Consider the following 288,358-nt stretch of genomic DNA (forward strand, 5'->3'; position numbering starts at 1 on the left):
CCGTAACTTGTCTTTGGTCGGCGGCGCGCAACATCGGGCCGGACGAGTGTGACTGGTCATTGGCGATATTGGTACAGTCTCCAAAGTGTACAGCTCAAAGGGTTAGTCTTTCTGCAGGTCAGTTTTCCTGCAATTCGCTGAGTTGTCAGTTGTCAATAAGCTCCCCACCGGCTGCATGCATTGTGTAACATGGTGAACAGGTATCTTGTTCGTGACAAGAATACTTGCCTCGGATGCTGTATTGAATATCTGTATGCTGTGTTTTCAAGTTGTACGTAGATCTATAATAAAATGTTAACTGTGTGGAAGTAATCATGTTCCCTTGTTCGATAGAAATGGTGAACGGCGTGCAAGCAATGTGTGCATGGGCGTCCGGAGGGGGGGGCAAGGGGGGGCGGCTGCACCCCCCTGGAAAATCACTCACTCTAACCGTGAGTGATGGCCGCACACCAGGGGCGGCGGTGCGCTCAGCAAAAAGAGTAAAAGCGGCCCCGCTTCCAGCTTTGGGTCACATCTGCGAAGTGCCGCGTCCGGGGACGCGTCGTTGCAGACATACAGCGGCACCGGCGAGCATGTGTTTCGAGGCGTCTTGAGATGGGTGCCTGTTTCTTTGATCTCTAGAGAGATAGCCACACGGAGGCAGACAGTGCACATTCCGGCCACCGATGAATTCTTCAGGAGGGAGGGACAAATCAGCAGTGTCCACCCCCGCTTTGTCGGGCTGCTCAGGGGCAAGCAGGCGATGAGTTGGCGCCGCCGCCGCTCGCTGTCTCCTCCGATCCACGGGAGAGCGCAGTTCGGTAGAAGCGCCGCTTTCAGAATCTTCGGCAAAGGGGATTAGCAGTTGCTTTTGTTCACGGCGACGCAGTCTCCAGAGGCGCCCCCACACCAGCGTTCCTTGCATCTTCTCCGGAAACCAGCGCCTTTGGTCAAGGCAGCCCGATGGCGCCTGCCTGGCTCGCCTGGCTCGCCTGTCACCTCTGGCTGGGCCTCAAATCCCAACAGCGCCCATGTACTGTGCGATGTCAGTGCATGGTAAAGAGACCCAGGTGGTCGACATTATCCGGAACTCTGTACTACTCCGTCCCTCATAGCCTGAGTCGTTTTGGGGCTCTGAACCCCATAAAAACACACAAAACAAATTTTCCGACCGGAGTGGCGAGTGTCCCTTCCCCTCGGAAGTCACGAGGCGTTCCTTTCACCCCCAAAGTGCGTATTCGGGGATACTGCGGCAAGTAGGCCCTTGCATGTGTGCGCGCCTCTGTGTTTGTGCTTCGGTATTTTTAGTGGCCGGTTGTCAACGAAGCTGAGAACAATCAAGACAGCGGACGAGAAAACGACAAGCGGCGAGTAGTGTGTGTGCAAATACTCGACTGTGCGGTTGCGCGAGCAAGATGGAGTGAGGTGTATGAAGCTGCGAGCGTGCATTTATCTTGTAAATAAGTTTTCGTTGTATATATAGTCATTTTTTGTTTTCAACGTACGCATTCAACCGTTTTTTCAATCAATGTGTATATATTTTTAACACTACCAACCCCGAAGAACTCCATAGCCAGCTTTGTCTCGCGCGGTTCCGAATGATGGACATTCGGCGCTTCTTCAAGCGTCAGCGGTTGTCTGACGAAGCGTTATCCAAATGCGCCCCTGCAGATTCTGGTGTGATATGTGACAACGGTGTAGCATTTGAACAGAGTGATGCAAGCTTTTATCACCGGACAGTAGCTGATGTCGTCGACTCCATGGAAGGGACTCTGTCAACAGTGAGTTCAGGTAATGCAGCAGGCCGAGATGATTCCATTTCTCCTTTCTTGGGATTTAAGTCCGGATTTGACCAGAGCGATGCAACCTTTCATCACCGGACAGTAGCCGACGTCGTCGTCTCCATGGAAGGAACTTCACCAGCGAGCTCCGGTCACGCAGTAAGCCGAGACGATTCCCTTTCTCCTTGCTTGGGATCGAAGTCCGGAGACAACATCAAGAAAACAAATAACTTGCCTCAAGAATATGACTTAGGAGAGTTTCTAGGCAAAGCTAAACTCACTGGCATACCGGACTTTTTGAAGTTACGTCTTCTTACTAAGCCATGGTCGCCAAATGTTACATACGATTTTAAGAAGGATGTAACACCTGGAAAGAGGCCTTTTCGAAATCAATGGCTGGGAGATTACGCCCCCTGGGTTGCGTACTCAGCGACAGCGAAAGGCGCTATTTGTCGTTTTTGCGTCATTTTTCCTCCACGTGTTCACCGGGGTACTCAAGGAAGTTTTATCGTGCGCGCTTTCAGTAACTACAGAAAAATGCACGAGGCGTGCAGGGATCACGTAAAATCCCAATGGCACCAGGAGGCAATGACGGCCTCACAGAACTTTATGGATGTGATGAAAGGCAAGCAGCTACCCGTTGTAGAGCAGCTGAACAGAGCACTGCACGCGCAAGTTGAAAGGAACCGTGAGAAACTATTTCCAATAGTTTCCACCATTGTCTTTTGCGCGACGCATGACTTGCCAATTCGCGGCAAGCAGTCCGATAGTGGAGTCTTCAATGATCTGCTTGACTTTCGTGTAGAAGCTGGAGATACTCTACTTCAGGAGCACTTCGCTTCTTCTGCTGGCAATGCCAAGTACACTTCTGTCCGCGTCCAGAACGAGATCATCACAATCTGTGGCGACATCCTGAAAGAGCAGATAGTTACCGAAGCTAACAAAGCGTTTGCTTTTTCCGTTCTTGCTGACGAAACTGCAGATATTTCAGGAAAAGAGCAGATGTCTATAGGCGTTCGCTTTATTGACAAGGCGGGAGCCGAAGTGTGCGTTCGAGAGCAGTTTTTGGGATTTGTAGAGCTGGAGCAATTAAACTCTGCTTGCATCGCCGCGGCAATCTTGAAGTTTTTGACGAATGTCGGGCTGATTCTTTCGAACCTCGTTGGACAGGGGTACGATGGATGCTCTACAATGGCTGGAAAAGAAGCTGGAGTGAACAAAATTATACAAAAACAGTTCCCGAATCACTATTTTTCCACTGTGCAAGTCACAAACTAAATCTCGTCATCAACGATCTGAACGACGTCTCTGAAATTCGAAACACAATTGGCATAATCAAACAAACCATAAACTTCTTCCGCGAGAGCGTACTCCGGAGAAAATTGGTGCCGAACATTCCGATGCTGTGTGAGACAAGATGGTCTGCAAAATATAAGTCTAGGATCTTCTCTCAGCATTACGTGGCCATAGTCGAAGCACTCGAGGAGCTCGCGTCCACGGAATCATGCTCGAACGCTGCAACTAGACAACGAGCTCACATCCTCTACTGCGCAACAACAAGCTCATCTTTCATCGTCTGCTTGCATATTGTAGCGAAGTACAGCGCTCGGCTCGAACCAGTTACGAACATTCTGCCAGGTGTATCCATGGACTTCCATTCTGTGCATGACCACATCACTGAGCTGCAACGTATTTTTCGCGGCCACCGGACGAACGCTGTAGAGGAGTTCTCTAACATCATGAATGCAGCAAGGGAGGCAGCCAATCACTTAAATGTGGTGATATCTGTGCCAAGACAAGTCTCTCGTCAGGCCCACCGAGACAACTACGGGATTCAGTCGCCGGAGGAATACTACCGTGTGGCAATATATGTGCCGTACTTGGACTCCCTCACTGCTTCTTTAGCTCGGCGCTTTTCTGAAAGCAATGAGAGGAGCTTCAAACTTCTCCAGCTGCATCCATCAAAAATGAAGCACTTGAGCCGTGTTGAGTTCGCTGTTCTCGCCGAAGAACTCCAGTGCTTTTACGGCATCGAGAACTTCAAGGAAGAGGCCATCTCTTGGTACGAGATGTGGTGCAACAAAACTGGGGACCCATCAGAAATAACTTACTGCGAGCTTCTACATCAGGCCAAGACATTCTTCCCTGGTGTTGCAAAAGCCATTGAGGTGGCTCTGGCTTTGCCAGTTACTACCTGTACGGTCGAACGCTCCTTCAGTACAATGAGGAGAGTGAAAACGTGGCTACGCTCAACGATGACAAACGACAGACTGGACGGCCTTTGTATGATGAGTGTGCACCGAGAGCGTGTAATGAAGCACAGGAATGAATTTATCACCCATGTCATCACGCAATTCGCCCAGAAAAATCCGAGGCGTCTACAGTTGCTGTTTACTGACTGACTGTCGTTGCGTGTTTGTGAACATATTGTGCTGTGTGCTGGTCATCAATCCGGGTGTGTCGAGAACCCGTATGCAGCAAGACTGAGCACTCTTCTCCACGAAGTGATAGTATCTTTTTGCATTTTTATTAATTTTAATTGTTTCTTCGTTGATAAACTCCAATATATCTCTCCTAGCCACGCTTTAATTTGCTGTTTGTAATTTTTCTTTCATGTGTGTATTTTACTTATTTATTTTATTTATTTATAAATAAATAAATTTACTCCGCAAATAGTGCCTTTTTGCTACGAACATAACCCCCCCCCCTCCGGCGCCAACAGCCAATGGGGCCCCCCCCTGCAAAAAATTCTGCGGACGCCCTTGAATGTGTGCCTTTGCGATGCCCCCTCAGGTGCGCCATGGATCACCATATGCCACCCATCGCGGTGGCTCAATGCGGTTAGCGCGCTCCGCTACTGAGCCGGAGGGCCCGGGTTCAATACCGGCCGTGGCGGCCGCGTTTCGATAGGGGGCGAAACGCAAAAGGCGCCCTTGTGTTGTGCGATGTTGGTGCACGTTAAAGATAGCCAGGAGGTTATGTGTCCGGATCCTTCAACTTCGGCTGAAACCCCTGAATAGTCAAAATAGCGCTACCTCCTCTCTCCTCCTCCTGCGCCGTCTCTCACTCTCTCCTCTTTCGACAGTGGCTCCCCCTACGCGGCGCTGAACTATAGCAGACGCTTTCCGCAGTAATTGCACTGGAGCTTTTGAGCTGGTATTTTTGTCGCAGTTTGTTCACGTTATATTATGGCCGGCTGTCAAACACTGTGCTGTGCCTTGCGCGTGACCTCGGCGCTGGTTCATCTACCGCATTCGTCTCCGCGCTTCAGTCGCTCATCGGCCTCCGGCCAAAGTGCGGTCAATTTTAACACGACAGCGAGTGTTAAGGGTCCCGTCCAGCAGACAAAGTGTCACATCAGGAATGAAAGTGATAAGAAAACATGACATACAATGCGAATTAAAGGACGCGATGCATGTCTCGAGTGATGAAACTTCAATCGCCGAATAAGCTGCTGGCATACGTGGCGGCGCACTCACCGAGGCGTCACGTTTAAATTTGTTTTGCAAGTACCTATATGTACAGAGGCGCAGTGCGAGCTTGCGGACAGCTTCGCTGGCCGAAACGACGGAGTTTTTTTTTTTATTCGAGCTGTTTGTCATTAGGCATAATGAAAAGGGAAAGAAAGTTATAAAAATGAGTGTAAACAAGCCTCGCTTAAAAAGCGGCAAAAGTTCGCGATAAAGCGATTATCTTAAGTCCACTTGCGATAGTCGTCTGCAACGTCCCATCGCAGGCCAGCCTTTCTCCAACAGGAGTCAATCTGGTGCTGTTAGGGAGCTAAGGACACACGAAGTGCTCTGGTAAAGTGTGATAAACGCGTACCTAATGATATAACGACAGTGCGGGCACACATTATGGCTTTTCGTTTTCTTCCGGGTAAGCATTCGTTCTTTTTTTTTTTTATTCGAGCTGTTTGCCATTAGGCATAATGAAAAAGGGAAAGAAAGTTATAAAAAGGAGTGTAAACAAGCCTCGCTTAAAAAGTGGCAAAAGTTCGCGATAAAGCGATTATCTTGAGTCCACTTGCGATAGTCGTCTGCAACGTCCCATCGCAGGCCAACCTTTCTCCAACAGGAGTCAATCTGGTGCTGTTAGGGAGCTAAGGACACACGAAGTGCGCTGGTAAAGTGTGATAAACGCGTACCTAATGATATAACGACAGTGCGGGCACACATTATGGCTTTTCGTTTTCTTCCGGGTAAGCATTCGTTCTTTTTTTTTTATTCGAGCTGTTTGCCATTAGGCATAATGAAAAGGGGAAATAAAGTTATAAGAAGGAGTGCAAACAAGCCTCGCTTAAAAAGCGGCAAAAGTTCGCGATAAAGCGATTATCATGAGTCCACTTGCGATAGTCGCCTGCAACGTCCCATCGCAGGCCTACCTTTATTAGGAAGCGTCGTCTCATGGAATCTGTAGCCGGTTAAGTCCACAGCAAGTGTTTTTCGTCACAGTTCCCGCTTTTCCGCTCTTTTCGATCTAACGAGTTTCCCGCTTTAACGTAATGATTCTCAACACCGGTCGACTTTATATATATATTTTAGATGTGCCTCCTGCGCCATTTCAGGCGCCAAGACTGAGCACATGCACGCAAGAACGATCTGCCGCCTCTACATTTACGCATATCGTACTACGTGACTCGTGAGCGGTTGAAAAGGCGTAAAAGGTGAACGGTACCCATTAACATTTGTATTCTATTTGAAGCCCTTTTTTCACTCCTGAAGGACAAAGGCAGGCAAGAAAGAGGTAAGCGTAACTCCAATGCGTCCAATTATAATTCCCACCGCATATTGGCGTACATATGCAAGATAAATATGGCATCACTCGAGAGCTTAACGTAGTAACCCCTTTATTTGTACGTTTTGTCTCGAGAAGCATCTGAGAGAGCTTATTGCTTGCTCTAAGAACTCATTTGTTATATGTACGTTCGTATTAGCACAAATGTGTTACCACTTTTAATTTATTCATTTGTTCACTTGGAACCAGTACGTCTAACTATGCGCGCGAGCTTCAGACATTGCAGTCTACGTACGACCTCTCCCCTTTCCTCTTCAATGTCACTCTCATTCCCCTTGCCCACAAGCTACAAACCATCCCTCACCTTCGGCATACACTCTATGCCGATGATATCACGCTATGGACCACCCATGGCAGTGATGGAGACATAGAGAACACCCTACAGTCCGCGGCTATCCTCACCCAAACGCATGCGCGGAGTATCGGACTCTCCTGCTCACCGGAGAAGTCGGAGCTCCTCATAATCCGCCCCACAACACGAAACTGTCCCACAGCCCCCATCACTGTGACACTGGAAAACCGGCCCATCCCGGAGGTAAACACTCTCCGGGTACTTGGCCTCCACATCCAGAACAACGGGAAAAACACACTCACCATACGGAAACTCAAGCAGACAACTGTGTCGATATCACACCTAATCCGCCGCGTTTCTGCACACCACCGGGGCATGAAGGAGCATGACCTATGTCGTCTCATTCATGCCTTCGTCCTCAGCCGCTTTATCTTCACGCTCCCCTACCTGAAACTCCAGGCTAGGGAAATCTCCACCCTGGATGCCATGATTCGAACAGCATTTAAGACAGCATTACACCTACCCCACAATACCTCAACCGAAAAACTCTTTCAACTAGGCCTGCACAATACGATAGGGGAGCTTATTGAGGCCCACCGACAGACACAATACATACGTCTCGCGAGAACCACCACCGGGAGACACATCCTACACACCCTCGGTATACGCCTACCAGTTACCGATCCCACACAGCTCCAGGTACCCCGCCTCATTCACCGCGATTTATTTATTAAAGGGACACTGAGGAGAGCACTATTAATATATTTTTTATAGCAAAATCCGATAGTTCGGCATGTCATGGCTTTGTTGCCACTTGGCCGGCAGCGAAAAATGCATTTATTTCTAAGAAATTTGGATTAGAAGTTGAAAAGGTTTTTCCCGCCGCTGTGATTCAAACTTGGGATTCGGCTATGACGACAGAGGACTAAGTGACGTGAAACATGACGTGATGCAGACTCCGTGATTTCTGGCGGCCAGCAGTGCGGCCTAGCAGCACCCGAAAAGAAAGCTACCCCGGCCGCACGTTGAAGGCATCTATCGGCTGTTGCGGCCGTCGCTACAGTCGCTTCGCTTACGTTTGCACCGGCGTTTTGCGAGCGTTACGATGGATCTCGTTCTCGAAGTCGTCAACGAAGTTCTCGCAAATAGACACCTTTAGCATACCGTGTACCTTGACACCGCTAGCGGAATACCGGGAGCCCGCCTAACGCCGGCGAGCAGGCGCTGATTGGTCCCGATGCTTCAGGCGAGCGCATAGCTGCCCGGCACGTGGCGCCATCTGGCGACGTCAAGGAGATTTGCGCATGCATTGGCTGCGCCTCAGTGATTTGTGCTTCTCGTGTCCTAGCGTTGCTAGAACCATTGGTTCCAGCAACACTGTTTTGTTATATGACGTCATGACGCTTGTACTTGCGAGTTTGGCCTGTGGCGGCGATACCTGTATTTTGGTTCTTGCTCTTTTCTACGTTACAAGAGCTTTGTTGTCAGTATGAGTGGCGTTTTTGTAATCAGGAGCTGGTATTCTGTCGATACAAGCCAACTTCAATTTCTCCTCAGTGTCCCTTTAAACCTCCCCCCAAAAACATGCATCCCACCTACCACGAACCCCGCCGCAGAGCTCGCGCACGGGCACTCCACAAATACTATGGCACGGAACCGTATGCCGTTTGGGTGGATGCCGCATGCACGGGCGAGGACGCGGTTGTCGCCATCACGAACCCCTCCCTCCAACCCATTGCCACACTTCACATAACCCCTACTGCCACTTCGGAGGAGGCCGAAGAGGCCGCCATTGCCCTGGCCATCACCCGCACGGAGGCGCGATATATACTGTCAGATTCCAAAACTGCCATACTAAATTTTGCTCGCGGGAGAGTTCACGTCCCTGCATTTCGCATACTGGACTCCCTCGCCGCGCACCCGCCCCGCCATGTGGAGCTGATATGGGTGCCTGCCCACTCCGGGAATCCCGGAAACGAGGCCGCCAACGCTTTAGCCCGAGCTTCTCTCAACCGGGCACCGGCGGCCTCCGACCTGGGGTTCTCGCGGGAGCGCATGCACTCATTCAGTGAAATGACGCAGGCCTACAAAGCCGAGCGTCGGCTCTACCACCCACCTCATCCTTCCCTCGACAATTACCATCAGACACTTTGGAGGCGGCTCCAAACACGCACTTTGCCCTCCCCTTATATACGCTCGCGATATCACCCAGTCCACACGAACCCTTCCTGTACCCTCTGCCACCACCCCAAAGCCACCCTCGACCATATTCTTTTCCTCTGCCCGGCGGATCCTCCCCCGCGGGGCCTGGAGCACCTTACCTCATGGGAGGCTTGGGAGACCCTACTGCGCTCCGAGGACCCGGCCAAGCAAGCCATCGCCACCGGCCGGGCTGCCAGCGTCATGAGCCTCCGGGACATGAACGTTTGAGTGCAGTGGGGCCGTGCGGGGGCCCAAGGACCGACGTGTCCAAAACTCCCTTGTTATAAATAAAGTTTTCATCATCATCTACGTACGAGCGTGTCGGTAACACATGCTTGGCTCATCTTCCTACAAATATTCGAGTAACAAAAAAACGATGAAGCCTTTTTTTTCTTTTCTGTAACTTATCGAAACTCTAACTTATCTTCTCTAACTTCCCTAACTTGTCGAACTTTTCTCTAAATCGAAAAATACAGCGAGGGCGATAGCTGACGCCCCGCATCCTGTTTGTGTCGCAGATCGATGTTGGTATGAAAATTTAAGGTCTCAGCCTGAAACACACACACACACACACACACACACACACACACACACACACACACACACACACACACACACACACACACACACACACACACACACACACACACACACACACACACACACACACACACACACACACACGCACGCACGCACGCACGCACGCACGCTAGGGGAAAGAGGGCTATAGTGCTTACGCAGAAAAGTGGAACCGCTGCCTCATGAATCTAGGCAGCAAAACGTACATGTTAGTACAACATAAATGGACGACGAATCAGAAAGAGGTAAGGACTCTCAGAAACTCGTCCCTCGGCTGCTTTCTCCGTTGCGTCGTCCAACTTCTTATAATCTCCTACTGCAACATACTGTAACGACCTGAAGAGCCGCGCAGGTAGGCGTCGGGGAGAACCCAAGCCTTTTAATTAGAGAGCCAGGTCGCAGAGCCAGCGCGGAGGCCGCATGGCGCGTTAGTCACGTGACAATATATAAACATCTGTTCCACGATTACAAGAGCTACTTTCTGTCGCCCTACGTAACCCGTGCAATGCATATTCAGTGTCCACCAGCTGACTTTTCAGCCTATAGCCTTCGTTATGACATTGCAGTCGCCAGGAAGCGCCATGGTTTATCGGTTTATCAACATATTCTGGATCTCAGGTCTTCTTACAGCTCTAGTCTTCTTCCGCAGGCAGCCTAACATCACGTTATGCGATTTCTTTTCTTCAATTTTGTAAATATTTGACATGCTCAAACAACTAATTGTCAAAATCGCTCGAAGAATTTCATTTTTATTCAATTATTTTGTTTCTCTTGCGCTGTTGGGTTTGAAACCTTGCGAACCATCACAGACGCGTTGGCTCCTTTTACTGCTAATTTGCCATGCAGTTGTGTAGTCGTCAAGGCGCAGTTCTGCAACTGCGCAGTTGTCTCCAGGCGCCCAAAGAGCACTCGCAGAAATAGCCAGGCATCGCTTCAACGTGACCTTGAAAACGAATGCGGAAGCCGGCAGAAAGAAAACTTGTTGGGCTCGCTTTTTTACATTTCTTTACCCCTTTATATGGGCTGCCCCCAGAACTCGGTTTTGCCGACTCAATGTGACAGAATGTGTCCAGAGCGCTCAACTGCGCCTTGGTACACAGCTGTGAGCGAGATTTTTGCTTGCGGCGTGGCGTCTCGTTTAATTAAAGCACGGTCCTTCGACAGCGTGTCGTTCACTAGGCGGTTGTCAATATGGAGCCCGACCACCCGAGCATATCCGCGGAGAGGCCGGCCGCACGAAGCTCCTTCGCTGCTTCTGGCTTCGCCTTTTAAGTTCTTCGTTATTGTCAGGGCCTTACTAAATGTCACTTTTTTTTTCGTTTTCGCTATTGCTTTTAGCAAAAGGTATCTCGGCCTGACTCAGTTCGAGAGGCAAAGGTTGGAATAGTCTGGTTTTCGAACAGCAGTTGGCTGAAGAAAAAAAAAAAACACGAAAATGAAAACAAACCAATGCAGAGGTAGAAAGAAACATGCGAATTAAACTAGATAGTTTCGGTCTGTTTGGCGTGTCTTGGAATCTAATCGTCGAGTGGTCTGAAACTTCTGTAACGGTTGCAACTACATGTTACATCTCTGCCGAAGCGTTTTAGTCATTGCGCAATACTGTGTGAATCTATTTGAACGGGTAGATTAATCTCACTCTCATTTATTTCTGCAGCTTCATGTCGTCCGACTGCGAGAGTACATGATTCCAGACATGTGTACCTAAAACTGATCAAGCACCTTCGCGGCTGAGGAAACTAGGCTTGAGTAGCTTGCACTGTCCGGCAAGCACTCGGCTTCTTTGCCGGCAACTGTAAGTGGTAGCTGCGTCAGGTTGCCGCTAACTTTCAGCCGAGTGACTGGTTCACGAGTTTTATTCGCAACTGACAGCTCAAAGAGCTCTAGCGCTTCCAGTCCTTTCATGTAAAATGAACGCTGTTCCGGCTCTTTATGCACTGAAGTCCACTCTAACTATCTATAACTTTATGCTGTGTCGACTGTGGTGAAATCTTTTGAAGGAACGAAACTTTGAGGCGTTGCTAACGTTCGGTTATGCTGACGTCGGGCCCTCCCTCGTCTTCATTGTTGACATCGTTGAGGGTAGGAAAGCTGGCTTTTCCTCATTATAACTACTGTTGCGGCGAAGCATACTCCAGTGTTATACACTCTCGTAAATACTTTTGATGAACGAAGCCCAATAAAAATTGATACCAAGCAAATTACAGTGAAATGTTTCTTACATTACTTTATTGCGCTGATAATTAGAGCAGTAAATTAACTGCACAATCACTTTAGGTAAAAGATAATTAGATAAATACAACCGCACGCCACTAGTGAGAACCCAACCCATGGCTTCCTCATCTCGCGTGCAGTAATCTGCAAAATGTGCGACGTCGGCGGCCGTCTCCCGTTCTACTTTCGAGTGTATTCGTGTTGCGTGCAGCCTAATTTTGACAGTGTTAACTAGCGCCATCCCGGAACACACCGGCACCTTTGGAACATTGTGTTATATCACAGAGCTTTTCTACCAGTGATTTTCATGTAGGCCAGTTGAGAAGCTAGCAAAGTGTCGGTGGTTTTTACTCGCTGGCAGAAATCTCAATTTTTTTTAGTTTTCTTTAAAGAGTCCTTCTCTCTCTCTTTCGTAAGTGGTTTATTGAAACAGTCCAGCTGGCGCTTCGGCTGAAAGGAGTAACTGCCTTTCATACGGACGTGCAAGCGCTCCTGACGTGTCGTGTGTGCATTAGTGTACGCACGTGATCATACTGTTAATGTGCGGGCTTTTCGATGTGTTTTTTGACCTAGTGTTTCTGAGCCAACAGAAAAAAAAAAATGAGTTCGGGAATTGTCGGAATGGTGAAAAACCTCAGTTTTATTGCAGCTTATAGGATCGCAGCCCGGAGTCGAAATTTGCAACCCGGACTTATTGCACTATGGTCCACAAGCTTTTTCAATAGGCCATCTGTGCGTGGACTTAAGTGAGAAGCCGCAGCTCGAACGCAAGTCCACAACTTAAATTTTATGTCTTGGTACTTCCCGTAATAGCTTTGTTTGCGCCATTTACATGCAGAGGTGATGTAGACCGGAAGAGGTTTATGATGCGACAGCACAGAAGCCTCATCGGAGCAAATAACCGGCGGCGATCGTCTTGCGTCGTCCAGAAAAATCTTGATTGGTTGACGGGCAGTGGAGTCATCAGTGACGACACCAGAGCGGAGAAGACCCATTGTCTGGAGGAACCTGACGGTAACAGCCCGACAGTGACGTCACCAGGGCAGAAATGGCGTCATCAGGAATTCTCATTGGTTGGAGGGAAGTGGCATAACCAATCCGGAAGTGGCGTCACCAGGAATACTCATTGGTTGGAGGGAAGTGGCATCACCAAACCGGTATTGACGTCACTAAATCAGGTTCATCTGAGTGAAGCAGCATTGTAGCTAAAGCGTTACAAATAATTGATTACTTGTAATCGATGACATTTTCTTGCAGTTTTGTAATTAATTGGCTACTTTTTCCAAAAGGTAACGTTCCGGGTAATTCAGTTACGTTTTTCTTAATTGATTACTGCTATTCAGCTACCTTCTTTTTTTTCACAAATTAAGTTTTAGCCAAAGGTACGGCTAAGACAGCCTTAGCCTGACGGCAAGCACTGGGGATAGTGGGCAGGTTTCCTTCGTGACGGAACGACAATGGAACGGCTCCGAATAAGCATCACGCGCGATTATGTCCGTATCGCAACCGGCTCATCGCCATCTTCTAAGACGCTTATCATCTCGAGAAATAGCACGGGACTGCTCTGTACGTGGCCCCGTTCTGTAAGATGGCGCCGAAACTTACCTTACACTGCACCAAATTAGAAGGCTTCCACACAAAGCAGGAGCAACAACGAAACGCGACGCTTCACAGAGGACTTGGACACTAGCATCGAAGCATTACGTAACTACGAGTTGGTGCGCAAGCTTTTTATACGTTATAACACCGCCCTTTCTTCTAGCGCTCGCCTTGAGATAATATTCAATGTAGCAGCTGATCTCTTCACGAGGAAATGTGGAATAATTGGCGAAGGCAACTTCGAAAAGCAGCTCCTGTTGAAAATTAACAGCGTGTAACAAAATAACAAGTAAGCCGTTCATTGCAGTCTGAGTAAATCTTAGTTATGGCAATGAAAGTTGGGAGGTAACTAACGCAACAGTGATCGAGTTCTTTTATGTAATTGTTCAGTTAGTTGTCGGGGCTTTAGTTAACCACTGCAGTGAGTTACATTTAAGATGCAGTAATTCTAATTGAAATCAATTGCTTAAAGACAGGTGTGAAGCCTCCACTTGCGAATTAACAGTGGCAGGTGATATACAGTAAGAGCTAGGGAAGAGCGATCTGGACCTCGCAAGCCCCACAAGTCATTTCCGACAAAGACATCAACAGCTTCGAACATCGCATTGCAAATGCTCAATCAAATTAGATGTCCCTGTGTTTTTTTCAACCTCTCCCTGCCTATGTCACCAGCGTACGTGGGACCAGGTGGGTAGACAAAAATTGGCTGTGGTTTAGCTCTGGTTAAACCTGGAGGGTTGCGAAAGCAACATATCTGCTCGTAGCCATATATTGTTGCGCGAGCTACATTGCCCACAATCTCACCGTTTCGCGTGCTCTTGCACGACCATACTGCGCATGCGCGAGGAGCAAGTGACGGCGACACCGGCACGCTAGCTGTGCGCAGCTACTGCGCATCAGAGAGGAGAGAGAGAGAGAGAGAGGCGATGGAGAGCGCGCGGCAGCGGCGGCGGCTGCCCCGGCACGCTAGCTATGCGCCGCTACTGCGCATGCGCAACTGGCGAGCGCGGCTGCGGCATCTCTGAGTCACCCGCGCAGCGACGGCGGCGGTGTGCCAGCTGTGCGCCATGTGACGTCACTGCTCCTCGCGCATGCGCAGTATGGCCCTTCCTCGGCTCCGCGAAATGGCTCGGCGACTAGCGTAGTGTTGCTTTCGCAGCAAAAATTGGAGAAGGCACTTAAGCTCTTAAGGTTATGACGCGATAGTGTAAAAGGTTCATTTCATTCAGAAGGTCATTCTCTACTTTACATTCATAGACCCTTGGGAGTCCTCATACCGATACGCCACTCCCCTGCGATGGCAGGTGCTCCCAGTGGTGGGCCTTCTGCGGCACAAGTTGCTCTTCCCGAGCCACCATCATTAATTTAACTGCCACCTGCCACAGTGGGCAGTTTGCTCACTGTCCGGTGGGCAAGCTATGATGAGGCCGCAAGGTCACGTGACCAAGCTGGCCCACCTGCCTCCTAGGCTGCTCTCTGAGCATCACCTGCCAGTCGTGCGGATTATTTTTCGCTCACAACGCCGACGCCGGATTTTCTGCGTAACGGGGCTTTTAACGCTCTCGCGTTAAAACATTCGTCTAGCCGCCGTGGTGCCTCAGTGGTTATGGCGCTCGGCTGCTGATCCGAATGACACGGGTTCGATCCCGGGGGATACGGTGGCCGCAGCTGGCAAATGACAAGGTTAATTAGAGAGACATGGGAGAGGCCTTTGGCCTGCAGTGGGCGTAATCAGGCTCATGATCATGATGTCGACAAGGCCGTGACATCCCACGCTGGTCTGCGGAATGAAACAGTTTAAAACATGAGTTAAATTGTGTAGTATGACTCAAATGTCGTTATGAAATGCAAAGATGTAAAGTAAATTAATTGCATGTAACATGTTTAGCTACGGTATCACTGCACGCAGTCCATGAGGAAAAAAAACAAAACAAACAGACTCGTCTGACGCGACGACGCGCTTTGCTCACTGACGCGAGCCTCTAGACTTGCGTAACGAACGGGTTCAGTGAAGAACGCCCACGCTTTGTTGACCTGCACGCGGTAGATTGCGTCAAGCTTACGCCTTCGTTTTCCGCGACCTCGATGTTTGTTTTCTTTTCTACACGCCATGAACCCGCTACCCCATTTCGGTTTGTGCGTGTCCCACTTGTTGCGCTTGGTGGCGCCGTCTTTTCGTTTTTAAGAGGCGACCGTAAGCTTCTCCACTTTCTAAAAAATGCACTTCTGATTTAGTAAAACCTTTAACATGCCGATGACAAGACTATGGGCTCGACTGCATTTTCGCAGAAGTAAAAAAAAAAAAAAGTCGTAACAAACTTTCGAAAGTAAAAGCAAACAAACAATAAAAACGATGATCGAATCATGGAAAGAAAATAAAAGGTCTTATTCTAGTGCCTAAAATAGCTTCAGTGACGATGTGTTTTGCATCACCTTTAACCCCATAAAAAGTACATTTGGTTGTACAATCACTGTGGAAAAACAAATTTAGGCAAGAAAACTCACGCAGTTGATTTCCGTTAATTCTAATCAGCTGGTATATGAGAAATTAGATTCAGTTATCCAGAGATTGAATTAAAGGATGCGTTATAAATGTGCATAACAATTTTTCACTTTAAATATTTTGAGCTCAATGTCTCCATTGAGGCTCGCGAGTCAGCCCTCCACGTATGACGTCTCAGCACAGACATGCCAAGACACACGGTAAAAATCTGGTCGGCTCTCTCTTTGTGTGCTGAAAAGTTCCCGCGAGTTCAACTTCCACTTCAATCTAGATTGGTCGTCGAGATTCTCAGAAACCTTCGTTCGACGATCTCGCACGTAGGGGACAGAAAAACTTCGTCCAGTAGTTCAGTGCGATAACTGGACGAAGTTTCTCGTCGTCTAGCATGACTAGTCGTGAGCTTTGAGTTTGTGCGGTTTGACCACTCCAAACAGACTATGCCCATCGGCGTGGACATCTCAACAAAGTTTTTTTTCTGCGGACGCCTCTAGGAAAAAAACTGGCACTGTTTATAGAACCTACCCGTCGGCAATTCTACCCAGTCTGAATCAATCGTCCTTCGGAGTGTTGATTTCTTACTAGCGAACTTTTTCTTAAACAGAAAAGCATGGACGTCTGCTGCAACTTTATAACACAGTCAGGATAGAGCAGAAGACAAACTGACTGATGTCAGATTAAAGGAAATCAAGTGCATGTCGAAAGAACATTCGACGTTTTTTCACGTATTTGATTCTGGGGCGTGTATGCAAAAACCTATATTGAAAAGTGGAACCAGTGTCTACATAACCATGCGCTACCAGTAATCGCGAAGGTTAATTCACACAATGCTAGGGCGAAATCCGGATCTTGGCGCTGCTAGCACTGCAGTTCATTCGGAATGAACCTGATCTGAAGCGTGTGTACCGGAATATAGATTTGGCTACGAACGTCCTTTTGGCTTCTTATAATAGCTTTTTCGAGGTCAGCTTTCCATAATCACACCTTGTGCGTTTACAAAAAGAATTAATGTTATTTACGTTATGGGCACTATAATTTTCGTTCTGGCAAAGCTTCAAAGAGAATATTTTCTGAAAATCAAAAATCGAAGGAGCACCATTTATGAATACTGGCGCTGTCGAAGGACTGCTCATAGCCGCGTACGCCTATTAACGGTTCACTGCTCCTGAGGTGCAGTCTAAACTCCTATACGCCTGTATCGGAGTAAAAAGAGAGTAGGCTGTCCTATAGTTCACTCCTTTTTATAAAAGAGAGTGTGTTAGAGAACAGCCTTTTTACTCCTTTTTTTTGACATTCTGGAGCACTAAAATTGTGCGGAAAGTTGAACTATTTGTTCGCATACAGGACTGTTCTTGCGTCCTGAAGCAAGCGGAGGGCTTGGCGTCCAAGAACGCTGTGATGCGAGAAGGCGAAGAAATATCTCAGAAACTAATAACAGGCTGCAAAGACGTTTGAAGCCAACCCGTTTAGGATTCGTGTACTTCCCTTGGTGTATGACCTCTACTGCAGGATTATACTGTCTTCTAGTGTTAGTTGTGCACTCTAGGACACTGGTGGGCACGTCCCCGCTGCGTTTCCAGCCGCTTCGGTACAACAGCACGTCTAAAGTAGTAAACAGAACGGCCTGAGGAGGAACGAGCGTCCTGGGAAGTGACCGTGAGAGAGGGAAGAAGAAAAAAAAAGTCGTGCTGTAGGCTGGAATTTCGTCTCCCCTTATTGCTAAAGAGAAGACCTTGCCGTCCCATCTGCTGGCTGAGTCTAGGGTGTATTTGGGTACACTCTACTGAGTATGAAGTAGTCCCAATGCGGCGACGACCCCGTCCCCAATGTATACGCCCACATATCTCGTCGCTATTTGCGTAAATGTGCACTTTACTTGCTTTCCTGTTATATACGCTTCGTTTTACTAAGAACGTGGCACTGAAACAGCGCGTTATAACGTCAGTGTATGCCTTGTCAGATCATTGCTTTCAGTAAACGATGAAAGAGAAGCATTGGCATTCAGTCCTGGTGTTTGTTCGATATGTAGCTTCCGAAACTGTCGCGCGCACTTTAAGAATCTCCTCGGCTTCCTTCTTGTCAAAACATTAATCTAGTTTTGCCTAAGAGATAACAAGGCACCGCATGTCAGTCTAAAGTGAACAGATTCCCGATATTTCGATGATAAGAGAACAATTAAAAAAAAATACATATTCTTACATGTCAGTGGCACTCCCAAGTAAGGAAGTACACCCGGCCAAATCTTTAACTGGCTCGGGTGTTGCACTCATAAATGCACCTTGTTTGGCTAAACCGCTAGCATATTCATGCTGTAATTTGACGCGTGAGATGGCATTTGGACGTCTTTTTTTTTTTTTCACATGATATTCGAGTGGAGCACTTGCCTGCTTGGATACAATTATTCGAAATCCGAATCGTCCGCATCTACGAGGAACTAAAACAAGCGGTATACGCAGCAATGGTTCTGGCCTCCTCCTCTGGTTAAACTCCTTTCATGGCGGACAAGTCGTTTACCCATAGTAAGCACAAATGCGCTAACAAAACCATTGCTTCGTATTCCGCTTGTTTCTGCTCTTCGTAGTGACAGACGACGAATATTTCTGATAACTTTGATCTAAACACGCAAGTACTCCACTCAAACATTATATGAACGAAAAGAAACCACGAAATTCCATCTCACGCTTCAAATTACAGTATGAATATGCCAGCGGTGTAGCCGAAAAGAACCTTTTATAAGATTCGTTTAGTGATGCAACATACAAGCCAGTTAAAGATTTGGTCGGGTGTACACGTTCTGACTCGTTAGCAAACCTGGATCCCGAACAGCATCGTGATGGACAGACTTCGATGAGCAGGGATCAAAAGAAAAAAAAAATGATGGCCAGTTTGCGTAGCTAGGCGAAATGTGAATTAGGTGCGCTTGCAGTTCGGTTTTCCTTTCGGTTCCGTGTTCAGACCTAGTGTTCACAGATGGCAGCTGTTTGGATAGCGATAACGGGTTAATGCCCATATATTGCGGAATTGGTCATTCTCTACATTCATAGATTCATAGACATTGCCAACTTTTAATTCGTTTTTTTTTCTCTTTGAAACGGTTATACAAGGAAGACTAACGACAGCTATTATCGTCTCATTTTGTGTCCATCTGGTCGCATAAACTACGTGAAAAGGCAGCTTTCGTGTACTGTACCTCGTTTTAATTTTTTTTTTAAAGCGGTGAGCGTAGTCACAAGACAAAACTGCTGACAGACAAGGCTGCTGAGGAAAGCGCAAACACACTTAACAACTAGAACAAGATGAAGTTTATTTCGCTCATCATTTTTTTTTTAATCCAGAAAGCTTAATTTTGAACACCCTGAATATACAGCCGGTGTATACACGAGCAAAAAGAGCCCTTGACCCCTACTTCCGAAACGAATAAAAACTTATGACAGAAGCATATGAGCCCCTTGGCTAAACCACTGAGCACAGGCATACAACGTAGAGGAATGTTAACTATTTACGCAGCGTAACGAGCTGCAGGACCAGGATACATCGACGCATTTGTTATCGCACCGCGCGTCTCAGTGTTTCAGAGCGTTAGCTCTAGTTCGCTCGTCCCTCAGTTTTGCGCCGTCGTTGCCGACGTCAGCGTCCGCAGCCCCACCTGTCTCGGTTGGCAGTTGGCGGGGTGTAAACAGGATAATCCCCCTCTCCACTTTAGGGGAGAAAAGAAAGCGGTAGAGAGAGTGGGAGGCGACGGCTGGCCTGGTCAGTTTTAGCGTAGCCGGACAGCCGTATGGCAAAGACGGTAACGCGTTGCCGTTGCTACCGTTGCCAGGCTTGCCTAGCCACATTTGCCGTGAGATAACACTTGCCGTAGTTCCCTTGATTGCCGTACGGTGGGGCTAAAACTCTCTACTGCTTCAACAGTGCAACAGGGACGAAATGAAACGGAAACGACAAACAAGCGCTTGGGCATTCGCCTCGGTTGCGAGAGGTTGTTAGCTTGAAACTCACCGAAACCCACCGCAGAGTATCACTGCAGTCCTGGTCAAGACCGGGTTCATGTCCGACTGTCTGAATTTACGAGAAAAAAAATTAAAGAGAACATGTCTGGGAAAAATTATTTGCAGTCACACCAAAGCTAACGCCTAAACATTCGTGTTAGCCACTCGTAACCGTCCCGCGTTTTTTTATTTATGCTTTGTCGTTCCTAATGTGTCCCTAAATTCTGCATTCGTTGAAAAGCGGTCCAAATTGGTTCTCCACCTACGCACTCTGCAATGTACTCTGCGCTCTGCAGTGCACTCTGCAGTGGGAGAGCATCAAATGCTCTCCCAAACCCGCCTCACAGTGCTGTGATGTTCACGTAACAGACCGTCAGGACACCGGTCACTCTGTCTAACGTAGCTCCCACATAATAGAATGACCTCGTAAGCGAGGATTCGTTAGATAGGGGTTTTTTCTGATCTATTTCTTTGAGTCCCATCGAATCTGATTCCGCGCAAAGGTAAACTCACAACTGCATACACTTTGGCGGATCGTAGTCCTGAACTTGCGTCCTTTTTTTTTGTTGGTTTTGCAATGGTGAAGACGGTGCACGGTGTTGAAGTGGAGTCAATGGGCACAGAGCTCTCATTGGGTTCTTCCTAAGAAGCTGCTGATTCAAACAATCTTTTCATGCAGTTCTGATGGTGTGCTGCTAAGATTCTCCGTTCTAAAATTGCAAGATGCGCTGCAAGAACAGTTCAAATAGATGCAAGAGTCGGCTCAAGCGGCCCTTAATCGCGGACGACATCTGTAAGCTTCTATTTGCCTCACCACAAAAATTAAAGGGCGCTATATTGAGATTTGCGATGTAATCTTTTGACTGATAACTTATTGAGGGAAATTAAGTTCGGGCCTGTACGGACAATCATTCAGGGGCATGTGCACAAGAGTAATTCGTCACAGCGGATCAAGTTTTCATAGCAGTGTGAGGGTTCGGGCTAGTTGGTTGTCCTTGTGAACATTCATAACGCGAAAAAAAAAAAACAAAACACGCAGACGAAGGTTAGAAAAGACACGGAATGGGATGATAACTATGAAGGCTTGTGACACAAGGGCAGCTTTGGTCTAAGAGCGCCGTGATGCCGAAGACCGATTTTGCCTTGGTGTTGCCTTGGTGAGAATGGAGGAGAAAGAGGCGAGACCGACTGTTACATAGAAAAAAAACTAACTTCTTTTTTTCAGATAAAGGAAAGGGAAAAGAAAACATGCGAGTACGCGACACCAACAGATAGGAGCTTGTACCCATCGTAGGGAAAGCTTTTACCCGCTGTATCTGCTGTAAGCACCCAGTGGCGATGAGAATCGAACCTCGCACCTACCGCATAAAGGGGGAAAGACAAGAGCCCTGTTCACGACGAACTAACCCTTTAACCGCTAAATTAATTCCAGAAAAACGTACGAAATCGCCGGTTTTTTTTTTTTAATCGGTTTTTGAGGAGAAGAAATGGCGCAGTAACTTCTCACATCTCGTTGGACACCGGAATGGAAGGGACAAATGCAGGAGTGCAAGAAGAAAAGAAGAAAGAGGTGCCGTAGTGGGATGCTCCGGAATAATTTCGACCGCCTGGGATCTTTAACGTGCACTTACATCGCACAGCACACGGGCGCCTTTTGCGTTTTGCCTTCATCGAATCGCGGCCGCTGCGGCAACGAATGACATTACTTTTGCTCGCTACATAGAGTAGTCAACAACATGGTTTAAGTGGTCTGCACCAATTACGCTACTGGGTATTATGCTGCACTGCAAAAAAAAAAAACAAAAAAAAAACCCCTCAAACAGAAACATGGAAGAGATTCGTTGGAAGATGGCCAAAGCCAGCAGCACATGTCACGCTGGCCATGCGGATATTACGAACAAACAGGGCAGAGCATTCCAGAAATGTTCCTCCAAAAATTACAGCCTTTGCATCCTCGAACATCTCTACGGAAGCGCAACCAAAATAAGTATGTTACGCTGCCATGCATGAAAACGGGCCTTCTTGCAGCATTGCTGTGGTAAAGTATATGGTTTAACAAAGATCCTACAAAACCTTGCACCAGAGAATTTTTTTTTACTCATTTGTGCTTCCTTACGGGGATGCAGGGTGGTGTGTTGGTAGGTGGGTTTTAATGCCCCGAAGCGTCATGTGGGCTATAATCCCATGGCACTGGATAAACTTAGACGTCCTACAGACGTCCTGAACGCCTGCAGGACGTCCCCAGGAGTTTTAATGTCCATTGGGGAGAGACGCCGCAATGAAAAGTTCCGGATTAATTACCTTAACGTGTACTAAAATCGCACAGTTCACGGGTTCGTTGGTATTCCGTCTCCATAGAAATGCAGCCTCCACGGCGGGGATTCTATCTTGTGACACTGAGCTTAGCAGCCTAAAGTCAAAGCCTCTGCCTCCACGGCGGGTGCAGAGGACGTCTGCCCGGAAGATAATAGGAGTCGCTTTCAGAAACTGTATTTAAAGAAAAAAAAGGAAATTAATGTTATGTTCCTCTAAGTATAGCCATTGATAAGGTCCAGGTGCGGGCATAAGTAAAGCAGTAGTAGTAAGTGGTTTAATAAGGAAAAATATTTTTGGTAGCCCCAGCATCTGCCATCGCTACGGGAAGCACCTGAGCCGGGGCAGCGGAAATAAAAGGATAGCAGGCAGTGTGTAGAGTAGCATGCATTTTCGTTCTATATACAATCATGACTTCCCTATGGTCAGAAAATTAAAGAAAGAAATGAGTCGATGCGAAAGCGCACTCACTTCCCCTACCTGCATGTACACACCATTGCTGGCGATTTCATTTAGGCAACGCGTGAAAAATGTTAGAAGACCTGCTCCGTTTAATTTTGTCAGCACCTGTACGTGACATTTTCAGCATTTTCGCCGCTCTTCATGTTCTTCCAAGAAAACTTGAGAGGCGGATTAATGGACAACTTTCGATACAGGTATTTTCAAAAGTTGCAAAAATGTATTTGTTAACTTTACTCGTGGAAAAGATCTGATCAATGTTATTTTTTGATACGAACTCTCTCGCTCGTGAAAGAAAGGAATGTCGGTCTCGTGTTTCTGTCTGTCTCAGGCGGTGTGTTTGTTCTGTTTCCAGCCTAAAATGGCGGTGTAGTTTACGGGCAGATGATGATAGCAAAGCGGTTCATTAAATTGGTACAACACCAATTTGATCTCTTTTTCTTTATTGTATGGCAGTCTAATCAAAGTGCGTCACGACAGGTCACCGCACATCTTCCTCAGCAATATGTGCATGTAGTCTTTGGGACCTAGACATCTGGGAACAGTATGCGACCAGCAAAAACCAGGATGCGACACATAAAAGGGACGCTGTTCACAAACAGTGAAAGACCCCAACAAACGCGAGAAGGAAGCGTGTGTCTGGGAGACGATGACATATTTGTGCTTGCAGTCTAAACGAGTTTTGCTCAAAGCTCTGTTGAAGCAAGCAGTCAAGTGTTCGTGTTGCCTGCCTCAAGCGTCGGCCATGTTTGAAATACAACACACCGGCTTGACCACGGTAGGACAGTGGAGGCAAAGGGCGAAATTTAATGCATCGAGACCCCCACTCCGACAACAAACATAACAACCGCTTGGGGTCGTGTAGAGTTCATTCGGTAGACTATTCCGAAGATTGAGTTATTTCCAGCCACGTCCTCTTCGTCCTCGCCTGTTTGTCTTACCTCGTTTTGTGTGGTTCACGTCTGCGCGTAATGCATGCGCATCACATTATACGAGCGACCACGTCATTCAAGTATGGCGGATGGATGCGCCAGAATTTTTGTTTTCTTTTCTCTCTCACACATTTCTCCGCACAGATTCAATTTTGGCGAAGACAAAACGCACTGCGCCCAGGCAGCACAAGAGTAAATCCGGGGGACACTTTGCTGGTTAAGAAGTGCCGCCAGCGTTCATAACTACTCGAACTCTACCCTCCACCGATTGTGAGACCCCTCCAGACAGTCGTCCCCTCTCCCTCGCCACCTTCCTTCCCCTGTCTTCCGACGCCCTTTCTTCTCACTCTCTCCCCACTAAGCTGCCCATTTCGTACGAGGACTTCGTCGGAACTCGGGCCGCAGACGTCCGGGGCTCCCCTCGTTCGCGCAGTGTACTCCCGGCCAGACGGCCAGCTCTACAGACGAGACCAGACGCCGGGCTGACCACGTCAGTCATCGGCCCTTCCCCACTCCTCTTACCCTTCTCGCTCCCTTGCGAAATGGTCAGCGAGACGCCGGCGCTGACACTGTTTTCGTGCCGATCGACAGTTAGCCGCTGCGCGGAGGTTGCCGCTAAGCTGACGCAACTGTACCATACTAGCTAGCACTCATGTGTCGCTGCCGAAGTGGGCTGGAAGTCGTCTATCAGGGACGCCGTCCCACGAGACGAAGGAAGCAAGGAGGAGGGGGGGGGGGGGGGCTAAGGCGAGACCTCAAACATGCGTATATGCATTTCTACAACGCCACTGCTGTTCGGCCGGTTCACGGTAGCATTGCCCAGCCGCCGCCGCCGCCGCCGCCGCCGCCGCCGCCGCCGATTTGCGACACACCGTCTGACCTTGTGAGACACGACGGGACCCCCGCCGCCGCCGCCGCTTCGGACACGGCTGTTGTCTTGAATCGCCAGCGGATCAGCCTCACTGCAAGCGCTTGTCGGGCGGGGGGCGTGGTGCCTCTCGTTTGTGTCTTTCTCTAACCGAGTCGTTCATGCTCGTGTGCGCACTGCAGCGTCGCACGGGCACTAAACTCTCCGTCTATGAAATTGCTGGGTTGACCAACTCGTAGCGGGAATTCGCTGTGGCAGTTTTATCGCCCGCTGCAGTCGCTGTTTGAGCGAGGAAAAGTTGAGGTTGCGCGCAATACTGTATACGTACTGTTTCCGACTGAAACATTACTTTCTTTTGTATTTTGCTTTTATTTCCTTCCTCTAAACTCCAGACGGGGAATGAATTCTCGGAAACTGTAAAAGAATGGCTTCGCCGAAGAGATGGATGCCCGCTGGAGTTCGTCAGAAGACACGATCGCGTCGTTCTCGGCTATCGACAGTCCCGGCGGCGGCGATACAAGAACAACACGTTATCCCACCTATTGTGGGGCGTTTCGTACACAAATGCAGTCTGTGAACACAACTTTTCTACTTTCTTATCTCTCATTTTAAGTGGTTAGCTTTTGCGCTTTCCTGCAAAATTAGTTTTGTTGACGCTGTTTCGATTACAGTAGATATAATGCAGTGAATCATTGCTGTTTTGATTGCAGTGAATCAATGATTGACAGGCGGCATCACAAGGCAACATCAAAGGGGTGCTACATGGTGATAGAAATACATAGCTCAATATTGCTTCTGGGTGACGCAATGTGGCTTCTTTTGCGTCTCTGTAAACCAAGATGCTTTCTCGTCCTCACCCCTTCGAAGGTTAGGACTTTCAAGAGTTCTGGAGAACAGAACGCCTGAAATGTAGCACAGCGAACTCATTGGGATGTGCATTTTTGACAAAAGGTGTCGATAATGTTAGCTCAGTATTATTATTTTGTACAATATTATTTATACGGTTTGTTACTTTTGTTCTTCACATCTGTTATGTTCTTCGCCCTGATAATCTCTTATTTCCTTTCCATCCAATATAAAGTTTCTCTATATAAATTACAGTTGTTATTACTGCTAAATGTACTTGTCTGTGTTGCTGCTCCTTTATCATTCAATGTAGTATTGACCTACCAGTGGTCCCGTGACAGTCGCCTGACTTTGGGACCCTCGCCTGTGTACCTAATTTATGTACTTATCCGATATGTTCCAATGAATTTTTAATTTATTCTGTTTAAGGGCGCGTCTCTTTGTTGCTTTTTTTTTGTTAAGCACTGCGCCTAGCCATCCCGAACTGTCGCTTATTTGTGACTGTTCTGTGGCTGCGCTGAATAAGGCCTTATTGCTTCTGTTCCTGTCGAATATCGGTCATCAAATCATTCGTGTAACTATAAAAACTTCTCGGTGGCGCGTCGCGCAGCAGTGGCCGATACTAATTTCCAACTACTTTCGCGTGTCTACTACGCGTGAGCTGCGCCATATACGAAAAACGAATCGTTTCTCGCTAACCTCAGCGCCAATCGTCAACGGCGATTCGCAATCGTTTTGTTTTGACACACTTGCAACGTAACTGAGCCTAAGCACTGGCCCCAACGAAAGTCATCTGAGTGGACCGGGCACAGTTGCTTTTGCTGAACCAGTCAGCGCAGGATGGCTTCATTCAGATACTAGGTGTCTGCAACGTCCGCTGCCCGGGTCGTCGCAGCAGACCGATACACATTAACCTCGTTCAGTCAACGCCCAAAGTGTAGGCGAGACGTTACTTACTCAAGCACGAGCGAGAATGTTTGCGCCACAGCAAATGTCTTGTAGTGGCGAAACCGTGACCGTTTTGTCGGCTCCGTATTGCACAGAGCGCACTGTTCCGCAAGGTGTGCTGGGGTAATAAGAAGGGAACCGATATATTTGCTTGCTTTGTAGAGCCAGGAGTCACGTTAATGTATGCACTAAAGTTATCTTTTCTTATGCTATCGCTCTACGCTTCTCTCCAAGCAAATAGAATCGAAGAGCATCATGAGTGGTGCTGCCACCGACGGGAAAGTTAAGTTGAAGTACTTGAACTGTGGACGACTAAAAAAATATTGTAAATTATGGGGTTTAGCGTCTCGAAGTGACATTTGATCTATGCGGGACAAGTTTATATAGTGGAGAGCTCCAGATTAATTTAGACAGCATAGGGTACTTTAAAGTACAGCAAATATGTGTTTTTATTTTTCGCATCCATCGAAATACCACCGCAGCGGCAGAGATCAAACCCTCAACCTTGGGATCAGCAGCCGAACGCAAAAGCCACCGATTCATCGCGGCGGGCGCGTGTAGGATAAGTTAACAAAGTTTAAAACGGGATGTTGCGGAAATCGAGCACCTTTTTGCATTTGCATCTCCGTTAGCTGTCCTCCACCGGCTGACGGCAATTAGCTTACCGTACTCCCCAAAGCTATCGCCAATTCTGTGTTGGGCATATAAGTCATATCCGCACTGTCAAACATATATAACCACTGCTTAAACACAGACGTTTCGCATTGTGCAACGCCAATGTTACAAAAACTCAGGAAGTAGCGTTGTTAACGTGGAAAAAAAATAAAAAAGAAAGGCCATCTAGACAGTTCATCTCAGCAGATTTTTTTAGTTGCTTTTCTGCAGTCTCGCGAGGAACTTTTAGCTTTAATTAATGAAGTGCGTTCTAGCTGAGAGGTAATAGTGATTTGAGGAAGAAAAAAGGGAATAGTAAACCGTCATTGCGTTACGAATTGTGGTTAGGACATTATATTAGCCCCGTAAGTGGGAATTTTCAAATACGTTTCAAAGGCCCATACGCACTGTTATCAACAAACAAAGGTCTCACGGGACAATATACTCGTAAATTCAAGAAGATACACATTTCTTGACGGACGTTAAACGGTGGCATGGCTAGCTCTCACATACGAAGAGTAACCATCGCATGTCTTTTAAGATTAATTATGTGATTATGCCATTATTATGTTCCGTCGATGACATGGTTGTATGACAGGTGTATGGCTAATGAAGGGAAAAACCGGAAAAAAAAATATAGAATCTGTTGCCATTGCTTGCGCTTTTACTGCAGTCTGGAATAAACGGTTGGTTGTAGCGCCTGTAGGCATCGTTCCTGTTGCACTAACTTTTTTTAACCGCACCTACTTAAGCCTCACACAACGAAAGTATTCCTCTTTGCCGTCTGATTCGCAATAAACCGTTCGTTTCTTACCGCCACTTCTGTTGCGGAAGGCCATAATGAGTCCCCCCCCCCCCCCCCCCCGCCTCTTTTTTTTTGCAGCAAATGGGGACTTTTTTCTGCAGCAAGTAGGGGGCTGTTCCGGAGAAGCGTAGGCCAAAGTTTCTGCTATGACCTCTGCGCTCTCTGCTTAAGTTCAGCGTCATAGTACAACCGCATATGCGCAGAACAGCTGCTGTGCTGCTTTATGCTGTGTTATGCGGTAAGTAAAGGTTCTCCGCCCCCCCCCTCCCCCCCATTCCCCTGCAGCTGCTACTGCTCATCTAGCGCCATGACAAAGTTCACTATTATACCACCCTTCCGCCATCGCTCGCTGGTCGGTCGCACGGCATACCGTGAGTGTGCCGTCCCACAGTCGTTTGCGGAAACCCAGGCTTATACACTGCGACCTGTGAGCTCAGCCACATTCAGATTCGGATTGTTCTGCTCTCTGGTTTAAATGTAGATATCGTCAGGCACAAACAATACAACGTTGACGTAAGCGAGCAAAAATTCCTCTTGGAATGAAGTCCCTCTAACACCACCACTAACCCCAGAGTATAGCTATGGAGGCGAAATTCTTGAGGCCCGTGTACTGTGCGATGTCAGTGCACGTTAAAGAACCCCAGGTGGGCGAAATTTCCGGAGCCCTCCACTACGGCGTCCCTCATAGCCTGAGCTGCTTTGGGACGTTAAACCCCAATAAACCAAACCAAACCAAAGCTAAAATCGTCGCTATCTTTGATAGTCGCCTGATAAGCTTTATTTATTCAATGCATTCTCCGCACACTTTAGGGCACACCTTTAGGGGCCAGTTCCCGCGTTCCGCGTTGTAGTTATCATTGTTGCTGGCGTAACACTCCACCTGACAGGTGGCGTGTGACAGGTGGCGTGACGGCAGGTAGTAGCAAAGCGAAACGCCACCTACCACGCCACCTGCCGGCGGTGACAAATGGTGCGTGGAGAGCTGCGCTCAAATTTCGCATTACCGACTACCGTAATCGTGTGACCGTTTTTTTTAACGAAATTTTCAGCGTGACGTGATTCTTGTTTTGACGCTGATCGCTCGTTCCTTTAGTTTTTTTTTGCTATATGTTTCTCTGCAGGGTTCACCGTTATCACGTCCTTATCTGCTGTCACGACCCGGTCCTTCCTCCTACGCTTATGGAGCTCTTCCGCAACGAGCGGAATTATTTATGACCGCTTTCGCTGACGTACCTAATTCGCGGCAATCTCGGGTACATGCCACTCCTCGCACATTTTCACACGCTTTCACTTTTACAAACAGCGACCGTCTGTTGGCACACACCCCGATAACGTACAGGTTGCGTACCAGGGGAGCAAGATCCCACTGCCTACGTGCAATCGAAGGAAATGGGAGGAAAAATAGAGTGACCACTTATACGCCACGTCACAAGGGACAGCAAGAAAAGACTTTCCCAACGAAAATAGCCTTTTACCACGAAAGGAAGACAGCGTACAAGGAGTTCTTGGAAAACAGCGTTATTTATGGGGAGATGCTGGTAAAGTGCAGGCGCTCTTCCTCTTTCTTGGCCGCCGCCGTCAGTCGGAAGGACAGGTGCCGAATAAATAATATAGTGCATAGAAACGTGCGCTCCTGACCGGCCATCGTCCCTTGCGCCACTCAGAGCGTAAATCTGGGACGCTTTGCGCAATGAACTGGAGGCCATCCGTGCTCAACGAGCCGATGGTTCGGCTCTTTCACTGCAGTGATCTACTCCTGTCTCGCCTGCCTGCAGACGGCCCGCCTTGAATAAAGGCACTGGGTAATTTGAGTGACTCAGGAGTCTCCTACTTTTTGTTTCGTCTGCTAACTATTTTCCTTCAACTTTTTTTTATCTCTCTCTCTCTTTCGCCTTCAATCGAGCGATTACAAATGTTAGTCAAAGGTCTGCTGACCGCTGGGAACGTCCTCTGAAGGAGAACTCGTGTCTGGTTTTTCAGCATAATTACACGAGGACGCATTAATTATCTAATGTGGCGACCGATGCTTCGGTTCTATTAAAACTGTTTGATTTCTGAAATGAATGGGTCTATGTGAGGGAAGGTACGATTAGAACCTGAGATCAGTCTGACTTTTCCCCTCGGAGCCTCGGAGTGCAAGGCCCGCCATGCGTAGTGCGCAGCACTGTCTGAAATCTGTCTGCTTTAGAACATGATTAAAAAAATAAGGACAAACTCCGCACGTGTCGTATTGCCTTCGGGGCAAAGGAACGTCAGTGCGACCAACTGGACTATAGTGGAAAAAGATATGTACTCATGTGTGCTGACCGCTACGGTGGTGAAAATAGACATGTATAAGCAGGTCAGATCAAAATATCCAGAGCGAATTTTGAACGAACTTGCGTCCGCAGAGAAAATAAAGCAAATAGGCGTCAGTAGTACAGCGCTCATGCTGGTCGTCGGAAATCAGTGTTGCCGGGGTTGTAGACCACGCTCTGTATAAACCCGACTCGGAGCTTTCCAGCTAACGTCCTTACATCGTCGCGACTAGTCCCCAACGTCGTAGAGTCGCTTGCGTGTGATCACAGTACTATGTCAACAGTCTTGTCGCGTCTAGCGAAGTATGGATGGTAACTAACAGTAAAATAATCAAAACATGTAACATGTGCTCGTAACATTAGAAACTCCACAAACACAAACTTTAATTCACCATTTGCCAGAAACGTACGGCCAACGACTGATTCAGCATCATGGTACAAAAACTGGAGCGCATTACTAGTAGTAGTAAAGACCGCCAGTAACTTTGCACTATGCGTCAAAAGGTTAGATCTTTCACAGACCAGTTAAGTATGCTCCACTGCCTCTGCGTTGGTATTGTTCAGTAACCAAATTACATTATTCCTACATTGATGTGTTTTCTGTCGTTTTAATTGATCTTGTCATCAGTGCACTACTGTTCAGTTCTGTGTCTTGATTGCTGCTTTACATACGCATGTATACCTCATGGGCCTGTACGGCTGTTGGCCCAATAGTTGTTTGCTCATGCTTTTGTACAGTTTTATGATGAAATAAAATGCCAAATGTGTCGTTAGCGATAAGTTCTAGCATTTCTAAAAAAAATAATCCGACACTGTAGACGAAACACAACGACAGGCAATTATTATTCTATTTCTCACGTCACCGCACGGCCTTTTTCTCGGCAGAGCTGGTAGCATGAAGAAAAAATGCTGCACACAAAATTTAGAAGCCGAAGGCATCACCTGTTATTAGTCGCATCGCCAGCCAAGTTGACTCTAGTGAATGAAAATGACCTTTCCCAATGACTTCCAGTTCCCCTGTTTTGTGCTTCTCTGTGCCTGTTCTGTGCCTGTTTTGTGCCTGTTATGTGCCTGTTATGTGCCTGTTATGTGCTTGTTCTATGCCTGTTCTGTACCTGTTATGTGCCCGCTCTGTGCCTGTTCCGGGCTTGTTGTGTACCTTTACTGTGCCTGTTCTGTAACTGCTGTCTGCCTGTTCTATGCCTGTTCTGTGCCTGTTATGTGCTTGCTCTATGCCTGTCATGTGCCTGTTCTGTGCTTGTTATATGCCTGTTCTGTACCTTTTCTGCGCCTGCTCTGCGCCTGTTCTGTGCCTGTTCTGCACCTGTTCTGTGGTTGTTCCGTGCTTGTTCTGCAGCACCTGTTCAATGCAAGTTTTATGCCTGTTATGTGCTTGTGCTATGCCTGCTCTGCACCTGTTCTGCGCCTGCTATGTGTGATCAGCAGCCGCGTTAGTCAAGCAAATTTTCTGAACATATAATTAACTCTGACTCTATAGGCTGCTTTCATTGCTGCACGCAAAACCATAAAACGATAGAATATGCCAAACACGGCGTAAGGCCCAGTGGCATCATATGGAGGAACAAGTGCTAAGACCTGAAAGGTCTTAGGAATGAGAAAAGTTGCGGGACAAATGACATGCAGAAAGTAGACGTAAGATGTGCTAAACGAACAACAACAAAGCGAGAGTGTGGTGTGTCGGGCGAAATTCACTTGAATGACAGAGGTATTGACCACCTGAGGCCATAATTTTTTACGGTTGAAAGACACATTTACTGGAAGTGCGACAACGATCAAAGCCACTTTGAAATGGCTGTGCAACAAGCACCTGCGTATCTGTCTATGCTTTCAGCATAGAAATTGCGTAACTTACACTGATATTTTATATCCATCCGCGATCGTTCAACCAGAGAGAGACTCAGTAGACAATGACAAGAAGCTGGTTTATGTCGGAGGTTGGATTCCATATTCGCGCATGTCGTGTGTTCAAAAGTAGTTATACGGACTACTGAGTAAAGGTGGGCACAGATTTAGGTTAGAAGGCTATTACTTCGCTCGATTTCAGCGTTTATGAGTCTGTCCTGTTTCTTGTTGCGTTGGCAAGAGGCCGCGCACGCACGCACACACACGCACACACGCGCGCGCGCGCGCACACACACACACACACACACACACACACACGCACGCACGCACGCACGCGCGCACACACACACACACGCACGCACGCACGCACGCACACACACACACACACACACACACACTTTCCTTGCCTCAACGAGGAACCAGAATGTACAGAGGTCAAAACGCATGTCTAGAACAAGCGAACTGTCTGTTCCGCACCTCCCAAAGGCGCTGCGACCAGGAAGTCAGAAAATGACAACGAAATCCTTTAAGTTTGACTGCACATGCTTACATCCAGACCATTTTTAACCAATTGTTATCTATAAATATCTCGTCTTCAGCCCGAAACACGCCCAGAACGTGTTCTAGACAAGCGTTTTGCTTTTTGTACTAGAAAATCTGTGGAAGCGGTCGCCTCTCTTGAGCAGCAGATTACATTTCTTGGCAGCTCACAGATTCTTCGTACGCGACCTCATCCAAAGCTGCATCCCAGAAAGAAGGAGGAGGTGAGGAAGAACGTCCGTGTGAAGTGTTTCCTTTCTCTTAGCTTTTCTGCGGACGCGTAGGAGCAGAACAGGTAGGCGCTATTTTTTGCCGTGCTTCCATTTTTAAACTGCTGCAGAGGTTTCGGCGTAGCGTGGATAAGTCACTGATAGCATGGTAAAAATCACCCTTTCTTTCTTGTTCTATCACATGACATTTCCTTTGTATGTTTGGGACACGATTCACTACGACCACACCTACGACGCCGACCTAAGGGCCAAGTGCATTTTGATGTCGTGGTGGCTTCCGCCTACTCCAAAGCCGGATCATTTCGTAACCGCTCCAAAAGTTCTCGCGCGCATTGAGAGTCGTATCCTCCTTTTTTAGCATCGCAAAGCACAGCTTGGTGGCAGCATGCATGAAAGGTCCAGGCTGCACATCTCTGAAAGGGCAACGGCTTTGGCGTAAGTACGCGCGCATTCCAGTAGTGAGCATAGTACCCGCATTAAATGTTGTGGCGAAAAAAAATCTTTCTTAGATATTCATAATGGCCGCAGTACAAGCAATAGAGGCACGGTACAGAATTAGGAAGAAATTATAGAACTGATAAAAAATTCAGGGGGCATTTTGGCTCTCTAAAGTACTGCAAGGCAAAAGCTTTTGTTTGTTTTTATTCTTTATATTCATAATTTATTATTTATTTTCATTTGACTTTTTATTCTTGCTTCTTTGCTTTTTATTGTTTTTTATTTTTCATATGTTTTTATTTTATTTTTATTTTTGTTTCTTTTCTTATTTTTGTTGCTTTTTCTTACTTTTATTTTTTATTCCTTATATTTTATTTATAAAACCCATGCATTCACTAGATGCGCCTTTATTCATGCTCAAACCTTGAGCCTTCGTGGCAGAGTGGTAGCGTCTCCGCTTCAAATGCCAAAACCCTGGTTCGATTCCCAGCCTTGACGCAGTTTCTTTTCAAGTAGTAACGCCGAAACGCGGACAAATCTGCCGACACGGCTGCTAACGACAGTATGAGGCGTTAAAGGCTTTCGCTTTAAAATTTCGCAGTGGTTTAGCTCTGGTTAAACCTGGAGGATTGCGAAAGCATTGAGGGAGACAGCGGCAGCCGGCCCCGGCACGCTAGCTATGCGCCGCTACTGCGCATGCGCAACTGGCGAGCGCGGCAGCGGCACCTCTGAGTCACCCGCGCAGCGACGGCGGCGGCGCGCCAGCTGTGCGACGTGTGACGTCACCGCTCCTCGCGCATGCGCAGAATTGCCTTTCGTCAGCTCCGCGAAATGGCTCGGCGACTCGCGTAGTGTTGCTTTCGCAACAGAATACAACCAGACTTCACCTCATTGTCTTCTTACTGTGTATAACTTCTTTACATGCTATTCGCCTTCTCGTCCCAGCAGTCATTGCAAGTTATTCTATCTACTACATCACAACCCTTTCTGGCAGCTCAGTTGCTCTAACCTGCTTACTACTGAGCACGAGATGACAGGTTGGGTTCCGACCATGGAAGCGACATGTCGGCGAATGCGAGATGCAGAAACGCTTTTGTACTGAAGTTTCGGCTGGCGTTGGAGAACCTCACATGTCTGAGTTTTACATATACTTTATTTTTCATTTGCATCAAGTAAAAAAATACACGATTTTGTAGACCGTCAGGAAAAGCGCTCAACCTTTTCGTAGTTTTCTGTTTCGTCAACTTTTGTCATAGTTGGCTCTGTCCGATTCAATACCCGACCGAAAATGCTGTTGTGGCGTCAACTTGACGAGCTCCCACACCTGTAGTTTCGCAGCGTCGCTGAACAGACTCCACCGAAGAGAGCCAAATATATGTGACTCAGTTTTCGAACAAAGATGATTAACAAATGTTATTTAACTGCATAGCTGGCAATGAACTGGTTACACACAAGTTTCATTTCGATTTAGGGGGTTTAACGTCCCAAAATGTCTCAGGCTATTGGGGACGCCGTAGTGGAGGGCTCCGGTTAATTTCGACCGCCTTAGGTTCTTTGACGTGCACTGATTGCGTGCAGTACACGGGCCTCTAGCATTTCGCCTCCATCGGAATGCGACAGCAGTTGCCGGGATTGAACCAGCGGCTTTCGGTTCAGCAGCCGAGCGCCATTACCACTGAGCTACGACGGCGGCTGATTAACATAAATGACTGATTAACATAAATGGATGCAGAAATCTCACGCCAAGTAAAACTGGGAGAGAAAATGATGAGAGAATATTAAATACTAAATTGTCGCCTGTGCACAATTCAAATGGATAATGAAAACACATCAAGAAAATAACCGTTAACTTACAAAACAAGTCCTTAGCTCTTTGAAGGAGATTTTTTTAAAGGCAAATTGCGTTGCTTTTTAGTTGGCTCAGCCTTCTTGGTAGTTGGTTCTGCAGTGTTTGCACTGAGTATGTCGTTTTATATGTTGTTACTTTAGATTGCTCATCAATACATGTGTTATGTGCTTCGGCACTATTTTTCAGATCTGCTAGGTGGCGTGAAAGAGCAGCTTCACTTTTAAATTCTTGCTTGAAGGTTTTATACATTAGGCAATCATAGGCCTTCAGTACAGCCATTAAATTGCAGTTAGTGTACCCTCATGTTAGCGATAACGGCTGTGCACATTTTCAGCAGCTCGAAGAAACTTTTCCTCCAATAAATGCAAGCTACTAAATTTTGTTTTGTCCTGGCCTCCATTCCGGGTGGCAGTGGGCAAGTTGCGAGAAAAGGGTGTATTGTAAAATAATACCATAATTTCCGCGGCAGTATATTGCTATAACGATAAGTTAGGCCGAAAACCGAGGAGAGAGCTTTGTTACTCAGAAGTTAATGCATGAGTCTCAAAAAAAAAGTTTATTGAAAAATGACACAATGTTTTGAAACAGCGCAGGATTTCGATAGGGGTAGAGTGCAGGAACATAGTTTGGTTCGTTGATGCAATTTGCCTTCGCTTAAAAACAAGATGCATTTAATCCTGGTTACATTAATTCTTAAACAGTTCTTTTTTTTCTCATTTTTCAAGCACAACCAATAAATAGACCATTGCAACAAGAGCTCCCTGGGCGCTGTCATTTGTTCGCTGAATTGTCGTGTGTACCTCGTGCTAGCATAGCAGAAGTGGCAGCGGAACCGATTTCGGATAGTCCAGAGATTAGGCGAATTTGCGGTATCATATAGTTCCTAAACCCACTTCCCTGTTAAAAGAATGGTGGTATTATCTGCATAGATGATGGAATGTGCCGAAGAGGAAAAGCTTTGTGACGTCATTTTCGCACATACTGAAAAAAGGGAGTGCGAAGACAAAATCTTTTATAACGCCTCTGGGAACCTGTCGTGAGTGCAAATACAACCATTCCATACATCTGGCTGCGATACTGCACGTACGACTGAATTAAAGATGCCGTTTACCGCGAAAGCCAGACAACTTTCGCGGTATGACTTATTAATAAGCCATTTTGAGCCATTTTGCGGCTGATTAATTGACGACTCACGCTATGAAAAGATTTTGTAAGATCAAGAAACATTCCTTCTGCGAGTCTGCATGGTTCTAAAGAAATTATGATGCGTTCTTTCTGTGCGAGTAGCACAAGCTCGATGCTAACGCCTTTACGACATCCGTGTTGGAAGTCAATTGCTTATGCGTTCTACCAAATTTATGAAAACGGCTTAAAAGAACTTTCCCAAAGGCCTTGCAAAAGTGTTTACTGTGGATGTTGGTTGGCAATTCTTCATGTAGCTTTTGTCATTTTTCTTTATAGCTGTAGTAACGTGTCCAATGTGCATTTTGAGAGCTAATCCCGATTCCTTGACTCGGGCTTACAATGTTGGCTTCGCCTGTTAAAACCCACCAAACTATGTGACTAATTATGACCTAGACGTCAGCTACACATTGTGGTGTCCAGCAAGGCGCTGAAATCACTACTCACCTCGGACATTTTTACTCTTCTTGCAAAGTCGCTTGCTTCGTTGTCGGCTGAAATGATGCATCGTATACGAGTCTTTCGTTGGGTCCTTCATTCTGCATTTCGAACAGTACAGCACATTCGGCTAGTACTGTGTTTTGATTACGCATCTAAAAGCTTGTGCTCGTACTCAGAGATGAGTAGTAGTGCTTAGCTACCACTATCCACGTGGGCGTGGGTACATTCTTGAGTGAAGAAGAAAACAGGGTGTGATGCGGCTCTCGCCATTTATTTTTCGCTCCGGTGAGGGCAAGGAGCTACAGACCAGGTTAACTTTATTTGTTTTATTGGATCTATTTCTGCTAGCCCAACATTTGAGATGCGATACCTAAAGTTACGTAGGCGTATATGTACGCGTATTATATTGTATGACCCAAGCCAGGAGAAGACATGTTCTTGCCGCATACCTTTTAAATCAACCTGGCATTCATGAGTTCAACCAAGTAGCAAGTTTAGGGTGGTGTTTAAAGAAACGGACATGCGCATATCATGTCATTGTGTGATAGCTATCCTCGTGCAGTTATGTCATCATACAGGTACGTATTCGGGCGTAATTTTCCTTCCGAAAAAGAATGTTGAAATAAAGAGGTGCAGTTCCCCTTCTCTTGTCTTGCCTTTGTTACTCTGCGTTGTTGACTCACATCTTTTTCTTTCACAGTGCTTTACCATCTCCCAAACAGCACACCGGTAGCGTCAGCTACTTCGGCAACATGTCGGAGCGCTAACACGAAAAATATTAAAACTAGAGAAAGAGGACGCTGGGACAAGTGTTCTTCCGTCGCTTTTCTGACTTTGGATTTTGCACTCAGCTTATCATCTAGCCCCAATAAGATGCGTCGCTCGAGAACCCTCAGGTATACAATTGAATCCGTCGAGTAGTCGTCGTTACCATCAAAATTACGAGCTAATTTTAGCACATTTTAACGCGACAGTGTCAAGCTTTTGTTTCAGCGACGACCCCGGCCTGTCGAGAAAAGCAGGTGGTACAACTGCCACCTGGGTCACGTGACCCTCTGACGTTATCACAACCTGCCCGAAGGCTGTGAGCAAATCGCCAACTGTGGCAGGTGGCAGTTGAATGAATGACTGGTGCCGAGAGGTTGCTCGGGAGGAGCAGTCCAGGTCTCAGGAACCCTGCCGGTGGCTGTGTTTGAATCAACCACCTTCCGGGGCAGTGGCGCACCGCTTAACTGCTGCACCAGTGCGCCAGGAATGGTGTGAGGACTTCCAGGGACATATGCATGTAAAGTAGAGAATGAGCAATCCCGCATATATGGGCATTTAGGCACAACCTAGGTGACAGAAAAGGAGTCACGCGTGGGAGTGATCTCTAATCCTATCCCACGGTAACCGTAAGGGCAGGTTAAGTGTCATCTTATGGTGAAGAAAAGAACAATGTCCATGTCTACGAATTGATACACAAAGAGGACCCCGTGCCGCTGAAGGGACAACATTAACACTACGCTTCATACCCTCGAGGCGGAGCTTAAGTGTCCACTATCTTACACCATGGTGTCCACTCAAGTTTTTTTTTCTGCGCCACCGTAACGTCCCACAAGTGTAACATCGGATATGTGCTTTCATTTATTGTCATTAGGTACTACCGGAGGAACTGATTGATCGAATTATTAGTCAATAAATGAAACATGCGAACTAAGAATAAACAGTAATAATCCTAATAATAATCTGCCAAAGGCTGACAAGTAATATGGTTAGAAGCTTTAATCACTCCGCTGCTCTACATTTTTGCGGAGATTCTTCACCGTATTTCGCTGAGTGAGAAACGCTGGAGAAACTCTTATGAGTAGCGCAGAGTCGATGGCAAGTTTCTTATAGGCATTACATTCGCTGCTTTTTTTATTAGAAGATAGTAACGTTATCCACCTAAGGGTAATGGTAGCTAACCATTAGTAGGTGATAGCAATATCTAATTCAATTTTACGGATTGAGCGCGCGTATACTTGGGTGGATTCATATGATGATCATGATGTCCTCAGGCTTAATGGCACATACCCACGGCAGGGGATTGGTGAGGGTGCATCTTGGTCTACCGTTTTTTTTTTGTCATCTCGTGAAACACTCACGCGCAATATGTTGCATCCGATGAACCTTTCACGGTGTGTTTGCGAAAGCTCCAAGGAGAATAAAAAAAGAGTAGTTCATGTTTTCGGTGTATTTTTCACGATTTTATTTCGCCGTTCGCACAAAACAGCATATGGCACTGAAACATATTTAAATAACCTCCTTCACACTGATCTCAAAACAGCCGTCGACATCCTCTCACAAAATTCATGTAAAGCACCACTTCTTTCTCTCTCTTTTTCGTTCTTACACTCTCCATTCACCTCCACGTCTGGAACTACTTCAGTTTTGATTTGTTTCGCTTTATTATTCTTTTGCGCGTGTCCCTTTGTACTTCCACGGTCATTCTGATACTCAGGTCAAGTGAAATAACGTACATCACAGCGCGATGAGCGTGACAATATTTATAACTTTCGGGCAAACAGTGGCAGTACTTAAGCGGCCTTTCGCTCACGAAGCCAAACGCGAAAACGCTGCTAGCAGTCGCGAGGCGCTGATTTTAAGCCGCATCTAAAGGTTCCTAAAATCCACAATTGAAAATGTGACGTCATCACAGTGCGAAGTCGAGAGCGCCGCCGCCAGAAGGGGCCTTGGTACGGTTTCGTACGGCGCTTCCGAGTTTGTTTCTTGTATGCAAAATTTTGCCTCTTTTATAGCATTTTCCAGTCCGGTAAAAGTGCATGATGACCACGCCTCCACGGTATATGCTCGACCAATCATAAGTTTGAAGCATTCTTAAACGAGAAAACCACGAAGTTTTTGTGTTTTGTGTAGAAGAAATAGAAGCGCCGTGATGCAACATATCCCGTGGTCCCACCAGGGGTGGATCCAAGCTCTCGCCTTATGACAAAAGAGGTAGGGGGGAAGGGTATAGTCACGAAGAAAACTTTGTGGGATGGGGATTCAAGGGAAAAAAATTGTGGCGCGGTCAGGAATACCAGGTCAATGAAATGCATGGAAGCATGGAGACTCATGCATTCTCCGTTTGCTAGAAGATACCATCTTAAATGCTAGCGAGGCTACGCCAAAATAATTTTTTTTTCTGCAAATTCGCGTTCCGGAAACTTTTGTCCTTGACTGCACAACTAAAGGCATGTCTGTAACCTAATACGCGTGCATTGTTTTTAGTTACTTTCTTTACTAGCCGCTGTGTTAACAGAGCCACGAAGACGTTACCAGCATGTGACAAAAGCGCGGCAAATTCAAAAATCAAATTCCCGCTCTTGATTGGTCAGCTCTGCGTGACACGTATGCAGGCTCTCAATTATTTTTCTTTTTTTTTCCGGAAAGGCATCTTTGTTTGACCTACCCTCCTCCCGTCTTCCTTCAATGCAATGCTGGATCCACCATTGAGCCCCATCAACGATGAGCTTTTAATGAAGCACCGGTACGAGCAGAGAGGTGTCTAAGAACCCATTTAAACGGCTCGCAGTCGCAAGCACTCGAGTACCCGCAGAAGATTTTACAATGAAACAAGCTTACTCACTGCAAAAGCGTCCTTTACAAAAAAGGTGTTAATGCATATGCGCGCATCACTCCGGAGTTACTCTGCGCGCAGGCAGTGTCTGTCAGCTGTGTGGAACCGTGCGCAAACCGCACTTCCTTTATGCAGCAGGAATTTTCTTCCAATTTGCCAAGGGACACTTGAACAGGAACAACGCAGTGATTTAGAGCCAAGTTACGCTTTGTTTTTCTTTATTACATAGCCGCTTCGAAAGCGGGCACCTTACACTACCAAGGTCTTAAGTCAACGTGCGGCAGGAAACTGTTTTGGTACATACACGCAGATTAACATCACAGTGTTTTTGATCGTACTAATTCGACGAACTGTGGGGTCAGTATCGCTGGTGTGACAGTGCATTACAGTTTTTTGTTATCGCTCTCGACGCCACCTATCGTTGCGAATTAAAAGCTGAAAGTGATTAGGCAGTTCACATCCTTTGCTGTTCCAAAGCTTCCCATGGTAGGATCCACCAATTTTCAAAACACAGGCGCATCGTGGGACACACAAGAAAGCTATGTAACGCCAATCACAGTCACGACGAAAGAAACATGGCTAAGTTTCCTCTGCTCTGAGATGTGGCAGTCTGGTTCCCATACAAAACTCAAAGTGGTCCGATATACGGCATTCATGGCGTCCAAGATCTCAATAAATGAAGAGAGATTCGCAAGAAATTATCAGGTACACGGTGTAAAAAACAGAGCAAGTATAAAAACTGTGCAATGTGTAGCAAGAAAAATGAAAAATAACATCAAGAGCAGCCTGGTAGTTAAGTAGCCCGTGTTCGCGACGCGGGCTTCTGGTGACATACGCTCTTAATGTACAATTAAATAACAGGCTTCTTTAAACACCAGTTACAATGAAGCGTTGCGGAAACCGGTTTAGACGAAGAGGCTTCGAGAAGACATATCGTAGTTCCGCAAGAATTTTTACACAACTTATTTTTGCTATTTTATGGGCCTAGCGATTAATGTGACCAATGAAGTTTGTACAGTGCTACTTTGAACAATAAAGAAAAAAAGACAAAATATTCGAGTAGTAAAATGCTTTTCAAAGTTTGCAGTCACCTTGCGCTAGAGCATTCGGTAGATCATGTGGTCAAGTAAAAAAGGGAGTTTGTTCGTAATGCATGTTCTCTTTTTCTTTTCTTTTTTTTGGGGGGGGAGGGTTATTCTATATTCTCTGCCTCCAGATCTTTTCCTGTCTCAATCACGAGAAGATGAGAGTTGTCTAGAACAGTAATTGTTTTTCTGAGTCTCAGCGGTTCGTCGCTTATATTTCATAAATCATTAATTGGTTTCATAGTTTGATTAGTACGCACTGTGCCATCTTACTAAAAAAAAAAAAAAGATGTCGTACTTATTCGACAATTTTAGCCAACACTTTCCTAGTAAGCATATCGGCAGTGACCAAGTTGCTTCCTTTAGTTAATAATACTGCTAGCTCTTTTTTGGCAGTTGTTCGTGGCAACCACGCGTCCCGGGGAGGAAGCGGTAGTATCGACAGACAATCAGAACATTGCAGGCTTAGTTTAACCTATGCCTCGCGCGCATAGGCGCTTCGTCATATCCTTGGATCGCACGACCCACATAGTATTGTGGAAAAGTGTAGAGATCAAGTTCAACGATTCACTGGAGGAGCGTGCGAGCTTCATGAAAGAAGCTCTGAAAACAGGCAAGTTTCGTCAGTCTACAAGCTGTGCTTGGTTGATCTGTAGAAAGCGTTAAAAAGCTATGGCAGGGAACACTTGGTATGATCACGTCATTAGATTCCAGTGAACCAATACGGTGCAAAAGGCAGTTAAAGCTGCACATTTTAAAAGCGGCACTTCAATGATCAGAAACCTAAACGGCAACGTCTCTTTTGGCTACCAATGATACTGATTGACAGTCTCTGTTGGCATGTCCAAGGAAGACTGCATTTTCCGAGTAATATTTATATAGTCTGCCTTTTCAATTTAGTTTCAGAGTGTCCTGTTTCTTGGCGACGTTCCTGCAGTTGCTTAGAGCAAACATTACGTCATTTACGTAACTATTCGATAATTTACATCCGTCTAACCACGCAATGACATTTTTCAAGTCGCCGTGCTGACAAAGAGGTACTAAACTGAATGTTTCGCGACCATGAACATGAGAAGGACCGTGTGGAGCGCTTTCCAGGTTGTTAATGAGCTCCGGTTAAAAACCCGGGAGTCAAGACTACCGTCATCCTCGAATCTTTCTTCTCACACTACGTTCCCTTTCCGTCTATGAGAACGCCGTTGCCGAATTCCTTCTTTTATGTTTTGTTTTTCGCCAGACCTACATCATGACACACATGCGAACACACACATGCACACGTACGCACATGCACACGTAGTACACACAAGCACGCACAACGCACACTGACGATCGTTATTGAGGTCCTTGAATCACAGCTATGCCACGCGGTAAACTTGACTTATTGTCTTTGAGTTTCGTTCCCGTCATATTGTTTTTTCTCTCTCTCTTTTTCTTCTTCTTTTCTCTCCTTCTTCTCTCTTTGTTCGTCGTGCTCGTTTGTTGGTTCCGCTTCCCGTGACCTTCACCAAGGGCACAGAAGCCGCAGAGCAGCTGCGAGGAGACGCGGAGCCAGAGAAGGGACTCCAGGACGAGAAGGACAGCCTTTCGTAATCACAGCTATAGCCGAGACTGCTCGGGGACGATCCGCTTTCGAAGAGGCGCGGCCGCTCATCACAGTTCAGTCGGTCGACGAGCAGTCGACGACCGCCACCGCTGAAACACCGTCGCCGCACACGCACGCACACTTACACACACACGCGCAGGCGGGCACCGTCTTCGTGTTAATTGTTTAGAGAAGTCCGCAGTCCGGAGCACACCACAGGTGGAGTCCTACCACGCACGCAGCTTCCACCAGCCAGCCAGTACAGCGCCGAAAGAGAGAGGGGAGCGCTTGAGGTCCGTGTGTACGCCGAACGGTGCAGTGCAGAGAAGCGGCGAGCACACCCAGCACGGAAGCAGCTGTGGCGGCGCGGGGCTCCCTCTCCTCCTCCTTCGTTTGAAACAATTCTTCTAGATGCGTCACGTGACTCTCACTCGCGTACGCGCCTGTCCTCGCACACACGCACTCCACTAAGCAGGCAAGCATACAAGAGCGCGAATGGACGAACAGGAAAGAGGCGGCGCAAGACCACGATACCCGACGGAGAGACAGCGAATACATTTTTGCCGACTTTCAACACAATACACGTAGAGGCCCATTGAAAGCCCACTCGAGACAGTGGAGTTTCCTTATGGGGAAGAATGGCGCAGGCGCGAAGGACGAGACTGGATAAGCCCCGCTCTTTTCGAACACACAGAGACACACGCACACACAGGCGCGCGCGAGCTACGCGATAGCGGATTCAAAGAACACCTGTATGATGAGAGCACTTGACGCGAGTTTAGTAGAGCGGCTATGAAAAGGCGAACGCACGGAACATTCAACTCTTGGAGCAATGCACGCTGAATAGATTTGCTCGGTACGTACCGGTCTGACAATCATTGTCCTGCCTTGGAAGTGAGCGAAAAATGCGGCTCTAGGCTTCGAACTAGAATGAGGAACGATAAAGCAAACGTCGTCGCGCCGCGCGCAAAGTGATTTCTGGTCGTTGAGCATGGTATACTACCCGCTCCGTGGGCACGTTAAAGTCGTACCTTTTCAGCGCGTCTTTTTCTTTTTCTGCGTTGCCACCACGAGTCGTTGGGCGTCAAGGACATCTCTTTTCGCTAGCAAACCTAAAAGCTATGGCTCCCTTAAAAAAAATAAAAAATTCCTTGCAAAGTGAAGGCTGTGTTTGACGAATTCCAGTCTAATGACTGCAAAGGCCATCTTATGAGAAAGCGAGTGACATGAACGTCGACAACACACGGAACCGGCTCAATGCTTGTACCAAACTCTTAGAAGAAAGGCAGCAATAACTAATCGCAAATACTTGTGTCATTCTCAGTTTCTTCCATTGCCAGCCGAGCACCAATCTGGACATGAAGCACACAGTGGTAAGATATTTCAACTTAACGAATGCAGAATGGGAAGGGCGTAACACTTTGCTGCAAAGCCGCGACAGAGCCTATCAACTGCATTGGCATTGCAGTAAATGGTGAAAAGAGTCAAGAGAAATTTATGCGAATGAAGACAGCACCAAAATGATCAAAGAGAGGAGAACGGTCATTTTGTGTCCAGCGATAAATTGCTGCGTTCCGTCCGCCAGTCGTTACCTGTTTACCATAGGTTGATTCGTACTCGTACGTCGAACTTGAACTACTCTTGCAACATATTTTTGTAACAGAAAGGGGGGGGGGGATGCAGTGTATACATTTGGCGCAGCTTTACAGAATAAGCAGTGACAAGAACAATCTATTTAGATCATGTTTTGGCCGACTTGTCACTGGGATAATATCAATAGTAAGCTCAGTGTTGCGCAGTCGCTACTCCGACCGGAAGCTATATATGGAGCATACGGCCATTCAACCGAGCGTTGCCAGTAGAGCGGCCACCAATAAACTTAACATGAACATTAGGAGAGCCTAAGTATACGGAGCGTATTCTTTCCAGCCTCACCACTTTCCTTTTGCAATTTTTTGTTTGATTCGCCATTCATTATCGTTCTCTATGCAGGCTTGTCAGATAAAGAACAATACCGCAGCGGCACACAAAAGGGCTCTGAGACACCAAAACACGGCATCGTGGATACGACGCAAAGTCTCCGAGGGCTGCGTCGTTGTCGGCCTTCGGCGTGCCCTGTTTGCCGAAGACATGGCCGGGCCGTGCCCCCCACCCACCCGTCAACTTTAGCTTCCACGACAAGCGCGTGCTCGTGCAAGCATATAACAACAAAGCATCGAAGGTTCCTTGCCTGGATAAATCGGGACACTGGAGATATGAGAACGTTTGGGAGTGGGAAGAGGGGGAAGGGATACGGCGCACCGAAAAACGGAGGCGGGAGTCGTACGTGTTATGAATTTCACATATCTATTTGTTCGTGTCGGTCAATATTTCGCGTTGCAACTTTTCGCGGGTGCTCGCGACCATTGCCTCCGCCACATCGTTTCTTTTTTTGTTTTTCTGTATATTTATCTACAAACGCACTCGCGCAGAGTCCCAAGCCAACACTGAGGCGCCCCAAGTCGACACGACGAGCAATGATAAGTGCCCGCAACGTGAGTGTTTTAAGGCGAGTCCTTCACTGGATTAAAAATGCGAGCGACGGCGGGCCAAACGAGATAGAAAGGGAAGGGACCCGAAGTAAGCGATCTTGGCCAAGGATGAGCGGCGCCCCCGAAGGGGAAAGCCTCGTATTGACCGCTCGGGGAACACATCGTGGCCCGGGGTTTCTCCGCTGCCGACTGCTGCTGCGTCCTTCCTCCGCGATCGAATTGTGACCCGAATGCGACGCGATGTCGGTGCTTGAGCGTACTCTCCCCCCAACTCCCCCCTCCCCCCCCTTACCTTCCCCCTTTCTCCGTTGCCTCCTCTTTTGTGCAATGTCCCCGTGCCCATTAGCTGCCCAGTTGAGTTGCGCGCAAGCAGAAAGACAATTGCTGGCGAAAGAACTAGGCGAAAATGAGACGCCCTCTATTCGGACGTCTATACAATGCCTGCCGTATACAGAGACGTGTTTGGGCGCTACGGTGTGTTGTTGAGAGCAATTAGTAGTTCTTTCCTGCTCCTTGCAATTGCGCTTCCTGCTGCATCTTTGTCTGTAATTTTCGTGGAGTGCGAATAATTAGAATATTTCATTAAGGTGATGAAACAAAGGAAGCCATTTTTAAAGCCTGCACTCGCGTAATGCTCCAAGACGTGTGATCGCCGGTGTTGTGAGCGTTGTTTTATTTCTTTTAGTAAATCTTATCGGCCTTCGTCTCAACACCCTCCACTTATTGGCATTTTAGTAAGGTTAGCGTAACCCGTGGAAGCGGCCTAGTGTCTTTCAGTTTAGTTATTAACGTGTCTGTAATCAATTCAATTGAGCGCCTCAGCATAACTAACCCAGGACCTAAATGACGATTTGTCTTAGCTCACCATTGTTTGCTACCCTTTTCGCCTACATTAACGTAGTAGAGTCCAAATGCACGTCACTCGGCCGGTCGTAGTACCTATCTACAGAAATGCACGCAAGGGGGTGCATCTTCACTGTTGTCCATGCAATATAGCAGTTATCAGTAGCGAATTATAAAAGGTTCGCCACGTGCCCGTATGGCGTGCATGACATTTTGCTCTCACGCACGCGGAGAATTTGCACTTTGCCGTTAAGTGCGCTACGTGGAGATCTCGAGTGCACTGGGGTGAAGTTACATTTGAGTGATGAAAACGAAAAGATGATCGCGATGCCGTAAATTTGTCGGCTAATATCGTGCACCTACTAAGACCTGCTTTTACGGCAGCAGGTAACTTACCACAGCTGCGAAAATTAAGACGAGTTCGAGCTTCAAGCATAAAACTGTATTTTGAAAGCATAATAAGTAGCCTACTGTGAAACCCACTTTTCAAGCAGTCTCACTTCCTTACGGCGGCAACTGAAAAGATCGTGCATGAAGAGTACGATTTCGCTTGTTCATTGCATCAATAAAAGAAGGAACGAAAGAAAGATAGAAAGAAGAAAGAAGGAAGGAAGGAAAAAAGAAAGAAGTAAAGAAAGAAAGAAGTAAAGAAAGAAAGAAAGAAAGAAAGAAAGAAAGAAAGAAAGAAAGAAAGAAAGAAAGAAAGAAAGAAAAAAGGAAAGAAAGAAAGAAATCAAAGAAACAAGATAGTTCCAATGAGGTATTTAACAAAACCACAGCAACCATCGCCGCTTCCAGGTTCACCGACTTCCGCACCTAACGGTGAGGACTCAATGCCCACGACTCTGTGTGTACGAGTTTTATTTGAGCCATGAACGACTGACATGCATGCACACCTACACGCTCACACGATGCCTCCTTTTCGTCGCTTAATATCGCGCTCTCACTGACCCCCGGTTTCTCGCTCATTCACTGGCAGTGAAACCTCCGGTCGAAGACCGTTCTATCGAAATCTGACCAGTAGAAAAACCTATACGAAGCCTGCACTAAGCCCGGTACAGATATCACCAACTCTGCACGTCTCCCATAATCTCTGCGCATGTGCCTTTCGGGGTCAACCGCACAACCATGAGATGAAAGAAAGATAGCGAGGTATGCCTAACAAGTGCTCACTTCCGTGAGCATTGGGAGCGAATGACAGGCTGACAACTGCGACATAAATGATTTCTATTGCATCACACAGTGCGTCACAGAGTACCTCTCATGTGATAACCGTTACACAGCAAGCAGATGATTATCGTCTCCCTCTCTCTTTTTGAAACAATGTGCTGTAACGAGAACTGGCCTCGTCAATTGAGTCAGATTCTCACTTCTCCCGCAGTGTGTTGTTGCTCGCCGAGGCTGCCCAAATCCACCAGCTCGTACACTCATGCTTCCTAATTTTGGTTTCCGCGATTTTGGTCTTGAGAGCATAGCTTGGCTGCTCGGGTCGAATCGACAGGGCAGATCAACTATTTCTGATCCAACATTTAATCAGAGGCATTTAATTCTTTCTTTAAATAACGCGATTTCCTCCCCAAACCTCTCCCCACTCGCCAAACAATTGCATACTAGCGCGTGCTGAAACGAAGAGGACAAGAAGATGAGGCGCAAAAAAACGAAAAGTGGCAGAGAAGCCGCCGTCTCCCGTTGTTCTACCGCGCACATTTCCCAGAGACCACGTCACGCTGTTACCGCTTATCTGCCCTTTCACCTCGCCCATCAGTCTTTACACCTTTCTCTACGCCCCGCCACCCTTCTCAGCTTAGATGCGCCCTCTTCCGTCCTCCCGTGCAAGTTTTGACAACCCTTCCCTATGCGTGCGCTGAGGGAGCGATCCGCACCCGGGATCCCGTCGCGGGCCGTTTGTCACGGCGCCGGCGCCGCGACGACGATTCGAGGCGCGAGGGAGAGGAGGTTAGCGAGAGAAAGTGAGGAGGAGGAAAAGGAAGAGACTGAGGGGGTCGTTTTTACGCGACTCGCTGCTGCCGCTATGCGAGCGCTATGCTGGCGAGCGCGCGCGCTTTCGACGCGACGGCTGGATCACGCCGGACGCTTCTACTTTTATTTCATTCGTTCATTTATTCTTTTTTTCCCCTCGCATCCCCCCTCCCTCCTCACCCCACGTGCCCTTCCTTTCCGTTCTCGCCCGGCCGTCGGCCTAGTAGTATAGTTGCGCCTGTGTAGAAGGCAGCCGCTTTTAGGCGCCTCTCCTGGGCAACCCGTGCTCGCCAATCGAATCGCGCTCAGACGACGAAGATATAGAAGTTGGAGATGCCTGGCGAGATGGCCTTAGGAAATGAAGACGTGCCAACTAGATATGAGCACATCGTTGTGTGCGGCGGCTCTATGGGACCACGGCTGTTGTTGTTGGTGGTGTTGATGTTAGTCGCGGGCGGCAATGCGCAGAGAAAAATGACGACGTGTCAGTAAACAAAAGAAAGCCGGGATAAAATTGCGTCACCTTGAAGGGAGGGTTGCGTTTGTGTGAAGTCTGGTTTTGTATAGCTGCGCCCCGAAATCTCCTTTTGACCAATCCGTCACTGGGGGGGTTGAAAGAATTACGACGGCTGGTCGAGTCGTCCTTTATATATATATATATATATATATATATATATATGCGAGAAGCCAACAGCCACAGAAACCAAGGGGCACAGGAGATTTTTATTTTTATTTTCTTTTATTTATTTTGTACTGTTGTTCGATTTTAGATCCTTACTGAATATGTTATCGCTTAAAGCTAATTGATAAGAAAAGCGGAAGAAAAAACAACCACATGCCGCCGGTGGGAATATATATATATTATTTGAGGGGCGCGTGCGAAAGTTATCCTTAGCTTTGAAGGCTTGTCAAATCCTTAACAGTAGAGAACCATTTGCACCGTGCTACGTAGTTTTTCTCTTTTTCTTTTCATATCCTCGATCGACTGTGAACGGAAGAGAACTGTAGAAGTCGGGGAAACTGATCTCATTTTTGTCGAAATTTCGCTTCTTGGCAACTTTTCGTTTTACAGATCCCTCATTATTGTAGCAGTGAAATTTATGATCGCGTTTGCTTAGCGTAGCTATTTCGCTGCCGAACGCGACGGATAAGGAAAGGGTGAGCGTAGTAAAAGCAACGCGCGTCTCCAGACAGAAAAAAAGAAAAGAGGTAGAATGTGGGTGAGAGGGGGAAAAAAGGAAGAGGGAAGGTGGCAGTGGCAGTAGCAGGGAGAGTGTGGTGCTGAAAGCGGGAGCGGAAGATGTTCAGACAGGCCCGAAAGTGTTCGCTCGCTTTCGGACCTGCTCCGGAAACAATCCTTCTTCCTTTGTGCTGCATCCCGACCAGGGCGGCCAGTGCCCGAGGAACTAAAAGACTCTTCAATGGACACTGTCTGGGCGCGAGAATTTCGCCGCTGCACATAGCAGGCGTCCTCCCCTTCGATCGCATAGAGCGCCGGCGGCGATCGACGCGAGGGTGTCTTCGCTGCTCGACCGCGTTCACTGGGGCTTTTACACGCAGCTACTGCCAGACAGCGTCACGTGACAGGGTCACGTGACGCTGTGACAGGGTCACGTGACGACGCGCAAGTCGTGAGTATTGCGGACCTATGAAAAACGTTGCGAATACAAAATAAAGCATTGTGTGAAGTCTGATGCAGAAAACGCAAATCGCCGAGGGCTTTATGAACGCCCTCTATAATAGCGCGTCAAAATATATCGCAGCATAGAAAAACAGTGATTCTCTGTCTGAACAGTAAGGCTGTAATAACGCCCTGTTTTCTGCCACAAAGTTTATTTCAGATACTGCGAATTTTTTTTTTTTTGCAAATACTTCAAGCTCTTTTGAGTATTCTGATTCTTTTTTTCTATCGTACAATGCGCCTAGAATTCTCCACTTATCGAAGTACTTCCTGCTTGCTGTGTGCTAGGGTTTCCTTCGAGACTAGGTGTTTCTACCAAAACCCTGCCTCTTCAGCTTTGCTTGAAGCCGGGAATAATTTCTATCCGAAAAGTGTGCGTTGCGAGACGTTATCAAAAATTCCTGCGCTTCTTGAATCTGTACGTTTCAATGCAAATGCAGGCTTCATCGCTGATGCGGCTGTCAGAAGTACCTAGATTAATTGAAAGTTTCGGGAAGAGCATTTCCTGGTTCCCTCACGTTACTGTCGTTTTTTATTCTTCACGATCAAAGTCGGTATCTAAATTCATCAAAATTACTTTCGGTCGGGTGAGTTTATTTGGACGCCCAAACAAATTTCCATAATTGGACCCGCGGTGATGTTATTCGCTAAACGTGCAGGGCAGCTACGGCGGCAAACCAACGATGCTCAACAGAGAAGCGAGTTGAATGCAGAGGACGGGCAGCCAAGTTTAGTATGGTTGCACAAAGTGTTACAAAGTGCACTCGACGCGGCGCCTAGCTCGCACTCATTGTGTGCGTTTGAAAAAAAACATAACAAAGAAAAAAAAATGCGAAACGGAACCGACTGCATGCGTACTTGAAAACGAGTCATCCGCATATCGCCGGCGCATGGTCGCGCAAACTCGGCGTGTGATCGCCCAGCGCGTGCTCAGGCCAAGCGTGTCTACTGGGGACGTCCCTTTCTTGCCGTCGGCCGGAGTACATTATTCATTTTCCGTTCGCTCCGCGGCGCGCATAGAAAGCGGACTGCAGCGGATGAGAAATGGTTTCTTCCCTCGGCTCCACCAGAAGACAGGGGCAGGGACAACAAGTAAGCAAGAAGAAGGCACGAACAGAAGCAAAGAAAGAGAGAGAATCCAACCGAGATACGAGAACCGGAGCGTGCGAGTGGGCGTTAACAGTTTTCCCTGCAGCTTGGGAGCTTGCTCGCTGTTCAAATTCCGCAGTTTTTAAGTGTACGCGTGCGCGGGTATACTGCCGGCCTGCTTCGTCGGTGCAATGCAAATAGAAATAAAGCGGCGTGGAGAAGCGGGCGGGCGGCGCGGAGTCTTTGGGCCGTGCGACGATCAAGACAGCGCGTGTGCTAAGCCGACGGCCCGGCACGCAATTCACTTTGCGTTCCATGCCGTCTTCAACTGGCAGCGAGACGGGGGAAGATGGGGGAGACAGGGGTAAGGCGAAGGAAAGAGGGCGCAGAGGAGGGAAAATTTGCTCTTCAGATAGCGGTAGAAAGAGAGGGAGAGAGGGGTGACGAAAAAGAGTGACGTCCGCAGAGATGTTATACGCCGGAGAGGGAGGGAGTTAGGAGCGTTAGTGGCGTAGGGAGCGAGAGAAAGACTTGCTAGTCCTCATCCCTATCTTCCACGAGTGGGTGACGGTTCTGTCCCCGGTTTCCCTAGCGTGGATTCCCCTTCGCTCTCCCTCCGGGGCCGGTGGGCCTCGACTGTCCGTCAAAACAAGCTCCTTCTCCTTCATCGTGGCTGGAGCACTTTGTTTGTGTCTCGAGACGAACGGGTCACTCGCCTCGTCCACTGTGGCGAGCCTACTCTGCGTAATCTGTCGGAGAGAAGATTTTGAAAGTGGCAGTCTCGCGAGAAGCTACCTGCATAATACGCTCACTCCAGAAGGAAAAAACTCTCAGGCAGATACTTTGCAACACCCTTTTCCCTGCCCCCTTCGTGGCAGGTGCGGACGGAATAGCGAGAAATTTATCGCTTTTCCGGTGTCAGGTGATCGCCTCGAGAAACTTTCGAATTGACGGCGGAAAGCGATAAACTATCAAAGTGGCGGCTGAAAGAATCATTAGAATTCTCGAATTCCTGCGATTAGTGCGCCATATACGCCGCTGGCGCCCTCTGTACTCGCCGAACCGTCGCTCATTGCCAAGGCTTTCTTTTTCCCCTTCGACCACTGCGCCTACGATCTCTGTTAGCGTGTCGAGCTTTTAAAGAATTCATTGAAGTGTGAGCGTAGGCTGCACTAGTTGAAAGTATGTGATGGAATATTTAAAGGCGGCCAGCATCACTAAAGAACAACGCTGTTGGCAACGAATGAAAGGTCTGAAAGGTCGGAAAGCAGCTAGAGGTTATATGTGTGGGTTGGTGGTCTCCGGAACTAAGAAATGACAAAATAAATAAGTAAGACCTTGGTTGATTGAACCTGGTCGAAATATGTACGCATCCTGTTTGAACCGGCTCTAAACAATTCAAACAATCCTGATGGACCGGGAGCTAAGGACGCCAGAACGCAAAGAAATGGAATGCAAAATATAGAGCACAGGAAGTGCTGACCTAGACTCGTACACAGGCATTTTCGCCTCTAAAATGAGATTCTCGGCCCTCCATTAAATAATGACATTTCTCGTTATCAACAGCGCCAATGGCCGAACGAGGGATGGGGTGGAAAGGACGTACATTTCTAACGACATTTACGGCAACATTCAATGCAGGAGATGAAAGATATCTTCCCTGCCGACGAAAGAATACAGTGCTCTGCGACTCACTTAGCTGTCGGCGACAGCTACTTTGATTAGCAGCTCTTCTATGACACCAAAAAAGTCGCGTGCGAGCATGTTATGAAGTTTCCCCACTAACTGAGAACTTTTACAGCTGCTGAACTCTTTATGAGCGATGTTATAATAAAGAAGCACGGAGGGCTGAAGAAGGCGCTATATTTTTTCTCCGTAGCATGCTATCAGTAAAGCATCTTCACTGCGTACGATTCCATGTTATCGAAATCGGTAATATTAAAAAATAAGCCACGTTTTGCGTTTCAACCGATAAGCGTTTAAAAGCCCCTAGTTTCTTCATTTTTGCAGTGTGAGATAATTCAGCGGTCAGATTTCATGAACTGCTGTAAAACATCAAAAACAGTCATTCACCAGTCCTTTTCCTCTTCTTCTTTTGTTCTATATTTTGTTGCTACTGCCAAACTTCCAAAGCTGCACATTATGTGACGGACATTTTGAGTATCACATTTCAAGACTATCAATTCGCACCTTAATGTTTAGACTGTACTCGCGTATTCCTCGATGTGGAGACCACTCTTCCAGACGCCTTTTGCCCTTTTTCCACTGACTTATCTACGATATGGCACTTGTTCTCGACACACCACTCTCCAGGCACACGAAAGAACCGTAGAAAAACAAGCTGCGCATTGAAGCGAGCACCAAACTAGCCTTTCCAGCTCATACTTTGAACCTTTAGTAGACAAACTTGACCGGTATAAATTAACGGCTCAACGACAACCTTTCGTCATATATCCCGTGTCTATAAAGTAACCCTGCTTGTTAGGATCCGCGTAGCGCTATCAGCAAGAGGCGAACATGGAGGCGACAAACAGTTTACAGCAGAACACTCTACAAGGGCGTAGCTCGGCTAGCGAAAGAAGTGCCTATCGTTTGTAATTTGCTCCGTGGTACCGGAACTTCGTCGTGGAAACGTCCGGAGTGTTGGTGCGGCCAGGATATTTCTTCAGGTTGGTGATGTAATCCAATAATTGTTGCTTTAAACACAGACGGCCCCTCATCTAACCTGTAGCAATAGTTCGATCTCAATGTTTGGTAGGTTAAAAGAGTAAAGAAAAAGAAGGCATAACGTGATTTGAACATGTGTCGGCAGTTCGCTAACATTAGGCGTACTCGCCAAATTGCGTAAGCCCCAACCTAAGAGATAACAGCATCGCTAGACGGGCTCATTACCAGAAATTAGAGGCAAGCGCTTCTCGTTTCCTTTGCTGACACCACGTGACGCATGGTTTTGAACATTAAAAAAGCACGATGACGTCATCGGTGAAGTAACAAAGAAAGCGAATGACCGGGTGGCTGTAGAACAGAACGTGGTAGGCCGCTAGGCTTAGCTACACGGCCTGAGCGGTGCCTCGAATTCCTAGTAACGTTACATGGCCGGTCATTGTGACATCAAACTTGGGACTCCTTTCGCTGGCTGAACTATTCCCTAACAAAGCTGCTCTCGCTCTGAAATGCCTTTTATATTGCTGGTGCGTAATATAAACATCTATGTACATACAAGACACAGCAACGAACACAGAGGAGTTTGACAGAGCCGTATTCACAGCCGAGCTTAGCATAAATCCGCAGTATTGAGACCAACTCGCCACCCCCGTCTGGTTCAGCGTCCACCGAGGGGCGGCGTTGATTCCGGGGGAAGTCGGTAACGAATATGCGCGGAGACAAAAGGCGACACCTTGTCAGGTGCGCTGGTCGCGATAATACAACGAGATTCGTTCGCAATTTTCACAACAGGTGGCGAACACGGGGAACCATATCGGAACAGCGTGTACAGGCAACAACGCATTCGCAGGCTCCTCATTGGAAGGCTACACAAAGTCAGGTCCACTCTATTGCGTGTTTTTTTTTTTAATTTGCAGACGCCTCTATGGCCTTTGGAACACACTAATAGGAGATGAGGAGGGAAATTGTCAACAAAATAATTTTACTTCTTAATATCCAGGCACTGAACCAAAAGGCAAAAATAAAGCATTTTGAAAGAAATTAAAATCTTTGTAAGGAAGCGCTCGGTTTGGGTCCGCTCGCGCATATTAATTAAGAGCGTTTCATAACAGCTGTAAGCAAGCGTCTGTAGAATCTATGGATCCAGTCGCATTAGCAGACGTGACTTTAAAATTGAGTTCGAGCGACCGCAAACGCCGTTTAGAATGGTCCCCCGTGTTCCTCGGTCTTCAGTGCGAACGTTCGCAGGGAAAGGAAAAAGAGAGACGTAAAATAAAAACAACAACATATGTCCGAGGCTAAACACATTTTGGGCAACCCGTGGACGCACGGGGTCACACACTGTGGCCCGCACACGACGGACCTTGTCGGCACAACCTTGGGGGTCGGGGCCCCGAACACACGACGGCCGCGTGGCATAGTCTGCGGCCTCACTCACCACTCACAACGCAGCGCGACGCAAAGGTCTCGTCGCCGAGTCGCGCACAAGAGACGTCCTCCGTCCGGACACCAGCCCCGCTTGGAGAGAGAGAGAGAGAGAGAAAGGGAAAGAGCACCGCACGGGGAGGAGAGGCTTGGTCCGGCGGCTGAGGGCGGACTGACTAGAACAAGAACGCACCGAGGCGGGCGCGCCCCTCCTCGCCCTCGAAGCGCGGGGGGCAGACGGCCGCAGCGTATCACAGACACCGGGACACTAGAGCCGTCCAGGGTTGAAGTGGAAGAAATGTCCTACGGAGGCGAGCGCTACGTGCAGCCGCACTCGTCGACGATCATCTTGGGCAGGTCCGACTTGATGATGTTGTGGTCTCGGTCGAAGTAGATGAGCGACATGGGCGACAGCTTGGTGGGCGCGCAGCAGGGCGAGATGGAGGCGTACGGGTTGCGCAGTCGGTACTCCTCGAGCACGTGCGCGTGGAAGTAGCGGAACATGTCGGGCGTCCGGGGCCGGCCCGCGCACTCGCCCATGCAGTAGTTGGCGAAGTAGCCCTTGGGCGCGATGATCCAGTCGTCCCAGCCGAGGTCCTCGAAGCTCACGTACAGCGACTGCTTGCAGCACTGCGTCACCCCCTCGCCGCACGTGATGGTGAAGCGCCGGCCGCGCCGCCGCGACACCAGAGCCTCGGTGGCGACGGCCAGGAAGGGGCGGCGCCGCTGCCGCCGCTCGAACTGCGCCACCTGCGACGACGGAGACGGCTCTCTGCAGGCTGTACAGGGGCACCTGATACGCGGTGCAGATGCACCTGTGCAAGTGTAGCTACACCTGCATGCATGTCCGTGTAGGGACACCTACGCACGATAGGGGCATCTATGCATGTCGGGACACTTATGCAAGTATATACTTTGACAAGTATACACTTTGATCTAGGGACGAATACACGCAGTAAGAGCGCCGATGGATGCGCGTGTGGCGGCACTTGCAAATGTATGTGGGGACATGTACGCAGATGTATGAAGGGACATGTATGAATTTGTTTGCAGGGACACCTATGCAACTGTAAGGGCGCCTTTAGTTCCAGTGCGTTGCTTTCCCTCATGGCCTTTTCAAGCGTTCGGAAGAGATGTATGCTTGAGTCCCGCACTAAACAGCGTCTTACTATGAGAATAAAGAAGTGACCACCGCGTAACGGGAACAGTTAGCCCTTGAAAACTATCAGTCAGGCAACAAGTTAATTGCTCAATACATCAATCAAGTTTAAACCCTTTTTAATGGTCATCGCTACCAGACTTTCCCCTCGCAGGTGTGAGCAGCCTGGTACACGCACGCTCCCAGGAGGGTACGCACCTGTATGCCTGCGGGCCCGCAGCCCACGCAGTCCACGAGCAGCGTGAGCTTCTTGCGCGAGCCGTGTCCTCCGTCCCCGTGGTGGTGCCCCGGCGCGGGGGCGAACCAGTGCTGGACGGCGGCGCGCACGTCCACGCGCCTCCAGCCGTGCGTGGATGCGTCCACTTCGACGGCTGCCAGCAGGTCCATGCCGCCTTCGAGAGGCGCGCTGCTGCTGTTCGACTCGGCCACCCGGAACACGTACAGGGTGGCCGTGCGGTTTCCGCCTCCGCGGGAGCGTACGTACAGCCATAGGGAGGCCGAAACCACGCGCAGCCGGTGCGTCGGCCGCTCGGGGTTCTGGTGGAAGTCCAGCAGCACATGGCCGTTCACCGTCAGCCCTGCGCCAAGGAAGTGACGTCATCGTTGAGAGACGTCTTCGGGAACGGAAACTCGGTACCCAGTTCAAACGTCACGCAGAGAGAGAGAGGAATCTAACTTATGTCTGGACTTTTCGTGGACGGAGGGGAGAGAGTAATCAAGGATGGGCTTCGCCGCAGACTCCACCACGTTCGGGAGGGAGGAAGGATTTTAGCCAGTTAGTTCCAGACGCATAGCCGGGACACTGGGCCATGCTGAGTCTTTGCATTCGCTGTACTTTCCTCTTGCCCTCTTTTCACCACTAATTTTTAAATAGCAATATTTCCGGGTTCTCCGAATAACACAAATACACATCCGTCTTTCTAAACTCCTGGAACAAAAATATAGCCTAGTTCTTTTGTTCGATGGCTTTTTCCATTCCCGCACTATGTACCCTGGACAGCTGCGGGGTCGCAAGAAGAGAAGTCGTGAAAACGATTGCTTATGTTTGCAATAAGCGCTTGCGAGCTCCGAATTGAATCATAGTTCGAAACGCCTAGAGAGAGAGAAATAGTGTGTGTGTGTGTGTGTGCGTGCGTGTGTGTGTGTGTTGACATTTCCTATGGTCTTATCATTCAATCTATATTCCCTGCCAATCCTGGACAAGGACGAATTTTTCTTTAACTACGAAGTTTCTGTGCAAGCTTTACAGCTTTCCTTTGTGGCTCTAACGCTGCGCTTGGGTGGTTGCCAGTGAGTAATTACTCCCTTATTATATGTGAGGGTAGCGACTGTGAAGTGTTGAAGACAGGTAAGATACATTTGCGATGAATTTCACGAGCAGTGCACAAAACTACTGATTCCGCCACATGAGATTCCTATTTTTTTTTTTTTACAAAAAATGTACTCTAGCCAGACACCCGCACTATTGTGAAATCTAAACATTCAATACTTTTCCAAGTTTCTAGGCGCACCCGCGTCCACAATGCATGTCCGCCGAGTTTTCAGTGAGGTCTAACTCAAGTGCTCCGCGTTTGATCTCGCGCTGTCTTCAGTAAGCGCTCGCATCAGCAAACGGACGCCGTCTGAGTTTGCCTGTCTAGCCATCAGACTATAGGTTTAGCCTGATTCTTCCAGCGGCCTACGCATCGTCTGCACGAGACGTCCACTGTCTAGCTCCAGTTACTTTTGTCTACTGGCACTGCGCCGTATATCCTTCAAGACTTCCTCCATTTACTGCCTCCAGACACGACTCGTTTCAAACTCCTTTCATTGACTCCGAGATCCTGGACCCTGCAGAAAGAGGCAACTTTGCGAGCAAGTCGCGTCTGCGTAGGCAGACGGTCGTACGTCTAACCCGCACCTGCCCACACGCGCCTGCGCTCTCGACCACGGGCTCGGTAGCGCACCATGCAAAGATATTGCAGTGTCTCGGGGAATCACCGTTTTGCAGCCATGAATTTGAGAATGCAAAGACGGGCAGAACATCTCGTTATGTGGCCTCAAAACACGCTGAGAGAGCCAGGATAGAAAGAGAAACGGAAAAAAAAGAACGGGGGAGGGGGGGGGGGGTGAAGGGGGGTGTAAAGGGCAGCGTTATAAATCAAAATAATAAAGAAAAAATGCTCGGACAGCCCGCAGCCAGAGCATTCAATCTCCTAATGGACTAAACATTTTCGCGAATAAAACGATAAGAAGAAAATCGAGACATAAAAGAAGAGCTCGAGCGAAAAAATAGAAATAACGGAGACTGAGATGCCGGCGGCGCGCGGTGTCCATTTGTCTGACTCGTGAGCCCCTTCCTCCTCGTTGCCCCCTCTCTCGCTCGCGTTCTTTCGACTCGGCCGCCGCCGCCGCCTCAATCTCCGCGACTCCTGGAGAGGCCGGCGGACCGTGTTTTCTTGTTATGTTTGTTTTTCAGCGTCCTCCGCCATTCGGCTGCTTATATTTTGGCGCAATTCCCGCTCACCGTTCTCCTATTCCCTCGCCCCTTTCTCATGGGCAGTCTTATAGCTGCATCCCTAAGCTTGCCCCCATTTTTTGCCTTTTTAGTTTACGGGGATTCCCTAGCCATTCCCGAGCCGCCGGCGCACGCACCGCGAACCGTGCTCTTCCCTATTCGGCTCTCATTTCCCCCCCTCTTGATCCTGTTTCCCTCCCTTGCCTGTTCCTCTCCAACTCCCAGTTTTTTCTTTCTATTTTAGAACTTTTATTGTCCGCATTATGAGTCTCATGAAATACAGTGACGAGAAGGGCACTTATCGATCATTTCCGTGACTTCTGCAAGTACGTGGGACGAGTTTGAGCCCAATCAAAGCCGGAAAACGTCCCTGTCCGCAACGAAACGCGATCACAATGGGGAGAGTGGAGCTAGAACGTAGTGTTGTTGGCAATGACGATACAACACGTACCGCCCGCCGTGGAATAGCTCAGGTGCCCTCCGTTCAGCAAGGTGACTAAGGCGCCTTCAACCACCGCACTTTTTTTTTTCTTCATCGTCATCATGACCATGAGCATGGCTACGCCCACTACAGGACAAAGGCCTCTCCCATGTCTCTCCAATTAACCCTGTACTTTGCCAGCTGCGACCACCGTATCCTCGAAAACTTCTTACTCTCATTCGCCCACCTAACTTTCTGCCGCCCCCTGCTACGCTTTCCTTCTTTTGCAATCCACTTCGTTACCCTTAAGGACCTGCGGTTATACTGCCTTCGGATTACATGCCCTGCCCAAACCCGTTTCTTCCTCTTGATTTCGACTAGGATGCCATTAACCTGCGTTTGTTCCGTCATCCACTCTGCCCGCTTCCGATCTCTAAACGTTACTCCTATTATTTTTTTTTCCATAGCTTGATGCGTTGTCCTTAAGTTAAACTCTTTTTGTTAGCCTCTACGTTTCTTCCCCACATGTGAGTACCGGTAAGATACAGCTGTTGTATGCGTTTCTCTTGGGGGATATTGGTTAAATGCTATTCATTACCTGAGGGAATCAGCCATATGTGCTCTTAATTTTCTTAGTTTTTAGGAAACAGTTGCAGTCACTGCTGCTAGCGTATAACAGGGAATCGACAGGGATGAATATATATAAAAAAAGAAACTCTTAGGCGATCCTCGGTGGATCGTTTGAATGCGTTAGCAGCCAAATGTTCGTTATATCCGAGGTTGTCACATTAAAGTTCGTTACGTCCGAGGTCCGGACACGAAAGTTCGTTATATCCAAGGCGTTATACTTAGGTTCGTTACATCCGAGGTGACATACCAATGTCCATTATATCCGAGGAGGCATATTGTACTCCTCCTCCTTGTGAATGCGTCCTTTTTTGCTGTTCTTTTTTTTTTCTGTGACCATGCACGAACTGGCCCAACAAGCTGTAATAATTACAGCCTGTAATTACAGCCTGAAATTGGCCTGTAATAATTACAGGCCAATTTCATTAACCTCGATATGTTGCAAGGTATTCGAACACATAATATACACAAATATTATGACTCATCTTAACCAGAACAACTTGCTTCACAACAACCAGCATGGCTTCCGCAAACATTTATCGTGCCAGACACAGTTATTTGAGCTAACAACGGACCTTCATCAAGCAATCGATTCTTCCCTATACATTGACTCCATCTTTATTGATTTCTCTAAAGCCTTCGATCGCGTGCCTCATAACCGTCTGATGATAAAAATACGCAACTTGCAGCTGGATCAACATACTACGCAGTGGATTAACGCATTTCTAACAAACCGCTTTCAGTCAGTTAAATTAGGGAGCTTCTTATCAAGACGTACAGGTGTTGCTTCAGGAGTACCTCAGGGTTCGGTGCTGGGTCCACTGCTTTTCTTAATATATATTAATGACATCGCGTCGAACATAACATCAACAATACGATTATTTGCAGATGACTGTGTAATTTACCGAGTAATATCTAGCCCTCGCGACATCGTTGCTCTCCAGACTGATCTTGATGAGCTAACTAATTGGTGCGGCAGGTGGCAAATGGTAATTAACGCCGATAAAACTAAACACCTCAAGTTTAATTCCGTTGCCAACATGAGCCCTAATGCCTACTCAGTTAATAATACTACCATTGAAACTGCAGCGTCGGTAAAATACCTCGGAGTAAATTTTAACTCTAATTTATCCTGGAGCACTCATATTGAACAAATCACTAACAAAGCCTTAAAAAAACTTGGTCTTCTTAAACGCCGACTGCACCAAGCCAACCAGGACACAAAACTACACGCATTCAACATGCTGATCAGGCCTGCGATAGAATACGCGTCGGTGATCTGGAACCCTCATCACGTCTATCTCATCAACATGTTGGAATCTATTCAAAACAAAGCTGCTCGTTTCATCCTTTCCCGTTACTCTCGGTATCAAAGTGTAACAGCACTGAAACTATCGCTCCATCTCTCGCCTCTGGTCATGCGCAGAAAATTCAGCCGTTTATCCTTTTTCCATACTATCTACCACAGCAACACACCATTTTCAAGCTCTCATCTTCTCCCGGCACCGCACACATCGGCTCGTGTAGATCACATGCAGAAGATTAAACCTATTTTCGCTCGGACAGAACGATACAAATACTCACCATTGGTCTTGTCTATCGAAGAGTGGAATTCGCTTCCTTCTAGCATTGAGACTATCGCTGAAACATCCTCATTTCAAACAGCTCTTTGGTCCTATTTAGAAAATTCTAACATATGTTGATGTGCGTTCTTTTTTTTTGTTTTTTTGTTTTGTTTTTTCTTGGTTGCTCTAGTGTGTGTGTGTGCTGGCCGTAACGTTCCGCAAAATGTTAGATGCTGTGTTTAGCAACTTTCGAAGCCGGGATTTTTCTTGTTTCCTTTTTTTTGCGCGGTTTGCTACATGTGAATTTTTTTCAAATACCTCATTTTTTTGTTCCTCTTATTAACTTGTACCTGCCTTCTTAACTTGTTTACTTCTGTTTTCAGCCGTTTGTATTCTGTGTTTTATATCTGTTGTTTTCTTTCATGAATCCCCCCCTATGTAATGCCCGCATTGGGCCTTTAGGGTATTGAAATAAAAAAAAATAAAAAAGCTACGCTTCTTCAATACCTGCCAACCGGTGTGGGCAACTTGCTTCCCACTGGCTACTGACAGACGGCGGTCGCCATTTTCAAGGCAATAATTCCGACTATAATTTTCCTAAAGAAGCAAATAGGCACGAAAAAGTGGGTGTCCCTTAAAGGCGTCGTAGATGTTCAGCATTTCAGAGGCCTCCGAGAGGGGACGAATTTATGGGCACCTGACGAACTCTTGGAGTGGTTGGCGAGTACAGGGCGGTCTTTCCTGAATTTGAACGCGGTACCTGGAGTACCTGAACACTCAAGCGAATTAGGGCTCTAATTAAGTCACTCCATCTTGCCGCCTAGCGTGCTGTGCGCAAGAAACCGAGCCCTTAAATGCCGCAACACCGGGGCAGCGGCGTGGAAAGGTGAGGAAATTGACCAGGCATAAAGCCGATTGGCTACCCTACACATGGGGAGGGGTTTAAGTGCAGTAAATGACAAGAGGGAGAGCAGTTCAATCCGTCTCGATCATGGACTGTGACCGCAGTAATAAGACCATCGTTGCCAATGACGATAGAAAACAAAAAAAAAATATTCAGGTGGCATAAGTCTGTGGCTTTCAAATATCTGTAAGCAAAGAAAAAGGGATCGTGGCCAGGTATGAGAATACCGTTGTTACACAGGCCCTCTCCAAAGTCCATTGAGTCAATCTACATGGACACAGCTGTAAGCGCTAAGCATTTAAAAACAAGGCTTCATGCCCTGCACTTCAAGCACTTCCATCGCTGAGTCCATCGCTGAGCTGAGTGAGTGCATCGAGCTCAGCTCAGCGATGGGCAGGAACAAGACTTGATGCAGTTCACTCCATGCACTTCACGCATACAGCCAGACCTGCGCCCGCTTTGTCGTTCCGATCATGCATCCTACATGTCGCTTCACCTTCTTGTCGCGAAGAAACGCCTCGCTTGAGTGGTTTCAAGAGGTATGACGTCATAGCCAAGTGACTAACTCGTGACGACGCGTAATGATGGATATCTCTATGTTATGAGACGCTCTTTTGACGAAGTCATTTTACGGGTCATCGACTCCCATCATTCAAGTTAACAGAACGGGCAACTCGCGAAATGATCAAAAGGCTGCCGTTGTCAAGCAAAAGATGGAAGATCACACGGCTTAACTTGGGAAGTGGGGGGGGGGGGGGGGGGGGGGGGGAGCCGACGGAAAAATGAATGAAGAATCTCTATTCTCAGGCAGGTCGCATGTACCAGGTAACGCTGCACTCCATGTAAGGAGACGCCTGTTCTACACAGCACAAAGATTTGCACAGGTCGAAAGAGCAGAGACACGGAGAAGCCATTTAGACGTCTTTCATCCGATAAGCAGCGCAAGGCGGAAGAAGAAGCTGGTCTTGATTAAACAATACACTCGGATCTCCAATGGGGAGGGAATAGGGAGGGAATCCAATGAGGAGTCAGAATTGAGGAGAACCCGTTCGGGCTTCACTTGCATCACGTGACCATAGCGTGAGTTCGAATTAATGAGCTTCCACTTACTAACAAAACGACATGGAGTAAAGAAGCAGCCACATATAACTGCGCAATCACTCTTGCAGCCCCCCACCCCCCCTCCCCTCATTCCGTCTTTCAAAACAAGAAACTCTTAACGGTTTCGAAACGGCCTTCTTTAATCTTACTAGGGTCAGTGACTGGCCTTTTATTTCGTCGCATAACGCCTGACCAGACGAATTTCCGGCAAACTCTCGAATAAAAACAAGAAAAAATGTTCATCGCGCCGTCGAGAGAGTAGATGTTCGCATCAAATGCGTTGTACGGCACGAAAAGGTGACCGCCCTCCCGACACGCTCACGTTGTCGCCCTGCCAGTCGATCAAAGGCGACACCGCCACGAACGACGGGGCAAACTAACCCGCGTCGCGGCTATACAGACGGGTGGCCGTGCGTCATAGCGCATTGCAGTGCTTGCACTGCCGCCGACGGCTCCAAAAATGACGCGCCTGGCGCGGCCCCGGCAGACGCAGTAATGGTTGGCGGGCAGCCATGCGTCAACTGCTGTGTACGAGCACGCGGCGGTCTATTCCCTAAACCTCCTCCTTCATTCCCTAACGCCCTCCTTTCTTTGCCCCGACCCGGCTCCGCGTGCGGCTCTATTACTAAACTTTGTCCGCGCAATGTGCGGGAAGCAAACGCAAAATACTTGGAGAAGTTTTTTTTTTCATCCCTTAGAGCCGTAAATAAAGACGAAAAACGCGTGCATCTCCCAGTGGTGCAAAGCAGGAGATACGCGCAAAATGGGCTGGAAACTTCTATGACGGATGCTGTATCCTGGAGACGAGACAGATTTTTCTTCTATAACTTGTTTGTTTGCATGTCTGCAACTACTCTTGCCGAGCCAAAGAGCACAATACTCGAGTCTGGGCCTGATCTCTCTCTTCAAAGCAGGAAGAGTTGAAGAGGGCGCTTATCTTTGCCCAAAATCTGAGGCTCTCCGATGCTGGGAAGGAAAAAACATGGCGGTGTTTAACAGCGGCCGCAACAGCAGCTACAAGAAAGAAAGGTGGCGGTGACGCAGCATTAGAGGGTGGGACCAAGATGCCCGCGTCGGCTGTTGCTTCTACGTGGAAGTACGACTCTTCCTGTCTGCCGCCGCTCCGCATCCTTTTCGTCTCCCAGTCACCGTCCCAGTGAGCTATGTGGCCTTCCTGTTGAGCGACGACGTTAATGATGCTCCGCGCGACAGACAAATGTTTTCTTGTTTGTCTAGGTGCTGCTTCCGAGAGAATAGTTTGCAGGAACCCGCCAATCTGGCGAGTTTCCTTGAAGCCGGCGTCTGTTAGTAATATTAGCGATTCTTCTATTCAACAAGGTCATCACTTAAGATCGCGTTCTGTGTAGGCCATTTTGCTTCTCTGCTTTTATATATTTTTATTTTTTGTTGCTACAACACAGTCTCTTTTCAAGCCATGCGGGATCTAGTCATTTCACTGCATGACAGACGACTGCACTGATATGGGACACAAGCAGTGCTATAGTATGGGAAGTTTCTGTGAGCACTTAGTTATCCTGAACATTCGCAGCATGTCACTGGGAACGAGAAAGAAGAATACACGATTAAGAATTATTTGCGTACGAAAGTGGCTCCGCGCTACTTTGACAGGAGGTTGAATAGCGGGTTAAATAGTTCAGTTAATGTCCTGATATGATAGCTAGCGCCAAAAATGCAGAGGTCAAGAAAAAAAGGACTTAGCAGGGCAGAGTCTGACAAACAGCGAAATCCTTTTTTCGCTCGTCGTATGTGTTTGTCGCGCTAGTTACCACGTGGGAGCTATTCAGCAACCACTAATTAGCCCAACTTTCTTCTTAAATTACTGTTCTATGAAATCACTTTTATGAAGAAAGCGACCAGCGCTCGAGTAGATCACCTTAAGTTCAACGTTTCACCCTCAAAGATGAAATTTGCATTTTTGTAATGATTGATACAACAACCGAGCGAAGCTGGGGATAACAAGGAGAGCGTTCAGACTGAGAAGCTGGCTGAAGAAAGGCGAACCAAATCGTTCAGGACGCCTTACAGGATTAAGCGACAGTGAGGTACATGACACCAGTGCTTGGCGCCGTGGTACACGTGGGGCTTGACTTCGTGCGTCGGGGTTCACAGCCGCCGAAACCGATAGCCCAGGCGGAAGCCCATACATCCCTATTTGCGCTCGGCCACTGTAAAATTAGATTTAAGGCAGACGCCATCTTCATTGCGGGTCTGGTCTTCCCCTTCCTCACGCTCCTTTATTTATAATTTCTTCGGCTTATCGGGTGTCCACAGGTTTCTAGAGGATTCAGAGCGAAGGACCTTGAAGGAGCAGTTGACAACGTCACGGATTCTCTATCGCCCGCCGTGCCATAGTTGAACCCTCTCTCTCTCTCTCTCTCTCTCTCTCTTGCTCTAACCCGGACGCCCTGTCTGGACAGCCCGTCTGGAGGGCAAGTGTTGAGCTGTAACAGCAGAGAGGAACGCATCCCGACGGGGCAGCCACCGCCACTTGGTGCGGGGAAAAGATGCCGCCCAGATCGAAGGGCGAGCCATAAAAGAGGCGCAACTGCTGGCTAGCCTGGCTTGACCGTGCGCGTACCCTGTTTGTGACAGTGCGACGACGACGGAGGCCAGCGTTTCCACCATCGTCGTATACTGCCCGCCCGTTCTCCTCTCCGCGAACTACAAGAAATATGTGCGCGCGGGTGCGCCGGGGTCTGTTCGGAGGCGCTGCCCAAGAGCGCGCCGAAGACCGAAGGAGAACGGAGGGAGCAGGAAAGAAAGAAGAAAAAGGAGAGAAAACGAAGGAATGATGAAAACAGAGGCGCGTCGTCGTCTGTCTGGTCTCGCCGGGCAGACGAGACGCTAGCGCGGCGCAGGGCGGCATTAAGTAAATGCACCCGCCGCGCCTCAGCCTTCTTCGGACGACGCTGGCAGGGCGCTCTGACCGTTTTATAGGGCCGTCATTGGGAAAGATTTTTATTGTACGATGTCACCTCCTCCCCTTTTCAGCTCCCAGCGCAATAGCAGAGGGGATAAGGAAGGAAACGGGCAGTTTCGATCTCTATTCTCCCCTTTCTCCCATCGCAGTTGACCAAGTTGTCCCGAAGTCCTTCAGACACGGAGAAGTACATGTCCCGTCGCGCGTTGACAGCTTATGTCTCTCCCCGGGTCCACTGCATGCGATGGCGTCACGGCCGGCTGCAACGCGCTACGTGAGTTAGTGGAAATGAACGCGCCGGCAGGCACAACTTTGCTTGTGATTGTTTCTATTTTAATCCTTTTTTTTCTTTCTTTTTACTGGCCGCGGCGTGTTTCCGTGCGTCTTCGCGTTCTTTTTATTTCATGGCCGCGACGTTACGTAACGCCATTCCCCGTAGCGCTAACGAGCGCGGCCCACATCTTTCCTATATTCTGTCGTTGTCGCCGCTCGTTTAAGAACCAAAAAAAAAGGCGCCCTGTTGCAAAGTAATACGACAAGCTGGAGGCGTACTCGATATTAAACGATCGTCACTCGTCTCAGCTTGCAACGGGCCGGCCATTTCTTCGCACTTCGCAACGTCCAAGGCCCGCCGATACTGCCCGACTTAAAAGCAAGGCTCATTATTGTTTACACAGGGATGCGTCACGGTGCATTTCTTAAGTAATAAGTTCTGGTGAAGGAAGAAGGGTGACTGACTCGGGCTTTCATAGCTGTTCGAACAATGTGAGGAATATTTCTGCGAGAACAGCTCGGACGAATGGTTTTAGCTGCAGGAAAATGAGGGTGGTGAGGCAGAATGATCTCGTCCAACACAGTGCATCGCGATTGGTGAAAATAATGAATGGTGCAATTTGGAGGAAAGAGGTAGAAATAGTAGCGTGAGTTGAAAATGTCATAAGGCAACACGCGATGCATTCTAATTACATGGTTCCCTACGCAGTAATCGCAAGATTTAGGGATGTAGTCTCTGACCGCATTTTATGACTGAAACAAATAGCGTAATGCTTAATATAATGATAAGCAGGCAGAGCATCTGAGCCCATTTATGCTCGCAATCTTCAATGTGAAGGCGGCACTTGTGAATACGAACTCCGATTGCATTGCTTAAGCCTAGGGTTGGTATATTACGAAGGTTCTTCTCTTTCGATTTCGCTCTGTTCCTACCCACCCTCGTGCAGAGTGGCCAATATTCGCGTTAACGGCGGCAAAGCCACGCTCAAGCCGGTAGCGAAGGGTGAAAAAATAATTAAAGGTAGAATCAAACTGGAAAAAAATAATTATATTACATCGGTTTAGTCGTCCAGAAAGGGTCATTGAGGTGCGTCCATGAACTGGCAAGCACTACAGGTTGGATATACTTAATTAACACGTGCCAAATCGGTGTCGCGGTGCAGCTATGGGACCTTACTTTAATGAGTTGTTCCATGAGTACGCAAAGGCTGCAATGATGTTTTAAGGTCAGTTTTCGCAAGAAAACGACATAATCGTTCACAGAATGCTGATGACAATTTGTGATTTCACTGTACTGCTTCCTAGACTTCCCAATAGTCACTCTGGAAGCGAACTTGCCCTAAGTAAACTGAAACCATACTGAACGAAGTGAAATACTTAGGTCCGCAGAAATATCGCCGCTGATAAATATGCAAAGCCTATTTCTCGCCCGCTCCAGCGTACTGCACTGTTCGCTCTCACTGAATGATTAGGGATGGGTTTTGTCTCATTTGTTCCTTAGAGAAGTTTCCCCTTCTTCGAAGCCCACTGTTGCTGTAACTTCCTGTCTTCTCCTGTGGGTTTCGAATAAAAAAAGTTCTTGTATGCTAGTTTGACCACGTCTGCTGAGCTGTCCACTCTCTTTGGCTCGAGGCAACTATCCAAGCGACAGAGATGGCTGGAGAGAGCAGGTTACTTCATGCTAACTATAAGAGCTTTCAAAATCATTTTTGCTAGAAATCGCACCAAAGACGGTACTCACCACTGCGTATGGTGGAAAACACGCGTTTCCTACAGAGAGAAAGCTTGAAAATGGACCAAAAGGAAAACGAGTGCGAGAAATAGTGAAAATAGTTCTGGAAGCTCAGTTCAGTCCGCAATGGGCGCTCAATTCATCTGCCTTCTCCTGCCGCACAAAAACGATTCGTTTGTCGATCAGTTCTCCAAGGAATAGCCTCTTCAAATGCGAGACCGGTTGTGCTTTTACGTTTCAGGTAGGCTTAATTTTTTTTTTGTGAATTTCGTGATCAGTTGAACAGGCGGCGAAAGGAGCGGGATAGTTACTTTTCTTTCTGAGAAACTATTACGAGAACATCAAATTTATTTGTGCCTTATAATCGATTTGATACTGTGACCTAAGAAGAAATGTCTCAACAAGGGAAATGCGGCAAAGCATTATCCCAAAACCTCCTCCTTTAAACGGACATCCGTCTCGTTCTCCTCAAGCTCTTATAAATGCGATGTATCTTTTCACGACACGATGTTGAAATACAAAGAGTATAGAATACTCGCGCAGCCCACAATGGTGCTGAATTGTGGCTTCCTGCGACAGTACTCTGTGCGCGCAACACAGTCAGCCACCGTTTTGCCCCTTTGCAAGAACATGTCGAGTTTGCGAAATTCCGTTTTTTTTTCTTCAACAAATGGTTCTGTAACGGCGCATAATGCGCGGTTGAAATATGAGGAGCCCCTACCGATGATGAATGTTAACTTATCCCTTACGCCACACATGTAGCGTCGCTTCTATTTTTTCGTCCTAGACAAAAAAAGGCCAGCTGAGGAAGGGAGAGCCTTTGAAAGTCGACAGTCATCTAGTTTTCATCAAATGTTCTTCTTCGGCTGCTACATCTTCACCATATACATAGAATTCATTTTTTTTTCAATCTGATGCTTCCGCTTGACGATTATAATATGAAAGTAAAATCTACTCCAGTATCATTTTGTAATTCGGTATTTCATATAGCATCGTTTGTAACGCATCCGTTCGTATGCTTTATGTCTTTATGGGGAGGAGACACGAGAGCATTAAGAACAAAAATGCTGCCGCTTGCACGTCGCAAGAATCTCTTAATGTTCATCCGGACAAGAGCACGTACGATAAAAACAAAAGAACGCTTTGTAAGAATACGAGTTTGAGTCCTTATAGACAATCGTATTGCGCATTCTTCTTCAGCAAGCGTTTCACCGCTCCTGCAGTTTCAGCCGCACCCCTTTGCACCATAAAAGAGAATGCGACAAAGAAAAAAATCGAACAAGCAGGAAGCATCGCAAGCGTTTTTTTTTTCCAAGCATCGTTTAGCTCCCGCTCTGTAAAGAAATATGGAACGAGTAGCCGGATCGAATTTATTTTTTTTATATATAATTTCACGCTCCCTTCCTCGACCCTCCTTTTCTCATCGAACACTGTTGAGTTAAACTTTTGCAATCATTGCGTCACTCAGATGCTACGTAATCAGCCTTTTCGCCCACGTGTCACCTAGCGGCGCCGGCACAATATTCGCGCACTGTTTTCAGAGGGGTAGGGGCCTCGCGAACAATTAATCGCCTATATAATCACCACCACCCCGCGGTGGCTGAGCGGTTACGGCGCTCGACTGCTGGCCCGAAAGACGCGGGTTCGATCCCGGCCGCGGCGGCTGAATTTCGATGAAGGCGAAATTCCAGAGGCCCGTGTACTGCGCGATGTCAGTGCACGTTAAAGAACCCCAGGTGGTCGAAATTTCCGGAGCCATCCACTACGGCGTCCCTCATAGCCTGAGTCGCTTTGGGACGTTAAACCCCAATAAACTAAACTATATAATCGAGGAACTGCAATGAAAGTAAGAAAAAAAAACTAACTGTAGAAAAGCCGTGCCACTGTGACTTGCTCGACTGCATTGTTTCGTGCAGCTAAATTTTTGTTCCAACGGAATATGAAAGTTAAAAAGTGGATGCTTACGTGGTAGCTAGCTCTAGTTGTTACGGCTCAATCGTGAGGAAAATCACAGCCCACGTACACATCTACAGTCGGCCGCAAAATGTTGTCGCGACTAGGTGCCAAGCGCTGCGACTCGCGTGCATAGCGAGCCTTACCCAGAGATGACTGTTTCGCCAATCGCGGCCTTCAGGCAAACTGCTCCCGACTATTAAAACACGGAAAAGAGGGCGCGTCAGCGATTGCTAACTACCCTGCTCATTGCAGTTTCGAAACTCAAATGATGTAAGAGCCGAGGGCATAAGTGTTGTCACGCCATAACATTAGTCTCTTTTTATCCATTTATACTTTTCGCTCGAGAAACCGCAGCTAATAGGGACCAGTTGCAGTCGACCTTCCTGCCTTTCGTGCTTTGGTTACTTTTATCGATTCAAGAGCTGAGTGTTAGCGAAAAAGACTGCTCTGCTCTTGTGAACGATGATGTTGAGAAAGCAGAACGAAAATCGTTTGGGAAAGGAATTGCCAGCGAAAAGGCTTCGTGTTAAAGGAGGTTTTGGGTGTCACTGACTAATGGCATGTCGCTGCAGTTTCCACGGTGAACGGAGCTGTAAATAGTTCGCCCACGACTTCGCCGTCTCCTCTGCGGCTGTGTTTATAGACAGCCAAACGTATCAGATTAAACGATGCGAAAAACATCGTCTCTTGCCATCTTTCGGGGCTCGCTGCGTGTCAGGGCAGCTCATGCAGTGAGTCATCAGCACTTTTTGTCTTCGGAGGAGAGAGGACGGCAAGTTCAAGGCTTCGTCTTGAAGAAAAAAAGCTAAAGGAACGGTCATGTAATGCGACACGAATTTCAGCGTGAGCCGTAAAGGCAGCCATGTTGTGTAAGCGGGTCTTGGGGGTTTTGCATGTGTGCGGGGTTTAACAGGTGACGTGATAATTTAGGAATAACACGATTCCTGAATGTGACTAAAGAGCCATGTGACACACTAGTCTCATGACCACTTAGTGTCAGGGCAGTAGGACAGGTCACCCATTGGTCTCATGATAGAAGGTCATATGACCGATGATAATGGGTCATGTGACTCTGTTATGTGATGACGTCATTGTATGGGACATCGACCACAAGATATGGAAAGGGGGGAGGGGTGCCTAGATACAAGGACTGATGCTTAAAAAAAATATGGGGATGCTTAATTCAAGTTAGAAGCACACAGAACACACAAGCATAGAAGCACACAGCCTTGGTTAATTAAAATGTGCTGGACCGATTATGGACGACAAATGATAAACAGAACGTTACCGCACTTGTTAAATTTTTGTCGTGGAAACGGTATTACTCCCGAGATAACTTCAAAAAAAGAACTGAAATTGCTTTCTTTTTTTGGCAAAAATTCGTTCATATGATATGGTGTATTTCTCGCATTCTGCACATGTACGCTGTACCCTTCATTGAGCAACGCTTTTCTGTTCATGCTACACACAACTTATTGTTTTTCTTCGCCTTTTCCTTTACTTATGTAACGTTATACATTGTTTTTTTTCAAGCTTTTTCAGACGCGCACTTTCACAGGTTTCTCAAGTAGTTCAATTAGAATTGTTTTGTTTTTCTTTTACAAACCGATCTCACTTTGTAAACAAGGTATTTCTGTATTGTGATTTGTGCTGTTCTTATGTCGCACTGCCATATTTTTATTTATTTTTTAATTTTTCCTTCTTTTGTTTCTTGAATTTCTGCACACTGGGGAGCAGGGAACCAGTCAAGCTGAATTTTCAGCTGTTTTTCCCGCACTCCCTCACTTCATGAGTGAAATAAAGAATTAGTTTATTTATTTATTTATTTATTTATTTTTAACTTAAGGGGAGAATGCTATAGCATTAGGTTTCACATTTGTCGCAGCTTCTGCTACTACTTCTGTGCGTGTTTGCGTCAGTTGTCGATTTAGATCCATTTTTCTCTGGCTAGTGGCGTGTGATTGGCTTCTTTGGGGTCATGTGACCTTGCAACGTCATACTTTTTCCACCAATCAGCGAATTTCATGACATCGAACTGCCCCGGGTTGATAATGGTGTCTAATGCTATCTAGGTCACTACCTATAAACTAAGTTGATCACAACCAGGTAGGCAGGTTATGATGAATTCACAAGGTCCCATGACCTCTCTCAAAAAATTATTAATTTCATTTCCACCCGCCAAAGGCGAGCAGGTTGTGATGACGTCGCAGGGTCACATGATCTCTCTCGACCAATCCGCGAATTTTGCGAGATTGGACGGCGGATTTTGCTCCTGACGTGAGCTGTAATGCTATTGCATTAAAACAGATGAAATCAGCATGCTAAGGTTTGATGAGGTCGATGTCCGGGCCGGCTCCGCAGCGCTTACGCGTGTACCTGCCAATGTGTAAGCGCTGTCAGCAAGAGGAGAGAGCCCTACGGAGAAAAAAAAATAGCTAAACTGCACCATGTCTGCGATAAGAACGGTGGTTTCGGCCTTAGCGAAGTGTTCCAGAAAAAGTCTCCTCCGGAAGAGACAGCGAGAGCAAGAGTTGTATGCCGAGTGTTATTTGGCCGGCTTCGTCGATAGCTTATAAATTGTAAGTGCAACAAGTTTCGCATTTCTGACCTTTCCTCTTCGGCACATCATAAAGAATTTTAAGAAAGGCCGGTTTTACGGGGAACAATTTCGCTGTTTTCTGCCGCGTTGTGTCATCTCATTTAACTTGGCATATCCTGCTATGAAATAGTTTAGGAAGCATCCCAGCCTTCCGATTCCATGGGCCAAAACAGCGTTGGAGTGCTTCGCACCCCATGAACCCTATCGTTACCGCAACTTAAAATTGTGTGCCTACGTTTCACTATTTAATATCGTTTCTCTATAGATGCGCCTACAATGCTAATCGTGAATTTTCTTAGGGAAAAAACTTGATGACTTTCAGCGCCACAACATTCATTATATCTGAAAGTTTGAAGTCCCGCTAACTTGAGTTTTTATTTTCTGTTTTCTTATGTAATCTTCAATGCAGGAGAGAGTGAATCAATATGGCGCCTTCATTTCTACTTGTACGGCTGTGCGAAAAAAAAAAAATTGGAAGAAAAAGCGAGCTTTCTTCAGTGACAGCAAAAGTTAACTTGTTTAAAACAGACTGCGCCACTAATCAAACTAGAGAGAGGGAAAGAGAGGTAGAGAGAAAAAGAGAGAAAATGACTAAGTCCGCTCTAAGAGGAAATAAAAACATCCAACCGAGGATTGATCTTCAATGGCCGCCTGTGAGTGAAACACGGCTCTCGAAGCTCGCGGCGCAACTTTGTAGCAGTCCCGGCGCTATAGGGTGTGTATGGAGACGGCCGCGGGTTCTCAGTTTCTGCACACTAGAACAGTTTTTTTTTTCCTGTGAAAGTTTCCTCGTCCTACCCCTTTCCTCCGCCTCCACATCCTCACCCTTGCCATCGTTTCAGTTCATCGTTTGGCGTTGGGCACCACGCAATGGGCAGATCTTTCTCCTGCCAAAGACCGACGTCCGTTTGGGCCTGCCGCCTTTTCCGGAACCGAGCGTCTTTCTTGTTGCGCTCATAGCCTTCCATCGTTCGCCGCAGGCAACACATTGAAATCATTCCGAATCAATGTAGCACTTCTGGTCTTCGCAACAGGCTCGCGTTGCTGCTTTGAATTTGTTTAAATGTGGCACTAGCCGTTTTTGCGGCCAGTAAGAAGGAGTACAGCGCGAATGATTTAGTGCGTTTTTTTTTCTATGGCTGGAATCATCGCTTATCCTTTCTATCACTTCATTTTCTCTTTTTCCATTCTCACCAGGTTCCCGGTCACTCAATTTTTTTTTTTTTCGTTACGTGTTCGTCGCTGCGTGAAGTGTTCCGTTTCGCCGCCTTCGTCGGTTATCGAAAGGTTTGGTTTATGGGGTTTAACGTCCCAAAGCGACTAAGGCTGTGAGAGACACCGTAGTGGAGGGCTCCGGAAATTTCGACCACCTGGGGTTCTTTAACGTGCACTGACATCGCACAGTACACGGGCCTCTGGAAATTCTCCTCCAAAAAAATTCAACCGCCGCGGCCGGGTCAGCAGCCGAGCACCATAACCAGTGAGCCACCGCGGCGGCGTTATCGAAAGGCTAATTTAAGCATCCCACAAACATCTTCCACATTCTACTGGGTATTATTTTATGCAAAAATATAACTTCACTACTAAATGTAAGCTTGCTTCGATTCTAGGCACCCTCGCTTATTTTGTGAGCCTCCTAAATTAAACAAAAAAAAAGAGGATGACTTGGTGTGCGTGCGTGCACGTGCAGGAGAGGGAGATTTGTGAACATAACTTCACATTAATAAAACGTTCGTTTTGTATACGTTCATCGAAAAGGCTAGCGTCGTGCTGAACACGCCCCAAAAAATCGGAAACGATTCGTCTCTGTAAATCCTTTATGCTGCAGACTAGCCACTCGCTGCGAGATCACGATGACACCGATGCGAAAGATGAAGTCAAGTCTTGCTATTTGCTTGTCAGCGAATTGAAAGCTGCAGCTGCAATTTCCAGGCAACTAAGCAACTTCTGAGAAAAAGAAAATGCACACACGGAAATATTACCTCGTGCTAAAAGACGTTGGGCAGCAGACGCGTAACCTGGCAGAAACAGCTCTCCGCTTTCCATCCACATTTTGCAGCGAGAACGCAATTTCCATCTTCCACGGAGGCTACTGCTAACAAGAAGGCGTAAAGATCGGTGTGTGCGTGGAAGACAAAAGACTCCGAGCGAAAGTACATCTCTTGTCGTCAATTTCAGCCTGTGCCGTTATGGGCACAGATTAAGCATGGCGCCCGGCATATTGTGAAGGATACTTGCCACAACAGACACCGAGGCAGCACAGAAGACTGCGCTCTGACAATATGGCTGACTCGTACACAGCCACACACACACACACACTTCGTCCTCGTCGCCTGCTCGTCCATTAGCACACGGCATTATTCCCTTCGTCAAAGCGGCGACCCAACGCCGGCAACAGATGTCAGGGGGGTATAGTAATGTGCACTGTGGGGAGCGCAGGGCATAGACTACAGTTAAGCTGGCAACATAGCAGGTTGCAGCCTGTAGTAGTAATGTATAATGCTCACCACGTGGACAGTCTCGGTCGGATGGTGCCGCCGTGGTAGAGGTATTCGGTCCCGCGGTAAAACTTCGTAGATAGCGTAACTAAGACACCTAACTACCTCGTATGAACCCAAGTCACGACGGAGTAGCTTTTCTCGCGACGGCGCACGGGTGTCCATACCCACACAGAATTGCCGGGCTCATACCGAACGTCTTGGCGTCGGAGGTTGTAGCGACCGGCGTTGAGGTAATGCTGGTGTTGAATTCGACACCTTGCCAGCTGGCAGGCTTCTTAACCCGCTGGACGAATGTGTTGACGTCAACACAGGCGTCGGTGTCATCTTCGCCGTCACCAGTGGGTAACATAGAGCCCAGCATAGTAGTTACACGATACCCGTAGACCGACTGGACAGGGGTAATACGGGTAGCCTCCTGCTCGGCCGTATTGTAGGCAAAGGTTGCACACGGCAGAACTTCGTCCCACGTGCGATGTTCAGCATCGACATACATGAAGAGCGAGCGTCCGTTTGAGGCGTTCAGTCAGTCCGTTCGTTTGCGAATGACAAGCCGTGGTCTTCCTGTGTTCGGTGTGGGTAGGCTCGAATAGAGACCGCATTAAGTCAGCTGTAAAGGCAGTGTCGCGGTCCGTGATGACGACCCATAGCGCACCGTGATGCAAGGTTATGGATGTTACAAAAACTGAGCCACTTCGACAGCAGTGGCACGGGAAACGGCTTTGTCTCGGCGTACCGCATTAAGTAGTCTGTCGCTAAAACAATCCATTTCTCCCCCTAGAACTACACTGGAAATGGGCCCAGCAGGCCCACGCCCACTTATTGAAAGGTGCTGTAGGCGGTGGTATGGGCTGCAGAAGCCATGCAGGTTTAAATACCCTCGCAGTCGGAAGCCCACGAAGAATACGTTGTTCACATTCCTGCCGACACTTCTTTTGCGCCATGGACTTATGAAGGACAAACCAGCTGATGTTTCGATCAAGTTTTTCGGTTGCGTGCAGAAAAAATGGCTGAGGCTTAACTTGGTTAACCCTGGTCAGATGCGAAGCATATTGATGGCTAGGCTTGTTAATACATGGCTTTCCTTGGTTGAATACTTGATCATTTTAATACAACCACTAGAAGCCTTCGTCGTGGGGGAAGACAACGGCATGGCTACAGCGGAACGCCGACTAACCCCGAGACGCGCGTTGGGTAGGCGCCTGTATTGCCACGGAAGCCGCGTCCGCCTGTCCGGTGGAGCGAGCGTTTCACCTACACCGAGTGTGAACGCGCGTTCGAAATGCGCGGGAATGCCGCTCGAGGACATTCCGGTGTCTGGGCGATGGCATCGTTCTCCCTCTCCCAGCGCGTGACGGCGATCTGTCGTGACGTCATGTGTCACGTGGTATGTCACGTGGTGTGTCGTCACTGTACCACGTGGTCTGCACGGCGTGCAACCACAGCGACGGCGCGAGGTGGACCCTCATCTTCCTCTGTCGTGACGTCATGTGTCACGTGGTGTGCACGGCGCGTAACCACGGCGAAGGGCTGCAGTGTACCTCTAATAATATGCTTCGCATAAAATAAATAAACACAACATTGAATAATCCTTATTGGCACCAGCGCGAGCATGCGCAGGTGGCATCTGGCGGAAAGGAATACAATTCTCTCGCGCAGAGATTTAGCTATGATACTGGGAGCATAACCGACTACACAAAGAATGCCTTGCAGTCAGGACAAACACCACAAAGACGAGCCAAATAGTCCGGGCGAGTTGATGATATAACACCTCCAATATTTAAGGCTTACAAAAAAATTTTTAGACAGTCTATAGATTGTCCGTTGACTTCTGTCCATAGTGCCTATAGATTCTCTATAGACAGATCCTAGAGAACAGTCTATAGACCATGAATAGACACAAAGAAATATCTATAGGAAGGCAATAGAGTCATAAAAAGTCTGTAGACTGTCTATAGACCATTTTTATTAGGGAGTAGCGCACAAGAATGCACAGGACAGAGCGGAAGCGATGATGCGTCACTTCCCGTTAGTGTCGTGTCTCTTTGCATGTTACTAGTGCCTCAAGATCAAAAAGACACTGCGCGTGTTTGGGGATAGTTCTATTTCCGGGGTTCTTCCGACAGCGTAAGAGTTGTTCACCGCTGATCGTACAGTGCTGCTGACATTCGCAGGAATGGGAATTTTTTACCTTTATAATCTTGCCCGACTTGGCTGGGGAGGCTCCGCTGCCATTTAGAGCATACACAAAATAACTCATAATCCGAGCGAGTGAATGCCTATCATGTGAACAACGAACCCACAACTTAGCACTCAATGTTGTCTCAGTGCGTGGTTCGTACGCCTACATAAATAGCTTCAGCCAGCTCGTGCCTTGGAGTAAATACAAAAAAGTAAGCAAAAAATGACGCGCGTATTTTTCTCCTATGCCGTAGGAACAAAAGCAATAGCGCTGGCAACGGTGACCACAGCATCGGATTTACCGGAAGCTTGTTCCCTGACAAGCTTCGCCTCCAGTAGGCGGTGGTTACGAAGGTCGAAGGAATGTTGCATTTTTTTTCTTTTGCATCGTGAACCCTAGCATAATCCTTAAGCGCTACGGAGATGTCGATGTTTACTCGTTTACTATCCAAACTTCCCGTATGCCATAGCGCCAGATATTTCGTGTGGGTAGATCGCAAATATGTTGCTGGTATGAAAGCTTAATGCCATGCCCACACTATAGAAATGGTACAGCGGCCGCGAGAGCGTGGGCAGACAGGGCACCACAATGGTTTACATTTGCTGAAAAGAACTCTCTAAAGCTACTTGGGTATATTACAGAAGGAGGAGCAGTAAATTTATTTTTCCCACAACCCACCCGCTCTCAAAAAAAAAAAAATGAAGCCGCCAATGAAGATTGAAAAGCAGGGTTTGGAGCTTTCGTCAGTGCCTGGGAAAAAAATAAATAAATAAAAAGCAATACCAGTAACCACGCTGGCACCATTTTCCGTATGTTCACTTCCAGTTGCGTTAAAGATCGTGTCATTTGTTTCGTTCCCATAAATTTTCACGCAAAGGATATTCGACTCAAGCTTCATCGAAAAACTAGCTTCTCGTGCATTCCTCTCTTATTTAACACCGTATAAAGAAAGAAAAACAACACTGTGCTTAGAATGAAAGCGTGGGTTCGTCCCCCTTTGTGGTTAGGACAACGATGAAACATGAATCGAGCAAAAATTGGCCATCTAGAAGGCGCTCCAGGAACCAAAAAAAAAAAGAAACGAAAGAAAGCGACTTCATATAATACAAGAGCGCGCGGGTGTAGGTCGACAGAGAGAAGAGTTACCAAGCCGGTGGGGGGGAAGGGGGGGGGGGGGTCTTTTGTGGTGAAATATCGATGCGAAGTTCACTTCCGTATGCCGCGAAGCCACGTCAGATCATTCCACGAAAGTATATATACTGCGGAACTCGTTTCTGTTTACACGTACGTGGGGGCGCAGAAGGAAAATGGACGCAAGGCCGAGATGATCCGCACGAAGCCTCCTCGCTTGCCCGACCGCGAAAGCGGTGTTATCGAGTGGAAGACGCTGTGGGCGTAAGCATTGACGTGGACCATGTATGTACAGGCCTGTATAATCCACTACACTCTGTGTGTCATTTATATGCGCGCGTGCATGTAAAAACCCATTTTTCTTATTTTTTTTCGGTTTCTGCATTAAATGAACTGCCCCTTGTGTTGCAGATCAGATGACGTTATTGCGAAAGAGTGTGATAGCACAGTTTTGCAGGCAGAGGCGTCTCCACTACTTGACCTTAACCACTACCAGGAATACGGGAGAAGCACTTCTAGTTCCCTCGGCTGCTACCATGTGGCGCGGCTTTGAACATTTAAATATAGCGCCACTGAATGGGTGCTGTCTCGAATTCTTGGTAATGTAAACCGTCCCTGACATTTTCTCAGGGGTCTCCCGCGAGCGCGTATGCAAAGAACAGAAAACTATTTCGTTAGAATGTAGTGCACATCTTTAGTTACTGACCTTCTACCAGCGGAAGACAACATTCGACGACACCTCATTGGATATCAAGACAAAGGTTCCTGCCAAATCCTCCGTTCCTTTACATAGCTTGCGGCGACAATGTTTGCGGTTCCTTATGGGTGAAACGGCAGCTAAAATTGCGACCCATTAACGAGAAGCGCCAGTTTGCACTTCTGTTCACACACGCAAGCATATACGCACAAATGAAGCAACGCGAACGAGATCGGCGGTAGACTGGATGTGCGTGGTGGTGGTCAAAATGTATCTCGCCCAGTTAATGTGTGCATGTTCCGTGCAGTGAACACCGGACTGTGTTTTATGTCTCACTGCCAGGCCCTCGCAGCAGCCCGATGCACTGAACTTTTTGTTTGACTGTCTGGAGGAGAGTCGATTAATTGACAAACTTTAAAATCGTTTTGTATTCCCCCTTGATATGTATTCACCGTGCACTGAACTTTTGTCTGCCATCTGCAGGGCACTGGACTTTTTGACTAGCTTTAAAATCTTTTTGAATTCCCCTCCGATGTGTTTTCACTCCAGGTTCCATGACCGCATATATTTGTTGCTTTTAATTATATTCATTAACTATTTTCTGCACCCTTTATCGCCGTCTTTCTTCTACAGAACCTCCTCCCGCCTTCAATTAGAGAACCATGTCAGTGATTTTTAGGCGCCGGCTGAAATCTCTGCTCTGCATTAAAGAGCCCTTTACACACGCGCACACAAAGAAAATAAGAGCAAAATAAATCTAAAGAGTCGGACTCTTAAACTGGCATGCATACACGTTGGGCAGAAATGAGGCCATTGTGCTAGTAGCTTATACTTCCCCTACATTAGAGCGTCGTATGGTCATGGTCACGGCGGCAGCGTTATTGCAGCATGAATCTGAATTTTGCGCGACAGCGGAAAAAATTGTATCATGCCAATCGTTTGCCGCAGAATTTTCGGGGCGTGTAATACGATTCAGCGTTTTGTGCAGCATAAACTTCCTAGCTATGTTTTGTGTGGCCCTCAATTACGAATTCGGTTATAGATTCAGTTATCGAAGTTATCAAACTACAATTTTGTTTAAGCTGACGTAAAGCACACAAAGGGTGTGAACTTTTGGACGCTGTAGTTGGTGTGCTTTTTGCCCCTTTTTTGAGATATCTTATTATCTTGATTACAAAAAAATAAATGCAGTTCTTTGCGAAAGTGGAAACTTTTAAGCCTGGAAAAAAAAAAGAAAGGCAGGCAGGGAGGCTATTAAGCAAATCTCACGCAAAATACAACACGCCCTAAGGTCTGCAATTAATCGTCGTTTTCTTTTCTCTCTCACAGGTCCATTTACTTTTGGTTTAGTTTATGGGGTTTAACGTCCCATAGCGACTGAGGCTATGAGAGACGCCATAGTGGAGGGCTCCGGAAATTTCGACCACCTGGGGTTCTTTAACGTGCACTGATATCGCACAGTACACGGGCCTCTAGAATTTCTCCTCCAAAGAAATTCAACCACCGCGGCCGGGATCGAACCCGCGTCTTTCAGGTCAGCATCCGAGCACCACAACCACTGAGCCACCGCGGCGGCTCCATTTACTTTTACTACGATGTATCCAAGTAGAGGCTTACTCATACTGTCGCCTCTTCCACATCTTAGACCAACTTTATCGCCTGCTTACGGGGACAGGTCCAACTTTAACATCTGCTCTTTTCAAGCAACGTTAAACCGCCTATTAAGTCACAGCGCTCCGATAAAGCCTAGACTTTTAAAGAACAGACCAGGCATTAAGAACACGAAATCGAATGGCAAACCTGATAAAGAAAGACGGCTGGAGGGTACACAATATAGAGCGGGGAGAGGGTCTAGTCTTCTATAGTAAATAAGACAGCAGCGTCAAAAAAGTCGTGGTTCCTGGAAGGACCGGTCAAATGAGACACACAATCAGCGGCATCGTCTCATACACGGACGGCGACATCCAGGCCAGCTAGGCTAACCCTTTTTCTCCGTCCTGTACACGTCTATCGCGGAGGAAGGGGAAATGTAGTGGGACAGGAGGCGAGGCGCTGCCCACTACTGGGACGATCATGTCGGCCGGCCGACTTCCGCTGGCCTCGCCGGGCCGGACGATGCCGACTCCTATGCACGCCCCGGCAGACGTCAACGAAAACAACAACAGCGACGACAACAACGGGACATCGGGGAGGCCCAGTAGTCGCCCCGATTTCTGTTGTCCGTCTGGCAGGCATGCAAGCCGAGTGCCTCGCGTTCTTCCTTTTTGTGTCCCGTGCGTCTCTGCGGCGCCGCTCTTTTCTGGGTGGCAAAAGCAAGAGAGGTGGAGCACGCGAAAGGAGAGCGTGTGCGTGGGTGCTGCGGCTGCACTCACCCTCGCATTGAGGAAGGAAGGAAGGAAGGAAAAACTTTATTTTACTCTAGTCCTTTTTCCTGCGGTTTGGGAGCATCTTCAGAGACGTTTTCTCCTTGATTTTACCCCCAGGAGTCTTCTCTGTCGAAGTCGTCCGCCTCTAATCAGTGGTCGGTTGCCCTCAGTCCAGGGCTCCGCTGGCCACTGCCGCCCGTTGAGCTCGCTGTACCAGACCTTCTTGGTCTTCACAGCGGTCGCTGGACAGCAGAGTCTCCCACTGCTCCGCACTCGGGTTTTGTATTTTGGGGACCACGTCTATCTTTTGGCAGGCCCATGTGATGTGATAGAGAGTAGGTTTTCCGTCGCACCAGGGACATTTGTCCGCGTATATGGTAGGGTGCATTTTGTTTAGTATATGTAGGTTTGGGAAAGAGCCTGTTTGTAATTGTCTCCAAGTGACAGCTTCCTCTCTGCTGAGAGATTTGTGCGGTGGGGGATACCGCAATCTTCTGCCTCTGTAGTTTTGTAGTATGGCCGAGTAATCCCTGGGTGCTGGCGCGAGTTCCGCGGGCTCATCGGATGCTCGGAAAGTAATGTATCCTCGAGCTATCCTGTCGGCCTCTTGGTTCCCTGCCACCCCCGTGTGCCCCGGTACCCACACAATTTTGTGTGGGATCTTGTCGCTTTGTTCTTCCTGGTTTTTAATTCTGTCGCTCGCTGCGAGGAGTATACGGAGCGCGTGACGACCTATCCTGCCATTCATGTAATTTCGGCAGGCTGTTTGAGAGTCGGTGAGTATTGTTAGCGACCGCCCGGTTCTATAGCCCTCCGCCACCGCTAGAGCAACGGCTACTTCCTCGGACTCTGCAGCTGTGCAGCCTCGGAGAGACGCGCTGGTCATTTCGCGTAAAGACGAATCGACCACCGCCGCCACAGCGATTTTGGTGTCTCCTCCTCTCCAAGACGCGTCTGCATACACGGTCGTGGCTTGAGGAGCGTATGTTCTTTCGATGAAGTCGGCCCTCGCTTCTCTTCTGCCTCGATGGAGGTTGGGATCCATGTTTTTTGGTATTGGCGCTACCTTGAGGGTCTTGCGAAGCTCGTCGGGGATCGTTGCCGTCCTCGTCATTTCTCGCATCTGCTCGCGGTATCCGAGCCTCTGCAGGAGCGCTCTTCCAGTCGTTGTCTGCAACAGCCTGAGCTTTTGCGACTCAAGCTGCGCCTCTCGTAGCTCCTCAAAGGTGTTATGTAATCCCAGGGCCATGAGTTTTTCGGTTGACGTGTTGCGCGGAAGTCGGAGCGCTGTCTTATACGCTTTGCGTAGCAGGGCATCCGCTTGTTGTATTTCGTTTTTGTTGAGGCACTGGTAGGGTAGGCTGTACGTGATTCTACTAACTACAAGGCTTCTGACTAGTTTGAGTGTGTCCTCTTCACGCATGCCATGTCGCCTGTTGGTGATGCGGGTGATCATGCGTGAGACTTGTAGTGTTGTTGCTTTGAGCAGGGTAAAAGTGTGAGTACTGCGCTGGTTGGATTGAACCCACATGCCTAAAATTCTTATTGTTGTCTTTTCGGGTATGGGTGTCCCGTCAAGGTAGACGTTGAGTTTTAGGTCCTCGTTGGTTGGGACGGTCCGGTTTTGCTTGCCTCTCCAGACTCTCAGCAGTTCCGATTTCTCGGTCGAGCATGCGAGTCCTCTTTCTGCGAGGTATCGCTCTACACAAGAGGCCGCTTGCTGTAGCCTTTCTTCCTTCTCTCCGAGACAACCCGTGTTTGTCCAGACTGTTATATCGTCAGCATACATTGCATGCCTGATGCCTTCGATGTTCTCTAGTTTTCGAGCTAGGCCTATCATAGCTATGTTGAAAAGTAAGGGGGAGATAACTGACCCTTGGGGTGTTCCCTTATTTGGAGTGCGAATTTTGTCCGATCGAAGGTCTCCTATGCCGATGGTGGCAGTTCTGTCGGACAGGAAGGCTTTGACGAAGCCGTGGATTCTGCGCCCGCAATCCAGCTTGTCTAGGCCCGTAAGGATCGCTTCGTGGCTGACGTTATCGAATGCCCCTTTGATGTCCAGGGCCATTATGACATTTTCTCCCGTCCGAGGTACGTTTCGCAGGACATCTTCTTGTATTTGGAGGAGAACGTCCTGCGTCGAGAGCTTCGCTCTGAAGCCGAACATGGTATGTGGTACACAGTCGTTGTCTTCCATGTAATTTTGCAGTCTTAAAGTTACCACCCGTTCGTAAAGTTTGCCAAGGCACGACGTGAGTGATATGGGCCTGAGGTTTTCAATTTGTAGCTTTTTACCAGGTTTAGGTATCATTATTACTTCGGCGTGTTTCCAATCTTCGGGAACCGTCTCCGCCTCCCAATGTTTGTTAAGAAAGCTGACGAGCTCTTGTATGAGGTCGTCGCTCAGGTTGCGGATTAGGGCGTTGTCGATTCTGTCCGCTCCGGCTGCCGTGTTTCTGGTGGTGTTTCTTATGGCCGCGTAAACCTCTTCCACAGTTATGGGGCGGTCGAGTTTCTCGTTTTCGGCTCCTCGATACGTTCCTTGGTATCGCGGGGGGTTGTGATCGCCGAAACATTTTTCTCGTGCCTTCTCCAGTAGGGTGATGTCTGATCCCTCGAAGGAGTGGATGAACCTGTGGATGGCTTTATTGTTTTCTGATTTTATTTTGGTCGGATCGATTAGTGCTCTTAAGAGATTCCAGGTTCTGGCCGTGCCTAGAGTTCCCCTAAGCGAGTCGCTGAGTTGTTCCCAATTTTGTTTCGCGAGTTGCATCGCATATTCTTCCGCCTTTGCCGTAATTTCTGCTATCTTTAGTTTTAATTTCCTGTTATGTTTTTGCTTCCGCCATCTTTTGGTGAGACTGCGTCTCGCTTCCCATAGTCTGAGGAGGTGGGCGTCTACTTCAGGCGTTGCTGTCGTTCTCCTTAGACTTTTTGTGCATCGTTGTCGCGTTTCTCTCAGCATGCCGCTCCATTCCTCCAGTGATTGGATACCGCCTTCAGATTTGTTGCAAGCCCCGCGAAACGCGTTCCAGTCAGTGATTTTCGCCTGTCCAATCTGGCGTCTTATGGTGTCGGATGCTATTCGTGTCCGGAGGATAAAGTGATCGCTGCCTAGATTTTCCATCATGTTTTCCCACTGTGACTCCCTGCTCTTCCTTACGAAGGTGAGGTCCGGGCATGTGTCCGTGCTCACGCTATTTCCGATTCTCGTGGGGGTCGCAGGATCTGTGATTAGACTGCAGCCAAAGTACTCCGCTACTTCCACTAATGTTCTTCCCTTGATGTCTTGTTTCTGGTATCCCCAACTCCTGTCCATGGCGTTGAAATCTCCTACGATGATGAGTGCATTTTGTTTGGCCAGCTTGTGCGCTCCATAGAACAGTTCGAAGAGTTTGGCTTTTCTTTGTCTCGGCGGGCTGTACACGTTAAGTAAGAACGTGCTGCTTCCCTGTCGCTTTTTCGGAATAATTTCAACAAGCGCGTGCTCGATGTCGGTGTCGGCGATGGTATCGTGCCTGATGGCGGTAATGGTTTTGCTGACTAGGACGGCCGCTTTACCTTCGTTTTGACTCTCGTAAACCTCGTACCCTTGTAAGGTCGGCTTGATTCCAGTCTCTTGGAGCGCAATTACATCAGGAGGTGTCAGTTGTGTGTTTATATATTGTTTTAAAAGGGCCTGCTTTTTGCGGTAGCCTCTGCAGTTCCATTGCCAAATATCTAAGTGTTCTTGTTCTTGCCGATACGTATTGATCATGTTTACGCGTCACTGCTGTTGCCTTGTTCGCTTGCGAAAGCTGTTAGCGCTGGACGGTTGTACGCTTTTTCCCTAATGTTTTCGGTATGTTTTTGTTTTCGAATTGAGAAAAAGATGCAAGAGAATACGCGGACATACGCTGCACGAAACTATGTCAAAGAGCAGCTACCTTGATCACGTGTCTGTTTCAGTAACTGAAAGCGTGATGAAGAAAAAGTTGTCGTCGTCGATAGCGAGAACATTCGCTTGAGAAATAAGCTTGCCTGCTTTGACTGCGCGGTGTAAAAGGGGGGAAAAAGAAAACTGTTGCACTTTTCGCAGCGAACATTTCGAAGTACAGTCGGGGACAAAAGTCGCTGGACCGCGTGCTCTGTAAACGAAGCTGATAGTTCTATCATTAGCCGCCGGCTGGGGACTTTTGGAGGTGAAAGTAAAAATCCCGCTTAACCGCTACAAGTTTGGTCTCCATTCGACTGCTAATAATAGAGTTCTCGGCTGAGTTTGCGGATCACGTGGTCCAGAGACTTTTGATCCCGGCTGTACATACAGGCGAGGGTATTTTAGAATGCTGTATCCGAAATGAGGAGACCAATGGTTCTTGTGCAAAACTATAGACAGAGCAAAACTATAGGTGTAATGAACAGTCGGCCGCAGTAAACTTAAACCATATACTCCGGGGGGGGGGGGGGGGGGGGGGGAGTGGAAGGCCGCGTACTCCTCTGGAATGTCCGAATCGGTCCGAATAGCTGTGCCAAAAACAGCGACACTGCAAGAGGGATGAATACGCTAGATGAATTAAAAATTTGATGCCAGTAGCTGCCTGTTTCGAACAACTACAACGATTCAGAGGACTGCTGTCAAGTAACGTTCCATGCCCTTCGCCCCTGGTACGGTAAAGTAGGAAGAGCTCCGCCGGGAATGGTTTGTATTATTAGAAATACGCGAAAAGTCAAACCCACGCTGCCTTCCCCGCCCCCTTTCTCTCTTTCTCGGACGGAGAATCGTACCATACCATACCATACCATACCATACCATACCATACCATACCATACCATACCATACCATACCATACCATACCATACCATACCATACCATACCATACCCACGGTATACGCCTGTAACATTTTAACTATCGTCAAGAAATACTGGCCATACCGCTGAGAAGGAAGTGCGGACGAAACGAAGACGCTCCCCCGAAAGTGTGACGTGACTAGAATGCTTGTCCGACTCTGTCCATCCTGTGAGCATAATGTCTACAGCCTTGTCTGCAGCATTGAATGCCCACGACAACGTCCATTAGGATAGCTGGAGCACCTTAAGTAGAAATACCGCGCTGCACCGAACTCCGCAGAGAGTTTACGGGAGTGCTTCTCATAGATGACGGCACGTGCGGCAGGCCATTGAGAAGACGCTTCGGGAGCGAGCATCGCCGACGACGGGTCGGTCGGCGTTCTGCGCGATGGAGCTTGGCGGCGGTTGGCCGGGCTCCGTGGAAGCGACGGCAGCGGGTGAAGTGCGGGGGGAGGGGGGGGGGGGGGGGGGGGAGGCGTGTTCCAGCGAGCCACTGGAGCGGAAGGCGAGTCGGCCTTGTTCGCATTATCTCTGTGTTTGTGCTTTGTCTGGCGCTTCGCCCGACGTGAGCTTGGTCGCGAAACGACATCGGCGTGACAGCGGCACTGTATAACACTCCGAGCGTGGGACGTCGCTACGTATGTGCGGACCAGATTCACTGGGCACGCGTACAACTTCTCGAAGGAAGGAACAGAGCCAATTCTTTGCTTCTCTCTTTCAGAGAAAGAAAAAAAATCGAAGGGGGGAGGGGGGGGGGGGGGCATAGCAAAGGGGACCAAGTGCGGTCTCATATATTTGCGAGTCGAAGTAAAAAATTGTTTGCATAAAAATAAAAATTTCAGCGAGCCTTTTTTACACCCTTCGTGCACTCGGATAAACAGGAATGTTATTGATCAAGGAACAGTAAAATGTGCACATTATGTGTACATTAGGTAGGACGTTTGTGGTGGGAATGTTTGCAGATAGGCCGTATTCAGGCTCGTCTATTCATGAATTGAGTGACCCATATTCTGCGTATTCTCTATAAATACCACTGCGGCCGGGTCGGTATCTCACATTAGCTTTACAATTAACGTCCATAGGCAAGCATGCGCGCTCAGGTTCGTGCATTAATTAAATGCCGCCGCGGTGGCTCAGTGGCTATGGTGCTCGGCTGCTGGCCCGAAAGACGCGGGTTCGATCCCGGCCGCGGCGGCTGAATTTCTTTGGAGGAGAAATTCGAGGCCCGTGTACTGTGCGATGTCAGTGCACGTTAAAGAACCCCAGGTGGTCGAAATTTCCGGAGCCCTCCACTACGGCGTCTCTCATAGCCTTAGTCGCTTTGGGACGTTAAACCCCATAAACCATAAACCATTAATTAAATATTTTATATGATAAGGTTCAGTTAATATCCTGTATAAACTGGCTGCATTTACACGATACAGCCGACCTTCACTTAATTTATCCGTTTTATAAATTTAAGAACCTTGGCCGTCTTTTTTTGCTTTAGACTTTGTTTAAGGCCGTTATACTGAGTAAAGCAGGCATAGGCACTTTTCTTTTGGCCTCAACGCACCGAACGTTAGTTGTTTGAACCGCAACGCTTGAACCGCAAGGCGAAAGTCACTCATCGTAAGCCGCGTGGAGTCAGGGAAGAAACCCCGTCATATGCTTCCGCCTCCCCTTTCTCCAAACGGGACCAAGGGGTACTCATCCCGCCACGATCCTCCGTATCCCGTTCGCGGCCTTTCTTCCCTCAGCCGTTGACCGACGTCTGTCCTCTTGGCTCGCCGCTGTCGTAGCAGCTCCACCGCCACCGGTTCGCCGCGATCTCGCGGACGAGCACGCGGAGGAGCAAAGGTCGCGGCCGTCATTAATGCCGCCCTGCCCCAGATTCAGCGCAGCAGCGGCGTGGTGCTCGGCCAAGCGCTCAGTGGCGCCAACCTCTCTTCCCCAAAAGGGAGAGTCGCACGGCGTTCCTTTCCTTACTCTTTCTTTATTTGTTTTTTTTTCCACTGACTGCCTTCTTTCTCTCTTTCCTGGACACGCGCCGCGAAGTGACAGGCGCGTCTCCCATGTCTCGGCAGCCTTGGATAGGTCTGTGTCTGCAGAGACAAATTCGTGCACCCTTGGCAGCGAAGTTGCTTTATGTTGCACTCTTATTATTGTTACTCTCTTTGTTTCTCCCGACGGAGAGAATGGCTATTTGCGGTGCGCTACGCACCGCGGCAAGAAGGGAGCAATCAGGAAGGGTGAGGCGGAGTAGACCGGAGCGTTTTGCTTTGACTTGCAGGGTTTTTCATGTGAGGTCAGCGGGGACTTGACTCTATGTCTACAGGCGTGCTTATGTGGCGTGTTGTAGGCAATCAATACACGCATTCAGAGATACTGCGATGCAACTCTGCTATCATCAGTGCAGATCTTTCGTGGCATTGTTTTACAGCGCTGTTTGAAAAATTAGGTTCATCATTTAAGTGAGTTGCGAAATTCACCTCATTTTCCAGCCATTTAGGTCATCCTTTATTGGCGCATCATCGCAAGAAAAAAAAAATTCAGGGGGCACTGACTGTCTAAAGTGGGTAGAGGCGGAAGCGTTTTCCGCACCACCTTCGCTGTTTCTGTGGCACTGGTGGCGTCACATATAATCGAGTACTAATTACTAAGTGATGACAAATCACTAATTGTTAATTACTGATTAATTTCTGAATATTAATTAACTGCTAATTAATTACGGTTAAGCTTCGCCTTTAGGAGTGGTACGCGACAGCGCTGCCAGGGAGTCCACGGAACGCTACCACCCGTTCAGCGCGATGCCTTGCCCTTGAACGCAACACTTAAATGGCTCAGTAATTCTCTCTCATCTCGGTGGACACCTGAACCGCACCGTAGAGGAAGGGAGGAAGTGGGAGTGAAAGAAGATAGATAAAGAGGAGCCGTAATGAAGAAAATGAAAATTGTATTTGAGGAAAGGAAATTACGCAGTAACTGTCTCACATATCTCGGTGGACACCCGTCAAAATTCAGGGGGGCACTTTTTTGACCTAAAGTGTGGTCACTGATGTGTGGTTAAGATGTTAAGCTTCGCCCCTAAGAGTGGAACGCGACAGCGTCTTGCAACGCTGCCAAGGAGCCCATAGAACGCCATCGCCCATTCGGTTCTACGCCTCGCTCGTCGGTAAATTGGTTTTTGAGGAAAGGAAATGTATCTGTCTCTCATTTGTCGGTGGACACCTAAACCTCGCCGGAAGGGAATGGAGGAGGATGAGAGTGAGTGAAGACACCGTATTCACTAGACGCGCCTTTGTTCATTCCAAACCATCGAGCTGGCGTGGCGGAGTGGATAGCATGCTCGTCTCTCACGCCGAAGACCGGGGTTCGATTCCTGAGCTCGACCAATTTCTTAATCGATTTTATTTATTTATATGATCTGACTAGTAAAGCTAATTAGGCTAATTGGGTAATTAAACAATTAACTAAGCTCAGTCCTACTTACTTGGAGCATCACTAATACGATCCCTTCAATTGGTTGCATGGTTACTAGCCAAAGTGCAATTGGCCCCGTTTGAAATTCGCGCACTGTGACGTCACGACCGTTTCCACCAATTGAAAAGCGTGACATTTTCTGTCGACAACTGCTGCTTACAACGATGAGACATTAAAGGCTTCCGCCTTAAAATGTCGTCGGTCATAAAACTCGCTCATTGGATGGAGGAAAGTGACGTCACTTCCGGGAAAGGCATCAACACGTTCTAATGCTGCCGCAATGCCAACATATAAGGTAATTAGGTGTCCCCGTGAATTTTTCTCCTTTCTTTGTGCGCTGCAGACGAGACATGCTCCGAGTACAGAAGACTCCCTATCGAACATTGATTCATTACCGCTTACCCGTCCTATCAATAACGAGGTGCCATCAAGACCATCATTCGCGAGAACCGTTTTTAGTGCCTCGTTATTCGCTTACTTTGCAGTTATACCTCCGCTATTGTCAATCGTAAATCTCGAACTGAAGCTGTAGAGTCGGAATCGGCGGCAAAATGATAAATTAATCATTTTTGGCTCCCTTTCCGTGCAGGAACCTAAGAAGTTATTTGTTTGAAGTCTAACCTACGGGGCCTCTTTTTCAAATGTTTACGCCGTTCTCAACCGCCGCGCTTTTTAAGAGACATGCATGCTGTATAGTTCACAATAAGGGCATCGCATGTTTGCTGCAAGGAGTAACTGAAGGAGTGGCGAAACGTTGGCCTCTTCCGGAGATCACGCGGCAAGCACCGGATACCCGCACCACTCGATGCCACGTCACAAACCAAACTCTGGATGATAAACACAACCGCACTCAAACACAAAACGTGAGAAGCGCCGGCGCCTGCTTTGTGTTAGGCGCGCGGGCACGACACAGCGAGTACGCGACAAACGATACACATAAACACGTTGAATCATTGTGCTGCTTGAAAGAAGCCGCGTGTGTGGTGCAACTGTCGCGATCGCACTTTGCTTCTCTCGGTACCACACAGCCGAAGCATATTAACGCTGTTTTCTCGAACCCGAGACTTGTAACACAAGAATCTAGACCTGATCCGTCTCCATGCTTCCCACCGGTGCGCACGCAAAGAGGGCTTCGATTGCAACGGCTTTTGCAAACGCGCAAGATTTATGTCAAGCCGTGAGACCAGTGACGTCAGGCCCGCGAGCGCTTTGCCTTCGCGCCTCTTGTACTGCTGGCGTGGGCGCAACGCTGTCGTTAAAAGTGAGTTTATGAGCGCCGTTTGCTCGCGGATTGTGTCGAATTCCTATGGGGTTAGTCACTCGCTGCGGGGATCGAAGACCTCGTAACTGGAGAAGCAGGTGCTGCGCGAGCCGCGAAAGGACAGCAGCGTTAAAAATGCGCGGCCGGAAGTTCTTCGCCTGAGGTCCGCATATTTTTTACAAGAATAGCGCGTGGTGTTTCCAGCCATACACCAGCTTAACGTCGTTATAACGGAGTTGAAGGTGCCCGGCGATTACTTCGCTATAGCCGTAGCTTCGTTGTAGCCAGTGTTGACCAAGCTTTCAAGGGGAATCGTCATTCCTTCGTTATATCCATTATTACGTTATAAATCGTTTCGTTATAACGAGTTTCGACTGTATATAACCGATTTGGTGTCTATGCAGTAGCACGCTGTACATTGCGTGGCAGTACATTTGCCTCATGAACAGTTACTCTTTTCTAGCTGTAAATACGCTCTTTCGTGGGTTCTCGCAATGAACGCAGACGTCGAGTTGTTCAACTACAGTGAGTTTTCCCATTCGGCTCCGTGCCAGCCCTGGCAGTCTTCCTCTGTTAAGGACCGCATCCTTTGATGCTTACCAACAGACACCTAAAATGAAGGAAAACCAATACGTTTGCCCTTCCCTAGCAGGGGCAAATTCTCCCCCTCCACCTTTACCTTCGTCTTCGCCCCACCTGGCTCACGTTATTACAGGTCACACAATCTCACAGGGTGATAACCGATAGTCTATTGTTGTCATATAGTTGGAAAACGTAGCCGGGGCAGTAGACAGTCAAGTACGGAGATGAAATTAGGAGGTCTGCCGCGATACACGTTGATGGTGGCTGGCGCAGGAGAGGGCTAAATTGCGATCAGCGAGACATATGTATATCGTTGTCATGCGGTGTGATGGTGATGATGGTTCTCGTCAGCCAACATTTTCAATGGGCAGATCAGAGACCTTCGTGATCGCCATTTGCCGATGATGCATGGCGTCACTTAGTTTTCAGTTACGGTATGATGTATACGTCGACGGTCATCTGTGGCGTAAAATCGACGTAGGTAACCGTAGGCGTAGTGCATTGGAGTAGTGCAAATGTACATAAAAACTCAATAAAATCTCAATCGGGAGTACACTAAATTTGGCGAATAAGCCGTCAACTACAACTAATCAAAGAGTTTCAACTATAACTCGGTGCCCAATTCGTGATGGAAACTCAGGACAAGGAGTCATCAGAGGATTAATTTATTCTCACAACGATATGAAAAGCGTCGATTCAGAACGCCAAGGTTTTGTAGTGAAAACTTATTGTAAGTATCAAGCCTTATAGCTGTTTCGTTTCATTATTTTTTTGTCAGGTGTCCTGAATTATAAGTTGCAGGTAATCACACCATTTCGGAAGCACTGTAACTGCTGGTCTTGGCAAGCTCAACTTAACAGGAATAAACAGCTAAAACGCCATGTGAAAATTTGTGCTCGAAATTAGCCGCTTCCTACTTAAGTGTTCTAAAAGCGGTGACTTATCTCTCGTTCCGCTTCCCCAAGCCAACCTCAGCGTTTCTCGGTACAAAAAGATGACCTAAAAACATGCGAATTCGCATCACTTGGAATAAAGCCGCCTCTCGCAAAATAAAAAGTAAAAGTGCAAAACAAAAAGACAAAGAAAACAAAGGGCGACTTAGAGCGGCGCTCGCTGAAAGCAGAAGAGGCCGTCGAGACAGCAGCCTCCTTTTCCCCTGCTCCATTACGTGGCCAGCCGTTTTAAAGTTCGTTTGTGCTCATGTAAGGATGAAAAAGAAAGATAAAAAAAGAGGAGAGGGAGAGCGAGTCGACGTCGACGTTAGGCGTGAGAACGAGGTGCCTCGACGGCGACTGCGACGTCGACCTTGGTCGCACAAAAGGAAGACCCCCGCCCGTCGCCCGAACGTAAATCTTGCGTCATCGCGAGCCACCGAAGCGCGCCTCGGATGCAGAGCGTTTTTAATCGAGCGTGCGCAGAGAAAGCGGCCGAGCGCTGCGTGTGCGTGTGTGTCTCGCATATGAAGCGCGCCGAGACGTGTGTTATGCACGTCGGAGCATGTTTGCGCGAAAGTGTATGGGCTTGTCCAAACACTTGCGTTGCTCGGTAAAGAAGTGTAACCGGTATTGATGTTATCGCGCAACAAGGATGCTCCTCTGGCTGTACAAACGACATTTTGTAACTATGACGCGTACGAACTTTCCTGAGGAGAGACACGTCCTAGCGCGAGGATTACGCGTTTCCGTCGTCGGCGTGGTTCATTATTTTATACACTATAACACGCTTTTAACGTTAAATGAGTGACGATATTGATTTCCGTCGGTGTCCTTCAGTTCTGCTTCGCTATCGCTTTTTGCAGTGATGACGGTACACGATTTGCGACAGCTTTTTTTTTTCTTTTCCCCTGTAAGTGTTCCGCTATCAGAGATTCCCTGAACTTTTTCCAAAGAAGAAACATAATGAGATGGACGGAGGCATAAAGCAAGAAAACGAAGGATAAAATGGAGTCAAAGGGACAGCTAGGGATACACGGAGCGGCCGTTCGATAAAAAAGGTTTGTGCTTACAGACGGATTCCTTCTGCGCAATAATGGCAGCAGATTATGTCGAGCCATATAATCAGCAGGCCTTTCTTTCTGATGCGAAGAAAATTTCATCAGGAGTGCACCCCAAGCATCAGCGAGCATCGAATTGCCCTGAGCACCTTCTGCACGTCGCAGAGAACCCGTCAGTGGTATTCACTCACTCGCTACCTTTATCGCTCGGAACAGAAAGAAAAGCATTATATTCACAGCCAAAAAAAGAAGCGATTTCTTTTGATCCCACAGCGCTTCGTCAAAACGCAAGGCTGCAAGTCAACTTTCCGCGTTATTTCTTTGTATCACCGCTACGATATATCCACGTGTAAGGGAAGTCGTCATCACCGCAGTTCCATTGTCGCCACGCTCTTCTGTTTCACCTCGGCACCCGACGCGGAACCGGCGCCACGCAAATGGAGCGGAAGTCGCCATAAGAAATGCTAACCTCTCGCCCACGCGTCCCTGTGGGACAGGCTGCGGGCGTGCATGCGAGAGCGAGGGCCTATATAGCACGCTTCGTTTCCCCTCATCTCATCCCGGCCACACGTCGATACTTCACGACGATGCCGCCATTGCGCACTCCGACCTCGTCGCGGTCAGTAAATCGTCCGTGATAACGTTTGGACGTTGTATAGCGCCCCCGACTCGGTTCGGCGTTTCCTCAGACGCTGGAGAAGGAGCGGTTCTATGCGCCTGGAGGCTGGATGACAGGGCAACGATCGCGGGCAGCACATCTCCTCAGCAAACAGACTCGTTGAAGAAAGGAGGTCAAGAATGGATAAGAATAGAGCGCGCGCAATGGAAAGCAGGCGGTGCGCATTGTTTCCAGCTCGTGCTACGCCATCCACTGCACTCCCCCCCCCCCCTTTTCCCCAATTCTCCCCAAAGCCCTCCCTCCTGTACAAGATTTTTAGCCCAAGACAAACGTTGGCGTAATAAGAACCGCTATACGTTAAAACGACTGTGCTCTCTCGATTGGGCATGAAAGCTTTCCAGTGAGCGTTGCTGACCACGGCAGCGTCACTTGTGTTTTTACATGTTTACGGCTGTCTGTTGAAAAACTGCGTGAGGTTGAGCTCGCATGTATGGAACCCTCTTTGAGGGTAGAACCATCGCATCTTAAAAATATTTGCACCTTTTTACTTTGAAAACTTTGGAAAGTTTTTCAAGTAAGCGTCACTCTGTTTATCCCCTAACTCTTGCTCATGGATGCGTAGACCCAAAAACAGCGTCGGTGGTGGTGAAAACATTTATTTCGAATGAACTGGAGGTATGTTTGGATCAGCCCGTAAGGGACCGATCCTTACAAACACTAGGTGGAGGTCCCTAGTATGGGACCCCAGTGGCGGTTGCCGCCGCCCGGGCGCGCCCGACTAAGGCTTGTTGGGCCTGTAAGTCGTGGCAGCCGAGCAGGGTCGCCTCCCAGTCCTCCCGGGTTGGGTTGGGGATGGGGGGAATAGCGGGGTTGGAGGGGCAGGCCCACACCATGTGATAGGTGTCAGAAGACACTGCACTACAGTGTGGGCAGCTGCCGCTAAAGGAGGGTCCCATTCCCCCTCCTCCCCAGTTACCGTCTCCGCACTCGATGCGGAATACAAAAAACAGATCGACGTGCTCCGGGCACAGAATGAGCTTTTGCTCAACAAAATTCAAAATTTAGAATCAAAATTGGCGTCCGCCGCTCCGAGCCCGCAGAACTCGGACGCAATGGAGAGCGACGCGGAGATCTCGCCTGCCCTCGTGACAGCCATCTCCGCGATGGAGGAGCGCTTAACCTCTAAATTACGATCTATGATCGAGACCGCCATGGACCAAATTTTGACCAAGGTCAAATCTGCCATCCCCGCGGTAGTATCAAAACACATATTGGACAACCCCCGCCTCCTCCGTCGGACGGGGCCCATTAGGGACGTATCCCGTCCTTCAAAATTCAACCGTCTGATTATTGATTCGGACAATGAGGACAGCTGCCCCGCTCCTTCCGTCATCACCCCCTTGATGGCGCAAGTAGCTGGCTCTGAGGCAGCCAATCCCTCCTCCTCCCCCCCAAGAATTTTAAATCATGGCGAGACACCTTAATCAAAGGAGTTCCGCCATATCCAATTCGGCCGTGTCAACTTCAATAACACAGTGGAACTGTAGAGGCTTTAAGGACCGCACTAAGCGGGCCAATTTCCGCCTCTACCTTGAAACTTTCGAGTCCTTACCAGCCGTGGTTGCCCTCCAAGAGCCAGGCCTGGGCGCCACAATTTCAAATTACACGACGTTCCAACAGGACCCCGCGTCTTGTCTTCTCGTTCACAAAGACTACACAGCCAACCTAGTGGATCTCGACCTCCAACTAGAGTACTCTTATGTAATGGTGACCCTCCTACCAGTCCGCCGCAGGGACCCACCGTTGCATATACTCAACGTGTACTGCTCTCCCAAACTAAAGCGAGTGACTTTTGCGGACCTCTTTAGCCGCGCGCTAAGAGTAGCGGGCCGCGATCCCCTGCTGATTGTGGGCGACTTTAACGCTCCCAGTCAGCAGTGGGGGTATCGCAAGGAGGAGTCGCGCGGGCGTAAGCTGGCGGAGCTTGCGTCCACGTTGGGCCTCACCCTCCATACGGACCCTGTCCACCCAACCCGGCTAGGAAATTCCGTGACACGGGATACGTGTCCGGACTTAACCTTCACTCGCAACATACGACACGCAGACTGGCTCAACACCGAGGAGACCCTCGGTAGCGACCACTGCATCATTAACACTACACTACGCACACGCCCCCTCAAGCGTCCAAGAACACAAGCCCATATCCCAGATTGGACGAAATTCAGGCAAAATTTTAACTCACTTGATAATACACCCATTTCCGCGCAAGGCTACACAGCATGGTCCCAACAGCTGATGGCACACCTTTCCTCGCATGAAACACACATCCAGCTCTCAGAGGCGGTCACGGACGTGAATAACCACCTTCTACACCTCTGGGAAGCCCGTCGCAGCCTCGTCCGCCGTTGGCGACGGCAGAAACACAATAGAAAGCTTAAAGCTCGAATTGCCGAGCTTACCCAGAAAGCGGCAGAGTACGCGGCCCAACTCGCCGACTCCAACTGGGTAGATAGATGCAACACGGCCGCGCGACAAATGTCCAGCCGAAACACGTGGCGTCTCTTTCGAGCCCTAATCGACCCAACCCAAACACGATCCGAAACACAAAAACATTTGCAGCGAGCACTGCACGCTTTTCCTGGCAACACGACTCAACTGGCACAGAAACTTCGGGACCAGTATCTGTGTACAGCCCAAGACCCCCGTGGATCTGCGTACTCTTATGCAGGCAGAGAGAACACGGAGCTGGATCAACCTTTCCAGCTCCATGATCTGCGGGCGGCTCTCGCCAAAATGAAACGGGGCACTGCGCCAGGACGGGATAAGGTCACCGTCAAGCTTTTGACGAACCTGCCCGACTTGGCATACCAGTCCCTCCTGGAATACGTAAATGCGATTTGGCGCGGGGACACCCCCCTGCCAATCGAATGGAAAACGGCTTTGGTCACATTTATTCCTAAAGCTGGCAAACCAATTGACACAGATAACCTCCGCCCCATCTCTCTCACCTCATGCGTGGGCAAACTAATGGAGACGATGGTGCGGGATCGGTTATCTACATATCTTGAACACAAACAAGTCTTTGCGAGCACCATGTTCGGATTCCGCCCACACAGATCCGCACAGGATGTCCTCCTGCAACTCAATCGGGAAGTCCTTGACCCCCTCGAATGCCCCCATAATGACCGGGTAGTACTCGCCTTGGATCTTAAAGGGGCATTTGACAATGTAACACATGAGATCATACTCACTAACCTAAGTCACACCGACTGCGGCCTCAACACATTCCAATACATAAGCCAATTTTTAATGGATCGTCAATCCTACATTCGAATTCAAGATAGAGACCATGGTCCTTACCTACTCGGCACGCGGGGAACCCCTCAAGGCGCGGTACTTTCCCCGCTGCTCTTCAATCTGGCCATGATGCACCTGCCGGCCCAGCTGAGTGGTGTCGCCGGCGTGCAGCACGCCCTGTACGCTGATGACATCACTCTGTGGGCCACGCAGGGCAGCACAGGAGACATTGAAACCAGCCTGCAAACAGCGGCGACGATAGTAGACCGCTACGCCCGCCGCTGCGGTCTTCAATGTTCCCCTCAAAAATCGGAATTTGTGCACCTCCGCCCCTCACAGAAGTGCACAACTAAAATATCTCTCTCTCTTGAGAGTGGTCCCATACGCGAAAGTGATGAGATACGGGTACTCGGACTCTACATCCACAAACACAGGCGGCCAGACACTACATTGGCCAAACTCCGTAAGGTGGGGGACCAGGTGGGCCGCATGGTCCGCCGGGTTTCCAACAAACGCGGAGGGTTACGAAGTAAGGATGCCTTGCGGCTGGCAAACGCCTTCGTAACTAGTCGAATTCTCTATTCGACTCCTTATCTCCACCTACGGAAACAAGAGGAGGACGCCCTTGAGGTCATCCTTCGCAAAATTGTTAAACGTGCCCTTGACCTCCCTATCACTACTTCAAACAGCCGGCTTATGGCTCTTGGGGTGGTGAATACTTTCCGGGAGCTCCGGGAGGCGCACCTTACAAACCAGTACACGCGCTTGTCGCTAACGGAGTCGGGTCGCCGCCTTCTTGCTCGACTCCATATCCAACACACCCCTCCAATGGAAGACAGGTTTCGCATCCCGGAACTGTGGAGACGTGCCCTCCACGTGCGGCCTCTTCCAGCAAACATGTCACATGAAGACCATAATGGTCGGCGCCTGGCACGAGCGGAAGCGCTAGCCCGATATTATGGCAACAAAACAGGTGTATACTACGTGGACGCCTCCGGCCCTCACCATGGGGGATGGTACACGGCCGCGGTAGTTCACAACAGCAACACAGTTAACGGCCTCACTTTTAGAGCTCGCAGTGCAACACAAGCAGAAGAGGTCGCGATTGCTCTCGCGGCCTCACATTCCAATTCAAAATACATAATCACCGACTCGCGAGGGGCCTATCGGAACGTCGAACAAGGCTGCACTCCCTTCCTAGCCTATCGAATATATCAAAATTGCATACGGGATACGGACCCCGCACACCGTTACCTCATATGGGCCCCTGCTCATCAGGGGTTGGCAGGAAACGAGGCAGCAGACGCAGCCGCCCGCGCGCTCTCTCACCGGGCTGTTTTCTCCTCCCCATCCGATCAGGAACCCGATTTTAATCCGGTCTATACATTCAAAGATATTACAACATATTATCAATATTGTCATCGCCTTTACCCTAGCCCATGTAAAGGCCTGAAGAAGGCGGATGAGCGGCTCCTTCTCCGCCTTCTCACCAATACTTTGCTGTGCCCGGCAGCGCTAACAGCGTCGCAGCCTATTCGGCCCTCACGTATAACCGGTCTTGGCCTTATATCAGTCAGTTATTTGTGCAAAAGTTTAATTGGCGACCTAAAGTTGATCCCAACCGAAGTTTCTTCACTCATCTTCCTGTCCAAGCGCAAGGCTATATGAAACTGAAGGAATAATTACGAAATGAATTTGACTCAACTGGACTTCTCATTCTCCGCAAGTTCTCTTGTCTAACCGGTATACTAAAAGGCTTGTCTGCGTGAAAACCTTCCCTAAACTGCAAAAAAAAACGGTGCACTCTTTATCGTGGTTTGGAAAGACGCGCCAAGTCCCTCATCTGTCTGACTGCACTAGAAAATCACGGAGGACATATCGCACTTTTTCATGGAGTGCACTATACAATCAGACAGCAGTGAAAGCCGCGCCATCGGAAGAGAACTTAAACACCCTGTACAGACAGGAAGTACATCGCCTTCGACTCGCGAGTATATATAAAACACTACAACGAACGGGTACCTCAATCAAAAGGGAGCGCTAGACTATCGACAGCGAGCAAGAAACTCACGGGCAAAATAGCAAAATCTCGGCAGTGACGCGTGATTAGACCTTGCCAGTCTTTAACTGACCGGCACCGCCAGCACTTCCACACTTCCGGGACAAGCACTCTATATTAATTCGAAAGCAAAAGCAACTCCGACGCGCTGAAAAGGAACTGCAAAGCACCGCCAGACACGCGCGGCTATCTTCCGTTCCTTCTAGGTCGGCCACATTACACGGAGCTCGTTTTTATTTAACCAGACGCAATTCTCCACAGCATCGCAGGCGTTAAGCCGCCAGAATGAAGAAGAAAAAAGAGAGAACAAATAACGCCGCCATAACGATGGAAGAGAGGTGAAGAGCATTCATCGAGAAAGGCGCGGAATTTATCGGCGGGTGGCTCAATTCGCCAAAGGGTGGCGGAAGAGGGTGAGGGGGGGTGAAGAAAGATCGAGAGCAGACGACTTGGCCCGAGCAGCGGCGGCGGAGGCCGCACGCAGTACACGGCGCGAAGTAATAATTACAGTAGGCAAACCGCCGAACCCGCTAGCCGCGGAGGCCAAGGTATAATAGCGACGCCCCAAAGGGGTGTGGATGTAAGGGGGAGAGGAGACGTCGGATGCCTCTAAATGTCCTCCTGCCTGTATATGCCGCTCTTCACCCGCAAAACCCGCCGATACTTTTGCTTCTGCTGCGGCTGCTCTCGGTCGGGATGAGTTCATCTCTCCCTTACTCTTTTGTATCCCACTTCGAGATGTATATTTACGACGGCTCGCCCTACCCTTCCACTTGCCTTGTATCCTCTCCGCCCCGTCTTGTGTAAATGTCCCAAACGCGCAGGCCTGTCTGGTCTCTGGTTGTGTCTTTCGAAACGCGGAGCGAAACATAAATCTAGGAAGCCGACGCGGCGGCGGACGACATAGCTCTACCGTACAGTGGCTTCAGCTCAGATCGGGAGAGTGAAGGGGGAAAGGGTGGGGGGGGGAGACACTTGTCTGAAGCGCCTCGCGCAGACCATGAAAAGACGGCGGTTCGGGCCACAGACAGTGTCAAATTTGCGTGACAAAATGCCCTGCCCCCTTGTCTGCCCATGACCGTGTTTGGCTGGCTTTTTTGAAAGGAAAATAGGCGAGGGGAAGGGGTAAAGAGAGAGAGAGAGAGAGAGAGATTTAGTAAGAGTAGAAAAAGGAGGTGGTCAGAAATCCGTCTGTATGCGCGCGCGCGCCTGTGAGCTGTAAGCTGCAGCCGTAGTGCAGTAGTAGTTCGTGCGAGCGTGCTTAGACGCATTAATCACGGTTACCCAAGAATGGAGACGCGTCTTCTGAGCTGACCGTGTCAATTTCTGGCTGCGTTATGCGCACCAGCAGCTCGGGCTAATGCGAACCATTTCTCCTCGGACGTTTTCGGAACTATGCATAATCAGCGTCGGAAGCGTCTCGTGCCGACTCGGTGATCCCTTCGAGCCCAGGGATTTTTTTTCAGTTCTTGACTGTTCTGTCTTTCGTGCAGATTGAAGGAAGCCTACAGAATGAAAGGCCGGTTCAGGCGACCAAAGAAACAGAAAATGCGCGTCTCAGACCGCGATTTAACATGTTCAGAAGGTCAGCTATAGCTAGGCGCATGCGTGCACAGCGAAGCTTCTGCACTTTTGTATGCTTTGGTTATGTCTGGCTTTTTCATAGTCTGGCGCTCCATAGCAGCGCCTTTTGGGCAGACTGTTGTGTCTCACTTTCTTCTTCCAGAAAAATCCAAAGAATGCGCCCAGACATATGCCATTTATTTGATGCTTCCATCAAGGGTCCGTCAGGGGAAAGACGCCCACCCAGACACTTTTTTGCCTGGTTTTATGTTTTACATCACCTCGTTGATTTAACAAGCACATGTCTTTGTGAGCGCAGGGCAATTTATTGCTCACTGTTGCAGCATTATTATGCGGCTGGGGTGCTTTAAGTTGCTTTATGTGCTCACGAAAAAAAAAAAAAAAAGATGGCCTCCAGCTGTTATTGTTCAAGGTTCGCTGGTGAAGATATTACCACTGTCGCCTCCTATGTTCATTCTTGCAACTTCTGCTTGGTTTCTTTTCTTCCGCTCATTTGTCTTTCCGCGTAGAAAGTTTAGCGAATCTCTTGAAATGCGCCCTACCTTTTACCGTAACTTAAAGTCTCTGATTTGCTATTGGTTATAAAGTTTTAGCACTGCGGAGTTGCTATAACGTTAAAGCGGCTGCATGTGCACAACGATAGCCAAAAAGACATTGTCATAGCGTGCTTAAAAGCAAGAAAAATAAAGGAAAAAAAAGCAGGTACATGGACAGTAGTTGAAAGTGAGAGCACAATGCATATTACAAAAATAATTTATTGCTTTTCTAATTCTATGTGAACAAGTCTGAGTACAATTGCTCACATTTGAACCCACCCTTTCTCTCACCAGAACAATAATTTCAGCATTAGGAAAGAAAAAACTGCTAGAGGCTACATATTCGAGCTGGCTCGCATTTACTATGCTCATATATGCGAACAAATGAGCTTTCAAGCTCGTCAGTAGAATATGAACTCATGCTGGCGCAATTGCGACATGTTCTCACATAGAGCCTTGCTTTCTCCGATTCCAAAGGTTCTACTGCAGTGTCTGCTTCGGCCAGGCTCTGCATTCTGTCGCACAGCGCTCCTACCCAAAATGCAGGCATGTTTGTGAACTACTGTACTAGAACTTTGCTCGCTGTTCAGCCAACAACGGCTGCACGGCTGCCCTTCAGCTGGTACTTAAGAAGACCTGTCGTCAGTTGCACCTTTCCGCGTGGCGGTTTCAGTGATCGGCTGCCTCCGGCAAGGCTCTAATTCTGGCTACCGAGAGTAGCTAATCTGAGTCGGCATGCTTTGCATCAACACTCGGCGGCGCCTGGCACGCGCGACCTCCGCAAACGAAACTCTCTAAAATGTGCGGCCAACCACTCGCTAACAACGCCGGTAAATGTCACGACACGGTGCTCCACTACTGAAGGAAGCGGTCTGCTGCCGCGGAACTCACAAATCAGCTGCCGCGCTGGGTACTTTTGACTGTGTTATGATAACCACTTAGTTTGCAGGTAACGCGTGGGCACTTTGATTCCAAAGGCTACGCCCAAACTACGCACAGAAGGTACTGATTTGGATGATTTAAGGATAAGGAGTTCTTTTCGTGGGCGAACCGTTAGTCAGTGGGCCGGAAGTGTTTTTGTTTGCTTGTTTCTCACCTTCATCAGTATGCGACTCCTGTCGCTGCCATTGAAGGTTAACCTGCTTACTGGTAGTCGGCAGCTGGCCAGTAATAGAGAAAAAATATTCTGAACTGGAGGCACTGATTAGTAAGCCTGCAATGGCGTTAGTTTGCGCAACACCAAAAAAAAAATTGATTAAAGAAAATTAAGAGATCAACTAAACTTCTCTCGGATATCGTCAGCATTAAGATATCGTTGTATTAGTTGTTCTTTTTTACATAAAAGGGGAGAGTTCGAAGAGCTAATTTAGTCGTAATGATAACAACAGGCTGTTCGGATGCGTCTCCAGCTGCATGTACACTTTAACACAGATAACGCGATTAAAACAGGATGTAAAACACACGAAAATACGCCTTTTAACGTAGGTCATAGGTTTACTTGGTTTAACGTTGTGACACCTAGCAACTGAGAATAATATATCGCGCGAAAACTATTCACTTTCGCAGTAGGCGATAAAAAAAAAAAACGATATAGACATCGTTCATAAAACATCTTTATTTCTAGGAATTATACGGCGCCAATAAAGTTAGCAGTCTGTGGACGGTGGTGAGCAGTTGTGGCCAGCACTCAGTGGGGGTGTTGGCCGCAACCGCTCACCGCCGACTTGCGTGTCGCGCTCTCGGTACGTAACTCGAATCTTGCTACCCACGTCATACTTCTTGTTTTCTTTTCATAAAAAAAAAAAAAAACACGGCGCCGCTTTCTTGAGGTCATTGTATGGGAACGGGGCGTAACTGCCTTACGTTACACAAGTGCCTCAACTTGTGAGCGGCCGCTATGCAACCACAGTCCTCCACACACTTGTCTGGAGCGCACGAACGGCTAACTGTAGGTTATGCCGACGTCAGTTGCACGTGGCCAGATACGAAATAACATGCCATTAGGCATGCACGATCGTACGAATCATAGTCTACTTCTCGTGCAAAAAAAAAAAAAAATCATTGCAGGGAGCTGCAGCTATTACCAACGCACATAACAGTGCACCATCGGAGCGCTCCAGAAAAATGTGTGGATGGTGTGTGGAGACGAGCCTGCGACCGCTCCGTCAGATCGTTGATGACGCGACTTGACTGCAGCCGCTGTGCAATGAAGGCCGCAGCCCCGATGTGCGAACAGGCGTAGCGCCGCTACATGTGTCGCGTGCGCGTATACCGCCGGCGAGCCTGACGAGCGGCGGCGGGTCGGTTGCGCAACGCAGATCGAGCGGCGGCACTTTATCAGCGGTGACCCCACCCCGCGGCCGGTCGCGTCCGCACGTCGGGGCGTCTCTTCTCATTTTCGATGGGGCTCTTCTAATTTACGCCGACAGCGGGCACGGTGCATCCGTGCGCATGCTTCCCTCCTCTGCCATGATTAGCCTTTTCTATCCGTTTGGAGCGGCACAGCCCTGTTTTTGTCTCCTTTTCTTTTCTTTTGTTTTTCAGCGGACGCTTTCAGCCTTCTATGGAAACGGAAACCCGCCGGCAGCTGCAGGAAAGTCGCAGACGAGTTTCGTCTGAACGGTGCGAATACGAACGTGTCTCGCCACAGGATGGATTTGTCTGCAGAGGCGGGGCGGAACCACTGCTGAGCACTGCACATTTGTTTGGCTACGTAGACTATGGCTAGTTGATTCTGAGAACCGTAGCGGCACCATGCCTTTCTTTTTAAATTTTCCTCTCTACTTATTTATTTCTGCTCTAAACCAGAGAGAAATGTGGTTACTAAGGTAGGTACCACCACAGTCCCACGGCAGCACACCATTTGAAGCAGAGCAGAGCAGCTCCAAACTGTGGCCTTCCGTTAGATAACGGTCGTGCAGTGGAAGGCCCATAGAGATGGTTTGGTTTTAGTTTTATAGGAAAGGAAATGGCGCAGTATCTGCCTCACATATCTCTGCGGACACATGAACCGCGCCATAAGGGAAGGGAGGAAGGTGGAAGTGAAAGAAGAAAGAGGTATAGAGATGACCTGCTCTATTTTTTTAAGGGATAAACCCCGCCCTCTCTGAAGAAGCGCAAGAGTAATCAAGAACCCCTTGATAATGGAATTAAATTCAAAAAAAAAAAAGGGGAAAAAAATCAGCGGCAGAAGTACAGCTGTAAATGCTAGAGATGATCCAGAAGCACTCCATCAGAGTCCTTTTGTGTCTTTGTGCGTCGTGATGAGCCGTACCTACTGTTCTATCAGGCGCTACGAAATGCCAGTAGGGCTTAATTCTTATATGTCACCTCATAACAACTAGCGTTTTCGATGAATCGCTGTGAAATGTCGTTATTGCCGTTTCACCCTTCTGTAAATAGGTATTCTATCCTGTTTTACATAGCCCACGAGCAATTCCTGTTAGTTACTTAGAAATGTTTATGGTACCATTTTAATTGGCTCGCCTTACATGCTTATTGTCATGTGTTCTTGTAAATGTCACTGTATCTGGTAACCTTGGCGTGTGTACATATGTAAATAAAATTTTTTCTAAACACATCTCCAAAGGCCGCCAGCGTCATGTTATCCAGTGACGCCTGTATACGCAGCCCGCATATGACCTCGTTGTGACTGAAGAACATTGTTAAAAATCAGGGAGGCACTTTGTTGACCTAAAGTGCGCTGAAGGGAAACCCTCAAGCGCAGTGTTGCTGCTTGTGTCACCGATGTGTGGTTAAGATGTTAAGCTTCGCCTCTAAGAGTGGAACGCGACAGCGTCTTGCCCTGCGGGGGGCTTTCGACAATGTGACCCACGAGATCATCCTATCCCACTTGTCGCAAACAGACTGTGGGCGCAATACTTTCAATTATATCAAACAATTCCTAACAGATCGCCAATCCTATATCCGGCTGCAAGACACAGAATATGGCCCATATCAACTTGGCACACGAGGGACCCCACAGGGAGCTGTCCTCTCGCCATTACTATTTAATCTGGCCATGATGAAGCTCCCTACCCAGCTGGCAGAGGTCGCCGGTGTGCAGCACGCTCTGTATGCGGACGACATCACCCTCTGGGCAACACAACAATCGGTTGGAGACATCGAGACCAACCTGCAACAAGCGGCAGCTATTGTGGACGAATACGCTCGTCGCTGTGGTCTTGAATGCTCCCCGAGCAAATCTGAATTTGTGCACATACGCCCCAACTCAAAGTGCACAACCAAAATTGCCCTTTCCCTACTTAGCGGACCGATACCTGAACACGAGGAGATCCGGGTACTGGGGCTTTTCATTCATCATAGGCGCAAGATAGACACTACCCTAAACAAGCTACGTAAGGTGGGGGACCAGGTGGGTCGGATGCTCCGCCGGGTGTCCAATAAAAGGGGGGGACTACGATGCAAAGATGCCCTGCGGCTGGCCAATGCATTCGTGACCAGCCGGATTTTATATTCGGCTCCCTACCTCCACCTACGCAAATGCGATGAGAATGCCTTAGAAGTAGTTCTCCGCAAGATTTATAAGAGAGCGCTCGACCTCCCCATAACGACGTCCAACAAGCGTCTCCTCGGTCTGGGGATGACCAACACCTTTGGGGAGTTACGAGAAGCTCATCTTAACAATCAATACTTGCGCCTAAGCAAAACACCTGCGGGGAGCCGCCTTCTGACCCGCTTACACATATCCTACGCAACACATACAGAAGAACGGGTCCGCATCCCTGAAGCCTGGCGCTTTGCACTCCAGGTGCGACCCCTTCCGAAGAACATGACTGCAGACACCCATGATGGTCGCCGTCTCGCGCGGGCGGAGGCTATTTCTCAACAATATGGCCATAAGCCAGGTGTCTTCTATGTGGATGCGGCCGGCCCACACCATGGGGGTTGGTACACGGCGGCCGTCATCCACCAAAACACTACAGTTCAGGGCCTTACTTTCCGTGCCCCAAACATTACATTTGCGGAAGAGATCGCCATTGCACTGGCCGCCGCAGATCCAGAGTCCCGAGTCATTATTACGGACTCCAGGGGCGCCTGCCGCAATATTGAGCAAGGGTATATTCCAGACCGTGCTTTCAAAATTCTCCACGCATGCGAATACACAGGGTTTCCGACCCATCGTACCATCGTGTGGGCTCCGGCTCATGCGGGTCTTGAGGGGAACGAGGCAGCAGACGCTGCCGCCCGCGCGCTTACTCACCGGGCGTCGCCTCATCCGCAGCCTGATCCGGAATTCAATTTCAATCCGGCCATCACCTTTAAAGAGATCACCTCTCTTTATCAAAATTTTCATGGTCTCTATCCCCCTCCCTGTAAAGGCCTCACCAGGGTGGAGGAGCGCTGGCTTCTCCGCCTCTATACCAATACTGTACTGTGCCCGGCAGTACTTAAGCACTTCAATTCTTCTTTCTCGGGCGCGTGCCCACACTGTGAGGAGGAGTTTTCGGACACCTACCACATGGTGTGGGCATGCCCTTCCAATCCTGCCTACCCACCCCTCCTCCACCCCACTCGAGAGGACTGGGAAGCTGCCCTGCGCGGCTGCTCCGAACTCCATGCCCAACAGGCATTGGTAGCTAGAGCCCGGGCCGCTGCGGAAGCTACAGGGATCCCGGACTAGGGATCCCTCCTAGTGTTTGTAAGGGGCGGGCCCTTCCGGCTCGCCCCATCGACCTCTCACTGTAAATAGAAATAAAAGTTTTCCTCCTCCTCCTCCTCCAGGGAGTCCACAGAACGCCATCGCCCATTCGGCTATACGCCTTGCTCGACGGTAAATTGGTTTTTGAGGAAAGGAAATGTATCTCTATCGCATATCTCGGTGTACACCTGAACCTCGCCGTAAGGGAAGGGAGGAAGGTGGGAGTGAACGAAGATGTCGTATTAGCTAGACGCGCCTTTGTTCACTCCAAACCATCGAGCTGGCATGGCGGAGTGCTTAGGGTGCTCGTCTCGCACTCCGGAGACCCTGGTTCGATTTCCCAACTCGACCAATTTACTACTCGGTTTTATTTATTTGTGTGGTCTGACTCGAAAAGTTAATTAGGCTAATTGGTCTTTACCATTGTTCTAATGCCATTCATCATGTCCTGTCATTCACCTGTCAAGTGATGGAACTCTCCAGACTGTTCGACACAATGTCTATGAAAACGTCTAGAATCATATTAGTGATGGTTAATGATAATTAAGCATGACTTTCACATTTCGTGATACTAGTTAATGTATGGTTAGTGATAGTTAACACGACCTTAACTAGTACACTGATTAATTAGTGTTAGTTAAGGTACAGGCGCAGTGCGCAGTCCCGCATGCCACTTAACTACTCCTAATTACCAATTAGTCATTAAGTACAACGATATAATCATGAAATCACTTTATATCATGTTTCGATGTTTTTCGATTGCACCCGTTTGATTGGCATATGCATATAAGGCATACATCCTAAACGCGGACACATTTGCTAACACGCCTTGGTCACAACAGTATGAGGCATTAAAGGCTTTCGCCTTAATACTTGCATAGACCTCGGTATGAGAACCAGGCATTGGTGCAGCAAGTCGAGCATATATCAATCTATTTTTCCGACCACAAAGATTCCTTCATGACAACAAAGGACTGTTAGTGGAATGTTTCTTTAAAGGGACACTGAGGAGAAATTGAAGTTGACTTGCATCGACAGAATACCAGCTCCTGATTACAAAAACGCCATTCATACTGACAACAAAGCTCTTGTAACGTAGAAAAGAGCAAGAACCAAAATACAGGTATCGCCGCCACAGGCCAAACTCGCAAGTACAAGCTTCATGGCGTCATAGAACAAAACAGTGTTGCTAGAACCAATAGTTATAGCAACACTAGGACACGAGAATCTACGAATCACTGAGGCGCAGCAAATGCATGCGCAAATCTCCTTGACGTCGCCAGATGGCGCCACGTACCCGATAGCTACGCGCGCTCCTGCAGCGCCGGGACCAATCAGCGCTTGCTCTCAGCGGTATGGGGGCTCCCGGTATTCCGCTAACGGTAACAAGGTACACGGTATGCTAAAGGCGTCTATTTGCGAGAACTTCGTTGACGACTTCGAGAACGGGATCCATTGTAACGCTGGCAAAACACGGGTGCAAATGTAAACGAAGCGACGGCCGCAATAGCCGATAGATGCCTTCAACGTGCGGCCGGCGGTAGCTTTCTTTTCGGCTGCTGCTGGGCCGCACTGCTGGCCGCAAGAAATCACGGAGTCTGCGTTACGTCATGTGAATGTCATGTTTCACGTCACTTAGTTCTGTGTCGTCATAGCAGAATCCCAAGTTTGAATCAGAGCGGCGGGAAAAACTATTTCAACTTCGAATCCAAATTTCTTAAAATATATGCATCTTTCGCTGCCGGCCAAGTGGCAACAAAGCCATGAAATGCCGAACTATCGGATTTTGCTATAAAAAAAATATTAATAGAGCTCTCCTCAGTGTCCCTTTAACAAGGAAAATGTGTGAAAAACAAGTTGTCTGTAATTGCACATACTTGTCTTGCTCGAATTCTTTGTCTCAGTCTATCGAAAAGCTGAAACAGCTGACGAGCTACGTTCAAATTTCGCATTAGGAAGTAACGTAATCGTTGGCAATTTTTCATTTCCATACAGCACAAAATCTACCACGAGGAACGCCGTTTATTTCCCTGTAGGAACTTATATATGGTAAGGGCGTGTGGCGTCTTGTTGCATCAATGATGGCGACGACTGCTGAGGGTACAGTTGGCAATTCCCGTCTATACCTGTCCCCACCTCCCCTTCGACTTAAAGAAGGAAAAAAAAAATTGCCGACGATTACGTTACTTCCTAATGCGAAATTTCAGCGCAGCTCATAAGCTGTTTCAGATTTCCTATAGATTGAGGCGAAGAATTCGAGCAAGACATGTATGTACAATTACAGACAACTTGTTACTTTTCAGACATATTCTTTCAAGAAATACTCCCCTAGCACTTCTTGTCATGAAGGAAGCTTTGTGGTCGGAGAAATAGATGGATGGGTGCTCGACTTGCTGCACCGATGCCTAGTTCTCAAAGACGAGGTCTGTGCAAGTATTTCGCGAGTGAGTGAAAAACATTTATTGCTCCAAAAATCAGGTTTTAGCGGTGGGCCGATGTCGTCATGTCTTCGGCCTCTTCACAAGGTCGGCGCCCCTATTCCAGGGCACCGCTGAGACTTGCTGCTTCGCAGGCGTGCTGCACCAGTGCCCTTTGGGCCGTGAGCTCGCTGCTGGTCAGCAGGCCCTCCCATTGTTCCGCATTCGGGTCATTTAGCTTGTGAAATGCTCTGTTACGTTCGCATTCCCATGTGATGTGATATAGCGTGGGGGTTGCTCTGCACCACGGACATGTGTCCCTGTATTGTGTAGGGAACATCTTATGTAGTATGTATAAATTGTGGAAAGTCCCTGCTTGCAGTCTCCGCCAGCAGACCGCCTCGTGCTGTGTTAATGATGTGTGGGGTGGTGGGTATTTGAATCTCCGCCCTCTGTAGTAGTTTAATATTTCTGCATACGTTGGTTCCACCGTCATGGGGTCCTCCAGGGTTTCTGACTGCCCTGCTCGGCTCGTGATCTCGCGAACTAGGCTGTCTACCCTCGAGTTACCCTCTATCCCGGTGTGTGCCGGTATCCAGAAAATCCTGTGTCTTAAGGTCTTATTTGGAAGCTTTGCTTCGAGGAGGATGCTCAGCGCTTCCTTGCTTATTTTGCCCTGTATGTAGTTCCTGCATGCTGCTTTGGAGTCTGTTAGGATTATCAAAGACTTGTTCCTACGGTAACCTTCGGCCGCCGCTAGAGCTACGGCAGCTTCCTCCCCCTCCGTTACCGTACAGTTTCTTAATGTCGCGCTGTGTTGTCACAGCCGTGGGAGGCGTTACGAGCGAGAGGAACGGAATGTTCTTCCGCATAAGTGGTAAGTTGTTGTTGCGACTTGGATTGGATTGGAAAACGTTTATTACCAGCAGTGAGCCCTAGTGGGCATTATACTAGGTGGCTTCGAGCCCATGGCTCTCGGCGACCTTGTGAGCCCACTCAGTGGCTGTTGTTGTTGTTGCGACTGAGAGAAGGATGAAAAGGAAATTGCACGGGCCTGCTAACTGGCTCCAGCCTAGCCACCATCGCTGCCACGTGTAAATAGAGGAGAGTTAAAAGATCAGAGGAAAGAGAAAAAGAAAAGATTGGTTTTATGGGGTTTAACGTCCCAAAGCGACTAAGGCTATGAGAGACGCCGTAGTGGAGGGCTCCGGAAATTTCGGCCACCTGGGGTTCTTTAACGTGCACTGACATCGCACAGTACACGGGCCTCTAGAACTTCTCCTACAAAGAAAATCAACCGCCACAGCCGGGATCGAACCCACGTCTCTCGGGTCAGCAGCCGAGCACCATAACTACTAAGCCACCGCGGCGGGGCTCCACTGGCATTCAGGCGTTCACTGACACGCGGAGCCAGCTATGCGCACTTCCTTTCATTCAAATCGTCGGAGTCAACTTTGTCAATGCCAACTCCAATGAACAAAATGAACGCCGATGGCCTGCGGCTTCAGTGCCGCGTTTCTCCCACAACGTTGTCAACGCCAACACATGCAGCGCTCATCTGTCACTACCTCCACGTAGGTTAAAGCACGACTGAGGTGTCCACTGTCCCGGGGGAGGGGGGGGGGGGGGGGCGGGGTGCAGTCATAAACTTTTCCTTTGCTTTCGAAGCTCCCGCTCTTCATCGGTTTCGTAGCTTAAAGCGCGACTAAGGTGTCCTTTGCGTTATCTGTTGGCATCTTGGCATCATGGGCTTTTATGAAGGTTACTTGAAGGTCAAACGCGGCCACGGCGAAACCGGCTTTAACTAGCGTAGTGAAGCTTTCGCTTCAAAAGGAATCCACGTTAACGAGCTCCCTCGGGAGGCATACCCAAGGCCGACCATTGTCTGACCCCCAAGCTCTGTGTGTTAAAAAGTTTTTCACCACCGCCACCTTTGAATCACGTCTCTTCTCTACCCTGTGGCTCAGAAAACAAAACTTTGCAAGCGATCCCACAAGAGCAGCTGGTGCAGCTCGTAGGAACGGTTTTCCTTTGAATGCCTAGCGCGGAAGAAAGAAAGAAAAAGGGGGGAGCTGGGATGAGTTTGGGCGTACACCCGTCGCTAGAGGCGGAATAGCACCTCCTGCTCTCAAAGAGCCACTTCCCCCGCGAGTTCTGAATGCGCAGCGGCACCGACAAGCTAACGGGTCAGATGTATTGCCTGGACGCATTTGTCGCTCTCAGGGAACGGGATGATGGGTCGGGCCGACGACCCGATGATGGTACCTTCGGCTCGCCCTTCACAGGGTCAATGGTCTGTCTGGGCCGTCGGCGCGGCCCTGTTCGGAGCCGCGCTGATGCGAGTAGCGACGGTGCCCAGCGCCCCCTGCCATGCGCCATTGCCCATTGCTTCTGTTTGGTCAAGAAAGATACAATCCCCGATGGCGTAATGGTTATAAGTTATACTGCTGAGCGCGAACTATTAGGGCGGCCGCATTTCGACGAAGGTGGTATGCAAATGAAGCGCACGTGCTGTGCTATGGATATGCATCCTCCCCTACGCCGCCTCTTTCTTTCTGTCCCTGCTTTCAGTGCCTCCTCCATACCTTCTTCTGGGCCTCCAGGGCGTGGTTCACGTCTCCGCGCTGAGCGAGGCAGCTACTGCGCCTTTTCTTTACTCAAAAACCCATTAACATAATTATGGTCAAGAAAGGCAGTTTCAAGTAGGAAAGATTTTGCTAACGTACGCCCGGCGTCATAAGTTCATGGACCGCGACTTTTGGCAAATAAATTTCCTAGTATCTGGGGTATCCGTTGCTTGAAATTTTATGATGTATGTTACCGCACATTCAGAATTAGGCTACATTTACCTATTTCAGGCTGCATGCAAAAAGAGCTATAAAAGCGATCTTTCTCTCTAACAGTGGGTTTTATAAAAGCCTTCGACAGCAAATGGGTTTGCAGGTAAAAATATTGTAAGACGCTTCCTTTGTGATTCTGAGTACCTGAGGTTGCTTATAAATGACACCAAACTGTGGTAAGCAACCGCTGCTTGAAATCGAATTGACAAACTCGTAATCAAAAGCTGTACAACACATCCGCAGAACCATAACGGCTTTTGTCTAGAAAATCTTCCCGCCTTCGAAGCAATTTTCAGGTGTGTTGATAGAGAGCACACATTCTGAGTCTCCCTGGAAAGCGCGCGAAATGTTTCTCCGCGTCTACTGTGGCGCGATTTTCTTGCTTGTTTTTACTTCCGATAACTATCACTAATAAATGTTACTGCTGCTTCATATAATGCGCATTAGAGCCGAGAGCTAATTGTGCACGTCCTCTGTAAGTTATGACCGGTTATATAGCTAAAGACACGTTAGGCGCTGACTCTTCGCTTGAGAAAGGCTTACCGCCAATTACTATCACATGCCTAATCTTACGTTACCAGTAGTAACCAGAGACGAGCAAAGAGTAAGAAGAAAAGAATACAGGCGGAACACAGCGCGTGCGTTTTTGGCAGACGCTGCTGGTCAGTCACCTTGTCTGCATTCTTCCTTCCCAGCTGCGTGAAGGGGGGCGGCGAGCTAGAAACTGGTCTTCGCGCCAGCCGTCCCGGAATTAACTAATAAATCACACCTTTCGGCTTCTTTTGTCGGGCGCCGGGAATCGGACGGAGCTAAGTGGACGGATCGACGGCCGCCATGGGTGTACGCACCTGAAGCGGCACCAAAGCGAACGCCTTAAAATTATGCGCGTCATTATTGGCGAACACGGATATACGGAGCTAATGAAAACAAGAATATCGGGAAAGGCAGACAGACTGCTGAGTTAGGCTGGCGGCTGTCGAAATTAGAATCAAGGCTACTTCACTAGAATGCTAAACGGAATTGGGGGAGAGAGATATGAGCTTGTGGGCTCCGGATCTAAAAGGTAACTGGCGGGGCGGTATAGCAGCCCACATAGGAGCTGCGCAAGGGCGCTTTAAGGAGGGAGTCTGGGAATTCTGACAAACTGTTCGTGGCTTCGTTTGTTCGTCAGGCACTGGGGATAATGAGCGAATGTCGGCATACCGGCAGACACACGCGCGCCAAAAAGTATAAACGTAGACGAGACAGTTGGCCCCGAAATTTGGAGAAGGCCGAGCGGACAGAATTGCAATGGAGGGAACACGAAAGAAAGACAGGCGAAAACATACTGAGTACAAGAGGCCATATGATAGCATCCGCCGCTTTGTGCTCCGTGATGGAGTTTTATACCGCAGGAGCCTTAGCCAGGATGGCCCAGACCTCCTTTCGTTGTCCCCGAGCACCTTCGCACTGTTGTCCTCCAAGAGCTGCATGATCTTCCCACTGCTGGTCACTTGGGTGTCTCCCGTACTTACGACCGCGTGCGTCGTCGATTCTTTTGGCCGCGCCTCTACCGCTGTGTACGCCGCTATGTTGCTGCCTGCGATGAGTGCCAGCGCCGGAAACGCCCCACCACTCTGTCAGCCGGTCTGCTTCAGCCCATTGACGTCCCACCCGAACCTTTCCATCGCGTCGGCTTAGACCTTTTGGGACCATTTCCGGAATCCGCCTCGGGCAACAAATGGATAGCTGTTGCCACAGACTACGCTACCCGTTACGCGATCACACGCGCACTGCCCACCAGTACGGCTACTGATGTTGCCGACTTTCTTTTGACCGACCTTATCCTACATCATGGAGCTCCCCGTCAACTTCTGACCGACCGAGGCCGATGTTTTCTGTCCAGAGTTGTCGCTGACATTCTTCGATCGTGCTCTACGAAACATAAGCTCACCACCGCCTACCACCCGCAGACGAACGGCCTCACAGAACGCTTCAATCGCACTCTCACCGATATGCTGGCTATGTACGTTTCTCCGGACCATCGCGACTGGGATACCGCTCTCCCCTATGTGACCTTCGCCTACAACTCCTCCCGCCATGACACTGCCGCGGTTACTCCCCTTTTTATCTTTTGTATGGCCGCGAGCCCCTGCTGCCTCTGGACACGCTGCTTCCCACTTCTACTGCTCCGCCGTCTGCATACGCCCACGACGCCATTACCCGCGCTGACCACGCTCGCCAACTCGCACGCTCCCGGCTCCTCGCTTCCCAGACCTCTCAGCAGGAATTCTACAACCGCCGTCACCGTGTGGTCTCCTTCACCCCTGGCTCCCTCGTCTTGCTTTGGTCGCCATCTCGCCGCGTGGGGCTCTCTGAAAAACTTCTGTCCCGCTACATCGGCCCGTACCGTGTCCTGCGCCAAGTCACCGCAGTCACCTACGAGATCGCTCCGGCCTTCCCCGGTGCCACGTCCTCTCAGCATCAGACCGATGTTGTGCACGTCTCTCGCCTCAAGCCCTACGTCTTGCAGTCCCCCTCACTGCCCTGATGAGCACCGAGACGGTGCTTTTCCGACCGGGGGGCCATGCAACGGATAATCTCCGTGAAGACGACGCAGAGGAAGTGCCCGGTGTGTGCGCGCTTGCCGCTCGGGGCTAGCTGTGATCTGGACCCTGTGCTCCGGTCGTCCTTGTGCCGACATAGACTTCGGGCCACGTAACACTAGGAAATGAGATAAATGCGTCAATTGCACTCACTCACTCACTCAAGGAAAGAGTCGGAGAAGGCACTGACGTCACTCACCTCACTTCACTCACTCACTCAATCGCTCACTAGCCCACTCACTTCACTCATTTACCCCACTCACCCTACTTACCCCACTCACTCACCCACTCACCCCACTCACTCACCCACTCACCTCACTCACTCACCCACTTACCTCACTCACTCACCCACTCACCTCACTCACCCACTCACCTCACTCACCCACTCACTCACTCACCCACTTACCTCACTCACTCACTCACTCACCCACTTACTCACTCACTCACCCACTTACTCACTCACCCACTTACCTCACTCACTCACTCACTTACTCACTCACTCACTCACTTACCCACTTACCTCACTCACTCACTCACTCACCCACTTACCTCACTCACTCACCCCACTCACTCACCTCACTCACCTCACTCACTCACCCCACTCACTCACCCCACTCACTCACCTCACTCACTCACCCCACTCACTCACCTCACTCACTCACTCACCCCACTCACTCACCTCACTCACTCACTCACCTCACTCACTCAAGGAAAGAGTCGGAGAAGGCACAAAGGAGAGCGAAAGTGGGAAGCAGAATAGCCATGTCGACCTATTTGGTGTAGAGACCCCTTGCGGCAGACACTGATCAAGATGTTTTAATAGCGTAAACAGCGTAAAGTTGGGTGATGTGGCAAGACAACTCATCCGAGTGCCACTGGCGATTTCTGGCTAAGCTGCAGCGCGCTCCGATGTTATCACCGTGCACAAAAAAGCAGACAGTAATGGATACAAGAAATATCATCAATCACTAAAGGCGAGCCGAGAAACCGTATTATTTCGAAGATGGCCCTACAATGTGTCCGCGCTATGGCTGCCGATCTAAGCAGTATTGTAAAGTTTACGCAAAATATAAATATACACGCAATTTAACAAAATAATTGAATTTACTTCAGCGACGTCGGCGCACAAAGCCATCTGTCAATCCTTCAGTTCCCTCTTTTTGGATCACGCGTGCTCCGCGAATGGTACCTTTAAGAAGCAAACCATAAGCCACGAACACTAAGCCTGTAACACTTCTTTTTTGGTCATGCCACTTCACTGACAATAATGGCCAGTTAAGCCTGTATCGTCAAAATTGAGCTGTTCAGCTGCGTACGGCTGGACGGAGATGAATATATTCCAATTCCAAGAAGTGCAGAGCGCAAGCTCTTGACCAGTGCGCTTATAGTTCCCAAAGCTGCGCAGTTTTGGCGCGCCCCTCATACAATCCAGCTCGATGTCGAAATACTGCTTAGCCGGCACCCTTCATCGCATGACCGGAGCGCGGTTGGAAAGGGGCGCTCAGCTCCGCTCCTGTGGGCTTTCCTGCTAAGCACTAGAAATTCCAGTCCCGTCCCGTAGCAGCCACCGTCTGGGCGCCAGGCGGAGAGGAGGTCAAGGTCGCGCCGCCTCCTCCTCTTCTTAGCCCTCTCGCCTCCCACTTTCCCCTTCGTCTCCTCTATGCAGCGGCACACCGGCACGTTGCTTCTGCGCTGTCGACACGCGAGAGAGACGTTGTTTCCAAATGCAGCGGGACGCCCATCTCGGCAACTTTGTATCTAATCGTATCTGCCGCGACACTCTCTATGTCGCTATGTCGCCATACCATCCTTTCCGCCCCGGCGACAGAGCAGCATTCGAGACACGTCTCCGTCCCCGCACAGGCATTTCCCGTCACCACAGGTAGCAACGCAACGCCACTGGTTGCTGATTGGCGAACCCCGACAACGTTGCTAGGGAAAGAGGCACGGAACTCGGGGTGGACCACGAGGTCTTCCCCGACCTGAGCGGACGTTGTGGAAAGTGCGACCAACAAAATGAATTCTTTGCCTTGCAATGCCATACACGGAGAGCAGATAAAACGTTGATGCGAATACAACAATGCACATAGGACAAAACTGAGCTGACCGTAGCGGACGAATCTATGCACGTAACAGAAAAGTGCACCAGAAAAAGGCAACGTCAAGCACAGACTGAATTCGCGGACACGTGCCTTCGTTGTCTCTAACGTGTTCCCATCGAAATTCGTAGATGAATTAATCTCGAATTATGTGCCGTACGAGCTTCTCATTTAGCCCATGGTACGTCAAAGCACTTCATGATGTAACATGCCCAGCTCTAGCCACGCCATCACTGTACCACTGTTGCAGAGACACGGGAAGTCGTAATCTTTTGTTTCAAACAGACCAAGCAAGACAGAACAACGCAAATCAACAATTTCCGCGCGGATTTTTGCAGTCCAATTTAGTCGCGGGGAACTGCTCCTCACGTTGTTGCGACATCTACCGAAAATAGGAAGCGACTCTTTTCCTCTTGCGCAGTGCGCGAGAAGGAGTGAGGAGGAAGCACCTCGACGCCGCGCGATTGGAGTGGCTGTGACGTCACTACCGCGAAGGTGGCGTGACCGGAATCCCCATTGCCACTCTACCGGTGAAACATTCCCTTCGTTACAGCGCCCTTTCCCCTTCCTTTTTATTTATCTCCTTTTTACCCTTCCCGAACGGTGCGCGCTTTCGTCGGTTGGCACCGGCAGTGCGCAGGAAGCGGCTGTGGTCGGGCCGCGGGCCCGCGCGTGTTAACGAAGTCCATTCCGGTCCTCGACAAGAGGCAGCGAAACTGAGTTCACGGCCAGTGCTCCCGCAGAAGCGATGGACGTGAGCGGAGTTTTTCAGAAGGGTGCTATCCTCTGCGAGCAACCACCGCGATGCTTGCGGTACTGTGCTGCAGAAAAGAGCCCCGAGAGTTCGTTACCCTTAGCGTGTGTACCCTGGGACACGCACAAAGATATCTAGCTGTCCTTTGGTGTCCGGCTGCCTTGGACGCGGAAAGCTTGCGATCATTGGCCTTCAAGAAATGGTCCCAACAAAGCGTCGCTAAAGCGACACGTTTGCTGTTGTCACGCACGCCACACTGGCAAAGAAAGCCCTTTCTCTGGGGGCTATGTGGTCATATATGCTTTCTTTCTTACCGCGGAACCGCGAGAGGTGAAAAAGAACAAAAAAAGAAGCTTGGCAACACCTTGCCGGTGTATGTGAAAAGGACAGGCTTGATGAAAAAGAATAACGCTAGTTTCTAAAGGGAGGTGAACGACTGCTTCTCGAGGGAATCACCTATAAGCAACCAACGGATTGCATTTTTTTTGTTTTCTGTCAGGGCCAGATTTAAATCGCTCTTACGTGCCGTAATGGCCACAGTTAACACGGACGACGCACTCCAGATCTCCAGCCAATACAACATTACAATAGATGACTTGCGACCAATAGGACAGCGGAGTACGGCACAGCATGCCAATAGATCTAGCGAGCAATACTACCTGACAAATTAGTGGGTTAAGAAATTGTGTGACGCTGAAGGAATATAGGAATCGCGCTTTCAGAAACCAGCCTTTTAGAAAGCATGGGTTACTTTAAAGAATAACATCATGTAATAGGAATGCGGTCTCTGCAGTTTCCACAGAAAACGGCTAGCCTCATAGAACATTCGAAAAGCATCAGACGTGCCAGGTGAAAATAAACAAACAACCCGGTTTTCGTGTTCCTGCTGTTGAGAAGAAAATGCGTCTGCTTAGCATACATGGCCTTAAGAACAATTCACGAAAAATTCCTGTACGAATATATGCCCGCGACAGTCGAAAACTCGACTGCAGGGCTTACTGCCCACCATACGCCAGAGCCGAAATTCCAAATTCACAGTCGCCGAGGTCGCGGCTAAAGCATTTCGCCTTCCAGCTCAACGGTCACGGCCCATTCGACACAAAGATGTCGCGGTTGGCGGTATTTCGATAGGGTTGTGCATACTTTTGCTTGTAGCGGGTACTTGCCCATAAGTTCTAGCGCATTTTTAACTATGATTTATAGCGAACCAAAAAGTGTTAAAAATAAGCGATACAGATAGCAGTTACATGTCACCCTGTACTAGAGTCCCTGACGTGCGAACAGCCTTTTGGATCGGGCCGGTGCCTTTGATACCACCCTCAACTTCCGCAGTCCTTCATTGTTTGAGTGAGATATGGCATCATGCAGGAACTTCATATTGGAAATTGAATTTGAATTCAAATTTTACGAGAAAAAATGGCTGAGGCTTAGCTAAGGTTAAGCCTAGTCAGATGCGAAGCATATTGATGGCTAGGCTTGGTAAAGTTCCTCGCTTTGTTCTTCAGTTGTTGTAGAACGTTGTCGACGAGCCGCATATTGAGCACGCCGCTTAGCCAGACGTCAATCCCGCTCTTTATCGGTCTCTGTGGCACGCTGAAGCTTTCGCTTCTCGTTCAAATCAGCCCTGCTTCTAGGCGGCATCCCAACACCTGGCCGCCTCGTAAGTGCCCGGAGAGCGAGGCAAGCTCAGCTTTATACCGCTGCTGTAGCGTCACGTGGTCAGCTGCAGCGCCTCTGATGTGGAGCCTCCACCGCCGCGGCCGACCGCGCTAGCCGGCAGCCCATCTCTCCTCTGCTGTGACGTCATGTTGTCACGTGGTGTCACGTGGTCACGCTAAAGGTCAATGGTAGCTCCACCGCCGCGCTCGACGGGCTGTAGTGTAGCTCTAGTAATATGCTTCACATAAAAAATGCCCCACGCAACCGATTACCTGTGTTGGAGAAAATGAGGTGCTGCATAACTTCAGACACTCAACTCACAAAGCTCTAGGCAAAAAAAAAAAACGGAAAAGGAAATAGCCAGTCGTTATCGCCGCCGCCACACAGACTCAATGCCATAATAGCCAACAACACACCTCGATGTTTAAAGACGCAGCACTGACCAGCGGCCACAAACAGCGCTTTCCGACGTTCTACGCAACGACCATCCGGAGGATGAACAGTCCCCTACCGTCCTCGCCTCATCACGCCCCTTAGCGCTAGCCGACGCGCCTCACCGCATGCCTTATGTCAGCCGAGGGCGTACATCGGACCACTTTCCAGTAACGCGCTTGCCGACGGCCGAACGCGTCGAGCACCGCACAGCGCCGCCGGCATAACGGTGTGCGGTCACTGCGTGATCGCCAGCCGTCGTCTCCGTCACGGCCTCGGAGCTCGGACGCGCCACGTCAGCGCCCATAGCGAGCGGGCAAAGCGACATCCAGCAGCCAGGCCTGACCGCAAGGCCCACTTAAGGAGTAAAAGAAAACGGGGAAAAAAAAGGAAGGGCAAGACATCTGAATCCCGAAAACCCGCACTCGGGACAGATCGGTCGGGACCAGACGTGGCCCGCAATGCCGCTTTCGCCTCGATCGTCGTCCCCCTATCTCTCTCTCCCCATGTATTCCCTCATTCTAAGCCTCGTATCCCCTTTTCCCTAGGGTTGCTTCTTTCCCCATTTTTGCGCCTATCTTCCTCTCGTCTTGTTCGCGCTCAGTCTCCTCTCTTGTCCTCTTTGAGCAGTTGAAGTGAGCGGCGGTAGTAGTAGCAGCAGCAGTGGCAGCACTGCGAGCGACTGTTCCCGTTTCGATGCAACGGGAGACATTGAGGGAATGCGGGAAGGCAGCTCGGAAGCAGTGCGTCCAACGGCGCTCCCTGTGTGTTCGCCTCTCCTTCCCCGCTCCGGCGGTTCCCGTTCACTCTCCCGGCTGCTACTACTTGGAAGGGGGCCAAACCCGACGCTGCCGGGACGGCGGCTAGTAGTTTTATTTGCGAGACAGCGTCTGTGTCGCGCGCAAGCGGGCTTCTTCTTCTTGATGTTTCTCTGCATTCTCCCAGTCTCGGTCCCCTTTCCCTAACCCCCTTCTCCCGTTTTTTTTTTTGGCTTTTGTTTTCGGCCTCTCCCGCTTTCCCACTCTTCTCCCCCGCTGGTCCTCTCCTCCCGACTTTCCCGCCCCACCGTCTCTCCGGGCCTTTTCGTCGCCGAACCGTGTTTTCCCATCGGACCCAGTGGCGTCGTCCATCAACTCGCACCACTACAGCGCACCAGCTCTCTCGCGCCCGCATTACAGGTGCATTGCGCAGGACAGTGCGCAATTCACGGGAGACGTGCTCGTGGACTGCTTCAAGGTATTTCTTTTTTCAACGGGCCGAGTTGAAGAGTCTCCAGTGCACTGATATCCTGTACGAGCCATAAGGCTCGCTCCTGCTTAGCGCGTGCGCTTTGCGGGGGCGCACATTGCCACAAGGAAACAACAGTTCGCGGTTGGTAGCGAGGTGCTGGAAGTGGTATGGGAATACCTCTGCTTAATGCAGGTAGTGGGCTCTGATCCGGATCATGAGAGGGAAATAACTAGAAGAATAAGAATGGGGTGGAGCGCGTATGGCAGGTTCTCTCAGATCATGAAGGGCAGTTTACCAATATCCCTCAAGAGAAGAGTATACAACAGCTGTGTCTTATCGGTACTCACGTATGGGACAGAAAAGTGGAGGCTAACAAAGAGGGCTCAGCTTAAGTTAAGGACAACGCAGCGAGCTATGAAAAGAAAAATGATAGGTATAACGTTAAGAGATCGGAAGAGGGCGGAGTGGGTGAGCGAACAAACGCGGGTTAATGATATCCTAGTTGAAATCAAGAGGAAGAAATGGGCTTGGGCAGGGCATGTAATGCGAAGGCAAGATAACCGCTGGTCCTTAAGGGTAACGGAGTGGATTCCAAGAGAAGGCAAACGTAGCAGAAGACGGTAGGTGGGCGGATGAGATTAGAAGTGTACGGGGATACAGTGGCCGCAACTGGCAAAGGACAGGGTTAATTGGAGAGACATGGGAGAGGCCTTTGCCCTGCAGTGGGTATAGTCAGGCTGCTGCTGCTGATGATGATGACATTGCTACTTATCGAAGGGAAGGCACTGCTAATGCTGGTGCAGGTTACCTGAAAATTCGACGTACGACGCGCACCTGTATTCGCGCATATATTTACAGGAGACAGACGAGCGAGGTGCTTTAATTGACAGTCGTGGAGCACGGCGGAGGCGCTGCAACTTTAATGAAAAAAAAAATGCAGTGGAATGCCGATAAAGAATCTACGTTGGACACTCTAAGCCTTAGAAGATATGCTTCCGGCGGAACAAAAAATTTGAAACGTTTGTTATGGCGGCCTCAATGCTTGGCTAATGCGTAATCTCGCTTGATGCCTCCTGTATATATTGCTTGCGCTGTATGCATTGCACATTCCCAGATTTTACGGTTTCATCGTTGTCGTTGGTGCTGCCTGTAATCCCTCCGCCCCCCTCCCCCCCCCCCCCCTCCACCCCCATCATGGCTACTACAACAGACATCCCACACCCTGCCCACAGTTACTAAACGCTTCGACTGGCATCTCCAGCTGCCACTGAAACTCGCATCTCTGCAGGGGTAAACGTCAGGTAAATTTTTTTCCCGTCCTGTTTTCGTGGTTGCCCTTCGAGCGCTGCACCTTCCCCAAAGACATTAATTGGAACAGTACTTCTGTGAGCCCATGAACATTACGCTTTATTTTCGTTCGCATCTTAGTCGTGTTAATTGCGTTAATCCGCGCCAGTTTTGCTTTCCTTTATTTCGAATCGTTCGATCACCCAATCAATCAATTCCACTTTTTACTTTTGCCTTGTGAATCTGAAGCAGTATTTTCGCTTCGTACTAGACGACGTCATTGTCCTTTCATGCGTCCAGTTTAGGGCCCAGGGTGATCTACATGCATTACTATAACAGCGATTCAACCTTAACCAGGAATTCGGGACAGCACCCAGCCAGTGCCGCAAAGCCTAACGGTCTATTACGCTTCAATGGGAGGTCACTCACCCATCCTGTTTCTTATGTCATGAATAGTGTCAACGCTCTATTAATGCGTCAGCATTAAAAGCCTCGTAGGGAAAAGGAAATGTATCATATGGACATAAAATATGACCATTGGCTGTAGAGAAATGACGTCATCAAACCGGAAGTGACGCAAGTTCCGGCAAAGGCATCAACAGCTTCTAATGCTACCACATTGCCAACGCCTAATGTAATTAGGTATCTCTGCGAATATTTTTTTTTAAATGTTCGAGGTCATTCGCCTCGTGGTCGCAGTTCAGCGAACAAGCGCGTGTCCCGAATTTCTTGTAATGGTAATCAAAATCTGCATAACGAATTCGACGTAATAAGTAGACTGTGACTGCACTGTGATCATATCTTCTTGTTGCGTTTTTCTGTTTTCTGATGCTTATGACAATAATAACGAAGATCATGTAAACAATTACTTTACGAGCAACTGAAAATAAGTTACTGCTGCGAAACAAGCACGTAACGGACCATTGACGTTACGCTTGAAGAAAACAACCGCTTTACTGCCGCTTTGCTGGCGTTACGAGGACAACGTGTTTACGACCTTGACACGAGTTAAGCGCACGCGTCTTCATGCGGCGTGGCTGAACTATGTGTTTGGTTTCCTAACATGCTGGGATTAATGGCTACGTGGATCGTAATTTTAAACACTATGCCATACAAAACTGCCAGAGCCCTTCCACGACACTTCATGATAGGACGCTGAATCTCACGACCTTTTTTTCATTCCGTCATATGATTTTAAGTCATATAAAAGTGCGGTGCATGCACTTCCGTTTCATTACTTCTGCAGGTTTGCGTTTAAACTATCTCATTCTAATAAATTGAGGGTTACAAAAGTTGTTTTCTTGATTCTAGTTTCGGAACACATTTTGAGAAGCCCATCATTCTGTTAAAATTGCGTTGATCGAAGCTTTTGATTGCGCACAGCCACATCGACCTTGTCGTTCTTTACCGTTTTCGAGAATTCGGCAGAAAGCCACTAATATAACGACTGGTTTCGTGCTCTCATCAGATAATCAGAAAGAAAGAAAAAAGTGCACACCTTTAGGAAGCAGTCGCTTTCAAACTAGTGGCTGGCTTTACGCTTTACTTTAGCGCGTGTTTAGGAGGATTGGAAACGAAAGAAAAGAAATTTTTTTCAGATTTAATTATTTTCCAAGTAAATTATTATACAGCACCCACAACCTCAAGCTAGCTGGCGAACAAGTATTAGTTGACCTGATTTTTATTCCAACGAAACTGGAGCGAAACTTGCGCTTCTACTTGCTAAGAAAAGGCGCGGACACTATGGCGTTGCGAGCTGAATTTTTTATTTAGTGTATAAACTAAAGGAAGCAAGACGGTGGCCATTAATATTGTCGAGAGAAAAGTTCATCCTTAAGTAACAGTTAAAGGTTTCCTAAGATGAAATGCCATGCGTGGGGAAAATAGAAGAGTCCCCAGCTGCCGTAATTCATAAGCGAAATTACCATTCACCGCCGTCTCACCTCTTCAAGGAAGAATGAAAAAAAAAAAATGCACTGGAAACGCCCAAAGGCATACTTTTTAGGCACCTGCCACTACATTCGCAGCCAAATAACTACCATCGCAGGAGATTATACACTGCACAATATTAGCTCTCGGCACCTAGCCGCATACTACTAATTATTGGAAGCATATTCAAGCTCAGTAATTTTCTATACGATTCTCACGGTCAGATTACTCTGATTTCGTTTCTTAAAAACACTGAAACGTGCGTGTTCTCACTCCAACGTTAGGTCTTCCTCTTGGCCCTTGGGAGGTGGCTTTACTGCAATACGACTTCTATAGAGGCAAAGCCATGCAGATACTGAAGGAGGTGGGCACAGAATACTTTGCCGAAAGAAAAAAAAAAGTTAAATGCACCCTCAAGGAAGGGGAATAAGCCCTAAAATAAAACAAGAAATAAAACCTGACACGTCCAATAATGTTACCACGCTTCGTTACATCCCCTAAAAACACCCGATTTTCGTTCTTAGCTCAGGAAAGCGCCCAAGAAAGGTACCAAGAAAGACATCGCTCACATGGCTGTAATGTGGTCGCGCGTCTGTTTTGACGGAAAGGCTCCATTAATTTATTTGTGTTAGCTTGTAAGCCATAGTGGACTTGCTCTTAGGAACCTGTAATAGCAAAACTAGCCAGCAGCAACAATCACTGTGCCACCGCGGGGCCGCGTTTTCACAGCTGTAAAGGTTGTATTAATACAGGAACACTTGTAACAGATGATACATAGTATGCAGGCAATATGAAGGAAGACACCGACAACTAGTTCCATCTCCAGTAGGCTGCCTGCCTCCCTTTTCCCAAATGCTAATTAAATGCATATATCGCACTCTGCCACATAGTTTTGCTCTAGCTTAGTTAGCCAAGTAAAATTTTCTTCAAGTTAGGAGAAAAAATGAAAACAGTTTTCGTTTCTGTCCTGCTACCTTAACGTATGTTTGCACCTTTGAAAATTGTAGCAAGTTTAGGTGCAATTTCTAAAGCCTTGTCCTCTTGGGTCAAGAAAATACTAAAAAAAAAATCCCTTGCCCATTGCTCATCGGTGATAACAAGGAGTTGTGCTCGGTTTTGCCAAGACATCGATTTAAAGACCTTCTTGGGAAACTTGGTCTTTTCTTTGTGCGTGCAGTCCTCGAGCGAACTGTCTATTCGCTCAAAAAGCTAAGCACATAATACGCCAACAAAGGGGATGTTTCCAGCCCTGACAATGACGTTGGCCGCCCATGCACGGCTCTAGATGCGCCACAAATTAACCGGGAAACTTCAGGCGGAAACTATCAATTTACCTTCCGAGCTAGCCACGGCAGAAGCTCGATGTAGCTTCAGTGTCGGAACATTGTGCAACTCCTTTCCTTTGCGACATACCTCTGCCGAGCACTTCCGTGGTGCTATCGGATACGTTCGTCGTGCTGACAGAGCTTGCAACACCTGACGCTTCGGCTCACAGAAGCGCTCTGCGTTGCGTCACTGTGTGTATCAGTGTGACACTGTAGCCAGCAAGGAGACAGAGAACGAAGGAAAAAAGGTGCAGAAAGAAGTGCTACTAAAAGAAGGTAAAAAAAAAATAGAAAGTCAGTACGCGTAAAAAGAGCTCCCGAGAACCCGGCCATTTATTTTGCTCTGCGTGCTTTTTCTTGCGGCTTAAAAAAGCCCGCTGACGTCTACTCAGGCTAAAAAATGTTCTAAAGAGCTGCATGAAGTGCATTTTAAATTTGCCTTTGCTGCAGAAACGGCTACCCGCTTGCATACTCAATAATGCCGTTTACAAGACACGAGCCGCCTCGATTAATTGCAGTTCGAGAAGGTTTCGAAAGCATGAAAGACGAACGGCGATGGGCGTAGAGAGCTCGCACTTTTTGCACTTGTAGATTTAATTTTTACGAGCAGAATAAAGAGTACAAGTACTCGTGAAACGAAGTGACCTTGAGAGGAGACAATGCGCCTGCGACGGCTGGGCCTCCATGGACGACGTAGACAGGTCCTCCAAAGACAGCGGACTTCATTACGTGTTCGCATGCAGCGTTTGGTACAATATCTATTTTTAGGCACTTTATACATGACCCCGTATGGTCTAGCGCCGTCTTTTTAAGCCGCGGAGCGACAAATTTAATGCACTCAGAATTCCAGGCTACCTTTGATCCCATTTGATCTTAAGAAAACGAGCGGTAGCATGGGCGTTGGCGCCGGTGCGCTTCGCGAGCGGCTGCGATATAATAAAAAAAAACACCGACTTCATTTTTTAAGCGAGACAACGTCCGCTGTTCTGAAAGATAACACTCAAAAATACTTCGCGCATATTTTGAAGAAAAACGGGTCACTGAATGTCATCTGACACAATGACGTCATAGTTGACGGCAGCAAGGAAATAGAGAACATGTACAATTAGTCTTTTACATCTGCCTACACCAACGACAACGCCCAGTTTTCGGCGAACTGCGGACGGAACTTTGCGGCTGCAAACATGATTGTCACAAAGGAAGGTGTATTCGAATATTTACTTCGGCTGAACACTGAAAAGTCATGTGCTCAACAACTGACTGGAAATAAGCGGCGCGATGCTTGGAACTTCTATAGATCCTTTTCAAATTTCACCAGCACAGTGTTCAGTAATTAAAAAATATATCCAAGGTAGTGCCAATTCGTGAGACCGGCAGTTGAGTGAACGCAATTATTTTACTACAGACCGGGCTAGTTAATGTGTCGCTGAAGCAAAGCTCTCGAGCACCTCTTTCGCAACTACTTATCAGCCTTCCCGGAGAAAAATAAATTCTTTCGCAATAATCAGCGCGTATTTTGACGGGGCTTTTCTACCGTCACGCAACTCCTGTATACCATTCACGTGCTGGCCAAAATAATCGATGAACATCCTCAAGAAGATTTGCTATTTTTAAACTTTGCGAAATATGTCACATTCTGAGCTAAAGTGTGTTCTAAACAGCAATAAGCTAAGCTTGTGTTTATATTCGTATTTAAACAATAGCGCCCTGTTTGAAACGACTCTCCTCTCTCCGGAATTCCGCGAGGCTCTAATTGGGAGTTTCCTATGTTTGCTGTTCATCGACTACCTCGAATTCAGTCATCCCACAGTAGAATGACATTTCTCTGCAGATGCTTACTGTTCGGGAACATCAGTTGTCCCGCTAGTCTATAGAACGAAATGACTGCCCCTCAGATTTATCTCTGTGGTCTGTTAACTGGCAAAAAGCTCTCCATCGTCAGTATGCACCCACATGACCGTCAGAAACTATGAAATAGGTTAACTTACTTATTACGTTAATGATACACAATTGAAATAACGTCCAACATAACCCGGAAACCACATTAAAAATATAATTGTGAAAGCTGTAAAAAGTTGTAGTTTCTGCCTAAAACTTGCGTCACTGCCCGCCGGTAACCCTATCAATTTCAGAGAACTCTAAAGTATGGGACCCGTGCTCACATTCGAACATAGACGCTGTAGAAAGTGTCCAGAAGAATTCACTACGCTTTATTTATAACCACTACCGGAAGTTGTCTACTGTAACCGAATTGTACTCGGTCGCATTTAGCAGTCAGTGCTCACCGGCTTACGGTAAAGGTCATGGTTAACTGTTTCGCGAGGTCTTACATCCCTACAATGTGTTCGAACGCAGTTACATTCGCCGCACTACTTGTGACTGGTACAAACTTCCTGTCGAGGTGGCCAACCGGATACATCTCGAGCCCTTTTCGACAGCTATTACGTCATAGGAGCGTTCAAAGAAGCGTAACTAGTGTAAACCTACCCGTCCTGGGTGCGTACAATTCGGTTTCTTTTTCTACGTGAACGCTGCTGCGTGTTCTCCTTTTGTTCAAGGTCGCGCGTCCGTCTTGAAATTCTTTGCTGCTATTTAGTGATTTTCCCCCCATCAATGCTTTTCGTTGCTGACGGTTACGTCCTGAGGAGATCCACTCCCCCCCCCCCCACCCCCCCCCCCCCCCCCCCCCTTTTTTATTTTTACGGTGAAGACTTCTTGCTGTCTCACTTATGTTGCCTCCGTCTCTGCTTTGTTTCCCGTCAATAAATGTATTAAATAAATACATAATACAATTACACCGTGTACTAATGCATCAGACTGTCACTGGCAGTGAGACGAAGTCCTGCAGCTATCAAAGCGAGTCGTACGTCGCATGTTACTGCTCTTCGCACACTCACGCAGTTGACAGTCCTAAATATTCATGTACTTTTTGTTTGCAAGCCTTACGCACATCATATTCATACACCGGCTATTTAAAAAAAAAAAGAGGGGTTGGGGTGTGGACGCGCAAAACACATTAGGTACTAGACAAAAAGAGAATAATAAAAGGAAAACGCATGCAGTCACGTAACGCCGATCGCCGCTTGTGCCGTGAGCTCCGACACTCCGTGACTTCGCTTTGTACGGTGTCATTGCGCTGCTCTAAAGTGCGAACCGTCTCGTCCGCTGACATCAACAGGACTTCTTTTTTTCATTTTATTTTCTTCCTTCTGAAAAAGAGTAGGGAATTGTTTGCCGGTTCCTGCGTTTCCGCTCGCCAGTCAAAATGCTATGCACTCCATCTCATCAAGCGACCCGGAAAACTAACCAGTTTCGGAGCGACGCACTGGGACTGCGTTACGACACTAAACTGTCGCCGACTAGTGTTATAGCGTGCGGAAACTCCGGTTAATCAGGCGGTGGTAGTTAGACTTTATAGTCGCCCCGTCCGACACGCTATGACAGACGCGGCGTGTGAATGATTCACACTTCCTGTTGCCGGGGAAGGGGGGGGGGGGGGGGGGGGGGGGACTCTACGAGCGCGGGGTACTAGATAACGCCGTGTTATTCGAGCCATGTTACTCCCCTCCCGCTTTTTCAGCAGTGTCATACAGAATGTCTGTCAGCCGGTGGACGTAAACGCCGCTGCAATGTCCACTTCTCCATTCACAACCCGTGTGCAGTAAAAAGAAAAGAAAGAAGAAAGAAGAAACGTGGCGCCAGGGACATTATTTCATCAGATGAGTACGACTCAGGGTTGTGAGGAAAAAACAAGAGCTTACCAAAAGGAACTGCAAAAAAAAAAAAAAATCGCTCCGCCAGACAATGCCGAGTGCGCTATGTGTGACGCAGGGATCATATAAAAGAGAAAAAGAAAAAAAGTGGCACGGCTTCATGTCGGCGTCACAATAACAGCGATGCATCCAACGAGTTCTTTGCCCTGCCCGCTCTGAGCATAGCGTGTCGTCAAGTTATGCTATTTATAAACTCCGCCGTTGGACGAGCGGCGCTTTCTTTATTAGTGTCCCGCTCTGTTTACTCGACAAAGTGTTAGCGAAACGATTTCTCGGAGTTAACTTTTAGCGCCAGTGCAATCCGAGCTAACCACTCTGCTTTACCAGTGATAGTAACCCAAAACTCACGCCAAGGAAACAAAGAAAATGCCGCGATATCTTATCGCATGCTTACATTTGGCAATGAACGGTCGCATGGTCAAACTATTTCTTGCATTCCTATTTGCTAACGGTGAGAGACCAGCTATTCAGCCGATAGAAATCAGTTATTTTTGAAAAGGTTTCGAGCAAACGAAAGACATAGGATACTACCACGACGTGATTTGTCGTCTGGTTACGCTAACGCCTTTAGTGCGGTATGCACTAACCCAAACTGAGGTTTCAGAGGAAACGGAACCGCACCGATCGTGCTCAGCACCTGGCTTTCCGCTGGAAAGGGCGCCGCGGCAGTAGATTTCGTCTGCTCTCGACGTCGAATGCCCTACTACGTATGAGCCATTCATTGTGAGTGAGAGGAGTGGTATGTGGTATTTGGGGTTTAATTGTCCTGAAGCGACAGATGGGGCCATAAGGGACGCTGTATGGAAGGGCTCCAGATTAACTGGGATGACCTCCGGTTTTTTAACGTGCGCTGACGCATCACAGCAACCGGAAGTTGTTTGTTCGTTTTTTTTTTTTTGCATTTCGCTTTCATTGAAATGCAGCCGCCGCGGCCAGGATTCGATCTCGCGACCTTGGTATTAGCAACCGAACGCCAAAGCCACTGAGACACCGCTGCGGGTGCGAGTGAGAACAGTTGCGGGGAAAAATTGTGTACGCATAGTTTCCTACGTTCCATGAATGGAAATATACGGCGTTACATGCACGTCATGCTGTCGCTCTCTACTGTGTTTTTTTTTCTTTCTTTAATTTTTGGGCTCTGTCAAGTTTTGTTCTGTCTTCCAAGGCATAACCAATTGGCAGCGAAGGCAGAAAGGTTAATTTTGCATGTATCACTAATCTAAAGTACTGGACATTGTCACATAATTCACTCTAAATATTAAACATTGAATACGCCTCTCTTAACTTCCTACTTAACTACTTAACTTCAATCATACGTCAGGTGTCACCTCCATGAAAAGTAGAATCAACCTCCCACCTTTAGCCTCCCGTCGAAATTTTTCACGGTTATGTTTATTTCATAAAATGTTTTACAACTGTCCCAATCTACGCGATGAAATGATGTCTCCTCCGTCTTTCATCTCTCCACGGCTAGATCACGTTCACAAAGTCGGTATAACGTCGCACGAAACAAAAGCTTGTTCTCAGTAATTCCTTCCCCGTACAACAGCAGATTGGAACCACCTTCTTCCCGGATCGACAGCCTGCATTCAAGACAACCTGTGCTTCCGTAATAGTTTAGCTAACATTGTATACTAAGGCTCACAACAAATGTACTTATTATTCTCCATTACCCTTGTTTACTTTAGTTACCTTTGTTTGTTCTCTTTCCTTGCGCTCACAACTTATGCTTACTTCTTTACGAATTGTATAACCAGGAACATGACGCTTTTATGTTGAACTTTTTGTTTTTGTTGCCTTTCTATAATTTGTAGCCACTCCCCTCTGAAATGCCTCTGGCCCTGAGGGCATCAATAATAAAATAAATAAATGCTATCACAAAGAAAAGTGACCTCTCGATTTCAGTATTCATGCATATGCATACAAATCTTTACATGAAATGTACTTTGTAATATACTGTAATACTGTAACGCCGTAATACTGTAATGTCATGAAAAATTGGCGCTGTGGGTATTGTGCTAAGTAAATAAATTAATGCCTCTAACCTCGGCACTGAGTTTCACGCTACAGTAAAAACGTGAGAACTCCTTCGCACAAAAAGATAGGACCACGGGAATGGATCTGTGACAAAGGAAAGGACCCTGCTCCAGCATCGAGATCAATGTGAAAACTGCCAATAACAACACGACTGTGCAGTGGTGGAAAGTTTACAACACAGGGGAGCTGTCTCCCGGACGACGGCGGGGGTGCAATGCACTCTCGCTTACAACATATCGGATTCTTATACCATCTAGTTAACACTACCACCCAAACAGGAATAAAATAAACGCATAATCAACGCCAGTGCTACAGCGCAAACACGCCTATCGCGCAGCACGCGTCCACGCGTGGTATAGATCGATTCATCCAGCAGAACTCTGGCATAATAATAACCGAGGGCGTCGAACGAATCGAGGTAGCAGCATAATCAATTCGCCTCATTGTCAGGCTCGTTAACAAGAAGGAAATATAACTATCAGGGGAATACGTTCTGTCCGCGCGTGTAACTTCGATAGACAAAAGCTTGTCAGAGGCGCGAGCTCCGGCGATTCACGGGTGACAGTGTTTAACCATGCCTGACGTGATTTCATCTACAGCGCTCGCAGTCTGAACACCAGGCGGAGAACACAGTGGCGATAAACAACGGGACCCGGGCATGAACCTCTAAAGTCGTGACAATAGCTGAACGTGGCGTTCACTGACACCTGACATTGCAGGCATATAGGGTGCATTCATGACACGAACTTTCTCCGCTAAATTCTCCGATAACTTTCTTTCGGTTTCTACCTCCCCTTCCCGACCCGCTCTCTTCCAATACACTTTTTTTCTTCGATTGCCGCGTATCACGTGCATAAGGTCGACTAATAGCAAAACTTCGGAAAACTTTGGATCCTAAAGCGACGTCTATGTTTACGATCGCCAAGCGAAGGGCACCAGAGGTGTTTTGTTCGACACGTCGGACGAACACATAGTTCCCCGTCGCTAACACATACAATGTTTCTCTAAACTTTCAGCGGAAGCTATGTTTGTCGACAGGAAGTCCGCTTATCGGGTTAAAGGCGCTTCTAACAAGCCAAAACTACCTGTTTACTATTACAACGAAGCACGCACCGCGAAGCCTGCTGTGATATCCCAGGAAAAAGTGAAAGACGTCAACGTCAAACTGCATATCATTTGCAGGAACTGCGTTCCGTTCGCGGCACCTTAGTCGCTCCTGTGGGTCCGTAGTTAGCGACGCAGTTGGGCAAGAGGGGAAGCGTGCTTTCTAACCAGGCGAAAAACACAGATCAGTAACAGTTAGCAAATCATGCTAACCAGGAATAACGTAAACAGAATTATGCTCCGGGTGTTTTCTTTCAGGAGCACCAAGCATTTACATAAAAACGACTAGCGTTACGTTGTAAGTTTGTATTTTGCTTCACCTACGGGAAGAGGCGACAGGCGGCGAGAAAAGGATGGAGGTGTAGAGTGTCGTATCAAGTGATTTAAACCTAACAAAAATGAGCTAAAGCGCAGCTATCAGCAAAACTGATTGCAGACAAATAAAATTGCAACTTTTGCTGGCACACTGCAGCTGTTATGAAAGTAATGAGCATTGTTTTAAAGCGTTTGACGTTTTTATTTATTTTTCCCCCTTTAAAGTGAGCGAACGTCGGCTTCGGAAGGAGAGCTCTGTAGCAAACGTACAGAATTCCGTGGGCATCTGAGCGCGCAGTCATCTGAATTTTGGCTGAAAGGGAGACTCAGGAAAGCGTCATCCAAATTTAGTTCTGAGGAGAGTTAGACTCTTCGGCTTTGGGGGGGCTATTTTCATGTTATTTCTACAGCAAATGACTTGTTCATGATTCGCTGAAATATATGAAGTTAAAGATGGAATTTTTTTTTTCCTGCTATTCAATTCGAACCCGTGAAGTTGTTTGATGACGTGAGTGCACTGAAACTCCGTGATCGTCAACAAGAAGTGAACTGCGGTGTCGTCGTCTAGGCTCGGAGATCAGCATACACACAGAAAAAAAAAAAAGAACATGTGATTATTGCACTTTTCTTGTGAAAACGACCTGAAGTGGTGATGCATGTACTTAATTTTTTGATGTTTTCTATATATTATATCGGATTTTCCCGGGGTGTTTAATGTAGGGTTCTGAGGTGCAGTTAAGCTTTTTGCGGTACAGTTATAATAATGTTGGTGGACGTCACAAAAGAAGCAAACTATGTTAACTAGTGAAGTTATTAACTAAATTATATTAGTTAACTTCTTAACTATTACCGATAGGCACCCGATTGCAATTAGATTTGTAGCCGACGGTTAGTAATAGCCATATCAGTTTCTATAATTTCGAAAACACGATTACCTTCTCGGCCATGGCTCAACAAATTTGAGTCATTTCTAGCACTATTCGAAAATCGCGCGCCTGCAGAGAGCAAGAGCGACGTCGATCAAATTGCGTAACTCCATGGCGCACGTACCACGTGACAATTGTTTCCCCCCTCCTCCTCCCCCCACGCTGCGGTGCTCTCTGCTCACCATTTCGCTCCTCCAGCGCGGCGCCTTTGTGATCTTGGTCCCCTCTATACAGTACTGTTGAATGAAGTACCATGCCTGGTGAACTATCCCTTCATTTCGATGCACACGAAACGAGATGTGAACTGAAAGCATTAGCAAAACTTTTCCTGCACCCGAGCGTTTGCTGCACAAAACCAGACAATTTCGACCATCTTTTTTTAATTATCAGCAAAAAGTGTCCGCAAATTTGTCCGCACAATTACGTCGTTCTTTTAAAATAAATGAGTGAAAGTGTGATTGCGATAGATAGTGTGTGATAAAACGTTACTGCGGGAAAAACATGGTTGATCAGGTATGATTAGCTAATTTATTAAACGCGAAAAATACGCAGATGTCAAATGAGCCACGGACGTCGATATAGCCCATGGACGTCAGAACAGCTACGGACGTCGCTGTAGTCTGTGGACGTTATGCTTTCGCATTGCTCCAATGCGGGTCGCCGCAGTGACCTCAAAGTTTTTGTGAAAACGACAAATGAATCCCCCCCCCCCCCCCCCCTTTCCTGTTATCGCACTATTGGAAGGCACTTAAAAGCTTCTCGATTGTTCTGTAGGACTCTCCGTCGTTTTTACGCCGGGGAAATCCTTTTTATTTCATTGCCTGACACAGTAACTTGTTTCCTTTTATTCCTTGTTGAGTTAATAATTCGAAGTTAAACAGTTAAATAGTTGTAAACTAGTTTTATTCATTAATCGACTCAATTAAGTAATCAACGTTTTGCTATATATATTTTTTTGCTTCAGCTAACATGCGCCCATGTTACGCAGGGAAAGCGTTTCGTTTTAGTGCATATTTTGCTATCAGACATGAAAGACGCCATTGAGAAGCTCAGGGCGCTCCATCTTTATATACATATACGTCTACGGAGGCTGAAGCTTCACCTTATTAACCAAACAGCCCGGAAACGAAAATCCAGAAAGCAAAAATAATGCAAGTCTGAGACGCGTCTGGCACACGATGTTCAAACCGGAAGTTGGGAAGACTATCTCAGCCCGCCGTCGTCTGGTGGCCCCGACCCGAATCAGGGCACCGCTGCGGATGACTGGCAGCCTGAGGCCGAACAAAGCGAATTAACATACACCCACTGGCCACCTAGTTGCGTGCAGTATGACCAACGCTAAGGGCACGATGGAACACGTTATGAGCTTCTGTACGCCTATGAAAGTGACCGCGCACATTCTGGGAAAAGACTTGTGCACCGAACTCGTCCACGTACAAAGCCATCAGCAGCTCGAGCTTTCACAGCGGGACGTGGGCATGAAGGTCTGCGCATGCGCAGAGAGGACGCGCGAGGGAAACAAAGTGCATGGCGCAAAAGCTCGAGAAAAAAAAATGAACTTGTTAAATTAAAAAGTGAAATTAAACCTGTTACGGTAAGATAATGGCTCGGATGAATAGCCCAACTGTGCTAAGGAGCCGACGTGAAGAGAAGAAAGAGCGCGTCAGATACCGAACAAGATAAACAAGGAAGAACAAACAAAGGCATAAACAAACCGGCGGACCAAAACAACTCCTTGTAGTCCTAGTCCGCGAGCAGACAGCAAGAAAATGAGCAAAGCAAGGTCGATCATGGTAACGGCGGTGTGAGCGACGGCCAGTCGATGCGAAGCGAACGCGTCTCTTGATTTCTAGCATTTTCTTTCCTTTCCATCTTTTTTTTTTCCGCTTCTTTAACCTCTCATGTTTTTGGCGGCGCCGCTAGTACGCGGAGCAAGATCGTGAAAAGGAACTTGATGGATCGGCACTCATCGGTTATTCCTTGACCCTTTGGGAATTTTTATGGCAGCCGAGAAGCTGCTGGACAGTGTCGGCAGCGCGCAGGGCAATGAAGACACCTTATTTTTCTCTTTCATCTGCAGTTACAGTCTGTTCGCGAGAAAAAAAAAAAACTCAACCTCTACCCTGCCTCTCCATTCTCCTCCCCTCTCCTTTGCCCCCTTCTCATTTTCATCCTTTCTTCCTTGCTTCTCGCGGGTGGAGGTTACAGGCGCTCGTCCAGACAGTCCAGACAACGAAAATAATCTACTGCTCGCGCTATTAAATGGGAAGCATTACGCCGAATGGGCCCTCTCTCGCATCGCTATGGCCACATCGTTCGGTGCCTCGCATAGCTCACAGCCTCTTGTCGAGAAATGTACGCGAATTTGTTGTTAGTGAATTAGGAGAATCACTGGCGCGAGCAGAGTTAGTATTCGGCACGTTGGAAGCACTTTCGAAATACCGAGAAAGACCACGGAGCAGATGGAATACCCATCCCACTGCAAACCATCCATAAACAAACATAGAAAGAGAAAGAACAGGGGTGGTGTGGGGCAGTAATCACGAAGCTGGCGTTGCTAGCCAAAACTGACTACAGCATTGACGCCCACACTGACGGCCTCTACATTTGAGAAGTCCAACAGCGTAATCGTAAGGTACTATACAGCGGTGAGAACTAATCTCGGCAGGCATAGCAAGAAGCGAGACCCACATACATAAGGCGACCCAGTTGCAACACGAAATCTACTTGCTCCTGATCGCTGCTAAGGAGGTATGGAGGACCAAGGGATTAAGCAGTGATAGAACGAGTGTGAGGTCTACGTTAACGCTCTATAACTGGACTCAGAGTCACCCAGTAAAGGAAGGTACGTATGGCGTTGGAAAGGAAATGAACGAAGAGAAGGTCCGACAAGTACGGGAAGGAAACGAAAAGCTAAAGGGAGGAGGCAGATATGTAAGCAACAACACTTCCTCCTTTCCGCTTCCCCTCCCTCTCGCCCCTTCGACGAACGGTAAAAATCTTCCCGACTTGCTCACTCCAGAAAGACGAACGTATTTCACCCACAATCCTGGTGAGTATTCAGCCACGTTCAAGTGGCGTCGTTTAGTTTCCTTGTTGTTAAGCTTGCCCGTTACTCATGCCTATCTTGTCTTGTGAGTTGTGACACGAAAATAGAGTCGCACAACCGTCCAGAAGTCTAGTCTGAAAAGCGGCCTCTTTCTTTACTTTTCTTTAGATTGAGAAAGAAGAGAATGTGTTCCGAAAGCAATGCAGTAAACCAAGCACACACAAAGCTTGAAGCTAAAGCGTTAAACGTAAACATGTATACGCAGAAACACAGGTTGTTTCACCTAAGATTTTACACAATTTTTAAAAATAGGCTTTTTGATTTAGAAGAGTGCTTTTTTCGGCCTAGAACTGACAGCGGTGTAGCACATAAGAATACAGTTAAGACGTGCTAACTAGTAGGCTGGTTAACTAATATTGAACAGTAACTTTTTAACTATTAGCACTAGCTCTTTAATTATTCAAAGGCGTGTCGGCCACCGTACGTATTATGTATATCAGTTTTTATAATTTCGAAAACGTGGTTACCCTTGGCGCTGTGGCACAACAAATTTTGGCTATTTCGACGGGTTGTGTGCACTGGTGAGGTTGCTTTGCTTGCAAGCTTCTCGAAAGCGCGTGTATTTTGGTACGATGTCGCCATAAATTGATAGGCCACTGCGCCGAGGGTAACCACATTTTCGAAATTCTAAAAAATGATATAGATGATATTTACACTGGTCTCCACGCCACTCAATAATTAAGGAGCTAACAGTAATAGTTAGAAAGTTAACTACTGAGTATTAGTTAACCAGCCTGCTAGTTAGCACGTCTTAGCTGTATTCTGATGCACTGTACTGTTGACGATGACATAACGAAAAAGGCGCTCTTCTAACTCGGAAACCCTATTTTTAAGAATTGTGTAATATCTTAGATGCAACACCGTGTATAATCAGCTGCAGCCTCGTACATAACTTATGCAGAGCATTAAACAAAACTTATAGGTTAAGCGGTTAATGTTCGTGTGGGCGCGTTGTCCTAACAATAGTCAGGCACAAAGTGAGATTTGAGAAGATGGTTTTATTCGCCTTCAAAGCTCTAGTAAGCCTAATAAAAAAAAATACTACATTCTGTTTTGTCATGGAGCTGAGGATTTGAGATGTTGAAATTCCGTGATTTGCTGCAATGCTTCATAAAAATTAAGACAAGGGCCCGAAGCTCAGCTTCTATCAGTCGCTAATTTTTTCGAGTGTAGAAGTTTTGACACGTTCCGCAGTTAAAGTTGGTTGCTCGACATCAAGCAGACGAGGAGTGCACATACAACAGAACGACAGCGAGTGTACTCTCTTCATATGTCCAAAGCTCCTTTTACGCTCTGACCTATAGTTACGTAGTGTTAGTTATAATATTTATATTCTTTTTTGCTGCAAGAAACACTATATATATATCGGTGTGATGACTACCTTATCCAGAACAATCCTGCGTTTCCCGCTTAATATAATATAAACCGCAGTGTCAGCCCCGAGCTATCATTGCTATGAATAAAAAAATTTCATACGAAACTGTCCCTTCGTCTGCAACAAGTATTTGTACATAATAGTGCAATGATAATCGCACTCTCTTTTTACGCTACTTACGCTATTGTTCGTGAAGAAGTGCCAAGCGGAAGAGCCTTTCATGTGTGCACGTAAACTATTACCCTCCTTTTCGCATACTCTACAACACTGAGTGCGCCATCATCTTCGCTGCATGTTTGATAATGCTTGTGTGGGAGTGAGTGCAGAAACCTCAGACATGAATACGCCTTCTAAGGCTCATCGTTCACGCGGTTTACCAACAGATATAAAAAAGCAATAAATATTTGCGCACATTTTATGAACCTTACAACCGCAAAATTGCTATCAAAGCACCCCAGAACGCTTACCACTCTTTGACCCATGTTTCGGAAATGTTCAATAAAGGGTCATTTGCACCCTTCAATCATTCACAACTTGTCAAAGTGTGTCACAACCTGCCAACGCACTCTTGAAAAAGTAACGTTGCAATGCGATCTTCTTGCTTCCCATACCGTTTTAAGCAACGTCGCTCGAGATTGCGAAAAACGTTATCCGTGGCTGCTCACCAGTCAGGTCTTAGTTATTCCGGCAACTTAAACTTCTCGATTTCCCTATCGATCAGTCAAATCCGCTAGCACGCCCAACTCTTTATTACGTTGTCTCAAACCTTTCATATTCTGCCCTTCTCCATTCTGACTCACTCTCTTGCGAATTTTATATGCTCGATTTTTCTTTTTCGCCTTCGCCAATATCGCTGGAAAGAGGTGTCGTCTTTCTATCGCACTTATGACACGTTACGGTCTGCGTTACAAGTTAAGTCCTCTGCGCTGCGCTCGCGTAACGCGGAAGAGGCCACATCGCTGCATCTGGCAACACTAGCGAAGCTGACTGCTCCGTCCGGTGACCGCCCACAAAGGATGGCCAGCTGACAGATCGCCGTAAAAGAGATGCTGCGCGGGCTGCGCGCCAAATGCGAGAAGGCGATCCATCTGGGCGTCGAAGTCGTCAGTAGCGGTTAATATCCATCCGTCTCCGAGGCGTTGATCTGCGGCTGGTCTGCCGTATTCTTTCTCTATGAGCAAGAAGCTCAAGGTTTGATAGATTCAGAGGTCTGCCCGAGCGGAGTATGGAAATTCTGATTTTGGTTAGCGAAAGGTTTAACGCGTTTTGTGTAGTTTAGCTGTTTAAGCTAACGCTTCCGCCGAAAAGGGGGCCGGTCAGTTATCAATAATCTGTCTGACCAGCGCCTTCTATCCTTGAAGTGTCACGGGACGCTGTTTTGGGTATCTGCGTTCCCTTCATCTCACCAACAGCGAAAACTTGCTGACAGTTGCTGCGGCCCAACCTAACGCACTCGCAAATTGTTTATCGGGTTCTTTACTTCACATTCCCAATGTTCATGCACGCATTTTTTTGTTTTGTGTTACATGTATTTTATGAATAAAAGAGTATTAAGCTGCGTCCAACGATTCTTGTCAGGAGTAGTTTATTTTGCCTAAACCATACTTTAATATTTCTCCTTCGTAGCCAGGATACCCACACCATAGTTTTACATGAAATTCAGGCACCAGATTCCCTTGTAGCGCACTAAACCGCACTGGGGCACAGACCAGCAAAACGGGCATCTAGAGGCCGCTCTATAAACTGTACCCACGTAAAAGAACAGCCTACACAACGCTGCCTTCCACTGACCGGCCGGAGAGTTCGTGCATTTAAATGGTCATGCATTCGACCAATGATTCGAATTTTCTTCAATTCTCTGTCCTTTTAGTTTTTTTTTTTGCGCATTATACAAAACTTCAAGCCTGCGTTCCCAAGCAGCACATGACAGTGGTCCAATGTAGGAATTGAGTTGGCAAACAACGGTCCTATGAAGGCCCCGCGTTGCCAATGTTCTCCCCGCCTTGGCTCAGCCATTTTCAAAAGTTGGCAGTATTGGACCAGTTTCTCGGGCGTTTTCCCCGCCTTGGCTCAGCCATTTTTAGAAGTTGGCAGTATTGGACCAGTTTCTCGGGCATTTTCCCTCTCTTGGCTCAGCCATTTTTATAAGTTGGCATGCTTTCACATGCTTTCACAGTTTTATTTGAACTGTTTGGAAAGCTTATTGGAGCTGAAAATGCCCTTCGAACCTGCGGTGTGTAATAGAAGCTGCAGTCACTTGCCTTCTATTTATGGGCATCTATGATGCCACTTAGCAGGTGCAAGGTGGTCAATCGCAACGACAAGTCAGTGTCAATGGATTGAGGCCCCTCTAGTGATTCTTTACTTCATTGTTTAGTTGTGTCCACGTTTTGTATGTTGCCTTGATTATGAGGCACGTAATAATATATCTGTTTACTATATTTTTTACCTGATGCCCTTCCTGACTCAGGTGCTCAGCTACTGATTCCAAGTGAGGGATCAAACACCATCCATATTAGCTGCATTGCTCTGGAGGCTAAATGCAAAGAAGCACGTGTGCTAAGCGATGTCGGTGCATCTTAAATTAAGAACTCTAGGTGGCCAAAATTAATCAGGAGCCCTTCAGTACAGCCTTTCTCATTGGCCATATCCTAGAATTTATTTTCTTACAATTTTCTAAAATGATGGCCATGATTTTTGTGTGCTTGGAAATAATGTCTATTTTCTTTGTTCACTTTTCCTGTGCAGATGCCATTTGCGACAAACTGCATTTGACGCATCAGAGGCACAAGGTTTTATTTGCAGCTGGCTGCCCGGTTCATGTGATGGAAGGAAGAGACGCCTTGCCGAAGTCTTCTCCCCCCTCCAACCAAGCACGCCACCTGCGATTGCGGGGACAGCCCCCTGCACTGTGCTCGCATGTGTGCCTCCCAATCCCCTGGCCTCTTCCACTTCCTGAGGGCCCTCCCTCCCTACAGCCCCTGCCACCACCCATCCCACAGCCCCTGGCACCACCCTTCCCGGCCCCTAACGATTAATTCTATTTGGACTTTTTCATAAAATAAATGTTTTCATGAATACTTTGGTTGTCTCATTTTATGAATATTTGCATGGTTGCTTACGAGTGAACATTTGCATTAATGTTGGCCACTGAAGATAAAAATTAACATAGGCTTTACTGGCGAGTCGTAAATAGAAAAGGGCAGTGGCATGCCAATCTTTAAGCCACTGATGTGACAGGTTGTATGCACTGTCATGAATGGAAAAGCTTGTGCTTAGTCTGCATTGGCAGTGCCAAATGGCTGAACATATCAATCTTGGCATCAACACTGGGTTATTTCAGTACATATTGGTAGGGCCAGAATGGCTATCTATGGGACTAATATTGGCATCAACAATGGGACATCAATGGAATAGCTGATGTTCAGTACATAGTGGTAGTACCAGCATGGTTGAACATTGGACTGATACTAGCAGGACCAATGAAGTTTCAGTGGAAAGGCCAGTGATATGCCCATGCTGGCAGTGCCACAATGGCTGAACAATGGGACAATCTTGGTATGAAGTATGGGCCAAGGTTGGAAAATGTAGTAATGTGCTCCTATGCCAATGCCAGCCCAATATTGATGCCACTGTATTCCAACAATGAGCCATTGTTGGTACAATCTTGGCGTGCTGCCTGGGTTCTTTATTGTACGTGCTAGTCTGCTCGTTACGTTACCAGCTATTCGGGGCAGCTTCGAGCCAGCGACGCTAAGCCTAGCGGCTTAAGGCGCTTCAATAGGGCAAGTCGTATTTTCTACAACTAATCGTACAGAAAACGAACCGGATTTTTACAAGTAATAATTCACCCATATCAAGGCAGCGGCGTCTCTGTGCCTCACCAAGAACTTGTTACCGAAATCGTTCAAAGTTTTAACAATGAAAGTAGAAAGGATGACGAATGTGGGAGACGCCTTTGTCCTGAAATGAACGTAAGGTGATTGATGATGATGACGACGATAATATGAGCCATGCACGTAATGAAATCGTCGAGTACCTTGCATCCTTGCATGACTTTCGTTCAAGTCTGTCACATACATTCTGTTCCCTTGTTCAGCCATTTCATATTTCTCTGGCGCTCTCTCCATCCTTCGCGGCGTCTGTTGCATTAGGCTAATTTACTTTACGTAACGGACACAGCGATATCATCGCCAACCATCTTTTATTCCGAAAATAATTTTAAAAAATAAACATCTCGGTGACACATGAATGGCGGCACGCAGCGCGAGTTACACTCGCTTTGTCTTGTATACATTTCTACCTTTCATCACGCCAATAACATCGGGATGAAAGGAGAACTCTTAGACAAAGAAAAAAAGAAAGAAGTAAACTGTAGCGGCGAAAAGAAACAACAACAAGGGTACTTTGGGAGACATTTAACTAATGCGCTTATTTCTTCTTTGTCTCAAATATGCTTTTTTGTTTGCCAGCTCATATGTAGATTAATGGATCTTCGCATTTCAAAGCAACACTGCAGGCCAAGGGTCATAGTGGAGGTCACCGGAATAATTGGGACAACCCGCGTTTCTTGAACGTGCGCCAAAAGCAGTGCACGGACGTTTTTGCATTCCGCTGCCTAGTGAAACGCGGTCGCAGAGACTGGGGTCGAAGATTCGAGCTCGTAATCAGCAACCGAACGCTGGAACCACATAGCCACGACGGCAGCTTTAGGCTCAGATGTAGAGAATGCATGAGTTCGTTTTAGACTGACATCTAATTATAATAAAAAAGGAAAGAAAAAGTTTCGAAGTGGTGTAGCGGAGGGCGAGCCAGGCTGCCTCATGATATATGATTGAAGACATCGCAGCTCGATCACCAAGATATTTTTTTTCTTGCGAAGTGCTTAGTTTCGATGCTCTACAAAAGAACCCTATAGCAGACATCTTGCCTGGACAAGATTCACCCTTCCCACCCTGACACCCTTTCCACTCCCCGCCCACCTCCCCCTCACCGGGCCTTCCTCCTCGGGTTGAAGACCCTGTTAAGACCCCGCCAGTGATGAACGCTTTGCCCAGACGGACAAGTCCTCTTGTCGAAACGTTGGCAAGCGCCCTGAGGTTTTCCTACCCTTGTTCACTTTTTCAGTGCCAAGAAACCATCCGCCTTCCCTCCCTCTGCCATGGACTACAAAACTACTTGTTGGGCGAGTCCGCAGTGCTGTCTACAATGATCGGCCAAACCCTGAGCGTAAGAATGGATCCTACGTCAAAAAAAAAAAAAAAACTGTAAGACTGACATTTGCTAATTATTGGATTGGTCATTTCTGCTTCTAAGCTTTTTGCTTTATTAACACCTCTTTTTCGGTTAGTTGGTGCATACTTGAATTAGAGAAAAAATAGCGCAAACCATGCACACCACGAGAAAGGAACGAAGACGAGACACAACCGTTTGTGTCTCGTCCTCGTTCCGTTCTCGTGGTGTGCATGGTTTGCGCTATTTTTTCTCTTTTTGCTTTGCATTGGGGAATCAAAAATTACAGGATTGCACTTAAATCTCCTTAAGAGCGGAAGTGGAAGGCCTTTCCCTGTCCTCTCTTTCTCCATCCAATTTTATTTTGATTTAATTTTTATTTTTATTCATTTATTTTAAATTTTAATTTTCTGTTTTCTTTTTACATTTTTAGCTTTGGTCTTTATTTCTTTTGTCTTTATTAGTTTTTAAATAACATTTTTGTTTTTTTGTTGCTTTATATTTTTTTCATTCCATATATGTTGCTTATCAAATGCTGCTTAATCAACTTTTACATTTTATTTTATTTACCATACAAATTAAGGTTGACAGTTCGCGCGGACAACTTACTCTACTCTGGGACGTTAAACCCCCTAAACCACAAACAACTTCCGTCCACGCCACTCACGAGCCAAGAAAAGGTTACGCCTTAATAATTGAAGTGACACGACACGGCCATCTCAGAAACTACAAAAGAAAGAAGTAGGAGAGCCTATAGAAAGAGGGGTGAAGTTTGACAGCACGTAGTCCGGGCGATCTGTTAGCGAACCGAACCATCACTGGTAACCAACAGTGCCCGCTGACACTCATACTGGGCCTTGTGCTGTCTGCCCTCATCGCGCAGTCTACTTTCTCTTCTTACGTGCCTCTAAGCAGAGAGAGGAAATGCGATGCGCTTCCCACACAATGGTTTTCGAGTGTTTTTTTTATTGTTCCCTCAACAATGCGAGTCATTCTTGGCCATGTAAGCAGCTTCAAGGCCATGACTGAAGTGGAATGTGCCCGGTCTGCTTGTCCGGACATCATTTACTCCCACAGGAGTCAACGACAGCAAAGCTAAGTAAGGAGCTGTGCTTTGCCGTGAGGGAAAACACGCCATCTTTTGGTCATTCAGCTCCCCGCAGTGGCGCATTTATTAGTCACTGAGACGGCTGACAGGATAGTGCCGCACGGTAGCCTATAGCATCACCGAAGAAATGCTTGGGACATACAAAGAAGTTATGAAGGACAGCGAGTGACTTCGAGCGCGCATTTTTTTTTCCTTGTTTAAGCCAAACTTGTTTATTGTTATATACGCCTCCGAGTCACTGTTTCGTGCATCTTCTTTTGTTCCCCAAGCAATCTTTCCAAGTGAAAAATAAAAACTACAGACGAAACATACGGTCAATATTCTTTTTTTTTTTCATTTCTTATAACCTGCTCACTGTTTGTTCTTTTTTGTCCCCATACGCTAATACGAGATGCTAGCGATACATCGATGGAAACGACCTTTATTAGATTACGCGCATTCTTAATCACCTTGCAGCTTAGAATGCAAAAAAAATAAAAAATTTCCAGCGAAAAGGGAGCTTCGACGTTGATTGTGTGACGATGGTTAAACTCTTTTCCGCGTCATTTCGCAACACTCGCTATTGGCAAAACATGGTCTTGTTCTTTTTGCACACATGCTACGGGATACTTTCTGTTGATTATATTTTACAAATGGGAATATTTACTTGCGAAAGCTAATTTTATTCCGATCAGAACAGGTAATGTAAACAATATTTCGTACAGTATACACACGATGACATAGAAACACCTCTTGTTTAACGGCTGGATCACCTGAAAAAATCATGATCAACTTCATGTCGTTAATGTCCAGTGGTCACTACACATTGATATTAATATTGCGGTTCTTTAAGGTTCTTCTCCTTTACACACCACAATTTTTTTTTTGCTACATATGCACAGGCGCAGCTGGCTCTCGAGAGCAAATCTGATCTGTTTCATCATCATCATCATTTATTTTCCCTTAAAGGCCTCTGTAGAGCCATTACATAAGAGGGGGAGGGGGGACACAGCAAATACAATCGACAATAAGACGTTAATACAACAAAACGCAATGCAATAGAATAAAATGAAAAACGATACATCACAACACAACGTTAGTGAATGCTGAATGGCGAAAGGCCGAATTAGGCGGTAACAACAGCAATAAAAAAAAGAATAAGTGTAACTGAATGAAGTTCGAAACCAACTCCAAAATAGTCCAGGGGGTACTTCGTCCAGAGGAAAACTACTCAGGAGTGAAAAATTGGCTGGCATTGCTAAGTACGAAATATTGCGCGAAAGCCCAGTTCTTCAAAAGCTGGACACCAACGCCACGTGACTGAAAACGCTAGTGAGGTGTCCACTGACCCAGGAAGCCAGTTATGCGCGTCTTCAACTTTTTCATCGCCAGTGTGCGCCGGCGGCCAATGCACCAGTGCCGCGTTTCTGAAGCAATGTTTTCAACGCCAATACTTGTTGCTCTAGTGCTGAGATTCTGACGCAACGTTGTCCATGCCAGTGTATGCAGCGCACATCTCTCTGTCACTACCGCCAAAAAGCTCAAAGCGCGAATATTAGTTTGATGGTAGTATTAGTGAAGACGATGTGCAATGCACACCGCGCGAGTGTGTTGCAGTTTAGCATGAGGGCCGCTTCAGCAGAATTATTGTACATCTAAAGGAATTGTATGCCCAGACTGAATTTGAACCCCAGTGGCAACCACTCATAGTGCTATACTCTTCACTGCCTTTTTTGTTGAGTCTTTTCTCGCGCTTCGTTGTTTAGGTGTGACGTATTATGCATTGCTTTGATTTGCGATTACTTTCTTCGTGTCTTGTACATTGTTCATGTACATAGAACACCGCTTCACTGTAATGAATACCACGTAAAAAAAAAAAGTGGCAATAGCCTAGTGCTCTCGTGAAGTGGCCTGCGAAGTTGATCTGTTCGCGCCACCGCGGGTTCGAATCCCAGTCTCGGCAACATTTATTTGTGATTTTCCCAAGGTCACCCCTAAGGTCAAGCATCACACAAACCAGTGTGCCGGTTTGACCTCGTGCAGTAGTGCTTTCTTGATAAAACAAAAAGTATGCTTCTCAGTCACTGTTCGGGAATAATTGCTGACCGCAAGTTATTCATGCGCAACATTTCATGTTTATCGCACCTGCATAGGGCGATGTTCCAGCCGCCTTCCCAATGATATACTATGTGCTCGCTGCCTGTGACATAAATGGTCACCACCCATGACAGCTGTCTATGCAAGAGGGTAACTAACACTCCGTTTAGTTTGGATTCCTGTTCACCGCGGTTTCCATATGTACGAGGCGCCTGCTACTTACTGTAATCGGCTCATTGTTGGCGCGCTCAGTATTTGACGAACTCAGCTAAAGTCGCAGTTCAAGAATATTTCGCAAATACTAAATTGCAAGAAGATATGGCAGACTTCTTAGCTGTACCCTTCATCTCGAGGTCTAAGTTTCCCGACGCTGCACACATTGGTTTGTGGCTTATGATCCATGGTGTGGCTTATGATGCATGGTGCCGGACTCTCGCGGAACCCGTCTTAGCAGGAACTCGGCAGCGGGTAAAGAGAAAGCATTCCGATGATGTTGATGCTTGGAACAGGATATTTTTGGAAGTAATTCGGACGCCCGATGAATTCCACAGGCTCAATCAGGACCTCTACATCCATTTTCTACGTAAACTCATCTCGTTCACGTGGCGAATGCAGAACATTACTCGCGAAAGCCGGGAAAAGCTCTGACGGTTTGTGTGCTTGTCGCATGGTTTCAGACTTTTTTATGGAGAGGAGAGGGTCTCGGCATAAAAGAGCAGAAGAAAGCAGAAAACGAACCAACAGCAATTCGGATGACGGGTTAGGAAGGTTACCATTTCGGCACCCACCAGTGAGATGCGTAAAGAGCTATTTATATGGAAACAACGGCGCATTTTGTTTGAGGAGACGACCCGCCAATGAAAAGTGACTTCCTGTGTTTTCACTTCTTGCAGATAGAAACAACGTCGGATCTCGGGGACTTTCTTGTTTGCCAGATTATAAGCTGGCAATTTGCCTAAATTAATTGCGGCACCTATTTTTCGTGAGTTGCATGCGAATCGCAAAAACTAAGCCGTAGAGAAAAGTGAGCCGTTTACAATTTGCTACGGTATTCTTTACCAGCCCTGTGCTTTCGATTCTTTCAACTTACGCTTGTTATCATCACGGCTATGTTTACGGATTATTCAGTGATAGGAGAATTTGTCAAATGAGCACTGACTATCTCCTGACATCTTTTGTTTCCCTGAAGTATCAAACATCACCGATTAAGCGAGCTTAGAGCATCATTCAGTCTGCTACACTTTCGAATCCCGGAAATAAACATTTATCCGCACGGATATGCCCTGGAGTCCATCACTGTGTGTTTGTTCTGCGCAGAACAGGAATTTAGTGATTTTTTTTTTTGCTTTCTGAATCATGTCTCACAAAGGAGGGGAGAAGTGCCTTCCGATTTCGCTTCAGTTAGTGCGCTTCTGTTCGCCCCATCCTGTTCTAGTGTTCCGTTCTTCTGTGGGCGGCGTTTCAGAATGTATTACCAACTGGCGCAGTGTTCTGCATTACTGAATTTTATTTTTTGCTCTCGTGTCGTCACTTCGCCTCACTGAAGAGGTCTAAGAAATAACTGCTTTATCATCTTTGCCCAATATTGCCGTTTAGGTTGCTCTTTGCTATGGAGCTCGCGCTACTTTTCCTTAGAGAGAAATAGCTTCACCACCATGCAGAACTTTCTTTTAGAGTCGATGCCACTACCTTGGTGAAATTTATTTTTTTTTTCTTGTTTTCTCGAACTAACATTCATGTCCTATATTCACAGCAGTGTGTTCCCCTTATTCCGGCATTCAGGAGCCCACTAACTTAACTCTATTACTATCCTTTCACTCTGTGTTCGATATTTTAATGACATATTTGTATTTCAGTCGACCCCCCACAGTAACACTGCCGATATATTACTGCTCTCAGGGCGACAATAAAACGAAAAGGGTTCGGACTTGATTTATCTGCGAAAGCAAACTACCTTGCTTTCTTGACGCCAAACTAAGATTGCATGCGACAGCGAGCTTCGAATAGCTTTTTATCGCCATATATGTTTCAGGGACACTGCAACGCTTTATGTTTGAGCTAGTATTGTAACCTAAGTCACGACGTTCAAGTCGTTAAGAATATCATTGAACTGCGCAGATATCTTAGCTCTCTCAGCTGTCAGAATTTTTTCACCTTTGCTATCGATTTGATCACGAAAATGCGTTTGAGAGCCCATCTAATGGAATTATTCTTTTCATCACATTATATTTGTTCTTATCATCTCCAGCCCAGACTGGCCGATTCCGATGACAGAAGCTTTGCGGTAGAGCTGCTAAGGACTCCCTTTCCAGCCAATGCCACCGGCCAATTCTCAGCGTGACATATCAGGGAATGGCAGATAGTTCCCTTCCTGCATTGTCGGGCCGCTCCCTGCATTGCCACGCTGTTCACAAGAATCGACATTGTCGGGAGAAAGCCGCTTCGTTCTTGAGTTGTACCCGACTATGGACTGAAATGAAGTAAACATAGACTATTTACATCACCTCCACTTAGCACCATGTCGGCGTTACTTTTAAAACATTTCGCTGTCTACTTCCCGAGGCACCCTACTACTTAAAGTAATTAAACGTTCACTAACCTTTCATAGTCAATAAAGGATACCTGCTCTATAGGTAGTACATCTCACTCTTAAAATATATAAATATCCAAACGGGCATAGTGGATCGCATTACTTGATGTATTTCTAGAATGAATTAATAACTGGACCATAAGCTAACGATCCAGTTGCACTTTTTAACTCTTCTTTTGTGTTTATTCCCAGCCCCTCCCTATCTTTAACCCTCTCGCTTCAATATTGGATCGTAATTATCTACTCCCCCACTGCTGCCATTGGCCCGCTTTTTGGGGGCACATTTCGCGCACGCGGTGAGTCAGAATCCCCGCATCCCAGCCACCGCCAGCGAGGAGGCTCGTCAGCGATGGTGAAGAGCGCGCGCACGCGGGGCGGGCGGGCGGGCGGGCGTTGACACGGGCGCGCGCCGCACTCGGACAGCAGGCGCGGGACAGTTCCGTCATGGGACGGCCCGACGGCGGCACGAGCGCTCCTCGCTCGCACCGGGATCGATAACGTGCCGAGAGGCGCGGGCGGGCTTGCGTAACGGTCCCCGACGGCCGCGCCGCGCTCATCCCAGTTCGATCATACCACGCGTCCCCCGTCCGCACCGACGTCGGAGCGGACGACGGATCGCCGAAAGGCCTAGGGACAGACGGAGAGAGAGAGAGAAAGGGGAAAAAGAAAGAAGGTGCGAACAGGGATGAAAGAGAGAGAGAAAAAGGGATAGACAGAGACAAAAGGAGAAGCGGCGTGGTTAACAACGCGGGTGTTTCGGTTGGCTAATGCAATTAGAAAACTACCGCACTACCGACTCCCCGACAACTTTAATGAATGTTAATGGCATACAGACACTGGAAATTCGAAGAAAGCTTTTGCGACTAAAATTTCTTTTTTGTTGAAAAATAACAAGTTATCAATGAGCCCGGACCCTTACATAAAGCCCCTAGTCACGCGATTAACGAGACATCGTCCCGCCCAGTCCTTAACACCTTATCGTGCCAGAACCAACTTGTATAAATATTCTTATTTTCCCCGAACAATAACTGAGTGGAACCAGCTTCCTTTGACTGCACTGTTAAGCACTGAGAGCATTGCCTGTTTTTTATAACGACTTTTGTATGCTATACTTCCAGTTCTGCCGAGACATTGAGTTCAATTTGCCTATTTTTTTGTTCGAATCATGCATGGGTTGTCTTTGTTTTGTTTATCTTTTAGTTTGTGTGCTAAATGTTACTTTGCCTTGTATATCATTGTATTGCCCCCCCCCCCCCTGCCTGGGCCTACTAAGGCTTGCAGTACTGAATAAATAAATAAATAAATAAATAAATAAATAAATAAATAAATAAATAAATGAATAAAAATAAAGAGGGGACGTAAAAGGCAAAAAGGAAAAGGAGGAGAGAAGTAATGGCGAAGGGCGTCAGTGAAGATGCCTTGATTGAGCGCCGAAGAGTAAAGGGCGCAGGAAATAATTTGCACGAACATAGAAGAGTTTGCAAAGACGCGACGTTGTTGTCAAGGCGAAAAGAAGAGCTTGATGAACGGAACTTGCATGGGCTGAAGAGCGATTGGAAGAAATGCGGCGACGTAGCTATAGTCGTCTTAGCCACCGAGACTTCGCTTTTGAGCCGCCCTCTCCGACGCAGTCGTGCGCACATCCAGGGTTGCCAGATTGGGCTATTAATAGCCAAATTGGGCTACTTTTTGTCCGAGTTGGCGTCAGAAATTGCGGTTTGGCTATGTGGCTACTTTTGGGCTACATCTTTTTCATGCGTGAAAAAAATAGTTAAAGTAGTTACAATGTGCTCTGTTACAATAACACAGGGAGAGAAATAAAAGGCATGTTGGAATAAAAATGCAGGCTATAGCTGGCTAAAGAAATTCAGCGCGTCTGCTACAAAATGACAATTTGTAAACGCTGTGTTCGAGAAAACTTGTGTGTGTCAGGCGGCCAAGGATCATGGCCTTTTGATTTCTTTTATAAAGAGTGGACACTGCGTGAAAGTTGCCCCCAGCAAAACTCTTCACGGCCTATAGATTCCACTTAATTCGCGAACTAACGCCACCCGCGCGCCACCGAACATAGACTGTTTCGTATGCACACGTGAGCGTTCTCCCATTGACGTGCACGTGCACCACGGATGACCATGGTACCAGAATAGAGGTAAAACACAAAGAGAACTAAGTCTCCCTACGTGGTGCGAATGCGTAAGCATTAAATGCTACTGTTTCGCTTCTGTTGCCCGGTTTCGTGATCCTCACATATTAATCGTTAACCGTAGACGTGGCCTAGAGGTTTGGGCGTCCGCTTCGGCTTCGGCTGCGGTAGTGGCTGGTTGGAAAACCACCGCCAGGCATGTTCTTTTCTTGTATTGTTTATTCTGGTTCTGCGGACACATTCTGCTCAAGATACGCATGAGGCAAGTAATTGGCTTACGCATTAATAAGGTATTCTTCTGTTTCTACCTATTTCCGTGGTGGGCACAGCAAGCGCGCCACTCGCAAGAGCCTACGCTTTTTCTGCAGCCTCAAGCGGCCCACGTGCAGCCGTCGAGATTCATTGCGAGCTACGCGAGAGCGCCGTGTCCGTTGCGTAATCAGCGTGCACTCATGCGGTGCCATGGCGTCATCCCTTGGCGCGGCGCGGAACCCACTGTAACTACTAACGAGGACGGCGGAAGTTAGTGGTATGACATGGCATTAGATCCGTCGCTACGAGAACTTTAATCAGTATGGGCAAATATTATATAGCGTTATATAGCGCCGCCGTTTTTTGCCGCGTGCAGACAGACTGGCTGTCGTAACCCGCCTCAGGTGATATGGCCTACTGCCGCGCATGAAAAGTGGAACTGCGGCCCCGTCTTCATGACCTGGTTAGCGCACCCGTTTAGCCGCACTGGTTAGCGCGCATGAGGGATGCGAAACGTAACAACGGAAAGAACACGCCGTGGGCACCACCTCAGGCATCATGTGCGGGAAAGAAATCTAATATGTAAATATTCTTGCCGAAAATTAATTTAATATGCTTAAGAAATGTCGTCCCAAAAACAAATATTCTTGGCTACTTTTGGGCTACGCAAAATTTTCGCTTTTGGCTACGTTTGGGCTACTACATAGGCCAATTTGGCTACCAGAGGCCGGAGCCATCTGGCAACCCTAGTACGAAACTTTGGCGACACAAAAATCATCCGAAGTACGAAAGTTACAATCATGTGCAGCTTTCTCAGGCAAAAATTTTGAAAATTAGAAAATTGTAACACACTGCTATGAAAATACTGAATGTAATGATCTATTATTCTGATATATAGCGAAATCTTTGTTTTAAAGCGTTTTCATCGATCGCGTCGAACCGTTATGGCTGCCATCGACAACCAATGGGGAACGCTTTTGACGATAGCAAAAATGTGATTTGAAAAAAAAAATACAAAACTGCCGTCGAGTGATCTGCGGATATAATGGTTGTTTTAGTGAAGTCTTACATTGTATGAAAAAATTACGTTCATAAATAATTTCCCGCTTAGAAATGCTTTTGTCCAGAATCGCCTCATTGAGGGGCGTAACCGTTGATATTTTCACCGTGTTGAAGACACTGACGATTTCATCGGCACAACAAGCAGGTGCTAGCTGCGATCTGGAAGATAACTAACCACGTAATGATTGCCCATCATGTGCCCAGCTGAAACAGAATACTTTTATTTTTGTACGGCAGCGCAGACAATTTTAGTTTCGGCAATTGGAAGAAATTTCCATAGCTCTTTATGCGGCAATACTGGCGTGTGAGCTTTGATTACGACAGGTCGCGGTATCGCATCCCGATTGCGGTAGCCGCATTTCGATGCGAGCGATATGCAAAGACGCCCGTGTGTTGCGCCATGTCAGTGCACGGGAACGATCTAACCACAAGCAGTCGCAAATGATCCGGAGCCTTCCACTGCGGTGACCCACAAAGCCAGCAAGCAGCTTCAAGACGTTAGCCCACCATACCATACCATACCATACCATACCATACCATACCATACCATACCATACCATACCATACCATACCATACCATACCATACCATACCATACCATACCATACCATACCATACCATACCATACCATACCATGTCATGTCATGTCATGTCATGTCATGTCATGTCATGCCATGCCATGCCATGCCATGCCATGCCATGCCATGCCATACCATACCATACCATACCATATGATACCATACCATGTCACGCCATATCATACGATACCATACCATACCATGCCCCACCACACATACCATACCATTACGCTGACCCTAAAGACGCGGGTTCTATCCCGGCCGCTACGGTTGGATTTTTTTGGAGGAGAAATTCTAGAGGCCCGTGTACTGTGCGATGTCAGTGCACGTTAACGAACCCAGGTGGTCGAAATTTCCGGACCGCTTCACTACGGCGTCTCTGATGTCCTGAGTAACTTTGAGACGTTAAACCCCATAAACCAACCAACCCAACCATATCGTAACGTACCGTGCAGTGCCATACCATACCATACCATACCATACCATACCATACCATACCATACCATACCATACCATACCATACCATACCATACCAGTCATGAGCGACACATCTAGCCGGTTATGGCAAGTACTAGAGAAGCATTACACAAATGTTACCTGAAAATGAAACGAACTGATGGCACGAGCGACATTTCGTGAAGACCCGCTGTACACACAGAACTTCCTCCTTGAACACGAGCAAACAATGCAACTGTCGATTGCGGTTGCTGATGCAAAATATGCGGCAGTTATATGCAACAACACTTCCCGCCAAAAGAAGACCTTAAGTAGACAATTCAAGAGCAGATATAGAAAAGCTCAATCTGCTTGCCCCTACGGGACGTGTGTGACGCGCATTGTTTATATTGAATACGGAATATCGCGTGTCGCGCCGATAAATAAAATGTATTTCCTCACTTTTATCCTCTGGTTGAGCCGAGCGCAAGCGTTTTACGCCCACCTATTGTTTCTGCACTTCGAGAGTCTACGTTCTTGCTCACTACATATGCGTTTAAAAACAAAGGAACATGCGAATCATATATGTAGGAGAGCAAAAACCGTCTTCCGTATTTAACTTGTTTACTATACCACATGCATAAGGCTTACCCTAACGAAAACATGTGAGTGGATCCAAACTGTCAGTCACCAACATTTCCACTGAAGCCTCGAAATATCCGTGGCAACTTCCATAACGTGTGTATGTGCGATAGAGGGGAGTGAGCACTATGACTAGGCCCACGCCGTATCATGTCTTAAGCTCGACAATATCATTCATAATATAGCATATCGTAGTCCGCAGTGGCCATGTTTAGACTTTTTATTTTGTGCTGCGCACAACTTATGCTTATTATTCAGCGACTCGAATATGTGATCCTTCGACCCTGGGGGTAAATAAATAAAGAAGTAGAAGCTAAATTTAAGCCTGTTTTAACTGAAACCAGACCTGGCACTTTTCCAGGTTTTAGCCTTTCACAATCTCAACGATCAGCTCGCCATCCTCGGGCTGGGGCGGGTCAGTAGGTGATATTCACGTTGTTAACTGGCCCCGATCAGTACGGCCAACCGACAAATACCGCGTTTAGCATGCGAAGTTGCGTCAGTTCAAACCCGTATGCGTCCAACATTTCTCACTTAGGAGTTAAACCGTGTGAGTTGCTTTTACAATCTGTGCTGCATAAAACTCGGATTTCTGTAGCCTGCACATATAGCTCTCTCAAATCGAAGATAATGGGCAAAGTGGGGGTCATTAGGGGTCAGGATGTTCGTTCTGTGTTAATAATAAAAAAATCACTCTAGTAAAAGAATCTAGGAAAAATTAACCATTGTCATTTTATGCATGCCAAATGACAAATGGATGAGTTAGAAATGAACTATTGTACAGACATATTATTTGTAACTTTGTTGTTTTCGTACGGCTCATAATTGCACTTGTACGTACTGAAACGGGGAGGCTAATGAAAAGGGTTCAACTGAAGGACAACGCAGAGAGCTATGGATAGAAAAAATGATAGCAGTAACGTTAAGAGATCGGAAGCGGTCAGAGTGGGTGAGCGAACAAACATGGGTTAATTACAGCTTAGTCAAAATCAAGAGTAAGAAGTGGGCTTGTGTAGGGCATGTAATGCGGAGGCAAGGTAACCGCTGGTCCTTAAGGGTAACGGAGTGATTCTAAAGGAAGGGAGGCGTAGCAGGGGGCGGCAGAAAGTTAGGTTGGTGGAGGAGATTAAGAAGATTGCGGGGATATGGTGGCTGCAGCCGGCAAAGTACAGGATTAATTGGAGACATGGAAGAGACCTTTGCCCTGCAGTGGGCGTAGTCAGGCTGATGACGATGCACTGATAATACTTATACTGTTGACGTCGTACACATCATGGATGCCCTCGTTTGCCTGTTTGGAACTTAAACGTGTCAAATTTTTTTCACCCTCTGCAGTCACAATTCTCAGTGCTAAGGCGTTAAAAGTGCGACTTGAAGGAATACTCCAGCCCTCTCCCGTCACTGTCGAGCTCTAACGGCTGCCATGTGCTATATCCCACAGGAACAGATAGTTTTATACTAGCAGTTACGACTGACAAAAAATTACCAAACGAGGACCTGCGTCCTTTGCATCCACGCCCCTAAGCCCAGTACTGAATAAAAGGGGATGGGGAATCAAATTCACTCAAACAATTGGCCTGGAACATGAAATTCGGAACCGGTCAGATTCGTAGCGTTCGCACATGCTGAAGCTCCACTTAGCGTATGAAGAACGCCGTCGTGAAGACGTTCGTAGATCATTGCTAGCCATAAAAGTTACGTTATTGGCTGCCGTGTGTAGTGTAGCTTAGATGGTCAGCTGTGGTACTGACTCAAAATGCAAACGATGTAATCGACGCAAAGCATCGCCGACAATCCAAACTAGCTCACACGAACAGACACAGCCAACTACAAAATCTAATAAGATTGACCACTTAGCGAAATGTGCAAAGTAAAATATTTTACTTCTTTCCAAACTTAGCACGCATTCAGGCTCGCTAAATGAGCGCGAAAAGGAAGGAGCTCTTTTTATGCCTCGTTTACTTCCGTTGTAGTCGGTGCCACATGGGGGCGACAGAACGGTCCTTGGGGCTAATGAAACAAGGACCTTGGTAAGCGGAGGCGCCATAATTCTTCACCCACACAACGCGCACTGATTTTTGTCTGCGTCCTAGCTTTCTGGTTGCATCTATTGTCCGTTCGCTACGGACGCTTGTTCTCACAACTAAAGAACAATGGAAGATAGCACAACACTAACTCACGCGTCCTTCCGCTGCAAGCTCGATCGCACCCGGAACTTAATCCGACCGATGAGTCGCGACAGTATTAACACAAAGTACTCCCACGCCTCTACCCGATCGCCTTGGAAAGAAGGCGAAAGACAGAAAATTAAAAACACAGCTGTATGAAAAAAAAAGCAAAAAATACACTCCGTCTTTCGCGGCCTCTTTCTCTCTCTCTCTTCGTCAACCAGCCTGTTTCTTCTCGCCTTTGTACTGACGGAGTTGTGTTACTGTGCTTTTCCCAGGCGAACCTTTTTTTTTTCCTTAATGCCTTGATTATCCTTTTCTTTTTCTAATCACACGACGCGCTTCCGATAGCAGCGGGAACAAGAACAAATGCTAACCGTGCCGGCAGCCGAGCATGCAAAACTGAGGGGCGAAGTGAGGCGAGATTGAAGACCGGGTGTTTGTTCTCTTTCTGCCCGTACCGGCAGTCCCTTCCCCTCTCTCGCTCTCTTCCTCGTTGTCTTCCAAGGGAGACTTCCCGGATAGGGAAAGGATGGCTGGTTGAGGTACTACTCCGCTATGCGCGCCTATACGGACTCGCGCGCCGAGCCCCAACAACCCACAAACAACAAAGAAGCGGCCGACGTCTAGACGGAACGATGGAAAGAGACAGATAAGAGAGAGGGTGAGGAGGTAGATGAAGATGCAGAGAGACGAGAGCGGGAAAGGAAAAAAAGGGAAGCGTCCGCATCTCGCCCTTCCTCGCATCCCTCCCCTTTCCCCATTCCCGTTCTCTGCTCATTTTTTTTACCCCTTCTGCTCTCTCGAGCTGCTGCTGCCGACGCCGTCGCCGCCGATGCCGCCGACGCTAAGGATGCCGTGGCGTCGCCGGCGGCGGCGGCGTCGTCGGCGGCGCAGTGCGCCCCTACGCGAGCCCCAGACCGGGCCATACCGCGGGGCCCCGGGTCATGGGAGAGAGAAGGAGAAAGAGGAGGAGGAACCGGTTTTCCCTTCTTCCCCTCCCGCGAGTTCCGTCCCGCGCGCGCCTCTCGTCCCGGTCGCAAAGTTATGCCCGGGCCTTATTCATGGTCGCGGCCGGGACCCTATACCACGACGGCCCGGGCCCAGAAAATCGCGTCGCCGCCGCACATCATCGCAATGTCGCGTCATTTTCCCAAGCGAGGCTCGCGGTTCGATGCGCGTTGCGTCTTCGTATGCGAAGGCCCCCTTCTCTTCTTCGCCGTTCTTTAACGCTATCTTTTATATCTTCGGGAGCGGTATCGCAGTTTTTTTTTTTTCGCGGGTACTGGCCGCCATGTTTGCTATCTCTGTGTCTTTGCGCTTTACGGTATTTACGCAGCTGCAGTCGTTTTTTACGTGGTGCTGACAGCCGGCTCGCCCTTACACACCCTCAGCAGTCAATTGGTTTCGGTCTTTATAGATCCTGTGCTGCAGTGAGCTCTAGAAATACCCTGCAGTTGAGACGTTCCTTCAGTTGCACTGCGCAAACAAAAAAATAATCTACAATGCTCGTATTCTTGTACAGACTCACCAAAGTCCACACATATGATCAACGGGGGAGGTCAGAAGGCAGTGGGCGTGCACTAACTCTGCTATTCTAAATAGACAAAAAGTGAAAATTTCACGAACTACACACAGACTGGGCACAACGCGTGAGACAGGTTCAGTGCACATATCGCAGCAAAACCAATGCTCGTTGTACGCATGCAGAATAACAATGGGGGTCAATCGTCAAGGCTCGGACAGCAGATACCCGCGCACTGGATTGCATGTCGATAAAAAGCCTAAAGCAAATGAGCAGTTTTATGCCCGTTTCTGCGGCTGCAGAAATAAAAGTCACCTACATTTCCTCCTAGACGAAATTAATGATTTGTGTGGAACCTTCATGAAGCAAACTTTCATAGGCGCGTTCGATTCGCAAACGAAAGGTCGTAAGAATACTCCATATTCGTGTCTCTGCACAAGCATTGTTAATAAAAACTCGCTTAGCATCGGTGTCGAGGGTACTAGTATTGTAAAAGACTCGATACCCGGCAGCGGTTCCGCTCGTGGTCTGAGATTTGCATTCGCTCCAAAGAATGATTGTCTTAAAATTGGGCTCGATGTTCGGAAAAGTCTCAAAAAGGTGGTTTCGAAGTTATACCCAAGCCCATCCCCAACACGGGCTGTTTCGTAACCCTCAGTTCGAATTCGCGACGTAAGAACCCATCAACTAAAAGTGATTAACATGAAGAAGCCCTAAAACATGAGTCTGTTTCAAACATCTCGCTCAATTCACCAGCACTCTCTCAGTAAGTGGGCAGCAAGGTTCGGAAAATCATCGCTAGATGATTATGCGCAATTAGGACTCCTGCCTGAGATATCGACGGTTAACGGATGTCTCCTGCCAACGTCAGGATTTCATCCCTGCTCATAACGACGAAAGACGTTACGATGGAATTTCCCAAATACATCAAAAGGCGGCTTCTATAGATCAGCAAGCAGTTTGGACGTGCATATTTTTCGATGCGAGGTTCACCTCTGTGTCGCAAGATCTATCGTCTAGCTGCTATCTGCATGCAGGTTTAAAGGATGCGAACTTAAGCGACAGTGCAATGATCTAAATATCATTTCAGTACTGTTGCATCGGAGTTCACGTCCACACACATATTTAAGGCTTGACGACCGGCGGCTGACCGGTGTTGATGGGCCAAAGGCGTTATTATCTGCAAGTTTCTTGAAATAGGCTTGGTACAGAAGTGCACAACAGAACAAAAAGATAGGCAATGGCATGATCTCGCTATAATCACGTTTAGGAAGATCATGTCTAATTTCGATTTCACTATGTGCGGTAAACGAATAGCGGCGAGGGGACAGCGCAATAAGCCGGTAGTGGCAGCGCAGCCGCCAACAACGAAAAGAATATACAGGCTGTAAGTAAAAAAAGTGGCGGCATTTTAACGTAGTGAAACTGAGTATACGTGCGAAAGCATGCGCTCATTCTTCGCCTCTCCTTTATGGCGTCTACATGTGCACGCAACCGCGTTTCTCGCTCTTAATCCTCGCACTCTCTCTTAATCCTCGCACTCTCTCTCCACTCGGCGGCAGCTAGCGCGACGCCCTCCTCTCATTGGCTACAGCTGGCGCTACACTCCACCGAACTGACCCGAACTTAACAGAGTTACTCCAAGGTTTCACACAGGATTCTTGGCTTGGTTTGACCCCTTTCAGTAGCGTTTTCGCACGAAAACTGTGTCTTCCGTTAGGAAACAACACGATAGCTTAGTTGTTTATATGCCGTTGCGAGGAGGCATCGCATACTAGCGCGATAGAACAACACCGCTAGGACGAACTAGAACTAAACGAACTATAAAAATGCAGTTTCGAATGCAGTGAGGTAGATCCTGGGGTCTTCGGTTTAAAAAAAAAAATTCAAGGTAAGCAGGCAAAAAAAAAAAAAAACACTCTTTGTGCACGCCAGCATACGGCGACATAAAGAGGCATGGCTAACATGTATGTGGAGCGCTGTTGTGATCAAGGGCTCAAGTTTAATGCCCACAACAGGGGCGCGTCTTCAGTAACGCACTAGAAGGAGCTTGCACGTCGCACGTTACGTCATATTCATCACCATCGTCAGCCTGACTAAGCCCACTGCAGGGTGAAGTCCTCTCCCCTACCACTCCAATTATCCGTGTCCTGTGCCAGCTGCGGTCATAGTACCCCGCAAATTTCTTAATCTCATCCGCCCACCTCACTTTCTGCCACCCCCAAGAGAAGGCAAGTGTACTTGCCTTCTCTTGGAATCCATTCCGTTACCCTTAAGGACCAGCGGTTATCTTGCCTTCGCGTTACATGTCCTGCCCAACCCCATTTCTTCCTCTTGATTTCGACTAGGATGTCATTAACCCGCGGTTGTTCCCCCACGCAATCTGCCCGCTTCCGGTTTATTAACGTTACATTCTCCTTAACTTAAGCTGAACCCTTTTAGTTAGCTTTTTCTTTCTGCCCCATAGGTGAGTACCGGTAAGATACAGCTGTTCTATATTTTTCTCTTGAGGGATATTGGTACACTGTTACTTATGATCTGAGAGAACCTGCCATATGTGCCCCATCCCATTCTTATTCTTATAGTTATTTCCCTCTCATAATCCGGAACAGCGCCCACTATCTGCCCTAGGTAGACGTATTCCCTTAATACTTCCAGCATCGCGCTACCAACTGTGAACGGCTGTTCTCTTGCGAGAGTGTTGAACATTACTTTGGTTTTAGGCGTGTTCATGTTAAGACCTACCGTTATGCTGTGGCTGTCTTACTCGTTGATCATGGTTTGCAGTTCATGTCCTTAGTGACTTAGCAAGGCAATATCATCAGTGAATCAGCAATTACTTAGGTATTCTCCATTAATTCTTGTCCCCAACTGTTCCCAATCCAGATCTCGAAACACCTGCTGTAAACAGGCACGTCGCACGTTACAGCGCGCACAAACGACCTTGGAGCAGGCCGCTGAGAGCAAGTCACGGAGCCCCAGTGATGTTAGTATCAAAATTAGCAAAGGAAGTTCGCCTATAAAGCGCCTGGAAGCCGTTTGTGTTGGAGCGAGAGCGCTTTGCCGAACAGTGCGGAGACCCCATCGTTTATTGCGCCCTCACTTAGAGGTACTGAAAAACCACAGAGGAGGCCGGCTTTAAAAAGATAAAAATATCGGGGAAAACGGATATGTGGTAACACGGTGCTCAGCTCCACTTGGACTTCGCATGAGCAGCGCTTGATCGTGTAAAATTAACATAAAAGGTAGAGAAAAAAAAAAGTTGCACTTGAACAGCGCACAGAGTTCGTCCTCTTTTGTTTAGTGCCCCGCTTAACTTTTTCATGGAGGGTACAAAATTATGCCGTCACACAGAGAACATTAATCTTCTTTGTACCCAAGAAGTCCTCGGGGCCGAAAAATAAAAAAAAAAAGAGCGAAGAACCCGAAAATTCTAAAGGCGCGCTGCGCACCACGCGACTTTCCTCACTTTGAACTAGTAGATGAGCAAAAAGCAGACCGAAGCGGAAGCTCTTGGCGGAGAAGGGACGGTTGCTGAAACCACCCTACTAGAAAACGATTACTTCCGTGGGCTTCATTGACGAAGCGCGCAAGCGGCGACTAACAACGGGTAGGCGGTTGCGAAAGTCTTGTTCGGTTTCCCTCGCCAGTCTGTGTCGGTTTTCGTTTCTACGAGGGAAGGGAGAGGGAAAGCAGAGAAGCGGGAGTCAAGGAAGAGAGCGAGGCGCCAAGCTCTTTACCGTTGCTCGCAAGCGCGCGTACGGTGCGCGTGTGGCGTGCATGAAAGATTAATGATCGCTAATACGCGCTTCCGGCCACCTAATCCGGTCGGATAAACAAACACACTCATGCTCCTCCCGTGCCGCGCGGCATTCTCTCTTTTTTTTAGACCAGGAGGGGGAACAGCTTGTCGCGTGACAAATTGGCTGATGGATGATGCCGTGAAAACGTTCGAGGCCTCAATTACACGTGGGATCTTTCTCAGAGTCGGGAAAGCGGGCGCGAGAGCGTGTGCCTTAGCGATGCGCTGCGTAATTGCGTCCTGCTTCTTTTTTATATATTTTTTTTCAGGTGACACACGGAGAACATCGATTCACGTAAGAAACTTTGTATCCGGTGTATGCAGATGCGCATTGCTTGGCAAGGCATACGTTGGTCTAGCCAAACGAGCCCGGGGCGATGAGCACACCGCAAACCTTGCCGGAATGCGGAACGGCTTATAAAAATAGAGAGCGGTCATATGCAATTGACGCTGTCTTGATTAACGAAACGTCAAGCGAGAGAAACAGATTGCTTGGTTTGTGCGCTAAGCACTGCAGTGGTTACTCGTTGTGATCATCCGACAGTTTTCTCAAATTCGGGCGCGCAACCGTACAGTGACAAGGTTAATGATAACGCGTCGCCCACTCGATTACTCCAGTTGTGTTAGGACAATATCGAGCTAAAGACTTCTACAGCCTTTAAGCAACTTCTTAAAAGCTAATTATCGCTCCTCAACGCAGATTTTTCTACGTCTGAAGGTTTGCTCAGGAAAAAAGATCGGACTTCAAAGCACTGAAGTCGTCAAAGAATTGCGACCTGTCTTTGTTATTAGTGCGCATAAGTAGTGAAGACATCGATATACAAGTTCTGTCACAGTAGTGAAATACGCGGGCGTCGATTGCTACATGATAAACCGTGGGAAATAATCGTGCAGCATCACCATCCAGAGCACGGAGCACGCACCTTTTACAGCGTGCTCGTCTTAACAGCTTCCTTTCATCCATTACACACATTCCAAGATCTATGGAACATTAGCGCATAGTACTGCAATTCTTATGCGGAACGAAGGGATCCGGACTTATATGAGCGTACTTTTGTCAAATGCATTACGCCGCAGTAACGGTAACACAAAAGGGACACCGGAACATGTCAGTTGTAGGCGGTGCAAGGGCTCATTACAAGGAAGCTGAATCGCCTCCAGCCCCGCCTTTGTGCCAGACATGATAGACATGTCTCTGAAAAAGAAGACTCGGATCACAGGTGTGAATTTTCATGATGCGCCAAGCAGCGTTGCGGCCAACACCGTCTGGTCTCCTATGTGGGTGTGCTACGCTTGCTGTGACAGATATGACAAGGAAAATTGCGGTCCCCCCCCTCCCCCCTTCCAACTCCCTAGAGTAGCATTACGCTCAAAGTCAGCTTTGCCTGAAGTAAGGATATCGCAGCGAATGTGTGTACACTCTGTGTCAAGTCTCTGTTCTGGGACACATACAGTGTGAAAGGGCAGACGAGCAGACAGGCCTAGTTCGCACTCTGATCAAGTGGCTGCTCAGTGAACTTCTAGCACAACCCCGCAGGAGAAGGCACTTGTCCAGCCATTTCCATTATGCCTAAGCTAAGCAACGTGCCAGCCTCGTGAGAGGCTCTCTTTTCGCCCTTTCCACATGACACTCGTACCTCCATCTGTGTGCGCACCTTCTCTGGCTCCTGAATGGAGGGAGCGAAACGCTAAGACGGCTGTGCTAAAAGACCCTCCCGGCGCTTCGCAAGGCGGTGTTTTGACGGTGAAGACAGCCGCTCACGGAGAGAAAGAAATCACTCGTGCGCGCGCTCACGTCAACGCAGGGTGAACCCGCACTGACCGCCCGTGAACTCACACCATTAGTGGCGCGTGCTTAGCCTCGTACGCTGCACGAAAAGAGGCAGCCACAAAACAAGAGCCGCGCCTCTTACTCACGACCAGCATGGAGAGAGGGGAGGAAGCTAAGCGGCAGGGCCGACCCGAAACCGCAAGAGCGCAGTGGCGGCGGCGGCATGCCGACGACTGCCGCGGCCACTCGAGCGTCGGACACGCAGTGATTTATAGGCGGACCCCCACCGGGCGGCGCGATTATCGATCACCAAGGTGGTCATTTGTGCCCTCGCCACAAAGCTCAATTAGCGCTACGTGTCCGCCGATAATGGTATCACGGATGGACTGCCGGCAGCCCTGATGGTCGCGTCACGATGACCGCGATTCATCGGACGTCCTGCCTGGACACGAGGGCGCGCGCGCGCGCCGACACCGGGGTATTGTCTACCCGAAACCGTGGGCTCTCGTCTCGGTTCCCACTTCGCCTCGCCCGTGAGAAATGCAGTGTTCGCAGCGCTAATCTACGCATCCCTTTCTTCTTTACCGCGCGCTTCCGCTGCAGCTCCGCTTCACCGTTCCTATACTATTTGCGCGTGAGGTTTCGCATCCCTAAGCGTTCATATGGACGAGCGTCCCGAGAGAAGACGTGTCACGAAGGCCCGGTATTGGCTTAGACCCTGTCCGGCTGTGCGTCCCGCATCGTTAACCGGCTCCTCTGGCTCGCAGAGTGGATTTTAGAACACCAGTGAAACAATTTTAATCCAGCTATTCTGGCCACATGTAGCTCTTCATTCGCATTGCTTAGTATGTCAAAGTGCCGCTTAGTTCCACGTGACCAAAGCCGCGGTTTCTGTTGTATAGAGCGGTAATACAGAAACCATGTTTCATCTGAGTATGTATGCAACATTGTATAGCGACAAAGGTAATGAAGCAGAACAAATTTATATTGCTGTATGGTTGCACAGGCTGGATGAGGCGTTGATCATTGTTCTTGTTTAAGACAAATGCCGGAAACCAGCGCATAGAAAACTAAGAATCGGATGGAAATTGATTGCTTACGCGTACGCATAGCTTTTCGTTGAATGAAATGTTTACCACCGCCACCACCACCACAACCACCAGGTAAATGCAATGAAGGAAGAGGGGAGGCAAAAAATTCTTGATTGAATATATACCCCGAAAAAAGCAAAATAAAAAAAAATGAGGTGCGCCTGTAATGCGCTGCCAAGTGCAACTATCATTGGCAAAGTGAAAGCAAATAAAACGCCATTTGAATCAACACTACACACAGCTGAGAGATTTTACCCGTCTTCCGTCACCCCGCTCTGCCCTCGCTATCCCCCAAAGTCGGGTCCTTCGGTAAATTTAAATCGATGCTGTCTTTACCCAAGCTCATCTGACCCCTTATTACCGAACTGCCCTTCTCTCTAAGCTAGTCCTGACCACTGTTTTTTCGTCTGTCCCGCCGCCTTACAATACAGACACAGTTATGACATCCGCACCCCCATCTGTCTCCTGGCATGCCTGGCTGAGCTCCTCACCGGAGGGTCAACTAGCTTTGGTACGTCAAGCCGGCGCCCTACTGAACGTTTAATTTCGCCAATATGTTTACTAATCCTACCACACTCCTCCTGTTGACTACCATTACCGCAATCCTGTTACGACTACCCACCAAGAGAAACTAAATTTAAACGGGCATCAGGGGCCTGAACTCTCAGTACACACATCTCAACAACTTACTGATTGATTGATTGATTGATCGATTGATTGATTGATTGATTGATTGGTTCCGATTTCGCCGTCACAGTCTCAAAATGTTCGACTATTGAAAAAAGAGCACATGCGATTTAGGCAAGACATAAGTGATGACGCACTTACTGTGACATCAAAGCTGCCGTGCCGCACACAGCCTGCCATTAATGCTCGTAAAAAGAACGCCTGTAAGCGTTGCATATGTTAAAGAACATGGAACGGGTAGCAAAAACAGCAATAAAAATAAAATTTTCGCGAGCATTTCTGCATATTGAACAATGGTTCTCTTTAATTAGATCTCAATCCCCGCCACGCGTCCAAGAGCCAGAGAGGTTTAAGTTCAACTAGGGCGCTGAGAAAGCCCTGGTCACTTTATTGTGTGTATCTAAGTCTACATGCTACCCTTAGCTGGACAGCTGCTTGTATATAGTTAGCTGTTTCGTACTGAAGCTACGTATGAACCTCGAAGTTCGTGAGCTATCATATTCATTTCTGTGGCATGGGGTAAAGTTTGGTTACGCAAACTTGCTTCGAGTTTTTCTTTGGCAAAAAAGAAAAAGAAATATATATATATATATACACATCTCGTGATCGTACGCGCTGCTGTGCAATACAAGAGGGCTATATAGAATCCGCTTTTCTCAACGCATCAATCGTTGTGAAAACAAAAACCCTGTGTGCAGAGCTAAATTCAGTGCTGCATAAGACAGTTTGGGGCCTGAAAATAAAACCACAAGATCACATAGCGCATAAGATCAAACATTTGGGAAGTCCACGCCGAATATCCGAGCTAACTTGTAAACACTACAGCACATCGACATCATAGCTGCCCTTCCTGCAGTGTTAGTAAAGGCGTCGGCTCGCGATTATTCATGCAAACGGAACCGGGGGCCTTTACTTGCCTTGTATACTTATTCCCGTCATCTGTGCTAGGCTGAAAACATTAATTTAAAAAGAAAAAAAAAGCGCAAATGCTGGCAGTCCAGTTTCTAAAATCTGGTTAGGCACGTTTCTTTGCTTCATTGAAATGCAAAGTGAAAACAAGGTTTATTTTAGTTGGATTATATACTTGCAAGCAGTAATAGGATATATGTAAGTATTATTATTAAAGAAATGTAGATATACACAGACCCGCGCTTATAGATTCTGAAGATTACGAAGGGGATGTCGGAGGAAGTTTGCCGCGAGAATTCCGCCATGTTTTGAAACGGCCCTGCTTATACGCTGAAGCGCGTTTCAAGATCCGACGTACCGAATAATGCGGATTATGCGGAATCTTTATTGTATACGGAAATCCGTGCGCTCTCAGTATGTTTTCCATACCGTTTCCGTAAGATATTATGTGCAAGTCGTCACTTCGCTTATCTTGTCTGCATATAGTGCGTATAAATTCCGCATACTCCGTACAAGTGGTATAAAAAAAAAACCAGCGAACTTATGGTAACTCTCTTATGCTTCGCTGTGCTGTCATCGAGGTAATATCAGTAATACTGAAATGTTCTCAGATATGACACCAAGATACTTGATCGCATATTTACTTGCCACACGCTGCTCAGCTTGCAAATTTAGTGCACGTCATTAAAAACGAAGCTATCACATCTTAGTCTAAGTTCCATAAAAACAGTGAATTTGTTGGCCACCCGCGGTAATTGTGGCGCTTTATTCTACACTCACAACAATCTGTGGCTCCAACCGTCGAGGTTTAGCTATTTGATGCCTCTGTGGCTTATGTTATGTTATGTTAGGTCACGTTATGTTGCTTGCTATCAAAGTTTACGCTGCTTCGACCCTTTTGTATTGTTTTGTTTATTAACCTACTATGAGGTGAAATCCCAATAAAGCTTCAACATGCCGCCTTTTCACCCGTTCTCTAAATGCTTGCTAGGCATCACACAAAGTTAAGTTTAAATGAGGTGCACAAGCGAGTGTTCCAATTTCCAAGTGTTTCGTACTTTGAGCACTTTCTGCTGCGAGAAATTGTATATTTGCATATCTATTTTCCGCCATGAGCCGCCGCGGTGGCTCAGGGGTTGTGGTGCTCGGCTGCTGACCCAAAAGACGCGGGTTCGATCCCGGCCGCGGCGGCTAGAATTTCTTTGGAGGAGAAATTCTAGAGGCCCGTGTGCTGTGCGATGTCAGTGCACGTTAAAGAACCCCAGGTGGTCGAAATTTCCGGAGCCCTCCACTACGGCGTCTCTCATAGCCTTAGTCGCTTTGGGACGTTAAACCCAATAAACCAAACCAAACCATTTTCCGCCATGTGCCTTGGCTGCGCACTATTGAAGGCACATTTACCACTGAGTGCAAAAAAGTTTGCTGTGAAATTCTAGATCGCAGCGCGAAATTACACTTAAGCTACAGTTGTCGTCCGGCGTGGTTTACGCCACCTTGTCAAGGCTTTCTCCGGTTTTTTATTTCTTTCACTTAAAACCTGTCTGTCATATTGTCCATGTTTTCTTGCAAGAACGTTCGTCTCACAAGACGACCGGCGCTAAAAGTGTATCTTTTTGAAATTTTCGATTCTTGTCGGGCCGTCGCAAGTAACCCTTCCTTTGAAGAACTTTTAATATTCAGTCTATGGAATGTCTACAGAAATTAAAATTTTGGGAGAGGCTGCCCTTTCACTCAAGTCATCAGTAGCGTCTTAGCGTCAGTGGATGTGCAAGTTTTAAACGTCATCGAAGAGCACGCGTTCACGAAACAAGCCCTAGCGCGCAGAGCGCCACGCTTGGAAACCATAAATTGATAGGAATTGATTGCCGCGACTTTGGCGCAGGGGAAGCGTGATTAGAAAGAGGCGTGCACGGCGCTGCGGCATTTGTCATCCTCCCCGAGACGGCCTGGTTAAGTGCAGCCAGCCGAGGACGAGAATGGGGAAGACGAATCGTGCGACGATTTGGTTACTGCACTGACCTACTTTGTTATCTCTCTTCCTTCGAGCGGAGTGCTATTATTGCACTGAAAACAAGGACAGAAAGATAACATTTACCAATACGAGCGGGTCAACTGAACCGTCATTTTGCTTGTGTGGCGTTCGTTTAAAAATGTGTTATTGCATTCGAGTTGACCGCTGTCATTGTTCTTCAGCAGATTCTGTTTCACGGGTGGTCAACAAGGTCGCAGCGCCGGGCAGAGTAGCGGAAACCAGAACGAAAGTTTCAGTGCCATTAAATTAAAATTAAAAAAAAAATGTCCTGAAAGCAAACATTTCACAACAGTTTTGGTTTAACGTTTTGGCATAACGAACAGAACGAAAGAAGTGCAAGCGTATGTGGATCAGATGGCAAGAAAAAATGAAAAAAAGGAGATGCCGGAGAAAAAAAAACGCGGACAGGGAGGTACGAGACAAACATGGGCACTCACGGCCTTGGCCCAGAAAATGCGCTCAAGCACTTTCTTCCCAACTAAACAGAAGCAAGTTTTGTTCGTTCCCTCACTTTTTATTCCCTGCGTTTAAATTAAATGTGAAACGCTGGCAAACTTTGTCTCTGGCGTCTTCGTTCAGCGAATAGCTGAATTACGAACCACAATGATATGAAGATACACAAATCAATGACAGCGTATGCATGGAAATCGATGATGCGGCGACTTCCATAATTATCTATACCGGACGCCCTAAACTCCGCGAAACGATTTGCGATGCTATAGTGCGAGAATAAACATCGTAAATAAACAGTGTGCCTGACTGAAACAGGGCAGCACATGGAAAATCACACTACAGTGGGACGGACACTTGGACTAGTTGGTAAAGGTTCATTTTGGTGGACAATGCAAACGTATGAAAGAAATAAAAGTAAAGGTTTATGTGTTGCCTGTCCCTTTTCTATCTTTTGTCCGTTTGCGCAGTTAATTGCACCCAAAACGATGTAAAATTACCTTAAACACTGAACAAACTGATTCTGGGAATTCCGATGTCGGAGATCCACTATCTGGCTCAACCAGCGCGGCACTCGTTCTTTTTTCTTCGTGTCTCCTACTATATAATGCGGTGGTCAATGATGGGCCGTTTATAGATAAGACCCTGCAAAATCTACGCTGAACTGCTATAAAAGCTACCAAAACTGATTTTGAGGAAAGGAAGTGAGGCAGTAAATGTCTCACATATCTCGGTGGTCACCAGAACCGCGCCGTAAGAGAATGGATAAAGAAGGGAGTGAAAGGACAAAGGAAGAAAGAGGTGCGGTAGTGGAGGCCCCCGGAATAATTTCGACCACCTGGGGATCTTTGACGTGCACTGACATCGCACAGCACACGGGCGCCTATGCGTTTCGCCTTCACCGAAACGAGGACGCCGCGGGAAACTTCGGTAGCCGAGCGCCCTAACCACTGAGCCACGGCGGCGCATTGTGCGTTTGCCGATAGTGTCCCTGAGAACGTCAGAAAGGTTTGCGCGGCGCACAGCCAGCACACAGTGAGGACCTAAAAACGCCTTCCCTGCGTTCTTCGCCACGTGTGGCTAATAAAACGTGATGGAAGGTGCGCCGGACGGTCCCAGACGACTGGGCCCCCCATAGCTGCTCCTGGAGCCGCCGCCGCCGCTACTTAGACGCCGCCTATCGGAGAGAAATGGACGACGTGAGCCAGCGGTCTCGGGCAACCCTCAACTTCCGGTTTCAATCTCGGAACGTCCGTGTAACGCGTTCACCTGCCGCCAGAGGGTGATTTATTGCTGTCGGCACGAGAGTTCATTTACATCTGGTGAGGAGGCGCTCCTGCGCGACGCGATGTAGTGACCGATGTAACGACGACCGCCATTTTCCGCTCACCGAAGATGCCGGCTCGAGGGGGATGGACTGCGGTGCTGCTGGATATTATGAAGGAAGGTGCTGGGAAAGGGGGAAAACGTGTGATAGGAAAGTGCAGGTGGAAGGAGAGAATGAAGCCTTGTTAGGAAGGAGCAGAGGCGAGGAACATAAAAGGCTACGCTTCTGGAAATTCCTCGTCTTTGATTCTTTACTCCAGCGAATGAGGCTAACTGAAGAATTTCGCTGGGAAGGAAGAAATAGAGCATGTTTTCCGGCTGCGGTGGAAGCATTTCATAGAAAGCGAAATAAGATAGTGCCCCGGCATGCTGGTTTCGGAGCACGTGAGAGTTGCAGATGTTTGAAGTAGAATCGAAGTCTCTGCCATGGCGTTCTCAGTATAACTTAGGTGTGGCACTGGGACGTGAGTGTCCACTGGTTTTGCTCACAATGTTGCCATTTTCGGCCCGAAGAGCGAGCACCACGCGTCTCGTGAACCCGATATTAGAGCCCCACTCCTTACCATCAAACATACTGCAGGTCAATTAGCTTTTCTCATACATCAAAGTGTCCTGAACTCAGTCATGTTGTCGTCCGAGAGGAAAAAAGAAACCGACAAAACCAGACAGCCTTTTTGCTGATCAGGATTATATTAGTAAATTGCTTAGTTTATTCGAGCCACATAATCATACTTAGGGCTTTTCATTGGCCCGGTCCTGACGGCTCTCGTTCAGCATTGACCGACCGACCAACTGACTGACTGACTGAGACTGACTGGCTGTGACTGACTTACTGACTGAGACTGACTGGCTGTGACTGACTTACTGGCTGTGACTGACTGGCTGTGACTTACTGACTGACTGGCTGTGACTGACTATGACTGACTGGCTGTGACTTACTGAGACGGACTGGCTGTGACTGACTGACTGACTGACTGAGACTGACTGGCTGTGACTGACTGACTGGCTGTGACTGACTGACTGGCTGTGACTGACTGACTGACTGGCTGTGACTGACTGACTGACTGGCTGTGACTGACTGACTGACTGGCTGTGACTGACTGACTGGCTGTGACTGACTGACTGGCTGACTGACTGACTGTGACTGACTGACTGTGACTGACTGTGACTGACTGACTGTGACTGACTGACTGTGACTGACTGACTGTGACTGACTGACTGTGACTGACTGACTGACTGTGACTGACTGACTGACTGACTGTGACTGACTGACTGACTGTGACTGACTGACTGACTGTCCGTGACTGACTGACTGTCCGTGACTGACTGACTGTCCGTGACTGACTGACTGTCCGTGACTGACTGACTGTCCGTGACTGACTGACTGTCCGTGACTGACTGTCCGTGACTGACTGTCCGTGACTGACTGACTGTGACTGACTGACTGTGACTGACTGACTGTGACTGACTGTGACTGACTGTGACTGACTGTGACTGACTGTGACTGACTGTGACTGACTGTGACTGACTGTGACTGACTGTGACTGACTGTGACTGACTGACTGATTGGACGTTTATGGGTTTGCGGATACATTGGTGGATGTCTAGCTTTATTATAATCCCATATGCGCGACAGATTTCTAACTTAATTACACGAATAAAGGAGGTGAATCCGGTTCCTGAATTTAAAAAAATATTTCTTAAAGAGAAAGCAGGGAGAGACTTGTCAGCCCCTCGTTCGTCTATGCCACTAATTAAGAAGTTGCACCACACTAGAAAGGAGCAAAGTTGAAGCGCACTGCTTGCCTGCGCCAAGGAGATGTCACGGCATCCGAACCTCAGAGACATAACAAGGCAATGCGCGAAACAGCGCAATGTCCTTCACATGCATAAGCGACAGTGAAATAGCTAATCGAACTCAGCAGTTATTCTTTTTTCTATTATTTTCTTTGTAGACTCGCGAAGCGCGATGTTTTGTCAAGAGGAAGGGAACAGAAGCGCAGAGAACATGAAGAAGTGCGAGGCATACTCAGAGAGTGAGCGAACAGCACTTTTTTCGCAAGCAATAGAAGCAAACACGAAGCTGATCCGGTCTCAATACTTAACCGTGATCGAACGGGGGCGGCAGTAAAGTGTATCCTCGCAGTAGTTAACACTACAGGGCGGACCTCCGGAAGCACTTAGCGATCGTTTGTCTTCTTAGGCGCCGACGGCATGCAATGCATCTCCATGTTTGCGGACCAAGCGATACTTTGTAAAGCGGCAGTACGTACGCCTGCTCCTCCAAGCCAGACCATCTCCCTCGTCGTCGACTGTCACTAGGCGATGGAAATCTTCCTCTTGGTAACTCTTCGGTTTATTAACCAAAATGTCGCGGTTTTCCTTCAAAATTTTAGTTAGAGGTGCGCGCTTTGCTTGCCCCTTCTCACGTTTCAGATGCTTGGTCTGCTTCGAGGTAAAACCATGAGAGCTGGATGAGTTGCGACGATTCATGCAAAAAGCAGCCCGCAACATCAGCAGCACTGGAACTTGGCGAAACCATATCCAGGCACCTACATTCGGTGACGCATCGACGCCACTATGAAAAGCAAACAGCGACAGAGGTTTTCCGCTCTGATTTCATGCGATCATAATTCTGAGTTAGCGTTAACCATTCCATTGTTTGAAGACTCGCTAACTTTATTGACGCAGTCGTTTTGGTCGTTGTTTTGTGCTCGTAAGCAAGCAGTTAAGAAATGGTTTAGAGCAGTATAGGCGACATGTGATGCCCAAAACGCGTGGGGTAACAGAAATCAGTTTACGGTTAAAAATGGTTTTGCAGTGAGGCATAAAGATTTTTGTTTGGAAACGCTGAAGCGCATCTTCTGGGCTCCAACTCTTACGAAACGGTTTATCATCCTATACCGTAGTCTCGTATAGTGGGATATTTTAGTGCACCTACAAGAGTGTCGGTTTAAAGTTGTGTTAACCGTCTTCCGACGCGCCAACCAAGATTTTGTTTACCACTGCAGTTTTTTCAGATCTTACAGTGGCGGGGCAGACGCTTCGACACCTAAGCCATGCAGAGTTTTCCTGTTTTTTTTTTTTTTTTGCCACGATAGTTTCGAAACTAGCCACAGGGCCTGCGTGTTGAAATCCTGCACTTTGATGCGTCCACAGCTTGAAGTTTAGCTGACTCACGACACTGGCGGAATCCGCGAGAACTTCTCTGGACTGCTCCAAGCAAGGCAAATAAATGCCCAGCAAACTACCGGAGAAGCTGTTGGCTAGCCTCCACGTAATGGCCGCGGAACGTACCCAGATTTTGAGAACATGAGATAAAGTAACATAAGAGGGAATCGCACTGCTCGACATAACATGTGACAAAATTTTGCCTGACGCATTTTCGACCGCGAGATCTTTTGCATGCTTGACGCGTCAGTTGTTTAACCTTTAACTGGCCCTAAGGCGCAAGAATGGCATTTCTGCTTTAAATGAGAGTGCGCGTACGCTTTAGTTCCTCGTGCGAACTTCAGAGGTGAATAAAAGGCATTTTGGCCGGTATAAAAGCGCTATTCCTGTTCATTTCTTTTTATTCTATTTTCGCTCTTAGTGGTTGCCGCAAGCGACGCCACGCTCCTACGGTTGCTGGACATGAGCCAGTGAAAAAGAGCGGTAATGAACAAGAAAAAAAAGGAATCGAATTTAAAAGCGTATTAAACATGCTTTAACTTACTTCAGTGAAATAAGAAATAGCTCAAGGAGTAGCAGATTTCAAAAAGGTACCGATGCTTATTAGTTGAAGTCCCGGACAAGGTCGATTTTTTTTTTCTGCACCTGCGAACATTTCAGAAGCAGGTATTCCTCTTCTGTGTGATCATATAGCTGCGCTCATGCGGATGTTAATGGGTAACGCCTGCAATGAATCATTAAGCTTAGGTTCTTTCATAGGTTTATCATAAAACACATGTAATCATTTCATGGCAGTGGATTTGCCAACTAGGCATGAACTACTTTTAATGTTTCCTCCATCGTCGCTTTTTACCGCACAGAAAAGCAATAAAGCTAGAAGAAAGCACGTGTAACAAGAAAAAAAGAAACCCAAGCTTTATCTCCTGCTTGCCCAACATAGCGTGGGAACTACCGAACGCATTTAAAGATGAAGAATGTCTTGCCTTTTCATCGCCAAAACCAGCCCAGAAGAGTGTTTCGGAGCAAAAAAAAAAAAAAAAGAGGTGCACAGATGACTCGAAGTGGTGCTAGATAAGAAGCTGACACTCACGCTGCCTCCGTTCACGCCATTTGGCGCTGAAGTTAGCCCAAGACCGCCAAGATGAAGAAGCCGAGAGCCAGTTAATAAGATGCGTCGTAAAACTTCACCTCCTTTCATGAGGCGCTCGTCTGTCGGGCTTTCTCATAGCTGGCGTTCAAGGCCCGCTCCTGAGTGCTGGCGCTACGTGGAAGTGCTGCGATTCACAGGTTGAAGAGGATGTTTTTCGTCGTTCTTACCACCTACGACCTTGACAGCGAAAGAACTAGAATGGGATGTTTCCGTTCCTTCCAACTGTGTTAGTCATAAAGTGCGTCGAACTAGGACGTGCTCCTGACGATTTTAACTTAAAACCTTATTCAAACATAGCTATATTACCTGTGAATAAGGCACTGCACTGCACGGCACGGCACAGCATAGCATAACACGGCATGGCACAGAACAATACGGTACTGTACAGTACGACACGGAACGGTATGGCATATAACGTGTGATGGTATATCGCAGAGCCTCGGTGTTTTCAATTGCACCTCCATCGAGATTTGGCCACCATCATTGGGGTTCGATCACGCGGCCTTAGGCTCAGCGGCATAACTCCGTAGTCCTTTCCTTGGGGAACCCCTTACGCCATGTTCAAATGCTCAAAAAACCCTTCACTCATACAAGAACTCACTGTTATGGAGACGGCAAACGACAACCGTTGCCAGTCTTTCCCGTGAGTGCAATAAATTAATTCATTCTCATTTGTTAAACGCTTACTTAAAAGCTACCCGCTGAACTGCGTCATAATTGTATTCCACGGGGGCGATGGAGACAAGTGCGAGCCCAGGGATGCAACAGCCCAGAGCGCGGCGCCTATAGTTTTTAGGCCTCTTTCTTACCTCCGAGGCGTCCGGTTTCGCTCAAACAAACTTGACGGGATCGGTTGGCGGCGCTGCCTTACTCTCGTGTGGTCACGCGCTAGTCCGGTACATTTTCCGCACTCTCGTTTTAGCGCCGACGCCGGCGCACCCTTCGTTCGTTCTCTGTGGCCGTGTACGCCGGATGTGTGCGCGTGTGTTTTGAAAGTTAATGCCAGTGCTGCCGTTGAGGCCGGAACGCCTACTGTAGCCACTGAGTAGATCGATACGAAGCTTCGGGTGTGACAGGCAAGAGGAAAAAGCGTTTCCGAACCTTCACGCGTTACGAATAGTTGAAATTTGCGCACCCTTAGAGCAGAAATTAAGTGCAAGACTATAAAATTAGACAATAATAGTATCATAAAACAAGAACAAAACAATGAACACTCGTAGATTTAGAAAGTCCGCCGCGGTGGCTCACTATTATGGTGCTCGGCTGCTGACCCGAAATACGCTGGTTCGATCCCGGCCGCGGCGGCTGAATTTCGATGGGGGCGAAATTCTAGAGGCCCGTGTACTGTGCGATGTCAGTGCAAGTTAAAGAACCCCAAGTGGCCGAAATTTCCGGAGCCCTACACTACGGCGTCCCTCATAGCCTGAGTCGCTTTGGCACGTTAAACCCCATAAACAGACAAACAGTAGATTTCGAAAGCAATAACTAGCAAATAGAACAATAACGAAAGAATTTCCATTCACGGAGTAACAGCATTAACAAGCTAAACGCATTCGCGTACGGCTACATTGCGTTCACGCTATGCGCGGTTCGCGGATTTTTCTCTTAAAACGCACCTCACGTAAAGTGTAGATTAGGCGCCTGAAATATGCGGCCGCGAATATATGCTGGCTCCGCTCACTCAGTCAAGCTAGAGCGTGTGTTAGGGATCGGTTCTAGGCTTCTGACAACGAACGTATTTCAAAATTTACCCTTGTTACTTTGCCCTGCGCTTCCGCAAAATGCATGGCCCCGACTCGCGTCCATTTGTGACAGTCGGCCCGCACAGCATGAATACGCAACCTGGTGCCCGACGTGCTTCGGATCCCTTACGCACATTATGTTGTTAAATTGATATTATATGATAACTGCGCCATGTGAGGCCACTACAACGTTGAAGCGGCACGCCGCACTGCAGGTTAACAACAAGGCAGTCCTCGGTGGCTTTCGTTACATTCGAGGTTGGGGCAATAAATGTCGTTATATCCGAGGTGGTACACTTAGGTTTGTTATACCCGAAGTCGACAGACAAAGTTTATTACATCTTAGGCCTAGACAAGAACGTTCGTTGTATCCGATGTGGCCTACTCAGGTTCGTTGTATCCGATGTTGCCTACTTAGGCTCGCTATATACGAATACGAAAGTTCGCTATATTCGAGGTGGCATACTTAGGCTCGCTATATCCGAGGTTAACACACTAAAGTTCGTTATATCCGATGCGGCATACTAAGGTTTGTTGTCTCTGAGGTTAACACACGAAATATCTTTATATCCGATCGTCAAAGTGCCCATGGGCAGGTTTCCACCTGCCCACGAGAACTACAGACGGCGGTTGCCATTTAAGCTTGTAGAGACCCTTCTATTGGTAACGAATTAATAAGTGCCCCAGCGTTTTCCCGATGACCCATCATTTTAGTCTAGAGAGCAAACATGTCGCTACGCATGCCGGCAGGGAAAAGAATGCCCGTCTGAAATGTGGAGAAAACACAATGCACTACAATAGGACCATGAAAACCATCAGTATCATCAACATCATCAGCAGCAACAGCCCGTCGAGGTCCACTCTATAAGACAAGGGCCTTCTCCAACCCCCATTTCCTCCTCTTTATTTCTGCTAGGACAACGTCAACTCGAGTTTGCTGCCTAGCACCTAATAATGTCTCCTCTATCTTAATATTATCCCTATCATCTTCTGTTGCATAGCTCAATACGTTGTTTTCAATTTAACTGGAAACTTATTTCTTAGTTACTGCTCCATTGGTGAGTACCGGTTAGATAAAGTATAGCAGGACAGAACGTAACGATGCGTATGAGTTAAGCCGTAACCAGATGTCACAGATACATGGGTGATCCTGATGACTCGCCGAAGTAAGAGATAATGACGACTGAAGCATTTACATAACCGAAAGTACATATTGCTTAAACATTATCTTTAAAGGGAGATTACATCACACGCCGTGGTAGATTCGCTGCCACAGGAAAAAAAAAACATAATACGCGAAGAAACGTGGGCGATTGTTGACACATGTTTTTAGTAGAGTTGAGGAAGAATACAGAACTGGACAAACGTTGTTCATAGCTTCCGAATAAACTTCATTGGGCATACAAGAAAAAAATGCTGATCAACTTTGTCCAAGGGCAGATATTTGGGATAGTTGGCATGGGTTCATCTTCAAAAACAGCGCAAAGGACGGGCCAAGAAAGAGAAAACAGGTCTTTTAAAAAGCGGTTATTCCTAAGTTGCAATTAAACTAATGCGTTGTCGCCCATGAATCTGAACCGAAAGAAGAGCCTTGAGGTTCAAATACATAGAACTTTCCTGCTTACATATTAAGCATTTGACAGTAGCCTCAATACCTATGCGAGATTACATCACCCGTCGCTCAGAGTCACGTGTGTTCTTCGCCAGCGCGCCTAACCAGGTCGGCTTAGCTGCTATTATAATCCCTTCTGCGTACGAGTCTGCCCACCGTTGGCTATTCCGAGCACGACGCTTAGTAATACTAGTTTAGAAGCGGCGCCCGTAACGACACCATCGCTGGCACGTGTTCTTGTGCCGTGAGAACGAGCGACCGATGTGGGGTGACGCCGACCTTCGATTTATTGTGAATACGGTTATTGGAACTGCGGAGAGAGAGTTTATAAGCGAAAGAAGGGCGAGAGCACCGCGATCGCTAAGAGACACTTGAAAGTAGCCTGCGCTTCAAACCAGTTATGCCCGTAATCATCGACGATGGAGATCCCTCTTCCGGCGTGAATGACAGCTCAATTCAATGTTTTCTAACCTTACTCGGCGCCACTTTGAGATCCACTCACTTCTGACCCAGCATCTCCGCAAAATGCAAGCAAGAGGCTGCCATACCCAACAATTCTGGACAAAAGTATTTTTAAGCGGGGAACCGTTTATGAAAGCAGTTTTTTATATCATGTAAGATTTAACTACAAAAATCAACATATCCACAGATCACCCGACGGCAGACTTGTAGTTTTTTTTTTATTAACGTTTTTGCTACCGTCAAAAGCGTTCCCCATTAGTTTTTATGCCAGTCTTAACTGCTCGATGAGATTGATAGAAACACTTTAAAAGAAAGATTTTGCTACATATCAGAAGAATGGACCATTACCTTGAATATTTCTATAAGAGTATTGTACAATTTCCCAGTTTTCAAAATTTGTGCTTGAGAATGTTGCACATGTGTCGTGTGCGTGTCTTATGGAACAAAAGAAAGCTTAGTTTGTGTTTTGGTTAATGCGGTTTAACTTCCCATTGCAACTCGGGCTACGAAGGACACCATGGTGGAGGGCTCCGGGTAGTTTCGACCGCCGCGGGTTCTTTAACCTGCACTGACATCGCACAGCGCACACGTCTCTAGCGTTTCGCCTCCATCGAAATGCATCATCATCATCATAACCCTGACTACGCCCACTGCAGGGCAAAGGCCTCTCCCATGTCTCTTCAATTACCCCTGTCCTTAGCCGGTTGCGGCCTCCGTCTCCCCGCAAATTTCTTAATCTCATCCGCACACCTAACTTTCTGCCGCCCCCTGCTACGCAGTGCCTTCTCCTGGAATCCACTCCGTTACCATTAAGGACCAGCGGTTATCTTGCCTTCGCATTACATGCCCTGCCCAAGCCCACTTATTCCTCTTGATTTCCATTGAATATCATTAACCCTCTTCTGTTCTCTCTCACTGTTTGTTCTGACTGGAAAATTCGAAATGCGACCACCGCGGCCTGAATCGAACCCGCACATTTCGGGTCAGTAGACAAGCACCATAACCACTGAGCCACCGCGGCAGCTCGGAACGAAATAAAGTGTGACAATAGCTGTGAAAGCAGAAATTGGTAGGCACAAGTTCAAAACATAAAGAAAGAAAGGATGGGAGCAAGGGATTTGCGACAGCGTAACAGATCACGTGCGCTTGCGTGCGGCCCCCTTTGCTCGCAACCTGCATGCGTTCCAAGCAGGGACTAGATTAGTCACCTACGCTTCTTGAATTACCGATGCGCAATACTTATGGACCGTTCTTGTCCGACAACTGCCTTCTCTCCCTTAACCTTGCCTTTTTTTATTATTCGTCCGCTTTTCGCGGCCAGATCTTGTTCGAAGCACGCGAAGTGGTGTCGTAATGGTAACTATTAGCGCTAATGCTTAGGTGCTCTTCGATTCCATTTCCGCAACGATGAGGCCGTTCAAATAAGGCTGTGGGAATAAAGTTGGCGCTAGCGCTTTGTCTTTGCTTCGGGCTTTTAAAAGAGCTTCGCGCAGTCAGAGGGGCAACGATAAGACTCCGGCTCAATTGCATCGTCCGGCTTTTCCTGGTAATGGGCTGTTGGGTCTTTCGCGGTTCGGCAGCGAATTGCGAGCTAAATATTTCCTTGAGCATGCAGTCTTTTCGCCTCAGCGTACTGAACCGCATGCTTTGGGCTGAGAATGGTAAGTGGTTTAATCTTGTGATGCAACAAGTGGCACGCATCGCACTCTACATTCCTCGAGTCGCGGCTTCAGGCATGTTCCCAAGTATTCGGCACGCGGACACGTCGATGCCACGCCCAAAGTGAACGCTGGTGGATAATGACAGATTTTTCATGAGCTGCTATAGAAATAACCGTTTTTTTTTTTCGTTCTTACCATGAGTGGGCAACGCCATAGCAAACGTTTAAGCGTTCGCTGAAATAAATTTTTACCACTTTTCACATTTAATGAGATTTTCGACAAGTGTAGTTCTGCCATTGCTAATGAATTCAATGGCAGAGCTGAAGTGACCGAAACTAGGCACAGACTGTTCATCTTTGAGAAACAACTGGCGACGCATCACAAAGAAGTGTGAAGCAAATTGACCGTTGGCATCAGCTGTGAATGCTGATCACGTCCATTTGTATGCGCTGCTTGGTGATGTTACATGGGAGGAATGCAATAACAACTGCCCTTACTATAGGACGGGCCGGTATCAGCTTTGCGTCAGCCTTATAAGTTTCGGGGAAACCCCCAAGGCGAAGTAAATTTGCATACAGGGAGTAAATAATCATTAGCATTCAGACACAAGTGCAGCCATACGGCTACAAACTAAAACTAAACATATTAGACTAACACCTTAAAATCACAAGATTCATGCTTCCTGTTTCGAGTTGATCAATTCGGCGTTGCACTGCCATCTGCTAGTCGTTCTGGTTAACTCACTTGTTAGATCGACCGCCCCGGGCAAGCGGTGGTGTCGGGTTCGATTCCCGGACGAGGAAGGATTTTTTTTTTCTTCGACTGCCAAGTTTCTGTACACGCTGTATAGATTTCCCTAGTAGCCGTGTGGCTGCGTTTGGGTGGATGCTAATGAGTAATTAGTCCCTTGTTACTGTTTCGTGTCAGTGCGCAGCCTACCACTCATCCGCAGTTTTATTCAGAGCTGTCGACAGGCCAAATTAAACTGTCATACACGCACTCTCAAATGGTTAAACAGTAGCTGTAAGTAGTCCGCACTGCCTCTTTGGAAGCGCTGACTTAACTGTGAAAAACACCAAATATGTTGCTCATCTATGTTTTGGAGAAGCTTTGGAACCCCTGGCGGTACTCCGGCACACTGAACCGAAAGAAACGCTGTTTCCTTTGCTGCATAGAGCCTGCTGCGACCACACCCGCATTATGGCGGAATGTTTCAAACATTCTGGAGCATTATTTTTTGCCTGCTAAATAAGCCACCCGAAAAAAAAAAAAGGCTCAGTACTGCGCTTTACTGCGCGTATGTTAAGAGGGCCTTTAAAGTTTGTTTCTAACCGGCTGCCCGCATAACGCGCCGGCCATTGAAAAGAGTTGAACGCTGCTGTTGTTTTTAGGACCTTGCTACTTTCGTTCATTTCTTGACTTTTGTAATCGAAGCTCCTTTATTAAGCTTATTTGACTTCGCACTTGTTAATTTCACGTTAAAGAACTCTAAACTACCTTTCGTCAAAGACACCGCTTTTGTTTGTTTTTTCATTTGCACTAACCTAGGGTGCACCCCCGGATTCACGTAGTTCCCCAGCAGTTACGGTGTATACAATTCGCAGTACCAAGTCACAGTAACAATGAGTTGCGCAAGACTGCGTGCATGATGCTGGCATAAGGAACTTGAGCAGGCGTTAATTTGCCGGATATGAGATGCGTTCTGCGAGAGTAGAACGTAAAACTGACAAGCCTCCGCTCTTTTTATACGCATATAAACTTTCACTTTATTATGCAACAGCCCTGATTTAATAAAGCACGTTGCAGGGCTAGCCCGCACTCGGCCGGGATTTCCAATCAGGAATGTCATCAGGATGCGAACGAAGCGTATTCGAAGCTCTTTCGAAGCGTATTTCTTAGTTATCATTCAAAATGAGCACAACAATTGTGCACCCATATCTACAACGGAGTTTCTCCGGAGTTAACGAAAGCGAAAACTCCGGCTTTCACCTTCTCACGTGTTTTCTGCAGCTCTGTTTTCTCACGTGTTTTCACGTGTTTCTGCCGCTAGCTGATCTTAAGGCCAATGTACCAACTTACACACTTCGGCACCAAGAATTCTGGCACGTTCCAAGTTCTAGAACTCAATTCGGTTGCCAGATGTTGTGTTCCACTATGCCACGACTTCTAAATACCTTTTGTACCAGCAACGTACAATTGGAAAAATGCAGCTTGCGTTCCATCAAAACCAGGTTCCTCTCATAACTTGTCAATGTAAATGAATGGTGGAAGAGTGACCTGTACCATGTGTATATTTTTGTTTTCTTAATAGTATTTCATCTACAAACTAACAGAATATGAATTGATATGTGATTACTTTGTGTGCTGCTTCGCTGTATGCCATGTACAGGGGGGCGCTGGCGCATTCAAGCGAAAATGTTTTCGCTTTTTGCCGGTGGCTACCCACATCTTTTTGGTGTAAATAAGAAAGAAAGAATGAAAGAATGAAAGCCGAACTCATGATCTTGGGAAAGGAGACAGTTCGCAGCGCTTCTTTCGTCTTTTCTTCGCCTCGAGAGAGAAATCTGGGAGCTTTTGAACAGCACGGTGGAACAATTTTTTTTTGTTTGTTCGTTCGTTTGTTTTTGTTTGTTTGTTTGGCGCGGACGGGCATTTCTCCAGACGCCTCTTTGCATGCATTTCTTTTTTTTACACAAGGATATCGGCAGGAAATTTTTTCTTTGGGTTTTGTAAGTAGTGTCGCCGTTGGTTCGTCGGCGTAGATGCAAGTGAAAATTTCGATTAGGGCTGACGGATTCATGAACCAACTAGCACAAACAACGCAGTTGGTTGAGCATATTTCTTCTACAATACGCTCAATTTTTTATTGTCAAGGAAAGCGTGACCGTTCTGCATCTAAAAGTAAATAGCTCCCAACGTGTCACAAGTCTGCCATAAAGTTCGTCTTAAGTTGCCTCGTTTTTTTAAGAACCGAAACCGATCCGTTCGTAATATTTGTGATACCTGGGCTCTTCGGAAGCGTCTATACGTTTGTGAAACGCTCCTGATAAAAGTTGCTGGAAGTCCAGTGTGTTTTTTGCCTCCCTCGTCTCTTTTTTTTTTTAGCATCGTTTTTAATGCTTCGTCGATTTGCACGATTCACTTCCTTGTAACAGATACAGTTCGATGTTCGATGTCAGAAGAAAAAAATTTCCAAAGACAGTGCTCGAACTCAGGGCCACCCTCTCTATGGAGAAGTCCATCGCTCTTGCAACTAAGCTGTCCATTGCTTTTTTTTTTTATACATGGCAGTTATGACAGTGAAGTGATGCTACATGCACAAGAACAATTTCAAAATAAACCCGGAAGTGACCCCAGAAACTCAAAATTAAAAACTAAAACATATGGGCACATGGCACAGAGGCAAGGTGGCAAGGCTGAACAAATGATCAAAAGGAGTATGTCACTCCGGTTTGCAGGCAGTGTGGTGGTACAGTCGTCCACAGACCTGTCTGGAGCACTAGAACTCCGTGTCGTCTGCGCTCCGCAGCGCACAGAGCGACGTCTAGCGGAAGCGCCTGGTTCGAGACAACCCATGTCTGATGCTTCAGACGATACTCAAAACGCGCTACCTCGAACCAGGCGCCGCCACTAGACATCGCTCTGCGCGCTGCGGAGCGCAGACGACAAGGAGTTCCAGTGTTCTAGACAGATCTGTGGACGATTGTACATTTCCGTGAGGTAGCAGTCGTTGGGAAAAAAGTGTGATTTTGACGAGTCACTGGACCCAGCTACCCATGAAAGACCTCAGCAGGCTGAGGCGGAATAAACAAAAAACTCGGAGTGAGATACCGGACATTAACACCTTCGTAAGAGCACTGGTTTGCTCGGGGCACACGTGAACCAAAGAAAGAACGAACGTGTAGCTTCTTTAATGCGCTATCCCCCGGTCCTTCTTAAAACAATTCGCATTTAGTGCAACAGATTATTCCATCACAAGAAATGCAACTTTTGTCACAACTTCGGACGCACTATCTCTGGATGCTGACTTTCGACACGGCGAGTACGCGTACTGTGTTACCATGTGGTATATAGAACCGGCAGCAATACCGCCCAAGGAAGGATGCGCCACTACAGGACCGCTGGTGGCGCCCATCGATTTGTTCAAATGCGAATGCTTTTCGGCACGTTAGCTAGGCTGCTACGGTACTGTGCGCTTCTACGCGCGTGAGCTACGTCAGCTCCTCAATCGATAATAGCCGTTGAATCCACGATATAGTCTGCCGGGTACGTTGGTGCGGAAGTGGTCTACCCCATTGCGAAAAGGGACGCTTGCAACGGTGAACGATGTTATCGTGAAAGAAGCACTGACAGTTACGTGAACACGATTGCTGGAACAATTTGCCACTAGAGATTTAACTGATTGGGTAGAGTTTCGCATTGGTACTTTCTGTTGCCGTCTGCATCGAACAGAATGAAAACGATGGAAAGGAAATAAAACAAAGATTTGTTCTTTATAAAGGCAAAAGCGCTTGTGTCGTAATGTCGTCGGCACCGTCTTCGGTCACGAGGTGGTTCCAACGACGTACACTGTTTCGCAACAGCCTCGAGAAAATCGAGTCATTAAAGTCAATTCTGCCTCGTAGTTCGCTCAGTCAAACTGCTAAGGCACCTCAGTGGAGGAAAGAAGTTGCAAAACCGTCGAAACTTCCGCACAGTCCGTTCCTGGCTCTCGACAGCTACGCTCAAGGATATCGATCCGGAGTAGGCGAACATCGAAGAAGCGAGCAAATAAGGGGAGACTGTGCGTGCAACTGATAACGGCGTCAGTTCAGCGCCAACCACAGCGGAACTTTACTGCAGCCGCACGCATTATGCAGCTGAGCTCCATTATCGCTTTCCCGCAGCGTCAAGGATAACGTTCGGTGCTCTCTCATTCCGCGATCGAACGACTGATTTTTTTATTGTTCGGCATTTGAGGAACATCCTTAGCACCTTTTGATGTCCGATGTGGCCTTGATATAATACAGTTGGAATACAGGAAACAAAGAAACAGAAGTGCGGCTTCGGGCAAAAGAAGTGTGCGTAAAGGTCAGTCATCGCTTTTTGGAACGTGAAAGCTAGAATTCTTAAATGCCCAGCCCCTATGAAGGAAATTTAGCGCTTTGCGATGTCGGCCGCAGTCTCGCTATAGTAATCTAAGGTGCCATGGAAGAAGTGCAAAATGAAGCAGATAAAGAATCGATTGAAGCGGTAGATCGATAGTCTCAGAATAATATGGGCTGCCAAGTCAGCACGGAAACAGAAAGGATAGAGGAACCGATGACTGAGCGGTGGAAGGCAAAGCTGTCCAGCTTAAACCCGAATGAGCTGATCGAACGGGCAAGACGAGGTGCAAAATCCAACGTACTCCCAGAATAAGGCACCGATCACCAATTTTAGGTCCAATTAAAAATAATTTCCTCGCCGTCATCACCACGACAACCCCCGTCAACAATAACATCATCATCAGAGTAATATTGCCGGCAGAAGATGACGCAGGCAGGGGCGCACGAAGTGCTGGCGTCAGTCCCGCCTGCCCGTGAGATTATTTCATTGCCAACGCTCACGCATCGGAACGTTTAACATACAATTATTTTGTTTGCATGAGTGTTCACTGCTAACAGATTGCCATCAAGAAATGATGCAGCCTCTAACGGAGGAGGAACAAAGAGAAGAATAGATCAGGATAATTTATTGCTGTTACGGAGAAATTTTATGCTTAGACTCGTCCTGTTGTGCATGTTAATGCCCATCCTTGAGTTTCAACTAAATGTGGAGCTCCCGGAGGCCGCACAAAGGCTAGACGTTATAGACGCCTTTTGGACGTAATTTAACTTATGCCACTTAGTTTCTGCACTACTGTTCTGCGAACACAGTAGCAGTATTACTGCTGCTCTTTTTTGGTCATAGCCGCATTTCTCTCATGCAGCACGGAATGCAACACAGGCAGACAGGTAGCGTTTGTGCTACCGCAATACGTGGTTCCTTGGCTTACCTGCGGGTTCACTGCTTACCAACAGATCTTTCGTTAATTTCATTCCGCATCTGCAAGAGTGTGCGAGGCCTGCGCGCCTGCTAGTCGCCTACCCCGGACACGCCCATCGGCGTGTATGGCCATGATGACAGCACGACCTGTATGCAGCTTACGTATCAATGTACTATCGCGCATAGTATGACTTGCAACACGCATCACGTGGTACAAGCTGATGTCACGAAGCAATGCGAGTCGGGCGCTGCTGCAAAGTTCTGTATATAGCTGCCGAGCAGCGTACCCGCATGCCTGCTACTGTGCAGCACAACGTATTCATTTTATATCAAACGCAAACCAGGAGAAGGTGGCCGCCAGAGCGTTTCAGGTCATTGTAATCGCGACTGTACGCCATCCCCGGCATCGTCCATAGAGTGACAAACCACGCGACAAACCGTTATGTCATGTGCCGCTCAGTTTCCCGAACGTCAGCAACACTCCGCGTTACGAGCGCAACAGCTTTCTGGAACCAATAAACTCGACCGGCCGCGCTGAAACAGTATCGGCGACCGAAGTGCGTCAGTAGCCGGCGAGGCGCGGCTTATCGCGACCCCCGCGGGCAGGCGAAAGGGAAGCAGCGTCCTCGTTCGCGCCACTGTGCACCCACTTCTCACGGTTCCGAGAAGTCCGTGCCATGGACGGGCGGCCGGCAATTGTAGCGGGTGCGTGTATCGTACGGCGACAAGTTGTAACGCGACAACGCATTCCGCATGGGCAATGCGTCGGCCAAACCTCGATTACGTATTCGCTGTTCGTTTGCAGGCGGCACCGCGCGATGTCTGAATCACGCGCGCCAGCCGTTCGTGTACGGAGACGCCTGGTCCGTCCGCGCACCACCACACGTCGCCGCCGCCGCACGTGGAACAACTGTCTTGTTGTTGGCGCGGACCTCTTTTGCGTCGTTTATTAGTCATATCTGGTTCATTCATAGCGTAGTCAGGAGACGCCGGCAGTTTCGCTTTCAGGAACTTTGGATGGGCTTGCAGGATCTCCTTGGTCGCTGGTCTATTCTTTCGCAATTTATATCACTGGCACGCTTTAGGTATGCGTAAGGACGCGCGGTATAATTATAGATAAGCAACAGATGGGAGATTTCGCTATCTTTTATAGTAGAAGAAACATGGGGATCGAAAGGGAAACAGGATAGTGCCCTACCTGTGAGCACGCGAGAGAAAAAACAACAAATATCGTGATTTGCGCATATAATCCTTCGAAATTCTGGAGACCATCAGATTTGTTCGCGGGTCATGCAAAATAAGACTCTTCTGACGAGTCGCTAGCGCTCCAGATCTTTCGAGATAAAAGAGAACTCTGCTTCCCTCTGCAACTTGCGAGTGCCGGAATGTTCTGGTATGCCCGCCTTCTTAGGGATTTCTCCTCCGCATCCTCCCAGAGGACGCGACTAGACTGTTCTTGAAGGGCCGAGGTCGCTCGCAAGGGATCCTATGCGAAAATCGAGACGGTTCGCGACGAAGCGCTTACGCGCGTTATCTGGAATGTTCCGCGTCACGTATAGCGTGGTCGACAGCAACGACCATCCTGATCCCGACGGTCGCTGAGAGTGACCGTTGTTCCCCCATTCTCCACAACTGTCTGTTCCACTACTGTCTGTAGTGTTCTTATAATATATATATAGTCTCTAGACTGTCTGCTGTGTTCTTATAAACGCTATTGCCTTACTATAGGTATTTCCTTTTGGGTAGTCATAGTCTATAGACTGTCTATAGAAAAGCCAACTAAAAATGTGACGGCCATAAATCTATAATCGTCTATATACTGTCTATAGGATTCGTGTTGCCTATAGAATATGTGTACAAAATGTCTGTGAACTTTATAGAAAAATGTCTATGGACAGTGGTAGACTGCCTGAAGAAACTTTTGTAAGGCTTAGAACCACTTATGCCTCATACAAAGGAAAACCCATCAGCGGATGTTGTCCACAGAATGTGTTCCCAGAATGCGTCCATAGGAAGTGGTACCTCTCACGTGACCTCATGCGAAAAAAATAGTATCTCCAGCATTGGCATTCAAACCCAGACCTTTTGCGTGCCAGGCGGGCAAGCGTACATATGCCACGAAAAAAAAACAACAACAAATATATGCCACGAAGGGTAGTTGGTTCAAGTGTGTTAGAGGGTCACGAAGTGAACTAGTTGTGGTGTGTACGACGGTAAATTGTGTTGGAGGATGTGTACTGATGCAGACAACAATGACTTGCAAAATAAAAGTTGCTGACGTCATCCAAGGGTCACGTGACAACGACGACTTGCAAAAAAATGTTGTTGACATTCAAACGCAAATGCTTTCGCCTTTCTCCAATGTAGCAGACTGCAGTGCTCTCCAAGTTTTTTTATTTTGTTATTCAGTCGCCCTGGGCACAGGTCCGCCCTCACAGAGTTCTTTCGAAGCCTTCATTAGCCTGCCATTGTGTTTTTTCATCACCCCTGTAGATGACATCTTCACAGCAGTGGATATCGTAGCCCATGTTACCACTGAGCACTTGATATTCACTTCGACATCTCCCACATCAGTAGTGCTACGAGCGTCCAAGTACACGGCCCCGCAGCAAATGTGGCAGTCAGGGAGGAGGATCAAAGAAGTTGATTGCCGATATGGGATATAAAAAAGTTTCCCTTTCAACAGTTGTCCGGGAACTTAGAAAAGGGAACTAACAGCACAGACTCCAGTAATGGCTCATATGAACAATGCTTAACCAAAAATTTGAAAGAACAATATCAAACAGACGCTTTTGCATTAAGGCGTGTATCAAGATGTGTCAGAGATGCACAGCTGTATCAAGAGGAAATTTTGAGCTACGAGCAAGAAAGGCGTTCAAGGACAAGAAAAAAGAAAAGAATCTCGACAGACCTTTCACTCGCCGCTAAGAAAACAGGCTCGACGGCTGGACGCGAACTTCGGATGCGTCTCAAAGCACAAGGAGCTGCATTTACTACGTCCGACTAGTCCTGTCCTAGGCAACGGCGTGACGCAACAGCCAAATTCCTTTTTCGTGGGGAAGATCGCGAGCAAAAGAAAGAAAAAAAGGTTGTTCAAGTTTCAAGAAGCGATTCTCTCATAGCGTGTACGGTCGCCCTCGCATCAAGCCAGCTGAAGTGAGCGCCTAATACCGCCGTGTGAATACTGGCCGCCGTGCCTTCTCAATGTAAGCATTCACGCTGCCCGCCAAACCGACAGCGCGCATTATATAGCGCTCGGCCGCACGCGCCTTGCATTCGCAACGATCCGGCAGCAGCCGTCGAGTATCACGCCACGAGGCGGAACGCGAAGTTGAAATCAAGTACAAACAACCAAAGCCCCGCACGCGGCGGGCTCTCGAGCAGCCGCCGTAGGGCCAGTGACTCGAACGCCTAATGAAGTGCGCGGAATTAAACGACGCACCAAAGGCAACCTTTTGCAAACAGAGGTAACGTATCGCCGCCATAAATTAGAATTTGGGTGGATAAAAAGGCCGCGGTCTTTCTCTCTCTCTCTCTCTCTCTCTGGGTTTCACAAGAAGATTACCACCATCACGCCAAGGCAGGCCGCCGCAGAGAGAAGGCGCGAGAAAAAGGAAAAGGGAGAGAGTGAAAGAAGAAGCAGCGTCAGCACACGAGCTGCTGCTGCCGTTCAATTTCATCAGCATGCATCCACCGGCGCGTGCAGGCAATTGAATTTTGAGGGCGCACTAATGGCCAGCTGGGGGCCGCCAATTTACAATCGTCCGCGTAGTCGATTTATATATGTATATATATAATCCACACACATACACGCGGCTGTATTGCGAGCTCGCGCGATCTGCTCCACCTCCTCCTCCGTTTCCTCCGCTTAGCGTGGTGATGGAAAGAGAGATGTGGCTATAGCACCTGGACAAGGTCCAAACCTATTACCGTTCCCTGCACTCGCGCCGCGGCCGTCCCACCGCGGCGCTGCCGGCGTGTCGCAACGCCTCGCTCTGTGCCTGGGGGGCGTGTGCGTGCGTGTGTGCCGTGGCGAGCTGTCCGCGGTGCATGCCGATCGCGTTCGCGCCATCTTCCACTCGTTGGCTCCGTGCCTACTAATGTGGTCGTTGGGGTCGTCACTGATAGCGTACGCAGCCTCCGCGGCAGAGGCGGGTGGTGGCTGTGAGCGCTCGATATCGCGGCCGTCCGTCCGTGAGTTCTGACACGATCCGAGGCAATCGCTCGCTCGAGCGAATCGTGAGACCGAACATGCGAACTACGCACGCAGGCTTGTGGCGTGCACAGAAACGGCGCAGGTCTAAGGGAGGAAAGCGGTCCGTTGATTGAATAAGCGACAGGAAAGTGTCATGCGGTCACCGGGTCATCTTGAACATGAATGAAAACACGCACGGCCAGTAGCGACATTCCCGAGTGTTCGCGTGGAGTGTGTAAAGGTCATGTATCGCCTGCGGGATACATGCGCTCGCAACTAAACGCTGCCTGACAGACTCGCTTACACGTGTCTTCGCCTTAAGCTGAGAACGAAAGGAAGGAAAGAAGGATGAGAACTGAAAGAGTGCTTCGTGACGGAAGAGGAATGAAGGCACGAAAGCTCTTGCACAATGTGGCTAATTATACGGCGACAATTCGACCAGAAGGAAAAGAGGCTTGTTCCGTTTCAGCATGCTGAAGGACTCGCAATAATCTGGCTTCTTGTAAATGAGGACATTGGCACCGAGTTCCGTGGGAAAAAGTGGCGTTAATTTTCTTGGACTGAAATGCGAAAACGCAGGTCTCTATATAGTCCACGTGTATTTCGCAGTGGGAAACAGATTCGCCAGATATGTATATGTAGCGCCAGTACTACTCATGATACGATCTATGACGCTTGTTGCGACAATTCAAAGGGAGTCAGTCATAGATATAACCTCACACCTCTGCACTCTTCGAAAATTCGTCCCCGTATTAGCTTTTTTAGAGTAAGATGGATCACTTTTATAATAGACTGCTCTTTGACTGGTCCTCCTAACCATTTGGATTAATGAAGCAACTATTAGTGTGATGCTTGTTCGCACTTGATATCGACGTTACACATGGCTTAGTTACGACAGATCAGCCGATTATTATCGTAAACGAATGCTAATTGCGAAAGTGGCAATATGCAATTCGCCTTGTCACCGCTACAGAATCAGCACAGCGGCGCTTCTGTGTTTGGATAGCTGCTCTCTCAGCTTTTGCTTACTCACATCGAGAAATTGCTTCAAAGATGCCCACACCAGAGTGCTCCCTCTCTCAACCCCATTGCTCAGGGCCGAGACAACCTGGCGCACATAACCATGGATAGCGTATTCGTATTGGTGAGAAGGTGATCACGTGATGCACAAGCGGCGGAGTCACCAAGTTTTCTGGTACGGCAGACGTAGTCCCAATGTTTACTGGAACTCCCTTGGACGTCTTACCGACGTCCTAAACGTCCAGGACGTCTAGGGGAATTCCAATGCCCATTTGGGGTGTGCTGCTGTAACGACGATGCCGGAAATTTGGTTCTACCTAATGGCTGTTGCAGCCTGCGTTGCAAAACAAATTATGACGATTTGATGTTTATACTACAAGGGCAGTGTGGTATGACACATGCGTTCACTCTACGCAAGGTAATGCGGTGGCAAGGGGGTTTCAACACTTCAACGCTTGCCATGCGACGTTACGGCCCACGCGCACTTTGCGCCTGCGTCGAACCGCAAACGTAGATATCCGATACGCTCAAGCGGCTGCGGGACCACATCAACCAACGTCCCTCCAGCCCGGCCAGTACATCCAGAGTACGGCGCCGGGAGCACAAGCGCGCGCTGTTATAGCTCTCTGCTATAACAGCATGGCTGCGCGTCCCTGGTGCTGTTCGCCGCCGGACCGCGCATCACAATATAGCACGCACAGAACACACATACGCGCGCGCACAGAGCAGACTCGTCTTCGGACCGAGGGAGAAACTAAGTTCTCCGGCGCGTTCGAGGGGGCGAGCGAGGGAGTGCGGCGTCCGTACCCCGCCGGGAATCGATAGGAGCCGGGCCGCGTTCTTCTTCCCCGACTCCCTAGCCCTTCTCCCGATATCCCTTTTCCCTCATCTTCCCGCGCCGCCCCCTCCGGCGGAGAGGAGGAGGTCGGCGGAAAGCGTGCGACTCAGGGAGGAGAGAGGGGTGCGCGCTCGATAGGGAAGGAGGGTGGCAGGGCGAGGAGCCAGGTTTCAGAACCGGCCCGGGGCCCGTCGCCGGCGAGCCGAGGAAAAGTTTTCCTCGACTATGCGGGCGGCGGCGACAACGGCAGCGCGCAGTGCACTGGTAGGGCACTGGGACACTGAGTTCCGCCACTGCACCGGCTGTGCGAGCCGCACAAAGCCGGAACGGTCCTCGACGACTGTACGGGGTCGACCCATCCTGCATACGCCGCATCGCTCTTCCTTTTCTTCTTTTATTTTCTGTGTTCTTCCTTCTTTCTTTTCCGTTTCGAGCTTCATCATTTCGTTTGTTTATTCCGCGTGCTCCTGCGCGTCTTCCAAGGAGCACGCGTATACGGAGCAACTGATTCGATTAAGGCCTTCGCGCGTTTTTATGCCTGAATTCTCTGCTCGAGACAGCGGTTGAGTTGTATTGGGTGTGCGGTGCCGGATTCATACAGAGGTTCACTTCAACTCTAGGTCGCAGCGCGCGGCCTCTTAAGAAAGCGCTCAGCGGGCCATGAGGAAGTGTGAAAGGAATTTGAGAGCGCGAACTGAGCAACTTGCCATAAGCATGGGTTTTCAAGGGGTGATAATATAGACGGCACAGTAGCAGAGTCGCAATAATATAGACGGGGAGTGCAAAAAAGTACGTCAAGGGAGATTGTTATTGGATGCAACGCGGTCGTTTTGTCTCATTCAGATAATGATTTATGGTTGGAGAGAGGAATGCTGCCAACGTAGAACGCAGGTCCCGCGTGTCTAAAACATTACACTGGCGTCTAGCGTCGAACTATTCCGTAATTGCAGTAATGAACACTATAGAGGCCGCTTAGGCCCCGCCTTGGGCTGATGGCCAGTTATGTCCACTTCTCTATAAAGAGCAAGCAGCTTTATATATCAGGCATTTTGACTCATTTTTCATGTGAAAGAACGCCATGCAGAAGGCTGTAATGTACGACCTAATGCTGCCTTTCTTCTTTTCTTCTAATGCTGCCGTTCTTCTTTGACTGCGAGGAAATCGTTAATAGTATGGCTACGGTCACGCACCTTCGTTCACTTCCTTAGTACTCTCCATTTCGAAGGTATCCACGTCACACCAAAACTCGGCTGTGCCATGCAGATAAGCATCAATGCACCAGTCGTAATTTGTTCAGATCGTTGGAACGCTTGGAAGCTAGCAAGCTGAGATACCAGCAAGCTGAGATCTAGCCCGCGTACAATTCATGCGAAATGACTGGTGCGATCTAAGGTGTAATAAATTTGCGCCTTGTCCTTATCAAACGGAAGTGATTACAAAGATATTCTTAATGCCTGTGTGCACTCTATTAGACCAATTTTGTTGATACTAATCAAGAAGAGGTGTGAAAATAATAGAATAGAGGTGTGTGCCAGAATAGCAGAACGACTGCATTGCATTCTTCGCACAGCCTTTTCTCTTTTTTTTTTTTTCGCGAAGCGTCTTCTCCTTCAGTCTTAACCCCCAACTTGCTCCCTTTCTCCCCACCAAAAATCTTGAGTCAGCGTAAAAGGTAAGTAACACGAACCCAGTAAGGACATCCGCTGCGATTGCTCAGTGTCTTTGAGGCTCGGCTGCAGATCACATAATGCTGCGGGATCGAATCACGACCGCGGCGACTGCATTTCGATGGACGAGGAATGCAAAAAAAAAAAAAAAACAGCCGTGCACTGCGCGGTGTGAGTGCACATTAAAGAACCCCAGGTGGTCGAAATTAATCCCGGCCGAGCCTTCCACTACGGCGTTTCTCACAGCTCACTTGCTGCTATATGTTAAGCTCCGGCTGTAAAGAAAAATGAATAGTTTTCAGATAGCTAAAAAAATTGAAAAGAAAATGTCCCAGCGCGTGCCACGAAGTATAATTATCGGGCTATATACCGAACACTTTGATTAGTTTGAGCGTTAAATATAATAATTAAATATAATACCACCCAGCCCGTGCCCCATACGCAACCACAAAAAAAAAATATTGCCTTACCCGCATGGCACATACCGGACACAGTAACAACATATTAATGAAACTGATTAAGGCAAGGCTCACAAAGTGGTTCAGCTTTCATAACGTATCTAGCAAGTAACGAGCATGCCGGGTAGCTGACGGGCATTGGTTGGGATTGGTTGCCATTGACGATTAAGTTGGCACGCATGTTGCTTTTGAGCGTCATTATGAAATTCAAAGCGTTGTGTGTTTGTGTTAATGCGTAACTTCCGAGCGCGGCTGCACTCTATGCCCTAAACAGAGGGCCGCAGCTCGTCTCCACCTCTTAAACTGCCAAGGTAAACTGTGGGCGACCTCGCACTGGCTAGCCCGCTGTCTGGGCCTCCGACATTCGCATCGGCGTCAATGCATGCAGCCGCACTTGAAACGGGCCGATGGCCGTGAGCGGGGCTCGATATGACAAGCTCGCAGGAGGACGTGGGGTGGCTCAAGGCCGGTCGATCACGCAAATCCGTCCGCACGCAAAGAGGCCTGCGTCCGCCGGCGCGCTGTCGCCGCCGCTTTTGAGCCGCAAATGTGACCCCAGAGATCAGCGAGGAAATGTGGCGACCGCGTTTGTAAGCTGGAATTTCTATTGCACCGTGTTTCCAACCGCAGCGTGCAATGAAAAAGCTAGCTGACTTGCAAAATACGCGTGAAGTTTGAAAATTCTCTCCGTTCATTCAGGCGATGACGTCCTTATGCATTAAAAATGGAATCATCATCGCCGAAATTAAACATACGCAGAACCGTCCGTGCATGCCCGACTGACCATTTCTACCAACTTATTGATCTCAATCTCTGATCAATTTCTGTAAGCCCTCCTGTCTGCTTACGGCAGCAATCTTCAATCGACAATTTTGTCCACAACAGAATTCCATTGGTAGGTAGTTACCAACAGTACACTAACAACCAAGGCATCGCAACGTCAAAAAAAAAAAAAATCTACGTAGGTAGTGTAGTGGCTCATAAAAGAAGGACCTGCCAAACGCAGCGAGGATCGCTCAAGCAAATTAGCGCACATAAGCTCGTCTATACGCTTAAGCCGTTCAGACTCCGAGAACAGTTGGCAGAAAAAGCTTGCGGGATGCCGTTGCACGGAAGAAAAATTATTTCAGCGCAGACACGACAGCCTGGAATTCCTGTATGCACTGGCATAAATTCCAAGAGACAGGGCCACCAGGAGGAGACAGTGAATTTGTCCCTAGTACACGAGTCCCGTAAACTTTTGCTCGTAACTGTACGTTATGTGTTCACAGTGAACTGTTTTTTTTTTTTTTTCGCGTACTTAGCTAAATCGCAGATATTTTTCGGAGTGTGCCGCCGCCAGTGGTTTATTTGCTTCAGAAGAATTCTACCCTCTTCATATCGCAGCTGGGAGCTTTTTTACACTATATAAATAGAAAAAAACAGTAAGACGTCCTTCGGTATAAGCATGCAGCCATACTTTATGAAAACGTCTTATCTCGGGATTCTCGCGTCATGCCGCAGCTTCGAAAAGAATAAGTGAATGCACAATTCTCAATGCGCCTGTCTGACTAATCATGGTGATTTAGACGTTAACATTTCGCAAATTATAATAATTCTTACTACAAAGGAAGTCAGCAGTAGATGTTTCGCCATTGCAAAGCATACCAAGTTTCTCTGTGATGAGCAAAGACGGTTCAGGTGGAATTTTTTTTAAAAATAGAAATAAATCCAAGCTGTGTTTAAGAGGGCTAATTAGTAATAAAACAACGCGAATAATGCAACGAAAGAGAGCGAATGTTTTCTTTCTTCTTCTTCGTCACATTTCTGACCATTATTAAAGAAAGAGGACTTAATCTTGTTTCCCTCATTGTAACTTCAATCGCAAACTGTTGCAACGAGTGGAAAGACAGAAACAGCAGCCTGTCCCTGGTGTACACCCTAAACAGAATGGAGTAAAACCTCTAGCGCACTCCCTTTTATAAGAGGGAGTGCGGTATAGAGGAGAGTTTACACCCTTTATACTCCCATATAGGCGTATTTGTGTTTAGAGCGTACGTGCAAGACGGCATGTTTTTTGCACATGAGACCTAAACTATAGATGTTTGATATGGTTTGGTTTAAGGGGGTTTACCGTTCCAAAGCGACTCAGGCTATGAGTGACGCCGTAGTGGAGGGCTCCGGAAATTTCGACCACCTGGGGTTCTTTAACGTGCACTGACATCGCACAGCACACGGGCCTCTGGAATTTCTCCTCCAAAGAAATTCGGCCGCCGCGGCCGGGGTCGAACCCGCGTCTTTCGGGTCAGCAGACGAGCACCATAACCACTGAGCCACCGCGGCGGCCTAAACTATAGATGTTGGTTTGGTTTATGTGGTTTAACGTCCCAAAGCGACTAAGGCTATGAGAGACGCCGTAGTGGAGGGCTCCGGAAATTTCGACCACCTGGGGTTCTTTAACGTGCACTGACATCGCACAGTACACGGGCCTCTAGAATTTCTCCTCCAAAGAAATTCTAGCCGCCGCGGCCGGGATCGAACCCGCGTCTTTTGGGTCAGCAGCCGAGCACCACAGCCGCTGAGCCACCGCGGCGGCGAAACTATAGATGTGAGAGCGACAGAAAAGGCGAATGAATAAACGGTGGCCACCGTGTATAACCGTTGGCCTGAGCCTGAAAAGGCACTAATACTTCAAACAGGGCGTTCGTTGTATCCATTTGTGGCAAGGTGCTGTCACGGCAGACACGTTCATATTTTTCGCGCGTCCCCCATTAACCGGGCGAGGTACAATCAATCACGAATTCAAGGTGCGCCGGGCACTCCTATGCGAGAGCTCGCAGTCTTGCGCTACCCCACGCAGTGTTTAAAGCCGTTCCTGCAGAACCGAATGCTTTCTAAATAATGGAAGCAAGGCGGCTTGCGTGCGCTGAGGACGGACTTCAGTTCCGCAATGGCGCCCTGACTCACTGATTCCTCCTGCTGAGGTGTATATGCCTAATTAAGCAAGAGACAAAACAACGAGCATGTTCTGTTTGAAACAGAAAAATGTGGTGAGTTCCTGAAGATGCTAAAGTGTAAAAACTGCATGTGAGTAGTCCTTGTGTGTTTGCTTATTCGTTCGTTTGTTTCCGTTCTTGCTGAGGAACAAAAAGTGCCAATTTCTCTCTTTCTTTATTTCTCTTGTAACTCACTAGAGCAGGCATAAAATAAACACGACAACGAGCCAGGTATTCCTTAGAAAGGCCGTACCACGTGTGAGGCTGGAAGCTTGGAGAATACTGAGCAAACACCCCCTGACCCGGTAAATGGGCACCCGTGTCACCGCAGCGACATGCTTCCACCTTCTCTCCCGATTCAGAGGTGCACCGGGGCTGCAGTAGCAAAAAAAAAAAAAAAAAAATCTGCACTCGTTTTCTTTCTTTCATTCATTTGTTTTGTTTGTTTTTTTCATCACCACTCGCTCTATAGAAACTTACGTACAACGCTGTCGAACCTGGAGGTGGGTGGTCCAATCGGTTAGGCATAACCCGTTCGGCCAGTGCATTCCGTCGCCGCGGCCTCTCTGCAAGCCTACGCCACATTTCTTCCCTTTTTATATTTCTCTCTGTTTTTTCTTCAGTAAGCCGGCAGGCGGACCAATTACTCAAAACCTCCGAGACCGGTGCATAAACCACGTGTCTCGGAGGCGCGGCGGCGGACCTATTGACACACTCGCGGCGTCTGCTGTGCTGCACGTAACTAAACAGACGGGCTACGCGAGGGGAGAATCATTCGTCTTCACGGCGCAGGTAATAAAGCGTGCTCTACACGGCGCCGCGCTTCCGCCGGGTCACTGTCCCTGCGCCTCGTAAGCGCTGCTGCTCACGCTCAGGCGACTTTGCGCGCGCCGCGGCTGACGTCGGCGACTTGTGTTACACGCCACGGAGTCGAGACGCAATGAACGGTGCAAGAAGCGCGGCCGCCGACGGAAAAATAAAATAAAAATAAAATATAAAGAGGGAAGCGAAAGCGCACGTCGAAAACACTGCAACACCCTTCCAAGAAAAAAAGACTGTGGCGGTGCAAAGCATGATTGCAGCAACGCGTATGAGCTAACACTGCCTACGAGGGCTTCTTTCTTTACTGTTTAATGCGGTCGTATAAGTATCAAGAGCGTATGACACGGCTTATTACTTAATAGCCGGGGTTGTTTGGGTGGGCCCGGTACTAGAGTGTGCTTTTCTCCTGCGCATCGACGATGAGAGACATGCAAGTGACATGCAAGAGAAGTTTGCTACCTCTCGTACCTTCCGGTGGTAATTTCCGAACAAAAGAAGCCAGTGACGGTTCGTGAATGCCTACGTATGGACTGCTGAAACAATTCGGTGAATACAAACATCCTTAAAAGAAGGTTTGGTACGAAAAAGTAGCCTTGTCAGGGCATCCTGTCCCAAAATATCTGGTTTAGCATAATGCGAAGGAGCTTCAGTGCAGAGTAGCAGGCCAGATATTCATTTTTCAGGCCAACCTCTCTGTCTTTTCCGTAAATAAACCCTCTCTCTCTCTCTCGGGGAATTACTGGGCCCCGGATCAGCCAGGAGCATCTGTCTAAACATTGTGGTTCTGAATCTGAATCTTCAGATAGTTAAAGCGTCAGATTCCTAAATATGCGCGTAAATGTTTTTCATTGGCGGCAGCAGTTCTTTTATTCCTCGTGAAGTTGAAATCGAGCAGTTCAGTTTAAAACTACGTGCGGTGATGCTCAACGAACTGATCACAAACCGAAAATTCTACTAGCTTATTTTCAGAGCCTGCGAATGTTAGTTCACGCCTACATTTAATAGAGAAAGCGCCGTACAAATACTTTAGCTTTGTCTGTCAAAGCGGCATTCCTTTAAAACGAAAGTACGTTTCTATTTTTAGATTTCAGGAGTTTCGTATATAGGTAATGTAGAAGAACTTCTTGCTGGGCGAGTTGGTGCATAGCTTTCTTGGGATGGCGTTGCGCACACGAACAAACATACACAGGAAAGAGCAGAAGACAGAAAGAGCGCAAACTAACAACTGAATTTATTGCTTTCGCAACAGATTATATATGCAGCATTCACACGTACAAAAAAAAATTATGCATGAACACGCATATCATATGTATGTATAAACACGCTCGACGCTCACTCTACTTTCCATGAAATACTGCGTGCAGCCTTTGCTAAGCAACTTCCAGACGTCACAAACGCAACACAACGCTGGAAACAGCAATCATATTTTATTTTTTTTTGCACGTGACCTTGCTCCATTATTTCACAGTGGTCTGAGAAGTGAGACGACTTGCATTCAAAAAAAAAAAACAGGGATAAGTCTGCTATTAAATTGAGGGCACCTGATCAGGTTATGTGATCTTCATAACATGTTCTTTTTTCTCTAGTTAAGGATGTAACGCTCTTTCAACGTAATGCGCTAATAATTTGCAGCCGACGCATATCTGTGGCTATCACTGAGACACTTTTGTGACATCTTTCAGCAGTACAGCTACTAATGTGAGCGCATATTCTACGCGGCATTATGCGAGCACCCCACAGAAAGACCGAACATCTGCGCTTAAACATCATATTCTCCTGTTCGTAAGCTTATGCGCAGCAGAGCTTGGCCTAGGTCAAAAAAGCTTTTAAGCTATCCATCCGATTCACAGTGAAATTTATTTCTTTTCTTCGCAATATTTCGGTTCTTAGCACATAATACTAGGGTGCTGCAAGTTAGCGGCATTACATGCCCAACAACATTAATTCAGTGAGGTATGCAACGCTGGCCGAATGCTGGCCTCATGTCGGCCCTACGTCGGCCTGATCACACGTCACTAAGCTGTGTTTTCTTAGTGGACTTATCTTTCGCATTTTTTTTTTTGTGATGTTCATTGCCAAGTCTCTCCTGTCAGGCGGAGAAGACTGCGAAATGTGGGATTTCGATTTTTTTTTTCTAGTCGCTACGAACTGCGTGCTAATATCAAAAATAGTGCCAAGAGATCCACTGAAATGGCCAAAGCTGACTAGTGAAGCTCTTGTCCCGCCCGTATTCCACACGCTCGTTCGCAATCCACACACGATACGCAGCTTTCCAAACCCAACTGCAACGCCCAAGATCGAAACACAGTCAGCAAATGATTCCTCTAGCACCGCGGAGAGCACCCTTCCAACTACACGCTGCCTCCCTCTTCCCCTCGTTATTCTCTCCGCCCACTCACCTTTTCTCACCTCCATTGTCCACACCCCCCTCTCCCAGCGAACATATGGACACCTCATCGTCGAACGCGAGACAACGGGAGCCGCGACGGGCCGGCAGTTAACGTAACTATACTACCCGTGGCGTGCCCTTGCGGCTCCTTCTCTATTTTCGAGCGGTCCGCCGGCGTTGGCTAAACAGACACCTCGCCGCGCGCGCACACGGCTGCTCCACGCGATCGCGTAGCGTGAACACGCGCCAAGCCTTCACGCACGGAACCGTACGCCTTTTGATACCGTAGAAGCGGCGCGCTTGCCGTAGGCGCGCTTTTGAATCGCCCCCTCCGTCGGTCCTCTCCAACCTTCTCTTTCTCTTCTCTCTCTCTCTCCCTCGGTTTACTGTTTTTTTTTTTTTTCTCCTGAGCGTAACGCGACACGCAAGATAGGCTCGCGCTACTTCGAACGGCGCGCGCGCGCTTACGTAAGCTGCGGTTACAGCCACTTGCAGACCGGTAGCGTAAGGCCCCCCAAGCAGCCTTAGAACAGTCGGGCATGCGCCGTGGAAGGCGCTGAACGCGTATTATTATGACCCTCCAAATATTAATTTCGCAATTTTAATTTGAAATCTGTCATGTTTTAAAAGAATCGAGTGGGCCAAGACGTGCTTTATTTTATTTTTCCCCGCCATCCTCAGCGTTTCTTATCTTTGTCTTTGCTGGCTGTTTTACTGCTAGCAGTGGCACTGTTCTTGACTCGCCGTTCTTCCCCCGCGCGCCTTGTGATCCGCTTTGCCGACGAAGTAGAAATAGGCGACGCGAGGAGAAGAGAGGTGAGCGACGGGTTTGCACGCTTCTTGTGCGGACATGTGCAATCGGCTCAATGAAAGAAAGGACCACTCGAGACGGGGAAACTTCGGAGCGGGCCTCCCCTCTGCCCGTACGGTATTTTGCCTGGGTCCGCTCACTGCGGCAGCTAAACCGGAAACATTACTTTCATTGATATCTTTTTTTTTCCCTCCCGTATTCGGAACAGAGTAGGGGAGACCTGCACGCCTACTATTCCCGTGCTCGTGTTGAATCCAGTAGGTGCTACTTATTATTGGTGGCGCGCAATTGTGCTCACTCCTTCTGGTTTTCTAGACTGCTCTATGCGTGTCACGTCAGTTTCTTCCACCTGATTCGATATCCCGTCTGGCTTCAGGTCTAATAGGAACGCTACAGGGTAGATACAGGAGCGAATCCGAGCAGTAAATGCCGCGATCGAAGCGAATGTTGGTTTGCACGAAAAAAAAAACAGCATAAGACTCAGATTTTTCCACTAAATGTTTCCACGAGACCATTCATTCATGCACACGTTATCGTCACCGTGAACAGAGTAGCAAACAAATACACGCCGAAATTAAGAAGCTGCACCTGTTCCCAGACCACAATGACTATATAGCAAGCATTACCTGACACTCTAGCAACACCCTCTCGACCACAATGACTATAGCAAGCATCACCCCTGACACTCTAGCCCATACACCCCCATACCACAACGACTATATAGCAAGCATTACCTGACACTCTAGCAACACCCCCCCCCCCCCCGACCACAATGACTATAGCAAGCATCAACTGACACTCTAGCCCATACACCCCCTCGACCACAATGGCTATAGCAAGCATCACCTGACACTCTAGCCCACACACCCCTTCCTTTGTCCTAGTAGCAATAATAAGAGCCATGCATCGTCAAGGCAAAAAAAAAAAAAAACGCACTTCCACGGCGATGTATCTACATTTCGAATCACTATTTTCTAATGGGGCAACGCTTATTGAAATGCGTAACACCATATTTGAAATGTAGTCACACTTCCACTCGTTTTCCTTATATTCCTGTGCGGCTTGAGAGTTTGCCCGCCGAACGTATTTAGTGTGAATTCGTCGGCAATACGAAATGTGCTTCCCACGGCAACTTAACATGCCAACTCCCGGATAACCTGCATCCAGAGGTCAGGGCTGCGACCCTATATTTCGCAAGGGGCGCTGTTTCGCAACTAAAGACAGCACGCTCTCGGCGACAGCGAGTAAGAAATGCAAGAAGCGACCTCTGCCAGAGGTCAAACTTAAGTTTCAGTCCATAGACACGCGCTGCTTCAAGTTTCACGCAATGTTACATGGTAGATTTGTGGCAGAACAAGAAAAAGAGGAGAAGAACTAAGTGACACAAACAAAAGAAAAGTGCTTAGGTCCGATAAATAATTACAAATGGATCAACCACATTAGCCCTGTTGTGAAAGCGTTGTAGTGAAATGAAACACTTAGTTATGCGCCCCACTATACCCGGTGATTACAGAGCGACGTCAGGGCGATCAGGAAAAAGAAAGAATATTAGCTTAATCGTTTCATTCGTTTTACTAATCGATGATCCATGATAGAATCCCCCAATTTATTGCATTCTTCTAGCGCGCATACCAGAAAGTCGCGAACGACCAGGTGATTCATCCGTCACAGCACAGCGTAGTGCGCTCGAATTTAACCCAATGAGATGAAATGCAACTACATTTGCGACAGCTCAGTATTACCGAAACAAAATGCCGGATCACTCAGTGTGCAGGTACTTTGCATTGCATGAACACAATCAAAATCGTCGCGATTGGACACAAACACAGTCGCCACCCAGCCACTGAGGCAAAACGTCCCAAATGCGGATCGCGATACGGGACCCACCGCAACTTCGTCGCCGGAGAAAGCGGAAAGGTGGTGCTCGGAGTAATTTAAGATTTGCCAAATCGCTTTCGTTTGCGGGCAAATAAATGTCATCAGTTAGTGTAAATACTCAGTCGACCAACCCGAAAAACCTGGCTGAGAGCATAGCGTCGTATACGCGACGCCGACGTTTCCCTTGGAGACCGCATCCGATGAGCATCCGTTTACCGGAGTCCGGGCAGAGTAACGATCTCGAAAATGCAGACCAAGGTAAACCGGGATGATATTAGACTATATTGAGTTGGATTATGCAGACAGCATGTACACATTATCCGTCGAAGCGAACGGCCACTGTGTGCTGATGGGGCTTGCAGCTCTCCTATCGAGCAGCACCGCAGTGGGAGCACATGTTGTACCGGCGAGTCGTGAGGCGTACGGACGTCGCAAAAAAAAAAAAAAAGACGAAAAGAAAGCGTTCCGCAATAACAAACTACCCTCGTTTTCGAACCACCTGCCACACCGAGCATGTAGCCCAGTCGGGAAGTTTTGCCTGGACCGCACGCCTCTTCCCACCGGTGACGGGGAGAAAAAAAAATCTGGCAAGGAGGAAGCAAAGCAAAGTTTGCGGAAGCCGTCTCTCTCTCTCTCTCTGGAGAGCTGTTCCGGGAGAGGAGGGCGTGCTCACCGGGCTCGGCGAAGGCGATGATCTCTGCGGTGCGTCCGTAGTAGTCGTCCTCCTGCCTCGGGTCGGGCGCCCCTTGGTCCTCGAGCGCGCGCGGCTCGGGCAGCAGGTGCACGCGGCGCAGGGCCTCGAGGGCCAGTTCGCGGGCCAGCGGCAGCGCTGGCTCCCGGCGCTGGGGCGGCCGCTCGCGGAGGCTCAGCTTGGAGAGGATCTGGTGGCGCACCGCGTCCAGCTTCAGCTGGCGCTGGTCCGACGAAGACGAGGACGACGAGGCACCGCCGCCGCCGCCGGCGGTGCAGCGGCCCCCGCAGCCGGCCACCACCAGCAGTAGCGCGACGAGGACCGCCTGGAGAGCGCCACCGGCCATGCTCGAGCTCCGATGACGACTGGGTCCCGCAGCCGCCGAGGGCAGCACTTGTTGACAGCACGCGCCGGCTGCGCCCCCCTCTCCGATCATCCCGACGACGGCGGCGGCGGCGTGCGGGACGCACAGCGCGCCGCCACTGCAGCCGCCGGCGCGGCGCTGGCCGGTTGGTCTCGCGGGGCCGGTCCGTCGGCGGCTGCTGGGAGCGGTCTCGCGCTGCGCCGCCCGGCTCAGACCTCGTGTAGAGTTAAGCACACTCACTAGACAGTCTTTGCCCGAGAAACGACTAACTCTGACTGGCTGAGGCCTCTGACACTCTGCGTGGAATGTCTTACGAGAGAGGAAAAAAAAAAAAGAACTCTGCGGCGGCTGCATAGCTATCATGTCGCTGCCACTCTCACTGGCCTCCTTTGCGGCGCCGAAAGGGAGAGCGCCTGCGGTATCAGGCACATTTGTATGCGTAACCAGGAATACCAGCTGTCACTCATCGGTGCCGTTTGTGTTTGGATAAATTCCTCGAGCGTCAGCAGACAGCAGCGTGACCGGTTCACGAGGGAGCTATACTGCAGTGTCGGTCTTCGGGCTAAGGAGTATCACTCGCAGACGTCTGACGGAACTGGAGGCGCCAAGCTTTGCCAATGTCGATACTTTGTTGGAGACAGTCGCGTGCAGTTGAAGATTGACGAGAGAAAAAAAAGAGGAGTGGCTTCACGCAGTGCTTTCGTGCAGTACTTTGTAGTTACCTCACCAGGCTGGCTCTTGGAATACGGGTCGACATACTTCACATATTTCAAAGTGAAAGAATATAGCCCCTTAGAGAGCGATTGAATCGGATGAAGTGGCTTAGTAACTTCTAACGCTTTTTTGACTTGTGAGGTGTCTAACCGGAAGGCGAGCAAAATAAAAAAAAAACAAGACATAACTCTCAAGTACGCTTGCTTTATGAAAAAAAAAATGGAAATTGGTTTTGAGGAAATCAAAGCCCCAGTAACTGTCTCACTTCAGGTTGGACACCTCAACCTCGCCTTGAAAGAAGGAATGGGAGTGAAAGAAGCAAAAAAGAAAGCGGTGCCGTAGTGGTGGGCTCCGGAATTTTTTCGGCCACCTGGGGATCTTTAACTTGCACTGAAATCGCACAGCACAAGGGCGCCTTATACTAAATTTCATTCATGCTGTTCGGCGCACTATAACCTCTCAGTGAAGATGTTAAAAAGGTGATGAAATGTACATGACTCTCATAGTGTAGACATTCCTTGTCACTACGTCGTCACTGTATGTGTGGTGCATTAAAATGAACAGGTACAAGTCTGAGTGGCGCTAAGGTGTCAGGCCATAAATCAGAAAAATACCGCCACTTCTGCGCAGGAACTATTCGTGACAGACGCATGTTCTCTGCTTCTCTTCAGGACCCGTGAGTATGAGGGGATGAGTTGGAGCGAGCAGGCAGATGTCACGAACGCATTCAAAGCCCCTGCTCTAGTGTTTGCATATCCTATATTAACAGAGCGTGATAAACCTGCACTAACGAACTACCACCCCTGAAATTCGACAATGTATAAGATGCCAGGTGAGATGTTCACCTTTATTCTCAATGAGCCTATACGAAAAATTGCTGAGGCTCAGCTTGGCTAAGCCTGGGGAATGCGAAGCATATTAGTGGCTAGGCTTGGTAATACATGGCTTTCCTTGGTTGAATACTTGGTCATTTTAATACAACCACTAGAAGCCTTCGTAGTGGGGGAAGACAACGGCATGGCTACAGCGGAACGCCGACTAACCCCGAGACGCGCGTTGGGTGAGCGCCTGGATTGCCACGGAAGCCGCGTCTGCCTGCCCGGTGGAGCGAGCGTTTCACCTACACCGAGTGTGAACGCGCGTTCGAAATGCGCGGGAATGCGCGGGTGTGACGGCTAGGGGTCCCACGGCGACGGCGCGAGGTGGAGGCCGGCTCTCTCATCCGATGTCACGTGGTGTGACGTCACGGTGTCACGTGGCGTGACGGCTAGGGGTCCCACGGCGACGGCGCGAGGTGGAGGCCGGCTCTCTCATCCGATGTCACGTGGTGTGACGTCACGGTGTCACGTGGTGTCACGGCTAGGGGTCCCACGGCGACGGCGTGAGCGGTAGCTCTAGCAATATGCTTCGCATAAAAAAATCTGGCCAAACGAGTGACGGGATCTGTACTTTGGCATTTTTAGAAGCCTTCACTCCAGAAGTTTGCGTTTCTCTTATTAACCTTTTGATGAAGCACGCTGACTAAAAAATCTCCCAGAATTTGCATTCTGCCCCGGTGGTAGAAGCGACCGCGACAGATGTAGAAAACCTTATCCCCATCAGCGCACCTGCTCTCATGTCCGGCTGAAAACATTCACAAGCAGGTGAGAAGTATTCTCCTGAGCATGTGCACGTTATAGAGAGCACCTAATCCTCGGCCCACATGCCCCTTCTCATGTCCATGTGGACAATGTTTCCTTTGGGCAGCAGGTGTCGTCTGCAAGCAATGTCTGAGTGGGCACGGAGGCGCGATGAAGGAAAGAATGAAACACTTATGCACACCTTTCTTCGTCTTGCAGTTCCTCGTGGTTTTTGTGGCTGGGACACCGGCAGCTGGCCACCAGGTTGAAAACGCTTCACTGGCGGACGGATCCTGCGACGCCGCCTGTGCTCCAGAACCGCCATTGCTACCAAATGATTTCGCGGCTCAGTCCGAATCCACCACACGCCCCCTGGACCTCCGGCACTGCGCAGCCGCAACATCGACGTCATCACCTTCAGAACGGATAAGACCGGGCATCGAGCATTCACTCGTCAGTGGGCACGGAGGCGCGATGAAGGAAAGAATGAAACACTTATGCACACCTTTCTTCGTCCTGCAGTTCTTCGTGGTTTTTGTGGCTGGGACACCGGCAGCTGGCCACCAGGTTGAAAACGCTTCACTGGCGGACGGATCCTGCGACGCCGCCTGTGCTCCAGAACCGCCATTGCTACCAAATGATTTCGCGGCTCAGTCCGAATCCACCACACGCCCCCTGGACCTCCGGCACTGCGCAGCCGCAACATCGACGTCATCACCTTCAGAACGGATAAGACCGGGCATCGAGCATTCACTCGTCAGTGGGCACGGAGGCGCGATGAAGGAAAGAATGAAACACTTATGCACACCTTTCTTCGTCCTGCAGGTTAGTTATCTTTCCAAATTACCATTTCCCTGTTTGAAGTCAGACGACCGCTTTGTCATCGTGCTTCCGTGCCCAGAAGCAGTGTTCTTGCCCTTGTGCTCATTGTTACTCCTTCTCAGTGAGGACGTCGAGAGTAATCCTGGTCCTGATGATCTTGCGCAGATTTTGCGAACCATGAAGGAAATGAACGAACGTTCCAAAAGAGTGGAAGTAGCGCAAAACACTATGTTGGAAAGTATGTCCGAGCTCAGACTACAGCAGCAATCCGTTTCAGAAGCAATGCCAGATATAAAAGAAAGATTGCAAAAAGTGGAAAATCAGACATCAGTTTTCGAGCACTGGCAGCAGGACATGAACGCTTTGCGTGCCACAGTAGAGCGCCTCGAGAATGAAAATATCGCACTTCGATCCCGTCTTGCTGACGGAGAAGACCGATCTCGGCGGAGCAATCTGGTTTTCTATGGTATATCTGACAGCGCAGAAGAAACGCGGTCTGAGTCGGAGGAACAACTTCTAGATTTAATAAACAATACCATGAACACTGATATCAGTCAGTCAGACATTTCCCGTGCGCACAGAATTGGGCGTTTCGTAACAGGGAAAACCCGCCCGCTTGTAGCAAGTTTTCAAAACTACAAAACAAAAGAACTAGTCTTTTCAAAACGTGATCTGTTGAAGAATACAGGAAAAGGAATGAGTGGAGACTTCTGCCAAGCCACGCGCAATATCAGAAAAAAAATAATAGAGTATGGTAAATCCAAGGGCAGCACATCTTTCAAACTTGGGTATAAAAAACTTTTTCTGGGTGGAAAGTGCTACACATATGACGAGAATCGGGGTACTATCCGCGAAATCGGTAATTCCTCCGAAGACACAATTGAAAACACTACTGAAAACTCAAGCGAGGCTCATGACCGACCTCTCCGCTCTGGTCGCGCGCGATCGAAAAGATAGGACCACGAGAGGGGAGGCGCTTCGAAAAGCTTCGACTACTCTCTCCTGTACTCGAACATTCGTAGTATTTATCCCAAAAAGGATGAGTTATGCGCTATGATCGATGACTGCAACGCTGATATCATTGTATTTACAGAAACTTGGCTAAATAGCAAAATAACGAATAATGAATTGTTCAAATGTGAAAAGCGGTATGTTGTCTTCCGCAGTGAATGAGCAGGCAGAGTTGGTGGCGGTGTCCTAATTGCTATTAATGAGTGTATTGACTGCTTTCTAGTACCTATTGCTACGAATTTAGAGCTAATCTGGTGCTGCATAAATCTTAATTTTAAAAAAGTAATCCTAGGTGCATGTTACCGATCCCCCTCGACGGACACATCATTTTGCGATAACCTACACGATTCCTTAAATCAGATTATCACCCGTTTCCCTGCAGCTGAAATCTTGCTCTTAGGCGACTTCAATTTTCCAAATATTGTCTGGTCACATAACAATCCCTTTTCTACCCCTTCGTCCGCTGAATCCAACTTGTTTCTTTCCATTTGTTCAGACTTCAGCCTATCACAGATTGTTAGTCTTCCCACACGTGTAACGCAAAACACATCATCACTACTTGACCTTATTCTTACGTCATCAGCGGATAACTTATCCGCGGTTTCACACCTTCCCGGGCTGAGCGATCATGATATATTACACTTCACGCTAACTGTGACTCAAACAAAAATTAGCCGACAGAAAAGAAAATTTCGTGATTATAACAAAGCTGATTACACCACCATCAACAGTGAACTCTGCTCATTTTTAGATGTTTTTTTGCCGCTCTGTCAGGATCGGCCCATAGAAACTAACTGGCGCATGTTCAAAGAAAAAATTTCAGAATTAATCAGCCGACACGTCCCCCTTAGAACCGCCTACACCAACAGTAAAACCCCTTGGTATAACACATACTTAAACAGGTTATCCAACAAAAAAAAAAGCGTTTATTCCGTTCAGCTAAACATTCTTCAAAACCGACAGCTTGGCTAGCGTACAAAAAGCGGCAAAGTCTTATCATACTTCCTTAAGGTCAGCTAAATTTTCATTTTTGAACACTACTCTTCCACAATTATTAAAGACTAATCCAAAACGTTTTTGGAATGTTATACGAGGAAGTACTAATAAGGACGGCTTATCACTACTCACAAGTTCCGGGGAATCAGTACCGCCTCACCTTTGTTCCAAAGTACTTAACGACACATTCGTTCAGTCATTTTCATCCCCTGTGCTTACCAGTCAGATGCCAGCTATAAATACTACCAATTATCACCTCATGGAACCCATAATATTTGAAGCAACTGGCATCAAAGCCATAATAAACAAATTAAAACCCAAATTATCTTGTGGAGTCGACGAGATCAATGTTAAATTTTTGCAACATACCGTGGAATACTGTTCAATTATACTACAGTGCATTTTTTCTCAGTCGTATAACTCTGGCAGTATACCTCATGATTGGAAAACTGGAAAAGTAATCCCCATCCACAAGTCAGGTCCAACACATAATCCGCTCAACTACAGGCCCATTTCCCTTACATCCGTAGCGTGTAAAATTATGGAACACATTATATACACGCATCTAGTTAACTTTCTTGAAGACAACTTTTTTTCCAGTGTGCAGCATGGATTCCGTGAAAATTTCTCCTGTGAAACTCAGCTAGTCTCTTTCACTAATGATTTGCATGCCTATCTAGACTGGTTTTTCAATTGATTGCATATTCCTCGATTTCTCCAAAGCTTTTGACAAAGTTAACCATACACTACTTCTTCATAAACTAAGCTTCCTAAACATAGACCCTGCAATAATTGACTGGATTAATGCTTTCCTCGCATCCCGCGGTCAGTTTGTAACCACTAATGAAGTGAACTCACCGTCGGCCCCAGTTCAATCCGGCATTCCGCAAGGGTCGGTTCTAGGTCCTCTCTTATTCCTGATTTATATAAATGACTTACCTTCTCACGTTTCTTCCAAAATTTGTCTTTTTGCAGACGACTGTGTGTTATACCGTAAACTAACTGATGCTTCAGATGCTTTATTAATTCAGAATGACCTCAACAATATTGTGGAATGGTGTAATACATGGTGCATGGAATTAAATATTCACAAATGCAAATCAATGAGGGTATCTCGCACTAACCACATAAGTCCCACTTATATGCTTAATAACGTCTCATTAGAATCGGTGACATCATACCGGTATCTGGGAGCTCTCATTACCAATAATCTATCTTGGAAATCGCATGTCAACTATATCACTTCTACTATCTTGGAAATCGCATGTCAATTATATCACTTCTAAAGCCAGTAGCACCCTTGGATATATACGCCGTAATTTCCGCCTTACACCATCATCATTAAAATTACTATTGTACACAACTTACATTCGTCCACAACTTGAATACGCGTCATCTGTCTGGGATCCCGGTCACGTAACACTAATACATTCTCTTGAGGCAATACAAAATCGCTCAGCCCGGTTTATCTTAAACAACTACCAAAGGACCGCTAGTGTTACTAATATGAAAACCTACTTACAACTACCACTGTTATCGACACGAAGAAAGCTATCTCGCCTGTCTCTCTTTCATAAAATATACCATCATAACCCAACCTTGCGCTATCTTTGGGTTCAACCACCGTCATACATTTCAACTCGCCGTGACCACAGCAAAAAGGTACATATTCCACACTCAAATACGCTTGCATATTCATACTCGTTTATTCCTCGGACAAGCAATGACTGGAATAACCTACCAGCATCACTAACAAGTATATCTGAAATTGAGAACTTTAAATCAGCATTACACAGTTTCTTTTCATAGCTGGTGCTCATATCATCATCATGGCGTTCATAGATGGTGTTCATATTCGCAATACGACTGTTTGTTTATTAGGAACTGCATTCCTTGTTTATTATTTGTTTTCCTTGCCATATTTTTTTGTATTTATTAACACCGTTACCGATGTCGTAGTTTACTCTTTGTACCTTTGTTCTTTTTCATTCTTTTTGTATGCTTACTTTCGTTTTTGTACTGGTTTTACAGAGATTGTGTATATTTTTTACTAATAACTTTTTTGTGTAAAATGTGTATGCCTCTGCATCCGCCCCTCCCCTCTATAATGTACATTTGTACCCTGAGGGTATAATAAATAAATAAATAAATAAATAAATAAATAAATAAATAAATAAATAAATAAATAAATGCAGAAAGTTGGGCGAGTTGGTAATACATGTTGAACTTAGCAAAGCGCAATTAAAAGACAGGGACAAGAAGAAGAAGCACGCAGGACAAACGCTTGCAAGCGTTTGTCCTGCGTGCTTCTTCTTCTTGTCCCTGTCTTTTTATTGCGCTTTGTTAAGTTCAACAGGTGTCTGCAGGGGCTCGCGGTTATGACAAATCGTGTAAACTCAAAGAGAAAAGGTGGTCCGATGCATATTCAGGGGGAAAAAATGCATCTCTCCGCGGCCAGTTAAAGCAGGTTTATGAAATATATGGAAGCATCACAAGACATCCGTGCTCCATCCGCAAAAACGAATACCAACCGACTGCCAATAGCGAGACAAGTCTGAAAGAATAATTTTTTTTTTCGGGACTGTACATCCCGAAAACTTTTGTCGACGTCTGTGAAGTAAGCGCTAATATTATGTTGATCGCTTTTACGCCAGCCTACGAAAACGGATAATTTTTTTTTTTTTTTTTTTTCAGGTGTGACGATCTCTCTCTCTCCGGAAAAAGTGGCATTGAAGGAAACAAGGAAAAGGAAGCTAGCTATTCTCATGTGTTTTCTTTCGGTCTCGCAAATATGAACTGCAATAGATCCCTTGTTCCGAGTAGATTTGCCGTTAAGCGATTACCTTCATAGTGATTCCCATTGTACGACGCCAAAGCCTGCGGCATTAACTTTAAGAAAGTTCCTCATACAGATGCGGTTGTAACGGAGCAAGTGGCTCTGGACGTCGACATTGTTACAAGCTCCAGTCTTTCCATTTCCAGTCTTTGAATGTCTATTTTTAACTCTTGTATGAGGCCGGCTGGCTCAGTCAGAGGAGCGGACTTAGGTTAGGTTTTCGCCTTAATTCTCGCTAACACCTGAGAGAACTAAGTCCAGGAATCTGGACAAGATAAGCGTCTAAATACAATGAGCTATGGAAGATTCGCTCAGCCTAGCACTCTATTTTCGTGGCTTTCACATCTCTAAAAAGCCTAGGGGTTTCTCGAGTCATGAACACGCCGCATGAAATGGGAGATGATAGCCTATCCTTCCACGACCGAAGACGGCATTCTTGAGCGTCCGTGGTCAGGTTTGCCATGGTCGCTTCCCCTTCTATCAAATGCTACTAACCGGTGACGTAGGCATAAGAGCAAAGTCTCGGCCTGGTACTCTGCTATCATGGAACTGCGACGTTCGTGAACATTACCTGTCGTAAGGAAACTGCCTCATCGACACAAGCAACCTCCAAAAATAAAAGAAAACGTGGTTTATTTTCTTATCGTAAAGCGATAGCTTTTCTTGGCGAGGTAACCCCGCTAACCCGTGAGTGCGCGTGACAATATCCGGAATTTCATTTTGGTTTTGAGGGAACGAAAGGAAAGGCGCAGTAACTGTCTCAATTCTCGGTGGATACCTCAACCGCGCCGTGAGGGAAGGGAGAAAGGTGAGAGTGAGAGAATAAAGAGAGAAAGAAATTGATGCCGTGGCAAAGGGTTCCGGAACAGTTTCAACTGTCCGAGGATGTTTACCGTGCGCTGACAGCACACGGGCTCCTTTGCATTTCGCCTCCATCGAAACGCGCGCCGCGGTGATCGCGTTATGCTGTGCGGTGTCAGTGCACGTCAAAGCTCCCTGGGCGGTCGAAATTATTCGAGATTTGAGAAGGGGCCTGAAGAATAAAGACTTATAGATCTGGTTATAAGAAAAGGCTGAGGGTCTTTCTCTTGACAGACACCCCAATCGCGTCGGGGTGGGAAAAAAAAAATATGCATTTTGCAGGTAGGGGGAACTAACATCCACATTCAATGGCGAACACCTGAACCGCACCGTGAGAGAAGTGATGAAAGGGGGAGTGAAAGATGGAAGAGTTGAAGCGCCGCAGTTAAGGGTTAATGAATAACTTCGACCACCTTGCGTTCTGTAGCGTGCAGTGACTTCGCATAGCACACGGAAGCCTTTTGCACTACGCCTGTATCGGAACGCGACGGCCGCGGCCAGTATTTATCCCGCGTCGAGCTCAGCATCCGGGAAAAACTGAGGCAGGGAGTGAAAAAAAAGAAAGATACATCGTAGTGCAGGGTTGCTGATAATCTTGAAACCTGGAGTAACAAAGTAATAAAGCCCCGATAAAGATGGGCGTTTGGCAGGCAGACACGGGCTCTCCAGTGCTATTCACCGCTTGCTTACAGGCGGTATTCAGAGTCCTGGATTGGGAACCGTTGGGGATGAAAATTAATGAAGAATACCTGGTAGTAATCTGCGATTTGCTGATAATGCTACCTTGCTAAGTAAGTCAGGGAACCCATCTCAAAGCACGGTCAATTACCTCAACAGGCAAAGCAGAACAGTGGGCCTAATTGACGTGCAGAAAGCTAGAGCAATGTTCGACATTCTCGAAAGGGAACAGCAGTTTACGATCGGTAGCGAGGCACTGAAAATGGTAAAGGAATACTCAGGGCAGATAGTAACCGCAGGTCTGGGCCACGAGAACGACCTAACTATACGAATAAGAATAGCGTGAAGCGAATTTGGCAGGTACTCCCAGATCATGAATGGCAGTTCAGTAGTATCCTTCAAGACAAAGGTACGTACATAACAGCCCAATGGGGCAGAAACATGGAGGCAGGGTTCAATTTAAATTGAGGACAGCGCGGAGAGCTTTGGTTAGGAAAATTGTAGGTGCGACGTTAAAAAGACAGGAAGAGAGAGAAGTGGGTCAGGAAGCAAACGCGAGTAAATGACATAGTAAAGTCGAAAGCAAAATGAAGAAATGCACAAGAGCAAGGCATGTAATGCGAAGGCAAGATGACCGATGGTTGATAAGGGCAAATGACAGGACTCCAAGATAAGGCAAGCGTATCAGAGGGCAGAAAGCCAGGAAGGCGGATAAGATTAGGAAGTTTGCGGGGATAAGATGGTCGCAGCCGGAATGACAGGATTAATTGGAGACGGATGAGAGAGGCCTTTGCCCTGCAGTGGGCGTAGTCAGGCTAGTGATGATGATGATATCGCAAAACAGACGGTCGTTCTTTGCATGGCGGAATTGAGGGTAGTACACATGCAGAACGCTGACACAAAATCAACCATGATCAGTCACACAGTGTTGGATTAGATGTTTGGAAATAACTTAAGTAGTGTCGACTGTCTAGATTTAGCGGCACGATTCAGTTACCGTGTGCCTGTTAAGAGCAGCGATGACTCTTGCATAGTCCTACATTACATGTTCGGGCAGTGTGACTCTGTATGGCATGTGTGCAGCAGAGAGTGAACAGCCTAGGCTGTGGGTGCTATTCTTTCACAGGATACAGCAAGGAACCAGAAATTTTTTAACGGTACTTCTAAGAGCAGGCGAGATTGCTTGTACTTCACGAATAACGCGGGTCGTGCGTTCTACATTACATGATGCTTTAGATATTTCTTAATGTCGGACGGAGAAAAGTCGCATGACGTTTCGACCTGAGACTAGTTTATGTACTTGGGTTTTAAATAACCAAGTAGCGTTCCGCTCCCATTCCCTGTCGATTGCAGTGGGTGGTGGTGGTGAAAAATTTATTAAATCATAGGGAGAGGTGTTGGGGGTCGTGACCTGAAGTGTCACGCCCTTACAACCACTAGGTGGGAAACCTAGACAGGTACCCCATTGGCGTTTGCCGCAGCCCGGGCGCGCTGCATTAAGGCCCTTTGGGCCTCGAGGGTGCAGCAACCGGACAGGGTCGCCTCCCAGTCCTCTCGGGTGGGGTTTGGGATAGGGGGTAGGGATGGGTTCTGCTGGCAGGCCCACACCATGTGGTAAGTGTCAGACACCTCCCCACAGTGTGAGCACCGCCCGTCGAATTGAGGATCGAAATGTTGCAGAGTTGCCGGGCACAACATCGTGTTGGTGAGCAGGCGCAGGAGTACCCGCTCGTTGACCTTCCCCAGCCCTTTGCACGGGGTGGGAAGAGTTTGGTGCGTGGATTTGTAATACTCGCATATTTCTTTAAAAGTATAAATCGGATTGAAATCAGTGTCCTGGTCGGCGTCGGGTCCCATGGGAAATGCCCGGAGAGAGAGCGCGCGGGTGGCGGCGTCGGCTGCCTCATTTCCGTGGACGCCTTGGTGACCTGGAGCCCAAACGAGAGATCGGTGCGCGGGATCCGAGTCTCGGCTACAATTTTGGTAAATGCGATAAGCTAGGGGAGTAACCCACCCTTGCGTGACGTTACGGCAAGCCCCTCGCGAGTCGGTGATTATGTATTTGGAGGAGGTGTGAGAGGCTGCCCAAGCGATGGCAACCTCTTCTGCGTGAATTGCTGACTGGGCCTTGAAAGTAAGGGCGTCTACTGTTTTACCCTCGTGGACGACCACGGCCGTGTACCCATCCCCTGGGGTCCGGGCCGGACGCGTCCACGTAGAAGACTCCTGGTTTGCTCCGAAAATGGCGGTCCAAGGCTTCCGCTCGCGCCAGGCGCCTGCCATTATGATCCTCTTTGGACATATTGGTGGGGAGAGGCCGCACGTGGAGGGCGCGTCTCCAGTGCACGGGAAGGCGGCATCTCTCCTCTGTGAATTGAGTGTGCTGGATGTGAAGTCGGGCTAAAAGGCGGCGACCCGACCCTGTCTTTGTGAGACGAGTGTATTGGTTGTTGAGGTGGGCCTCCCGAAGCTCCCTAAAAGTGTTAACCATCCCCAGTGCCAAAAGGCGGCTGGTAGAGGTAGAGACCGGGAGATCCAGAGCTCGTTTCATGATTTTGCGGAGGATGACCTCGAGGGCATCCTCCTCCTTTTTCCGCAGGTGGAGATAGGGAGTTGAATGCAAGATTCGACTGGTCACGAATGCGTTCGCCAGCCGCAAGGCGTCTTTGCATCGTAACCCACCGCGCTTGTTGCAAACCCGGCGGACCATGCGGCCCACCTGGTCCCCCACCTGCCGGAGCTTGGCGAGTGTTGTGTCGCAGCGTCGCTGGTTGTGTATGAAAAGTCCGAGGACTCTGATTTCCTTGGATTCGCGAATGGGACCGCTTTGCAACGAGAGATTGATTTGGGTCGAGCATGTGCGCGAGGGACGCAAATGCACGAATTCCGATTTCTGCGGGGAGCATTGCAGACCACAGTCTCGAGCATAGCGGTCCACTATGCTGGCGGCCGTTTGCAGGCTGGTCTCCATATCCCCCAGGCGCCCTTGCGTAGCCCAGATGGTGATGTCGTCGGCGTACAGCGCGTGCTGGACCCCTTCGACCGCACCCAGTAGGGCGGGTAGGCGCATCATGGCAATGTTGAATAGCAGAGGGGACAGCACCGCGCCTTGTGGAGTCCCCCTCGTGCCGAGCAGGAAAGGTCCGTGCTCTTCGTCCTGTATTCTTATGTAGGATAGTCTGTCCGTGAGAAATTGTTTAACGTAATTGAAGGTATTGGTGCCGCAGTGAGTTTGACTCAAATGTGTGAGTATGATCTCGTGAGTTACGTTATCGAACGCTCCTTTCAGGTCGAGCGCAGGGACTATTTTGTCGTTTTGGGGGTGTGTAATGGGGTTCAAGATTTCGCGGTCGAGTTGGAGCAGGACATCCTGTGCGGATCTATGTGGGCGAAATCCGAACATTGTGTCCGCGAAGGTGTTGTGTTGTTCGAGGTACTCGGACAGCCGATCCCGCACCATCGTCTCCATCAATTTGCCCACACACGAGGTGAGAGAGATGGGGCGGAGGTTGTCCGTGTCGATCGGTTTTCCGGCCTTCGGGATGAAAGTGACAAGGGCCGTTTTCCAGTCAATGGGGAGCGGGGTTTCCCCCGTCCATATCGCATTGATGTATTCTAGAAGGCACTGGTATGCTGAATCAGGAAGGTTCGCCAAAAGTTTGACGGTGACCTTGTACCGGCCCGGCGTGGTGCCCCTCTTCATTTTGGCCAGACCCGCCCGCAGATCGTGAAGCTGGAAAGGCTTATCCAACTCCGAGTTTTCTCTGCCAGCGTAGGAGTAGGCCAATCTGCGAGGCTACGGTCCCAGAATTTCGGCCTCCATGAGGGGACATGCGCCCAATCGGCGTATTGCCACCTCAGTGAGGTAATCGACTATTGTCATAGCGGGTACATTTCATCTACTGCAATCAATTGCAGTAGATGTGCAATTGCTTGCTGGCAAGGAAAATTGCATAGAAACAGAGATGGCGGGAGTTTTATGCAATTTCCGAGCGTGCTGCTAGGTCATATAAAGTTCCAGCTTTGGTGCATTTTACAGGTTCGAGCGTATCGAGATGCCTGTGCAGCAAATAGGGGCTCGCTTACCGGAAAGACTCACCAACTGTACAGCCAGTACCAACGATAGACGAAGACGGTAACGCCACGTTAGCAGCCTTGACGCTGGTGCTTCACCTCGTTCCATTAAAGGGGAATGATGGGCAGGTGAATCCTGCTGATCACTGTCATAGCTTTCCTCTCATACAACTCTTCATGCTGCATCCTATCCCACTTGTTTTTTTGTGCACACGCAAACCGGGCGCCTACTTCGCATTATTAATTTTCCAAATATTTCTGCACGGAATCACTGATATAAGGAGCAGCCTTGCAGGGCAGGAGTAGACAGGGAAACCTCTCTATTCAACCTTGAGGAGCATCCCTATCGCATGGAGACGGTATTTTTCGCTAATTTATATCACGCTAGTGGTTTCAACCCCATGGACAGAAGATCTCAGGTACGTTGGAAAGCGTGACGTGGCAAGCTTTCCGAACGCCACGAGGTAAACCCTCGGAAATTTGCGGCTTGGGTGGTGGCAGCAAAAATATTTGAATAATCATTGTAACTATTGTTACGAAAACAGTAGTTTCCCTCAGTGCTCGGGAATGGGGGCAAAACAGATCGAAGACTCCTATCTACGCTTTAAAACAAAAAAAAAAAACAGAAAAAGGCTAAAGTAATGATTGCTGAAGTCAAAAAGAATCGTGTGATGTTTTATGCGCTTGTTAAACTTGTTTATATCCCTGTAGATCCGTTACACTTCATTATTCCTGGATTACTGGGGTGACTGAACTTTAGATTTCATTCATTCGTAGATGAAAAAAAGCGCCGGTGTTTTTGAAGTGAAGATTTGCATGCTAAGCGAGTCTCTGGCTTTGCACGGAAACCTGCCACACACATATTCCAAGGAATAATTTTTTGGCTCATGTTAAGAAACCGACGGCCGGAAGCAGGAGTGACACGATTATTAGTCCACTTTATTTCAGTTACTCCCTGCTCGACCCGCTGCCATGTCACAGGCAGCCTGTCCATCCCTTTTCGCTCTGTTTCTGGGTTTGTTTTGAGCCCATTTCATAGCATTGAATTTGTCCTTTCATTGCGGCCACTTTCCTGCGGTGGCTAACGAAAACGCCTTGGCTGTGGCAAACTGATTAGAAAGAGTTCCATGAAAAGAAAACAACAAGCATTCTGTTAATATCTCTGTCAAAGAAATTGGTCCTAACACCATTTTAAACGTGCCATTTTGTGAAGCCGTCAGGTTCAGAAACTCAACTGAAAAGCATACCCGGCAATTATAGATAAAAGCAGTTTTAAAAGGCAAAGAGCTTATGAACGCAATTTTTTCGTATACGGGGTCTGTTAGAAAAGTATCCGACTTTATTTTTTTTTTTTTTGCGAACACCTGATGGATATGAAACAAGCGCGCTTACACCAGCCGACCTTGAACCTTCGTGCGCATGTACGAATATTTTCCGGCCTGCCGATAGCGTCAGTCGCTGGGACGCAGCGTTTGAGTGAGGCAGTGCGCAGTGCTCTCGTCGGTTTTTTATTACAAGCAAAATGGCGGAGCGACAGGAGCAGCGCTACTGCATCAAATTTTGCCAGAAACGGGATGACAACCAAGTGGAAACTGCTCGGAATATTCAGTGCGACTTTCGGTGAAGATGCTATGAGCAGCACACAAATTAAACAGTGGTACAACTGGTTTAAAGATGGCCGCACATCGGCGGAGAGCGAGCCACGCTCCGGTAGGCCATCAACATGCCGAAATGACTAAGTCATTGCCGAAGTGAACGCTGTGGTGATGCGGGACCGTCGTATGACTATCCGAGAAATTGTGGAAGAGGTGGACAAAAGCAATTTTTCTGCACATTCCATTATCCCCGAAGATTTGGCCATGGAGAGAGTTGAGGGCGAAATTCGTGGCGAAGCTGCTCAAGGCGGAGCAAAACCAGCTTCGTGTTGAAGTCTCGCAGGACATGCTAGATTCCACAAACAGTGACCCCGACTTCATAAACACCATAATCACTGGTGACGAATCTTGGGTGTACGGGTACGACCCGGAAACCAAATCCCAGTCTTCACAGTGGAAGCATTTCATTTCACCGAGACCAAAGAAGGCCCACCAAGTGCGCAGCAATGTCAAAATGATGCTGACAGCTTTCTTTGACTCCCTCTGTGTGGCACACCACGAGTACGCACCCTACGGGCTCAAACAATGACCAAAGAGTACTATAGGGACGTCCTCCGTCGCCTACGTGGTGCTGTGCGGCTCAAGAGACCGGAGTTGCGGTCAACAGGAAATTGGCGCATCCATCCCGACAACGCTCCTGCACATTCCTCGCACTTGATTCAGACTTTTTTGGCGTAAAACCAGACTCCTGTAGTTCAAAAGACTCCTTACTCTCCTGGTATGGCCCCCTGCGACTTCTGGCTGTTTCCCGAAGTCAAGAGGACATTGAAATGAGCGCGATTTCAGACAAGAGAGGACATTGTGGCTGCAACGACAGCTGAGTTAAACTCCATTCCGAAAGAGGCCTTTTCGGAATACTTCCAACAATGGCAGCACCGCTGGGAGAAGTGTGTGGAGTCCCAAGGAGACTACTTTGAAGGTCATTAGGTTTCCAACGCTCCAGTTATGCCAGTTTTTTTTCTTCGGCCAAAGGTCGGATACTTTTCTAACAGACCTCGTATAGTAAGGTTTCACTACAACAGTCCCTATATCAGCAGGCCTTCCCCCGGCAGGCTTTAATTTTTTATATATAACGTCTTTACTATCGTCAAAAACGTTTCTAATTGCGATGTAAAAACTTTGAGAAAAATTTATTACGGATTGAAAGGATGGACCACTACTTTCAATATTTCCACAACAGTATCTAACAGTAGTCTATTTTCAAAATTTTTTGTCTAAGAATGCTGAATGTGATGCACAAGGCCCCTCCTCATGTCGACGTACTCTGCGTTGCTTGCCTTCTCACTCGGCGTCCGGAGTCGGTAACTGGCCTTGATTTCAGCTTCACGCTCGCCATAGGCAGAGCTCATAGGCCGTTCCCGGTAGGCTTCAGTACGCTGGGCATCTTACCTGTACCCCTCGAATTCGCCGAACACCGCCAATTGTTTCAATCTCGCCCACCGACAACACTGCTTTTCGCCAGCGTATTTCCGTGGCCGCACTCCCCAAGGTCGAGCACGTGACTCTAAAGAGCCGAACGCGCAACCAAGCACTCATCTCTCACAGCAAATGAAGCATCGCGAAGCTTCAAAACATTACGAGAGAGCGAAGTAAATAATTGACTCCGGTGCAGTGTTAGTATTGTGGGATAGTATTCTGCACATATGCCTTACATATGCCAATACAAAACTGCAACAGGTAACAACTCAGAAGTTTCTTGGTGTCTGGTTTAATGAACATTTATCATGGAACACACACATTTCCAAACTTCTCACTGACCTCAGTAAAACTGTTGGTTGTCTTTACAGGATCAGCGATCTCTTGCCCGTTTCCCTAAAAGTGTCCATATACTATGCACTATTTTTTTCCAAATTGTCGTATTGTGCACTGGTCTGGGGCACTACAACAATAGGTAATTTTAAAAAGTTACTGATTTTGCAAAAGAAGGCATTACGGGCTATTGAGGGTTACCATGGTAGGCCGGAAAACCTACCAACATCACCACTCTATCATAAGCATAATTTACTTAAAGCAAACCATGTTTACATATTTCGCCTGTTACTGTACATCCATCGTAATCGTTTATATTCCATTGCTCCGAACCGCCCTCCTAGTAAATACCCCCTTCGGCAACACAGAAACTTGGTCCCTAAAACAAGGACAAATTACGGAAAACAAAAGCTCGATTATCAGATTCCAGTCGTTCTCAATAACCCATCTCTAAGTGTCATGTTTGATTTCCCAAAGAACAAGTTTAAAAAAGACATCAGAAGGTTACTAATCAGCACTGACGCAATATAATTTCGGTTTTACTTAGCGTAGCATCTCTTGTTTTCATGTTAAATTGTTTGTGTGTTTGCGTTTCCTTTTCTGACCTCCTGCCATGTTTATATACTACCTTTGATATGATTTATGGTGCACTGTCTTTGTTTTATTTATTATTGAAATACTGTCGCTTGCTGCAATGTTTTTTGTCCCAATGTTTTTTTGTCATATTACTTTAAATTTTGTTATTTATGTGCTGCACACTACTGCAGGAACTATTTTGGGGAACTGCGACCTCGTCAGGCGTGACCTGTGACCTGTGGCCTGTGGCCTTATCGCCTTTTGTCACAGTTCCCTCTTTCATTTATTTGAAGGAAAATAAACCTCAAACTTCAAACTTCAAACAATAATATTGCCACCTGTTCCCTGTGGTTGTACAGGGTGATCTACTTTTATAGTGAACACGTGAGCAGCTCGAGCTCACATTTCGATGGGCGACCGTGTCAAACGTACGGTCGCTCCGAAAAGCGCGGCCACACATACGAGGGTTCGTCTATTAGTGTGAAGTACAGTGTACTCGCTCACCCGCCGGTTAACCATTCCTCTCCGTCTTCGCCGGCTTTCCTGGAAAGTCCACGGTTCACGCTCAGAAGGTAACTGCACCTCCTGTTCGGCGTGCTTCGGCTTCTTGGATCATTTTCAACGGCAGCGGTGGCAGTCCGACGAGCCGTCGGCAAAGACTGAGTCCAAAGGGGCCCGTCGTGATCTACCACACAGCTCCACCAGAACGTGTTGCGTGTTACATGAGTTGTTTACGGACGTGAATAAATGTATGGCTGGCGAATCAACACAGAGGTGCTGCAGTCGTCGTAGTACTAAAATGGAAAATAGCACATCCACTGCGGTGTAGGATAGACAAAGGCTCGGACGCCAACATCCTGAGAAGCAGACGACTTACTTATTTAACTAAACTACAAAGATTCCTCAGAAGAGCTTCTCATTTCATGTCCCCGTTTCTTCCACATTGCTTCGACGACAGCAGGGAGCGCGTCATAATATGTACCGTTTGAGGCTAGCGGACAACCAGGAACCCTATTAGCAAGGCTGCTCAAACGTTGCCAGTCTACAGGGTCTGCTTTTGAGCAGTATAGCCGGCTACTTGCGGTGCCTGTGTGGGGAAGACCTCCTATGAAAACTATACTAAAGCAGTTGCGAAAAGCTATGCAATAATTAAGACCAGTAGGGTGCGCTGTCTATTGTATGCGAAAAAAAATACAAGCACATTAATATGATACAGAACAGGTATGGTTTGGTTTATGGGGTTAACAATCAAACACATCTAGTCGCACAATGAACAGCAAATCGATCTTGTTAATTATATGTATAATACTGGGCAAAAATACAATACAAAAACTTACGGACAGCATATTTGAAGGTATAAATGTTTAGTGACTGTTTAATAGTTATTGGTAATAAATTCGAATGGGTGGTAGCCGACAAATGAACTGTTTGTTTGCCGCAATTTTCTTTAAGTTTTGGCAGAGAGAAGTTTTTGACGTGATAGCGTTAAGGCTCCCGCTGTGCAGAAAATTCGGCGTCGTCACCGGCGTTGTGAGCGAAAAATAGGGTGGTGAAGGGTGGCCACCCAGGTGGTCACCCCGGAGAGGCAACCTAGGTGAGTCACCTGGCTCACGTGACCTTGTGGCGTCATCCCAACCTGCCCACCAGATTGTGAGCAAAAAGTCCACCGTGACCACCTCCGCCGCGGTGGCTCAGTGGTTACGGCGCTCGGCTGCTGACCCGAAAGACGCGGGTTCGATCCCGGCCGCGGCGGCTGAATTTCGATGGAGGCGAAATTCTAGAGGCCCATGTACTGTGCGATGTCAGGGCGCGTTAAAGAACACCAGGTGGTCGAAATTTCCGGAGCCCTCCACTACGACGTCCCTCATAGCCTGAGTTGCTTTGGGACGTTAAACCCCCATAAACCAAATCAGTGATTGATCTCGAGAGGTTGCTCGGGAAGAGCAACATGGGTCTCACAAGCCCCACCGCTGGCAGCACCTGCCGTCGCAGGGCAGTGGCGCATTCCTTAACTGCTACACCATTGCGCAAGGAGTGGTATGAGGACTCTCAGGAATCTACGAATGCAACGTTGAGAATGAGCAGTTGCACAGATTTATGAGCATTAACTCATTAACGCTACCGCATCACACCTTTAAGGCAGATCTGAAGTGTCCCCTCTAGTTGTTTATTTTATTGTAAGCAAAGCGAGTGCAGCTGCGACGAGGTATTTGGTCACTGGTAGCAAGAGAAAATGGAAGGAGATGAACAAGATTTATGCGTAGTGTTACAAAGAGCATATCGAGTTAATTTGGGAACAGATATAACATTGTACGATCGGAGGAGAGATAGGGCATTTTCTGACCGTAGACTATGGGTTGTGATGCATAAAGCTTAATTCTGAATGAATTACGAGGAAGATAAATGCGATGGGCACGTTATTACCCTAAGGTTAAATACAGTATTGAATGCGGCTCTGAGTAAACGCATAGTAGAGAGAAATTAGTGTGAAAACGTTAAAATATTGGCGAAATTTACTCATTAGTCTGATACCATAAGCCACTTTTCGAGAAATAAATATGATATGATTGCGATATTCCACGCCGAGAAATAAAGCATGATCAGTTGGAATAAGCGAGTTCTAACAGAGGTTGACAGATAAATTTCCGGAAATAATTTTATGTCGCGAGCTGAAATTTGTTAAACTAGATTTGGGTGCTGTAACAGTTGGTAAATTATTTCGGCACAAGGTAAATATGTTCTCGGAATCAGCATTAAGTTTATCAAGCAATTTATCTACGTGCGAAGCCGAGGTTCAAAATATTTGTGTCGTCTGCACGAAGAAAACAGTTGTAACTAGTAAGGCATTTAAGGGGGTCATAAATATATATCAAAGCTAGGAGGGCACCAAGAAGTGAACCTTGACGAACACCGATATTAGTAGTCTTGAAATGTGAGTACATACGTCCATGGAATGAGTACGGCTTGTTTTCGGATTAATAAGTAGTTCCCGGTTAGTGATAGCGCAGGCCCCGTTATGCATAAAGCGTCAAGTTTATTGAATAATATAGTATAGTTAATGGAATCGAAAGCTTTGGAGAGTTCAATAATTAATGCACCAGCAAGTTTACCCGAATCAGTGTCAATTTTAATTTTATCAGTGAGAGCGAATAAAACTAATTCGGTAGAATATCCCAATCGGAAGCCATACCGAAAAGGTAAGAGTATGGCAAACTTCCTAAATAACTTTGATTAATTTGCTGAAAATGAGAAAGTGGCGATTGGGCAGCAATTAAAAATGTTCCGTTTATGCCCTTTCTTGATGACAGGAATCAGCTTAGCCTTTTTTTAAGGCACAGAGAAAAATGACGGATTTGTAGACGGCATTGACGATATGAGAGAAAGAATCACAAATTAGATGGGCAATGAGCTTAATATTTATTTATTTTATTTATTTATTTGTACAGAATACCCCTAAAGGCCTTCGAGAGGGTATTACATAGGAGGGGGGGGGGGGCACAGGCAATTGAACAGAATAAAACAAAACCACAAATATAAAACAACAAAAGCACAAATAAGACACTTTGCATGACATAAATAAGCAAAAGAATCAAAAGAATGGCAGCGCGGCAAAGAACGAAGATTACTGCAGTATTAAAATTATACAAACAGAACACTAATGCAATGAATCATTTTAGTAGCATACCCTGCAAAAAAGGGAGCCATGAACAAATAAAATAACAATGTATGCGAAGAGTTAAGCAGTAGTTATTGAAGATATAAGATTAAAATATTTATCAGGATCAGTGGTGGTTGCGATATGTGAAGGCGGAGTGTTCCAGTCAGATATTGTGCGTGGTAAGAATGAATGCGCATAGTTAAATGTTCTGCACGTGAAACGCCTAACTTTAAAGGGATGATCGCGGTGGTCAAAAATCGAAGGAGGCAAAGAAAAAAAGTGGTTATGAAGTGATGGATGATGATAAAGTTTATGAAAAAGTGATAGTCGTGCAACTTTGCGGCGGAGACATAAATCCTGGAGACCTGCGCGTTTCTTCAAGGCTGTGATGCTGGTGTTACGTGAATAATCGGAGTAAATAAAACGAACGGCGCGGTTCTGCAATGATTCAATGTTATTTATTAGGTAAGATTGGTAAGGGTCCCCGAATAGCCGAGGCATATTCAATTTTAGGTAGAATGAGGCATCGGCACGGAGGTGAGGAGGAGCATGCTTTAGGTTATGTTTTAAGAGACCTAATGACCGATTAGCAGATGCAAGCATAAGGTTAATATGGTGGTATCCATGCTAAGTCTAAATGAAGGTGAAGTCCTAAGTACTTATACGTGGTGACTAGCTCGAGTGAGCTATTATTTAAGGAGTATGCTGTTTGAATTCGTGACATTCGGTTAGTAAAAGACATGAATTTAGTTTTTGAATGATTAAGTTGCGTAAGCCAGGTTGGGCACCATGGTGTTACTGAATCCAGGTCAGATTGAAGGGATTGGCAATCGGTGTTAGAATAATTTTTGCGATAAATTACACAATCATCAGCAAAAAGTCTGATATGGAAAGAAATGGAATCCGGTAAATCGTTGATAAATATTACGAAAAGTAAGGGGCAAAGCACACTTCCTTGTGGGACCCCAGAGTGTACTTGGCTGAAAGACGAATTGTGGTTATTGACAGTTGTAAATTGAGACCTGGAAAAGAGAAAATCTTTAACCCATGAAATGACAAGAGGGTGAATATTAAGCAGTGCTAGTTTCATTAATAACCGGTTGTGAGGTACTCTGTCGAAAGCTTTAGAAAAATCAAGAAATATGGAGTCTACTTGAATGCCAGCATCAATCGATGAATGTATGTCTTGAATGAATCCGGCAAGTTGTGTTTCGCATGAGCAGCCTTTACGGAACCCATGTTGATATTTAAAAATATTATTATGTTCTTCAAGATAGTTAATTACCTGCGAGTGAATTACGAGTTCAAGAAGTTTGCAAACAGTGCTAGTTAATGAAATGGGTCGGTAATTTAGTGGTGAGGAACGATCGCCAACTTGAAAATTGGCACAACTTTAGCTAGGCGCCAGTCCAGCGGAATCACGCCTGATGATAGAGATTGTGAAACAATAGCGGACAAGATGCGATGAATACCATCAGATGAATTTTTGAGTATTTTGTTATTAAAGCCAAGGTGATCTGATGCTGATGTTGTTTTAAGCTTCCCTAGTAAGGATAAGATACCGGTCTCACTGATACATATTTCGAACATTGACGTATTAGAAGTGCTGACAGATATAGGAGGTAGTGGGAGATCTTCACGGGTAAAAACGGATGTGAATGCGTTATTGAAAAGTTCGGCCACTGGAACACTGCTGCCTTCCGCGTTGGTAAGAGTAATGTCAGGATGATTAGCGGGGTTTATTATCTGCCAGAACTTCCGTGGATTGTTTGTTAGCATTGCCGTTAGATCGTGTGTGAAGAAGTGCCTACGTGCTGATATCAACTCATACTGATATTCCTTATCACATAGTTTGTACCGTTGCCAAGATTCGGAGTGTCTGTTCTTGTCGGCTTGTCTGTAAAGGCGCTTTTTCTTGTTATTAAGGCGACGTAGATGCCTATTAAACCAAGGCGCTGTGTTAGTGCATGGGATACTGATGACGGGTATGAATATGTCAATGAGAGTAGCAAGTTTCACGCTGAACAGGTTCCAGTTCGTTTCCACGGAGCGTGACGAAAAATCGTGAAGAAAATGATCAGCAAAGACTGACAACTGAGCGTTTATTTCACCGAAGTTTGCTCGGTTGTAGCACCTTATTTGTTTAGTAGACTGACAACTGAGCGTTTATTTCACCGAAGTTTGCTCGGTTGTAGCACCTTATTTGTTTAGTACGAGTTACCTTTTTATGGGGCACAAAATTCAGGTTACCCGTTATTATGGAATGGTCGGAAAGGCCTTCTAAGAGCGCAATGTTGGAGCAAAGGTAAGGATCACTTGTCAGGATAAGATCGAGAATATTGGCTGTAGAGGCGGAACGACGCGTAGGTTCAGAAATAAGTTGTTGCAAAGAGAAATCGAGACAGGACTGGAGGAAAGCCTGAGCTTCAGGATAATTGGCAAGAGCTGTTAATGATGACCAGTTAATAGCCGGAAAATTAAAGTCACCAAGTAAAAGTAAGCTTGAATTCGGGAAACGACAAGTAAGATCGCTTAGTAAACTAGAAAACTGACTTGCGAATGAAGAATTCATGTCCGGAGGGCGGTAAATGACGCCAATGATGGCGAACGTGGGACCACAACTCAACCGAACCCATACCGATTCTAGGTACGACGTGACCTCGATAGGCACAGCAGTGAGCACTTTATTGACAGCCAGAAGGACACCGCCACCTCTACAGCCCGTGCGTTCACAACGAAATATGTTGAATTCGGAGTCACTGGCGAAAACGACATCATCAGGAACCATGTCATTTAACCAAGTCTCGGTAAGCGCGATGACCGAGGAACAGCATGAATCAATTAAAGAAGAAAGAGCTACGTTTTTAGAAAGAACACCCCTTATGTTAGTGTACAGAAAACTGACATCGTAATTGGAGCAACGCTGCGCGTTTGGCCGCGCGGGTGGTTTGCCAGCCACTTTTCGAGAACTGGAAGGGATGCGTCAGGCAAGGGACACGCGCACTGCGCTACTGGTTTGATCATCCCAGAAATACGAGACACCACTGATAAGCAGTTTATCAAAAGACAAACGGACCTTGTCACCTTCTTTTTTTACTGATTTGGCATACTTCCACAGTTGGCTGCGTTTCTCACGAACCGTTTTCGAGTAATCTCGCGAAATGTTGAAATCGGTATTTTTGAGTTTATAGCCCTTACTGATAATCGTTTCGACTTCTTTTTCGTTGAACAGCTTTGCAATAATGGGTCTCTTTTTTTCCTGAGAAAAACGGCCTATGCGGTGAGCACGGGCTAAGGAAGACAACGTGATACCAAGTTTGTTAGAACAGAATTCGTTCACAAGACGCTCAGAGTCTTCCCAAGTTTCAGACTCATCAGTGTCCTGAACACCATAAAAAAGAATGTTAGACCGGCGGGAACAATTTTCCAGGTCGTCAAGTTTTACTTGAATGTTGGATACATCGTGTGTACAACTCGTGGCAGATACTGTGGTAGGCACTGACTGTTTTTTAAGTTCCAGTTCCTGCACACGGGTAGCTAAAGACTGTAAGTCACTTTGAAGAACTGGATAGACTCGATTTTAAGTTCAAGTTCATGCACACGATCGTTTAAATTCTTCATTTCATTTTGCAAGCCAATATGAATTGTAAGAATCTTGTTAACACTTTCGAGGATATTCGTGTGGTTCGACTCGAGCCTTTGAACAGTTTCATATACCAGTTCGAGCTTTTCCTCTTGGCCCTTCGTCATGGGGCCTGGGTTTGTTTCAACGTCACCACCCAGGACCAAAATGCGCCAAATGTACACTGCCGCCGAGCGGAAACGTTTCAGAATATGGGGTGGCCACGACACTGCTACAAGACAGACATCATCATCACGGTAACAAGAGCACTCGTAATAACCAACCTGGAACAGCAGGAGCGGTGAGTGGCGAGGCATTTCGTGAGCAGTGCCGTGGCCCAAGAGGGCGGTGAAATCCGGGCGCTTTATGTAGGTGTCCTTGTCAGCTGATAATGTAGCCTGATGCCAGGCCCGAAGGTCAAAAGTGTCCAAAATCGGCAGGGGTGCGCACAGATGATCTGATGAGCAGCCGCAGGTTTTCGTTCCGGTTTTTCGTGTGAAACTCAGCTATTTGAATTTACCACTGACCTCCACTTAAATATGGACTCTTCATTCCAAACTGACATTATCTTTTTAGATTTTTCTAAAGCCTTCGATCGCGTGCCCCATCTTCGCCTCATGTCTAAACTCTCCGGACTGTCCATTGATCCTCTCGTTTTATCATGGATACATTGCTTTTTAACAGGTCGCTCCCAATACACAGTAATCGACAATCATCCTTCAGGCACTACTAACGTTATCTCTGGCGTTCCCCAAGGTTCCGTTCTTGGCCCACTTCTTTTTCTAATCTTCATTAATGACCTTCCTTCCGGTGTTTCATCCACTATTCGGCTTTTTGCGGATGATTGCATCCTTTATCGTCGCATTGTCACTAACAGGGATCAACTATCGCTTCAGAATGACTTACACATAATAGAACGGTGGTGTTCCGACTGGCTTATGCAGCTGAATGTCTTAAAGTGCCAATTCATGCAAGTATCGCGAAAACGTTCCAACATCAGATCTGCATATTCACTCCTGTCAAACACGGTAACCCAAGTCCAATCATATCGGTACCTTGGAATCACTATCTCCAGCAAATTAACCTGGTCGGAACACATCTTATATCTAGCATCTAGAGCATCAAAATCACTTGGCCTCATCCGAAGATCCCTGTACCTAGCCCCTCCTTCTGTTCGAAAATTAGCATACGAAACATTCACCCGTACCATACTTGATTATGCAGCGGCTATATGGAATCCTCACCAAGCATACTTAATTAACACCTTAGAAGTCGTTCAAAACCGAGCAGCCCGTTTTATATCCTCAAATTACAATAGACACAGCAGTATCACCAGTATTAAATCTTCACTTAACATCCCGCCACTAGAGCTTCGACGGAAAATCGCACGACTGTGCCTCTTTCATAAGTTATATTACAATTTTCCTGATCTTCGTGACACATTATTACTAGCTCCCATCAGAACATCTTGCCGCCTGTTTAACCTCCTCAGCATTCAACGTATACATGGATGGACCTTGGCATTTAATAAATCTTTTCTTCCAACTGCAATAGAAAATTGGAACCTGCTACCCGACTACATTGTTAACGAGCGCGACGCTACTAAATTTCGACAGGCATTAATTAATCACTGTACTGAATAAAAGACACTTCTCAAACTTCACCCAGTTACACTTATTCTTTTTCTTGTTCTTGTTGTTGTTGTTGTTGTTGTTACCGCCTAATTCAGCCTTGCGCCCTTCATTATTGACCAACGTTGTATTGTGATGTATCGTTTTTCATTTTATTGTATTGCATTATGTTTTGTTGTATTAACGTATTATTCTCAGTTGCATTTGCTTTGTCCCCCCCCCCCCCCCTTATGTAATGCCTCAACAGAGGCCTTTAAGGGTAAAATAAATGATGATGATGATGATTATGAGCCGTCCAGAAACCAACTAGCGCCGCAAGATTGCGGAAACGGTCGGCAAGTCGGTGAAACAGGCAGGTGATAGCTGGTGAGCATCAGCACCTGGAACAGCAGGAACAGTGAGTGGCGAGGCATTTCGTGAGCAGTGCCGTGGCCCAACAACGTGGCACAAGGATGCGGAACTAGGCAAGTTGGAGAGGATACATATTGGGGAAAAAACAGCCCGAAAGAAGAACGGGACGGTAGCGTGTTCCCTTACTTCCGTCTCGTTCTTTTTAAGCTCTGTTTTTTTTTTTCAAACGAGCTTAATACGCGAGGACTGAATATTGTGACCTGGATGGAGTCATTTAGGCTGCGAATTATTTTTTATATCTCATCAGGTGCGACGATGAAAATTAAAATTATATAGAAGCAACTTAAGTAACGCTCGACTTATGGTCATATTTGAATGCTGTGGAGCTTAAAGAAACGAATCACTAAATGCCTCAGCAATGTCTATGGGGTTGGTATACACCTGCTTGTCTGGATGAACTGTAGATATGCGAGTTCTTCAGAAGTTTTTGATTAGGAAAGCATTTGTAACTTTTTAATTTTTTTAAACATTATTTCTAGTGCGATTTATTTCCCTTTCATAGTACTTGCATTCAGCTTTTTTGAGAAGCCTACCTAGTAGATTGGAATACTTTCTTAATGCATTAATAGCTTTGAGTTAAATGGCTGATTTTTGTTCCTCTTATACCGGTTATCGTATATTCTTAAACTATTTAGAAGGAAGTCAACCATAAATTAATCCAATGTCCATCCTTTTTGCGCCAACAGACAAAGACGCCTGTGGTCGCAGTTGCTGCGGGCATGTGTATTAACGCACTAACCTCTGCCACTATTTTTATTTCCGCCCTCCTTCGCCCATCACATTCAGACGATAAACTACTCCGCCGGGGGTTTCTCAACCTAGGTACGTGGTCCCATGCTGCGCGTTGCGCCCAAAAAACTAAGACGAAAGTAAGAGAGAGAGACAAAAGACTTTATTATAGGTCAAATTAAGACCTTATATGTCCTCTTCCGCCAAGCGAACGAGAGACAACCGGTCGACGTGAGCCGTCGTGGCCAGCCACGCCCGCTACCAGGTAGGAGGAGGTTGGGGCAGTGTAGGGAACGTATGGCTTTGGGGAAAGCGATAAAGCGGTTCCACGTTCGTGTCGAGGCAGGAGCAATTCAGGTAGGAGGGGTCGGAGGGGAAACGATATAGGGACAGTCGGGTCGGGTTGGTGACTGCGTTAAGCTGTACGGGTCTCAGTGTGGAAGTCTGCGAGGTGGTTAGTAGAGGGCGTGGTGGAGGTAATGTTTGCGGTGAGTGTTGAAGGTGTGCCTAATGTTGCTTCAGGGTTTTCTTCTAGTAGCGTGCCTCGTGCGCCATGGGTGATGAAGGTGAGGTATCCTTATTCCTTATGCATGCCCATTCACTTCATTATTACGTAATTGTGCAGCAGAGCTGTACTGTGGCCGCAGCCATGTTGTCGCAGCCGCGGCGCCGGAAGCGACTTTTGGAGGTGCATTTCTAGGGAAAACCGGAGGAGAGAATTGTTTTCTTGAGGGAAGAGGCAGAAACGAATTACCGTAAATTTAATATCTCTTTCCCCACTAGGCGTCTTGGAAAAATTGTTTCAGGACGACATCCTCTGTAAAGCACCCTGCGACCTCCTACGCGGTTTTCTTGACCAATAACGAGTGATTCAGAGTCCCCTTAAAGCTAATGAGGAGAAACTCCTCTGCTACGAAAGCTAGCGTTCGTACAAGAAATTTAATGCAGCTTTTTCTTGGCATGGGGCGTGTCCAGCCCTACTCTGGCTACAAGTGCTTTGGTGTGGTAACATTCCCAACAGATGGAGCTTAATTTTGCTTTTATTTTTCATACTTAAATCAGTCTAACGCTGCATTTTGCTCCTTGCGATGCATTGTGTAGTTCTACGTTTGCAATTGTTAATGATCATACCAGGAAATATTAAAAATATATATCTACTTTAAAAACCTAATTTAATTTTCACGTGCCTTTCTCTTTTGTGTTCTAGAACAGGGGAATATTTTTAAAATTACCTTTATTACTCTAATTCCCAAGCAATGGAAAACTTGAATAAAAGTAGAAATGTTCCATCGCTTTAACGTTCCTGGACCCAACAATGCACAAATATAGAAAATGAGTACATTACGCAGAACGATACTGCTACATAAGCCAAATTAGCACATCAGGTGAACTTCTAAATGTTTAAAGACGATTGAGCTGCGCACACAAACTCATATGCACAAAAATTAATCAAATATAAAGTTTAAAACAGCTCCATCCTTCGGCGCTGTAACGGAATACCCGCTAAAGTTGTGGATTTGCTATTCCTTAGTGCGCCTAAAAAAAAGCTTTTGAAATTTGTTATGTCTTTACTGTAAATGACAAGCCATGTTTTACTGGGTCATCTGAAAGATTTAAAATTTCTTTGCTATTTCATACGGCTACAAAGCAAAGCTATACAGCTTCCGCAGAAACTTTGTAGTTAAATAAAAATTCGTCCTGGTCTAAACTTAAAACCCGGGACCGCCGCTTGACCGGTGCAGTCGCTCTACCAAATGAGCTAACCGAGACGACTAGTATATGGTAGGGCGAGAGCCATTTGATCAATAACTCGAAGTGGAAACAGTGTTGGTCAAGTGCTTAGGGGAATTCCCCAAGGTGGAGTAAATTTGCAATAAGGGATTAATTACTCTAATTACTCACTGGCATCCACCCAAGCGTAGCCATGCGGCTGCAAATAAAAGCTGTACAGCTTCTACAGAAACTTCGTAGTTATAGAAAAATTCGTCCTGGTCTGGAGTTAAACCCCTGGACCACCGCTTCTCGATATTATAAGCACTTCGCCAGGAATCTGAAAAACTCTCATGGATTCGTAACATTATGTCCTTCTGGCAGCAGCTCACAGCCGTTAACACTTTCGCTTTTAACTTTCTGACGTATACATCTGGTGCGCCTCAGTGCACGGTTTCTAGTTCTTCATTATCCCTAATATAAATACGTTACTAGTGTACTGCTGCATATAACTGCGCACATGGCCTTCAGCTGACGGCTGCATCAGCTATCATTAAGTGAATCCCACGGATGATCACTTTACTAGTAATCAGTGATCACGGATGATCACTGATCACTTACCCATTTCCAGATGATGAAATAAATTGCAAACGACGCTTAGTTCAACTGAATACACGCTTACCTCTTTCAGTCAAAAGTGCTCCACCTTTCGTACCTCATAGCACAGTAGTGTATCGGGCGTCACTGTACAAATGTTTAAGTACTTGTTTCACTCATTATCATTCATGGGCCTGATATATTCTCTCCATTTGTGCCAGAGCGCCCAGGTTACTGTGGTACCTGCACCTGAATTAAGAACCTGCGCCTGAGCAGCGGTGCCATAGACGTGAATGTGGCGCATGTAGGAGCACGTTAAATTATTAAAACATGCATTTCTGGGCATCATCATGAAGCTGCAAGGGCCGCTCAAGATACGTCACTTCATTAGGATGCAGCGTGGCTGATGGTTTCGCTGCACACGTTGCTTGAGAGCTGGAGTGAGAAACGCCTCCGCGATCTCAGGGCGCAGCTGATTTCTGTGTGCACCAGCACCATCGACGTGTCCAATTCAGGTAAGCATTCGGAGTCACAGCCTCGGCAAAGCAATGCAAGATTAGAAGAAGCCTGGTCCTTTAGTGAAATTATATGCTCTCTGAGGCGAAAGTTTAAGCATCTGAGTGTTTACTCAAATTAATCCTTCTAGAATGACAGCGTTACCTCAAAGACAACGTCTGTTCAGCATGGCACGTGACACAGATAACTACGTTGAATTTGGGTCTAGTCCCATCCAGCTTGTTTCTAACTACGGCAAACACACTTCCAACCTTGTTGTCATTTGTGAAGACCGCCTGCACGGCAAACCTGTCCTCAAAGTTTTTGAGCCTGTGGGACACTCCGTGAACATACGGAATGGCCGTCACTTTCCTTTTCAGGCCACGAAAACGCTTCTGGTTCTTCAGGCTTGTCTGCATTCTTCTTCTTAGCCAGTAATATTTCAGTTAAGCGCGCGATATTCTTTTACGAGAATCCAGCCTCTCTAAGCCTTGCTACCTGCCCAAGGAAGGTCTCTTTTACCTCATGCGGGCACGACTTCTTGAGGAACGACGAGCGGCAAGGCACTGTAAAACCATCACTAATACGCGTCGAATGGTTGGAATTCTCCATTCTCCACCGAATGGTCGCAAGGTGGTTTTCCTGTTCTTGGACCATGCACCTAGAAAACACGATCCTCTCTTCTCTTAGGGACAGACCATTATCCGAAACCTGAACTCGTCATTGGTCAACTCACAGGTTAATATAAACCCTGTGCCTAATCCCTAACTGCAGTCTTCCGCTGTACAGTGAAAAACCAGGCAGTCATCAACATATTAAAGAACTGGGTAGCATGATGTCTACAGTAGACATTTCGAAGCCATTTAAGGAGAAGAAACGGGAACTTAAATTCACCTGAGTAAAGTGCCGGTGGTGATGATCTGGTAGCTCCCGAGAACTCGATGCGCTGTTTGAGTGGCTGGGAGATGAGAACGTGCAGGCGAAGCAATCTGCAGAGAAACGAACAACTTTATACAGGCTACTTACAGCTGGGTACAGGAGTCAGCAAGGCTACAACTATCCGTGGCCTGCCTAGCTGACCGCCAAACACAATGACAAGAGACCCGACGTCCCAACCGTCCAACTGACGCGTCTTGCACCAGCTGTACCGCGCGCCTGACGGCTAGGACTAGCTAGAAACAAAGAACGCCTGGCGCAGATCCCTTGGAGGGTAAATTGAACCATGTGCGAGCCCCTTTTTAATGGAATAAAATAAAAAATAAAACGTACTAACTGCAGCTTCCTTCCTGACATCAGTTTTAACAAATAGGAAAGTTCGGAGCTGATGTGAGGGTTCCTCAGTCACCCCAAAATACCTGCCTTCGTGGATGCGCAGTCCCCCGCTAAGGGGACCGAATGTACGCTATACGTCGGCGCTATACGACGTTTTCAATTTCTTCACAGGCTTGGCTTCACTTCACGTCGCGTAACGCTACGAGAACCAGAACGCTCTCAGTTGTTTATGGTAGTTTATGGCCGATGGTGACGCCCCCTGGTCGGCGGGACACTGGGAGGCCGGGGATAGGAGCCAAATGTCGGGGCAGGTAGAGAGCTTCCCCGTCTGGAGGGGCCAGGGTAAACGCAGGGACGGACGGGGAGGCCAAAAGAAGAACATCGGTTTTCGAGCTAATGCTCCCCTTCTAACAGCGGGCACTAACACAAAACAAAACGTGACGCGCAGTCTGGGCCACTTCCCTCTTGGACAATGTTCACAACACAGGCACACGCAAAAAAAGAACAAAAGGCAAAGTATAGGCCTCAGCTGTTCGGCATCCAACTAAGAAATTTTAATAATAAATCTTTAAGAACATCACCTTTCTGCAATTCACATCATCCTGGATGGAGCACCCATCCAAACAGTCGATAACATTAAGGTCTTAGGCCTCTACATTTCAAGTAATGGCACTAACACCAATGCCATAAGCGTTATTCGCAAATCTGTGCAGAACATCGCCACACTAATCAAATCTATCTCCAACCGTCACAGTGGCAGGAGAGAGGCGGACACGTGCCACCTCATCCAGGCCTTTAGCCTACGCACAATTACCTATTATCTTTCCTACCTCTACCTCTCCGCCTCAGAGACCGAGCGGGTGAACAATCTAATCAGAACGGCCTACAAAACGGCCATTCTCCTACCCAAAACCACAGGTACCGCGAAACTTCTTCACATGGGAGTACGTACTAACGTACAAGAGCTAGTCGAACCACACTTAATGGGCCAATACCATCGACTTTCTCGGACGATAACCGGGCAGCGGCTCTTAAATAGACTACGAATTCACCTCCCTGGTCAAATCACTGCTCTGTATTCTCCTCCCGAAACCATCAGCACAAATATTTACACCCCCTCACTCCCGAAAAACATTCATCCGGAGTACAATCACGAGCGTCGCTTTGCCAGAGCTAAGGCCCTTCGCAAGCGCGTTGCCTCACATCCACCCCTACCGGCTATGTGGACGCCACTGAATATCCTCAGCAGTCCACATTCACTATTGCAGTGACGGACAATGCTCATAAATTAATTACCTGTGCCAACATTTCGAAACTCGACCCAATCCATCGAAGCAGATGAGGCGGCAATAGCTCTTGCGGCTATCCGCTCCACCTTGGAATATATTATCTCTTATTAAAAGACAGCCATCTGGAATTTTGCAAAGTGAAAAACTCACGGCCTGGCCGCTAAGATCCTGCAGTCTGCTCCTCCTCCAAGTCGCCACATAACCCTCCTCTGGGTTACGCGCACTGTGGACACCCGGGCAACACGGCCGCCCACGAGCAAGCCCGAGCTGTTGTCAACCGGGCAGTGGACGGCCTGCGCTCGCTCCGAAGTACTAGGGACCGCTTCCTCACTTATCACATCATTATGCATTATAGAAACTCCCGCCAAATCTACCCTCTTCTCTGGCCAAAACCGAGCAGGTAGTTTGGCATCGATTACAAACCGCCATCATACTATCGCTTCTCCTGCTCTCCCTCATACGTAAGAGGGGGGGGGGGGGGGAATCTGCAACCTGTCACTTATGTTCAAGCACCAGGGCGTTATGCCTAAGCACCAGAGCGGATTTCAAACACACCTATCAGACTTGCCCAAATAAACCGAAACCACTTTTCCAAGAGATGGAATGACAGGAGCGATGGTAGGATGCTGTGAGCAGCTCACAGATGGAGCTACAGCTTCGCATCGTGGGCTGGGCCTTGAAGGTCGCCGTGGTCCAACGGTGCCCGACCATCTAGGGCGGCCCGAGGGCCCGTCGCCGTCCTGCTCATCCCTTTCCCCTTTCACCGACGCTCACTTGATCCACTCGACCGACCGACCGACCGACCGACCGACCGACCGACCGACCGACCGACCGACCGACCGACCGCGCCAAACCGATCGACCGATGCGCCAAACCTTACAACCCGTGACTTGTTGAAGACCCACCAAATTCATCGCACGGTAAGAACTCGCCCCTCCGTCGGATTAACTTTTAGAATATGGCTTGTACCACGAGGCTTTTGGGAGAGAAGAATTTGCTCTTAACAGAGTTCGCTCTTATCTATCTGTTATTTACTTAAGCAAAAAACGATCCCATTTGGTTTCAACAGAGTGCTCACCGGAGAAAAAGTCAAAACCAGGGATTTTTTTATTGATGGCCATATGTACCACAGTCGAATACAACTCTAGAACGAAGCAGCCTTTCCCCGACAAAGGAACCCCCTTCCAGACAATGGCGTCAGCCGATTCTCATGAACCTGCCAGCGTGACAGTGCACAGAGGGGACTCTCCCCGACCATAGGAGGGGGGGCTATCCTCTTTGATCTGCCACTCCCTGCATTGTCACACTAGCAGGCTCATGAGAGTCAGCCGGCGCCATTGGCTGAAAGGTGGTTCTTTGTCGAGGAAAAGCCGCTGAATTCTTGAGTTATATCTGATTATAGCGTTATGTGAATAACGAAAAGAACAAAAACAATTTCTAAAAAAAATCTTTTTGAACTAAGCTGCTATTGTTCGAAGGACTAGAGTAGTATCAGAACTGTACAACCTGCAGGGCGACACATTTAAGCCCACTATTTTACGTCTCGAGTGACATAACATTCTTTAATACCTCCATATCCTATTCCATCAATCTTTCTGCTAGTCGAGGAAGAGAATTTTAATTTCCAATGTCGATATCACTTTTAGCGGTGCGATGACAAAGCTGCGAGCGCAAGAATTACAGCGGTAGCTTGCTGATAGCTAGCCAGGAGTTCTTACTTGTTACAAAGTAAATACCGTGGCATATGAGATTTCTTTCTGCTAGCCCGTTAAACTATTCAGGATTGCCACACATTATATTGAAAACTAGCACACAATGAGGAGACTGTTTCACATTGAGCCTATTTGGTATTGTACGCGAGGGCATTATTGTTGCTTTTGGAAGAAATGCCTCGTGACAAAGCGGGAGGCTAAGCTGCTCTCTATGACCCGTCTTTGTTCCCACAAATAAAAAGCGTAGTGGCGAGGAAATTTAGGATTTCAGCGTTTGCAGAGGGCAGTGAAGTTAGCCCTGATATAAAAGAAACGAGATCTTTACGAATGGTCGGTTTATCCAAGAAGTGGAAGCAAAGGTCCAGAACGGGACGGGACACATTTATTCTAGGCCGAACAATAGCTCTAGCACGTCGTCGGAAGCGACTGTTTTTGTCGTATCGTGGCGACGTTATCAGCCTTACACGAAGAAAATTTTCATGCAGGAATTCATTACCCTAAAAGCGACAGAGGGATGAATAGAAAATTCATAGGCTTGTTAGGAACGGTACTGTCCAGCTTATTGCCCCGAAGGCCCGCAGCCGCACTCTGTACTGGCTTACAGTGGAGAAATGTCACTGCGAAAATGTCACTAGTGTCCAAGTTGATGACTGTTGCTAACGGTTCTTTTCAAAGCCGAATCGGGAAGCAAAAGAGGGGCAGCGTTTCGCATAAATGTTTGAACGAAAAAATTCTGAGCAATCGAGTTGCGTAATGCGATTCACAACGAAGAAAGCAGAATTCGGCACGAAAGGAAAAATCTTTTCGCTCACCTGCTCGGAGTCGGATGACAAAGGAACGCAGAGCCAGAATATCAGGGTCTTCTGTGTTACTTTGATGCGACGAAGCCTGTATAACCGCAGAGAAAGGACAGAGAAGGTTGCATAATACGCTTCGCACAGATACAACGAGCTGACCTTGAGATCATGTTCTCTTGTGTCACCACGACGGGCGGCTTACGATTCCGCAGATGAGAGAAAAGAGCAGCAAATGAAGCACATCTCGGCGCAGGTGGCTGTGCGATGTTCGGGGCACAGTACTAACACGCAGGAGATCTCTTAGTGCGGTTCATTTTTTTTTTATTATTTAAAAATTCTGCTATCCCAGTTGGGACATTGCAGGAGTGGTACAGAGGATGGAAAACAGATAAAACAGTAGGAAAGTGCATAAACAAGTGTGAATCGGACATTTTACATAAACAAAAGTGTGCTTACATAAACAAAAGGAGCACTAAAGCACAAGGTCTGATGTCCATCAAGGTAGCCTTCCCGCGGTCAAATAGTACGTGGGTACAAGTCCGTACGAGTTGTTTGCTCATACCTAGCAATTCTGGACAACAGCATTTGTGAACGCGAAAGAGTTTATGAACGCATTTTTGTTATATATTGTAAGATTTCACTCTAGCAATCAATATACCCACCGATCTGCCGTCGGCAGGCATGCATTATTTTGCTATTAACGTTTTTACTATCATCAAAAACGTTCCCTATTGGTTTCCTATGGCAGTCTTAACTGATCGATGCGAGTGATGGAAACGCTATAAAAAGAAAGTTTTTGCTACATATCGGAAGAGTGAACCATTGCTTTCAATATTTCCATAAGAGTACCTTACAGCTTTGCAGTATTCAAAAATTTTATCCAAGAATGTTGGACAAGCATGTTCAGTTTTGTCACAGCGCCAAGAGACAGCAAGAGCACAAGTAACGGACACACACACACATAGCTGTGGCTCGCAACAATCACAGCCATGCAGTGAGTTTTGCGAAAATTGACGATTTCTAGAATAAACTCCCCAGTTGATGGTGGGCACTGTGTGTGTCCGCTCTGACTAACATTACCCAGTAGTGCGGCTTCTAAAGACTTCTGGACAACTGACATGTCTCTTTTTTAATGTAGGCTGCCATTTAAAGACTGTTGCTTGAGGTTTCTTGCACAAAGGTGTTGAACAGAAAGATTTCCAAAAGTGTGCACACTGTCAACCCCCACAAGTCATGGAAAGAAGGCACCAAGGAAGACTTTACTGATTTCTACGCAGAGTTCAGTGTTATAACTGGGTAGGTGAGATTCCTAAGTCGCTAATTACAAGTGAACGACTTCAATGAATAGTTAGGACGAGTTTCTAATGGAGAAATGATATGCCAGCTCCGTAGAAAAGACGATGAGCGAGCATGGTCATTCGATGCTCGCACAGTGGAGGCTTTCCTCGCGACAACCAGACAAAGGCAGCATATGATTCAAAGGCTTTCGCTTCCGGCACATTACCTGTGAGTTTGACAAGAATTTTGTTTGAAGGGCTCGTAATTAGGAGAAGCACCACGGCGGCGACAATTATGACTACGTTACATCACCCAGGTCGAAGAAGCTGGAACCAACCGAGGAACTAAACACATCTACGAGCCATACATGGCAAAATTACTTTCGAAAAGGAATTTAATTATATTATTAATTACTTTCCTACAAATTTTCGAAAATCATTAAATTAAATTGCCAATTATAACTCGCAGAAAGTAATAGCATTACATTACAACTACTTCCGAAAAGTAATGCAGTTGCTTTTAAATCATTTTCGGCTTTCATACATGAAAACAAAGCAAACAGAGTAAAATAAATACCAACTTCTTACGACGCATACATTCCTTGGTCCTCCCACCGAATTCCGTCATAGCCAACTATTCCTCCATTCCTCATCGCTTTTTTAGCGCGGGTCATTGCAAAAATAGCGCCAACAAAACAAATATAATATAAGAATTGACGAGCACTTGTCACTCACTGCACTTAGGACACGAGTCGCCGAACTCAACACATTGCCACCCAGAGCTGTACGCCGCTGGAACCTCCGAAGCAGGTTATTTATTGCCTCGGTGGTCTCAGGAATCAACGTCGGCAGCCTGCGCTCGGTAACGTTCGGGCCATGCGCATTACCACCGGTTCCCCCTTGTCCCCTGTGGCGACAAGTGTAACCAGGCACCACTCTGCCCTCGAGTGCCTCAACGCGCTCTTGACTAGTTATGAACTGCGACATGCTCCACCTACCCCTTTGGCGCCCCAGAGCCTAGCCTTGCATCTTACTGTTTGGGGATGCTCGCGAAATGTGCAACCTGTTGTGCTTTTCACCTATAAAATGTTTAGAACTAATGCTTGTGCCGAGCTATGGCAAAGCCGCGTGGCACCACCATTTGAGGGAAGGATGCTGTTCGCTCCCCCACCCTTTTTTCCCTCGGCGGCAACGTTGCGATGGTGTCCCGATCTTTCCGAGCGCACCGAAGGCAGATACAGACGAACCCTTGAGCCCGAGTGTCGCCATCAATTAGCGACAGCGGCAAACGTAGTCTCGACGAAGCCACTTGTTTGCGTGGAAGCAACCCCCTCCCTTTCCCCTGGGGCTGCGGGATCGGGAGAAGAGGCACGGTGATCGGGAGTTAAGGACCAAGCGTTCTGCCATTCCTGATCGAGTTGAGCGGAGGCCAGTTTCAAAGCGGTCGTCCCGAGAACCTGCTGCCCGGCGGATCTGGACTGAAGCTCGGGCCCTATTGCCAGCTGCAATGCAGTGCTGGCAGACTAAGACGGACGCCGCGACCATCGGACAGCAGCGCTGTTTTAGCCCTGTGTGTGGCGAGATTCCCGAAAAAGCAGGCAGGCTGTCTTGACGGTCTCTGATCTGCATGCCTCAATCCGAACAAGACATGTAAATACCCCGTATGAAGTCCTTTCCTGTTTTCCTCCACGCAACCCCGTCTCTAGCCTCTTCTTTCCTGGTCTTACCCCGACCACGCGGCCTGTGTGAATTCCAACTCCCGCCGACCCATCTATTCTGCGAGGAGCGTCCCGTAAGGCTACCGGCTGTCTCTTGGAGGCACAGCCGTACGCAGTTCTTGCCACGCGTCAGTCCTGCTTTCTAGACCCCGAACCGGGCGCACGAGAGACCAAAGCTCGGTCCACACAGAGTGGCTGGGCGTTTTATGAAAGTAATTTGTCAAGTAATTACTTTTGCTGCGAAATTACTGCTGTTCAATTGCGGTACTAAATTACTAAGCCAGAAAAGTAACTAAATTACATTATTTCATCACAGTAATTCAATTACGGCCAAATATGCTACGAGCGTCACATTGGTCAGCAGTCCGAAAAAGCACTCTGCAGGTGATACAGCGCAAGAAAGCCTATCTGCATTGCTTTTTTTTTTTGCAGACGGAGGCGGCGGGAAGAATCAGGAGGTCTCAGTCTTTGGGACAGATGTTATTGTGTCATCGCCCATTGAGCTTTGAAGCAAGTAGAGGCTTTTTCAGCTTTCTGTTTTCGAGGTCTATGATGCGCACGTGGGCACCCTTTGCCAGCGCTTCGCCAATGTCTTTTATCGTTTGCGGGTGCCAAGGCGAGTCACTCGGACGCTGAGGCGTTATCATTAGGTATACAGACAGCAGACAGTTACCCAGCATGTTCCCTACACGAAAAAAAAACAACAAAAAAACAAGTAGTTCTGTCTGGGCCACTCCGACAGGGCGACCACGTGGAGGAGCCAAGTTTCATGCGCCAGACACATTACCGTCGGCCATCCGTTTAGCCATTTATTTAGCAGTACTTTATTCTGAGAGGTGCAAAACACATAATTGCTCGGGATGCCGCATTGAAGACTTCTTTTTCCACAAAGGAGCCCGCGGGGAAAATGTGATAATAAATGTCTTGCATGGTAAATGTCGGCACGCATGGACACCGCTGTGAATATAAATGCGGTCGGCGCTGTTAACAGCATAATTGTAGGGGAGAGGTGGCTGCTAATTATAACCATTACGCCACGGTAGTCACACGTAGTCTTAGCTCCTCGGCTGTGCCGACTAGCGGATGATACCGGCTTCCCCTTGGAATGCCCGTGGCATAAATCAACATTCCCTGAAGCCCGAAGCGCCGCGCGAGGAGTGCGTTCGGCGCAGACGAAAGCGCGCCGACTCGCTGAACCAATGGGTCACTCGTCCGATGAGTTGGAATTTTTAGAGGACTAGCGCTATCGAAAAAGCCGTCCCGCACGCGGATGAAGCCTACACCTGCTAGCTTCCCCCTGCCACGGTTGACAGGTCGAGTGTGCTAGCACTGGGCGGGTTACTAGCGAAAAAAGTGGTACGGTTTTTACGTAGTTACACCGAGTATACATGCGAAAGCATGTGTCTAGCCTGGTCGGATTGTGGTTTTGCTTTGCTGCATCGTCGGCACGTCTGGCGGCGATATTAGACTCAGGTTAAGCTGTGATCGAGGTTAAGCTGATCTGACCTCTTCGCGCAGCAGTCAGAAGTTGATGAAGAGTGCGAGAGTGTGTTGCAGTTTGACGCGAGGCGTGATCGGCTGCGGCGATAGTGTAGGGCTCTCGTGCAGTGACGATGTCCAATGCACAGCGCGAGAGTGTGTTGCAGTTTGACATGAGGCATGATCGGCTGCGGCGATAGCATGCTGCTCTCGTGCAGTGGCTGCGATGATCTGATCTGCTCGCGCCGCGGCGGGTTTGAAGCCTAGTCGCTGCAATGTTTATTTTATTTCAGCACCTTCAAGGTGAGGGACGTCGCAAGATTGGTAGTTGGGTTCGATCCCATGAAGTAGTACTTTCGCAACAAAAGCCGTTACGTGTCCTGATGATCCCTCCACTTGCCAGTCGCCACGGTTGGCAGAGAGAGAAATACCCCTCTCCACTGTAATATGAGAGGGAAATGCAAATGGGAAAGGAAGGAGAAAGAGAGGGTGACAGTCTACGTGTAACTCGTGGCGATGAGGAAAGCGTGAAATCCCCCTTTCGTTTTTGCGCGCCAGGACTAGGTGGGTCAGCAAAAAAGCCGTTATGTGTCCTGGTGAAGACTGGTGGTGTTTTGGTGAAGGAGTGAAACCGGTTTCGCGGCAGCTGCATCCAGGTGGAACGGAGTTTAGCGCGCCTGCTGCCGCATAGTGAAAAGGAGGCAGACTGACTTTGCGGCAGCTGCAGCCAAGTGGAAAGGCAGAAAACGGGTCGCCCCAGCTGCCACTTACATTGTCCATGAAGCCTTCATAAGTAACCTATGCATAGAGTCCATACATGCTGTGCTAACACACCTACATGTCACATTCAGTTTAACGAAGTAAATCGGGAATCATTTTTTTTTTACTCCATTGAGGTTCCACAGCGAACACTATTTTCTCTACTTCCGTCATTTCTACGACGCCAGTACCAGCCCCACGCAGTATAAAACTGTCTTTTCAGGACATGTGGTAATCTTCTCATTTTTGTACGGCACGGTCTACATTTCTTTTTTTCTTTCTGAATCGTTTCCCTCGAACATGTTTTGTAGGTAATCGCACTTTCCAAATGTCACTCAGAGCCGATCTCCTACCTGCTACACGTCACCGAGTCATATTCGCGGCACACCGAGTCTATTTCAAATGCCGCTGTGTTGCATCGTTCCATTCTTCTCACGCCATTGCCTTCAATGGCGAGCCCTCAAACGCGATCGACTCTCGAGACCGTGGGCGTCCGTCTACGCTAAAGGGACGAGGCAGCGGAAGAGAAAACGATAAAAGCTAGGACGGACAACTCGCTATATCAGCCACGGAGAATAACGCTCGGAAAAGCGAGGAACGTGAGGGGAGCAAAGAAAAGCCTTCTTAGTCGTGTCATCGGAAGTTGAAAGCCGGGGCAAATATAGGCGCTGATCTCACGAATCCGTGGAAAGCCGACCACCGCAGGCCGGGATCTCGGCTCTCCCTGTTCTGACTGGGCTCGTGCGAGAGAAGCGCTCGGCAGCATTTGGGTTGGGTGAGGAGCGAAGCGCGTATACTTACGCTCGCTCCAGGCTGTTTATTTGGCGATCCACCGCAAAACGCGCCGGAACCGGGAATTCGGATGCACGTGGGAGGCTGGAGCGGAAGCGACTCCTTTCTCATCGGATGCCTAGTTGCCGCGAGGAGGTCGACCTTTCTGCGGGACGATTTCAGAAGGCTGCACAGTTTATAACGTTTTTATATACGTTTGCTGTCAGGACCTAATTTCAAATAAAGAAAACAAAAATACGGCTGATGTGATGCGAGGGAATGAAGTTGATGCGGTGTTCCCGCATATCACTGCACTGACATATTCCTTCCTTTTCTTTTCTTTATTTTCTTCTTGTTCTTTAGTTGTTCCTTTTGCTCATTGAAAGAACTGAAACCGATATTACGTGTTCGAGACACCAGTTATGCACTCACGGGGAAAATGATGACTCTCCACCCAAACGCCTTCTTCTGTAGTTGTGAAATAGGCAATATTTGTTAAGTTAATGGCATGGTTCCGTTAAAAATAGACGTTCAGAATGGCGGGAGATGAAGCTAAACAATCTTTTGGACATTTTTTGTGCTCGTGCCATTTGGTTCTGCGTGTTTACATGGCTGTAAGAAAATTATATTAATATACAAGAAGCAAAGCGAGCTATCATTTTTTCAACACAGAAATTATGTCTAAAAGTCTGCGATGCATTTGGTGTCGTTCTCTTTTGCGGGAGGGATTTCGTTGGGCCTAGTGTTGATGATTTCACACAGGTACCAAACGGAACAAGTGCCTACGTATAGTAAGGCGAATGGGTATAAATCGCTCTTAGAACAGTGCAAACAAGACAAGGACGCAGGAATAGACGTACACACGTGCGCTCTGTGCACGTTTCTTCCTGTGTCCCTGTCCTGTTCGCGGTGTTTTAAGAATGATCTGCCATCGACTCACCCAAGCTTCTGCGTTGGCTAAAAAAGTCGCGCATGAAGACATGCAGGTGCTTGTATCATAGTAAGTTCACTCTCTCTATTAGTCTTTCTACCTCTCTGTTTACTCGCATTAATTACTCGTCCGTCTGTCTGTCTCTGTCGGTCGGTGTGCAACATGTCACCGTATGTAGTTTATGGTCTACGCGGTTTTACGCCCCAAAGCGACTCAGACTATGAGAGACACCGTATTGGAGGGCTTCGGTAATTTCGACCACCAGGAGTTTAACGTGCACTCACATCGCACAGTACGCGGGACTAAAGAATTGCGCCTTCGAAATTCAGCCGCCGCGGCCGGGATCGAACTCGCGTCTTTCGAGTCAGCAGCCGAGCACCATAACCACTGAGCCACCGCGGCGGCTCACCGTACACATATGTATCAGACACGTAGCCAATACTTTTTTTATTTTTTCAGGAAGGAACCAAGGTATTTTTTGCCGGCCGGGGGGGGGGGGGGGGGGGGGTGGGGGGGGGGGCGGGGGGGCAGCTGAAGCAAAAGAACAGGAGCGCTGCTAAGGGATCAGTTTGAGAACTCGGAAGGAGCTTGGGCGCGCTGTTGTGCGTGCGTGCGTGCGTGCGTGCGTGCGTGCGTCTGCTCGCGCACGAACGCACATTCTGTCTGTCTGCCATTGTCGTCGACGTCCATGAACCCCCTCGGTCCCTCTTCCATTTTTTTGCCCCTTCAATGTACACGACATTCAGGTTTCGCTTCTCTCATAGCGATGCACTTTTACCAGAACATTAACAGTGAATTTCTTGTCCTTCAACGCAGTTCTTATCGTTTGCTCGCACTTAATATCTTTTAGTTTTTTTCCCGCTTGCCATTCGTTCTGTCAACTCTGTAACGCTGTGTGTGAAACACAGTCCACACCCGCCACCCTTGGCGGGCCTGCGCTGCAATGGATTCGTAAGAAAGAGTCTGCACATCGCGTGTTCAGTGTCAGTTTCCTCCGCCGCGCCTCCTCTCACGTTAGCCCGTGGCACTCTGTATACTGCGCGTGCAAATATTTGCGCTTCGCAGAAACTATACGGGTTGGGTAAGATAAGGACGCTGACGCTCGCGCGCATCGCCTTCTTTCGCCTGAAAACGAAGCGACGAAGAAGAAAGAAAGAGTGCTTACTATATGCCAGCGTGACGTGCATACATGGAGAGAGTTACAAGCTTCTACCGACACGCTAAGCGTGTCTCGTAAACTGTTCGCAGACAGCTGAGTGCTTCAGTCGCTTTCACATTTTTGTTATCTTTATTAACCTTTTCAGCGATTGCTTTTCCTTCGTTTTTTTTTATTCTTTCTCTCTCCCTCTCTCTCAGTGTTGCGAGATAGGCGCTGTAGGCAGCTCGCCTGCTTTGCTGTCAGCGTGTTTCAGGAGGCTTGAATTGAGACCGCAAGAGACGATTTCGCGGTGGAGGCGAAGCGAAAGAGCGATCCGGCGTCTGCACACGTCCGGAAACTGTACCTTTGAAATTTGAAACGGAAAGCTGGAAAAGACGTTAAGAGGACCCTGTAGCCATCTACGTCACGCAAAGAATCTTAAGGTGACGTTCTGCCGTGTTGCACGGATATGTCCTCTTTATGCCCATCCGGAGGAAGTGGTTTACAGAGGGAGTGTAAAAGGGCGAATCAGCGCTTGACACTCGTCTAATGTTTATTTTTGCCTTTTGAGAGCGTGCATTCTGCGCCTGAAACCTTTGATGCTGGTTTGAAAAAATAAATAAATACGCGCGTTTTATATACAACAAATGTACGGGCAGTAGGCAATGTTTTGGGTAGAGATGTCCATTGTATTAAGCTTTTAAGCGATGTTATTCATTTCTTATGCAAAAGATCAATCGATAAAAGACTAAAGTAATGAAAGAGAAACCGCTTTTGACTCATTCTCAAGTAATAAACATTGTTGTGGGAATATTCGGCACCTTCGAATACAAATCGAATATTACACACTAGGTATTTTTATTTCGATTAGAAAGCTCAATTTTTGGCTTATTTGAATTTATTTCTATAGGCCAGGTATATTCTAAACAAATCCAATATGCGGCTACGTATTTCCAAGCAGACGGGAGCAGAAGACGCTTAGAAGTGTCATCAAAGATGCACTACAATTAATCCCGTAAGTTACTTTACCGAGAAAATGTGAAGGGTTCCAGTTTCTTCGCACTACGGCCATGTGAATACATACAGGTATTGTAAACAAGCAGCAATTAATAACGAACACACTGTCTATGTAAGCGTGACATTCTTTCTGGGTGGAAATCTCTCACTTCTGTGGTATTTTAAAGCGTTAGCAGGTGTGACAATGTGGAGCAATGGAAATCCTCCTCTCCATTTTTAAGAAGAGATGAGGGAGGGGAAAGAGGGAGAGAGTAGAGGGATAGAGGGTGGGAAGCGACTTGTGGCTTACTATCTTGGCCGTCCGCCTCGGCTGCGGGAGGTGGTTGGTTCGCATCCCACCACCGGATAAGGATGGGCACAAGCTACCCCTGGCCTGACACCCGCCTTCTTTATTTGCTGTCTCACAACAAACATTTGCTTTACACACTCGTAATCGGTCTGTGATTTGTTTTACGGTCGCTGTGAACTCCCTGAAAATATTTGCTAGAACACTCATCAGTCGTGCATGATAAAGCAAATATATCACGTCCTCCTTAAAGAACGGGACGAGAACATTTCAGTAGGGTGGAAGTTTAAGCCACTAGGACCTCAGGTCCGGATGAAATTTCCGGTTACTTCACTTAAATCCGTCGAACATTCGACAGAACCATAGCCAGCAATTCTGGACAAAAGCATTTTTCAACGAGAAAGGGGTTATGAACAGAATTTTTACATATTGTTACGAAACTTATGCCGGGTCGCTACGCGACTTACGCCGGGCCGCGCTGTGGAGCAAGTGAAGAAGGAAGACGAAGGGCGCAGCAGAGGAGAAGAGGACGACGAAGGGGCCTCATTTGTTTCACTGTTTAACGTTCTGAGTACCTGTCAGTCGCCGCCTGTGTCTTGGCCAATCCCCCGCAGTGGCTACGCGCCAACAACAACAACAACGACTGGCCCGACGCTGACCGTTCACCGTTTCGCCGTTTGCTCCCATATCCCCGTTCATCCTGTAAATAAACCCATTCCCTTCGTCACAACTTGGTGGAGGTCACAATATATTTTATGATTTCACTATAACAATTGAAATATCCGCAGATCTCACTTCGGCAGGCTTGATTTTTTTTTTGCTGTTAGGTTTTTGCGATCGTCAGAAACGTTCCCCATTGGTTTTCTATACCAGTCTTAACCACTCGATACGAGCGATGGAAAAACTAAAGGAAAGTTTTGCTACGCATCGAAATAATGGAGCATTACCTTAAGGTTTAGGTTATTGGGCTTTTAACGTACCAAAGTGACTCAGGCTATGAGGGACGCCATAGTGAAGGGCTCCAGAAATTTCGACTACCTGGGGTTCTTTAACGTGCACTGACATCGCACAGTACACGGGCCTATAGCATTTCGCCTCAATCGAAATTCGACCACCGCTGCCGAGATCGAACCTGCGTCTTTCCGGTCAGCAGCCGAGAGCCCCAACCACTTAGCCACCGCGGCGGATGATCATTACATTCAATATTCCCATCACAGTGAATTACAATATTTCAAATTTTTGTCCACGTATGATGGATTTGCCAGAGGTTCAGCCGCATGACTCTAAAATAAGTAGCACAACGCCTTCTGCACGACTCCATCAGGCTAAGAATATACTTCTTCGTTATCTTCGCGAGAAGACAGCTTCTGAAAGGTGCCCACAGAAACTCTACTTAATTATTAGCTCCATTTTTCCCTTAGACATCGACGCCAATGTCTAAACGTTAGACGAAAAAACTCAATGCAAGAGAGCTCTGCTCAGTTGCGCGCGCTCTACACACGAAGAAAGGCGCTTCGATTTTTTTTTTTTTTGTATATGTCTGTGTGCACGCATAGAAGTCAGTTTCCACGACCGCTGTTTTTATTTTTTCCAGCCAAAATGTCTCTAAGTGGCTCTCTTGACCAATAAGTAAAAGGGAGATAATTGTGAAATCCGCAAAATCACTTAGCCCGACGCTTCACATGACCGCGTAGCGGCCACTCTCATAAAGCCGGGACGGAGGACGCGCCGCCTGGTATTGCGATACGCGGCGAAAAACGACGCGATGTTAGAGGTTTCTTCACCGTTCGAGTCGCGCACAGCAAGACGACAGCGCCAAAGCGTCAGCGCCAATGTATGTACGCCCTTCTGTCGCGGGTCCCCGCCCCCTTTCAAAGACCAGCAGATGACCCTTTCGACGTGTTTCCTGCACAAGTAATGCTCTTGTTTCGCACTGCTCGCCTGCCCCTCGCGGAGCGATAAAGCAGACTGGGGCAGTTTGCATCATGTTACTTTACGACCGTGTATGTATTGTGTTACTTCATCGAGTGGCGCTGTTTCGCGTTGCTAAATAACGCGCCGACGTTGTTTGGACGACTGAAATGAGAATCTAAATCAATTCTTTGTGGAAAGGGGGTGCTTTTGCCCGTGGTCGAGCTAAAACTGCAGAACCGATCGGGGACCCCTACAGACGCAAGCAAAACATGAAAATTACAGAATGCCGCCCCTGTCTGCGGCGCTTCTTTGCCGGACCAGTCTGAGCTGAGTAATGATAGATTGGTTCGTAAAATTCTAAAAATTGTTCGACTCGAAGTCAGTGGTTGTGCACCATACAGAGAGAAAAAAAAAACATGTTACGGACTCTTTACGCAAGAAACACATCCGCGTAGATTAGAAAAGTTGGCACATCGTGTAAGCTTTCCGATTACACGAACTTAACATATACATACGCGTCTGTCTGCGTAGCCATGTATGGGACTTTTGGGGAGCGAAACATCTTTGTGGACTGATCATTCGGTTAGCGAACCACTGTGTTCCCAATTCGCGGGGGCTGGCGTGCATTTGGGGACTGCGTTTACTGCGACCGCCCCGTTGGACTGGCTGGTTTTCGCAGCCATTTGAAAGACACCTCACAGCAGAATTTAATAGTGTCTCTCCCCATGCACGTCGGTAAAGAACATGTGCAGGAAGTGCCGCCAAGTACAGGGAGAGGAAATGCGGGTCAAATGTTTAGGGGAATCCCCCAAGGTGGAGTAAATTTGTAATAAGGGAGTAATTACTCATTGGCATCCACCCAAGCGCAGCCATACGGCTACAAAGGAAAGCTATACAGCTTTCTAAGAAACTTCGTAGTTAAAGAAAAATTCGTCCTGGTCCGGGGTTCGAACCCGAGACCACCGCTTCACTGGAAATGCGACTGCACAGCGAAGAAAAATTGTAAGAACTATCGCGATTCTCCCTAATGCGAAATTTGAGCGCAGCTCTGTCGGTGTCTCAGTCTCTGTAGACTCATTCTTTTTTTTTGCTTTGCTGGGTCGACGGCACCTCTGGCGACGATATTAGTTCGATAGTAGTATTTGTTGATGGAGACGACGATGTTAAATGCATAGCGCGTGAGAATGTTAGTTCGATAGCGGTATTAGTTGAAGAAGACTACGATGTACAATGCACAGCGCGAGATTGTGTTGCAGTTTACCATGAGGCGTGATCGGCTGCGGCGAAAGTCGAGTGCTCTCAGTCTCTGTAGGCTCATATTTTTGCTTTGCTGGGTGGTCGGCACGTCTCACAACGATATTAGTTCGATAGTAGTATTAGTTGTTGAAGAAGACGCTTTGCAATGCATAGCGCACGAGGTATATTAGTCCGATAACAGTTGAAGAAGACGATGATGTCCAATGCACAGTTGCCTTTATAAAGAAGAAGAAGAAGTAGGAGATGGAGAAGGAGGAGAAGAAGAAGAAGCGCGAGAGTGTGTTGCTGTTTAACGCTAGGCGCGATCGGCTACGGCGAAAGCCTAGTGCTCCCTTGCAGTGGCCTGCAAAGCTGATCTGTTCGCTGCGCCACGGGTTCGAATCCCCGTCGCGGCAATGTTTATTTATGGTTTGTCTGGTTTACGCCGACAGCGGCAGTGCAGCTCAGCCCACGAACGGGTGCATAAGAGCTGCGCTCTAAAAAAGAAGAAAGAGTTATGGAGCGAGACTCGACTTGAAAGAAGAAGCAATGCAATCGCTATGGCGCTCCTATGCCTCTCACTTTGAGGGGCAGTGCCTCATCTCACATTTCGCGGTTAACAACTGCTGGACCATTGCGAAGCACGAAACGAAACCAAGTATGTGGTCTGGGCCTCAAATTCCCGATCTTAATTCCGTCACAGCCTCGTGCCACGGCACTGTAGTCGTCATGCCATACTCACCAAAGATGTTTGTACATGTTAGTTATTTGAATGCACATTGTTAACGTTGTGATGATGTCTGTCTTCTTGCAGAGTCGTGATCCAGGGATTGATCGAAACGTGTGCGCGCATTTGCATTGTATTTTTTGAGACATGCTGCAGGCGGGTGACATCGAATCTAATCAGGGACCTTTGACTAAAGTACAAGAAGAAAAGTTGAACCTAGTGTTTGACACAGTACAGCGCCTCGAAGCTTCTAACAGTGCCCTGTCAAAATCTATAAATTAGGTGCTGAGTATTCATGTTGGACTGAAGAAAGAAATTGAATCATTGACTGAACGCGTCAGTTTACTCAAGAAAAAAGTTGACTCAGATGCCTCTAGCGAATCCAGCAGGAACTGCGATGAAAACATTGCTAAAATACTCGAACATACCTCAAAGATGCATGAACAAATCAGCGCCAAACTTAAGTCACCTGAGTCTCCTTTACGAATGCAGGAACAAATGATGGTTTGCACCACAAAATTTAATCGCTTGATCTCACTTCGATACTGCAAAAAAAGTTAGAAATTTCCCATTCTAAAATTCAGACGATGGGTTCCCCTGTAGCAGGACTGAGTAGAGGCAATGAGCTTGCACAAATGCAGGATAAGATTGATGATTTCGAAAACCGCTCGCGAAGATCAACATTCCATTTTATGGTATTGCCGATACTGATAAATCGGAATCGTGGGAGGAAACCGAACTTCTTGTAAAAGAATTCGGCAGAACCAGATATTACTGTCACGTCTATTTCTAGGACACATCGCTTGGGCCGTTTTTGAAGCGGCAAGAAACGGCCGATTATTGCCAAGCTCTTCAATGAGAGACAAGTCGAATTAGCATTAAACCTTCGACACAAACTGAAAAACACATAATACAGCATTGCACGTGATTATTCGAAAAAGGTCCATAGCAAACGGCGTAACTTACTGCAATACTCAAAAGCAATAAAGAAAGACGGGGACAGTATTAAGCTAGTGTTCAACCAAGTTTTTATGAATGACGATGTTTATGTGCGGAACCCTGAGAAAAATTTCGCTGCCCTAATATTCAAGGAACTACCGCAATGACGAGCGAACTCTGTTCCTGAAGCTTTAACAAAAGCTGCAGCTTCATCGAGTGTTTGCTCTACGTTGTTGTGACTGAGAGAAGAAGGAAAAAGAAATTGCACGGGCCTGCCTACTGGCTCGAGCCAAGCCACCACCGCTGCCACATCACCGTGGCCAAGCACGAGACCAGTGAGTCCCTGCAAAACAAGATCCAGTGGCGTGCTGGAGAGCTTGCCGATATCCGCAAGCTTGGAAAATCAGACGTCGCGGTGCTCACCTTCGTGGGCAAAGTGGTGCCGCGATACGTTCATTACAACTCGGAAGTCGCCCTTGTGCGTACATATAAGAAAACAATCCCGGCCTGCGTGCGGTGCGGCACCGTGGGACACCGAGCGGACACATGCCCCTGCCCGGATCAAAAGTGTGGCCTTTGTGGCAGTGCGGTGTCGACCGTCGACGGGGTGAAGACACCGCATGAGTGCACACCGTCCTGTGCAGTCTGTGGGCAAGCCCACGCCACCAACTCCCGGGACTGCACGGGGAAATTCAGGCAGCTCAAGGTGCCCGGCCGCAAGACTAGGCGCCCAGAGCTCCCTGGAAAACAGCGACCTGGCCGGCAGGCAAGTCATCCCAATTCAGGTGCCGGTGGCGGAACGCCGCGTGGAGCTGACGGCATCGACAACAAAACGTCATCATCATCATCCTCGGTGAAGTCACCACCCGGGAACAAGACTACGCCCCCACCGCCACCGCCCAGCGGCAGGGACGCTGGCCACTTCCCGGCGCTCAAGACAAATGGCGCTGCCGGCGCCCGGGCATCAGCGTCTCAACACGGCAAACAACAGGTGAGCAGCTGGGCTGAGATCGCCTCCTCCTCCTCCCATTCCCCCTCCTCCCCAGTTATCGTCTCCGCACTCGATGCGGAATACAAAAAACAGATCGACGTGCTCCGGGCACAGAATGAGCTTTTGCTCAACAAAATTCAAAATTTAGAATCAAAATTGGCGTCCGCCGCTCCGAGCCCGCAGAACTCGGACGCAATGGAGAGCGACGCTGAGATCTCGCCTGCCCTCGTGACAGCCATCTCCGCGATGGAGGAGCGCTTAACCTCTAAATTACGATCTATGATCGAGACCGCCATGGACCAAATCTTGGCCAAGGTCAAATCTGCCATCCCCGCGGTAGTATCAAAGCACATATTGGACAACCCCCGCCTCCTCCGTCGGACGGGGCCCATTAGGGACGTATCCCGTCCTTCAAAATTCAACCGTCTGATTATTGATTCGGACAATGAGGACAGCTGCCCCGCTCCTTCCGTCATCACCCCCTTGATGGCGCAAGTAGCTGGCTCTGAGGCAGCCAATCCCTCCTCCTCCCCCCCAAGAATTTTAAATCATGGCGAGACACCTTAATCAAAGGAGTTCCGCCATATCCAATTCGGCCGTGTCAACTTCAATAACACAGTGGAACTGTAGAGGCTTTAAGGACCGCACTAAGCGGGCCAATTTCCGCCTCTACCTTGAAACTTTCGAGTCCTTACCAGCCGTGGTTGCCCTCCAAGAGCCAGGCCTGGGCGCCACAATTTCAAATTACACGACGTTCCAACAGGACCCCGCGTCTTGTCTTCTCGTTCACAAAAACTACACAGCCAACCTAGTGGATCTCGACCTCCAACTAGAGTACTCTTATGTAATGGTGACCCTCCTACCAGTCCGCCGCAGGGACCCACCGTTGCATATACTCAACGTGTACTGCTCTCCCAAACTAAAGCGAGTGACTTTTGCGGACCTCTTTAGCCGCGCGCTAAGAGTAGCGGGCCGCGATCCCCTGCTGATTGTGGGCGACTTTAACGCTCCCAGTCAGCAGTGGGGGTATCGCAAGGAGGAGTCGCGCGGGCGTAAGCTGGCGGAGCTTGCGTCCACGTTGGGCCTCACCCTCCACACGGACCCTGTCCACCCAACCCGGCTAGGAAATTCCGTGACACGGGATACGTGTCCGGACTTAACCTTCACTCGCAACATACGACACGCAGACTGGCTCAACACCGAGGAGACCCTCGGTAGCGACCACTGCATCATTAACACAACACTACGCACACGCCCCCTCAAGCGTCCAAGAACACAAGCCCATATCCCAGATTGGACGAAATTCAGGCAAAATTTTAACTCACTTGATAATACACCCATTTCCGCGCAAGGCTACACAGCATGGTCCCAACAGCTGCTGGCACACCTTTCCTCGCATGAAACACACATCCAGCTCTCAGAGGCGGTCACGGACGTGGATAACCACCTTCTACACCTCTGGGAAGCCCGTCGCAGCCTCGTCCGCCGTTGGCGACGGCAGAAACACAATAGAAAGCTTAAAGCTCGAATTGCCGAGCTTACCCAGAAAGCGGCAGAGTACGCGGCCCAACTCGCCGACTCCAACTGGGTAGATAGATGCAACACGGCCGCGCGACAAATGTCCAGCCGAAACACGTGGCGTCTCTTTCGAGCCCTAATCGACCCAACCCAAACACGATCCGAAACACAAAAACATTTGCAGCGAGCACTGCACGCTTTTCCTGGCAACACGACTCAACTGGCACAGAAACTTCGGGACCAGTATCTGTGTACAGCCCAAGACCCCCGTGGATCTGCGTACTCTTATGCAGGCAGAGAGAACCCGGAGCTGGATCAACCTTTCCAGCTCCATGATCTGCGGGCGGCTCTCGCCAAAATGAAACGGGGCACTGCGCCAGGACGGGATAAGGTCACCGTCAAGCTTTTGACAAACCTGCCCGACTTGGCATACCAGTCCCTCCTGGAATACGTAAATGCGATTTGGCGCGGGGACACCCCCCTGCCAATCGAATGGAAAACGGCTTTGGTCACATTTATTCCTAAAGCTGGCAAACCAATTGACACAGATAACCTCCGCCCCATCTCTCTCACCTCATGCGTGGGCAAACTAATGGAGACGATGGTGCGGGATCGGTTATCTACATATCTTGAACACAAACAAGTCTTTGCGAGCACCATGTTCGGATTTCGCCCACACAGATCCGCACAGGATGTCCTCCTGCAACTCAATCGGGAAGTCCTTGACCCCCTCGAATGCCCCCATAATGACCGGGTAGTACTCGCCTTGGATCTTAAAGGGGCATTTGACAATGTAACACATGAGATCATACTCACTAACCTAAGTCACACCGACTGCGGCCTCAACACATTCCAATACATAAGCCAATTTTTAATGGATCGTCAATCCTACATTCGAATTCAAGATAGAGACCATGGTCCTTACCTACTCGGCACGCGGGGAACCCCTCAAGGCGCGGTACTTTCCCCGCTGCTCTTCAATCTGGCCATGATGCACCTGCCGGCCCAGCTGAGTGGTGTCGCCGGCGTGCAGCACGCCCTGTACGCTGATGACATCACTCTGTGGGCCACGCAGGGCAGCACAGGAGACATTGAAACCAGCCTGCAAACAGCGGCGACGATAGTAGACCGCTACGCCCGCCGCTGCGGTCTTCAATGTTCCCCTCAAAAATCGGAATTTGTGCACCTCCGCCCCTCACAGAAGTGCACAACTAAAATATCTCTCTCTCTTGAGAGTGGTCCCATACGCGAAAGTGATGAGATACGGGTACTCGGACTCTACATCCACAAACACAGGCGGCCAGACACTACATTGGCCAAACTCCGTAAGGTGGGGGACCAGGTGGGCCGCATGGTCCGCCGGGTTTCCAACAAACGCGGAGGGTTACGAAGTAAGGATGCCTTGCGGCTGGCAAATGCCTTCGTAACTAGTCGAATTCTCTATTCGACTCCATATCTCCACCTACGGAAACAAGAGGAGGACGCCCTTGAGGTCATCCTTCGCAAAATTGTTAAACGTGCCCTTGACCTCCCTATCACTACTTCAAACAGCCGGCTTATGGCTCTTGGGGTGGTGAATACTTTCCGGGAGCTCCGGGAGGCGCACCTTACAAACCAGTACACGCGCTTGTCGCTAACGGAGTCGGGTCGCCGCCTTCTTGCTCGACTCCATATCCAACACACCCCTCCAATGGAAGACAGGTTTCGCATCCCGGAACTGTGGAGACGTGCCCTCCACGTGCGGCCTCTTCCAGCAAACATGTCACATGAAGACCATAATGGTCGGCGCCTGGCACGAGCGGAAGCGCTAGCCCGATATTATGGCAACAAAACAGGTGTATACTACGTGGACGCTTCCGGCCCTCACCACGGGGGATGGTACACGGCCGCGGTAGTTCACAACAGCAACACAGTTAACGGCCTAACTTTTAGAGCTCGCAGTGCAACACAAGCAGAAGAGGTCGCGATTGCTCTCGCGGCCTCACATTCCAATTCAAAATACATAATCACCGACTCGCGAGGGGCCTGTCGGAACGTCGAACAAGGCTGCACTACCTTCCTAGCCTATCGAATATATCAAAATTGCATACGGGATACGGACCCCGCACACCGTTACCTCATATGGGCCCCTGCTCATCAGGGGTTGGCAGGAAACGAGGCAGCAGACGCAGCCGCCCGCGCGCTCTCTCACCGGGCTGTTTTCTCCTCCCCATCCGATCAGGAACCCGATTTTAATCCGGTCTATACATTCAAAGATATTACAACATATTATCAAAATTGTCATCGCCTTTACCCTAGCCCATGTAAAGGCCTGAAGAAGGCGGATGAGCGGCTCCTTCTCCGCCTTCTCACCAATACTTTGCTGTGCCCGGCAGCGCTAAAACATTTTGACCCCTCCTTTAGCGGCAGCTGCCCACACTGTAGTGCAGTGTCTTCTGACACTTATCACATGGTGTGGGCCTGCCCCTCCAACCCCGCTATTCCCCCCATCCCCAACCCAACCCGGGAGGACTGGGAGGCGACCCTGCTCGGCTGCCACGACTTACAGGCCCAACAAGCCTTAGTCGGGCGCGCCCGGGCGGCGGCAACCGCCACTGGGGTCCCATACTAGGGACCTCCACCTAGTGTTTGTAAGGATCGGTCCCTTACGGGCTGATCCAAACATACCTCCAGTTCATTCGAAATAAATGTTTTCACCACCACCCACGTGCAGACAGAGAAAAGTTAAAAGATCAGAGGAAATAACAAAAGGAAATAAAAGACGCGCGTCGCAGCAACAGCTGCGTCCGCCGGAGCGGACGCTGCTGAAAAAACAGATAAGCGGCCGAAGCCGCACTCGCCGAAGCGAGGACAGATGCACACCCCTACACACACGCAACGTTTCTTTTTTATACTCTAATATCAGAAGTGTTCTAAGTATATCTGCTGAACTGCCTTCGCTCGTTCACTCGTGCGGTGTTTCGATAATCGCACTAACCGAAACATGGCTCAATGAGCTCCTGACAACATACTTATGCGCAGAGGGGGCGGCGCCCCTCGAACAGTAAAAACCGAACTGCTTGCCATGTCAATTGTTATTGATTCCTATCTGGAATCTGTATTTGTGTCCTTAAATGTCAGTCGGGCGGCCTAGTGGTTGGTGTCATTTACTGGGCGACGAAACGCGGCTACGGCCGCTTATTTTTATTTTTATTTTTTTTGCCAGCGTCCGCTTCGGCGAACGCGGCTGTTGCTGCGACGCGCGTCTTTTCTTTCCTGTCTTCTCTTTCCTCTTATCTTTTAACTCTCCTCTATCTGCACGTGGCAGCGGTGGTGGCTAGGCTGGAGCCGGTTGGCAGGCCCGTGCACTTTCCTTTTCATTCTTCTCACAGTCGCAACAACGACAACAATTTGCTGTTCCCCCGATATTCATTCGTTATATGAGAGTGAATTTGATCATGTGCTAAGTGTGGTGTTGTCGTGGTTTCCGAATATTTCGCTTTTATGGATGGGTGAGTTTAATGCCCCAAACAGGCATAGGCAACGATTGACGCCGTAGTGGAGGGCTCCGGAAATTTCGACCACCTGGGGTTTCTTAACTTGCACTGGCATCGCACAGTACACGGGCCTCTACAATATCTCCTCCACAAAAATTCCACCGCCACGGCCGGGATCAAACCCGCGTCTTTCGGCTCAGCCGCCGAACGCTGTAACCACTGAGCCACCGCGGCGACCACAATACTTCGCTTTTAATTCTGAGGGATTTTAACTTTTCTGAAATATGCCGGATCACGCAATCCGTAACGCCTAACTACAATGAAGGTGTCGAATTTCTAAAATCATGAATTGATTCTTCTTTAATTCAATTAATCATTCATCCCACTCGAACCTCAGCAAGCTCAGCCAATATTCATCTACTTCTGACAAATGACCCCGACGTTATTTCTGATGTAACTCAACTCGACAGTCTGTCCGATCATGACGCTATCAGAGGTGAAATCCTACTCCCTCTTAGCGAACGAAGCATCACTAAGAAAAATCAGATGTTATGGCCAGGCCAGTTATGATGCCCTGCGGTCACTTCGCACAGAGTTGCGCATGAAAATTAAACAGTCTAAGTACACTTTTTTTAACGTTAAAATGCATAACTTTCTCACCGCAGACCCACACAAATTTTGGATACACTTAACAAAGAAGAAGGATACAGTTAGTAAAATTCGTTTGAATAACAGAGAAAGTAAGGATCCTTACGACATTGCATCAGCTTTCAATAATTACTTTTCTTCAGTGTTTTCTACTGACAGTAGGCAGGAGCCTGAATTTCGATCCACGTGCCTTATCTTACCTGACCTACAAATATCTGTCGAAGGAGTTTTTGCAGCTCTACTCAATTTAGACAAAAAGAAGTCTCCTGGGCCCGATGGCATCCCAAATGCGTTTCTCTCCCGCTACGCAGAATGGTGCGCGAAATATCTTGTCATCATTTACAATGAAAGTCTTTTAAATTCAGAAGTTCCGGCTGACTGGAAGACTGCAAAGGTCATCCCTATCCACAAATCGGGTGACAAACTTTGTGTAAACAACTACAGGCCAGTTTCACTCCTGTGTACCTCGGGTAAGGTTATGGAGCATTTCATTTTCAAGCACTTGATTTCTTTTCTAGAAAGCAGTAACTTCTTTTGTAGTAACCAGCATGGGTTTCGGCGTGGCCTGTCCACCGTAACACAACTAATTCACACAACCAATGAACTTTTGGCATGCATTGATCAGGGTGGGCAAGTAGATGCAATATTTCTCGACTTTGCGAAGGCCTTTGATCGCGTTTCGCACCGTAATCTAATAATAAAACTCAGACATCTATTACAAAATCAGCGTCTTGTTCAATGGCTCGATTCCTACCTCTCTGAACGGCACCAGTACGTCCAGATCTCAGGTTCCAATTCTATGCCAGCTCCAGTTCTCTCAGGAGTACCCCAGGGCTCCGTTCTCGGTCCACTATTGTTCCTTATTTACTTAAACGACTTAAACTTCGACTCCCCTGTACGGTGCCGTTTTTTCGCTGACGACTGCGTTGTATATCTGCCTATTCAAAATGCGGAGGATCACCACGTGCTGAATGACTACCTTTCAGAGGTCTCAAGGTGGTGCCTAGTCTGGCAAATGTCACTAAACACGTCTAAGTGCTCAAAAATGACATTTACGCGTAAAAAGTGCGCTCTTAATTACACATACACAATTAACGGTGCAGCTGTCTCCCCCGTAAACGAATACAAATACTTGGGGGTTGTATTCAATAGTAACTTGACTTGGAGTTCGCACATCGGGCATATAGTCTCAAAGGCGTCCAACAGGCTTTGGCTGTTAAGAAACCGTCTAAGGCACTGCACATCTAAAACTAAATTAGCAGCTTACACTGCACTCGTACGGCCATTACTGGAATACGCAGATGTGGTTTGGGATCCGCACACCCAAGTAGATGTACAGCGCATTGAAGGCGTTCAAAGGAAGGCGCTTAGATTTGTCTACAACGCATATGGAAGGCACGTTTCGGTTACTAATCTATTGAGGCAATCTGAACTGCAGACACTTCAATCTCGTCGCAAGTTGCACCGTCTAAAAATGTTGCATGGGATTGTTAACAACTTAACAAACATTCATTTTCAGACCTACATAGCATACAACACTTCACGACCAACGCGCAATAAACACAATTTGACAATCATGGTGCCACGGTGCCGAACGAAAGCGTATCAGTTTTCTTTTTTTCCAAGAACGATATTGGAATGGAACGGGCTTCCGTGTGACGTGGTCCGTTTGACAGATCAGAAGTCTTTTTTATCTGCTGTCATATCGTCATTTTAAGCGCAGTGTATTCATTCATGCTCTTTTGTTGGCTTTCTTTTGTATGTTTGGGTAACCGAGTGCATTTAACCTTGCTCTTTGTCTTTCTATAAAACCCTGTGTGTTAGCTTTTGCTTCTTTATTCGCATTTTTACTTGCTTTGTTTTGTCGCGATGTACGATGTACCCTTGTACCACTCCTGCCTTGGCCACCAAATGGAGGCTGGCAGTATTGAATAAAATAAAATAAAATAAAATAAATAAAATAATGCGGAACTGCCTGTTTACCGCAAGTTTCAGGGCAATAGCCTATCGAGAACAATTGAGGCAAATTAGACTCTCTTCAGGAATACACTAAATTGTCTAATAGATAAATTCATCCCAGTTGTAGCTTTAAAACAACGCAGCAATGCGCCACGGTTTGATCAAAAGCTACGCCGTTTCAATAACAAAAAGAAAAGGCTCTACAGAAAATCGGATAAAAATCGTCTTTCCGAATCATGGCGAAATTATTAACAATGCGATAGAGAATATCAGTCCCTGCTAACATCAGCACGACGTCAGTTTTTCGACCACGAATTATCGCCCATGCTCAAAACTAAACTTCATAGATTCTGGCCCTGATATCTTTCTTGCAAACAACGACAACGAAGCAGGTTCCGAATCGGACTGTGCTGAACTCCTGAATAACACTTCTGTATCTGTGTTCACTCGTGAAAATGCCATCTCATGCACAGACGTAAACTACAACATCGATAGCTCTATGCCGGAAGTAATCATCAGTGAAGCTGGTATTTTTTCCTTACTAAGCAAACCTAAACTTTCATAATGTTCAGACCACATAGGGTTCAATAACAAAACGCTTGAAAACATGGCAACTACTTTAAACCCAGTATTATCAGCACTGTTCTCGCAATCACTATCAACAACTACCATCCCACATGATTGGCGCTTTGCTAAGGTGATCACCATCATCATCATTAGCCTGACTACGCCCACTGCAGGGCAAAGACCTCTCCCGTGTCTCTCCAATTCACCCTGCCCTTTGTCAGCTGCGGCCATCGTATCACCGCAAACTTCTTAATCTCATACGTCCACCTAACTTTTTGTCGCCCTCTGCTACGCTTGCCTTCTCTTGGATTCCACTCCGTTACCCTTAAGGTTATCTTGCCTTCGCATTACATGTCCTGCCCAAGACCATTTCTTCCTCCTGATTTCGACTAGAACGTCATTAACCAGTGTTTGTTCCCTCACCCAGTCTGCCCGCTTCCGGTCTTTTAACGTTACATCTATCACTTCTCTTTCCATAGCTCACTGCGTTGTCCTTAACTCAAACTGAATCCTTTTCGTTGGCCTCCACGTTTCTTCCCCGTATATGAGTACCGGTAAGATACAGCTGTTGTATACTTTTCTCTTGAGGGATACTGGTAAACTGCTATACATGATCTCCGAGAACCTGCCATATCCGCTCCACCGCGTTGTTAATCTTCGAGTTATTTCCCTCTCATGATCCGGATCAGCGGCCACTACCTGCCCTAAGTAGACGTATTCCCTTACCACTTCCAGTACCTCGCTACCAATTGTGAACTGCTGTTCCCTTGCGAAGCTGACGAACATTAATTTGGTTTTTTTGCATGTTAATTTTAGCCCCTACCTTTCTGCTCTGCGATCATGTTTTGCAGCCCATCTCATAAGTGACTTAGCAAGGCAATGTCATAAGTGAATCGCAAATCACTTAGGTATTCTCCATTAACTCTTATCCCCAACTGCTCCCGATCCAGGCTTTGGAACACCTCCTGCAAGCAAGCGGTGAATAGCATTGGCGAGATCGTGTCTCCCTGCCTGACACCCTTCCTTATTGTAATTTTATTGCTCACTTTATGAAGTCCTATGGTAGCTGTGCAATCGTTATAGATGTCTTCCAGCGTTTTCACATAAGACGCTTCTAAACCCTGCTTCCGCAATACCTGCATGACTGCCGAGGTTTCAACGAAGCCAAATGCTTTCTCGTAATCAATAAATGATATATATAGGTGTTGGTTATATTCTGCGAATTTCTCTATCACCTGATTTACAGCGTGAATATGGTCTATTTTCGAGTACCCTTTACGAAAGCCTGCCTGTTCATTTGGCTGATTGAAGTCTAAGGTTGCGCTGATTCTATTTGCGATTACCTTAGTAAATACATACTAGGCAGCAGACAGTAAGCTGATCGGTCTGTAATTTTTCGAGTACTTGGCGTCTCCTTTCTTATGAATTAAGGTAGTGTTAGCATTCTTCCAAGCTTCTGGTACGGTCGATTTCATGATGCATGGCTTATACAGGGTGGCTGTTTTTTCTAGCACAATCTCCCCTCCGTCCTTCAAGATATCTGCTGTTACCTGATCCTCACAAGCTGTTTTGCCTCTTCGCAGTGCTCCTAAGGCTTTCTTTACTTCCTCTTTCGTTACTGGCGGGATGTCCCACTGATGTGTGATACTGCCTCTCTCATTAACGTTCTGATTACATTGGCTACGGTATACATTTGTGTAAAACTCTTCGGCTACTTAGCCACCTTATCCATACTGCTAATGACATTGCCCTCTTTGTCTCTTAGCGCATATATCTGGTTTTTACTTATGCCTAGTTTTCTCTTCACTGTTTTTAGGCTACCTCCGTCCTTTAGAGCATACTCGATTTTCTCCATGTTAAACTTTCTTATGTCGGCTATCTTGCGCTTATTTATTAACTTTGATAGCTCTGCTAGTTCTATTCTGTCCGTAGGGTTAGACGCTGTCAAGTCTGGCTATTTCAATATTAAGATCGTCGTCCTCAGTTAGAGCCGAATATCTGTTCAGCAACGATATCCTGAATTCATCTACCTTCCCTCTTACCGTTAACTCGTTTTAGCGCTTTCGCTTCACTAGTTTTCTCCGTTCTCTTCTCAGGTCTAAGCTGATTCGAGACCTTACCATTCTGTGGTCGCTTCAACGCACCTTTCTAAGGACCTCCACATCCAGCACGATACCAGGGTGAGCGCATAGTATTAAGTCTATTTCAGTTTTAGTCTCACCATCGGGGCTCTTCCACGTCAATTTCTTGTTCTCTCGTTTCCGGAAGAAGGTATTCATGACCCATAAATCATTTTTCTCTGCGAACTCTACTAATAACTCTATCCTGCTATTCCTGGAGCCTATGCCACTGTCACCTACCGCCTGGTCTCCGTCCTGCGTCTTGCCTACCTGTAGCGACCCTCTCGTTAATACGAGAGGGTCGCTATAGGTCATATTCACCTTAAAATCTGGCGACCCGTCTTCACCATTAAACCACCACCCAATATTCTTAACAAGCACCGTATGCAAACTACTACAGCATCTAATACACACTCAGGTAATTCACTACTTAGGAGAACATACGTCATACATAAGTACTAACACAGTTTTCAGAAAGGTTATGCATGTGAAATACAGCTCGCGGTGTTTCTTCATGACATATTTTCATCAATAAACGCTGGCTTTCAGGTTGATGCTATATTTCTAGACTTCTCCAAGGCATTTGTCCGCCTGCCACATTACCGTATATGTTTAGGGCAACCTTAGACTGAATCAATCAGATGACCAGAAAGGCTTCTGTAAACGTTACTCGACAATAGACCCTATTTACGTTACCAATTAGGTGATAAGGAAATGCGCCGAATATGACCGACACCCATATATAGCGTTCATTGATTACTAGAAAGCATTTGGCTCAGTTGAAACATCAGCAGTCATGCCTGTGTTGCGGAATCAGGGTGTGAGAGTTGTGGGAAAATACCGGAAGACATCTATAACGACTGCGCAGCTACCATAGTACTTCATAAAGTGAGGAATAAAATTCCAATAAGGAAGGGTGTCAGGCAGGAAGACACGATCTCGCTAATTTTATTCACCGCCTTTTTACATGAGGTATACAGAGGCTTGGATTGGTAGAAGTTGAGGATAAGAGTTAATGGAGAATACCTAAGTAATTTGAGATTCACTTATGACATTGCCTTGCTAAGTCAGTCATGAGATGAGCTGCAAAGCATAATCAATGGCTCAGACAGGCAAAACAGAACAGTTGGTTTAAAAATTAGTACCCAGAAAAGTAATGCTCAACAGTCTCGGAAAGGAACAGTAGTTTAGGATTTGAAGACGAAAGTGGTAAGGGAATATGTGTACTTAGGGCCGGCAGTGAACGCAGATCCGGATCACGAGAGGCAAATAACTAAACCAATAAGAATAGGGTAGAGCGCATTTGATAGGTGCTCTCAGATCATGAATGGCAATTTAGCAACATCCTTCAAGAGAAAATTATATAACAACTGTATCTTACCGATACCCACCTATGCGGCAGAAACGTGGAGGCTAACGAAAAGGGCGCAATTTAAGTTTCGTGCACTGCAGCGAACTATGGAAAATACAATGGTAGCTGTAATCTTAAGAGCCACGAAGACAGCAGAGTTGGTCAGGGAACATACGCAGGCTAACCCTTTATAGACGAGACAAAAAATTGGCTGTGGCTTAAAGTTGTGCCTAAATGTGCGTAGCGAGAGGTACAGTTAATCTTATTGTTTATCTTGGTTATCTCTACGGTTACATCTTCATGGTTTTGCTTGGTACGTTTCAGTGTTTAGGTTTTGTTGTTACCTATCGTTAAGTTATGATTACATTAAAGACTAGACATTTTTAAACTGTAACGCATTTTTTTTTTTTTTTTCAAAATCTTCATCACTCTGCCGTCTCGTTTCGATACGCCGAGCACGTACTTCTTCTGTCTCCCCAGCTCGTTGCCTCCTCTTGGTTTTATTCTGTCGCTGATCCGCGGCCCTGGCACGAGATGCCCAACTAGACGACAAACCATCCTCATCTGAATCCGCTCTCCCTAGCCGCTTCGTACTTACGACGCTTCTCGAGGCGTGCGGCTCGTTCTTCCTCCGTCTCCTCGGCTCGCTGCCTCCTCCTCTTGGTTTCGTTCCGACGACGAAGCCTGGATTCTTTCAGTCTCTCCGACTCACTTTCCATATCTGCCGACGAATCCCACCTCTCTGTTCAGCAACGATATCCTGAATTCCTCTACCTTAGGGTGTTTCACCTAAGACTTTCTGCAATTTTTAAAAATAAGCTATTTGAATTAGATGAGCGCTTTTTCTGGCATAGCATTGTCAGTGGTGCAGTACATCATAATGCAGCTAAGATGTGCTAACTAGCAGGCTTGTTAACCAATATTTAATAGTTAACTTTTAAACTATTACCATTGGGCTCCTTAATTATTGAGAGGCATGTAGCCCACCGTAAGTGATGTCCATATCCGTTTTTACAATTTCGAGAACGCGATTATCCTAGGCGCTGTGGCCCAACAAATTTCGCCTACATCGCGCCAAAATACATGCGGTTTGAGAAGCTTGCAGGCAAAGCAACCTCTCCAGTGCACGTAACTCGTCGAAACAGCCAAAATTTGTTGGGCCACAGCGCCAAGGATAATCGCGTTCTCGAAATTCTAAAAACGGATATGGACATCACTTACGGTGGGCTACATGCCTCTCAATAACTAAGGAGCCCAACGGTAATAGTTTAAAAGTTAACTATTAAATATTGGTTAACAAGCCTGCTAGTTAGCACGTCTTAGCGGCATTATGATGTACTACACCACTGACAATGCTATGCCAGAAAAAGCGCGCATCTAATTCAAATAGCTTATTTTTAAAAATTGCAGAAAGTCTTAGGTGAAACAACCTGTATATACGCCCGTGTACTGTGCGATATCAGCGCACGTTAAAGAATCCCAGGTGGTCGAAATTTCCGGAGACCTTCACTACGGCGTCCCTCATAGCCTGAGTCGCTTGGGGACGTTAAACCCCAATAAAATCAAAACCAATCCTTCTATATAGTATATACGCTGCAATGCCGGCTCTTCCTGTGTTGTTGCAACGCGGTTTCACCGGCTCCTCCTGTGACGTCATGCCAGGTGGCGCGGCGAGTGGCGCTGCCAGCTGCGGCGGCTGCTAGGCAACGGCTCAGCTCGTGGTGTGGCCATCGGCCACAGCGAAACGGCGAGAATACGGCCAATGTAGCTCTCGCTACAAAAAATAATGCGTTTAATAGTTTATTTCTGGCATGTTCACGCAAAATTGATAGAGGAGAAGATGAACCCCGGTAACAAAAATGTTCGATGGGTATTTCGTGTATTTGTACGTAGTGTATGTTGCCGCCCTGCCTCTATTCCGATTTTCGATGAAGGCGAAATTCTAGAGCCCTGTGTGCTGTGCGATGTCAGTGCACGTTAAAGAACCCCAGGTGGTCGAAATTTCCGGAGCCCTTCACTACGGCCTCTCTCATAGCCTAAGTTGCTTCGGGACATTAAACCCCAATAAACCAATAAACCAAACCATTTCTTACTATCGCTCCCCCCTTTCTTTCCCCCTCCCTGTCCTCTCCCTGTCCTTTTATTCCTGCTAGGCGCAGCTCAGGTGCTCCAGGTTTTGATGGCATGCAGATGCCGCGGCTAGCAAAATCTTTTCCTTTCATTTTTATTTTTATAAAAATAGCCACCACCACCACCAACAACAACAAAAATTAGGCAGTTGCTTAGCTCTGGTTAAGCCTGGATATACAAGCGAAAAGCTTCAGTTATAATAAGAGAGTAATTACTCATTGGCATCCACCCGAGCGCAGTCATACGGCTGCAAATGAAAGCAATACAGCTTTCTCAGAAACTTCGTAGTTAAAGAAAAATTCTTCCTGGTCCGGGGTTCGAACCCGGGACCACCGCTTCACCGGAGCAGTCGCTCTACCGATTGAGCTAACCGGGACGGCAAACTTAAGGTAGGGCGAGAGCGATTTGGCGTCATGTCGAGTTATTGACTTCGAGTTATTGATCAATTCACTCTCGCCCTACCATAAGCTTGCCGTCCCGGTACCGAAACTATGAGCGCGGCGAGACTGAGAGATCATTGGTTTAAGCTGAGCGGGTGTGCGTTCTAAGGCATTGTTGCGCTACTTGAACACAAATGCAGGGCACTGACAGAGACGCCCTTCTCGTCAAGCTTCGTCTACTAGCGTAGCACTTACTGCTGACAGACTGTCGTTACCTTATTAGAGCCGTTAGTTGGTTAATGAGTTTTCACATGGCATGTAAGGACACTCGCCACATTTGCAACCGTAACAAGCCACCCTCAACTCGAAACCATTCACAAGCCCGGTGACAAAAAAGAGTGTCATGTCCTAGCTTCAGCGACGGCTCAGCTTCACTTTCATCGCTACTGGCATCACACGGGCATCACGTGATCGGAGGCCCACTGGTTCCCCCGGGATTTCGACCATTGTCACTTTGTTTCTTTCTAATACGAAACTTTGTTCTTATGAAGCGCTTGCTACACCCACAGTTCGATCCGTCACTGCAGAAGTGAGAAATTTGTCGCAACAACAAATGCACATGTATCTACCCCGACCAAATAAAGCTATTCCGGAGTGATGGCTACTAGAAAGAAGGGGCCTGGCTGCACTTGGCTAAGCGTGGCCAGTGCATGTATGTGTATTGTGCTTCTTCGTTGATTTTGCGCGCTTTTCTCGTTTTGTGTTTTTTTTTTGCACTGCGTAGATTTTAGAAAATCTTTATATATGTATTGTTGTTTTACGGCCCAGTCACTTAACTTCACGCTGTTATTTTTTTTTAGCCGATGCTGTTAATGTAACGATTAAGTCTAAACAAGACCATTTGTGCGTTAATTACTTGTGGGACTTGTGGGTAAACTATTGTTGCTAACAAGCAAGCCAGAATGAGAATGAACAGTACAGTCGCGATAAAAAGTAACTAACCTGCCCCCCCCCCCCCCCCCCCCCTTCCTCTCTAAGTTCCGTACACCGCTGGTCCCGACACCAAGAGTACATCGTTACGTGGCTCCCGCATGCAGTGCGTCACAGTTCGGAACTTAGAGGGTGGCCAAAGACTTCTGACCCCGACTGTACATGACTTTTGATGGTATAAGAGTGCGACATATATCACCGAGAAAAAATAAACGATAATTTTTTCTTGGGAAATAATATTCGCCGAAAAAAAAAACGAAAATTGCGTAATGAAATAAACACCAAGAGAAGTCCAAGTAATTGAAAACCGAAACGCCTAGCCTCTAAGTACAGGATACCCGTGCCTGTAGTTTTTAAGGGCCTTTAGAAGTGCGTCTTGCGTGTAGATATGCACGTGGATTTGCATGTCACTACTGGCCTCACTCAATGAACGTAACAGGAATTAAGTTACTTTTTTTGCTATAAATAATAAATGAATTAACCTTCGGCCCTCGATCTACAGCGGAAGAAATTAACATGGGTGCGGCATCTGGTACGTATAACAAGCGACCGATGGTCCCTTAGTATATAATTGACTGGATTCCTATTGGCGGTAATCGTAGCAGAGGCCGGCAGAGAATAAGGCAGGTGGAAATTCGAAAATTTGTGGGGAAGTGCGAACTGGAGGTCAATGGTAAAGGCATTTGTACTACAGTGGATGTAAGTGGGCTGACGGTAATGGTTGTGATTATGACCATGAGTAACGTTCATGATGTAAAAAATAGCGCACAGGGAACACACGGGACGGAAAGTAAACGACGCAGACAAGCGCTAACTCGCAACTGAGGTTTATTGCTGACGCGCGCAATATAAGGTAGTCACTTTAAAAACATAAAACAAAAACAACCACAAACAGTCCCTCCTGGAAAGACCAAGTCAGAGGAAAAAATTGAAATTGAAGCATCAGGCGCCACTCATCGCTGTGGAAGATCAGTTGGTCTTTCCAGGAGGGACTGTTTGTGGTTGTTTTTGTTTTATGTTTTTAAAGTGACTACCTTATATTGCGCGCGTCAGCAATAAACCTCAGTTGCGAGTTAGCGCTTGTCTGCGTCGTTTACTTTCCGTCCCGTGTGTTCCCTGTGCGCTATTTTTTACATCATGAACGTTATCCAACTTGCCCAACTTTCCGCTTTGCTGGACCATGAGTAATGCAAGGAATCACTTGTACTCGGCTCAGTTATTTCTGTCGTAAGGTACTCAACCTTTGGTTCATAGGAATATCAAAAGTTGCTTGTAATTACTTTCACACGATGTCCATCGCGAGAATTTCACGATGTTCTTAAACGCTGAAAGAAAGTTATAGCGCATGAAGCTGCGGACCCATCCGGCAGCTTGTGTGAGGTGAATGTGGTTATTATTTCATAGTTTACGAATACTTAAGGCAATAATAAAATGTACCTTAACCATGCATCAACAAATAAAGCTGCGGCGGTGGGGGAACGAACCTGTACCCCAAGATTATTCGGCGATACTAAATTATTACAAGGGCTGCAGAAAGCGGTATCCATCACCACACAACTCCCTTAGCAGAGAAGACTCTGTCGCGTGGAGGCAGCTACAGACGGGCTCCTACCCGAACCTACACGTACTCAACAAAATGTATCCAACACAATACAATGACAAATGCCCTTGGTGCCAAGAACCACCCACGCTGTGCCACATAACGTGGGCATGCCAGAGGATAAGCGTGGTACCAGTTATAACCAACCCGAGTGCGGAGCAATGGGAGGGAGTGCTCTCCAGCGATCGCCGAGTCGACCAAGAAGGTCTGATTCGGCGAGAACATCTGGCAGCAGCTTCCAGCGGAGCCCTGGACTAAGGGCAGCCGACCTTTGTACAAGCAGATGGACGAAGCCATCGGACAGCCGCAGAAGAAAAGCAAATCTAGAGCTTAATAAAGTTGTTCACTCACTCACTCACTCACTCTACTCCAAAAGGCGAAGCTTAAGCGTCATTAACCAGCAGTTAATTAGCATTTAGTCATTAATCAGTAATTAACTATTAATTAGTATTTTGTAATTACCTAGCGATTAGTCATTAATTATGTGTGGCGTCATCCAGTGGCGACGTCACCAGTGCCACAGAGGCAAAGTGGTGCGGAAAACGCCTTCGCCTCTGCGTACCTTAGACTGTCAAAGTGCCCCCTGAATTTTTGTTGCGAAAGCAACACTCCGACAGCCAAAGCGAGACCTCGGGTGGCCGCCGTCGCGCCGTACACGGCCGCAGTCGTCCACCAATCCAAAACAGTGAACGGCCTTACTTTCTGAGCCCGTGACATAATACACGCGGAGGAGGTCGCCATTGCGTTGGCTGCATCTGATTCCAATTCAAAAACAATTATTTCCGACTTGCGAGGGGCATGTCGGAACGTCGAGCAGGGCTGGGTACCGTATCTAGCCTACCGCATTCTCCCAAACAGCGTCTACACCGGGGAACCAGCGCACCGGCGTATCGTTTGGGCTCCTGCTCACATGGGCCTAGAGGGAAATGAGGCAGCTGACGCCGCCGCCCGCGCGCTCTCTCACCGGACATTCCTCTCCGACCCCGACGATCAGGAACTCGCATTCCCTCCCGCTTACTCCTTCAAAGATTTTGTTTTACTTTATCAATCTGGCCACGGTCTTTATCCCCGCCCATGTAAAGGTCTCTCAAAGGCGGAGGAGCGGCTTCTCATTCGGCCGGTATACTAATACTTTGCTGTGCCCGGCAGCTCTGAAACACTACGACCCTTCTTTCTCGGGCAGCTGTCCGCACTGTGCGGAGAAGTCTTCGGACATCTATCACATGGTGTGGGCCTGCCCCTCCAACCCTGCTATCTCCCCTCACCCCAACCATAGTCCTTCAATGCTTTTTGCCCCAACCCAACCCGGGAGGACTGGGAGGCGACCTTGCTCGGCTGCTGACCTGCAGGCCCAACGGGCCTTGGTCGCGCGAGCCCAGGCGGCGGCCGACGCCACCGGGGTCTCGAACTAGGGACCTCCACCTAGTACTTGTAAGGGCTGGCCCCCACTGGGTCAGCTCATACATAACCTCCGGAAGTGTATGTGTACATAAATGTTTTCCACCACCACCAGGCCGTAGCTACGCTGACTTTGAGCCACCGCCGCGCCTAGCAAATGGCGCGCCGTTGCCCAGCAACGTACAGCAACGCGACAGCGCGCGCTCGCTCCGCCCCCTTGCCGTCGCCTAGCAGCGCGATAGAGGGCGCTGGCTCCTTCCTCGCGCTAGTAAAAGGCTCCCAAAGCATCGCCGGGTGGCGCTGCTGCGCCTGATGGGCAGCGCCATCTATGGGAGAAAAGTAAAAACTGGGGCGCTGCTCGCTGCTCGCGCTGCTTTCACCACGCTTCTTTGCACGCGCGCTTTCTTGCACGTGCGCGCGCCAGCGCTGTCGCGATGTGTCGCCTGCATGAGCCACAATACGATCGTTCAGACTGACGCGCAGTACTGCAATGCAAACTTAATTAAAGGAGGGAAACTGATTAGTCGCGTCTACTGTGTGGAGCAGACGATCGACGATGAGGAGGCCCATTTGACTGTAAAATGCGTTTCTCGAGTGAGTATTAACGTCGTACTGTATGACATGTAACTAGAGGTAAGTCCCCTGTATAATTATGTGCTCGAAATATGCGAAGTACTATCAGCTCTGCGAAATAAAGAGAGACACTTGTTGATCGTAGTTGTCAGTTGTTGCAAGCGATGCGCAGGGCGATCCACTTACGTGCGAGTCGAATGGACATGCGACCAGGCAACAGTTCGTCAACATTCTACTCCACCTTGGGGGAACCCCCTAAACATTTGACCACCATTGTTCACACTTGCAAGTGCGACCTGCGGGTCGCCTTCTCGCTTGAAACGAAAACTCTCCGGAATAACATTGCTTGCGCGCTTTCGAGAATTTCGTCTGCTTTGACCGCGCCTCCTGCACTCGCGCTCGGTGCGATTCGCAATGCACTACGGCGACCAGGAGGATGTCGTGACGGTATTGATGTGCACCGCAGTCGTATAAGCGTCATGATGACAGCGACAACGGCGCTCTTCTCAGGGCCGGCCTGCCACCGCCGTCAGAAAAATACGCTAATATTGTTTGTTCGCGTTCATACCAAACCCTGGAGTAGAGCAACGTCAAAAATGAATCATTTTTTAGGATCGTTGGCCAATACCGAGCTGCTGGTAGAAGTGATAACTGCGATACAAGCATATTTCTTTTCCAAAGCCGCTTTGCTGATGCCCAGTGCTGCTCGCCTGTTGTCACCTGGCTCCGCAGTTAAAGGCATCACGGAAATCGATCACGTCTTTGTTTTATTATGTGACGGTGAACATAGTAAAACGGTGACGCGAGTAGCACCTTTATTACAGCGCTGGCCAGTTCCGAAGTGCCCTCAGCTGCAGCATCGATGCGAAATGGTTAGGCTTAGCGACGACTACGGCAGCGAGGGAGCAGCGCAGCTCGTCGCCCGGCGTGGCCGCGGGCGACGTCGTTGCCGAAAGCTCGCCTGTCCGCGGACGGCGTCATTGCCAAAAGCTCGACTGTCTCGCCGATTAGTTCAGCGGCTTGCGACTCGCAGTCGCAAGGCTGGAAAATCGAGCAGCGAGCGACTTGCCTGCGCGTCGTCTGCCACTTTTTTCGTGGATGGTAGGGACAGACTCACTGGCTCTCCGAAGAGCGCGGCCGCATACTCGCGTGTTCGCGGTAAGAGTGGATCACCGTGTACATACGCTTTGGTTTTTACATTACGGCCTTCGTACTACCTCCTTTTTGCTTCGCCGAGACCGCGTCTGTCAACGCGAAGATTGCGCCTCGCGCGACTCTCCCGTCGCGCGTGCACACAAAGCTAGCAGGGCGTCTGCTACGGCGCCGCCCCGAGTTTCCGCTGCTCGCCGCTGCGGCGCTGGCGTCGCGCTCCCAAACTTGAGCTTGGGTCCCCAAAGCTGCGGGAGCATATACAGGGACTCTACCTCGCGCTTACCTCGCGCTACCTCGCGCCAGCGCTCGCTCCGGGAGAGGAGGTGATGCTTCGGGGTATATACCGGTGGGTGGTGGTGGTGGAAACGTTTATTGCCAATGATGTAAATCGTGGAGGCGAAGCCCCCTACATGGCACTTGGATGCCTCCTCAATGTGAGGAGGCACCCTTACAACGCGAACGATAGCCCCTAGAGCGCAATCGTTCTGTGAGCGCTGGAGATGATCCGGCGCTGGTCTTGAGCGGACGAGCTGGTCAGAGGAGACTGCAGTAAGACTCCGCCGCGGTTGGTGATGGGGGATGAGGGAAGGTGGGGCAGGTGAAGAGGGTGTCTAAGAAGTCTCCTGGTTTGCCGCAAAGTTTGCATGATGACGGGAATTGGTCTGGGTATCGGGCATGCAGCAGTATTGGGTATGGAGCAGTCCGGATTTGTAGTTGTCGCCAGTGTGCAGCCTGCGCTATGGTGAGGGATGTAGCTGGGGGTGCGTATTCCTTTCGTTTGTCTCGGTAGTGCGAGAGAATATCACGGAAGGAGAGCAGGCGCTCCGAGGCTCGTAGAGGGGGCTCGCCTCCTGCCCGGAATGTGAGACCTCGGGCTAGGGAATGAGCCTCCTCGTTGCCAGGGAGGCCAGCATGTGCTGGCGTCCAGATGAGGGTGCGCTTCGGCTCGGTGGTGGTGGCGAAAAACTTTAATACTCAGAGAGAGTTTGAGAGTCAGAAAACCCCGCTGCATGGTCGGTATCCTTAGTCCGGGACACCGCACGACGAGGCCCCGTCTCGCGCCCGCTTTACTAGAGCCCTTTGGGACTCCAGTGTGGAGCAGTTGAAGAGGGCAGTCTCCCATGCCTCTCGGGTGGGGGTGGGTGGAAGGGAAGGTGAGGATTCTTAGTACATGCCAACACCATGTGAAAGATATCGCAGATCTCTCCACAGTGCGGGTAGCGCCCATCATTGTTCGGATCAAAGTGTTTTGCTATGGCAGGACAGAGAAGAGTTCCTGTCTGCAGGCGCCGCAGAGTTCGCTCCTCGGCCTTACTCAGCCCCTTGGCAGGTGCCAGGTAAAGACGGTGGCTGTCGCAATATAGAATTAGGATTTCGCGGAACCGCAGAAGCAGTTTATGAGCTTCTGAGCCAGGAGAGCAAGGATGAGGAGCCCGGTGTGTGAGCGCTCGGGCGGCCGCATCAGCGGCCTGATTGCCTCGTAGACCCTGGTGGCCAGGAGCCCAGATCACTTTTGTGCGAGTTGGATCGGCGGGAGCAAGTCTTAGAATTTGGGAGGCAAGACGCGATATCTCCCCTGCAAGATAATGTTCACAGGCCCGTCGAGAGTCTGTGATGACCGTTCTCGATTTTGGATCGGCGGCAGCGAGTTCCTCCGCTCGTGTTGAATTTGGGGCCCGCTGAACAGTCTCGCTATGTATAAAGCTAAGGAGAGAGTAAAAAGACAGACGGAGGCGAGGAAGAAGCAACGTGCTTTCGCATTCCTTTAGGGCAACCAGAGTTAAACCACAGCCAATTTTTCTCGTCATAGCGCTTTACGGGTTCAGTCGGCGAAGCAGAGGCGGCAGTTCACAACGGTTCAACGTTGCTTTTATCGAACCACTTTACGGCTCTGAGCTGTACGCCGTCCACAGGTATTTCCTTCTCACAGTAAGCTCCACGACCTTTCTTTTTCAGCTCATCGTAAGATGGGAGAGCACTACCCTTCAGACTGGTTTCACGAACTGTGCGGATGGAGCTGCCTCCGGCTCTCTCCAGCACCACTTGCAGGTCGAAGCTTGTAATCCATTTGTCGAAATACAAAATACAGCCTTTGTTTTGCGGCACTACACTTGCCGCAAAACGCGCGTTAATGATATCCTAGTTGAAATCAAGAGGAAGAAGGGGGCTTGGGCAGGGCATGTAATGCGAAGGCAAGATAACCGCTGGTCCTTAAGGGTAACGGAGTGGATTCCGAGAGAAGGCAAGCGTAGCAGGGGGCGGCAGAAAATTAGATGGGTGGATGAGATTAAGAAATTTGCGGGAATATGGTGGCCGCGCCTGGCGAAGGGCAGGGTTAATTGGAGAGACATGGGAGAGGCCTTTGCCCTGCAGTGGGCGTAGTCAGGCTGATGATGATGATGATGATGATGGTGATGATGGCTTGCCGTTCGGAGGGCAGCATTGCCATTGACGCCTATATAGGGTATGCCTGGCTGTAGTGAAATTTCCCCTGCATATACATCAAAGTTGCACACAGTCCCGGAAGTGTCACACAGCAAAAAGAGCTTATATCACCATTTTCGGCAGTTTCTTCGGCAAACGCTGCTTCAGCGAGCTGCGCCCTTTGAACGGTACCAGCTTCACACCGACACAAAGTTTCTGACTTCTCGCAATTTATCGACACTTCTCTACGAGGTCGTCAACGAGTGGTCGGACTTCGAATATGCGATCGCAATCTGTGTCATTCACGTCTGGTGCCTTCAGATAGTCATTGAAGCATAGGGACATTTTTATGAACTCCCAGCGGGCCCTTGACATTGCGTCTGCTACTTGTTGGATTCTGAAGTTCTCACATCAATATATGCGTGTCTGGGGTATAGCTTCATTACGTACATTCTAAGAATGGTGCCAATAAGTGGTTAGATATCTTTAGTCGTCATTACCAAGGCTTTGTCTGTGTTTTTTGGGCACTGAAGAGCGTTGACAGCTCGCATATACGGGTATACGAGTATATAAGAGTGCCTCATGCCTCAGCAATGCATACATGTATTTATGCATTGCTAAAACTATGACCGCCACGGTGGCTCAGCGGTTATGGCACTCGGCTGCTGACCCGAAAGACGTGGGTTCGATCTCGGCCGCGGCGGTCGAATTTTTTTGGAGGCGAAATTCTTGCGGACCGTGTACTGTGCGATGTCAGTGCACGTTAAAGAACCCCAGGTATTCGAAATTTGCGGAGTTCTTCACTACGGTGTCTCTCATAGCCTGAGTCGCTTTGGGACGTTATACCCTTACAAAAATGGAGATTGAATTTCTGATATCATTATGATATAGTCGTGGTGAGTCATCAGAAATTAATCACAAAGGCCACGTATGTTGTTTTCACATCAGCCCGAAATCATCAATTCTTAATGAGTTTTTGCATTAACTCTTTGTACCAGATTGACATCATAAATGCTTGATGAATTTTCGGATTGACTTTAAGGGACCGAAGTGACAACGTAAATTCTTGATGTGTTTTTGCAGATACTTTCCTGATGAAAAGAAAGGTAGTTTTTCTGATGCGTGAAGACATCAGAGCCGGTAAAAAATGGAATTCACGACTTTTTTTCTTTCTTTTTTTTTTTTTTTTTGGGGGGGGGGGGCACCAGAACACCGGTTTCAATGCATTATAAAACAATCAGAAATGCATCATGAATTCAGCATGTCTGCAAAATGAATTCATGAGAATCTCAACAGAAAAACACACATCACGTCTTAATCAGAAAATCGGTAGCCAAATTTCATCACCATTGCATCAGACACTCAACTCAGAAGTCATCAGAAATACCTGATGAGTATGATGTCTGAAATCATTGACTTTTTATCAGCAACTCATCACAGATTTTTGTAAGGGATAAACCCCATAAATCAACCATTGCTAAAAGTATGCGAGACATTCACGTAGCTTCAGTTGTCTAACCCAAGCTTAAAAATAAGAACTTTCGCCCGCACAAGTTGCTGCGAAATTCAGAGGAGCACACTCTCAGGAACGGCGAAAGGCTCTCGAAGGCCCTGTCGCACTTCTTCCGTTTTTGAGCGCCAGAGAGCAAAAATTGCCCAGCCACGCTCAACGAGCAGCATCAGTGCGGCGGCGCGTTGGCAAAGGGTCTCGGGAGCGGACTGCCATCGCCACGCCGGCGTCTAGCTCTCGGCACAATGTGTCTGCCGGGCGTTGCATGAAAGTCATCGCACCATTGGCTGCTTCCTCCAGACGCTTTCATCGTGCCCCCAGCCATCGCCACGCAACGCTGCCAATTTGTTTATCCCAGCGCCAGACATGCTTCATTCCCGAGTCTGACTCTGTACTTCCCGGGTTGTGTTCGACTCTATCAAAATTTGTAGAGAAATAAAGAAGGAACTAGTGGTCGTCGTTGTCTAGGTAGTCAGCGACTTGAATAAGCACCCTCTAAGCACGATTTCCAAATCACTGCCCTTGTATAGCTTACTGCATTAAAGCTCTCGCTCATGTGCTGGCGGGCGGGTAAGAACGTCCGCCGATTTTTTATTTTTTGTTTTAACATGAGTACTAGCCTTGTGGTAAGACACTAGACAGTTTGCTGGCATTGCTAAGAAGACAGAGAAAAACGGCGAAAACTGCAGTTTTTTTTTTTTTTACACTTCGATTCTCCATAAGGAAATTGGTTGTGCGCATGCAATAGCAAAGAGCGGACATCAGATCTGTAAAGCTGCGTTTGTTTCAGGAGTTCCTTAATGCGCTCGAACAGCCTTTGCATTTATAACAGAGCAAAGCAAGCAATTTGGTATTCAGAAGACGCGTCGATATCGCAGTTTCATTCACTTAAGGCAAAATAAAGCACGCACAGCAATCTGTATCGTCCTAGACAAAGCCTCGTTCTGTGGGGGATAACAGTTTTATCGGTATTAAATTATAATTCACGCGTTGGCGTCATGAGCGGAGCTTACATCGCTATTATAGTTCCTCGGTTGTAAAGTTACTGCTCAGCAAACGGTTAAGCCGATTCAGCAATGAAGGTGCATAACGCGGGATAGATGCTCGGTCTTCAATGCGATGGTTTCGAGGCTACATTGTAGAAGTGCAATGGTAATGCGATACGATAACGCTGCTGAATTTGTAACATTGGCTGTAAAACGAGACACTTTAGGTTTACTCGTTAGAACTGATAGGGAGGAAGTCAGTGGCAGGTTCTTTTCGCTTGCAAACTATACGCCTTATGATATGTAAACCGAAAACTTCATTTCGCGACTACTCGTGAAAGAACTGTCCCCTTACTAACGTTGCCTGTATTCGTGCGCTTGCAACAAACACAGCCGTTATGACCGGCCGCTCATGCAACGTAGTACAAGCTGCAGCGAAGCACAGATATGACTCACACCCTGTATATTCTCTTCTCTCCGCGCCTCTGGATTGTCTCGGTCAAAAATAGCTACGCCAGACAAACGAACGTAATGTCAATCGCTGTAGACGCAAGGAGAAACCAAGACTTATAGCCGAGAGGCAAGCATATCTTTTTTTCTTTTCTATTCTTGCACCGCTCGTGTTTTAGCATCGAGCCCTTCGCTGGCACGAGTCGACTAAAGCGGAGATTTATAGCGCGTGTCGATACAAAAAGTTACAGTTCGCAGATCGCAATCGTTTGCATACTCTCGGCGCTTCACGGAGTGCTTTGTATTTCAATTTATCGCCCGGAAGCATGCCCTGCGAACAACATGAAGCGAAGAAGCCTTTAGGTACTAAGACATCTTCTGTGTCTTTTTTTCTTTCTCTTTTTGTTGTTAAGAGAAAGAAAAAAAAGTAAGCCTCGGAACCCTCTTTTCCCCTCTGCCCCCTCCGCTCTCCATTTTTCTATAACGTCTTTATTGTTAAAATTGTAAAAGAAGCACTTTCGCTTCCCCCAGACAGACATCGATTGTCAATTCGACGACTAACATAAGAAGATCGCATCAAGAAGGCAGAATTATTTCGAAGACGGCCGCGTGTCTCGGGGAGGCGAAAAAGGCGGGAAAAGAAAAGTAGAAATTGGGGTAATGGGAGCCAAGGGAGACGGGTCTCTTGGAAAGAAGTTCTGATCCTAAACGAGGGAGAGGAGAAGGCATTGAAGGAGGGGGAGCCCGACAACTAAAGGCTAAAGTAAAATGCTGAGATCGGAGGGAGAGAAAGAGAGGGGAAGAGGGGAAAATGTACCGCAAGAGTCATAATGAAGAAAATGACAAGAACAAAAAAAAATAAAAGTCGCGTTCGGGAAGAACGTTGCGTAGCACAGCGAAAAAAAAACTCGAGGATATATTTGCAGCGTTCTTCGCGCCTGTCTTGTCGGAAGCCGGTGGCATTTGTTAACGCACGCTTCGTTGAAGGGCTAAGAATGCGTTCTGACTCTTCACTGCGGGCTCCAGATAAAAATAAAATAAAATAGGCGGTTAGAAAGAAGAGGTTGAGGCCGACGCTCAAGCGATGTAAGCGCACAGACAATTTTTGGGGCTCTTAAAAAGCGGCGAAGTCTCGCCACAACAAAGTGTACGAAAAGAAGAATAGCGGGCAAGAAGAACAACGCCTAATAATAAATGGGCGCTGGGAGAATACGCGAGTCATCTCGCGTCGCCGAACAAATCTAACACTTGGTCGTTCTGAGATTTCCGGCCTCTTATAGGCGAAGGAGGAGACGGCGTGCGCTGCATGGGACACGTCTTGGCCCAGTTCTGTATGGCGCGTGGCACGTGCTATAGCAGTCAGTCAATGAACTGGCGACCGCGAGCATGCCCTTCGCTTGCCTGCCCGCGACCTCGACGAAAAAGGCTTCAAGAGGGGGTTATGCAGGATTCGGGTATGTATGTGTGTGTATATGGTTTGGTTTGGTTTATGGGGTTTAACGTCCCAAAGCGACTAAGGCTATGAGAGACGCCGTAGTGGAGGGCTCCGGAAATTTTGACCACCTGGGGTTCTTTAACGTGCACTGACATCGCACAGTACACGGGCCTCTAGAATTTCTCCACCAAAGAAATTCAACCGCCGCGGCCGGGATCGAACCCGCGTCTTTCAGATCAGCAGCCGAGCACCATAACCACTGAGCCACCGCGCCGGCGTGTGTATATGTATGTATGTATGTATGTATGTATGTATGTATGTATGTATGTATGTATGTATGTATGTATGTATGTATGTATGTATGTATGTGCGTGCGTGCGTGCGTGCGTGCGTGCGTGCGTGCGTGCGTGTGTGTGTGTGTGTGTGTGTGTGTGTGTGTGTGTGTGTGTGTGTGTGTGTGTGTGTGTGTGTGTGTGTGTGTGTGTGTGTGTGTGTGTGTGTGTGTGTGTGTGTGTGTGTGTGTGTGTGTGTGTGTGTGTGTACAGTCTTTGTAAAAAATAAACAGTCTGCACGTTTTTCTTCTCTGTCATATATTAAAGCTGTTATGCCAGCCCTCAAGCTCTAAATCTCTGTATGGTAATAAGAACCCCTGTTCTCACCGTCAAAGAACTTTTTGAACTTTAGGGAAGCCGTGAGCGCTCTGTCATACGAATGAGAAGCAAACCATGGAGCCTGGTTACTTTTGACAAAGACTGTATGTATGTGTGCATGTATTTTGTAGGGGACAGTGAGGCAGAACGCGACATTTTGGTACTTAGGGACAGCAGGCGTAGACACTATGAAAGGTACAGACAAGAGATACATATTTATTTATTTATTTATTTATTTATTTATTAATACTGCAATCCCAGGAAGGGATTTTCGCAGGGTGAGCATACAGAAAATAGGTAAGTACAAATATTAAGAAAAAAAAGTACAAAGGCCACAAATTAATAATAAGCAACAAAAACACAACAGCAAAAATGAAAGGCTCAATGACGTAGCACAACAAAAAAGTATACTAAGGTTTGGGGCATATAAATACACTACTATCAAGTCATCAGTGAACATGGGCAACAGGTAATTAATTAAATGAAGAAAGAGCACCACAACGATCACAATATTAAATTCAGTTAAAAAAATGGGAAACGGGAATGCATGACAGAGGACATTATTGTGCACTGAGGTTGCCGATGAATGATGTTACAGATAGCTGTAGGACTTCGTCGTTAGTAAGTTGATTCCACTCCGTTACTGTTCGCGGGAAAAAGGAATATTTAAAGCAGTTATTACGCTGGGTGAAAGGGGTGATTGTAAGATTGTGACGTTGTCTTGTAGAATAATCTGAAGAGAAGGATATTAGTCCATCAATGTTAATTTTAAAATGACCTTTGACCAATTGGTATAAGAACTTAAGTCGAGCAACGCGATTCCTTTCGGTTATAGATATTAAAGCAGCCCTGTTTAAGAGGTCACTTACTGATGTGCGTCCATAGCTATTGTAAACAAAACGTACTGCTTTCTTTTGTATTTTTCAATTTTACTTACGTTTGTTTTGGTGAATGGATCCCAGATTATTGCCGCATAATCTAATATTGGAAGGACAATCGATTTATACGCTAGAAGCCGAACTCGGGGTGTGGAAAGTCTCAATGCATGCCTAAGAAAAAAAAGTTTACGGTTTGCATTATTTACAGTTTGATCAATGTGTTTAGTCCAGTCAAGGTTGTTAGTAATCCATAGCCCTAGATATTTGTAGTGTGAGACTTCGGAAAGAATGTTGTTATCAAATGAATATTGGAACATCAGTGGACTTTTCTTGTGAGTGATTCTCATATACACGGTTTTTTGAAAGTTGATAGGCATCTGCCATGCATCACACCAGGCATTAATTTTCTGAAAAGCCTCATTAAGTTTTACCTGATCTGACATGTTTTTAATTTCGGAGTATAGCACACAGTCATCCGCATATAGTTTAATATTAACTGGAATGTCTTTCACGACGTCGTTAATGTAAATGATAAACAAGAGTGGCCCAAGCACTGAGCCCTGAGGGACACCAGAGTCAACAAAAACAGTTTGAGAGGAATGTTCCCCAAAAGAGACATATTGCTGACGGTTATTCAAATATGCTGAAATCCAATTAATGATTTTGTTATTTCTGAGTGTGCTATTAATTTTGGAAAGCAGTTTTTTGTGAGAGACCTTATCAAATGCTTTGGCGAAATCCATAAAAATGGCATCTGTTTGGCTACTATTGTTCATAGCTTTCGCAAAATCGTGTATAGTCTGAACTAATTGGGTACAAGTAGAATAACCTTTCCGGAATCCGTGTTGGAAATTTGTAATAAAATTGTGTTGTTCAAGAAAATGGGAAATGTGGGTGTGTATTATGTGTTCCATAATTTTGCAAACTGTCGATGTTAATGAAATCTAGTTCTTGCTTTTTATCCACTCAAAGCACGTCACTGCTCCGTTAGAAATACACTATAAACACAAATATGCCTCTATGTAAGTAAATAGGTAGTGAGCTGTCCTTTAGCGCACTCCCTTTTTTAAAAGGGGGTGCATTAGAGGACATCTTACGCCCTATTTACTCCTTTTTGATTACAGCGCAGAACACATAACGGCAAAGAATGACTTCTAACCAAAGTCATACTGGCAAAGACGAGTTCATGAATATCAGGTACGGACAGTATCGAAGATGCATGTATCTTAGATACCACCTTTCGGTACATTTTGTGTGTCGGCATTAGGTATCACTTGCCAAAAATGAAAGTTTTGGTATATGATTTAGATTTATTGGGGTTTAACGTCACAAAGCGACTCATGCAATGAGGGACGCCGCAATGAAGGGCTCCGAAAATTTCGACCACCTGAGGTTCTTTAACGTGCACTCACATCGTACAGTACACAGGGCCTCTAGAATTTCACCTCCATCGAAATTCAGCCGCCGCGGCCGGGATCGAACCAGCGACTTTCGGGCCAGCAGAGAAGCGCCGTAACCACTGAGCCAACGCGGCGGGGTAGTTTTGGTATCGGAAATTAATTTTTAGTGTGTCGTGTATTTTGATGGTACTCGATACTCAAAAAAAAAAGAAATAGGCCGCGGATTACGAGGCTACCGTGAGTCAGACATTGGGCCGGCGGTGCTCGCTCGGGTGGTAGCACACTGAAAAAAAAGGGGGGAGGGGGGGGGGGTGGAGGAGGACAATTAGAAAGAGACGATGCCAGTGCCGTTGGCCTGGTCAGCCTTTTTTCTTCTTACGTTCGGGGTCTGGCAGATAGCGTGCGCTCCTGCACACTCGGTGACAAAAAAAAAAAAAAATTGCTGTGGCTTAGCTCAGCTAGGCCCGGATATACATAGCGAAAGGTACGTTAGGCACAGATCATAACATACTCGGCGCCTAGTAACCATGGCCACCGGTTGCCATGGTTGCCATGGTTACGGCGCATGCGCAGTACTGCCCTGCGACGACCGCCCAAAATGCGCCGCTGACTAGCCTAGTGTAGCTTTCTCTACAAAAGGGACAGAGAGACAAGCTCAGCATTGTGGCAGAAACACCACCACTTCACCCTATTTCAGGTTGCGGTGGTTGCCAACAGAAACGGAAAGCTTCCGCCGTCATGCTCAAGAGCTTACAGAGCACATCTTGTTTACTATGTCAACATGACAAAGGTAACACACGAGTCACTGGGGTCATCAGCTCCAGCAAGGTAAAATGAATCAGCTGGAGCATTGCTTTCATTCGGAGAAGCAAGCGCTACAACTAGCCCCATAGGCCTCAAGAGATGCTAGTGAAACCGCCAGGATCCTTGAGTCGACGTGGCTGCTTCACTTTTATCTGCTGATAAAAGGCACCTTCATAAAATACAACACGGCAGCGTGCTCGCCTGTTCCTGTAGAGAGGCTTTTTTTTTTTTTCATTTGTTTGGCTTATAGCATGGCCTCATTGCGGGGCTGTCTCGGACCGGTGGTTTGAACTAATGCTCTTACTTAATACCCTTAAGCAAACGTATCATCTATATAGCAGAGATTATCGAGGTATGTTCTGCCTAATAAAAACTTTCAGCCTCTATTTCTTGTTCTTTTCCTTCCAACTTTGAAAGCAGAATGAACAAATTACAACATCTGTTAAACACAGTGCTGAGAAAATAACTGTTCGGCTTTCCAAAACGTAAGCAGCTTGCACTTTTTATCACAGGGCAAATGCAGAGGCAACTCGGTAAATACTACAGTAACAAACGAAAAGCACCAGAAAAAGTTTTTATTTGCATGTTTGGTTTGGTTTATGAAGTTTAACGCACCAAAGCGACTCAGGCTATGAGGAACGCCCTAACGGAGGACACCAGATAGTTTCGACCACCTGGGGTTCCTTAACGTGCAACCTGCACAGTCCCGTCAGGAAGAACTTCGTAGGTCACTTCTGTGACGCGGCGCAAAACTCGATAAGGTCCAAAATAACGGCACATCAGTTTTTCAGACAAGCCTGGGCGGCGTACCGGGGTCCAAACCCAAACTTGGTCACCCGGATGGTATTCGACGTGCCGATGACGGAGATTGTAGCGGCGCGCATCCGTGGTCTGCTGCCGCTGAATGTGAATACGGGCAAGTTGACGTGCTTCCTCGGCGCGCTGAGCGAACTGCTCGGCGTCCGGCGTGAGTGGGTGGTCATCAGTGCAGCATGGAAGCATTGCATCCAGCATCGTCTGAACGTCACGTCCGTAGACCAGACGAAATGGTGTAAATCGGGTCGTCTCATGGGTGGCCGTGTTGTAAGCGTATGTGACATACGGGAGAATCTCGTCCCAGGTTTTGTGCTGCGAGTCTATGTACATTGCGATCATGTCGGCGATCGTTCTGTTGAGTCTCTCTGTGAGCCCGTTCGTCTGTGGGTGATAGGCAGTGGTTTTGCGATGGTTCGTGTGACTGAGTTCGAACACGTCGCGCATGAGCTGTGCCGTAAACGCCGTACCTCGATCAGTGATTACGTGGGACGGTGCGCCATGACGCAGCACGATTTGTTGCATAAAAAACTGGGCGATCTCAGATGTCGTACCGCGCTGCACCGCCTTGGTTTCCGCATACCTTGTTAAATAGTCGGTCGCGACAATGACCCATTTATGACCGGCCGATGACACAGGGAATGGGCCCAGAAGATCGATGCCGACTTGATCAAACGGCGTCCGAGGCGGTTCAATAGGTAGGAGCAAGCCCGCTGGCTTGAGAGGAGGCGCCTTACGACGTTGGCAATCGCGGCAGCCTCTGACGTAACGCTGGACGGCGTGAGAAAGTTTGGGCCAATAATACGCCTGGCGCACGCGTGCAAGTGTGCGGGCAAAGCCCAAGTGGCCGGAGGTCGGCTCATCGTGACAAGCAAGAAGGACATCGGCGCGGAGATCTGCCGGAACGACGAGGAGGTGCGCTCGGTCAACAGTGCTGGAGTTTTTCTTAAACAAAATGCCGTTCCGGAGGCAGAAGGCCGGCAGGTTCCTAGAAAACTGTCGGGGTGCGACAGAAGCTCGACCCTCCAGATAATCAATGAGAGGTCGCAGGTCTGGGTCAGCTCGCTGTCGGGTCATTAAGTCTAAGTCGCTGACAACTCCAATAAAACCACTCTCGTCCTCTATACTATCATCCCCTAACCCGACGGGTGCGCGAGAGAGTGCGTCAGCGTCTTCGTGCGTCTGGACAGATTTGTGCACAATGGTGTAGTCGAATTCTTGGAGGCGGAGGCTCCATCGGGCTAGGCGCCCCGATGGGTCGCGAAGATTGGCAAGCCAGCACAACGAATGGTGGTCGGTAACTACTTTGAACGGGCGGCCGTAGAGGTACGGACGAAATTTCATGGTTGCCCACGCAACCGCAAGGCATTCTTTTTCTGTGGTCGAATAGTTTGTTTCAGCGCGAGAAAGCGTGCGGCTTGCATACGCGATGACCCTTTCCACGCCACCTTGGTGTTGGACGAGTACGGCGCCGAGGCCGACGTTGCTCGCGTCGGTGTGGACTTCGGTTTCAGCCTCTTCATCAAAGTGCGCAAGAACAGGGGTTGTTAGCAGTCGTCTGCGCAGCTCGGCAAAAGCCTCCTGCTGCTCGGCAGCCCACACGAACTGTGTATCATTGCGCGTGAGGTGGTACAGGGGTGCGGCAATCTTTGAAAAGTCGGCGATGAAGCGGCGGTAATATGCGCACAGACCCAAAAAACGTTGCACACTTTTCTTTGTTGCAGGAACAGGAAAGTTGGCGACGGCAGCAGTTTTCTCGGGGTCGGGCTTAAAGCCATCGGCACTCACGAGGTGACCGAGAAACTTCAACTCTTTGTACCCAAAGTGGCACTTCTCTGGCTTAAGCGTTAAGT

The 288,358-nt window shown here is 47.7% G+C and overlaps 1 protein-coding gene across 1 annotated transcript; it reads right to left on the minus strand.

The window, feature by feature from the left end:
• Positions 1-52,436: 52,436 nt before the first annotated feature.
• Actbeta (inhibin subunit beta) lies at positions 52,437-204,582 on the minus strand. Its single transcript, XM_089542347.1, has 3 exons — positions 204,215-204,582; positions 56,436-56,815; positions 52,437-55,828 (listed from the first exon to the last, which is right to left on the minus strand). The coding sequence occupies exons 1-3, from the start codon at positions 204,576-204,578 to the stop codon at positions 55,397-55,399; spliced, it is 1,176 nt and encodes a 391-aa protein (XP_089398473.1). The 5' UTR covers positions 204,579-204,582; the 3' UTR covers positions 52,437-55,396.
• Between the last annotated feature and the right edge of the window lie 83,776 nt (positions 204,583-288,358).

This window comes from Amblyomma mixtum, chromosome 5, assembly GCF_055824585.1.
Source record: "Amblyomma mixtum isolate Tamu chromosome 5, ASM5582458v1, whole genome shotgun sequence".
NCBI lineage: Eukaryota > Metazoa > Arthropoda > Arachnida > Ixodida > Ixodidae > Amblyomma > Amblyomma mixtum.

Excerpts from the sequence above, each read along its gene's own strand:
- Actbeta (XM_089542347.1), bottom strand. The coding sequence starts at position 204,578 with ATGGCCGGTGGCGCTCTCCAGGCGGTCCTCGTCGCGCTACTGCTGGTG. Across the intron at positions 56,816-204,214 it reads CATCGCCTTCGCCGAGCCCG|GGCTGACGGTGAACGGCCAT; the intron begins GTGAGCACGCCC and ends TCCTTGGCGCAG. Across the intron at positions 55,829-56,435 it reads GCGGGCCCGCAGGCATACAG|GTGGCGCAGTTCGAGCGGCG; the intron begins GTGCGTACCCTC and ends CCGTCGTCGCAG.